Source organism: Anolis sagrei, chromosome 6 (assembly GCF_037176765.1).
Source record: "Anolis sagrei isolate rAnoSag1 chromosome 6, rAnoSag1.mat, whole genome shotgun sequence".
Lineage (NCBI taxonomy): Eukaryota > Metazoa > Chordata > Lepidosauria > Squamata > Dactyloidae > Anolis > Anolis sagrei.
The window spans coordinates 82,279,883-82,568,240 of NC_090026.1; the positions used below are offsets into that span (position 1 = coordinate 82,279,883).

Genomic DNA, 288,358 nt, shown 5'->3' on the forward strand with positions numbered 1-288,358 from the left:
GCCGATTCTGTCACACCAAAAGTTACTTGCAACATAGACAGACGCTTTATTGAGGGAGTTACTGCAATAAAAAGGGGGCTGTCCAGATGACATCCTTGACAAACCCACATTAATCCACCACAAACCAGAAAAACGTTGGTGTATGGCGAATTAATTTGATAGTGGGTTTATTTTGCGCCTTCTTGGAAGGCGCACGATAAACCCACTGCTTCACGTGTCTGGACTGCAGAATTATCCTGGAAAACTGTGGGAATACCAACCCCCTCCCCAAAAGCTCTAAAAAAAAACCCTTTAAAAAGAAAAGTACTTACCCAGCCTCCACTGGAGAGCTGCCACAGCATAGAAATAACATGCCAGGAAAAAGTGGGGCAGGGGGAGGAAAATCGCTCCCCCCCCTTTCTCCTGGCACATGATTTCTACATGCCAGGATAGCTACAGCAGTTCTCCAATGAAGGCTGGGTAAGTAGTTTTCTTTTTAAAAGGAATTTTTTAGGGCTTTTGGGAATTGGGGTAAGTATACTGCTGTTTTCCCGGGCCAGTCCCAGAAGGACATCTGGACATCCACCCCAGAAAGCACATGCTTTCTGGGGGGGGGGGTATGGACAGGGCCCCAGGAATGCTCTTGGGATAAAACTCTGTCTGGAAAGGTCCATCATTGGTGGAAGAATGTGATTAGTGAGGGGAGATGGAATTGAAATATTTATCATTACCTTAACTGGCATTCACAATTGGGTGGACTCTGGCATAGATGATCTGCTTAGCATGTACATTTTTGGAGAAAAGTCTAATATGTGAAAGAAAGTTAGATTGTTTTATGTACTAATACCTGTTCTGTCTTTAACAGAAAAGATTTTCCTCTGCATCTTGCCCTAGGAATGAGATGGCAGACACTATTAGGAGCCACTCTATTATGAATCTCTAGCTTTTTCCCCATTAGTGAAAAGCTGGTGACAATTGTCTGTTGACAATACACTTAGAAGCATCTATGCATGATAAAATGAGTGTGTTACTCTTTTACATCAACTCTGTAAGGTAGGTTTTCTGAGAGGTAGTGGTGGACTAAAGTCACATGGTAAGGACCATGATCTAGTAGAGATTTAAACATTTAGCATTCTAAATTGGTTCTCTCAGATCACTTGTAACTGTTAAAAAAAACCCTATGAAGGTTAAAACCAAGTAGAAGAAAAAAGTTTAACAACCAACGTGCCTATTTTGCATAATTAGGATGCAAATTATAGTGATTTATATAATTAGAATAATTTGCATAATATAATTATCCTTAAGTGCCTGGATTTGAGGAAGTGGAATGCAACAACCCCGAATCCTAGAGGGCATTGAGTGCATTAGTGGCCAATTTCTTCTTAAATTTTTTGAAAGAAAAACCTTTGGACCCCTAGGAACACCTGTGGGCTACGGAAATGACCCTGTGGGCTGTATGCAGACTGCAATTCACCCCTGATTTAGCTAGTGGTGTTTTATGTTGACTATAAGCTGATTGCCATCTCAATGCTTAATGCTTAATTTGTATTAGGCACTGTTCCTGCACAAGGCATTTTTTCTTCCTGCTGTTTCCATGCTCACTGTCCTATTTGTGCGTTGTTTATGCAGATGCTCCTCTGCCTCATCAGGTCTTTGCTCTTTTATAAGTTAATTCATCTAATTCCTAGTCAAACAAGGACACCGAGCTTGGTCAATTATTTAACTTCTCATTAATCTCTTCCAGCAAGGCTCTGTTTTCACCACCAGTTGTTTGCTGTTTCCTGAGAATGAAATACTTTTTTTGGCTGCTTTTGTCACTTGTCATATGTGAAGTCAGGGTTTCTGCCACCTAGTCTTTTGACCTAGAAATAATTGGAGTGAGTTTTTGTATGTGCATGTTTGCAATGCAGGAAAATATCCTTCTCTTAACATGGTATTCTAAAAAGCTATTTGATCTTCAGTGCTAGGAAAGGGATGCAAAGAGGTTTGTTGCTATTTATCTTTCTGACCTGAAAGGCACATTACGAGTAATTGTGTTGGCACCACTATACTGAATATTTGCATTTACATGTTCATCAGTTACATATGCTATAAACAGTGAATGGGTTTTGCATCCACAACAAAAACTCTAAGGGGAAAACTCTATGAAAAAGAAGTTGTAATCCAAAAAGTACTTTTCCATGCTTGGCTTTGAATGTTTAGGGAAACAGTTCAAAAATTGTATACAGAGTTCTTCTTTTTATTATTTATTAGGAGCGTGCCTATCTGTACAAATACTCAAATAGATACAATATTTTTGTTGTTTTTTATGGCTGTCGCTGCTGTTGTATCTCAAATTCAGCCATGCTTCTAGTTCTGAAGGACAAACACCAGAGCAGAAATGATAGCCCATGGCTACTGACTGTGACCAGGCAATGAGGTCTGACTGAGCCTTCGCTTTGTCCATTCAGCCCACCAGTGGCTTAGCCTAAAGAACCGTGATCGGTGTTTTAAAGGACAATGATATCACTGTGCTCCAAAGTCATATGAAGTTCCACTTTAACCTGCAGCTTTTGCTCTTTCATAAGCAAACATTGGAACAATGGTGGCCAACTCTGCTATAAGGTAGTATGGGCAGCTATCTCAGGTTGCAGAAGCTATGGAATGGCACTATCTGCTCACAACATGCTACTCCTAATTCCTTGTTTATTTCCCCCTGCTCCAATCTATTTCTGTATCAGATGTACTAGCCTGCTTTCTTTGAACAGCAATGCATAACCCCTTCCCAGTGTTGAAGTCACAATGGAAAGAGGTATTTATTACTCTTGCATCAAGCATATTAAGATCTTTGTGTTTCTCTGCACACAATTACAGCATTTTTTAAAATGTGAGTTTAAGCTACATGTTTGTATTATGGCATTTCTAACAGTTGGGAGAATGTTTTCATTGGGGAACATGAGAGAATAATCATTGTTTCTCACAGTTAGAAGGCAAGCAAGAACCTGTCCCATACCAATTCCATAAGATCTAGAAGAGATAATAATAATAATGATAATAATAATGATAATACAATTTATTTATATTCTGCTTTATCTCCCAGGAAGGACTCAGAGTGGATTACAGTATACACATATAAGGCAAACATTCAGTGCCTATTACACACTGAATAATGACATACAATACACAGACAAAGGTAAAGGCCTTCCTCTTTTAACCTCTGGCATCTGGAGGCGATACTCAACTCTGGCCAGAGGGAGGTGCTCTTGTTCCATTTTTCCATGCTAAGGAGCTTGTTGTCCTTAGACATCTCCAATTGTGTTGCTGGCATGTCTGCGTGGGGTGCCCTTTTTACCTCCCCACTGAGGCAGTATCTATTGATCTACTTAAATTGCATGCTTTTGAACTGCTAGGTTGGCAGAAACTAGGGCTGTCAGTTGGGAGCTTACTCTGACTTGTGGTTTTGAACTGCTAATCCTCCAGATAGCAGATTTCCTGCAGTTAGTGGTTTAACCCAAGGTTAATATTCTTTGCTTATATATATATATGTTTGTGTGTGTGTGTAAGTTGATTTTGTGTATACAATCTAGAGGTTTCATAACATTGCATGGCAAGACATTCTGTAATATGTGCTCTCAAAAATGGGGGAGAAATAAAACTGCACATTACAAAACAGAGGAAGAAAAAACTCAATATGTACATGACATGTCTCTGTACAGCAATTTTGCATTTCAAAATCTGTAGTCAATTGAGCAGCTTGAGTCGCGTACTTATAGTTTGCATGAGCGAAATGACAATGCCACAAATTAGAGCAACTTTCATGCTTGTAGCCTTTGGTTGTCAAACCAGCCAACATTTCTTCCCATTGTGGCCATGTTTCCCAAAAAATGACAAATCTTATCACGTTTCTTCTGAAATCTTTGCACGGTTGTCTTTAGAGCAGTGCTATTTTCAAAAGGTAAAGAAGATAGGCTGTTTTCCCTCATTCTTTCAATACATTCTGCCTTTAAGCTTTTAAGCATGAAATTACATTATCCAAAGTGAGAGGGTTTTGCCGAGAATTAATATTTTTCATAATGAACATGGCAATTCCATTCATACAGGGAAACCCAGCCCTTTATATTGCAGCGCTCACTAACCACACATACAGGAGAGCCTATATGCTGACCAGATTTAATATTATGCCATCTCCACTCCATAGAGTAAAACTCAAGGTCTACCGAGCGATAAGAGGCTTTGTCCCTGCAGTACAGGACAGCTAGATTCCATCCCGCATATTCTTCTGCACTGCCAGGAACCAAGATCTAGACCCAAACAAAGTAATTATGCTCTTAAACTACCAAGTGGCAAGTTTTCTGACTGAAGTGTTTAAATTGAACGTGTAACAAAATGTGAAGTTCCCTATTCTATAATTTATACTGTATTTTATACTGCTTTGTTATATATGCCAACAAAGGCTTATTTGATTGGAATTTTTCATAATTAATACAGAATTCTTATAACTTTTGTGAATTTCCCCAAATATTATGGCTATTCCTATCTTCTCATTTATATTCTCACACATCAATCTTAATTGATCAATTAAAGACCTCATATGTTGTAGAAAATCACCCAGACCTTCTTCAGAATCCATTTTCGCTATGAACAGCTTGTGATGCATCAACATCCTTTCATCAAAAGAACTCTTGCTGTGGATTTTCTCCAGATGTGCAAGTGTGGCCTTTGCAATCAAGGCTCTCACCCATCTGGCAATTTCTGTCCACGTTTCATACTCATCATCATCAGCTTGGGATGGATCTTGTTGAAGGACCTGCTTTGATTCTAGAATCTTCTTCCAAGTTGGATAGTTAGACCCATGTTCTGCGAGTTTTGGGAAATTCAGGAAGAACTCTTGTTTCCTTTCTATTCTTTGCATCTTTTCAAAAAAAAAATGTGCCAAAAATCCAAAAGCTCAAAAACTCAAAAAGCTTTTTAAAGAAGCCTCTCTGCTCTTTCCAGCCTTGCCATTTTTTTCAAGCTCTTTCTTTCAGCACACACACAGTCTGGGCACATAGGCTGGTCTCTTTTTGTAAAAAAAATATATAGCAGAGCATCCAAAATACAAACAGGATACTTAGAGTTGAGCATTTAGCATGAAGTGCTCTGTGATGTCACTGTAAAGAATTTAGAGCTTAGGAAGCAAACATGGAGAGTTCAATCTTTAAAATCACAAAAGGTTTATTTACAATAAAAAAACAACTGCATTTATTAAAATAACAACTCTAGAGCATGGCCATATAGCCCGAAAAAACCTACAACAACCCAACTGCATTTATTAATAATAAAGAACTGTGTCTGAGCTCCTCTAACACTCATCTCTTCTAAGGTTTAAAAGAGAGGGAAAACGCACCAATCACTACATCTCTCCTGACACACATGCAGAGAGAGGTCTCAATACACAGCACTTGCAAAGTATCCATTCTATACAACCAATCAGGCCACTATCATACTAGAGACAAAAAAATCCACTTAAAATTCGGTTTCTGCCTCCTGCAGAATTCTGGGGTTTGTAGTTTAGTGAGGTTGTTAAAAGCCCCTCCCTAAACTACAAACCTTAGAATTCTGCAGGAGGCAGAAACCAGATTTTAAGTGGATTTTTTCTCTAGTGTGATGAAGCCCAGAATGAAAGCAGAAACAGGGAGGAGAGAAGAAATAAATACATTCCAACTGTCATTCAGGAGACAGGGGGAAGGGATTCCAATCAGCCCAGGCATGTAGCGGGGGGGGGGGGGGGGGGGCTTCAGGGGCTTCAGCCCCTTCCCCCAAATTCTCAGGGTGGTCCGTGAGAAGGCCTTACTGGTACATTATTTAAACTGTTATGTTTATTCATATCATGATCTGATCACCATGCTCAATATATCTCATTATGCATGGGGCTATTGGGATAATGATACAAATGGTTTGCTAGGGTAGATCCTCAGCCCCCCGTCTTGAATCAAACTCAGCACCCCCCAAATCAAAATCCTGGCTACGGGCCTGAATCAGCCTATTTTTCCTCATTGAGGACTGGAGACTTGCGCAGTATGAGGTTGAATCTCAACAAGAGTCACACTGAAGGACCTCAAGATTCCCGGAGAGAGCGCATAAGCAAAATCCCTTAGTAAACAAACCTGCAAATGTAGAGGGCCTAATGTATACCTTTACCTCTAATATCGCTGCCAGGCCTTAAGTTCAACAATGCGTGCCCTTCTTCCATCTCTCTAACACAAAGCATGACTCAATAACTATGACATATGCATCTTTACCTTACAGATTCTTCATATATAATTATTAGAAATGAATACATACGTAAGGATGCTGATAATCCTAGCATCCCAGTGTCAGCTACAGAAGAGGAAAAACACTCACTGTGTGTGTAGAGATGTGGAACAGCTCACAAGGATAAAGCATGTTTCATTTCCTTATATGTACGTATAAAAATCTAAATACATTACTCCTACTTGGCCCATTTAAAAACAGGTTAGATTGATAAATAGGCAGGCTAAATTGTGCATTCCAAGAGTACGAGGTTAAAACATGCTGCTATTTTATGATTTTTTAAATGTCGTTTTAATAAACAGAGGTTAACATATTTTATAGGACCACCGAGGAGGCAAAATACCAAAAGGGCAGGATTCCTCTCTAATGAAAGCCAATGAAGCTTCGGTTTAATTTATGTACCAATTAAGTTGGTGCCCCTTGCTGATCGCTGTAATCTTTTTAAAGCTAGGTAAGCAAAAAGGTGGCATTAATGATCACAATGATGACTCAGGGATTTTGGACTGACAGCAAACGAGCAGAATCATTAGCCTGAAACAGCACAACCCAGTGCTTTCCAAATTGGTTCCCATTCATTTCTCTTTCTTTTGCTGACACTGGGTATCAGACCAACAGTAGTTACACATCCTGCTTCAGCTGAAAATCTTCTGAAAAGAAACACACACAAAGGTGAAAAATGACATTGCTGCCAACTGATTGTAAGAAATAGGTCAGAATTCTGTTTGAAAAACAAAACTTAGGTTTACACTTTTTTTACTTTCACATTAAAAAAAATCCCAATAAAGAGTGTGAGGAAGCCAGCATGGTGTAGTGGAGGGGCCCTCAAACTTTTTAAACAGAGGGCCAGGTCACTGTCCCTCAAACTGTTGGAGGGCCGGATTATAATTTGAAAAAAACACATAAATGAATTCCTGTGCACACTACACGTATCTTATTTGTAGTGCAAAAACCACATAAAAACAATACAATAATTAAAACAGAACAGTTTTAACAAAAATAAAATTATTAGTATTTCAATGGGAACTGTGGGCCTACTTTTGGCTGATGGGATAGGATTGTTGTTGTTGTGTGCTTTCAAGTCCTTTCAGACTTAGGTTGACCCTGAACGAATGCCGGGTAAATGACCCGTGAGGGCCGCATCCGGCCCCTGGGCCTTAGTTTGAGGACCCCTGGTGTAGTAGCTAGAGCACCAGGAAAGAGTTATTGTTCAATTAAATGCAATTGTAACTGTATTTTTTATTTTGATTTAACTGTATTTTAATTTGGTTGTCATGACACAAATATTTAATTGTGTATGTTTTGTATTTTTCATGTTTTTAAATTTTAGTGGTTCATGTCATGTTATTGTTAGCCACCTTGAGTCCCTATGGGGAAAAAGTCAGGATAGAAATAAAGCATATTGTCATAATAATAATAATAATAATCATCATCATCATCACCACCACCACCACCACCACCAGTGTTTGTATCCCTGCTTGGCCAAGAAACATTATTTCAGCCTCAAACAAAGGCAAACCCAATCTGAACAAATCTTGCCACAAAAACCTGATGATAGCTTCTTTTTAGGGCCGGTTCAGACAGGACCTTTATTGTGGTATCTATCACAATAAAGGAGGGGCTGTCCAAACAACATTCTGGATAGTCCTGAATTAATCCACTACAAACCAGGAAAACCCTGGTTTGTAGTGAATTAATTCAATAGTGGGTTTATATTCCATGCCTTCTTGGAAGGTGTGGGATAAACCCACTATTTTCAGTTCTGGATTGCAGAATACTGCAGTCTAGACAGTATTACCACAGTTTACTGGGCTAAATAAGCCTGGTAAACTCTGGGAATACCTACCCCCTCCCCTGAAGCCCCCAACCCCCTTAGAAAAGTAATAAAAACTCACCCGTCCTCTATTACAAGAGGCAGCTCTCCCAGTGCATAGAAATGATGCACCAGGAGAGTGGGGGGGGGGGGGAGGAGGGAGGTAAAGGGGTCTGGGGCTTTGGGGGAGGGGGTAGGGCCACCAAATGTTCTCTCGGGCTAATCCCAAGATAATGTCTGGACACCCACCCCAGAAAGTGTGTGCTTTCTGGGGTGGGTGTGGACAGGTCCCCAGAAAAATATGCATTTTTAAATGTGGATTTTCCTGGGATAAAGATCTGTCTGGATCTGTCTTTATAGTTACCACAGGTCAGAATTAACTGGCCTCCTAGCCCTGCTGCACTGCAGAAGATTTAACTGAGGCCAGCAGCTGGCAATCCTTCCCTTGTGAGGTCAAGGAGCTAACCACTAACATTTCCCATATGGGATGCCGCTTTTTCACACCAAGAAATTAAGTATATGTTTAAATGAACCCCTAGCAAATCTAGTGTGTATTCTTTGTGCTGATTGTTTTGAGATATGAAATGTTGTTGAGTGTAGTTCACCTGTTAGACAGGACTGATAACAATTCTGAATACCAGAAACCCAACTTTGAAATGTTCAAAATGCTTTTATCATTTAAATCACTTTAGAAATGAAGAGCTACTTTGGAAGAGCACAGTCAAGGCTATATCGTTTCTCTACAGCAATGACATTCACTTTTATTATCTTTACTTCTCTTCTTTGCCTTGTTAAGAGTAAGCAATAACTCAAATTCTTCTGTGCTGTGGATTTGTGTGACTTCTCACTTGTGCAACCTATATATTCTTTGGGCTGTTCAAATTTCAAATTGAATACACCAATGAATTATGTATCTCTTTGTTAAATATATATTGCATTCCTCCTTCAATGTCGTGAAACTGGGTGAAAAGATCTCTGCATCTCTAAGGTATAGACACTTGCTCATTGAACAATGAAAACCACTTGCTTCCCAAATTATTCTTGAAACAAAACAGAAGTGGATCAGATTGAGACAGTGGACATTTAGATGTAGATGTAGTGCTAAGATTTTGCTTCAACTGTCATGACAACATCTTCTTGAATTCTGGATATTGAAATATGATGATGTATTAGAGCTCCCTGACTGAAATTTCTAAATACCCCACCCAAAGCTTCAAGTCCCAGGATTCCACGAAATATTGACACAACAGTTGAAATAGAATTATGCTATTATAATTACAGAGTGTTAAAGAGCCCAGTGTAAGTTGTCCAAGATCATCCAGTGAGTGAGTACTAAGTATAATTTGAAAACAGATTATTCAAATAGAAATACAAAAAGCGATACAATATGTATACATCATAAATGTGAAAATATGTATGTGTGTGTTTGTGACTAGGGTGCCCACTTCCACAGACAGGCTCCCACTTCCACAAACAGCTATAACTCCCATTATTCAGGAGACACCAATGGTCCTTCCTCCAATGACATTTGCAGGTTGTAGCAAGCACCACAAACATGCACAAGAGCCCTGCCAATGTCCTCCACAAGCACAATACTGTCCACCTCCAAGTAAATGCTTTCATTTGGGAACAATTTCCTCCTAGATTTTTTGATGTCTCCACCACAGACATCTCAGTATTTTTACTCTCTCCATTAATGTGGAATTTGCATGATTCCACCCACTGCCCCTCCCATAACTCTTTCCTACTTTTCTCTACGGTACACAGCAACCAACTTGATCGGCAACTGAACATACTGGAGGGGATTGGGGGACTGACTCAACATGATGGAAGTTGTATTTCACTCTGCACATACAATGGACCCGAACCACATTTGGCACACAGAACCCTCATGACCAACAAAAAATACTGGGGATGCTTGAGAGGAAATTGACCTTGCTGTTTAGGAGTTGTCGGTGCTGGGATGTATAGTTCACCTGCAATCAAAGAGCACTCTGAACCCAGCCCACAATGGATGTGCACCAAACTTGGCACACTATCTACATGATCAATATTGAATACTCATGGGGTTGGGGGAGGGTTTGGGAGATTCTTCTCAGCACAATGTTGAATAGAAATCAGAAGGCTAAGATGAGACAATGGAAGGTTAGAATACCCCACATTTGTCTGCAGTAGTGGGGTTGCTTGAGAGGCATCTTCATAGTTGGTGCTGCTATTGATGGGATTACTGAACTCTAACCCCCATAATTGGTGGGATAAGGGTTGAAAACCCCAACATTTGGTGGCAGCTTGATAGAATATAAGATAAAAATCCTATATTTGGTGTTACTATGGTGAGACATAAGCCAGATTCCATGGAAAAAATAAATAAAAAGACTGTGCTTTTTAACAGGATAAATAGGATTATTAACAGCGAGGGAGAACATACGTTGCAGAGACATTTTAAAAGTTCTTCAAGTTTTAAAAATACAAAACTGATTTGTTACAATCAGTTCCAAGGAGCTTTCAAAAACAGGCAGTGTAAGTATTTAAATCCCCAAAAAGCCCACAAAAAGAACCAGGCAGCTTTCCCCATAGAAGTTCCTTTAAAAGTTCCTTTCAGGATTTTTTGATTTATTTTGTATGCAGTTATATTAGACACCAGGCTAGATCACATCACGTAGATGGTTTCAATTACCTTAACACATCTCTGCTTCTGCCAGAGATGAAGGCAGAACAGATGCCAACCTGTTCTTCAGCATTTCCCTCTAATAAGGCAGGAATCCAAAATGATAGGCTGGGGCTGTCAGATCAAAAAGTCAAAATGAATCAGGATGGAACAGCAATATATATACAAAAAGAATATTGCAATTCTAAAATGAGGACATTTGTGGGAAAATATCTTATCTATAAACATGTGGCCATGGGCAACCTTGACTGCACACATCCATGTAGCTATTTATACCGACAGCTAGCAATGCAAATATCTCAATACAATCCTTTCTAAAGAGTAAAGTTGAAGCTGATTGAAAAAGGAAATGACAACAAGATACTTTCTCTGTTTTTATCTGTATGTGTTAAAAGCAAACCAATTTGATGGCAAGAACCACCTCTGCAGTCCCATCCAGGTGGTTGAAATCTTCCACTTGACTTCAAACAGTGCATACTGAAAGCAGCCAGATGTTCACAGATTTTCCCCAAGGAATGTATGTAGGAAGTATTTTTCCTTCCATCTTTCTTCCTGCTTACAAGCCAGTGGACAAGCCAGAAAAATAGCCTTGCCCTTGAGAAATTCAGAAGCAATATGTTGCTTGATTCACATATTGAAGAAACATGTAATTATGCATGTGCAGTATAAGTTCATATTGTAAACATGGGCAACTCATTCAGAGTCCGGCACAGGAAAAGATGAGCAGGAAGCACAGCTTCGATGCCAAGCAGAAAAGACCACCAACCTTAAACTTGGCATTTCATGGGTGTAATTTCTGCTGTGAGTGTGGGCTAAAAATATCAATAAATTATCTTTGACATGGGTAAAAAAAAAACTTCCATCAATTAGATTTAAATGGCGTTTTTCAATGTTTTGTTTGTTTTAGGTAAAAATAAATCAGTGAGATGCAGCTTTATTTGTGTTAGGTTTCTACACAAGCAAGAAAACTTGGCAAAACTGCCAAAATGGGAAGAGATTTCAACAAAGAATCGGCTCAACAAGATTATTTTTCTACAACCAACCCTGAATTCATCTGAAAAACCTATTGTTTCTTGTTCCTACCACATCTCCTTTTTATACTGTGAGGGATATCATGAGTGGTTTTGTGTGTGTATGTAGGAAAGTTTAGACTACAATTCTCTTTCCTTGTCCTTATAATAATAATATTATAATAAACTTTATTTATACCCTGCAACCATCTCCCCAAAGGGGACTCGGGGCGGTTTACATGAGGCCAAGGCCAAGCAGTACATTACAACAAAATAAAACCAAAACAACAAAAACAAACCTCACAATTAAATAATAATAATAAACCATAAGAATGCAATAAAACCATACAAAACAATACAATACTAACTAATAATTCATCATGTGACCAGGCAGTTATTTTGGGGGGCATGGGAACAAACTATAGTCATTTGTTTGAACTTGAGTATTTGGCCACTGTATGCTTTTTTATGTATGTGTTTTGGCTTCCACACTGGCATTGCCTGCTTCCCTACTGTTCATGATATTGAAATTTAGATGCTTCTCATCTCTTCAGGCAGAATTCCAAGTTCAAATGAGCACTTGACTCTTTGTCTTCAAAGCTGTCTTTTCCCTCCTGAGATTTCCCTTCAGCTCATCTGCCAGGAGGGTGTCCTGCTTGATGTTGCCCAGCATTTAAGGTCACACAGATCCCAACAAATGGGATTTGTATAAATCCCTGCCCTTTCTTTTTGCATTTTCCTAATACAGGATCCCATGCCTTTTATTAAGCTTGACACTTCCAAGAACTTGCATCTGTTCCTTGCAGAAATCAATCCCTGTGTAATAGACTAAATACAGTCCTTTCAAGTGATGTCATTTTTTTTACTATGATAACTTCGCAATTGCCATGCAACTGCTGCAAAAAACATGCAGGCATTACTCCAAATGTAGTACTTTGTCACTTGAAACCAAAGAACATGAATTTGTGCAATTTAAAGCCAAAGTAGACATTTTTTTTTAAAAAAAGAGAATTTTGTTTAGTTTTCTAAATTTTAGAAGATTTTAAAAAACGTAGAGGAGTTCTGGAGCTGTTATTTTGTTGTTGTATTTTCAATGCTTTCAATCTCGTTTTAATTAGCACAATCTTAACTGGACATATGATTATTACTTCTTAGGGGTGTGCAAAATTATCATTAGTCCTCATAAATCAGATTAAATTCATTAAATTCATACTTAACGACACAATATCCAACATGTGGGTGTGGTCTGTGTCAAAAAATGTAAGAATCGAAACTTACCCAATACTTTTTGTTTGAATTTTGTAAATCTCAGAAGCCTCCTGCAGTCAGTTTCATTTTCAGCACAAGCAAACAAAGCAAAGCTTAAAAAGCTGCCATTCCTCTTTAAAATAATGGCTTCTCACCATTAAGAGAGAAAAGTTGCAGGGAGAAAGCAGAGTTTGCTGGAAAAGGGACTGAGAAAGCACAGCATTCTGGGGAATATGGTTTGGAAAAGCAAGGAACCCTATGTCAGAGAATTCAAAAGGCTCTGCCCTAAACTACATTTTCCAGAATTCTGCTCAGCATCAGAAAGCCCCAATCAGGATAGGGGAGAGATTCGTCCCTCTGTAGCAGCAGCCAGTCAGAGTTCCAATAAATTGTTGAATCTACAAAGAGGAGGACTGACTGATACTTTTAGTAAATAAATATCTGTGTTGGGCTAGGAAGAAATCCCTAAATGGAAGTTCTATTTGTTAATATGAGACACATTCAGTGAGATAGCTGTTGTGGCTTTTTTTAAATTTCTTTTGTCAAAACATTTAAAAAATGCTCTAAAATTAGTAGATGTATAAATATTTCTGAAAGTTGGAGGGCGAATGATCCCCTGTTATCTTGTGTCATTGTATACAAAATTCAAGGAGATAGCTCTTGTACTTTTAAAAAAGTTGTTTATAAAATTTCTCAAGTCTCTGTGGATAAGTGAAATGTTCTGAAACTTGTTGATGGGCTAACATTAGTAAATGTAAATTACTATAACAGAAAAGTAATGAATTTTCATTACTGTCATTATAGTAAGGAAATTTTCACCAACAATACTTTAGAAACACTTTAGAAACAAAATGCTGGCACTCCCTAATTTAATAATGTGTTTTGAAACATTTTTCCATCAATCACACAGCCCTATTAATTATTTCGAATCTGTTTTAAAACTTTTTTTAAAAAAAACCTTGACTTTCATATTGAGACAAAAGCTGTATATGACATAGATGGATAGATAGATGATAGATTGGTAGATCCCAGGATCTGCTGTGGGTACCTGAAAGTATGGATAATAGCAAACACTATATTTTGACTATTTGTGATAAAAACATGCCATAGAATTGCACCAGAGAACCTAGAGATACCTAGGGGAAAATAGATTTGGAGCATGGGTGAGTGAAACTATGCATATCAAATCCATTGATAAGTGGTGTGTGCATGTGTCATGCTGTAGATAGATAGAAAAGCATGGTATTAGGATATTTGCATCAAATTTAGAAACTAGAACAAATATGGAGAAGATAACTCTTTTCTCCCATGTGGAGAAAAAAAAAAGGTAGATTGATGATGGATAATCCTCTACTTGAAGGTTTCATGGACAACACTCCACTATATCATATCTTCTTTTTTTTAAGAGCTGTCCAGAAGAAATCTAGTTCCAGAAAGTGAAAGGAGGCAACTTGAAGTCAGCCATTAACAGTCAGCAGGAACATTTTCCCCAAAGAGCAGTCTGAAAAGGCATACTGATGGGTCACTGGGTCACAATCCTTCCCACTATGAAGAGCACAACATTGGCCATATAGAGTTATATCAATGAGCACATGTCTGATGAAGTCTGTGTCCTCTGGTTTGGTCAAAAATGCATAAATGACCTTGATGCATTGAGAGGTTATAACTAAACAAAAAGTCAGAACATCCTTGATCTGAAACAAGGATTTGCACTAGGAGGGAAATTAAACATTAAATATGTTTTACAGTCATTTTGGAGCCAAACACACCCAAAATTACGCATGATACTCTGTAACCATGTTTTTCTTCAATTAATACCCCACCCACCCAGCATAGCTCTAAATGTTAAAGGAAGAGTGGTTGGGGATGGTGTGCTCAACATCTTTGCCTCTGGCCTTGGGTACAAAGGTCCTGTGTGAAACAGACAGAGAGAGAAAAAGAAAAAAAGAGAACTTGGGAAAATGACCACATAAAGTGTTAAGCAGCTCTCCACTCTGCTCACACCTAAAATCTCTTGCAGAATTTTTTTCTTTTGTGCTGAAGAAAAAAAAATCATATTATTTAACTACAGTATAGAATATTTATTTTAACTTATAATAAGGAGAGTCAAAGTGCCTTTCTAACTTTTTCCGCCAATACAAATCTGCTGCAAAAACATTCCTTGCTCCTTTTCTGTCCATTGAAATACTAGATTGTCACATTCATACTGAAAATATTTGACTTAAAATTTGGAATAGGTCAGTTCTTTCAGCATGTTTTAGTTTTGCTGCTAATATACACCTTGTGATATTGACTTTGCTGTTTTGTGCTTGCAATTATTCCTGTCACATTTGTCAGAAACCTACTACACAGTGGGTGTGGAACTGTCAAATACCTCATTTCAGTGGTGCCTTAGAAAACAAATTGCAGTTTAGAAGGAAAACATATTTTTCATATTGAAAACTGTTTTTGTAGCCTACCTGTCATGGGACCAACATTTTTTCTCTAAAGTGCCAATGACCTGTGCCATATTTGTGTCGAGTTACTACACCTTCCTTCCTCCCTCCCTCCCTTCCTTCCTTCCTTCCTTCCTTCCTTCCTTCCTTCCTGAAAAGTCAGCAGAGACCAGCAGCTGGTGTGGTGGTTCATAGACTACGACCAGCCCACCATTTTGAGCAGCACTTGCCTAACTCATTCAGCAAGGTGACAGAGAAACAAAATTTCATCTGGATTAGTCTTTTAAATGCTCTAAAGTCAAAGGGCAAACTGCATATATTTAAATATGAAAACTTGTAGTGTATTAGCATCCCAACAATAAAAGACTAAGACTGGTGTCTGGCATTTTCAAAGACTATTAAGCAGGCAACACCCAAGATAAACCTGTAATGGAATATGGGAAAAGTCTATGATGCGTTTAAAAACAATAATCGGTGAGACAGCTGCAGCTGTCTTTAGTCAAGAACTCTGAGAAGTAGTAATTTGAGTCCTCATGAGATAAAAATATGCCAGTAATTTAAGTATAGAGCTTACCTATAACCTTACAATCATCCAACTCTAAAGCTATTTGCGGAATTTAAATCAGCAGAGACTATGATGTAGAGAGCAGCTACATGTTCTAGGACTGTCCTGCTTTATTAAATACAAACTGTCCCTGACTCAGAGAATCTTCTTACCATGCTTTAGAGGAGTAAGAAGGCACTTGTCTTATTTTGCTACCATTAAAATGGTTCCTATGGGACAGCTGATGGCAGAGAGCTCACCAGTGTTGCTTCGCAGAATGGTTCACTATTTTGGATAGTACTTTTGTGGAACAGATATTTCTGTCATCATGACATGTGTCCCTTATTCATGGCCGACTCAATCACGTGTGCCCCTTATTCATGGCTGACCCAAACTTGACATGAAAACTCCACCTCAGGCAGCAAATACAGAGAGGCAAGAAAAGCAGGTTTTTGGCTTTACCTCCTAAACCCTTCTGGTTTTGTTTTAAGACAAAGCTGTGTGTCACAAGGCCTACCTTGTTTCCCTAAAATGCTCTCAGCTACAATGTGGGAGTGCCAGTGTTATTATATACCTAGCAGTCTAGTTAGTTTCTTTGTGTAAAATGAGGGAAGAAATTGTCTCACACTTCACCTTAGGGAGCTAAAAGTCTCAGCTAGTCCCCCCATCCAGATTACAAGAGTAAACCATAAGATATAAATATCTTGGGCAGCAGAAAGACATAACTAAAGGTTAACATTCCAGATGATGGACATAATGTTCACCTTGAACAACTTTATGGTCATCTTCCGATAGTCCTAGTCCAAAACCAAAGCAAAACAAATCTTCCAACTTTTCCAAGCTCCCCAGAGATCTATCAGTATATACATTTTGCTGCAGCATATTTGTACTACAAACAGCATGGATGACTATGGAGACTGCAATAACTATTTTGTAATCTTCTTTCTCAGCATCACTAGGGGAAAAAATGCTGGTCAAGCTAATTTTAAATACTCCTTGAGGAGACCTTCAAAAACAGTACAGATCCAAAGAGTGATCAGTGGGGCTAAGATCTTGTTTTTGGTTTGTCTGGAAATTGGTGCTTGGTGTCTGCTGTTCAGAAACCATTTTAAGTGAATGTATTGATTAGAATAATGACACCTTTGCTAGAGAGTGGTGGCATCTTCTGGCTACAGAAAGAGGTAACTGGTTCAGGAAAAAACAGAGGGCAAACTGAGAGTATCTACTCGTATGATATCTCTGAGTAATAAATTGGGAAACACAACGAGGTAACACACCAGAGAACGTTGTCAATATCAATCTTTACTGCCACCTGTAGGCACACGATTGCTTGTGCAAGACTGTACATCACTGTCTTTTCCAACATTTCTGTCAGCCTGAGTTACAAAAAAATATGCAGAAAGCAATGCAACCCAGTGGAAGCTTTGAGGGATCTCGGGTAGGGATTAAGCCTGTGCATTATTGACAAACTCTAGCCAAAGGAAGGAATTACAGCAAAGACTCCTGTAAGACTAGAAATGAACAGACATAAAGTGAGAAGGATTTCTTTTGTGTTTAACTTGAAGCTCAGGATACTCCCAATGGAGATAGGTACAAAATAGAAAGGGAAATGCCATTTAGAATTAAGCAACAAGAGGCAAACATAATTTTCTTGGCCTCAGGTAAGTGGGTTCTACAGATGGGAAAGAAAGCCATTTCACATTCCTCCACATTCAGATTTTGTTAGCTCTTTCCATCCTCGTTCTTGAATATAATGAAATTTGTGATTGTTGGGTGAATTCTTCACAAATGAGTCAAATAATATCTCCCACATTTGAACCAGTCAAAATGAATGGGTGCCATTATTCCTAAAATAGCTATGTTGTACTGTTTCCCTAAGAGGTTTTAAACTTGCAGAGGCTCTTAGGGAAAAGACCTGGCAACTTCACTCCTGGCATGGTTCAAGACACAAGGGGTGAAACTGACACTTTTAACAACTGCACATTGAAGGTACTTAGATAAATTTGTCAGTTTCCATTTCTCTTATATTCAAATTTGGTCAGAGCAGTAAGGGAATAGTAATTTCTTGTATCCAGTCCCAGTCACATAGATTTGGAGAGTAGTCACCCCTTTTGGAAGATTTACGAATCAAGTCTGAAAGGATTTACAAGCTAAATACAAAGACAACACTGCGAAGAACTTGTCCTGATTTGTTGACTGTGAGCCGTGAGCCATGCTTAAGTATTTGCCATGCAAACTTAACTTAAACAAGACTTTGAGATAGTGAAATATTTCCTATACTTTGGGTCAGTCATTAATAAAAAGAGCACTGCAGTCAAGACATCAGAAGGCTAGGTCTTGGAAGGGCAGCTATGATGGAGCTGAACAAGATCGTCAAGGTTAAAGATTTATCATTGAATGCTAAAGTCAGGACTGTTCATGACATCATATTTCCAATGTCTATGCATGGTTGTAAAAGCTGGGTAGTGAAGAAAACTGATAGAAAAAGAAGCAACACATTTGAAAGAGAAGTACATTACTTACCTCACAACAATTGTTTTAGGGCTGGATGGGAGTGGAGAGCTAGCCTTGGAGGTGTCCTTGGGGCCAGGAAGTTTCTGGCATCTACACAGAAGGTAGAGAGCAAGCCAATGATTTTGAACTTCTGGTTTGAAATCATTGACTAGCTGAACCCAGTCAGGGCACAGATGTAATTTACATTTTGATCAAGTGGTGGCCTATTTATCCAGCACTGACTGAGAAGTTCCAGCACTTTCTGCCTGGACTTTGACCTCCCCCCCCCCCCCCGTGCTCTGGGAGTATTTTGGGAACAATTGACATGGTTCATGAATCTGGGAAGTATATTTTCCAGGGTTTGCTGGAAAAGGCCAGAAGCTATCGCCAGAGTCCCTTGGTGGCAGGGGAACCACCAAGAGTCACAGTAATCTGTAGAGTTCCTCTCCTGTCAGGTCAGGCTCCGATCAACAGGTGGGTTGGTCTTGCCCATCACAGATGGATAGACTCAATCAAAGAAGCCATGGCCTTGAGCAAGGCAGTTTATGACAGGGACACGAGATGGAAAAGCTACATCATACAATTAAGGCAGGTTGATACCATTTTAACTGTCATGACTCATGGGAGCAACATTTTGGTGAGGCACCAGCACTGTTTCATAGAGAATGTTTAAAATGTTCAAAAACTCTTGGTTTTTAGCCTTCTTTGTCAAATAGTGCTGATGTCTCACCAAGCAACAGTTTTCATGATTCAACAGCATTGAACCATAGCAGTTAAGGTAGTGTCAAATGGCATTAATTAGACAACGTAGATCAGGTACTTCAACTCCCACAATTCCTATCAGCTGGTAGGCTGTTAGGAATCATGGGAGTTGAAGTCCAAAACACCTCGAGGGCTGAAGTTTGCCCATGCCTGATGTAGATGCACCCTTTTAGGTCTTTCATTCATAGGGTCACTATGTTGACTTGAAGGCAATTAAAAAGAACCAAAATCTGCTGCCAGCAAAAACCTTTTACTACCAACAGAACTTTCTTCTGATTGCTGACCTCACATTTTAGCTGCAGAGCAATCCACCAGCAATAGTGCTCTTCTGGCTAAGATTGGTCTCCATCAATGGGACAGCAGAGTCTAGACCTTTTTCTATCCAGGGGCAGAGCAAGCACATTGGCTCAGAGTTGATTATAAGTAATTCTCAATGCACCTAGCCTAGAACAGGAATTCTACACAGCTTTAGCTGTCACACCTCAAATCTGATATAGGCCATTATGGATATAGAAGGGAAGAGGCAAGACAGGATGATAGGCACCAGTCAGAGCCACTGGACATCCTGCCATTTCACCAAACAAAGACTAATATGCCCCAGACATCTTCTGCAGATCAGGAGGAGGCAACCGGGATATGCATGCTGCAAGCAATGCACATTAACACTAGGAGTAAAAAGTCGGGCAAAAACCTGCTCTACTTTAAATACTAAACACAGAACTAATTAGGCTGTTAGGATGATTAACTGCTGGCTATAAATTATCCCAGTCTAGGCTATTCCACTGCTATAGAACAAGGGCTCCCAATCTAATATTTTGGCTTTGAATTCTGCTCAGAACTGCTTTATCTCTTTGAAACTTGGACTGTCTCAACCATGCTTCTGTTTATAACCCTGTTTAAGCCTTAGGACTGCACTGGTATTCCTTTTCCAGTTCCTGTGAACTGCAGGTTGCTCACCTGGACATTTGTTGCCTTTAATTGGGGCATTAGCTGGTCTAGTGCTGGCTAGACTGTCCCTTGTGCTATCCTCTCATTAGGATTGCTCTGTAGACTAGGAAATTCAGCATTCTCACCTTTGATGACACATTCTTGTAATTTTACAACAAGGTAAAGTTGCCAAAGTGGGCATCCTTCCACCAGACTAACTTATTCAATAGGCTTCGAGGTGAGTACAGTATGTTAAGTGAATGAATGAGAGAAAGAGAGAGTGAAAGAGCCAATTCCAAGAGACCTGGAAGTCACTCAAAGCTCTAGTATAAGAATGTTTGCAAAAAAAATAACAACAAAAAAACCCTGACATGAGAGACTTTGACATCAATGAGTGAAAAACTTTGGCAAGAAATAGGAACAGATGGCATCACAGACTGAGGGCTGGCATGCAACTATGGTGAGCAAGGACTCTGACAGCTCCAGAACAAATGTGGGTATAAGAGACCGAGTGTCATTGATGACCTTTTTGTTGATATCTTGCCAGGGTGTGATTGTCCTTTTCACATAACTGAGGGAATTTGATTCAAATTAATCCAAATAGATACAAACAATTTTTGATCATTCTGAGATAATTTTATTGTTATTGTATATCTTCAAATCATTTCCAACTTATGGTAACCTATCATAAGATTTTCTTGGCAAGATTTTTTCAGAGATGGTTTGCCTTTGCTTTCCTTTGAGAACATTTTGGGGTTGTTGGGTTGTTGTTCTTCTCCCACAAGCTGTTTCAAGAGGTGGTCTGGTCTTAGTGGGAACAAAGTTGATATATTCAAAGGAACAGTTGATAAAAACTTTAATGGAACAATAAAAAAGGTTCAAATTCCAACTCCTCCCCATCTAATAGCTCCAAGTCTCTAAAAATGGGTTGGAGGTTTGCTTTAAATATGGTCTTTGCTTATTGTCTCTGTGTCTTTTCTTCTTTGTTCCTCGTATCTGTAGCAAAGTCTCCTTGATCATAGAACCAACTGTTCCTCTGTTTTAACTGCTCAACTTCTTTTAACATAACTATCTGCCTTGAGTATCAACCATGACATGGGATATTTTTTAGCATCTTCACTTCTCTAACATCTCCTGGTCTAATGGCTGACTTCAGAAAGGCAGCAGAGCTAATTGCAAGGCTCCGTCTCTGGGAGGCACCTTAAAGGGGAAGGGAAAACATTAAAGTTAAGGCCATCTGTGGTTCTCTACCATAATTATTACACAAAAACAGATTAAACCCTCCAAAATAAAGGGAAACATAGTACAGGCCTTTGTGTTGTTGTTGTTGTTGTTGTTGTTGTTGTTTTTCATAACTGGAGTAAACACAATAGATTGTCATACGCACTGATTTCAATAATACTAAAACATTTTCATACTGCAGCTTAACTATCCCCTATCTGAAATTCTAAAATACCCCAAAATTGTCCATATGAGTATCTGAGATAGTGACTCCTTTGTTTTTTGATGGTTTGGTGTAGGAAAACTGTTTTATACACAATATTATCAAAATATTGGGTATAAAATTGCTTTCTTGGCGATGTGTATAAATTGTGCATGAAGCAGATTTGTGTTTGGATTTGTGTCCTATCTCTAGGATCCTTCGTTATATTTTTGGAATTATACCAAAATCTGAAAAAAAATCTAGTCCCAAGCAACAATGCTCAATTGCATTGTTGAAATCAGTGTTGTATGACAGCCTGCGGTTTTTCTCTAACTTATGCAAAAAATAAAAAAATAAAAATCAATATTGTGGGGCCAAATTTTGGACATTTGACTCTAAAGTTTGGACTGCAGGTTGATGTTGATCTGATTTTGTTTTGCGATGAACTCACCACTGAGAAAGAAACCAGATCCTCACTGTTATATTTTCAATTGAGCCTGTGTTTTAATCATTTACTTCATATGGAACTAACAATTTGGGTCTGGGCCACTGCAACTGATCATAATGTGCCTCATTGTACCAGATCAAATGTATTTATGCAAACTACAAAAATGAAACGCAAGAAAATTGCCTTCATTAAGGTATAAACGGAACCATTTGCTGTACTGACAAAGACATTTTCAACCTGCTTTTGGCATATAAATGTATCTTTTATAGCCCATATTGGCATGCATGATTCTTGCCTTTCAATTATGAATGCCTTGGGGTGACCAAGCAAGCAATAACTCCAGCTGCTGCTGACAGAAGACGATGCTGAAAGGACTACATTATATTGCTCTGATGGATGTATATTCCCAATATGCTAAATATCCTCTATGTCAGTGACATCTGCAACAGCAGGAATTTTGAAATTAGGTCAGGTATATTGATAGACTGGAGAATAAGATGGATGGAGAGGATTAAGTAATATGTAAATATGCATCTGGGTCAAACTGTGCATGCAATGGACCATAACACAATCTATTTCACAGTTTCAGCACTCCTTTGGCATGTGAGGCTAACCTTGTGCAAGTGGAATCATAGTACCAGCACTTTGTGGGAGTGGGCAGCTTAGCTACCTATTGCCCATGAATGTTTCCATCACCATGAGAAAAGGAAGCAAATATTAACTAGCTCTTGGTAGAGGGGGCGGATTTCTCAATGCGGAGGGACAATAGAACAGAGATACTATGAAATGGGTAGCTGGGATAGAAGACTGAAAAATCCAAAAGCAATCTTTGGCAGAAGAAATTTAATAATACCAAAGCAAATCATTAAGAATTTGCCACTCTAAATCTTCTGCCTCTGTCTACCAAGAATGTGTTTGTTAAAAAGCAAATAAAATACACATTCAGGCTCAAACCACCTCCAAATGCATCAAATATTTGCAAATCCGCACATTCAGTCAAGGCCCAATCCCTTGTTAAAACAGCAATGAGACCTTTAAAAAGTAAATAAAAATACTGAAGCATCTGTTGTTTTACTGCAGAAAATGAACAATGCTATCTCTCTGGGAATAGTGAGGTACATAGAGTTCAGTGAGTTCCTGCATACTGAGGCCAAGAGCCTATTCAGTCCCAGTAGAGCAGAAAGCACCACTGCCTTAGTTACACTGTAGCCTCGTAAGCCTCTATGGAGAGTTGGTTATTTCCTCAATGCCTAGCTCCATAGGCAGTATGAGAGTCAAGCATTATGAGAGAGCTGATTTTGAAAATTGTCTGTCTCTTGGCAGATATTATTTTCCTAATCACTTGTTCAATTTCCAAACAAACTTTTCATTCTAAGGGGATTGGGGATGTCTTTTGCTCCCATTTCTGAAAGGATCAAAATTACTTCTGAACACCCTACAAATTATGTTGTTTTATGAGTTCGGTTAGCAATCTTTTGTCCACTACACTCATTAGGAGCACCCCATTTGAAACAAAGTTACTGGTGGCCAGTATTTTGAGTCAAAACAAGATGCAATGGGAGGCTGTGCCATCTTTCAAAAAGAAATTTGCTACTTCTGGAGCTTCCAGAAGTTGGAATTCTAATTTTCCAACCATTTGGAACATATCAAAAGGGATAAGGAGCCAAAAATGGCCCTAGGGGATGTATGAGTCCCCTGGGCCACAGGATTTCTCCTACTGATTTAGTATGATGCCTGAGTTAAGCTTTAGACACAGCTTGCCAATCCACATGATAAAAATGAGTCTCAGTAAATCTAACAATGTTCTAGTTTTCACTATTCAAAACAGCATATTAAGCAAAATGTTTGACTATCTATTGCTTTCAGAAAGGTTTAATTAATGTCAGGCAGGTTGATATAAATCCCTTAGCACTTACCACCTCAGCAGTAGTATTCAGACTAAATGAATAATAATAAAAAAAAATTAGGAAGGAAAATCATGCTGATTAAGTGTTCTCCTGTTTGGTAGCTTCTCTTATAAAACCAATTAGCTTTTCTTATTGCCACAATAATTAGAATATTATTTTAAAAAGCCACTTGGAGTAACAAAATTCTAAGTATTATTTTTCTAATTACTTCATTCTATGTCAAGTTGCTCATGAGGATATACATATTTCTGTCACTGAAGTATTTCCCTTCATTAGAATCCATCTAATATATTTCTGAAGGATGGAAATGGATGAGCAATTACTATGGTGATTCAAAATATTCCATATTAAATAAGTATGCCAATGCTTCTACTATTGTGAGAAAGTTAAGGGCAAGGTGATGCTTCTCCTAGCAAATGAGTAGAGATCATAGCTGAACCATTTCTTTCATATCTTCCTCATGGAACATTTTGAAACATTGATTGTATGATAACAGGGCATGTATTTTTACCCCAGATACCTAACATAATGGTATCATTTGAATTTCAGAAACATTTATGTGCATGAGAGTGACTTATTTTGTTTTGTGTAATGATAACCTTACTTGTTACAAGTATGTCTTGAGGAGATCTTATCCTGTGTCATATAATGGGATGAGCACCGGGACTGTGACGCAGCTGGCTGGGAGTCAGGTGCATTAAGATCACTACTGACCAAAAGGTCATGAGTTCGAAGCCAGCCCGGGTCGGAGTGAACTCGTGACCAAAATTGTGTAGCTTGTTGTCAACCTTTGCAGCCCAAAAGACAGTTGCATCTCTCAAGTAGGAAATTTAGGTACCACTTATGTGGGGAGGCTAATTTAACTGATTTATGAGGCCATAAAAATCTCCAGGAAGTATGCAAATAATGAGGAAAGTACTTCATCGGTGTCACAAACGGACGGTGAAGTGACAGCTCTCCTAGTGGCCAGAAGCTGGAATGTTAAATAGCCTCTGAGTGTCTGTCTATATATGTTGTGTGTCTATGACATTGAATGTGTACATTGTGCAATGGAATCCACCCTGAGTCCCCTTTGGGGTGAGAAGGGCAGAATATAAATACTGTAAATAAATAATAAATAATGACTACTCACAGCATTCCAGTGCTTTCCCCGATTGAGGCAAATCTCAAAATGAATTCTGATTTGTGTATGTGCAGTGACTTTAAAGCCTGAGATCCCACCACCATGCAATCTTAGCTGGATCAAGGAGGTCACGGGCTCAAGACAAAGGAGTTTATATCGGTGTTATACTTGAACACATATTGGTATGCCAAAAGGTCAAGTGTGAGGGGAATGGACCATGGAGAGAGTTGCTATTACATGCCTTTGGGTTCACCTTGCCATCCGGAACAGAACATTTATTTTATGGAAGTCCTGAAAGTAGTGAAAAACATTCTTAGGGGATTAGTGTTGATCCTTTTCAGCAGTCATATGGGACCTGGAGAAAATTCTTCAGGTTTAATGTGTGCCTTTTGACTTATCCATGGTCATTTCAAAATCCATCATCTCGGCCACCTAATCTGCCCTTGACATGAGGTCAGCTCATGCATGAGTATATGCCCTCTAGAGGGCATTTAGGGGCAAAAAAGATTTTTCTTTCTTTTGAGAGGAGTGAGATGAGATCTTTGTGGTCCTATAAGATCTTTGAAGAGTGAAGGGAAGATAATTTAGACCACATACTCTCACAATTGTCCACCCTGGTTGTGGCCAATACATCTTTGCATTAGGATTGCAATTCATGGAAGTTTGTCCAGATTGCTCTTCTCTCTTATGATACTGTTATCAGGGTTACTTTGTTGTGAATAAGTCTCATTCAGCTCATGACAATCATGTCTTTTACTTATGCATGTACTTGAATACCCTGAACAGCAACAAAACCTTTGAATTCTTTAAGCTTTGAATCAAAAGCCCCCTGGAGAGGAACAAAGAGATCATGAGAAAGAAGTCACTTCTAGTCAATAATCCATGGGAAACACGTTCTTTTGAATACATCTTTCTGCCTGAGCAGTATTATCCCCATTACACTTGATCAGAAAAAGTCTATACAATTCATCTGAAAGATGGTATACTTTGAACTGTGGCTTTCAAGTTGTAATTGTTAGCATGCAGGTGGCAACTGATAGCTGTCTTGCTTTTTTAAAATCTGAATTAATTATAGATTGGAAGTTCTTGTCAGATTAGGGAATAATGGTGGTGTAAAGCAAATAATAGAACAAATGTACTGTAGACGAATTGCACCTAAATTCAAACTCATCATTGTGATGTGTTTATTAGGCCAACTGAAATGTGTAAAAGGCATCACACCAGCTTGCAAAGCTTTACAGACCTCTTCAGCAGACAAAGAGGTTGGACATCATATGGGAGGGGGATTGACTTTGACAGTGCCAGAGACCTTTTACATTGCAAATCTATATCACTTTCACACACTTCAACTGCCATGGTGCCATGCTATAGAATCACTGGATTTGTAGGTTGTTGTGGCACCAAAATTCTCTGATGGAGAAGGATAACTATCTCACAAAACTATAGAACCCAGAATTCCATACTTTACCAGCCTTGCTCAGTAGATCCAACCATGTGTGTGGATCTACTGATGGATCATGATGTGGATCATGATGTCAGCTCCATCAGTCAAAGCAGAAATTTTCAAAGGGTGTCTATATTATTCTATTATAGCATCACAAAAAAGTCTCATGTCACTTTTAAGACGAGTGGATTTATTTCCTCATATAATTTTTTGGATTGAAACCACAAAACATTGTGTTTCAATAAATTTAGAGGTGGCATAAATCTCCTTTATTTATTTATTTGTGCTTCTTAAGTAGTTTTCCAACCACAACTTAAAGTAGGTCTACACAACCTGTGATCAAGCTAAACACTGACAATCAGTTATATAGTAAGATCTTTCCAGATACTTGCAACCTTCCTTTTCTTCTGGTTGCTTTTTGGCTGACGACAAGGATGAGAAAACATATCCAATTTTGCCTGGGAAGTATTTAGCTCATTTTTGGCTTCTCATTCTCTCCAATAGTATTGGATTACACTTCTCACACTTTCCACGTACCACTGGGAAGAGTTTATAGAGACTTTATAGCAACTGTAACACACAACATTTGGTTGTCATCAGGAGGGGGAAGTGAGTCCCCCACTTAGGATAGATGTGTGTCCACATTTACGGTCAACTATTTTAAAAGCCTTCAGATTAAATAGCAAAAGACACTTAGATCTTTGGGTTAATATTGTAATGTTCCTCACTATGGTGAGATGTACTGTATTTCAGCTTCATGGAATCATAGAACTGAAGGAGACCACAAGGACCATCTACACCAACACCCTACCATGCAGGAACATACAGCCAAAGTACTCCTGACAGATGACCATCCAGACACTGTTTAAAATCTTCCAAAGAAGGAGACTTTACAACTCTCTATGGCAGCATATTCCACTATTAGATAACATTTCGCATCAGGAAGTCCTCCACCCCCAAATGTTTAGGTGGAATCTCTTTTCCTGTTTTTTTTAGTTCCTTGGTTTGAACCATAGTCTCTGGCACAGAAGAAAACAATATTGCTCCCAAAATGTTATCCCTTCAAATATTTCAACATGACTATAATGTCCCCTCTTAACCATCTCTTCTCTAAACCAACATGCTGAGTTCCCAAGGTTGTTCCTCATAGGGTGTGAATTAAATTTGATATTTCCAGAATTTGCATCTGTACAGTTTTATGCACATTTATGTTACTCTTTTGAGTGGGACAGGGAAGTGGACTGACTTTTTTGTTTTAGACATTGGAATAAATAACCCCCCCTTTTCTTATTATAGTGTTCTGGTGTAACAGTAATGTGAAGGAGCCCCTGGTGGCGCAGTGGGTTAAACCCCTGTGCTGGCAGGACTGAAGACCGACAAGTCGCAAGTTCGAATCCGGGGAGAGGTGGATGAGCTCCCTCTATCAGCTCCAGCTCCTCATGCGGGGACATGAGAGAAGCCTCCCACAAGGATGATAAAAACATCAAAAAAATCATCCGGGCGTCCCCTGGGCAACATCCTTGCAGACGGCCAATTCTCTCACACCAGAAGCGACTTGCAGTTTCTCAAGTCACTCCTGACATGACAAAAAAAAAGTAATGTGAAAAACAAAATGACACCTAGACGCAGAAAGCAAATATAGTTCTCAAGCATGTATTTATGGTTATTAAAATATGTATTACAGAGAATTCTAGGCACACCTATCTGCCCATTATGTATTACAAATTTATCCTCTAGGGAATTCTAACTGCAGAAATTTCTATTATATTCTTTAGAACGCTGCTACAGCAGAGCCTAATTATTATTTGCATTAATAACACACTTAACTCTCATGAATGAAACCCTCCATTATGTATTCCTTAAAGGCACATAGAAGGACATTTTTTAGCCTTCTTTCTTCTGCAAAGCCAAGTAAATAATATGTTGGTTTTGATCTGCTTCTGCAGCTCGAACAATTGCCATTTATCTAAATATATGCCTTTTGCCTTTATACAGTAGAATAATTAACATGCTTTTCTTCTGTTACTTGTTGCTATTTTATAACGCTGGCACCTACTGACTTAAAATGTAATTATCTTCATTTTCCACATTGTACCCGAGTGCTAATACCCACATGCAGAGCATCATCTAAGCTGAAGTGTTCATTTTACAAAAGCAGACTTGCTAAGGGATTTCAAAACAGAAAGAATAGATCCTTAAAGGAAACCAGAGCATGCAAAAGTTATTTTAGGATTAAAACCCCCAGAATCCTCCAGCCAAAACAGCCAGTGCAGGTAAGTTGATCATTTGACATGCGGTAAGCAATCTACCGTATTTTTGAGGTCCAACCGTCCCGGTACTTTTCCAGTTGAGATACTACCTTCTGTTCTCAACAACAGAAGCAACCAAGAAGAACCAGACATGCTGCAGAAACTTGATAACCATTTCTTCAGTTTACTGTATACTGCGATCTACTTTCAACTTTTGTTGTGCTTCATGGGAACAGCATTGTAACTTCTCCTACCTTGATGTCCTTTGAACTTTTGCTCCTCCTCCTCCTCCTTCTCAGTTACTTGCTTCAGCCTGTAAATGTGGTGCAGAATGACATGGTCTCAAGAGACAAAAGCTACTGCATGCTCATAATTAATGGTAGACTTGAATTCTACATATACTTATGCAATTTTCCTACTACACTAACTTAGTACCAGTGAGAATTTCTGAATATCTATGACATTCACAGGGAAGCAAAAATATGAAGATGTGAGAATACTACAAATGAGTTTGTTATATATCTCACATTTTAAGCAGTTTAGGATTATCCCAACATGATTGATAGGAATAGGGATAATGAATTTCCATATAGAAATAAAACACATGTCCAGTATCTCTTGTGAGGGGTGTCACATTATTTTACTATTAATATATATTGATAGGATCTAGACTGGCTTCTAACCAATATACTAAGAGCAAAGCAAAAATTCTAGATGGGCACCTGAGATGGGTTCTAGATGAACATCTAGACTGGAGAAGAACATTTGAGATGTGTAGTTACTTTCAGAAATATAATACGATGTCAACAAAACTTTCCATAACATGCAGCAGCAGTAATATAATTCAACTGGGCAATGCAGTTTTCCCCCCTGGCATTAAGGTATTTCTTCTCAGAACCATCCCTGGTTAAGTCTCTGTTGCATAGCTGAGCTCATTATAGAGGATCATAGCTTCAGCAGCAGTAACTCAATCCATTAATGCATAAGTTAAGTAAGCTGTACATAAATATTTTAAATAGGTGCTTATTTACTAGTATAATATTGCATTAGAGAATTAACTATCACTGTCTGTCTGGTAGCATTCATGGAAGCCGAAGCTGTATTTTCTTAATGCTGCTTTGTGTTAACAGCTATCTCCTAGAGCTACATTTCTCTCTTAAGCTTTTTCCAGTTGAAATGAAATCCAGTCAGCTTTGCATAATAAGATAAAACTATGTGATTGTCTTGACTTGGATTTTGTAAAAACAAAAACAATAGACCATAACACTTCTTTGGCAGTTTTGTGTGCCTTAAGTATTTCTTAAGTGTAGTACTTTCCACTGCACAGTTGGTGAACCATTACGATTAGACACAGTGCAAGGGTTTGTTAGTAAACTCTGTAGCATCATTGATATACAATGTATTTGAAATAATTTATACCTTTTATTTCACTCATTTTTACAATTGCTGTTTGAGGTCATTGTTGGTTTTATTTCCATTACTGGTTTTCTTTTGTTACAATTACTGTGATTGTGATGTGCGGGACTTGATGAATGCAAGGCTGGGATAAAAATAGCTGGAAGAAACATTAACAACCTTAGATATGCAGATGACACCACTTTGATGGCCGAAAGTGAGGAGGAGCTGAGGAGCCTTCTAATCAAGGTGAAAGAAGAAAGCGCAAAAGCTGGGTTGCAGCTAAACATAAAAAACCCCAAGATTATGGCAACAAGAATGACTGACAACTGGGAAATAGAGGGAGAAAAAGTGGAGGCAGTGACAGACTTTGTATTTCTAGGTGCAAAGATTACTGCAGACGCAGACTACAGCCAGGAAATCAGAAGACGCTTACTTCTTGGGAGGAGAGCAATGTCCAATCTCAATAAAATAGTGAAGACTAGAGACATCACACTGGCAACAAAGATCCACATAGTTAAAGCAATGGTATTCCCCATAGTCACCTATGGATGTGAGAGCTGGACCATAGGGAAGGCTGAGCAAAGGAAGCTAAATGCTTTTGAACTGAGGTGCTGGAGGAAAGGTCTGAGAGTGCCTTGGGCTGCGAGAAGATCCAACCAGTCCGTACTTCAGGAAATAAAGCCCAACTGCTCATTGGAGGGAAGGATAGTAGAGGCAAAGATGAAGTACTTTGACCACATCATGAGAAGAAAGGAAAACTTAGAGAAGACAATGATGCTGGGGAAAATGGAAGGAAAAAGGAAGAGGGGCCGACCAAGGGCAAGGTGGATGGATGGTATCCTTGAAGTGACTGGATTGACCTTGAAGGAGCTGGGGGTGGTGATGGCCGACAGGGAGCTCTGGCGTGGGCTGGTCCATGAGGTCACGGAGAGTTGGAAACGAATGAACGAATGAACAACAAACTGTGATTGTTATATTTTATTCCACTTTCCTCCCAATTTGGGACCCAAGGTGGCTACAAAAGTTAAAACAAATCTGGCTAAACATTCAGAAAATAGAAACATTAAAAAAGTCAAATTATTTGTAAACATAAAGCCATTTAAAAACATAACCATTAAAAGGAAAGCAATTAGTAGACAACATGACCATTGAAACTGAAATAGGAGAATGCACATTAAGTATAGATTTACCACAAAAGAGACAAAACTTCAATTCCTGAGTGTACTAAAACTATGAAATAGTAGAAGAATTGGGGAAGGCAAACTCTTGCAGTACATCTCCTCCTACAAACCAACCCAGGCACTGTGGTCAGTGGAGGAGGCCCTGCTCTCAGTCCCACTCCCATCTCAAGCACAGCTGGTGGGAAGAAGAGAGAGGGCTTTTCCCCATAGTCGCCCCCACCTCTGAAACTCCCTCCCTAAAAAAATAAACCTGGGCCTCTCCCTTTTCTCCTTCAAAAAACATCTGAAAACTTACTTTTGCTCATTAGCATATGGAGAGGAGGAGGATTAGATGACGAGAAACCGCCACTAGGCCTCTGGCTGAAAACGATTATTCTGTTTGGACTTTATCAGACTGTTCGCCCAATTAACATCACTGGCCACACAATTAACTCACATATTTTAGTAAGGCTCTTCTAAAGAAATGCAGATGTTTTATAGTTAGGTTTTATGTTAGATATAAGTTGTGATAAGTTATATTTAATTTAATTTATAGATGTCATGTTATAAGTTGTTGCTATAAGCGGGGTTATTTTGGTCTATTATGTTTGTATCTGTTATTGCACTGAGATATTGAATGGTTTCCTTTTTGTTTGTTGGAATCCGCCTTGAGTTCCCTTGGGGGGATAGGGCAAAATATAATGGTAGGTTACATACCTGTGACCATCTTTCTTCGAGTGGTGCTCTGCGAATTCACACTTGTGGAGAGACTGCGCCTGCGCGGGCTCCAACGGAAACTTCTACATTTTAAAACTTTTCAAGTTTTGGCGGTAACCCCGCCCAGCCCCGGCAGGGGATAAAAGGGCGCCCCGCGCACACCGATCCAATTCCTACGCCGCTACGGTAGCGAGAAATTGGAGGTTTGCTCAGAGGGGAGGCTGGGCGGGTTAGTGTGAATTCGCAGAGCACCACTCGAAGAAAGATGGTCACAGGTATGTAACCTACCATTTTTCTTCGTGGTCTCTGCGAATGCACACTTGTGGAGACTAGCAAGCTCAGGTCCCGGAGGCGAATGCAAACCGACTAATCAGGTCAAGGGCCAAACAATTTTATTAAGTGCAAACAGTTATCAAACAAGAGATTGTAATCACTTCCGAAGAAGGGCACAGTGCATAAAACTTATGGGAGTACATGATCCTCCCAGTCACGTGAGGGTGACCAATCAACAGTGAAAGACACTCAATAAATGAGGGCACTCTTGTACAATAAAAATTTTTCCATGACCCTTGAAATAAACCACATGGTGATTGCTGAAGACACTCATTGCAATGAGGGCACATTAAGTAGTTACACAAACCAGTTTTGTTAACAAGTGCAAAACACATTTGCAAGGCAAAAGGCGTCGATATCGACACAAACACTACCCGTGGTGAGCCCCATTAGGCTATAGTGCAAGGTTGCCTGTGCCTCAGGCAGTAAGGCATCAAGTGTAAAGGTGCAATTACATTCACCAGCACCGGTAAACAGTTGAATTCAAGTAAAACATGGTAAATAACATTCACAACAATATACGGTACCGAAGAAGCTCTCGGTACCGATCAAGTACAAGAACAACTTTGCAAAGTTTTAGGACGGACACGATCCCAAAATTGCCCTCCCAAAGGCCATGTCAGGTGTACACCTGGTATTCAGTCTATAATGTGAGACAAATGTCTGAGGATTCTTCCAAATGGCCGCTTTGCAAATAGCGTCCAAGGGAATCCCTTTAAGGAAGGCTGTCGATGCCGCCATAGCCCTGGTTGACCGAGCCCGGACAACCAACGGGGGTTGCTGTCGAGCAAGCTGGTAACAAAGCTCGATTGTCGAGGTGATCCAATGGGACAGGCGTTGCGCCGTGACCGGCAGGCCCAATTTCTCCCGGGCATATGCCACGAACAGTCTCTGAGTCCTTCGAGACTGAGCAGTTCTGTCCCTATAACAGAGTAAAGCCCTCCACACATCGAGCATATGAAGTCTCGGGGTAGAGGGGGACTGACACAACGAGGGAAGGACAATGTCTTCATTCACATGGAAAGGGGACACAACTTTTGGAAGGAATGTCACGTCCGTACGTAGGACTGCCCTGTCCGCGTGGACAACAAAATACGGCTCGTCCACATGCAGTGCTGCAAGTTCCGAAGGCCTACGGGCCGAAGTGATAGCAACAAGAAAAGCCACCTTCCACGACAGAAGTCGAAGGTCAATCGATGCCATCGGTTCAAAAGGCTCTTGTGCGAGTCGAGCTAGCACAAGGTCGAGGTCCCAACCCGGGGTCGGGGAGCGGACTGGGGGGTGTAGGTTGTTGAAACCCCGCAGGAAAGACCTCACAGAGCTCTCCTTAAACAAGGAGGCCTCTCCTGTCCGTTGAAGCTGCCAAGAGATAGCCGCCAGGTGAGACTTGAGTGACGACAGCGACAAGCCCCGTTCGGTAAGGTGCAGCAAGAACGAGAGAACTGATGGTATCGATGGTTGATGGTCATCTAGGCCCTTCTCGGAGAGGAAGGCCTGGAAGCGCTTAAGGCACGCCGAGTAGCACTTTTTGGTCGCTGGTTTGTGAACTGCCTCCAGGATCGGGAGAACTCCTGGGCACAGGGACCTCAGAACTGGATCCTCCACGCCGAAAGATGTAGAGAAGCGAGGTTGGGGTGGAGAAGCTGACCGTCTTCCCGGGAGAGTAGATCCTGCTGAAGTGGAAGGCGTCTCATCCGTCCCTCGGATAATTGGAGAAGGACCGAGAACCACGGTTGTCGTGGCCACTCCGGCGCTATCAAGATGCAGTTCGTTTGCGCCGACTGGATTCTCTCGATCACCCTCGGGATGAGCGGGAAGGGAGGGAAGAGGTAGAGCAGATGCCGCGACCAGTCTAGAAGGAACGCGTCCCCGAGACATCTCGGTACCGTGTTCGGAGCAAGCCGGGCACCGAACTGAGGGAGCTGAGCGTTTTGCGGCGACGCGAAAAGGTCTGCGACCAGGAAGCCCCAATCCCTGAAGATCTTGGCCAGTTCGTCGGGGTTCAACCTCCACTCGTGAGAGGTTGCCCTGGTTCTGCTGAGTGCGTCGGTCTCGACGTTGACCTCTCCCAGGAGGTGCAAAGCTGTTATCAACACCGACCTGGCCACACACCAGTCCCAAAGTTCCAGTGACAGCTTGAGAAGTTTTCTCGAGCCCGTTCCTCCCTGCTTGTTCACGTAGAACATTGCCACCATGTTGTCCGTGAGGATCTGGACCGACTACCCCGTGACCAGGAGGGCAAATGCCCTCAGGGCTTTGAAGATTGCCAGCAGTTCCAGGTAGTTTATATGGCACTGCCTCTCTTGTGGAGACCAGAGGTCGTGGACTGAGAGTTCTCCTGTATGGCATCCCCATGCGAACATCGAGGCGTCTGTCGTTATCGTGACAGCTGGGGGTTCTGGGTGAAATGGAACGCCCCTGCAGACATGCTGGCGGTTCATCCACCAGTTTAGAGAGTCCTTTACCGACTTCGGTATCAGCAGGCGTTTCGCAGCACTGTCTCGCATGGGATTGAAGTGGTCTAAGAACCATCTCTGGAGGGGACGGAAGCGGAGCCTCGCCAATGGTGTCACCATCACCGTGGAGGCCATGTGCCCGAGGGGGACTTGTATCTGCTTCGCCGGGACTACTCGGGATCGACGCACTTTGAGCGCTTCGGCTCGAAGAGCCCTGAACCTCTCCTCCGGAAGGAAGACTGTCTGGGAGAGAGAATCGAACATGGCGCCGATGAACTTTATGCAGGTGGTGGGCTCGAGATGAGATTTCTCCTCGTTTAGCTGGAGGCCCAGGTCTTCGAGGAGGGAAAGCGTCTTTGCCACCTGAAGTCGCAGAAGGTCCGGGGAGCGTGCTGCCAACAACCAGTCATCTAGGTACGGGAAAATGCGGATTTTTTTCCCTCCTGAGGGCTGCCGCGACCACCGACATGCATTTGGTAAAAGTTCTTGGTGCTGTCACGAGACCGAACGGGAGGACGTTGAAGACATACGTCTGTCCCGCTACCCTGAAGGCCAGGAAGCGTCTGTGATGTTTTCTGATTGAGAGATGAAAGTAAGCGTCTCGAAGATCGACGGACGCAAAGAAGTCTCCGTACCTGAGGAGCGGGAGAATGGACGATACCGTCACCATCCGAAACTTTTGAGGTTCGATGAAGGAGTTTAAGTTTCTGAGGTCGAGGATGGGGCGGAGGGAGCCATCCGGCTTTGGGACAGTAAAGTATCTGGAGAAGAAGGCTCGATGGTTTAGAGAGTCCGGGAGAGGGGAAATTGCCCCCTTTAGAAGCAAGGTCTCGACTTCTGTCAGAATTGCCGAGGACGGCTTGGTATCGACAATCTGTCCTGTTGGTGGAAGTTCTTCGAACTCCAATGCATAACCTTCATCGACAATCTTTAAAACCCATGCATCTGAGGTGATATTTTCCCATGCAGGGAGAAAGTTCGTCAGGCGATCCCCTAACGGTGTCGAGCCGGATGGAAGGATGAGGGCGGGTACCATTGGGAGGGACATGGGAACAACATCTGTAACGAAGGGACAAACGGTATCGTCCATTAGGGCGTCAAATGCGGCACCTAGCTTGATTGCCTCCAGAGGCCTGGCGGGACCGCGACCGCTGCTGCTGGTGCTGCCTCCTTTGCTGTTGAGGTTGCTGAGGGTGGGTTTGTTGGGAGATATGCAGGGGACGGGCTGGTTGGCGGTACTGAATGGTGCGGTACGGAACTGTGTGCCGGCGTTTGTACTGGAACCATCTGGTCCTCTGCGCCTGGTTTTGATTTTCGAAACCGCACTTAGAAGCCAAGGTCTTGAAGTCGTGGTTTGACTTCAGCTTATCATCCGTTCCGGCATTAAAGAGCCCCAGGGCGTCGAACGGAAGGTCTTCGATCACCTGCCTCGACGAAGTAGAGAGGCCAGAAGATCTGAGCCAGGCATGCCTCCTGATTGCCACAGTGTGAGCAGTCATCTTGCCCGCAGTGTCTCCCGTGTGTTTGGCCATCTGCATCTGATGATGCGCCAGAGAGTTCGCCTCTTGAGCCAGGGTGGTGAGGGCAGTGCGATCCTCATCAGACATTCTCTGGAAGAATGGAGCTGCCTTTTCCCAGAGAATTTGTTGGTATGCGCCCATACAAGCGCCATAATTGGCCATGCGGGCCAGCAGGAGGGCACCAGAGTAAAGCTTCCTGCCTACTGCATCAAACCTCTTCCCTTCACGGTCAGACGGCGCCGACGATTGTCTTCCGAACCCCTGAGCCGCCTTCACGACCACCGAGTTAGGGTCGGGATGGTGTTTCAGCCACTCCAAGCCCTCATCGTCCGTTCTGTACCATGATTCAATTTTCTTAGAGGTTGGAGGGATGGAGGAAGGGGTCTTCCAGGAGCCCTGGATCACTTCAAGGAGGTAGGGAAGGAAGGGTAGAAGAGGAGCGGGTGGGGATTCCTCTTGCACCCTTTTAAACACCGGGTCTTGCACTGCCTTGGAAGTCTGCTTGACCTCCAGGCCTAGGGCATCAGCCATACGAGCCATTTGATCTGCAAAGGCTCTGACATTGTCAGTGGGAGATGGAGGGTCAGCCTCATAGGCGTCGTGAGTGGGTGATCTCTCGATCCCGAGAGACAACACAGACCCTGAGTGTACCGATCCCGGCAACTCGCCATCTTCCTCTTCGTCATCGGCCGCCACGGATTGAGGAGGAGGGGATGAGGAGACATCCCGACTCGGGCGCTGCAGTAGAGCCACTGGGGGGGCTTTTGAGGCCGAAGCCTGAATGGCACGGGCCAGTCTCATAGTCTGCCTGCCCCTTTCCAGAGTCTCCAACACTGGAGAAGTCTCCTGTCTTGCCGTCACAGTTGTCAAGGTTGTGACCGACGGGAAAAGCTCCTGTCTGGCTGTCACATGTCGAGTTGGTGCCTCGATCACCGTGTCCACCGAGATCACCGGGGACTCGGGTTGTTCCGACGGCAGTTCTGGCAAAGGCTGTGGCTCCTGGGCAGGTTGAGGGGCCGGTTGGCGTTCAGCCGGTTGCAAAGGCGATGACCTCGCCGACGAGGTGGCCGAGGAGGCGGTGGTTTGCTTTCGGGAAGAAGAAGAAGACGAGGATGGAGGCGGCATCGTCTTCTTCTTCTTTGCCGGTGGCTGAGCTGTCTTCGACACTGACTTGCCCGGGGTGGGCGGGACGGAGGAAGAGGTGGAGGCACGCCGAGATTCTTCTTGAGACCGGCGAAAAGCAATGCGAACCGCCGTGGAAGATGGCGGAGTCGCCGACGTCGACCTCGTGGACCTGATCGATCTCACCGACGCCACAGAGCTGGTCGAAGAGTGCCGGATGCGTACGGTCTCGGTCGTGACCGTGCATGGAGCTTTCTGCTTTGTAGGCTTTGTAGCCTTGGAAGCTGTCGACACCGAGGCCTTAGAGGTTGTCGACATAGCTGCTCTCGGCCTCTTCTGTGCCGCCTTCTTCGCCCTTGTCTGGCGAGGCTCGGTCTCCGCCGAGGGATTGACAGATTTTGATGTCGATGCTGCCTTCGATGTCGAAGCTGATGTTGAAGGCCTGGACACCGCAGCTGACGTTGACGCCGATGTCGATGTTGAAGGTACTGGAGCCAATGTCTGCTGGTACAGAAGGTATCGAAGCCGATGGACCCGATTCTTACGGGACTGTGCCGTCAACGACACGAAGAAGTAATGTGTGCCTCTCCGAGACACAAAAGGCAAAGAGCGTGTTTGTCCGAATCAGGGATCTTCCTCGGACAATTCGCGCATCTTTTGAAGCGAGTTGTTGACATAATACAGCCAAACAACTCGAAGAAATCTTCGTAGAGAAACTATCCAACTAGAAGTACTGAAGCGAGCCGTGCGGCGGAAAAAAAGGAATTGGATCGGTGTGCGCGGGGCGCCCTTTTATCCCCTGCCGGGGCTGGGCGGAGTTATCGCCAAAACTTGAAAAGTTTTAAAATGTAGAAGTTTCTGTTGGAGCCCGCGCAGGCGCAGTCTCTCCACAAGTGTGCATTCGCAGAGACCACGAAGAAAAAATAAAGTTTTTATCATCATCATCATCATCAGCAGCAGCATTATGTGAGGCTCTTTTCCCCTGGAGAAATGAAAGTTTTCATCTGCCTAGCAGTGGTTCTCAACCTGGGGTCCCCAGATGTTTTTGGCCTACAATTCCCAGAAATCTCAGCCAGTTTATCAGCTGTTAGGATTTCTGGGAGTTGTAGGCCAAAAACATCTGGGGACCCCAGGTTGAGAACCACTAGCCTACAGGATAGTAAGGAAGGCACCAGTCTGTCTTTCCTAGGGAGGGAGTTCCAGATCCCGAGAGCACGCACCAAGAACGTGCGTGCTCTCATGTTCCCACTAAATGTCCTCGTGAGAATAATGGGACAGGGACAGAGGCCATACTAGAAGATCTAAAAACAACAACAGGTCTATGTGAATATCTTCTCCATAGATAGAAAACCTGACTATCCTGCCCAGTGCTATTCAACAAGTGAGATGCAATTAGGAACCAGAATTATAAATCGATTGGCAATCCTTTCATGGTAAGATTAAGAAGTTTAGTTTTTATTGAAGCATTTAAATCTACATAACCTTTAAGTCTGTCCTTTAAAATCCATCAGTGACTAATCACAAAACAAGCCGCACTAAATGGAGATGAGGAAAAGTGCATGCTATGAGAAACAGACATCTTTCACTACTTGAAGGTGTCACTCTATTTCTGCCTTCACAACCGCATTGCTTTGTTGATGGACAAATGTATCAGTTTTGTTTTTCATGTACACTTTGTGAACTTTGGTAAATTTCCATCAGAAATGAATTTTTCACCCGTCCCTAGTTGTGAGCACAAAATGGGAGAGAATGAGAGCCATGCATGCCATCTTCAGTTCATTGGAAGAAAAGCAATATATAAATATGGGAATGAATAAAGCTAGTAAGCAGTCTGACTTTCTTTGTAAGACATAGAAAACCATAGAGAACGAGTCTATCTGCCAAGCTGATTCTACTCGTTTCAGACTATGAAACTACATTATAGAGCAAGAAGTTTCTGATAATTACAGGTCTTAGCAATCATTAGAGAAGGAAAGCTACAGGATTGTAAAATAGTATATAAAACCCAAATATGACCAAAATGAATAATAGCAGAGAAGCCAGAGACATTGACTCTTTATGACATGTAATCTACAACAAGTCATTTTACAGCATGGGTGGAAACTCCTTGCATTCTTCATCACTAGCAAAGCTGGCTAAGGCTAATGGAAGATGTAGTCCAGCTTCCGTGTTGTAGGTTAAATTTCTTAAGGTGTTTTTGTCTGTAGTCTCTTTATTAAAATACATCCATATTTTTCACTGTGCTATGAAATAGCACAATATTGGCATTTATATTCCAATTATCATATATATTGTCTGCAGAGCATTTTCAGTTTAATTGATTAAAAACATGCATTCAATATCAAGCCACTTTTAACAAATAATTTGTTATTTGTATCCTATCATGTTCTGCTGAGCACCTCTTCTCTGTCCAAAACACCATTAAAAACTCAGCCAGCCTTGCTACTTTATCTTCTGCAAGCTAAATGTAATAATCTGTGAATGCCTTGACAGTGCAATTCATGAAAAATTTACAGATAGGTAATCATCAGCTTTATCGTTTTGTTTGGAACCCATCTTTCACTTCTAGGGTTGTCAGGTGGATGGGACTCTCTATCTCTTGTTTTGTATTGTCTGTTATGACTGTCAGAAATTGTCAATGTAAAGTTAAAAATTAGAACATGCTTTTTAAAAAAGTAATGAGATGCCATTTTACTTGTACTCATAATTCATATGTCGTTATGGTTAATTATACCTAAAAATATACAAAAATATACCTAAACATAGAAAATGGTCCCTAATAACTCAATGTTGTTCAAATGATCACCCTGAAGAAGCATGTAAGAAATAATAAGTAGGAATTGCTCTTTTTCATCATGTGTCATAACAGTGGCTCCAACTTATAGGGACCCTACAAATGAGAGACTACCAAGAGAGCACCAATCTTCAACAGCCCTGCTCAGTCTTGCAAACTCAGAACCATGGCTTCCATGGTTTCCTTGATTGAGGCTATTGGATATTTGGTCTGTTTTTTTTTTAATTCAGAGATGTGCATGATTCATTAATACATACCTCTGAATTATTAATCAGACCTGGACCTCTACAAAGCATTAACATTGAAACAGAAGCCTCTGAAACATTTGGAAGAAACATTTGTTTTTTGGAGAGTTTTTTCAAGGTAACATACTCTGTAATTGTCTGAGGTGGGAGGGGACAAGGGGGGTGATATGATTGACAATGGCAGCTGCATGTAGTTTTTTTCCTTGTCAGCCAATCAGAAGAAAAGCCAAGAAGAAAGTCAATCACAAGGCTTTCTGCAAAACTAGTGGTCTCCTTCCCTCAGTTTGTGTTTCTAATTCTTTGTGGAGTATTAGGAGAGAGAGAGCAACATGTGTGCTGGACATTCCATGTGTTTGGTAAAACTTTACATTAATTCTGTTAGTTTCCGTCCCTTTATATCCTGTTTATAATCTTCCTCTGTTGAAATTATCCAACCCCAAACTTGTATTTTCCAAGTTCCTATAGCTAGCTAGTAGGCATGTGTGATTGATTAAAAAAAGTTTCAAAAGGCATTACAAAATTAGGGGGTGCTGGCATTTCATTTCTAAAGGACCATTAGTGAATATTACAATAACACAAGGATCATTCTCTCCTCCCCCCCCCCCCCCCATTTTCAGAAATGTCCATGCATCTACTAATTTAAGAGATGTTTTAAAAAGTTTTGTCTCTCATATTAACCAATATAACTTCTATTTAGGGATTTCTTCCTAGCCCAGCACAAAGATTTACTTACTAGAAGTATCAGTCAGTTCTCCTCTTTGCAGATTCAACAATTTATTGGAACTCTGACTGGCTGCTGCTACAGAGGGACGAATCTCTCCTCTATCCTGACTGGAGCTTTCTGATGCTGAGCAGAATTCTGGGAAATGTAGTTTAGGGCAGGGCCTTTTGAATTCTCTGGCATAGGGCTCCTTGTCTTCCCAAACTACATTTCCCAGAATGCCGTGCTTTCTTTCCCAGCAAACTGCTTTCTCCCTGCAGCTTCCCTCTCCTAATAGCAAGAGGCCATTAATTTAAAGGGGAAAGGCAACTTATTGTGCTTTGTTTTACTTCCTTGCAATGAAAATGAAACCAAATCCCAAGGTTTACAAAATACAAATGACAAAGTATTGGGTAATGTTCAATTCTTAAGTTTTGGGCACAGGCCACACCCATGTATAGGATATTGAGTTCTAAATATGAATTTGATCCAACTATTTTAAACAGCTCTAATCTTTATAGCTGATCCCCCAAATCCTAGTCATCTTCTGATTTTCTGACTCCAGTCTCTATTCTGACTTATGATTTAACCAAAATATGAAAAAGCGTGAACTATTTCAATGTTTACATAACAATCTTTAAAGTTATGGAAATGTTCTCTGACCATTCTTTTGTTTTTTGAATTCTGGCTTTACACTTTCATCTTTGACTTTCTTCAGTAATTGTGCCAAGTCTTCACTGCTTTTTGGTGTCATCTGAACATCTTAAATTTTGATGTCCTTCTTCCATTTTTTCACACCTCCTTCCACTCAGTATAATTCTGCTTAATGTATTATATGTCTAGCATATAATGCATTAAAACAGTGTTTTTAAAAATAATCTACCCGAATCTCTTGCCAATTGAAATACCTGTTTGTAAAAATTTCATGAGTTACACTGTCAATGCATTGACAGATTGCTACTAGGGCTGGGCGGTTTCGTTCGTTAATTTCGTAATTCATTATCAATTCGTTATTTTTTGATAACGAAGCGATATTGGACCATTCAGGAGCAACTAAAAAATGAAACGAATTTTTCCAATTCGTTTCGTAATTGTTTCGAAATTGTTTCGAAATTGTTTCGAAATTGTTTTGAAATTGTTTTGAAATTGTTTCGTTATTATTTCGTTATTATTTCCGTATGTCTGGTGCAAGTTTTATAGTCGTTGTTTGTTTTATCAGTGATAAAAAAAATATCACACCAACAGTCAACAACAGAGGGAGAGGGAAGCTTCAGAAGTTCCCCCTGTCCCATTTGGAGGTTTTTTTTAGCGTATTGCGCAATCGCGTCTGCCATTAACGAATTGATTCGTTATTGTTTTGAAATTGTTTCGTAATTTCTGAAATTTCGTAAATATCGAACTTTTTAAAAGAAAAATTTCGGAATTCTTTTAAATAACGAAACACAAAAACCCCCTAAAAACGAATCGAGTTTAGAAACAAATTTTTCCGTGGTTGGACAGCCCTAATGCTACATTTGGCTTGCAGAAGATAAAATAGCTAGAGGTTTTAATGGTGATTTGGATACAGAAAATGTGTTCCGCACGCAGAACATGATAGAATATAAATAAAAAATTGTAAAAAGTGCCTAGATTTTGAATTAATGTTTAAATCTATCATAATCATCATCATCATCATCATCACCATATAATGTTCTGATAGTGGTCTTTTGTCTTGTATCCAGGTTAGGCATCAGGATGATTGAATATTGTGGCACACTCATTTTTAACTGCAATCCATAGCTTTTCATGATTATTCTGCACAATCAAAAATTTTGTTAAAATTTAAAAAGCACAGGCTGGTTTTATTATGAAATTCTTTGCAATATGGTCCCCAATCCTTTTTTATTTTCTAAACCCAACTTTGATGTCTAGCATGTCTTGCTCCACATATGGCCAAAGGACTGTGTTGCAACATTTTTAGCATCAGTTCACTTGGATGGGAGATCAATACAACCACTTTGCAATGAATTTCATGAGGTTAAAATGTACATTGAATGTTTCTACTCTGCAGACCATTGTTTTGTTTTCCATATTTGCTAGCAAATTTCTGTTATAATTTAGGTAGATTTCTCTCTCTTTAGCTTTCAACAGCTCTCTTGGTTCCTAGTGATTTATTTCTCCAAAGTGTTTAGAGAGTAGTTTCATCTTCTAATACTGTAATATTATAGTTAAACAAACCCCAACAATATTGGTTATACAGAAACAATGTTATGCTCTCATCCCCAAAAATAAAAAAAAGTTGGCAATGCATTTCCTCTATCAGCTTTAGTCAAAGTATTCTTGCTGATGTAATCTTGGAATGAATTACAGTAAGGGATGTATGAAGTTTGTCTGGTCATAAAATCTGCCACATGGAATCTAAGCAAGGGTTAAAAGATAGAAAATCAGACACTCCCATTTGAAATGGTTTGTTTGCCAAACTCATAAACCATAAAATATCACATCATTTGGGAAAACAAAACACCCAAAACACCAGAAAGGAGAGCAAGAGGAGGAATACATTGGACCATGCATTTGTCATGATTCATTCATGTAACAAACCAACCCTGATTTGCTTTTATGTATGAACTGGACCATACTGTTTAAACAGTTACAATGAATCATTTCCAAATTCTTAAGATCAGCCCTCCAGGTACCAAGGTGTGTCTCCAATGCCACCCTACGTCTGGAGACTGACTTCCTGAGAACTGAAGCCAGGGGGTGAGTGGTTATACTGAACTTTTGGCTTAGACTATCCCTTTTCCCCCTTGGTCTTGCATCTCTTACTATGTTGGATCACTTTCAGTCCAGATGGGAAAAAGCAATAGCTGCCAAAATTTCATCCTTGGGCTTCTCTCCAGGACTGCTAACCAGTATGGGCTGTGGCCAGGCCTGTAGCGAGGGGGGGGGGGGGTTAGGGGTGCAAACCCTCCCCCCCGAAATGTTTCAGATTTTTTAAAAAAAAAACCTGGTTTACTCATGAATTTTAACTGGTTAACCAAATCCCCATGCTAAGTCTATGAGATGCAAAAAATTAAGAGTCCCTTCAAAACTGCAAGCACTATCTCAAGCAAATATTGGCAATCTATTCACACTGTCATTACTTGCAGCAATAGCCGATGTAGTTGTTCTGGTACAGCTGTACCAGGAGCTCCAACTTTATTTGCTTTGTATTAAATGTTTGCTTGCAGCCCTAGGTTTCAGGGACTCTGCAGATAGGTGGCTTCTTTGGTTGCAGTCATAGGGCAAGTCACCTGTCCATCATTGTTAAGTTTTGGTCCTGCCCCTTGCTCAGGGCAATTGGGAAGGGAGCCATTTTTAGTTAGTCTCAGCAAGGTAAGCTTATGTATAGGATGTGTGCAAGCTTCCCCTGTACAAAAGCTTCAACCCTTAAGACCTTCCGGGGGAGAAAGGTCTTAAGAGTCTCCAAATATTTTCCAGGAAAACAGCCCTAAAGACCAAAGAACTCCAGCTGAAGAACATCTACTGCCTTGCTGGTAGGTCCACTCGATGTTCGAGACGCAGTTCGACCCGGTAGCGGAGCCCACATCAGTAAGGGTTAGATTACAGTCAGCCTGGGAGAAGTTAAAAAGGGGATTTTCCTTTAAAGAAGAAGTTATTGAAGACAGTTGTCTGTTCTTCGTGGGCAAGATTAGGAATTCACCAGTTGCCTAAAAGCTTGGAATCATTTAACTTAACTTTACTGAAGACAAGAGAAGTTGCTGTTTGATTGTTCATTAATAAAAGACTTTGTTGTACTTCTCAAGCCATCTAAAGACTGTTTGTGGTGGAAACCTCTGAGAACTTCTCTTTAGGCCCCCTGGCTTCCCGCTGGGCAAAGGTTGCACATCCTGTTCTAAAGACAATTATTTACAGGCCCAGCGCGCGACAGAACAGTAGTGATGCAACCAAGTTGGGGGGGGGGGGGTTGAATGCTCTCATTAAGGAGGCCAGACGTGGTGGAGGTGGTTGACAAGGGCGGAGCTGCAGGCTATTGAAGGCTGCTCTGCCCCCTGCTGTGCTCTTTGCTTCAGCGTGAGCTAGGAGGCAGGTTTCAACACCCCCCCCTGTGAAATTTTCAACCCCCCCCCCCCCCCCGAAAATTTCAACCCCTCCTGAAATTTTTTTCTGGCTACGGCCCTGGCTGTGGCCAAGCCAAATCTCTGATTAAACAACGAAAAACTGACATTGAGCACCAATTAGATTTAGCCAATGTCCCATCCTTTATTATCAATGGAATCCCTAGGTTTTGTACCTCCCCTATGGAATATCTAACAATGTTGGAGGTTTCTAGCCATCAGAGAGCCTTCACTCTGGCATGTTGCCATACCTTCCCATCTGCCATTTTGGAGGGTCATTACCAGAAGACCCCATATGCCGAGAGACTGTGCTGTTGTGACTCAAGACACATAGATACAATGGAACATGTGCTTCTTCAGTGCCTATCCTATTGAGATCTCATTTCATTATGCCATGGCTATACAAACACCCAGGATACTCTGGACAATTTTACATCTCCCTGCTGCTTTCAGATACTAACTTGGCTATAACTTATAATGTCGCCAAGTTCTGCACAGCAGCGATTAAAATCCGGCAGTCGATGACTAACAGCACAAGCTAGTACAAGTCAAGGTTTCATACTATCTGAAAATTGGGATTATTGTCTTTTAGTTATAGTATGGATGTTGTTCCCTCCTCTGTTTGACTGGAATTCCCTTCCCTGTGCCACATGAGCACCCAATTTCCCTGCTTTCAGGCTCTCTTCCTTTTAATTCCATTCATTGTGTTGGGTTTTGTATATGGCGTTTGGCTTAGATTCTTGGATTAATTGTCTTGATATCCTGGCAATAATGCACTTATAACCCAGATGTTTGTTAAACATTGTTTTTTCCTGAGTCTGAATTTCCATGTATGTGTTTGAGAAGTACAGAGTATAAATAAATATTAAATGTGCAGCCTCAAATGTGGTCATTTAACATCAGATTTGAATATTGAACTTTTGCCCAGGTATGGATCCTGGAATACCTTATTATTAACCCTAGAATGAGCACACCTTTTCCATTCAGTGCTTGAAAGGTGATTGAGCAGCATGTGTTTAATGCAAGTGGAAAAAGAGAAAGATCTACCATAATGTGAATGTTTCATGTTCAGATTTTATATGATTGTATAATTCTTCTTTGATTATGATTGGTTTAATAATGTTAGGTTCTAATGTTGTTTTAATATGTGGGGCTTTTCTGGGGTCATAATGTTGGTACTTGTTTGCTTTCTGGAGGCATTGAATGTTTGCCGTTGTATGTTGGAGTCTGCCCTGAGCCCCCCTGGGGAGATAGGGCGGAATACAAATAAAGTTATTATTATTATTTTAATGTTTTGAAGCATTAAATCTCTCAACCCTTAGACCTGACTGTGTCTCTCTTCTATCAAGCTGGTCATTGGCCACAATAAAGTTAACTTGAACTTGTATAATTTCTATTATATCAAAAACAAAACAGTTTTGTGTTTTCAACAGGGGAGCAGGAGGAAACAACTGGGTAAAGAAAAGGCAGAAAAATTTACAAAGGATGTTAAAAAAACTCAAGAAAAATATAAATTCTGCAAATTAGACTGGCTGAACTAACAGTTAGAAGCATGAAAGGATTAATAAGGGCCATTCCACCCTAGATCAGCTTGTTTTTCTCCCACTGCAATAAGGAACCGGTTTTTTTTTGTATTAAAAAAGCAATATCCATAATCCAGAATGTGTTTTGTTTAGAAGACAAAAGAGCACCAGTTTTGCTAAAGGATGGTGTTGTGTGTACTTTCCTGAGGCAGTTACAAGCTAACTCAAAGGGAGGTACAAATAAGAATGTCTCATCTGGGATTAATTTAAAGGCAAGCTTTCTTCCCTCATGATGAAAGCCCTTTGCTTTGTGTGTTTTCAATCATGCAGCTGCAATCACACTCTTTCCTTATTCAAGTTGTACCAAGGATTTTCTGCCTGCTAATTTAGCTGTAAAGGCTACAAACATCCCCTAGAATAATGCTACATTTGTTTCTTCGACAACCTCCCACAAAATTGCAGAATGTAAACTGCCCCCTCCTTGAATATTTGTAAAAACACACATTTGAGTTTGTTTCTTGGGACACAGAATGCCCTAGAGGTTGAGGAAAACAGTAGTTTGGGTAAGTAATTCCAGTTCAATCTCACTTTCCAATCTATAAAATGAGATTAGGAAAAGAAAACCCATTTACGTTCAGTGAGGCATTGTACAAGGGATAGGATTTCAAAAATGAATGATTAAAACAGGCAAAAAATTGGATACATTTCACACTGAACAATTATGCTACTATGATTTCACTTCAACTGCCATGCTAACATCCTATGCAATCCTGGGATTTGCAGTTGAGGACATCAGAATTCTCAGCAAGAAAGCTGTAGTATCAAATGACAAACTCCAGGATTCTATACAATAGAGCCATGGTAGTTAACATGGAAACATAGCATCTATTGTGAAATGGCCTTGGTCTACACAAATTAGGGACAAGAAATGTCTGCGCCAGGATGGTGGACAGATGGGAGATGATATTATTTAACTGGGGGCATAGTTGGGTTCTCTAGATGTTGCTGGACTGAAATGCTCAGACACACTAGATAACATACCAAATGGTGAAAAGTATTAGGAACTACAAGCCAATAGCTTCTGAAGGGATGCACGCTGCATATCCCACCCTGTCCTAAAAGCTCTATGTAAAAAGCTGTTACAGGAGATGAAAGACTTGGCTATACCTTTCCTATCTAACAGTGGGTTTTTATCTGTGGGGCGTACTCTCTCTTGTGTGTTTCACATGGGGAGCACTCCAAAAATATAGGGTCCCTTTCTAACAGCCTGCAGTGTTACACTCAACTTAGTCAGATAATATTTTCTGTACTTACTTTTACTTACTTAGGCAATCCCTTGTAGTCCGAGAATGATGGTCCTCCAAGTGTAGTGTCCTGGTAGTGGGTCCGTAGGTGACTGTGGAGCCCTATTCTTGATCTGCATCTTCTCCCACAATGAGGGTATCAGTTTCCAGGTGGAAGGCGGCCCCAGTTGGGGTTGGCTTGACACACCTTCCGCTTGGCATGTTTCTCTCTTTCGCCCTCCATTCGTGCCTCTTCAAATTCCACAGCACTGCTGATCATGGCTGACCTCCAACTGGAGCACTCAAGGGCCAGGGCTTCCCAGTTCTCAGTGTCTATGCCAGAGTTTTTAAGGTTGGCTTTGAGCACATCTTTGAATCTCTTTTCCTGCCCAACAACATTCTGTTTTCCATTCTTGAGTTTGGAATAGAGCAACTGCTTTGGGAGACGGTGGTCGGGCATCCGGACAACATGGCCGCTCCAGTGGAGTTGATGGCGGAGGACCATCACTTCAATGCTGGTGGTCTTTGCTTCTTCCAGAATGCTGACATTTGTCCACTTGTATAAAGAGATTTTCTGTATATATTTATGCAGTCAGAGATGGGGGTGGAAGTACAGTCTTATTCAGTTTCTTTTTCCTATCTGCTGAATAGGGATTAAAAATATTAGCACAATTTCAACTGTTGTACAAGGACTGGAGAACCTTGAGCAAGCAATTGCTTTGGCATGAGTACTCCAGCTCTAAAATATGAATGAGAGCATTTTCTCTTCTTTAAGAGATGATGTCTTCCCACTACCACCATCTATTTATATATTTTACTACTGTACACATGTTTAAGAAAGATATTCAAGTCAGTCTTCTGCAGTACAAAAAAGGAAAGGAAGTAGGGAATGTAGCAGCATCTTTTGGGCCAACCAATTCACTTTATTTTAGCAGATGCATGGATGATCTATAGTGTTAAGTTGCAGGTATTGAATGATGTTTTTTTAGTAGGGATGGGATCAGAGAGTAATGTAATATACCATCACTATAACAGTGCATAAATGTCTATGGCTTTAATATTGTGTGCCAGCAATGCATCCAAATGTATAATCCCTCTAATGACTAAACATCCCATTTCTTATTGTTTAGCTACAGAAGTTGTGTGTGTGTGTGTTACCTTCAAGTCTGTATGCTACTCTGAATCCCCTTGGGGTGAGAAGAGCAGGGTATAAATATGGGGAATAAATAAATGAATAAATAGGTTGCCCACAGATTTATGAAGAATCTCTTAGAGAGGAGGCCAAGTGGTCTTGCTGCCTGGGGAATCCACTGAAATTATCATTCAAACTGGAACTGTTCCAAGCCGTTATAACACTGATCCTAAGAACAAGTCAATGGTGCCAGTAAGCAACAGCATGGGAAGCTATAAATTGCAACAATATTTCCTTCGAAGGCAAAGGTTTGCTGGAATAAAGAAAATAAAAGTGAAATAAAAACTTTGGTGAAGCATATGTGAACTGACAATAAAGAGGAGAAGAGAATCTGAATATATTTCTGACATTATACTCTTGACACTTCCAGATATGAAGCTAAATACCAGCCTGGGATGTATTTGGTTTATTAGACAACAAAGATGTGAAACACATGAAAGGATTATTACATGAGTATTTGCAGGAGTACAGAAATGATAAGTGCATACTTTGCCTTAGACTTCACTGTGGAACATTTTAGACACGTGGATCTGACATATACCTGAGACTTTTTAAGCATGGTATGAAGAGTGAAACTATAAAAGAGCTTAAGCAACCAATACAATTCTGGGGATAATTGATAATTTGCAATAAAAATATCATTGGATATAAGTATTCACTTAAACATTCCTGAAATAGATCAAAAGATGCAGATATGATGATCCTTCCAATAGAATAAACATATCCGATTTGATAATTATTAGATTCTAAGATTCTAAAGTGTTTAGTAGAGATTATTTTAAGAAACATTGGAAGCTACAGACCCATTGATCACATAAATTGTTGATAAGAGCTAGGATCATCAAATATATAGATTAAGTCTTCCTGTGGAAGAATTGGCCTGGTGTCAGCAAAAAGGAGTCTTGCTGAACCTTATTGATGTCTTTGTGTGGTATCAAACATAGATGAGGCAATCTTTTTAGCAGCATGTACATATTTAGCTCTCAGTGGGCATAACATGAAGTTAGAGAGATATGTCCCTATGTGGGGGAAATATGGGGAGATATTGCAGAGAAGGTGACTGAAAGTAATTTGACATATGGGCATACAGCAATATTTGAAATGGTGGTGGTCGAGTGTCTTCAAGTTATTTCTGACTTATGGCACCCTAAAAAAAAAAAAATAGGACCACAGGATTGTTCAGTGGTGGGATTTCTTTCTCAGAGCCTTTCTCTTAGGCTATGAGAATTGTTGTTTATTCATTCAGTCGCTTCTGACTCTTTGTGACCTCATGGACCAGCCCATGTTAGAGCTCCCTGTTGGTTGTCGCCATCCCCAGCTTCTCCAAAGTCAAGCCAGTCACTTCAAGGACACCATCCATCCATCTTGCCCTTGGTTGGCTCCTCTTTCTTTTTCCTTCCATTTTCCCCAGCATCATTGTGTTCTCTAAGCTTTCTTGTCTTTTCATTATGTGGCCAAAATACAGGGTTAGTCAAAATGCATAGGCCAATAAGCCATTCAATTGAATGGCTTATTGGCCTATGCATTTTGACTAACCCTGTACTTCATCTTTGCCTCTAATATCCTTCCCTCCAATGAGGAGCCGGGCTTTATTTCCTGGTATGGACTGGTTGGATCTTATCGCAGTCCAAGGCACTCTCAGAAGTTTCCTCCAACATCACAGTTCAAAAGCGTCTATCTTCCTTCGCTCAGCCTTCCTTATGGTCCAGCTCTCACATACGTAAGTTACTATGGGGAATACCATTGCTTTAATTATGTGGATCTCTCTACTCTTGTGTGATGTCTCTACTCTTCACTATTTTATTGAGATTGGTCATTGCTCTCCTCCCAAGAAGTAAATGTCTTCTGATTTCCTGGGTGCAGTCTGCGTCTGCAGTTATCTTCGCACCTAGAAATACAAAGTCTGTCACTGCCTTCACTTTTTCTCTATTTTCCAGTTATCAATCAGTCTGGTTGCCATAATCTTGGTTTTCTTAATGTTTAAGTGCAACCCAGCTTTTGCACTTTCTTCTTTTACCTTGGTTTCCTCAGCTCCTCCTCACTTTCAGCCATCAAAGAGGTATCATCTGCATATCTAAGGTTGTTAATATGCAGATGATACCACTATGGCTATGAGAATATGACTTGCCAAAAGTTATCCTGTGGGTTCCTATGTCCAAGCAGCAATTTGAACCTCGGTTTCTGAAACTTGGGAGTCCAACACTGAAAACACTAAACCATACTTTCTTTTCATGTTTCTGTTATTCTTTTAAAGGGAGCATATTTTGCAACCCGGGATGCTGCCAAGCTTTTGAAGTAGAGATGGACAAAATGTGGATCTCCAGATGCTGTGGAACAGCACCTTCCTCATCTTTGGCTGTGATAGCTAGTAGGGCTGGGCGGTTTCGTTTCGTTAATTCGTAATTCGTTAATAATTCATTAATTTTTTAATTACAAAACGATAACGAACCATTCTGGAGCATTTTTTTTAAAAAAACGAATTTTTAAACACGTTTTGTGAATGCTTCATATTTTGTTATTGTATTCGTTTCGTTATTGTTCTGAGGTCGTTTCGTTATTATTTCCGCATGTCTGGGGCAAGTTTTTTGTTTAATTAGTGAAAAAAAAATTATAATATCAGACCAACAGTCAACAACAGAGGGAGAGGGAAGCTTCAGAAGTTTTTGGAGGTTTTTTAGCGTATTTCGCGGTCGCGTCCGCCATTAACGAATCGATTCATTATTGTTTCAGAAATCGATTCGTTAATGTTTTGTAATTTTTTTTCACATTTACGAAATTTCAAACTTTTTAAAAGGAAAATTTTGTAATTATTTTAAATAACGAAACGCAAAACCCCCCAAAAAACGAATCGATTTTAGAAACAAATTTTTCCGTTGTTACCCAGACCTAATAGCTAGGACTAGTCCAATGACATATGGAAAGCCAAACTTTATCCATTTCTATTGTAAAGTGTAAAGAGGAAACACAGACAAAATGTGGTGGCTTTCTTGATTGAGTCTATCAATCTGGAATGTGGTCTTTTATTCATTTTTTCCTTCTCCCTTCTTTTTTTTCCTACTCCCTTCCAGAAAGATGTGCAACAGTGCTCCAGAGGTGTAGGAATGGAAGTAATCCATTACCTCTCTCAGGGAATGAATTTACTCCCTGCTAGCTAGTCACGTACTTTGGAAATTTCTTGGAAGCCCCTGTTCTTGAGTCTACAATGCACTTCCGTGGGGGCAGCTCTCTCTATATAGTCCCCAGATGCTTTAACCTTCAACACCCAGAAATCCTAACAACTGGTAAACTGACTGGGATTTCTGGGAGTTGTAGCCGAAACATCTGGGGACCCGCAGGTTGAGAACCACTGGCCTATATAGACAGCTGATATAGGCAGTCCTGGGTTATAAATAAGATAGGCTGTGTAGGTTTATTCTTCAGTCCAATTTGTATGTAAGTCAAGACATGTACATTCTTAAGTGTAACTCCAGGATGCAACCTTTATTTAATTTTACATAGCATTGGGAAGGGTGAACACTCCTGTAATGTTTGTTTTGCTGTTTGCGCCTCTGTTCAGAAAATTTCGTCTAACTTTGTATTGGTGTGACAATGAACATTTTTGGAGTTGATGTGAAAACAAGGATTGGAGAGAAGACTTCCATGGATACACTTTTACTCTTTCAGGAGTGAATTTCACTTCCGAGGGGCAGATTTCTCTCACTTCCTGTTGTCTCAGCCCCATTCTTAACTATGAGTATCTGGTGACTTTTTCAATGCACAGCTTTCTGTTTAATAGAAGCCAAATCGGCTTCAAACTGCATTGTATGATCAGTATAGATAGGCCAGGCCTAGGCAAACTTGCCCCCCCCCCCCAGGTGTTTTGGACTTCAACTCCCAGCATTCCTACCAACCTCAGGCCCCTTCCTGAGACTATTAGGAATGCTGGGAGTTGAATCATAGAAACATAGAGTTGGAAGAGACATCATGGGCCATCCAGTCCAATCCTTTGCCAAGAAGCAAGCACCACGAGATGCAGAGCCAACCTTAAGAAATGGGGCTACAAAATGGAATCCACGACATGCGAGTGTGGAGAAGAGCAAACCACAGACCACCTATTACAATGTAGTTTGAGCCCTGCCACATGCACATTGGAGGACCTTCTTGCAGCAACACCAGAGGCACTCCAAGTGGCCAGCTACTGGTCAAAGGACATTTAATAGAATGCCAAGTTTACAAACTTTGTATTTTATTTGTTTTTAATGCAACGCAACTGTTTTGGCTCACTCCTGACACAATAAATAAATTTTGAATTATGCTCCTGTCTTCTGAGGGTATTGGTTATACCTTCCAATTTGGTGTCAGCTGTAAACTTGATGATCATGCCTTCTCACCCTTCATCTAAGTCAGGGGCCCTCAAACTTTTTAAACAGAGGGCCAGATCACAGTCCCTCAAACTGTTGGAGGGCCGGATTATAATTTGAAAAAAAAAACCATGAATGAATTCCTACGCACACGGCACATATCTTATTTGTACTGCAAAGGCCACTTAAGAATAATACAATAATTAAAATGAAGAACAATTTTAACAAATATAAATTTATTAGTATTTCAATGGGAAGTGTGGTCCTGCTTTTGGCTGATGAGATAGGATTGTTGTTGCTGTTGTTGTGTGCTTTTGAGTCATTACAGACTTTGGTTGACCCTAACCGAGGGCCGGGTAAATTACCTTGGAGGGCCACATCCAGCCCCCCGGCTTTAGTTTGAGGACCCCTGGTTTAAGGGTTGAAAACGACCTTTCATTTGCAGCTGTTGAAACTGGCAATGTTGCAGAAATCTGAAGACGTTTCTTCACATTCGGAAAAAAACTGTCCATCACAGACAAGATAAGATATGTTTCCAGTACATTTGATGATTTTTCTGCAGGTGCAATCTCATAGACTTAGCATGGGGATGGGGGACATGAGAGAAGCCTCCTCGCAGGATTTCAAGACATCCGGGCGTCCCCTGGGCAATGTCTTCATAGACGGCTGATTCTCTCGATCCAGAAGCAACCAGAGACGACTTGCAGCATGCAAACAAGCAAGCAAAACAACCAACTGATCTTTTCAGGACCAACCATGACAATAATCTCAATCAACATCGAAGGCATGTCACCTGCCAAAGAACAATTGCTTTATGAACTGTGCCGAGATAAGATCAAGAAATAGTTTTCTTAGATCTACAGAGACTCGCTGGAACACCTCAGCAAGCGAGAGTTCAAAAGTGGCAGGCTCAAACCCAGCACCTCAATCCGTGGGTGATACCAGATGAGAGATTCCCCCCTGGGCACACAGAAGACTGGGCGACTTGGAAGGCACTGAACAGACTGCGCTCTGGCACCATGAGATGCAGAGCCAATCTTAAGAAAAGGGGCTACAAAGTTGAATCCACGACATGCGAGTGTGGAGAAGAGCAAACCACTGACCACCTGCTGCAATGCAACCTGAGCCCTGCCACATGCACACTGGAGGACCTTCTTGCGGCAACACCAGAGGCACTCCAAGTGGCCAGATACTGGTCAAAGGACATTTAATCAGCTACCAAGTTTGCAAAATTTGTGGTTTTTTAAATCTGTTTGTTTTGTTCTCTTAGAAATGTAATACAATGTTCTGGTTGCGGATGACACGATAAATAAGCATGGGGATTTGGTTAACCAGTTAAAATTCATGAGTAAACCAGGTTTTTATTTATTTATTTATTTATTTATTTACTTTGCTTGTATACCGCAGTTTCTCAGCCCGTAGACGACTCAACGCGGTTCACAACAAGAGCAAAAGTCAGTCCAACAACATACAATATTAAAACCATAAACAGTATAAAATACAAACTAATGACATCTCAATAACAACACATTAACGTTTCGTAACTAAAATCGTGATCCAATTCGTCATCCATAATTCCGTTTCCTATATTCATTGTGTTCATTGCACTATTTATCCGAACGCCTGTTCAAACAGCCAGGTTTTTAGTTTTCTTTGAAACACCATTAGCGAAGGGGCTGATCTAATGTCCATGGGAAGGGCGTTTTAACCTGAAAAATTTCAGGGGGGCGGGGGGTTGAACCCCTAACCCCCTCCCCCCAACCTGGCTACAGGCCTGCTGCCTGTGTCCAATGGTAGTAGGAGGCCTATCCCTCAAAGAATGCCATTCTTGACTCTCGCCTTCAGAAAGACATCATGTGAGGAGCACTTTGTGCCTACACAGGGCGCCACTTCTCCCTTGGTAACCCTCCCCTCTTTCCCTCAACTATGCGTGTGGGTGTGTGTGTGTATCATTTGTTGCTGTTCTGATACAGACAAGGAGCAAACAGGGCGATTCTGTGCTTCGCCTGTGCCTGGCCGGCCTCTTCAGCACTCTGGCTATCTCCTCCTCAGCCTTGAAGGGCGGTCGCGAGGTATTATTTATAGCCCGCCGGCCGGCTTGCCTTCCTGGCGCGCGCGCGAGGGAGAGAGAGCGAGCGCGCGAGCGAGTGGGGGGCGCACCCCTCGCCCCTCCGGTGGGAAAGGGGCGGAGCCTGCGCGGCCGGGGCGTGTGTTGCGTGAGTCCACCGAGCCCAGCCCCGGGCGAGCCGTCCACCTGCAGCCATTTGCCGCCGCCTCACCACCGGCCGAGGCCGCAACACCTCGCTCGCGGAGAGAAGACGCACCCCGCGGACGGCGACGTCGGCTCCGAAGGCGGGATGGAGGAGGAGGAGGGTAAAACAAAACCAAAACAATGCTCCCAATCCAACCCACCGGCTCAATGGCTTTCCTCGCTTTCCTCTTTCCCAAGCGGTCCTTTTTCGGCGGGTTGGCGCCCTGACTTCCTTCTTCCCTTTGGAGATGCGCTTCTGAGGCGGAGGAAGGCCAGTGGGTGGTCTCCTTTGGGGGGAAATGGAGAGCCCTCGCCGCCTCAGAGCCACTTCTTTGTTCTTGGCGACTTGGAAGGGTTTTTTTCGTCGAGAGGGGGATTGTCCCCCCTTTCCACACGTCGCAGAGAAAAGTTACTCCCCTCACAGCATTTCCCAGGGGTGCTGGTGTCTATTGCAACTTTTGCTTAACCCCTACGCCTGAGTCTGGCTGTGCAGTATCCTCAGCTGCCCTTTCACGTCTTGCCTTTTGGAGCACTTTCTTTCTTGGGAGGAGGAGGAGGAGGGCTGAGTCCCAAATCTCTCCCCGCCAGCAGTGACTAAAACTATTCATGCCCTTATCAGCTATGGCCACTGTCTGACTAACTTTGCTCCCACAAGGGAAGTCAAGGAAGGGGCTGATTTGAGAAGGACCCAATGCAATCCACCCATTTAATGTAAATAAACCCACACCCTCAGAAAAAAAAGAGATCTCACCCTCCCTCACACTCTTTTGCTTACTTCCACTCATTTAAAAAAAAACCTCTAGGAAGGTTTTATTTTATGTATTGCTTCAGGTTTCCTTGTGTGTTTGAGTGCTACAGAATGAATGGAGATCCATGTGTTACATAAAGATAGTATAAAGAGGCTTCTCTCATGGGGACCTGCAGCTGACAAAGGGAGCTCACCCGCACTCTCCCTGGAGTCAAACCTCCGACCTGTTGGTCTTCAGTCCTGCCAACACAAGGGTTTAACCCATTGTGCCACCGGGGGCTCCTACAAAGATAGTAGTAGTAGTAGTAGTAGTAGTAATAAGCTTTATTTTTGACCTTCCCTCTCTCCCCAAAGGGACTCAAGACAGCTTCCAAAGACAAAAAATGGCAAACATTAAATGCCATGTACAATAAAACAGGTTTTTTTCTGTGTCAGGAACAAACTTGAGAAACTGCAAGTCGCTACTTGTGTGAGAGAATCTGCAAGGATGTTGCCCAGGGGATGCTTGGATGTTTTGATGTTTTTACCATCCTGTGGGAGGCTTCTCTCACGTCCCTGCAGGGGAAGCTAGAGCTGAGATTGGAGCTCACCCCGCTCTCTGGATTTGAACCGGCAACCTGTAAGTCCTCTCCATAGGCTAACATACAAAAGTAGGTTTTTAGTTGTTTCTTGAAGGAGAGGAGTGAAGGGGCTGTCCTGATTTCTTTAGAGAGGAGTTCCAGAAGAAAGGGCCATGGAGAAAGCCCCCTTTCTTGTCCCTTTTTGAAACTCTTTACTACTGGTAAGGTAAAGATAAAGGTTTCCCCTTGACATTAAGTCTAGTCATGTCCAACTCTGGGGGATGGTGCTCATCATTTCTGAGCTGAAGAGCCATGACCTTGGAGATGCCTACAGACACCTCCAAGGTCATGTGGACAAATGAGCAATAATAAGCAAGTATATAAAATTAAAACTATCATATTAAGTATAAGATAAGAGAAAAAAAACATACAAGATACACCATTAAAATACTACATAAACCATTAAAATGTTACATAAATCAATGGTGAGATGCACCCTTAAAATACTATATAAAATACTATAAATGAACAACTTCTTGCATAGTTAAAAAACCAAGACAAATTCAGTATTATTAAAACTTAAGCAAGAAACACCCTAGATATAGACAACCACACAATGATCAGATAAAAGTTTCCCCAGAACAGTTGATTGCAATATCAGAAATTAATCTTGCCCAGGTTTTCAAAGCTACCAGAGCAAAAAAGAGATACCCCATGAGTAACCCTATAGTTACAAAGATGTGGTTACTAATTTTAATTTCCCAAGGAAAAGAAAATGAGATGTGTATGTGCATGTGTAAACACACTCCTGTAGCCAAATGCAAAGACCTCCACAGATTTTGAACCACACTTCTAACAAGAGTTTCCTGAGTGCAAGACCCTTTTCACACAACACAGTTGCAGCCCTGTGGTCCCACTTTAATGACTATGGTTGCATCTCAGACTACACCACTAAGTCTGTATAATACTATAATTCCAGTAAAGTGTGTATTCTAGCTGAAAAATCTAAAGACCTCATGAAACTATAAAGTCTTCAGTTCTATACTATACAGCCACAATATCTAAAGTGGAATAATAGTATTCTATATCTTTAGTTTTTAAAGGCCTCTAACTCGTCACATCTGCATATTGCTAGTTGTTCTGTTGCTGTAGTCCGCTCTTTACTAAGTTGTGGATGGGATTGGTTCAAAAGTTCACTTGCAGAGAGAGAATACTGTCAGTGCATTGAAGAGACCTGTATGCCTAGTTGGGTGTGCTCAGGTTTATTGATTTCCAAAGATTTGGGCACACCTAAAGCAATTTAAGGTAACGTTGCACATGTGCCAACCACAAAGGTTAGAGAAAGTTAAAATATTCTGTCCAAAATATACTAAAGTAAAAATGTAAAAGTAATTATTTCTCAAGAGTATGGTTCCTTTGCTGCCCTTCATTTACAATTTGGTAAATGGAAACTTTAAAAGTCACGAATAAAAACTCATACATCTAATTTAGCATGTATTTTAATACCTTTTATTTTCTCCAAGGTGCACAGGACGATGTGCTTGATTCTGTTCCTCTTTCATCCTGCTTGACAACAAATCTGCTAATAAATGGAAACAGTAATAGAGTCCAGGTCACCCAGAGAACTTCGCAAGAATTCAAATCTAGGTCTCCGCAGATCATGTTTACAGCTCTTTTTAGTTATATATCTTCCTAGGGCTGGTGAAGTAAATGCTGGTGCCCCCTCCTTATGTCATAAACAGAGAATGGCTGGATTGGCAGGTGAATCTTACTTTAGTATTGGGACAAAATAGCATCCCCCACATCAGGAGCAACAGCCTAGTCTAAAGTGCCCAAAACAGACAGTATTACATGCATGGGTGTGTCCCTTAACAATAGGGAATTGCTGGTGACTTTAGAGGATTAGCTGAGATGCTGCTATGAGCATCTTCTGCTTCACAGTAATGAAACATAGATGTTAGCACCATCTATCTCTGCAGGGCTGGAATACCTGTCCTGTAGTATAGCATAGCACAGAAGGCCATGTCCGGGCACTGAAACAAATACAGTCAGTTTCAAGCATTAATTTGCAGGACTGCTTTTTGAATAACATGAGAATTTAGACCCTTATAGTGAGATAGGCCTACAAGATGCCTCTAAGTTTGTGATCAATACCAGATTCTCAAATGCTTCTACATACACTCTGTGTTTTCCCCAAGTATTATTTTTCAGTGGCCCAACTTAGCAAGACAAATTGCAGTACGACTTAGAAACCTTAGCTGATATACAGCAAATTACCCAGAATCTACTAGTAAATCCAGCTATCTTTTGCACATTCCTAGTATATACCAAGTGGCTGCATCTCTTCAGTTTTCTGATTGGTAACTTCTCCAGCTGTGTTTGTGTGTATGCAGGTCGCAATTTAGCAACTATGGTCCCCCCCCCCCCCGATGCTAGTGTCAGAAATAGCGTTGACAGATCAGGACTTTCTCAATCAGCACTAAATCCTGAGACCCTTGGGACAACAACTTGTGATGTCACAAGAGGGGTCTTGGTGATGTTGGAAGGCGATGTTACAAGGGGCAGCCCATTATGATGCCATTGAGGATGATGCAGTAAACATGAGCCACAGCTAAAACACCAACTCTAATACATGAGAAGCAACACATGTAAGGCAGTGCTCTTGCCCTGAGGACTGGAGAAGTGTGGGTAGGCCCTGACACCTTGCAACCCTAGTATAATGTGCACCTACTGTCTTCTAATTGATAGATTTACCAGGGATTTTCCTAAATGGTTGAGTGGCTAAGTTGAACATATGTTCATACTGAAGTAACTAAGAATGGGCTGTTTTTTGGAGGTGGCCTTTTTGTTGACTTCAGAAAGGTACACACTCAGCATCCCTTATCTGGAATTCAAAAATTTGAAATATACTGTCTGAAATCAACATGCAAGACACAGCTGCCATAAATAATTTACATACACGATAGTTTTTTTCCAGTTTCAGAAGGAAAAGTAGAAATGTTTATGTTTACCACACAGGTTTTGACATCCACTGAGATATGCTGCTAATTCAAATAAGAAGCTCTTCTGTTCCTTTCCTATATTGAATTTGGTTTAATTGGTTTAATTTTAATGAATGAAAAAGTGGCATCACAAGCAATTCTTGTAAAATAACATATATTTAGTGCATAGTTCTTACTTTGTTGATTAAATACGTATGTTATTCTGAAATATTATCTCCTATTGTTCCTATTTTTGTGGCAGAACATCCTAAACTCTGCTTAGTTGGGTTCATTGGGACTAAGATGTATAAAACTGTAGCCTTTATAATCCAACAACAATACTAATACAAGACTTAGATTGTAAGCATTACTAAATCTAGTGGCTGTACATATGTGCAAATCAAAATATAAAGGAGAGCAAAACTTTTATGTTTCTCTACCATTAAAAAGCATTCACCTTCACAGAAGATTGACAGATAGACCAATCTTGTGCATGTTTATTTAGAAATAAATCTTACTCTGTTCAGTAGGGTTCACTCTCTACTAGGGTATTTAGGATTGCAGTCTAAAATATTTTCCAAAGCATGACAGCTGTAGGTAATTCATCTATTTGTATAGGCAAAAGGCATGCATTGTTCAGTAAGTTAAATTGTGCAGGTTATGATGAAAAGGATTCTGGTTTATCCTGGATTCAGTTATAACCAATCTCATATAATGTGTTTGTGTATGCATCAGGTGTTTCATTGATTATTTTCCCCTTGATGGTAGCAGAAAAACGGAACATTTGTTGAAGGGGTTTTTGTAAACCTGGACATTTTTTTTGTAACCTGGAAATTATTAGGCCACTTCTACATGGCCATATGCAATCCAGAGTATCCGCTTTGAACTAGATTACATGGGAGTGTAGTCTCATTTAATCCACTTCAAAGATAATAATCTGGATTATCAGATTCGATAATCTTGATTATATTGCAGTGTAGAAGGGGCCTTTGGGAACAGTTTTTGCCTTTGAATTTGTTTTGGATATCTTGGTGTATGGATTTTACCTAAAACATGTGACGTGGAGGGGGGCAACCATTTAGAGCAGGAGTGGGGAGTTTGTGGTCCTCCAGATGTTGTTTTGGACTACAACTCCAAGCATTCCTTTCCATTGGCTGTTTGGCTAGTACTGATTGAGGTCTCGGTCCTACAACATCTGGAGAACTCTTCAGTTCCCAACATTGATTTATCTCATTGTTTTGCAGACTGTGCTCCTCCAGGTGTTTTGGACTTCAGCGCCCAGAAGTCCCAGTCAGTTTTCTAGCTGTTATGAATTGTGGTTGCCAAAGTCCAAAACATCTGGAGGAGCACAGTTTGAGAAACGCTGATCTAGCTAAAGCAGACCTGGAGTCAGCCCCCTTCTACACTGTTATATAATCCAGATTATCATAGCAAATAAGACATTATCCACTTTGAACTGGATTATATGAGTCTACATTGCTATATAATCCAGTTTAAAGCAGATAATCTAGATTATATAAGGCAGTGTAGAAGGGACCTCAGATCCTGGAATCACTGTAAGAGTAAAATGGGAGGGACATTTTACCTGTGGCAGTACAGATGAAATTGTATACCCCACATAAGCTACCTGTTGCCCTCCAGATGAACTACTCCTACCAGCACCAGTATGGACAATACACTCCAGTATTACTGGAGTTAAATGAGGCTTTAGAGGGCCAAGCCTGTTTATACTATCTTGGGTTCTGTGACAGATGAACATGATTAACAATGTAATAAAAAAAAGAGAGAAGTACTACCTGCTGGGAATTTCACCTTTGCAAGCCTCAAAATGCTCGTAAGGACTCCTCTTATGAATCAAAAGCTTTTACTTGCAGTTTCAATGTATTTTCATTAAGCATCAGAAGTTTAAGTATTTACATTAAATGGCAAAACCGTTATTTTTCCCCTTCACAGGTACTTAGTTCTGCAAATTATTAAGCACAATAGACTATTCAAACAATGATCATATTTTAATTTTAATACAATAAGAGCTTTAATTCGCCTGTGATTCTGACAAGAGACATTTTAGCAGATGAGTTATGTTTCTTTCATTGAAAGCTCATGCTTGCCCCTAAGTATAAGCTACAGTGTGGATCAGATTATAAAAGTGACCTTTTCTATGTAAGCTTAATATAGATTCAAGTGCCACAGAGGTTGATGTCTTCCTGGAGGGATGTTACTGTACTTTGAATTGTAGCTATTCATTTTAAAAGTACAATTCAGTGATCCAAAATCAATGATTCCAGGCTGTTTTTCTTTTCATGCGGCACTTGTGTTGTAATTTTGGTTCCAAATATTCACTTGAAGAAATTTAGCAGATTTTATGTGGCCTAAAAGTAAAGGTAAAGGTTTCCGCTGGCATTAAGTCTAGTCATGTCCAACTCTGTGGGGTGGGGGGTGGTGCTCATTCCCATTTCCAAACCGAAGAGCCAGTGTTGTCCGTAGACATCTCCAAGGTCATGTGGCCAGTATGACTGCACGGAGAACTGTTACCTTCCTGCCAAGGTGGTACTTATTGATCTACTCACATTTGCATGCTTTTGAATTGCTAGGTTAGCAGAAGCTGGGTTTAATAGTGGAAGTTCACCCTGCTCCCCGGATTTGAACTACCAACCTTTCGGTCAGCTGTGCTACCCTTATCTGTGGCCTAGAACAGCAAAATCCAAGTTGATCGTGTTTGCCATGTATTCGCTTCCATGGAGTGGAAGCATTGGGGAATTTCAGTCTTAGCAGCACCCCAGAACAAGGGTAATGTAGTGATTGGCTTCGGGATTAGGACTGTGAGACTGGGTGTCAGATTCCTGCTCAACCAGAGAAATTTACTTGTTGACCTCAAAAAAGTCATATCTTTCAGTCACAGAGGAAGTAGGTAGCTAATGTTGACAAATTTATCAATAAACTTATCAATAAATCACTATGATAGGCCTGGCATAGGCCAGAGTCTTTGTTGTTAGGTGTAAGGCACCTAACAACAAAACAGCACCTAACAACAAAACAGTACCTCCCAAGGGAAGTCAAGATAGTTGCAGCCTTCTTGAACTTCCATCAGGTGCTAAGACTGTACTTTTTTCTTCAATTTGTAGTCCTTAAAATTGGGTCATTTTATTGATTGTATCAGGTTTTTAAAAACTGTTTATATAAAAGACTATGTTAGTATTATTTAGAAGTATTTTTTACTTGTTTTAGCTATTTTTATTGGCTATACATCAAGACACAACAACATTATCTCATTAGTCCAAATGGATTAAGAGGTAATTGAACAATACTTGAATTAAAATGAATTCTAATGGACTAGAAATGTTTGGTTCAGGGATCTGTAACACATTCTACAATGTATATAATTAAAATGACATTTTTATTATTATCAACATGGAATTATTGCACATTTCAAAGCCCTTTCCCTATTGTGGCTTTGAAAATAGTAGAATAAAATAGTCTATTTTTTAAACTAACAGTATTAAAACTATATGATCAAAACAGTACATGCAAACAAAATACCAAGTTTTAGAGAGAGAAAAGATACTACTGCTGCCAAAAAAGCACTATCGCTCTTTGGTTGTTACCTTGGATGCTGAAGGCACCTGAAAAAACACCTTAAAGATCTTAATATATTGGCAGATTAATAGAACAGATGGTACTTTAGATACTATTGGTCCTATGCCATATCATTTTGAATTGAGCCTAGAAACAGAAAGCCACTGCAGCTGTTTAAGTTCTAGCTACATAGAATCTCAATGTCTAGCTTCTTTTAACAGCGTAGTAACCTATCTTAGAATTAACTGTATAATATCATAATCGCTTTAAATAGTTCTCAATTTGCTATTGCTGTTTCTCTCCATTGTGTAGCTGTTTGTTACCATGAATAAAAAGACACAGAGCTCTGAAGCCATGAATATTTCCACAATTTGTGTTGGAGGTAATGTGTTGGTATTATTGAGTAGCTGTTTGCAGCTGGAAACCCAAGGGCCAAATCTAAAGAATATCTCAGACTCTTCAAAGGCAAGGAAGATGTGAGAGATAGTGTTGATGTTGATAGGATGGGTGAGTCTTTTAATACACATCCCTTCTTCAGTGTAGATTGTAAAACCAGTTACTGGAGAGAAAACACAATGGGATTTAGTTATTTTGCAATAGAACTGTGTTTGATATTACCATAAATGTAGCATGTAAAGATAGGTCTGTAGAACTGAATCTACAAGCTGAACTCAGTCATCTAGGAGCTTGCTAAGCCTCCTTGTCTCACAAGGTTTTCTCACTAAGACTGACAAAAGCATGTGAGCTTCTTCAACCTTCATACTTAGATGTTGGGCTGATTTGATTGTGTGTGCTAAAGTTGTACAGATCTGTTCTAATATGTACAAATCATTATAATGATATAAACAGTTCAGTAAACCAAACAATGTGTGGAAGAAATAAATCATCAAATCAAACTTTATTTATATCCTGTCCCATCACCCCTTGGGGACTCGGGGTGGCTTGCAACATAGATGGCAACCATTCTGTGCCACACAAATACATTTTTGTTGTCAGAAGCAACTTGAGAAACTGCAAATAGCTTCTGGTGTGAGAGAATTGGCTGTCTGCAAGGACATTGCCCAGGGGTTTCCCAGATGTTTGATTTTTTACCATCCTATGGGAGGCTTCACTCATATCCCTGCATGAGAAGCTAGAGCTCAACAGATGGGAGCTTATGCCGCTCCCCGGATTCAAACTGCCACCCTGTTGTTTGACCAGTTCAGCCAGCACAAGGGTTTAACCCATTACACCATTGGGGGCTCCATACAAATACATAATAAAAACACAAATAATTAATATAAACAATTTAGCATAACTAAACAGAATAAAAATCAATAAAACATGATCCACAGCAGCAATTAAAAGCAAGATTAAAAACCAGATCGATAGATTAAAAACCATATCCATCATTAACGTCCTATCCATAAACCATTCATTGTGTGGAAAGCCGGATATTCAAACGTTTGATTTTCCATAAATGGTTTCTCAAGGTAAATTCATTCTATTTCATTCTCCACTATAATTCAAAGGATTAAGTCTGTTGTTAGCAAAATGGTGTTTAGTAAGACTTCCGGTGAATGACAAATTTAACATCCTATATTTCATTAAGCTATCTTGTCAATTAAATTTCTAAAATTGCTATCACATTAATGCATTGGGATTGTTATTGCACATTAATTCAATTTTTCATGCTTATTAGACAAGCTATATTTTATGTGCCAGATTTTTTTTTTTGCTTTAAGCTGTCTAAGCTAAATGTTTCTATCTGCGTGGGATTTGTGTCTCGGTAAAAGTTCTTAAAGTATTCATTGAACACTGAAGTGTGGAAAGCTACAGTAACTCACCTGAGAGTAATCTAAAACTAGGATAGTATCAAATAGCTGCCAAGGCCTCTCTTGCAGGAAACTTCCTACTGAGTAACTGCATATGCTTCAACTGTCCCGATTTGGCAATTAGTCCTCTGTCATTATGTGTTTAAAATGCCTAAGTTTTCCTTCTCCCCTCCCAGTTTCTCTTTGTCCTCAGCTTACTTCAGTTGATGCATATGGAACTCACAATGAAAAAGTAGTTTACTTTCAATTAAAGCTGTGGGGGCCAGGGTGTGTGTTTGTGTGTGTGTGTAAAGGAGAGGACCTGAAGGTGGACAGAATCTTGATCTCCCCATTAGCCTCAGGCAAATGCCACAGCCTGTTGCTATTCCAAACTTGTGTATTCAGTGGCATTAATAATCTTCACTTTATGGACCACCATCTGATGTTGCTTTGCCACGTGCATCCTATTTTCCTGCTATGAAATGATAGAGATATGTGATTGTGCCTACAGGAGTGGGCCACTTCATTATGCCAAGATGAGGTTAAGACAAAGATTTTGGACCATTTTACAACTTCCTGGAATGATTTTGATTTTAAATAGATTTGATAGAGCAAAGACACCATATTTTTATTGCCCAAAGCATTCTTCTTAAAGAACTTCAAATAATTTTGAAAAACAGAAGGCTAGTTCATTCTGCCTTGTTAACATTCTCTGCTTGGCTTTGGCAAGAGATTCTTTCCAAAACATTTGTGCCATTGGGGAACCATTTTTGTATCAGCTTGTATGCCAAAGTAGCTTAATGCATGTACTACAAAACTCCTGTACATTATTGAGAGGCTTAAGGCATGTTTCAAGATGCATACTTAAATAATATATGGCATACAGATTACAAGATAAATGCAATAATATCTTTGGAATGGTTCTGTTTAGGATGATTGCTGGCCAGGACTTTTTAGCTTCACTGCTGTCATCCCATATGCCTTTTAGCAAATACTCTGTCCTGTGGCTTTGTATCACAGAGCGAGATTAATAGTGGTAGATAAGCTGATTTTAGGGAAAGGTTTTCTACTATTAATTATTTTCTCATTGGGGAATTCTGAAGACAGGCTGCAAATATAAAGTAGAACTTAATAGCCAAGGGGGAACATGTGAGAAACACGAAGGGAGGTCTCTGTGTATAGGTGTTACTTTGCTAAAGCTAGAAAACATTGAGCTGAAATGGTGCGAATAGGAGTGCTTGTTATTTGTATGATGCATAATGTAAATCTATAGGAATGGATAACGTCTGTAGAAAGGAAAGAGAAGAGTACATTTTTCTCTACAGTAAAGAAAGTATAGTGTCGAGGAGAGTTATAGCTCCTAAGATGGAGGAGGAGACATCAGAGCATGGACTAGAGGCCAAGGAAGGCCAACATCCATGCCTTCTGCCCCCTATAATGTATTTTGGGGGCAAAACAGTTTGTGTGTGGAATGTGACCCTCCACCAGATGAAAGCGTAATGCAGCCCCCTAGCTTCCCACAGTAGCCCATCCCATCTTACAGAACACTTAAGCGATAGAATTTCCTTTCAAATATATCTTGATGTCTGTCAACTCATGCTATAGAATCATGGGAGTTGTGGTTTTACAAGGTTTTAGCCTTTTCTGCAAAAAAAAAAAAAAAGTGTTTGTGCATCACCAGGTTATAATTCCCATATTTTATAGCATTGAGCCATGTCAGTTAAAGAGGTGTCAAATCATCTTAAATTACTTTAAAAGAAAATTAGCCAAATTAATGTAGGATGGAAAATATAAATAACTGCTAGTCATGATGGCTATATATGATGGACTCTAGTGCAGAATGCCTGAGAATGGCAGTATGTATCTGAATATCAATTGCTGAGAACATCAGTGGTAATGTGCAACTGTTCACATGGCCTGCTTATGTGGTCTCCCAGAACAGAATCCTTGACTAGATAAGACTGTGGTCTGATCCAATCCAGATATCTTGATGTTCTTAAATACTTTCAGGGAAGATACAGGAATATAGTTTGGAAAGTACTGCTCCAAGCAACAATTCAGACATTTATGTTTTTGTAATCCTTAAAATTATTTTGCCAAGGAAAGCTTCAGCTTTGCTTTTGTTTGTTAAGATGCTCTTGTTTCTCAGTTTGTGAGCTGTGTACTGCTGAGAACACACACCTTCATTGTAATTCGAGGGGATACTTGAACATTGTCTAGCATTTATTTATTCTTAGGATTGTATTATGTAAGAGGTAAGGTAGAACAACATAACCAGAGTGACAAGAAAGTTAGCACAAGGCTACATTCACTGTAGCATTAGTAGAATAAGACCAGGCAAGCCTCATGCACTCTTTCCCCTTTAGCTCTGCCAGGAGATATTCCAAACTGTTTGTTTCCATTATTGACTAATTAGTTTTGTGTTATATTTCAATCTGACAAATTATTATAAATCTTAACAAGGGTTATTGGAAACAAGCCAATGTCAACCATCATTTTCCACAAAGATGCCTTGTTTTCACTAGCCATAATTAAGAGTAATTAATTTTTTGGTTTGATGCCATGTTAATCTGTTCGTTTTGTGGTCACATCATGGGAATACATCTATCCAGAACTACTGCGGCCTCTGCTTTTTCATTACATGCAAACATTTTCATTGTGTATATGTTTTAATTTCATACTTCTTGTATATGATAGATTTTTGTTTTCCTTTAAAAGCTTACAAAGAAAGCAGAACCTGACAAGGTTAGGGAGATAATGGTGTACCCAATCACTATACATTAGTGTGATCCCATTTGACACTTTTGGTCCATATGACCAAAAGCCAGCATTATTATCATTGTTCATTTATATTATTCGAAACATCAAAATAATTCTTAATGTTGTTGGATGAATTGTTATTTTCCAATAGTTTGGAGTAGTAGCTCCATAGGGAATGGCCCTAGTCCAGAATGGATCTAAAGTCCTGAAATAAGCAAGGGAAAGAGTGCGTGTTGTTAATTGTGCTTATCTTTCAGGTAAGCATATGGGACATTTATGGCTGTGATCACTCATGTGATCACCTCTAATAGCAACTTCACACCAACAAATTCAGTAGCCTTGAAGTCTCTCCAGTGCCTGTCTGAAAGCAAACACTTCAAGAGGGATGGGAGGCGGACCTTGTTGATTGCATTATGATTGAACCTTTATTTTTCTGAAATATTGGCTGAACAGAATACACTGTAGAAAGAAGATCTGTAACAAAGCTCTTGACATAGCTATAGTGATTCATTGAAACCTAAATTAAATTTTGGAAGCTGAATTGTGTCTAGGCACCAGGACAGTGGCATTGCCTTTTAAAACAGGCACCTGTGCTCTGAAGCATTCTCTTAGCACAGAAATTGTACAAAAGACTACAGTTAGAGAAAATAAATATAAATATAATAAATAAATATAAATAGAGAGAAAATAGGAGTAAAAAAGTTCCCATTTAATTATTTAAATATAATACAGAATTTTAAATCTTGGCTTGTTCTCTGTCTGCTTCCTTTTATGTTCCAATTTAGAACTGAACAGCTTCCAGCTGTGCTCAGTTAAACCGCTAGTGAGAGAATGACAAAAGTACTTAAAAGAGTAGTCCTGTAGATGCTTATTCAGCCATAAGATTCACCCAGCGTAGTGAGACTTACATGTTGGTAAGTGTGCGTAAAGATTAGAGCCTTTAATTTCATATGATGGAATCTGGGCGACAAAGAATAAATCTTTTTTCTCCTCATTTTTCTCTTATGATGCTTTTGAGTTTTTCTTTATCTAAAAATGTTAGCTGAGCTTGTTAAGCAGTTTCGTAAGGATCATGGCTGTGTTCCTTATGCTTCCTTGTCTTCAAATTGAATTTTCATATGTATATATATGACAAGAATAAAAAGTTGGAATAAAGAACTGAAGCAGTTTCCATCTATTTTAGTAGAACTTTAGGAAAGCAACTTCTGTTTTCTTTTTAGGGCAAAACCCAATGAATCAATAAACTGTAGACATAGTCCATGTATTTGCACATTTGCCACACGTGTCAGTGACAGGATGCATATTTAATATCACCTGTAATACATTGTTTTGGAAGCCACTTTAGGTGTCATTCTGGGAGAAAGGCTGCATACAAATGCTACAAATAAATATAATTGGTAGCTTGTAGATTCCATGTAAGCGAGATGGTAGATATGCCTTGGGATTGAACTTTAAGGAACTTCTCTAAGTTGCTGAAGTTATAATCAAGATAGATTTGACACTTTGGATAGCTCCTTTAAAGCACAGAAATGACCTGGAGCAGATTCACTTCTGCATGGATATGGAAGCTATCAATGGCCACTGCTCAGTAGCAAATACTTTTGGCTACATCCAATGTACCGCCAGTTTTTGCACCTCCTGCTTCCCACTTATTCCCCTCCATTTCTCATGAATTTTTTTTCTTGGGGTTTGAAGCCTCGTCAGAGAGGAACAAAATAAGTTGTAGTGGGCTACAGTAGGTGTGAGAGATTAAAGGAGGTTATGTGTTCCTGCCATTCATAAATAATGAAATAATGGAGCACACATTTGTTTTTAACAGCGTGTACAGTATTATGACCACAAATTAAGTTTCTTAAAGGCCATTCAGCTTAACAGTCACAGTGTTCCTGATAATAAGTAGTAACACTTTCTGTTCTCCATTTTCACTGTAAAGTACTAGTTCTATAGATTTTTTGAGTTGCCAGGCTACATCTCCCAACAGCTTTATCCCTTTGCTAGGCAGGCTGGGGATGAAGGGGATGAATTGCAGCCTAACAAGAAAGCTGAGCCATCTGATCGCTTAGGATGAGAACATGAGTTGTAGCCCAGATCTGGGGATGATGAGAGTGGCAGCCAGACAGATTTGGCACTGATGGAAGTCCAAACTTGACCAGGTCTTGGATTGATGGGAGCTGCAGCCCAACAGCTGTACGATTTTATAAAAAGTCCCATTATATGGATAGGCATTTTCTAATCAGATCATTCATGAAATTGAAAAGCAAGAAATTTCTATTTCTAATAAAAAGCATTATATAATGTCTTACCTGAGCAATGCTGGGCATATATATGCTAGTATACATTAAAGTTTAGATTGTTGCATTGCTAGAGCATGAATCACTACAGTCAGCCTGTTTTTGTTTGGGAATGGTTATAGTTGGAACACCAGACAAAGCTGGTAAAAGGCATTGTGTCTCAAGTGACACTGCTGGATCAAGAAGCTCCTCCAAGCAATGATATTTTTTTTACTAGAACAGGCTGCACATTCAGTTCCTTACACAAGGGCCATCTCTCCCCAAGGTTTTGAGTTTTCTGGAATTGAGCCTTAGTATATTAATCCAAATTTAACTCATTACTGGCTGTTAATCAGTATCTGCACAGCCTCACCTGTCTCAGCAATAACAGAAATAAAATTGAGTGTTCTCAACCTATTAATGACATTCCTCTCCATATTCTCTGATGACCTCATTCAGTGGTTTCATGTAGATATTAAAATGCATAGGATTTAAAATGGATAGGTGTATGACATTAGAGCTCAGAATATCTCCATGATACTTTCTGAAACCAACCTTGTATAAATGGAGTCACTGACACCCAGCCTAACAACTCAGTCCAGTGTTATTAATTAGAATGGTCGCACCAACTAGAGGAGGGTACAACAATTTGTTTTGCATGAGTCTATTATTTATATTCTGACTTTTCTCTCTAAAAAGAGACTCAAAGCAGCTACAGAGAAAGAAAAGATTCTGTCGCATTTCTTACCCCAATCCTACATGAAGTTGATTAAATGCAATCTAATTTTGTCCCTTGAATACAGTTTAAACTGAGGCCAAATGAGAAAGTAGGAAGAGGTGAAAGAAACTGGAAAATTTAAAAAGCAGTCAAAAAGTGGAATATTGTATTGGGGCTGTCCTTGATAAAGTGGGACAGTGGAATGACATAGTAGTAATACAATAGTAGTAACCTGGCTTTTAGAAGCAGTACCTATACCTAAGAGGATTAATAGGACAACACAATCCCATTCTGTTGAGGGAGAGGATCAGAGAGGGGATAGATTTAACAGCTCTTTGCTTCACTGAACTAATCCAGCTATTTCCCTATCGATGTGACTACTTTAACAGTGGCACCTCCAAACTAGAGTTATAAAAAACACTGGCTAACATACTTATACTCAGCAAAACAGTTCAAACACTCGATGGAAAATTAGTTCAGAGATACAAGATTGTTCACATTTTGAACAATTTTGTAGAAACGTCTTGTACAAAAGTCAGTCATCAGTTAAGAAGAGGGAAGGAAATTAGTCACATCAATTTATGGCAAAGATCGACTGATTTGTGATGGTGAGAAGATCTTGAAGATATTTCATAGATATTGTGAGGAGTTATTTAAAAAGAGCCAGATCCCAAAGGAAAAGATTGATGAATGTCAAATCAATGTCACCTACAAGTGCCAAAGAAACAGTTGCAGGAGAATGAATATTTCAGTTAAAGAAATATTGGAAGCGAATCTGAGAGCAAAGTCAAACAAATCTCCTGGACTGGATAGTTTCTCTGCAATTTATTAGAAAAGATTGAAGGAAGAATTATGTTGCAGAAATTATTTAATTCAATTTTAAAACTAAGAAAATATTGGAGTCTTTGGAGATGACTGCAACAACTTCAGTACCCAAACATAATCAAGATATGACAAAAACTAGCAATTATAGACTAATATATTATTAAATAATGATTATAATTTTTTGCTTTGATTCTGCAAAAATGTATGCATGAAGATCAGGCTGACTTCCTTCCAAAAAAAGAAATGCAAAATACAGTAATCTAGGTGTGTTCTAAAAATGATAGAAGATTTGAAAAAACACAGTAAGAGGGAGGCAACCTTGATATTTATAGATTTATTTATTTATCGTGTCAGGAGCAAGCCAAACAGTTGTATTGCATTTTTTAACAAACAAACAAACAAAACACAACGTTTGCAAGCTTTGTAGTTGATTAAATGTCCTTTGACCAGTAGCTGGCCATTTGGAGTGCCTCTGGTGTTACTATATATTTATATAGTGGTGAGATATACATATATATACTGGAAAAGTATTTGACAATCTAAATTGGCATTATCGATTTGCAGTTTTGGAAAAGATGGAATTTCACAGCAGTATTATTGAACAAATAAAAACAGTTTATAAGTCATTATTACTGAGTATTTTTGTTAACTGCAAATTAATGAAAATGTGTAAAATTAAATGAATTAGGCAAGGCACCTTATTTTTACATTTGAAACATTCATGAGAAATATAAGAATAGAAAATGAAAGGACAAACGATAAACATTTAAATTAAGAACTTTTGTGGGTGATTTAATGGTAGTGACAGAGGATCTTTTAGAAAGTTCTGAAGTACTGTTGAACAGCTTTGGAGAGTGGCTGGCTTCAAAATAAACAAAAAACAAAGATAGTAACAAAACATGTGACAAGAAGACAATTCCATTTTAAAATTGTAAAGATATTTATCAAATTATATATGATAAGGCAAGAAACTTGGAAATAGATTTAAAGTCCTCTAAAATGATAAACAAAGGCAAGATCTTGGACTACCAGATCTGGATTCACATCTTGCTTCTTGTGTGTCGGTCCCATGTGTAATATGAATGTCATGGTGCTGATTCATCTCTACCCTGCCACATTTAGCCTGTTTAGATGAGCCTCCAAAGATGAAAGACTATTTCAGTTAGAATAACATGATCTAGTATTCATCTGACACACTTACTTGTGACATGAAATGAAGAAGGTTCACGTTGACTTTAAAAATATGTTTTTTAGTCATGCAGTTCTAAGAATGTGGAATAAATGTAAACCAAAGTTATGTTCAAAAACACCATTGTCTATTTCTATACAAGAAATATTTTATAGATAGATAAATAGAAAGAAGGAAGATGAAGCAAAGATGTAATGATTTTCGAAGGGATTTAAGACACAGAATGAACTCTCAGTCTAAAGTAAAGTACAATGTTGTCATCACACATAGGTGAAATAAGTTTTTTTGGTTTTGAAAAAGCAAAGATTGAATTTAAAATTAAACTATATGTGGGTAATGAACACCTAATTAAGAAAATGTATAAAATGCTTCTGAAAATGGTTAAAACAGAGCAAATTAAAGATTACATGGTCGAGTGAGCACAAAATATAGGCAATAATAGTGGGAAAGGATGTGGATGGGAGGATTAAAGGAAATATTTTGGTATGACCTCTGCTTTGACACTTTACCTAGATCTGCCAAAATGTGTAAGTGTTGTAAATGTAGACTACATTAAGGGACTTTCTTCCACATTTGCTGGATGTGCAACAAGGTGAAGAATTATGGAGTCATATCCAGAGGCTACTACAAGATATATTCAGAATGAACATAAAATTGAAATCAGTTTTATCTTTTGGATGTACCTGATAAATGTATTAAGATGTCAAAATATTAAGTGCTACATTACATGATTCTGGCAGCTAGAATATCATATGCATGACACTGGAAAAAGATGGTGATACCAATAATAGAGAAATGGATAGGTAACGTTTTGCCCCTGACATTAAGTCCAGTTGTTTCTGACTCTGGGGATTGTGCTTGTAATAAAACTACCTTTTTAGCTGGCTAGGCCGAAGCCTGCATGGCAGTGTTTGGCCTCCTGGTTGTTGAGCAAAGAAGGAGGAGGAGTCAGGCTGACTCCTGATTGGGTGTAACAATCAGGGGTGGAGTCAGCTGAATGGAGGGAAAGGAGCTGTCTTATCTGACAGAAAGGAGAAGAATCTGAGTTTGAGACAGAGAAGGATGTAGATTTTTAGAGCAGGGAACTGACAGAAAGGGAAGAGCTTTGAGCTAGTCTCTAGGTTAGGGAATAAGGTGAAGACATTGGGCTAGAGCTTTGCTAGTTTAGAGAGAGACTAGTAAAGGAGAGCTGCGTCTTATTGAGCCTAAGAGAGGTCTCAAAGATACCTTATAACCCTGTGTGAGAGGCAGACTGAGGTCTGTGCTCTGTGTAAAACTGTGTCTAATAATAGAACAGTTGGTTAAAGGGACTTAAGCTGAGAAAGCTATTCTGTCAGAGAGAACTGTTTGATTTAAGCAACCAAGTTACTGCAACTGCATCAAGATTTTGTACCACTCATTCCATCGAGTTGTTGTTATCCTCAAGTTAAAATAAACACTTTATTAGCTTACTTTTAACTGTTGTTCGCCTCAGTCCATTCGTTTCCCTCAAAAGTCATTCTCTCAATACATCTTTTATTCTCCAGTCAGCCATAGAAGTCTAAAAGCTCAAACATCCTTTTACTTTAAAATACAAACACACCCATTTGGTTCCTCAGGCCGGCAATCCTGAGGTGGTGGCAGCTATATTTCTACCAAGTGCTTCGGTCACTTAGGCTCAGCCTTTTAGTTCCACGATATATCCAAGGGCATAGGTGTGATCGTGGTGTCCACCCTGCCCGGATATCCCTTTAAAATTATTATAGTGCTCATCTCCATTTCTAAACCGAAGAGCTAACATTGTCCCTAGACACCTCCAAGGTTATGTGGCCGGCATGACTGCATGGAGTGCCATTACCTTCCTGGCGGAGTGGTACCTATTGATCTACTCATGTTTGCATGTTTTCGAACTGCTAGGTTGACAGAAGCTGGGGCTGACAGTGGAAGCTCATGCTACTCCCTGGATTCGAACCTGTGACCTTTCGGTCAATATGCTCAGCAGCTCAGCACTTTAACGCACTGTGCCACTGGGACTCCTAGAGAAATGGATAATGAATGATTTTTTAATGATTAAAGAGTCAGAGAATGATTGAAAACCTTTATTTACTTTTATTTAATAAAGAGGAAGATATCATACCTGGAGTTTTTAATATTAAAATAATCTGTAAAGGAAAGATAACTAGAAGATCAATATATGACATATATAAACAAAAAGAGACTACTACAGTACTTGAATTTGTGTTTTCAGATTGTGGGGAGGAAAGCCACAAGTTAGTTAATATGTATTCTCTGGAGAAATATAGTGATCGTCTAATGTATTTGTTTAATTTGTGTTGTATTTGTGTGTGTTATATAGTGTCATGTATATTATAGTTTGTAATGTTGATTGTTGGACTGTGTTGAATCATAACAGCAACTATCACCACTTCTAGCTTCTCCTAAGGAAGGTTTTTTTTTCTTGAGACAACATCCCTCTCTGGACTGCCTGGTGGCTCTGCTTCTGCAGCTAAAGGATTCAAAATAGGAAAGCCACATGGGGATCAGTCCCATTAGTAGAAAGAAATATTAGCGGGATAAACCTTTGGACCGTTACAAAAATATCCAAACCACACATTGTGGTGATACCTTTATTGGGCTATCTAAAAGAGCACAAAATTCATCACACTAGATGTCAAAGCCAGTAGCTTCTTTGTCAGACAAAGATGATAAAAAAACACTATGCGGGGGAAGAAAAGTGATGCTGTTGTAGTCATAAATCAGCATTTTATTTTAGTGGCATAACAGGATGGTTGGTACAGAGAGCAATGCTAGGCCAAGCAGTGCATGGCCATGAGGTGACTAGATAGAGAGCAGCAATAAAAGAAAAGCAGCACAGTTGTTTTTTTCTGTTTGTACATATGAAGTGCTTCTTTTTGAAATCTGATTCTGTTTCCATCCTGTGTACACAACAGAATACAATAAAACCCAAATTTTAAAATCTGTTAGGAGCAGCAGCAAAGTAATGTTGAGATCGAGACAAACTCTGATCTGTATGAGTCTAACTGCCCCTTATACAGAGAACATTGAATTTCACAAAATGACCACAAAAGGGAGTGACCTCCGCCTGCAGTGAGGACCTTCTAGACCATCTTCCAGACCATCTTAATAGCTGAAGTAACATCTGAGAGAAAATGAAGACCCGTGACTCTAACATTCTCACTTTTTCCTCCTGTATGATTTGTAACATCTTTGCATGATGAAGAAACCAGTGAACCTTTGAAAAGTTTAATCAGATATTTTGTTTGTTTTAGCTGACCCAATAAAGACATCACTGTTTTGTGCATTTTGGATTTTGTTGCATTTTTCTATCCTGTGTGAGGTTCTAGACTTTTTTGAAGGCAGGGTATGGGTTAATTAGGAATCTGTACTATCAGGTCTGGTGGTAAGTTTAGGCACAGTGACAGCAAAGCATGTCAGTCAGAGCCAAATTAAACTGCTTTACCTTGTGGGATGAGATATTTTGGGACAGCACTTTACTCAGGAAATAAAAAGCTAAGTAGAAATGGAGTGGCTCTTATAATGAGGAGAGATGTAGCAAAAGCAGTCGAAGTATCTAATGCAAAGATAGTATCATGTCAGTAAAACATCAGGGACAACCAATTAATATAACCACAATGCAAGTTTATATTCAAATCAAGGAGGGAAAAGAAGATGAAACTGAAAGATTTATGTAGTAATTCTTTTTTTGTATAACTATTTTTTATTCAAAGAAACAAACCTATAATTTAAAGACAGATTTCACAAAATAAAAGGAATCCCTCTTCCAAAAATAAAACAAACATTTTTTCTTAATGTAAAACACTAACCTAAAACAACTAACAAACTTAGGCTAGAACAATCATTCTAACTCTTTGTGGTAATTCAAAAGAAAAATCAATCACATACTAAAGCAGAATTTCATGTCAACCATAGGTGACTGGAAGACAAAAACATAACAAGGAGCAGAATCAAAGATTGTGTGAAATTTTGTCTTCTCTTCAAGAAATGAAGCAGGAGATCAACTGACTGAATTTTGGGAAGCCAACAGTTTGTTCATTGCAAATACATGCTTCAAACAACCCAAAAAGTGACTATATGTAGCCAAAAATAAAGATAAACCTCAGTGGATAAATGAAACTCTTCAACTAGTTAAGGTCAGAAGAGAAGCAAAAGAAAAAGGTGACAGAAATAGTGACTGAATTTTGTGAAGCCAACAGTTTGTTCATTGCAAATACATACATTTTCCAAACAACCCATAAAGTGACTATATGTTGCTAAAAATAAAGATAAGTCTCAGTGGATAAATTAAACTCTTCAACCAGCCAAAGACAGAAGGGAAGCAAAAGAGAAGGGTGATAGAAATAGTGCCAGATCCTTGAACACAAGTGTTCAATGACTTGTGTGCAGTGATAAGGAGAACTTCTATAGTAATCACTGCAGAAAAATAGAAGATGACACCAAAAAAGAACAGTGAAATCAAAGGGTAAAAATAGGGATGCTCTACAACCAGGAGATCACATTACATGGTCAAGTAGAAATAAAATTACAATGGAAATAATACATGGTAGAATGACAGATTCTTTTAAGGAAGAATCATATGAAACCAAATCTCCAGTATTAGAAAGTGAAGTGGAAACTGCACTCAGAACCCTTGGGAAAAATAAACTGGAGGAAGGAGGCATGATTGGAAGGAGGAGCATTACCAACTCAAGGAATTTGGGTTACCTTTGAAGCAAACCATTTCTAGTACTTGTACTACTGACAGTAACGACCTGTGCACTATTGACAATAAGACAACATTCCCCAGAATCTGGGATTATTATACTGCAAACAATGTTTGTTAAAAAAAAGAGGGATAAGAAAATAACCCAATGGTTTCTATGTTTGGGTGTTATATTCATTGTAAAATCAGCCAAGAGAGTGGTTTTTGAAACCTTTCCTGAAGTGGGAAGAATAGGTCCAATTTCTTTTGCATTATACCAATGGCTATGTAACATGCAAAGTACCTGTTTCTTTTTTGTTTTGGTTACCAAAAAAAAAAAAAAAAGAAAGAAAAGAAAAAGAAATGAAGGAGTTAGATAAATTAACATAAATTGTCTTGGAGACTCAAAATACAAATTTGATTTACTTCTTTGTCATTTTGATATTATTTTATACTACATATATTTTTTAAAATTATTGTATTTATAGTTGTATTTATTACTTGCTGTAGTATCATTTTGATGCATTTTGTATATTTAATGTGCTTTTATATTTTAATGTAATTGTCATGACCTTTGGGTAGTATAATAAACTCAGTGGAATGAATGAACATATTTGGATGTTCTCATAATGCTAATATTTCTTTGAAAATGAACATTGATTTCAACCCTTCTTCATTCCGTTCTGTTCTAATCTTGAATAGATTTGAGGCATCTGAGAGACAAGATGCATTGATTTCAAACTAACATGCTAGTATTATAATTAGTTTTGCAGCCCTTTTGTGGCATTTAGCACAGTTGGTAACCTGTAAGATCACATTTAGAGCAATTTTACTGGGTGATAGTCATTGCTCTGGAAATTCAAGCACCATCTACACAGACCACAAAAGGGAAGGAAGTGGGTTAAAAGGAGTGGTGGCTAGAAAACACAGACTGAAAATGCATGCTTCATTGTGGGACTGCATGAATAATACGTGATAAAAAGGTTCATATAAAATCTGATATTAGGTGAAAAATACACTGCTATGGAGCACTGTCTACCCCAGTGCTCCCAAAAAAACCCCCAAGTTCCTTGTGGTACTCTGGTGTAGATCAGCATTAATCCTCATTTTAAAATCCTGAAACAGCTGATGGGGGATGTAAACAGTTGGAGCCATGGATACACAGGTGGAGAAATGGAAGCACAAGAGTAAAGCAATTCCCACGAGAACTCTCCTACCATTCCTTTGTTCTCATATTTCTGAAAGAAAATAAAGTGTGAATTTACAAAATGGACACCAGTATGGTGGGCAAGTGACCCCAAAGGGAAATGGGGTTCAAGAGGACAAACCTAAAGGCACCAGAAGGGTTTGGAGTGACGATGACAGGAAATCTACTTGTTATATCTCCATTAATACTCATAAGCATTGGCAAATGCTTATCAGGTACAGCACATCTCAGAGCGTCATTTAAAAAAATTCTTCAAGAAAACTCCTGGCAGAAATACTGTACCTTTTGTAGTTCCCTTCAACATTAACCAACATTTCTGGATGCCGTGAAACCATTTCCTGGAACTAATGGCTTCATGTGAAGACTCTCCTTAAGGCTCTGGGATTTTTAATCCCACTTCCTTACTCTGGATTGGGTAGTCATCTGGAAGGGCCCTCAGTGGCTTGTAACAGATATATATGCTTGCCACAAGATGTACTTTGTATCCTGCAAAATCAAGGTTACATGGCAAGACTTTTGCATGGATATGTGACCCAGTAACTGTGTAATTGTTTCAGCACAATACCATTTTGGTAGTTCAGCTCATATACAGTATACTGTGGCATTACAAAATGACACATCTTGAAGGTTTCTCATATGACCACACTAATATGTTGCTTATCAATCTATTTCTTTCTCTTCTCAAGTTGCTGTTTTGAGCCTTTCTTTAGACCTCAGCTGACCAGCATATACAGGTTGATTTAAGAATCATGATAGAGTGGGAACCGATAATGGTTGTTTAAGAGTATTGAATGTCCAAATTCAGCATGTACTGATCTCTATAATTTCTTACAATAAATACTCGGTAGAATATCTTGGTCCAGATTGAGAGATGCTGCTTTCCCCAGTCATATGTTACTGTCTCTTTACTGTAAACATCTATCTTTTTATCATATTCTGTGAACACAGTGGTAACATAATGGGTTACGCAATCATGGTTAATAGATGGATAGTTTAGAAAGTATGTTAATGAATTGTCATGAACTAGCTTTTGCATTTGAGCCAACATCCATAAAACAACACAGTCACATGGAAATGTCTGCAGTGCACACATAATATGAGCCTCATTTTGGGAGAAAGGCTGGCTATGAATAAAATAAGATAAATAAAATATGCTATAATGTTGATTATGTCCCTGTTCCCCTCCCCCAACTTATTCCACATCTTTTTGATATAGGGATTCGAGTATCTGAAAAAGTAATGTATGGACATTAAGATATTTGAGCAATGTTACTCTATTCTCCTGCCACCTAATTATTCATAAGGAGAAGCTGGTAAATTCCATGTCAGCAGTATCCACTCTAGACAGCCTAAACCTCACTCCATCACCAGCACTAGTGGTAGTGCTGACTAGTTTTGTTTGACATTAATATCTTATTATGAAGTTCTGTACAAGAAAGCTTCTTGCCATGGTCTTTCTTGATAACACTTTCATACCCTTTGACTGTCCCAGTTGGCAGGGACAATACCAGTTAATCCTCTGCCATCCCACTTTTTCAGCTGTTTTGAAAATTTCCCAGTTTTTTTTCTCATGCTTCCCCTTTCTCCTTTTGTCCTCATCTTACTTCAGTTGCTGAGTTCAAAGTGCAAAAATAGTTTCCTCTCAACTCAGTAGGGAGAAGTGGAAGGAGCAGAATTTTGATGTTTCCTATAGACAGTGTTGCAGTCACTCGTATAGTGTCTATTCATCCTTATTAATATCTTTTCCCATCTTTACTGCACTTCTTTGTTGGCTACATGTATTTCAGTTTTCATCTCTTTAATGATGGAGGTTATACTCTTTTCCTAGAAGTAATCTTTGGCTGTTTTTTTTTTTTGTAAGTCCTATTAGTTTCCCCCCTTCCAACTTATGGCATAATTTGTGTGTTGCTGGCCACATGTATTTCAGTTACATCTGAAACTGATGTTTTCATCTCTAATGATGGAGGATATGCTCTTTTCCTAGAAGTAATCTTTAGTTGTTTATTTTTGTGTGTGAGAGAGTCTCATTAGTTTTCCCTCCCTCCTTATTGTCTAGGTTTTCCTAAGCCTTGTAGTATCGTCTTCCATTCCCTGTTTTTGCTACATAGCTTATAAAGCTATAGTGAGACGCCATTGAGGATCCAAGAGCTGTTTCTGCTCTTCCAGTTTCCCCAAGTTGCACACTGCCATTTTCTCCAAACTGGAAAGGACTCTCCAGTCACTTCTGGTTTTCAAATACTGCTTTTTGAGACTTTTAAAAATGCAAGGCAGGTGAAACGAAAAGTACAATTAAATGGAGAGGTCTTAGAAGGTGACGTTTTTCATTAACAAAATGAAATTGCACTGGGAAGATCAGAGGATTCAAGAGATTCGTAAGTTTATTTCCTAGTCAGAGGCATCCAGTTGGCCACATAATTCCCATCCCAGTATGTATGCAATTACCATGTGCATTGATCACATTGAGGCTTTTCTCTTCTTTTTCCTTCACTTTTTCTCACAGTGGCTTTGCATGTGAGAGGCTACCTTTATCTGAACTGGAGTGTGCTGGTGGTTATTACTGGTGATCGCATAGAATTGTTGCTGGGTTTCTGAAACATTTAAGCCTCAATGCACAAAGAAGAGACAGGCGGGAGAATGGATAAAGTAATTATTTGTATCCTTACTGTTCATAGCCCTACCTTAGTCACACAACTGGACATCTAGAATTCAGCTGAATGCAAAGAATTAATTATTAAACCACTGTTGTGGAGTCTACTCTCCATGTGAAGGGGTACCTCAGATATCCCTATTGAGCTTTAAAATACATCTGGAGCCACTCAAATAGAGGAAAAGGAACTTTATTTAAGTTCAGCAAATACTCAAACAACTATAACCCAGGGCCCTTCCACACAGCCCTATATCCCAGAATATTAAGGCAGATAATCCCACAATATCTGCTTTGAACTGAGTTATCTGAGTACACTCTGATAATGTGGGATTTTCTGCCTCGATATTCTGGGATATAGGGCTGTGTGGAAGGGCCCTCAGGTTTTAGTAAATTTGTTCAGGATACAGGTTTTGGCAAGCTTCTGTTAAGTGGTTGCAGAAGTGGTTGGCTCCTTGGTAAGGGCCTTCTCCCTGGGAGTAGGGCTTCTTCCCAGCTCCTTCCAAGTCCCTTTCATTTCTCAATTCTCTCATAAGACATTCATAGTCGGGCAGACCAGGAAAACCTCAGCCTTTCCTTGAGACTCTTTTTCTCTTGGCACTTACATCCAAAGAGAATACCCATAGCCCATCTCCTTTTGTGTATTTTCTGCCTTCCCGTCTCTCACCTAAGTTTATATTCATTTATTTGCCTCCTTGCCCCTACCCATTGCAGAGGATTTAATTGAGACTAGCAGCTAGTTCTCCTTTCCTTCTGAGGTCAGGGGAAAGTGAACAGCAGAGGCAGTGCTACTGATGAGCCCTGCTTATCCACAGCCATATAATGTGCACACAACTAAATAATGAGTGATAATAGGTTCACAGCCCTCTATAAGCCGCAATGCATAAAGAAGAGATGGGCGGGAGAAGAGATAAAGTAATTATTTGTATCCTTACTGTTCCTATCCCTACCTTAATCACACTCAACCTGTGGGTCTCCAGGTGTTTTGACCTACAACTTCTTAGGAATCCCAGCCAGCTTTCCAGTTCTTAGGAGTTCTGGGAGTTGAAGGCTAAAACATCTGGGGACACACAGGTTGAGAACCACTGACTTATACCAAGAAATCATTATCGTTGTCATAATGTTTCTCCTTCTCACCATTTAAATGTCCCTTTGTTGAATGGGAAATGATATTTTTCCCATGACAAATATGTAGGAAGAGTGAGATTGGAGAAAACAAACAGATTAAAAAAAGCTAAGAACATAAATTTCTGTTTCAAGCCAGCTTTGTTTTCAATCTCACTGTAGCATAAGTTTTAAATAGAAGCTAATCAATTAAAATCATTCAAGAGATGAAAGCACAACATGCATAAGGTGAGCATATGTTCATACTCCTGCATGACAAATAGAACCTGCCAAGATTATGTCCTTTTGTATATAAGTCCTTAAGTTCTTATGAGTCATCTCACTTTTTCTCACTGTCTCTAAGCAGTGAAACAAATTGTAAAGCTGATGTAGTGGGAATTTTGGGAAATATTCTGAAAAGAGGAATCATAAGATCAATTTTTGGTGTGTGTAGGCTCAAACTACTTGAAGGGTTTGTAGGGTGAACAAAGATCTGCATGGATTGAATCACTCTAAAATGTCCTTGAACTGATGGCATTCTATGTGGGATGAAACCCTCATGATCCATCCAAGAATCATTACAGAATGATTCATTTTGGTGGTCTCATTTTAGTGTTATATCAGAGCATGAATTTTCACAGCCTCATAAATATAGCCAATGTATGTAGATTCTAGAGAGTGGAAAATTAATTTTTTGAACTACTGCTCTCAGAATCTCTCAGCCATTGTGGCTTCTGGGTAGAATGTGTGTGATGAAGTGCAAGGTGATTTCAATGTCTTTCTCTCAGATAGCACCCCGGTTTCAGAGAAATCATTTTTTTCCAGCACAACCCCCCTCCCCCAAACCCAGTGGTTGTGTTAAAATGATTCCTCGACCTTTTCAGTCACTGTGTAATAATGCTTTTTCTGTCCTTGCGTACTATGGATTTTGTTTTTTTAGTCATTGCATACTGTGGCTGTAGGAATGTAAGAAACATTTGTTAATTCACAAGCACTGCTGGTGACAAGCAAGCAACACATTTTTCCACTGCAATGTGTTAGCATAATTTTGAAACATTTAAAAAGGGGGTGTGCATATATGTGTATGTGCATTTTTTTCCTTTCTGCTTTGCTACTTGAGCTATTTCCTAATGGTTTGAAAATAATCTACAAACTCCTCCCCTCATTTCCCCCTCCCAATATCCTGTCCATATTTCACAAGGATTTTATCTTATCTTCACCACACAGTACCTTGTCTCTTTCCATATAGACATAATGGTGACATTTCACATTTTAGAATTCTGTGAATAATACTATTGGCTTAATTTTATCTTCCATCCTTTACAGCTGAAACAAATAACCAGCAAGAAACATTGCAGAGAAGGAAGAATGCAATCTTAGTGGATGGTGTAATTTTAAATGGTCCAGTTGCAGACTCGGAAGCAGGAGAGAAGTTTGTGGAAGAGGCCACTAAGATCATTATGGAGGAAGTGATAAAGAAAGCTGCTGATGTAACAGAAAAGGTAGAAAGAGGCAGTAATTTAAAATGTGTAATTTACACCAGGAATTTTATTGTACTAGTCTGGCGCACAGTTTTCTCCTGCTAGTAGTTTGTCTCAAAGATAAGCATTGGCAAGTACTTTTGTTTTTGTTTCTTTCACTTAGTAATTCACCTTTTGTGTACCTGACTGAAATGGTCAGTAAGGAGAGATGTATGTAAAGCAAGTTCCATAGGAAAATTATAGTTGAAGAATCTGTAATAAGAAATACTGCTTGGATATCATATGGAGATCCCACCTGCGAATATATGGAATCTGATTTTTTAAATTAAAAATACTATTTAGTTCCATGTTTCAATGCCATAATTTATATCTGTAATCCAGAGGACAAAATTTTTAAGCAGTCTATTTTAGCAGAAAATTTAAAGAGATGAAAAAAATGGATATGGTCTTTTAGATGCAAAGAGCCTGAAATGTTTCAACAATTTTTACATTTTCAAAACAGTCAGTTCAATTTTTAAAATGATCTGATCATGTTTAATATTTTCCATCTTGAAAAGCATTTATTTCTACAGACTTTGTTTTCCCCCTCATGATTAGGTATGTGAATGGCAGCCTCCTGAGAAGCTGAAAGCTCTTCTTGATTTGGAATTGAAAGACACTGGAGAGAGCCATCAGAAACTCTTGCAGTTCTGTCGGGATGTTATAAAATTCAGTGTCAAAACCAGTAAGACTTATACATCTATATGATTTTTATCCATAAGATACTGGACATTCCACCAAGCAGACTTTTGTAGCATGGGACCTTTTTTCTTTTATTGTAGGGCAAAATGGAAGACATTTTTTTAGATTCCTTATTTTCTATTATATTTCACAAGAAAGCTGTATGTGGCATATCTAGGTGAAACTTGATTTCAGGCTTATCATTCTGACTTAAGTAAAATGTGGTTTATGAAGCTAGAAATAAGTGTCAGGGCCCTGATCTCCAAACAGTTTCCCTTTTAGCTTGTTATTTAAATTATTTCACAACCATTAAACAATTACATTTTCTGTTTGCAACAAAGAAGTCTGGGTTAATCAAAACAAGAACCATAATGAAGCCATTATCTATGAGGGGAATAGAAGAATGAAGGGGGAGCATATAGGTTCAAGTCAATTCTCCCACATCTTTATTTTAACTTAATGTGTGATTGGGGATTGGTAGAGGCATGGAGATTTAAATACAGAGATTTTAAAGAGTATACTTTCCCCCAGAAAAATGTAGATCTTTCTTGAGACATTAGAAAATTAATATTTTACCTAAGACTTTTTCCTGATCATAACCCCATGACTTTAACTTTGAGGAGGGAAAGAGGTTTTTTAATTGGAGACTGAATGAAACTCCAGTAAGAAAATTCTGTTTGGATATGTAGGAAGACATTGATTTAATATTTAGGAGATAACTTGGATAATGACATGAATATTAGAACAACATGGAGTACAGATTGTATGAGCCAGCCTTTATGAGAGGGTGGTTCATACAATAGAATATAGAATTGGGGAGATGGTGGTGAGGTACAAATAAAGATTATTAACTAGCCGTCCCCTGCCACGCATTGCTGTGGCCCACATGGGGGTTCTGTGTGGGAGGTTTGGCCCAATTCTATCGTTGGTGAGGTTCAGAATGCTCTGTGATTGTAGGTGAACTATAAATCCCAGCAACTATAACTCCCAAATGTTAAGATTCTATTTTCCCCAAACTCCACCAGTGTTCACATTTGGACATATTGAGTATTTGTGTAGAGTTTAGTCCAGATCCATCATTGTTTGAGTCCACAGTGATCTCTAGATGTAGGTGAACTACAACTCCAAAACCAAAGGACACTGCCCACCAAACCTTTCCAGTATTTTCTTTTGGTCATGGGAGAACTGTGTGCCAAGTTTGGTTCAATTCCATCGTTGGTGGGGTTCAGAATACTCTTTGATTGTAGATGAACTATAAATCCCAGCAACTACAACTCCCAAATGACAAAATCTTTTTTTGTGTGTGTGAAGGACATACATTGGGTTGTTAGGTGTCTCGTGTCCAAATTTGGTGTCAATTCGTCCAGTGGTTTTTGAGTTCTGTTAATCCCACAAACGAACATTACATTTTTATTTATATAGATATAACATTCTCTAGTAGCCCATGATGTTCTGTTAAACATTCTGTGGAATGTCTTAAAACTTGATCAAGGTGGTAGCTTTGGATCTGATTCAACCCATTTTTATCATAGAATTGCTAGAGTGCCTTAATATATCCTTCTTCAGTATTGATGCTTTTTTATTTATTGTGCAAGCACCTAGAGCTATTCTCATGTAAGGCAAAAGAATCTGGCTTTAATTTTTCTTCCTTCTTAGTTTCTTCTGTGTCTCTAAAGGGAGCTGTAGAAAGTTTGAAATATATATATATATATAGGGAAGACATTTCCAAATTTATTTTGTAATCAAATGAAGGTCAATATATAAACCATCCAAAATAATTTTCCAGAGGTGCCTCTCAACATTCTTAAGTAACCAGTTTGTGCATTGGATATGGTGGAATGAAACAATGAAGTTTATTAAATATAGTTTTCCCTGAGTAAAATGCTTCTAACCATATAGTATACTTACAATTTTCTCATAGTGTGCAAATAATATCCTAATATATGATTATCTATAGTAAAGGTAAATGTTTCCCCTGAAATTGAGATTAGTTTTGTCTGACTCTGGGGTGTGGTTCTCATCTCCATTTCTAAGCTGAAGAGCTGGCATTTTCTGTAGACACCTCCAAGGTCATGTGGCCAGCATGGCTGAATGGAGTGACATTACCTTCCCACAGAAGCGGTACCTATTGATCTACTCACATTTGCATGTTTTTGAACTTCTAGGTTGGCAGAAGCTGGGCCTAAAAGTGGGAGCTCACCCCATTCCCCAGATTTGAACCTCTGACCTTTTGGTCAGCAAGTTCAGCAGTTTAACCCGCTGCACCACCAAAGGGGTCCATGATAATCTATGGATTGCAGTATTTTGAGTGGAAGAATTGATCTTCCACAGGAAAAAGGAAAGGAAGTAACACAGATACTATTTTTTCAAAAAAAAAATCAAAGTATAATATGAGGATGAGTGTTACACTTTGATTAATCCTTTTGAAATAAATGTGACTTAAGATACTTTCTATATAGCAGAGGCAGGCTTTTAAAGTTATCTACAAAAAACTTTATTTTGCAAACAGCCAGATTTTCTTGTCCCAGTTTTTAAGTTGTTGATATGTCTTTTGGCATTGATGAGGAAGAGGCAAGCAAATGTTCTTTCGGATTAGTGCACCTACAGTCCAATAAAATGTGTGTCTTTTTGTTGCTATTTACAGATCATCCAAGATTTTTCAATCAGTTGTATGCTGGAATTGATTATTATTCTTTAGCAGCACGTTTCATTACAGAAGCATTAAACCCAAGCGTGTAAGTATATTTTTGGTTTAAATCATGCTGCCAAGTCTTGAATGGTGTTTCACTGTGACAGGTCCTGCTTCCTGTAGATTTCCATGCATTTTAATAACATTGATCAATGCTGTATACATTAAACTTCCCTTGCCTTATTGTAAACTGTATGTAAACATTAAAGTAAAGATGCAGAAAAACCCTTATCTTACGCCTGATTAGACAGACCCATTTAAGTGTATTTATTACTTTTTAAATTTTCATTCTTGCCTTATATGCCACATTTTGGTCTATACAGAAAAGTGATTTTTCTCTCTAGTGATCTATCTGCACGTGTAGTCTTTTCACCTACTCAATAAATAGACCTGTCTTAGATTCAAATTATGGGAATAATAATTGAACAGAAAAAAATAGGTCTTGTGTTGGTCTACTGCCCACTCTGCTTCTCAACAATCTGTTTTCTTGAGCTAGGGACCTCTATAGTGAGTGGGACTTCTGTAGTGAAACTATCATGTTAGGAGTAGCTTAAGACTGCCATGTGTCTCAGGCAGGCTGTGGGGACTTTATTTGTCCTGCCATTGTCATCACATGTCAGACAACTCTTTCCACTTGCTTGGTCCCTCTGCTACTCAACCACCACTTAGGTGAAAATTCTCATTTAGCTATCTGAACTACTGCCACTATCTGTGAACACACGTTAACCCTTGCCCATCTCTTGCGACAACCATATTAGGGAACTTTATGTGAGATTTCGTTTCTTCTGTCCTATTACTAGCCACTAAAGATAACAACCCGATTTGTGTTTCCATTGCTACCACATTCTGACTTTATAACTAAACAGCTTAGCAATATTATAACAATCCAAGGGATATATATGTGTGTGTTCACAAAATAATTTATTAAACTGAAGATAATAAAACTCTTCAGGATTGCTTATTGTTTAGCAGCATAGAAGTACATAAAGTGATAAAATTCTCCTTCAGGTTCTTGAGAGGGCACGGAGAGCTATTTTTTTCAAAAGAAAAGCAAATTTTCAGATGTGGGTGTAGAGTGGAATTATATAATTTACCAAGGCCCCAAGAGGACCATTGTAGCAATTAAACCTTGGCAGTTACAATAATCTACTGTAGAATGTAAAAAAATTGATGGAAATGTTTAAATGTGGAACCCTGCAAATCCATGTTTCAGGGACCAGCATAAATTAGAAGATCTTGTGTCTTAGCCACCTTGGGTCCCAGTTGCCTGTGAGAAAGAGTGCTCGGAAACTTCAGCTGGTCCAAAGAGTTGCAGCCTGGTTGCTCACTGGGGCTGGCTATGGGGAACGGACAACCCACCTGTTGTAGCAGCTCCACTGGCTGCCAGTCTGTTTCCAGACACAATTCAAAGTGCTGGTTTTGACCTTTAACACTGTAGATAGTTCAGGTCCAGAATATTTGGCTGACTGCATTCCCTTGTACAAACCTGCCCAGGTCCTGAGATCTTCAGGAAAGGCCTTTCTCTCAGTCCCACCTCCATCTCAACCTTGGTTGGTGGGAACGAGAGAAAGGGCCTTCTTGGTGGCTGGCCTTCGACTCTGGAACTCCTTGCCTAAAGAAGCCATAATGGTCCTCTCTCTGCTTTCTTTCCAGCGGCAGACTAAAAGTGTTTTATTCAGGCAGGCTTTTAAAGATCAATTCAGGGGGTGCTGTGGTTTTTCACTTTGAATTTGGTTTATTGATTTTTAACTGGGAATTTTTAAATACTGTTTATATTTAATCCTGTTTTACTGTTTGTATATTTGTATATTTTAAATGATTATGTGATGCTTTCATGTTAAGCTGCTTTGAGTCCCCTTTGGAAGAGATAAAGCGAGGTATAAATAAATATACCTCGTTGTGTGTGTCTGTGTCCTTATCTCATTCCCATGGCTGTTGTTGTCCTTATGTGGGCTTGGTTGCAGTTATCCAGTCAGGAAAGGGATCTATTATATAGCTATAATGCACTCATAATCATGCTCTTTGCTCCACTTTCCTTTTTATTTATTTTCAATTCATTTGATCACAACATGGCTCACATAGTTGCCTTTTATGTCACATATCTATTTATTCAGGTACACCTATGAAGTGTCCCCAGTTTTTTTGCTAGTGGAAGAAGCAGTCCTAAAGAAGATGATTGAATTTATTGGCTGGGAAGAAGGTGATGGTATATTTAATCCAGGTAAGATTATCTTGCTATTTACTCTTCTCATATCCCTTCTAATTTCAGACTACTAATAATATGTGCTAGTATGCACTAATATCAACCCTTGTTTTGAATCATTACAATAGTAGGCCTTAGGCAATATCTAGATAACACCTGCTGTTCTTCACACAGGTGCCCCCCTTTCAGCAACATGTTAGTTATAATTAAAAGAAATCTATTTATATTTCAAAGCTTTGGCATGTTTCTTCAATTCTGTGGACAGTGGGAGAGCATGGGCAACAATCTATCTTATTTATTGCATCCTACGGTCTTCTTCATGCATATGTGATCCATTATATAAGTACCAAAGCTGTATGGGGGCCAATTAAGCCCAATACCAGGATTTATTTATTTCAATTTAAAATTAGGTTTAAAACTTTTTAACCCATTGTGGAAATTCTTTGACTTTTGGAAAACCTGAAAGAGTAGTGACTTAGAAAGGATTTTTTCTTCTTCTTCTAAGCCATCCTTTGACTGTTTGGGACAATTTCAATCAACCAGCATCTAAGATAAAACATTAATTATGGTTATTTTATGTATCATTATCCCTCCTTGTCCTTCACCCTCCAGGTGGCTCTGTTTCCAACATGTATGCAATGAACTTGGCCAGATACAAATACTGCCCTGACATAAAGGAACAGGGGCTTTCAGGGATGCCTCGACTGGTTGTGTTGACATCTGATGAGGTAATATATCTTTCACTCCTGTTATTGTAAAAATAAAGTGTTTTGCAAGAGGGAAAACTCCCACAAAAATGATGTTATTGTCAGCTTTAAAAGGCACATCTACAGTGGTTCCCAACCTTTGGGCCTCCTGTTGTTTTGGTCCCAGAAATCCCAGCCAGCTTACCCGCTATGGGAGCTGAAGTCCAAAACACCCAGAGGACCAAAAGCTGAGAACCACTGGTCTAGAGAAACAAAGCTAGAACCAAAATTGTTTTCCAGAACCTGTGAGTTGAAGAAGCAACTCTAAAGAAATTGACTGGATTTATTGGATTTTAGATTGACCTTTGGGATTATGAATTGGGCTGAATTTAGTTAGCAAGGCTTCTACAAATCATATGAAGTTATAGGCGATATCTTTCTATCAGCTGCTTTGGTTTAATCTTCTTGATGTGCTTTCACCAACTATTGTCTCACCAACTGTTTCTTTCCAGTATACTAATTTAGGTTCTTCAGCATCACTCTCCCATAGGTTAGTTGCTTGTCCAGCCAATATTGAGAAAATTCAACATAGCATGACTGTCTCATGAACTAAATGAGAGAGGGCTCTATCTCCATTTCAAAGATAGGTATTGCTCCTCTTTTTTAGTCCATTAGTCATCACTGCTTCGTAGGTTTTTCCTTTCATCTTTCCTATGTATTTTCCCTTACATTTTCTTTCTTTATGCAGTCCTTTCACTGGCAGGTAACTTTTTTACAGCAAGAGGACAAAGTGAAGAAAATATTTATTTATTTTTTAATCTCTTTTACTCATCATGTAGAGGAGACATGCTGTTTTAAATTAAAGCAAAACTATTTCACACTCATTTCAGAGTTGTTGTTTTTTAAATGGCAATGACAGAATCAAAGCATATCTTTTGTATTTGAAAACGCTTCCTTTTCTTAATGGTTACTGTTTACTGAATTGATAATGAAAAATTATATCTCCCTAAAAATGATGATAACTACTTTGTTATTATTTGCTATTATTTCGATTTACTTCTGGGCCTGATTTTGAGGGAACAATCCAGCCCAGAATTAAACAGAAATGGTTGACTAGGATTTGCTGTTTTGTCTAATTTAAGTGGAACGATCTGCACTTTGACTATTGGATTTAAATGGCAATTTGCATTTCCCATGACAAATCATTTGTAATTGCCTACTTCAGTTTCTAATAAATAACAGGAGTGACTCTTTCCCTTTATTTGATACATAAATTTCAGTGACTTAGCATACATTCAGATATAAGGAAAATGTGTGCTCACTAATCAGAGCCGTTTTAGATTGTTTTAGCATAAAAAGAGAATGGATCAATTATAGCCTGTGTACTCCCAGGGTTTTTTGGTACCCTTCAGCATCCCCTCCAGGACTTGAAGCCATTTTCCACATTTTGGCCCCTTGAGTCAATTTAGATCCAGGAGAGGCCTTTTTTGAAACAGGAAGTAAACACATGTATCTTCTGTTTGCTTCTGTTTTTTTTAAAGGCATTTTGTGGTCCTAAAATGGCAGAAGGCATACATTAAAACATGGGGAAATGCCTCCTATACTCACAGAGCATGTTGGGTGCATTTGGGGACAAATTTTATTTTTGAGATGTACATGTGTAGTGAGGTAGGTTGACTCTCTAAAGTCTTCTGAGGAGCTAATGCAGCCCACAGTGAATCTAGTAGTACCTTAGAGATTAACAGGGAGGAAGAACTTTCTAGCATAAGCATTTGTCCGTGAATTCTTGTTCTAGAACAGTGGTTCTCGACCTGTGAGTCCCCAGGTGTTTTGACCTACAACTCCCAGAAATCCCAGCCAGTTTACTAGATGTTAGGGAATTGAATGCCAAAACATCTGGGGACCCACAGGTTGAGAACCACTGTTCTAGAAATTTCTTCTTCCCACTTAGTCTCAAAGGTGCTAACATGATTAATTGCAACAAAAACATATCTCCTTGAACCTAGGGTTGCACACTCTGCAACTATTCACATGCTTCATACTTGTGATTCCCCTTTTGCTTTTGCATTAACTACATTCTACCATGATGTCTGCACTGCATTTGTTAAAATAAGGCAAAATCAGTCAAGGGTCTTAGACCCTTATTTGTAATCTTCTCTTGTTCAGATACAACTCACAGCAAGAACTATGTTTCTGTGCTTTGCCTTTGTTTGCCATCTTGTAGAGTTTGCTGAGCTATTGTTTTCTGAGCCCTGAGAGGTTTGACATTTCCCCCAATAATTCAATGTCACACGCTTTTCAACTGAGCTTAATAGGTGACTGTTAGTGTACTAATAAGGAGCTATTTTGTTGGAATCACTTGTAATTCAAATGAAATTCTGCTGCCAGTGTCCAAATCTCTAGTGAATGGTACATTGTGGCTCTGCACACGTATTCCATTATTGATGTAATTCAATGTAACAGAAGATTAATTATCTACCTATGTATGTTATTATTCACACAACAGTCTGAGTGAATGAATTCTAAAGGCTTTGTTAATGTGTCGTGTTTGAAAAGATTGGCTGATGGTGGCTGATAGTATATTCTGTGCAGTTAGTTTAAAAAGAGGAGAATACTTTTTTTGTAAAAAGGGGAGTGACATTCTGCGGTGATCCATTTCATAAAAAAGTGACAGCTTTGAATACCCATAATAAATTCATACATACACATTAAAGTACTGTAGATTTTACATAATTATATTCCTTGGTAACTGCATTTGTGTGAACTCTCTGGGAGAAAACCAAATTAATTAACCACCTGGTTTCATCTGCAATATTCAAAGAAACAATTTAAGGCACATACACCCCGAGTTGTCAGAAAATGCATTAATCTAACCCTCACATAACATTAAGAACTGACTCTGGTTTCTGTTTCATTTTCTAAAGTATAGACAATATTTCTCAGTTCTTGTGGGTTTTTTCGGGCTATATGGCCCGAAATAACATATAAATAATAGGGCTGGGCAATTCGTTTCGTTAATTCGTTAAAAATTCGTTATTTTTGTAATTAAGAAACGATTACAAAACTTTTTTTTAACCCGGAAGTGTTTTTAAATATCGAAACGGCAGGCGCCAAAAATTTTTGTATTTCCGTCCATTTCGGAAATACGTAAGATGGCCGCCTGCCGATGCTGCCGGCTGAGCAAGCGAGCGAGAGGGCGAGCGAGAGGGGCGAGCGAGCGGCAAGCGAGAGGGGCGAGCGAGCGGCGACGGTGAGAGCCATTCAGCTGTGAAACTCTCTGCCCCAGAGGGAGTGCGGTGGAGACTCTTTGAAACAGAGGCTGGATGGCCATCTGTCAGGGAAGGGCTTTGGGAGTTTTAGTTACGGGGATTTATGGTTCACCTGCAATCAAAGAGCGTTCTGAACCCCACAAGTGGCGAGCGAGAGGGGCGAGCGAGCGGCGAGCGAGAGGGGCGAGCGAGCGGCGAGCGAGAGGGGCGAGTGAGCGGAGAGCGAGAGGGGCGGGCGAGCATAGAGCGAGAGGGGCGAGCGAGCGGCGACGGTGAGAGCCATTCAGCTGTGAAACTCTCTGCCCCAGAGGGAGTGCGGTGGAGACTCTTTGAAACAGAGGCTGGATGGCCATCTGTCAGGGAAGGGCTTTGGGAGTTTTAGTTACGGGGATTTATGGTTCACCTGCAATCAAAGAGCGTTCTGAACCCCACAAGCGGCGAGCGAGAGGGGCGAGTGAGCGGCGAGCGAGAGGGGCGGGCGAGCGGAGAGCGAGCGGCGAGCGAGAGGGCCCGCCAGAGTGAGTGCCTGCCTTCCCTCCTTAATAATAATTTAAATTTAATAATAATAATTTTAATTTCTCCTCCCTATTCTACTAAATTAATAATTAAATTTAAAAATATTTTAAAAATATTGAAAAAAAAAGGGCGCCATCTTTACAAAATGTTTTGTAAATATTTACGAAATTTCGTAAATACCGAACTTTTTTTTGGAAAATTTTGTAATTATTTTAAATATCGAAACAAAAAAACCCCCCAATTACAAAACGATTTTAGAAACAAATTTTTGCGTTGTTACCCAGGCCTAATAAATAACATAATAAATATAGACAATATTTATTGTTCCATTAAAGTTAGTCAATTTATATCGGTTTTTCTTGTCACATACTGAACATTTTAGAGCTACCTTTTAGGATTTGCTGCTAAGTCAGAGATTAATGTTAGTGTATGTGTGATCATTTCACACATGCTGTTACATATAGGAAGTTATAATGATTGGGGCCTATTCAAAAGTTAATTTCTCCTGGTCACAAATTAATCCCTGCAGTTGAATCCCATTTTGTCTATAACAAGTGTGGGCAATTTGTTTTTAGCCAAGGGCTGCACCTGGTTGTATGGGGAAAGTGTGGGGCTGCATAGTGGCAGTGGCCATAGCAAGTAACATGGGTGACCAAGCAATATCAGAGTGTGGTCAAGAATGCAAAATTTATTAACAAGGAAGAACAAACAAGCTGGGAAATGCTGCAGCAGCTAGCTTTTGCCTAAGCCAGTGGTTCTCAACCTTCCTAATGCCGCAACCCCTTAATACAGTTCCTCATATTGTGGTGACCCCCAACCATAACCCTAACATTATGAATCACCATGTAAATAATGATCTGCAGGATGTATTTTCATTCACTGGAGCAAATTTGGCACAAATACCCGGTATGCCCAAATTTGAATACTGGTGGGATTGGCCGGGGGGGGGGGGGGATTTGATTTTTTTCATTTGGGAGTTGTAGTTGCTGGGATTTATAGTTAACTTGTAAAAAAGAGCATTCTGAACCCCACCAACAATTGAATTGAACCAAAGTTGGCACAGAGAACTCCCATGATCAACAGAAAATATTGGAAAGGTTTGGTGGGCATTGACCTTGAGTTTGGGAGTTGTAGTTCGCCTACATCCAGAGAGCACTGTGGGCTCAAACAGTGATGGATCTGGACCAAACTTGGCACGGATACTCAATATGCCCAAATGTGAACACTGATGGGGTTTGGGGAAAATAGACTTTGACAATTGGGAGTTGTAGATTCTGGGATTTATCGTTCACCTACAATCAAGGAGCGTTCTGAACCCCACCAATGATAGAATTGGGCCAAACTTCCCACACAGAACCCCCATGACCAACAGAAAATACTGTGTTTTCTGATGGTCTTTGGTGACCCCTCTGACACCCCCTACCCCCAGGTTGAGAAACACTGGCTAAGCCTACTGCTACTATTCTCTTCCCTTTGCTGAGTTAATTGAGTGCAAATTCCTTTTGAACTGTGAGCTCAGCTTTCAGCAGGTGAAGTAAGACTAGGACAAAAGGGGAAGCAGGAAGAGGAAAGAAAAGCAAGGGGGATGATTCCAACTCCCGTGACTGGCCTTGAAGTTCAGAGGCAATTATCAGGCCCTGTATCTGTGCCTGCATCCCTATCTGAAATGGTTTCTTTTTCTGGGCCTGCATTGTAATGAATCCCAGGAAAGCCCACAATCGCTCTGACTCTAAGTCAGCAGTGAAGCCATCCGAACCTGGGTACTGTGACTGTTTTTGAGCTACAGAATGAGGGTGGCAATTGGGGGGAGAGGTTAGCAAGCAAGCAGGGGTAGGCAAGTGATTGAGCAGAAGCCGAGGTGGACAAGCGAATGGGAGGGAAGAACAGGCAAGTGGATGAGCAAGTGGGGGTGGGTGAGTGATTAGGTGAGTGAGCAAGGGGGCAGGCAAATGGGCAAGTGTACAAGTGGGGGGCCAGGCAAGCAGGGACAGGTGAGTGAGCAAGGCAGGCAGGCAGGCAGGCAGGTAAGTATGTGTGCAAGGGGGGTGGGCAATCAGGTGAGCAAGCGAACGAGGGAAGAGAGCAAGCAAGCGGGGGCAGGTCAGCAAGCAAGAGACAGCTGAGCAAACAGGTAAGTGAACAAGGGGTGCAGGCAAACGAGCAAGCAAGTGAACAAGATGTGTGTGTGTGTGTGTGTGGGCAAACGAGCAAGTGGGGGTGGGTGAGCAAGTGTTGCTGGGTGAATGAGCAGGTGGGCCAACATTTGAGTGAACAGGGGTGGACAATGGCATGCTTGCCAGGAGAGAGAGCACTGCATGCCCCTTCTGCCATCGGGGCCATAGGCTTGCCATCACTGGTCTAGGTGGATCATATACTGTGGAAGTCTACCTCATATCGCCACTTTTAGGAAGTCTATAAATGAACAAGGACTGTTTCACCATAGGGAATTGCTCTACATTTGTAGCCAGCGGATGAGTTCATGAAAGGATGTTTTACTAATCGGCATCCTAATATTACTCTTTACAAGTGAAAACAAATAACTGGACGTATCAAGAATAGAGACATGAAATTGTTGAAGGCAAAAGTCTTCATTATGGGAGCAAAATGAGAATTTTGGTTTAAATCCCTCCATTACAAGTTTGATTAGATTTCAGTTCAAAAAGCTCAGTATTGCCTTTCACTTTGAAAAGAGTGAATATAAAGAGTGCCTGCTTTGCTATTCCATGCTTGAAGTTGGGCTTTTACCTTTTTTAAACATAGCATTTGCAGCTTTCTTGCCTAAGGAAATCTCTTCAATGATATGTCCATTGTTAATTTCTTATTTAATTTACTGTTTCACACCCCTTGCATTTTTATAGTGTCATTACTCTGTGAAGAAGGCGGCATCGTTTTTGGGAATTGGCACACAAAATGTGTATTTCATCAAAAGTGATGAAAGGTAAGGGAACCATAACCACTGAAGTGGGCTGCTCCTTTTAAAATGCAGTAGTGCTGTAAGTGTAACCTGTTTGAACATAACTGAAAAGTTTTAAATCTGTGTCCCATAGAGGTAAGATGATACCTGAGGAACTGGAGAAACAAGTCCTGCGGGCCAGGAAAGAGGTGAGAGGGAGAGCGAGCGAGAGAGAATGAATGTGTGCCCTATGAAAGGGGTGCCATTATGTCTTTCTGCTTGAAAGTGAATGGGAAAAGGGAGACTGAAGGTTAAAGCAGGAGCTCATATCTAAAAATGCTTTTCTAGGTGCAGTCTACTAGTTAAAAATTGCTCAGTCAGTCATACATTTCTGGTGATTAGGCCTCTCAAATTTCCTTTCATTATCATTCTTAATGAAAATGGGTAAAGTGACCCTAAAGTGTTTTAGTTAATCTCTTTCATCTTATATTAATGTTTTTTTATTTCCAAACAGTCACAAATTGACAATAAAAATTGTTCTCACACTGCAATCTTAAATCCTTCTCATTCCTCATCTCACTAATATTACATCTGTAAGTATAGTAAAAATTAAAGGATTTCTCATTGTGTACTATCTTTAGCAGGCCAGTAGACAATTGAGGATGTAAACTTAATGGTTATGTCATTGTTATCATGTATTTCATCGAGTTTTAATAGCATGGAGAAATGTGGAGTAAATTATAACAAGCTTATTCATACTCAATAAATTGGCTTCTTTGTTCGGAAGGAAACAAATGTTGACAAGCAAAGAACATTCCCTTTGCTGTTTAAAAGGATTGCTGATAAAGTGCCATTTTAATGATAGTGCTTTGCAGCTAAGGTGATATTTTACTGCATCCTCTTGCTCAGCACTCTTTTAAAATAATATTCTTATTGGAATTTTTATCAATGTTTAAGATGACTCCATTTCCTTAAAATGAAATTATCAGCTTTTGAAAGGTTCTCTTATCTCATTTCATGTCACTATTTCTGTTCAAATTACACTGCAGTTTTACTCATGATTGATATAAATTTGGTTTGTGAGATAGGTTGAAGTGTTGTCAAATAATGGGTATCTAACTGTCTGTATAACATTTCTTTGATTGTAAGATACCATTGATTGGAATGCTGACACTAATTTTAGTACCACGAACAGAATGAATATATATTTCTATCTATCTCACCATCATTCTAAAATGAAACCCAATTTTGTAGATGTTCATATGGGGGGGGGGGGGGGGGAGTATATCTTAGCATCAAAGAAATACAGAAATTATATTTTTGAAGGATGTGTAAAAGAAGATACATGGGAAAATGAACTCCTGATTTTCAGTCTCTTGTAGCTAATTGCTGGAGTTTGAAAAAATTATGTTTTTGGATTACAACTGTAGGAATCTCCCAGTCACCTAGTGGTCATGCTTGGTTGGTTGCACTGTGCTGTCTTCATTCTGGGAGTGCCTCTTCTGTTATGGGTTAAGGTTGCATTAAAACACTGATCTAGTATTCTGCATTTGCTACAGTGGGCATACAGATTCCCTTGTGTAAATTAGGGAATTCACTAAAGTACATAAATAACTATTCATTCACTAAAGTACATAAATAACTATTTGAAGTATGCTTACTCCATCTTTTCCAAGGGAATTTGCAGTAAACCAGAGATTGAAGGTAGTAAACAATTTATATAAACTAGTAGAGCCAATGCAGAGGCATCCCTAAGAATCATCAAAGATGGGCATGAAAACAAGATTTTGTTGGATAACTATGCCAAACTAGAGCCTGTAAAGATTCAAATGTTAAAATACAGCTCCCAGAGCCACTAGACGTAGATAAATCTCCCACCATTTATCTAGATTTATCTACCTGTGTGTAGATAAATCTCTTAACATTGTTGCCCTGCATTTTCTCCCTCCTCTTCCCTATCTTGTAACAAAAAAGAACACTTCATTGGCATCAATGTGTTCTGTCCCCCCTTAAAAAAATCCCTACCCCAATGAGGATTTATTTGAGTCTTAAAATAGTTATATCATGACATCTCAAAGTGTCATAGGATTAAAACCAGTTTAAGCACTTTTAAACAATTCAGAAACTACAAGTTTGTTTAAACAGGCTAAGAACAGGTCAACAAATTTAAACAGGTTAAAAGATTAAAAGAGTTTAAAACTATGTAAATGTCGACTCTAGAAAAACCAATTAGGCACCCAAAGCTTTATCTTCAATAAAAATCCATGTTTGAACTTGTTGCCAGAATAATGCTTGGTCAAACAGTTTAGTGCCCAATGGGAGGGCATGCAACAACTTGAATACCACAGCAGCAAAGGCCCTCTTCCATGTTCTCCAAAGTGTATTCCTCTCACTCATGGGAAACACAGACCTCATTCAAGTATATATAGGCAGAACCGTTGCTTGAAGTACTGAGATTCAAAGTTGCTTAATTCTTTGATTATTGCCATCAGGTCTTTAAATCTTCTGGCAACCAGTGCAATTGTTTTAAGGGCAGTGTTACATGATTTCTACACAGTTTTGTTGTGCAATACAGCGGGCCCTTGGTATTCTCTGGGGTTTGGCTCCAGGATGCCCTGTGGATACCAAAATCTATGGAAGTTCAAGTCCCATTATATCACCGTATATTGCAGTGGCCTAGTAAAATGTTGTCTGTTTCATAAAATGGCAAAATCAAAGCTTGTTTTTTGGATTAAAAAATCGAGCTGTGGATGTTTGAATACAATAGGCAGATTAAATATGCACTGAGCCTTAAAGGTCATAACCAGTAGTATGATTTCAGATTTGCAATCTGTTGGCAGCCAGGAAATATCTTTTAATAACAATGAAATGTGGCCATGCTAATCTTCCCATTGTGCTCTTTACCACTTATTCCTTCTAGATTTTTTTTCAAAAGCACCTGAGTTTGCTTCCTCTTCTGGTGCTAATCTCACCCGGGAAACTATTTTTTTCTCAAAAGAAATCTGTAAACTAAAGCAAGTTACTCTGCTCTTCTCTTTCCCTCACCAAGTTCAGCTAAAAACCTATTTAAAGTCTTATAAAACTGAAAGAATCCAGTTTAGAGGGAAGATATGTTTTTGTTGGTGTTTTAACTTCATAATTTGAAAGTCACTTTAATCAATAGTACAGTGTAATGAAAACATACAGCTGTTGCTTAGGGAGAAAAATGTTACTTTGCTTAGTCTTTTTGCTTCGGGCTTTTCAGAAGAGAAACTTTATTAAGTTATTTTGTGATGAGAGGAATTTGAAAACAACATATGAGTATTGTAGATGGCTATGTTGTTAGCTTTATAACCTACCATGTATAAACTTAAATTAACACAGATTTTAGAGGGAATAAAAAAGCACTTGTGATAATGTATTTATGAGGCCCATGCTGAAACTGGCTAAATATGACTTTGGAGACTCAGATTCAAATTTCCACTTGGTCATGAAATCCACTCTCTGGCCTCAGGCAAATCATACTCTCCATGCCTCAGAAGGCAATGGTAAATGTCTTCTGAACAAATCTTGCCAAGAATAGTCCATGATGGGGTTACCTTAGGCACACCATAGGTAGGAAACAACTTGAAGGCACACAACAAGGACAGATTAGCCCCATGAACACAGGAAGTCAACCTGCTTTCCTAAACTTGGTGGCCAAAATTCCACCTTAGGGTTACATAGCATTCATTCATTTATGTGGAATCACACATTGTTTCACACAACCATTATGTTGATTGGGAAACATTGTGCAGCTGAATGCACAGTCGAGTCCCACACATGCATCTCCATGCACTGCTGCATGTGTGCAAACCCGATATAAAAAAACCCGAAATATGTTTGGTTGCTATAGGTTTTTTGGGTTGTATGGCCATGTTCTAGAAGCATTCTCTCTTGACATTTTGCCTTCATCTGTGGCAGCCATCCTCAGAGGTTGTGAGGTTTGTTGGAAACTAGGAACATGATGGAAGGTCCAGGGTGGGAGAAATAACTCTTGTCTGTTGGACCTCGGCGTGAATGTTTCAATTGGCCACTTTGATTAGCATTTGATGGCCTGACAGTTTTTAGGTGTGGCTTCTTACTGTCTGGGAAATTCCTATGTTGAGAGGTGATTAGGTGTTCCTGATTGTTTCTTGTTTGGAGTTCTCCTGTGTTTGAGTTTTGCGGTTTTTTTCATTTACTGTTATAATTTTAGAGTTTTTTATACTGGTAGCCAGATTTTGTTCATTTTCATGGTTTCTTCCTTTCTGTTGAAATTGTCCACATGCTTGTGGATTTCAATGGCTTCTCTGTGTAGTCTGACATGGTGGTTGTTGGTGTGGTCCAGCATTTCTGTGTTCTCAAATAATATGCTGTGTCCAGGTTGGTTCATCGTGTGCTCTGCTATGGCTGACTTCTCTGGTTGAAGTAGTCTGCAGTGCCTTTCATGTTCCTTGATTTGTGTTTGGGCATTGCATTTGGTGGTCCCTATGTAGAGTTGTCCACAGCTGCATGGTATATGGTAGACTCCTGCAGAGGTGAGAGGATCCCTCTTGTCCTTTGCTGAATGTGGCATTTGTTGGATTTTCTTAGTGGGTCTGTAGATAGTTTGTATGTTGTCTTTCCGCATCAGCTTCCCTATGCGGTCAGTGGTTACCTTGATGTATGTATGGTAACAACACTTTCCCTCTGGGTTGATCTTTGTCTTTACTCTCATGGTTTGTTCTTGGTCTTGCAGCTCTTTTGATGTCTGAGGTGGACTATCCATTGGTCTTTAAAGCCAAGTTTAGGTGGTCCAGATCATCTTGGAGGAGGTGGGGTTCACAGATTCTTTTTGCATGGTGTGCCTGGGCTATAATGGTGCTTCTTTTTTCACTTGGGTGATGGTTGGAGTTTTTATGTAGGTATCTATCTATGTGTGTACGTTTTCTGTAAACTGTGTGACCCAATTGTTGATCTGGTTTACGGATGACTAAGACATCTAGAAATGGCAGCTTTTCTTCATTTTCTTTTGCCATGGTGAATTGGATGTTTGGGTGGATGCTGTTCATGTGGTCCAGAAGAACTCCAGACAAGAAACAATTAGGAACATCTAATCACCTCTCAACATAGGAATTTCCCTGGCAGTAACAAGCCACACCTTAAAACTGTCAGGCTATCAAATGCTTATCAAGGTGGCCAATTGAAACATTCACACCTAGCTCCAATAGACAAGAGTTCTTCCTTCCACCCTGGACCTTCCACAGATATATAAACCCAATGTTCCTAGTTTCCAACAAACCCCACAACCTCTGAGGATGGCTGCCACAGATGCAGGCGAAACATCAGGCGAGAGTGTTTCTAGAACATGGCCATACAGCCTGAAAAACCTACAACAACCCAATGATTCCGGCCATGAAAGCCTTTGACAATATCTAAATATGTTGTCTTTGAGATAGAGCCAAAGAATATGCATGCATTCAGGAGTCAATTAAAACAAAGTCCTCACTTACCTTTCCCTTTTACACCTACATCCCCTTTTCAATATGATTGATTCCATTGTTTGCACATAAAATGGACAAGCAGATGTTTTGATTTTGAGGATTGTGTGTCAATACATGATCAGTCTCCCTAATTAATTCTGGTGGTGATGCAGAAAATAAACCCTGAAGATGTGTGTGAAACAAGTAAGTTAAACCCTAGCTTGATGCTGATTCCACCAATGTAATGTAATACTGCAAATAAAACAATGTTAAAGCTTTTTCCTGACCTTTTTCCAAATACTCAGCTCCCATCAAACAAAAATTCTCCCTCTCACTTACTGTCATTGTCTCCACTTATCATTTATTTGCTCTTGACTGGCCATACTCCACCTGATCCTTCCAAGCTTTAATACATTCCTATGTGTCATTGTACACACTTCTATTTCTAATCTTTCTCCTGCAGCCCCACCAACTGTATTCCATGTGAACCAGATTTTAATCTGGTTTGGCAGACTTTTCTCTGGTTTGGCAAACTCCTCTGTTTCTCACTTTGGTTCTGTTGATTATCACCTCACTTACTGAGCAAGTAATGTGGGACAAAAGCGGCAGAGGCAGAATCAAATTGAATATGTATCTGTTCATGTGTGAAGCCCTGGAACTGGAGAAATTACATCCAACCTGGTTCCAGGATCCACAGTATTGGTGGTTTGATGGCCATAGAGGATTTGGGCCTCATATGCATATGTGGATCACTGGAGTGCTTTCCCCTTAATTGGTTTTTCCATGTGATGTGGTTTACATCTATGTGTGCTAATGCACATAACAGGGCCTATTTTGGAATATCCCTAGTTTTTTGCTGATCCTGGTTTAAGGCCTCTAATTTATTTTCTTGTGCATGTATATGCTTTGCATAATTTAAACACTGGATATTGAAATGCCCTCAATCCATATTACGTAGTTAGTGTATATATGCCCTGGGAAATGAGTAATATTGGAGCTGCCATAGTGGAGGAGAGGGTTAGCCTTTTGGCATGCAGACCTCAGTTCCAATCCAGAACAGTGGCTAGCTTGGTTTAAAAATAAAGTAATAATAAATGCAGTTATTCATTTAATGTAATGTATATAATATATCCCTCATGGGAGTACTCTTCTTTTCTTAAGAAGATTATGGGCAATCCTTAAATATAGGGATATTATTGTGAACAAGGACTTTGCCGTGAGGTAGAATGAATCAATTTTCTTAGATATTTTTACACTATTAAAAGGCAGGAAATTGCCATTTACTTTCCACTATTTTGATGATGCCTTAGACTGGTCCTATTATAAAGGAAATATTTCCAAGTGGAATTTAGAGAAAGAGCAACATGTGTCTAAATGTCTTGAGACCAGACCCTATAATATTGTAAAAGAACGTTGACCGACTACCAGTATTTTATAATCTTGTACTTAAGTAACCCAAGTTTTTCCAATATGTTTAGTCTATAATATCCTGTGTAGTTTTCCATTGTGGATGTAAAATGTAGCCACTGTTAGTCTTGTCCTAGATTCCCAGACCTTATTGTTTTTAGTGTTATGCTCACTGGAGAATTTGAACTGTACAAACAATCTCTCTTTTGTTTTGGCTCATTCCACAGGGTTCAGCACCATTTTTTGTCAGCGCTACAGCTGGCACCACAGTTTTGGGAGCATTTGATCCTTTGGATGAAATTGCCGACATCTGTGAAAGATATGGCCTTTGGCTGCATGTTGATGTAAGTTTGTTTTAATACGATTGATTCTTTGTTTTGCTTGTATTTGTATTTTTAGCTAAAGAACTATTTTCATAAACTAATACTTTCAAAATGTGTACTTAATTTCACAAATTTAACTAAAGGTGCTTTGGAAAATAGATTGTATTTAGTTATTATTTATTTATTTGTTAAATTTGTATGCTGCCTTCCTCTAAAGCAGGGTGAGGGACCTCTTTGTTTCCAGTTGTTATTAGACACCAAGTCTCATGACTTCTAGATAAGCTATTAGTCAGGGAGGCTGTGAGATGTAGAGCAGTATGACAATGACAACTTTTTTCAGTTCTCACTTCAAGGAGTTCAGTACACTTTGATTTTTATGAAGTCTAGGATTTTTTTAACCAAAGCCCAGTGCTGTAGCCAGTTTCATCACATTGTTTTTTTTATTCAGACAGATAAAGAACTTAACAAAGAAGTAGCATGTTAGTCTCTTACAGCATAAAAAGGAAAAGGGGCAAAGGAGGAAAAACTAAAATGTGTTAGTACCCTTAAAACTGTTTATATTTTAGCATGAACTTTCATGGATATCCGTTCACTTCTTCAGATGCAATAGACAGTGATATTAAAGGCCCAGATTATTAAGCATATATTTATAGATTATGGGGGTATAATAAAATGCAGTGGGATCCAGAAAGATGCAAATTGGAACCCTCACCCTAAATCTTCAAATATGATACAGGTTCTTGGGATCTTTACAGTAGTCGGGTAGTTGGTACTGACATTTGAAAGCAATAAACCTGCATACCAAAAGTCAGTTCCTTAGGACAAACTTTCTCCGAAGAGATCCTTTTTGTTATTTGTGCAATTTTAAGGACTCGTGCATTAGTATATGAAGTCATTATCTTTGTTCATACTTTTACAAATAGATTTTGAATATATCAATATAATTCATCTCAGCTCTTTTTCTTTCCAATTTTCCTTTGTAATTTTCTTGTTCTAGAACCATAACTTGTCAATTCCTTATTGTATGTCCAGTAAAGTTGAGCTTATGAGCAAGGTGTATTATTCCCCAAAACTGGTTGTAAGTAATTGATGATGCATTGAGTGATCTCAACTGTGAGCTGTATGTGATAACTTATGGTATTCTGTCATTTTCTGGTTTTTTTTTTGTCTGTCTTGGAGTACATTGTTTCAGGATACTCTCCTCATGTGGGTATTGAACTTGGAGGAATGCCCAGTGTAAATCCAAGAGCTTTGAGTCTTGTCAATTGGAGCAGATACACTCATATTGGAGGGTTGGCCTGTAAACAGTAGATTTGGTAGTGTGTTCTGGGTAGAAGTTGGAAGCATGTAACTGTATGTAGTGATCAGTGGGTTCTCTATATAGTGTGATGCTTAAAAGTTGCTTGTGTGTTGTACAGTGGGGTCAAAAAAGTGAATTTGGATTGTAGGATGGAATTTGTTGAAATCCTGCTGAAACTTCTCAAGTGATTCCATGGGTCTAGTATCCCACACCAGGATGAATTACAAGCCATCAAGAATACAATAATACAATTCTGAATTAGGCTACAGCACACCAAGCTACCAATCTACCACTTCATATTCATTCATAATTACTCCCTTTTGGGAATAACATGAGCCTTCAAGTGAGTGACACTGCTTTGGATACCCACATGGCACCATTGTATGCAAACATTTTCATAGCTGACCTGGAAATTCACTTCTTCAGGACATGTACCCAGAAACCTCTTCTCTAATTCAGGTTCATAGATTATATTTTTACAATTTCAAAAATCCCGTTCACATCTATCCATCTGTTCATCCATCTATCTCATCCTCACTCCATCCGTCCATCATTCCTCCACCCTCTCTGTGTGTGCCATACAAATAGTATAATGTGGTTGAGATAATTTCCCCCTTGTTGTTATTGCCTTCCATTTGTTCTGATTGTATTGGGTAATTAGTAGGGTTGTGTGAGCCATTAAAATGGTTTAAAAGTCATTACAAAATTGGGGGGCACTGGTGCTTCATTTCTAAAGTATACTTGGTGAAAATTGCATTATTATAACAAGAGTAACAAGATTTTGTTACTATTTCATTATAGTAATTGCACACCTGGGGCTTCTTTCTACCTCATTTCTACAGCTATTAGGGTCAAACTTGCTATAATGGTAGAATATATTTACCGCATAGCCCACCAAATTTCAGAACGTTTCACTTATCCATGGAGTTTGGGGGAATATTTTTATATATATATATATAAACCCTATAAGAGCTATCACCTTGAATTTTCTATCCAATGACACAAGATAACAGGGGATCATTCCCCCCAGTTTTCTGAAATATTCATATAGTTACTGATTTGGGGGATTTTTAAAAGTTTTGACAAAAGTTTTTTTTAAAAAAAGTCAAAACAGCTCTCTCATTGAATGTATCTCATATTAACCAATAGACAAAACCAATATTAACAATTTTTGATAGAATACTATAGTTGGGGGGGGGGGACAACTCCCAAGGGCCACCTACTCCAACCTCTTCTTCCAGGCAGAAGGGCACTATCAAAACTCTCCTGACAGATGGTCATCCAACTTTTAAACTAAGTATTCCTTAATATGCCTCCCGGGCAAAAAGACATAGCTGTGAAGGTGAGGCATGTGCTGCTGGCGGGGAGTGGGCTGTCATAGCCACTATGTTGCAGAGGTGAAAGAAGAAGTGGCTACTGAAATGTGGAATGAATGAAAAAATGAAAACTAATTCTTATTTTCCAAAGTATTGCAAAGCTCTATGAATTTAGCCTCATGATGCCATGTGTATTGACTGGTATCGTTCTCTGAAGGCTATCTGGCTGCTCAGTAAATACGAAATCCAGAAGGGCCCTCAGATACTTGTTTGAAGAAGCATCAACAAGTGTGAACAAACAAACAACCATTGCCACCTAGGTGACACCTCACCCATCTATTCGGAACAAAGGAATCTAAAGGTATAGGGTAACTGCTGGCATTCTTTCAGAAAGTGATGCAGTCCTTGAGACAGCTGTGAACTGCAGTTGCCACTAGTCTGTCTCTGACCTGGAGAAGACCTAGTGCCACAGCATCATCATGCTTTAATGAAGACCACAGGAGGGGACCAAAAACACTACAGTCCGGTGCGGTGGGTGCTTCCTTTGGCACTGGGACTGAAGGGGCCCTTGGGAAGGTTGAGGTGACTGACCAGTACAATTTCTGCAACCAAACTTCTGGAGCTTCATTTTCTGGATGCACATGATACCCCCAAAAGCAGGGATCAAACGTCTTGTGGATGGCTTTCAGGGGGAAGGAGAGGGATGCCATAGCCTACCAGCTGTCTGCCAAGCCGCTAAGGTTGGCTATCCTAGCATAGAAATTGTACTTTGGCCTTCTGTAAGAGTTTGATTCACTTATTGAGACAGCTGTCCATTGCATCTCCTTTGCTGTATAGCCATCTCGAGTTTCAAAGGAAACCAAAAGTTTTTTGATGGATGTGCTTTGCTTCCCCCTCACTGCTATGGACAGAGCAAAAGACCTTGGGGAGGAAGAGGACAAGACCCAAAGTGTGGGACAGTGGCAGCTGGGGACAGCAGCAATGTGGCAAAGGAAGATCAGCAAATCCTCTGTGGGATTCCTCCAAAGACCCAGAAACCAAATTGCAAGTATGTGGGAGAAGTGGTAGTTTTGTGGAGCTCCTGCAGAATTGCGGTGTGTTTTTTCTAGTGCAGAAGGATCTTGCAATTGGTGAAACTCTTTTAAAAATTGCAAAAAATGAGAGGTAGGGAAAGGGAGAGAGGGTGAAGTAGCTGGTTAAAATCTTGAAGGAGCTGTCCTGGCAGTGTGACTTTGGTGTGTACCACGCTGCCATGGGCCTGCTCATAGAAATTGCTTTTGGTAAAATTTTTGGTGTAAAACGTTGAGAGAGATTGCTTGGAAGAGCCATCCCGGCTGTGTAATACTGTTATGTACCATGTGGCTGTTGGGACAGCTCATTTTTTTTTTGTAAAAACTGTAGTTTCTAAAAAATATTATTTGTAAAAACTGTGGTGCAAAAGATTGTGAGGTTTAGATGTCATGGTCCAGCTCAGGGAACCCCAGGACAGAGAGGAAGACTAGCTGTTCCACTGGAAGACTAGCTGTTCCACTTCAGGAAGACTAGCTGTTCCACTGAGATGGGATCTAACAAGCTCCGGCGAGGAATGATGACATTTCCAGCCAGGCTGAAAAAACTTTCACTCTGCATGCCAGTAGGTGGTCAGCTGAAAAACTTCCAGGCAATGATCTGGAGACAAGTAGACCAACAGATCGCAGGCCAGAACCTTTACCAGCTCCTCCAAGTAACTATTAACAGAACCCTCTGCCAAGTCTATCTTGCGTGCTTGGGTGGACGGCAATCCAACTAGCATGGCAATGGTCTCTTCAAAGAAACCTTCTTGCTGCTGCTGCTATTGTTCCTGCTGCTGTTTTGGCCAACAACACTCTTCAGATGGTACCTTTGGGCTGTTGGCACCCCTGCTTCTGCTGGCATGACTAGTATAGCTGCTATGATGCAACCTCCTGGTGCATCATAGCAGCTATACTAGTCAGGGACTACATAGCCCACCCTGAGACCAGGGTAACAAGCTGTGCCTGCCATATAGCAACATCTTTGGGGCAGACTGCGTCCTTTACGTATGTATTGCAGATAGCTGCCAACATATGGATATTGCTACTTAACAATGGTTCCAGGCATTTCTGGAGGGCAAACGTTAACTTCCTATCCATCTCATGCATTTGGGGTGTCAGTGGCCCAGCTAGGGAGTCAAGCATCCGCCTGCCCCTTAGCATATCCAAGTGTTTCCTGAGCACGAAGACAAGGGGGACCACCTGGATGATAAGTGCTCTCAAAGCAAAAATGGTCTCGATGGCATTTTTAATGGGCTTCAACACATAGACCAGCTGAGAGATGGTGTCCTACTCCTGTTTGTTCGGGATCAGCTTAGGTCACCACTGCTACCAACAGTGAGATGCCATGGCCACCTTCTACTACTCCATGATACATTGGAGCATCTGAAAGGTCGTGTTTCAGCGGGTGGAAACATTTTGCTGCAGCTTCTGTCGATGGAGCCCCTCTATGGGCTGTCTGTCCCGCAACTGTTTGGCAGCTTTGCTGCATCAGTGGAAGTAGCCTGTGATCTTGCAACAGCATTAAATAGGTAGTGGGGTTGTTGGGGTTCTGTTTGTTTTCGGAGCCCTTACGATAATCTGTAATGTGTTGTATAGTAAGTAAGTGGGCCATGCAGGGCCATAGCCAGAATTTTTTTGGGGGGGGGAGGGTTGAAAATTTTGGGGGGGGGGGGCGTTCGAAAATTTCGGAGGGGGGGTTAGGGTCACGCTGAAGCAAAGAGTACAGCAGGGGGCAGAGCAGCCTTCAATAGCCTGCAGCTCCACCCCTGTCAACCACCTTCACCAAGTCTGGCCTCCTTAAAGAGAGCATTCAACACCCCCCCCCCCCCAACTTGGTTGCTTCGCTACATCGGCTATTGCTGCAAGTAATGACAGTGTGAATAAATGGTCAATATTTGCTTGAGATAGTGCTTGCAGTTCTGGAGGGACTCTTAATTTTTTGCATCTCATAGACTTAGCATGGGGATTTGGTTAACCAGTTAAATTTCATGAGTAAACCAGGTTTTTTTTAACCTGAAAATTTGGGGGGGGGGGTTTGAACCCCCCCCCCCCCGGCTACAGGCCTGGTGCCATGCAACTTACATTCCTAAAGCCAGCGTTTTCCACAGCTCTTATCATATTTTTCCCACAGTCAGTCACCATGAACCCGGTCTTTAGGTGTTCTTGCCTCTCAATCACCCACTCTTTCATCATGTCTTTCAAGTACTGCCAGGTTGTATCTGACTTGTGGTCCTTGTCCACCACTTCCATCTGAAGCAAGGCACAGCAATGTCTCCAGGCTTCCCTCCCTCTCCACCAATGTGCTGTGAGGGAGATGTACAAATGGCCTCCCCCTAAGCTAGACCAAATGTCCAAAATAAATGGATGTAGTCTCTATGGGCACTCTCCAACAACTTCACCACACGTTCTCTGCAGCCCTCATACAGGGCTGGTACCACCCTTTGGGAGAAGGTGGTATGTGAGGGGAGCCAAGAGTGCCATCAAGTAGCAAAAGCTTTCCTGCTCCACCAACCAAAGGGCTAGTGGTTGAGAGTCATTATCTCTCCCACACACTGGGTGATCTGCTTGGCAGTGGGCAGCTCCCCCCCCCCCCAATTTGATCTTGCCCCTAGTGGACGTTCCCCACTATGGCAGAAGGGGAAGTGGAAGTACTTTGGCCGCTTCTGCCGCTGCCAGCAGTTTCTCCCTCCAATCTAACCATTGGGTGATGCCTTTTCATGTGCAGCCCTGTGGTAGCCTCAGCCCTGTGGTAGCCAGATGCCTCAAGTCCTTTCCCTTGCTGACTTTCCCACAGCAATGATTGCAGACTGCTGGCTAAAGCAGGATGGACCTGAAATAGCCCCACAGGTGTGACTTCATCCTTCTCACCACAACAGTAGTTATGATCGTAGATGTTGTTGTGGGGCGAGGGGAGCAGAGGGTTGATGGTGCAGTCTCAGAGGGAGACCCTGGGAGGGAAAGAGGTAGTCAAAATAAGAGCTAGAATATTAGACTCCAAAAGGGTTACAGGTTGCTTCTTATAAGGCTAAACCCAAATTAACTTCAAATTATTTCTCAGTCAGTCAGTGAACTTTGCTTTGCAAGAATGGCCCCTATGGTGCCCAGTGCCCAGGGCCCAGTGTGTGAGGGGCAGTCAAGTCCACAACAACAAGTCCAAAAGGGCTGTAGCTTGCTTGCTTTCTTGTTATAAGGCTAAACTCAGATTAATTTCAAATTATTTCCCAGTCACTCAGCTTCACAGCTTGGCCTTTGGAGCAGTAATTTCCAAGTAAGTTCTAATGTTAAACTCTAGGTAATATATTGGCTTGGTGCTGCTGTAAGCTGAGACAGTGAGACACTGATAACTAGCCAGTGCCAGTATGGTGCAGCAGCTCAATATGAATTTCAGGATTGCTTTTTGCTTGCTGGAAAACTTAAAATAATTTCAATTTGTATGCCAAAAAATGGAACAGGCTGGCAGCAGCAAGCACTTTTTCAGCACCCAGACTGTGGGCATGGGGCAGCTAGATAGCTGTTAATGCTATAAAATTAAACACAAACTATTTTCAAAGTACCAGCCACTAGCCCCTTTGTGCAAGAGCCACCAGCCAGCCAGCAGAACTGCAGCCCAGCATGCAGCCCCTGAGCCCACAGCCACTCTTCTTTCTTTCTTCATCCAAGATGATGATCTCTATCTCTGTCCTGTCTCACTTGACTCCCTTCCTCCTTCCTTCTTCAATGTGCCCCCCCCCCTCTCTGTACTCTGCCTGCCTGGCCTGCCTTCCTCCCTCGAGCTCTCACTGCCCTCCTCCCTTGATTTCTTCCAGATTGCGAATGAACCCTGCTCTGGCACACTCTGGAATTTAAAGCCAAAATGGTAGCCGCTCCCCCTCCCTCCTCTGTCAGCCCTGATTGGCGGAGAGGCATGCCAACAGTTTGGCTTCACCTCTCCGAAGGACTTGGTTGACCTGTGAATTTTAACTATATCACAGGGGCCTTATGAAAAAATTAAAACTAAAGGCATCTTAAGGTTCAGTTTCTTCATTTTGTCAATGATCATGCGTGCATGTTGGATATCACATCATAAGTAGGAAAATAATCAAATTGATCCAACCTATAACTGGATACAACATTTTTGCTCAAGCCTAGTAATTAGATGCTTGGGTAAGATTCATGTGAGTCCCCCTCGGGGTGAGAAAAGCGGTATACAAATACTGTAATAATAATAATAATAATAATATGAAAATAGTCCATGTGGTCTTAAAATTCTAAAACATTGTGATGCTGTCAGAAACAGGATGTCTGCCTTACTGGTTGAACCATTCATCTTAGTGCAGTATTTAGGGATTTATGGTATTAATAATTAGTATTCATTCATTTGTACTATCTAAAATTATTCCTTGTTTTTGTTATGCCAGTGGCAGTATTCTTCAGAAATCTTTTGTTTGTCTATGGAGATTTGACATAACTTTGTTTGTTTAACAATTTAATGTCCTAAAGTGACTCTTTACATATGACTTACGGAAATTTATATTTATGTGAAGTCAGTGACTGAATAATTATTCAGCTATCTGAATACTATTCTTGTAGGTTTTCAGTAAAACTTAAAAAAAAACCTAAGGAAGATTAACATGAACGGATCATTTTATATGCTTACTTTGATTCTCTTTGATAGGCTTTGTTATTTTTCTGCTTTTTTGTAGGCAGTTTATTGGAGATAATTTGTGAATCTCCACATCCCTGTGAACTCCTCATTTCAGAATTTATTTTCAGTCGAGTGCTTGACTATCATTCTTTTGAAAGACCTTCTCTTTCTTCTGAGTAAATTATTTAGAAAAAACCAAAATTAAATTGCTTCCTTAGTATTTTGTTTCTTGATGCTGGCTACTTATGTAGCTGTCATTGAGATGTTATCTGATTGCTAGTGAGAAAGAAGGCATCATTCATGATTTCTTTACAAAGCTGGTCCAGGTAATCTCTTTTGTGCACCTAAGTATGTGGAAAATGCCTTCCAGCTATATGTTGATCCCAGATGGATGAATGCATGTTCAATTCTGCAAGGGCACCTCTGCTGTAATTTATCATTCTGTTCTTTTTAAGTCTCCCGAGAAAAAAGCTATATATAAAATGTGCTAAATTTGTAATGGCTTGGGACAGATTCAGATCACTAAATATAGTCTGTTATTTATGACTTGAGCCTACATGAAGCAAACTGTCAGTGTAGCATACTAATAGTATAGACTTCAATGCACCAACTTAGATGTATTTTCCCATGGCACTACTATTTGATGGTGGTGGGATTGTGTGCTCCTGTGAGGCAGGAGACTCTGCTACTGGTAACAGTGCCGCTGGTAGGGTTTTCCATATCAGAAATCATTTTTTCATGTGCTAAACAGCTGTTGAGCAGCAATAGTAGTGGTGTGCGTGTGTAAGTTGACATTGGGTGAAGGATTTCTTGGAGACAACAACAGTATCACCATACATAGCACTTGTTAATACTGCACTGAAGGAGGAATAATACATCCACTTTTGATTGCACAACTTTCAAAAAGATCTACATATCCCACAATTTATAGGAAATTTAAAAAGTTTTTTTTACTAATAAAAACAAATACTGTTCCTAAGCTTTTGCATTTCTACATGGTTCTCAAACCAGGTGAACTGGGGCAGGAGTACCCACAAGCCAGAAGGTAGGGCAAGGGAGGGGAATAAATGAGTCAGTCAGAGGTAAACAGGAATTAAAAAAGGCTTTTTTGTGGAAAAAAATGTAAAGTATTTTTGCAGGGGGAAGGAAAGTGAAGGACAGAGTACAGAAGCAAGATGATAGATAGGGCTGAGGAAGGATTGAAATTGAAATACTACTAGTTTTCTCCCTGTTGGGGACTCAAGGGAATCAGGCTATCCCTTCCTTATCACCTTCCTCCAAAAGGTAAAAATATTTAAACAAACACCTCCACCAAGTGTCTTTTCTCAGCCCTCTCCAAACACACAGCCACCCTCACTTCTCTAACAAAATAATTTTTAAAGGGACTAAAAGTTATTAAACTAAGAAAATTTAATAAAATTGCCAAAGGAAAATAATGGAATTGAGTCAAACACATGATCCATTTTCTTGCTCTGACTGGCTCAGGAAAGCTAAGGGCGGAAAACACTTCTCATGGGCGCGCATAGCTGCTGTCATGAAAGCAGGTGATTTCAGCCACCACATGATCCATTTTGGCCGAGTCAATTCAAGCCCTGTCGCTCGTTCTGTTTCCAAAGTTTCAGTTTTTAAAACAGCTGGAATTCCTGGATCTTGTTTTGAAAAACAGTACTGTGCACACCCCTATTTATTATTGTGGCAGCAGACACAGAGCTCCAGAGACTCCTAACTATCATAGTGTTCCTTTGCTGAAGTTAGCAAAGAGAAAGTGTCTTGGAAATAGTAGGAGGGAAAGGAAAAGGCAAACAATGGCCAAGCTAACATCTTTTCCCCTGTGCTATGAAGTGAAGGGGGAAAAAAAGGATGGTAGCTTGTACTGTGTGGATAGTGGAATCAGGTCCAGTTAGAATCAGGCCAACTGTTCACACCAACATCAAAGTGTGGTTCTGCTCCAGAGTTTCAGGGAATCTCTAGAGCATACCCCAACTTATGCTAATGTAGGGTAAAATCGGGTTAATTGGTTTTACCCTGTGTTAGGGGCTGGAAGTCTCTGAATGTCATCCTAATGTCCAGGAGTGACTACTGGCTTGATTTTAGGTATGTGACTTGACATCTGGTGGGGATGTGAGAGTCTGAGATTCCCTTCTTAAGAATGGCTCTTAGCCTACTGTCCTTCTACTCAGTTGCAAATATCTTTTTGGTGAGCTTTCAACCATTAAGTGATTGTTTAAAGGAAATAACTTTTAATAACTTAGATTGTACTGTTTTTTAAAAATTGATTTGTTTCAATTGGTTTAGAATTTAAATCATTTTAATATTATGAATAGCTTCATTGCTTTTTAACCATTCATTTTAAATACTTTTACATGTACTTCTTCAACCAAGCTGTGTTTCAGCTTTGCAATATGTCTCAAGTCCCATTTTTTTGTTCTTAGGGGGAGAAAGGCAACGTAGAATCAAAATAAGCAATTAAATTAATACATTCGTTTTCTGTTAATTTTAAAGTAAAATGGCCTATACAACATAGAGGAGATAATGACACTGGCACAGTAGAACCGTTGTGTACAGAATTTAAAATGGGTAGAATTCAAAGACATGTCCATGTTAGTCTGGAATAGCAGTATGCAAAAGGATAATTTAAAGTGCTTGTACTACAGAGCACTTTGGGAGGGGAATCAGTACTGCTTGCGAAGTGAGAGGCCTTGTGTTTATATAGCTAGAGTTATGGGTAGCCAATGTAGGGGTTTTAGTGTTGGACTAGGGTACCTGGAGACAGAGTTTGAATCCCTGCTTGAACATGGAAAACCATTGGGCAAGCCACACTTTCTCATCCTCAGAGCAGAATATGGTAACCCTTTCTTGAAGAAATTCTGTTCACCTTAGGGTGTCAAGATGTCTGAAATAGCTTGGAAACACACAACAACAAATCCAAAATTATGTTTGAGGACCCTGGATGGTATATCTTCTTTAGTTTGGAACATCTTGTTTTGTGTTGAGTTTTGTGTTTCTAACTTTTCATAAACATTTTAACAGGCATCATGGGGAGGCTCGGCATTGCTAAGCAGGAAGCACTGTAAGCTTCTACATGGCATCCACAGGTATGCAAAATTTAATTTGTAAAGTATAAGAATTTTAAAATCAACGGTAAGCACTTTTAAAGTTTCAGTGAGAACACCAGCTTTTACACTCATGTATGCCAGTGGCATTTTGCTTTAGCTAGATTGTCTCCCATAAATGTTGCCATTCCTATTAAAGTCTTTAAAATAGCACTAGCAAATTTGGAAATAAACTGAAAAACATTTTAAATTGAGGGTGATGAATCTCCAGAAATTTTGGGCTGTAGCTTCCATTGTATTTTACGATGGACTGGAGCTTGCCATATAAAAATTATCTCATGTTTGCTTTGAATTATTATATGAGTATTAAATATTACAGAGTTCTCGTCACAAGTAGAATTCTGTTTTCTTCCAGGGCCAACTCTGTTGCATGGAATCCTCATAAGATGCTTATGGCAGGGATCCAGTGCTGTGCCCTTCTGGTGAAAGACAGTTCAGTAAGTCATTCTTTCAATTTTTCAAGTATGACAAGGATCCACTTCTCATAAATACTGAAAAAAGCAGAAAATAACTTCTAGTAGCTTCCTTGTGTGATTTTTTAAGAATGAAAAGCATGAAATTGCAGGAAATGTAGACAGTATGTCAGGTGCTGACAGGAGATAAAATAAATGTGATCTTGCTGTTGTTTCTGCATATGATCCTCACTTCCCACTCTTAAATACATGTATTTTGATATTTGCAATATTTATTGTTTCATTTTCATGTCGGTTTATTTACATGTAAGAGGGGGAAACTGCTCTTTCAGAATGATATTTTGAATAAGAATAGGTCTCTTGTGTAAATCAAAAACCAGTGGGAAAGGGGTTTTTTTTTATATAGAATAAGGCTTATTCCTTTGTTTAGTTGTTATAAGTTGTGAATTGACTTTTAATAGATAAAACATCAGTGGTATTTAATGGCTTTGGGAATTAACCATGTCTTAAAATGATTCGATAGAAATATTAATTAAATGAAGTTGTAAAGGGTGACTTCTCACATAGAGCGGAAACACCCAGTAGCTATATCATAATTGTAGAAAGTATAAAAGAAATGAGTGGGTATGCATTACCCCTTGATCCCCTCTTTATCTCCTTAATTATGTTGAAGAATTTATTTCAGAAGAACATGAGATACTTAACATCATGGTTTGCTGCGATGCCTTTACTCTCTACCCTTTTCCTTTTTTTCCTCTGTTCAATGACTTACTATTTTCCCTTTGCCTTTTTTATCCCTACAGCATCCCCAAATGTATTTAAATCCATCTCTTCATATGTGGTCATTTATTCATTTGGTTGTGTTGCTTTGTGGAATGCCACAAACACTGTTAACAGTGATAGGACAATATTAACCAGCAGTAAAAAGTACCTAATTTCAGTGGTAGTTGAAGTCAGGCATGTAGCCGGGGGGGGGGGGGGGGGGGCTTGAGGGACTTCAGCTCCCCCCCCCCCCCGAAATTCTCATGGTGGTTCGCGAAAAGGTCTTACTGGTGCATTATTTAAACTGTTATGTTTATTCATATCATGATCTGATCACCATACTCAATATATCCCATATGCATGGGGGTATTGGGGAAATGATACAAAAGGTTTGCTAGGCTAGACCCTCTTTCACTCAGACTCACCCCCCCTGAAACTCAGCCCCCCGAACCCCCCTGAATTTTTTTTAGCCCACCCCTCCACCCCCCCCCCCGAAACGAAATCCTGGCTACGGGCCTGGTTGAAGTGATTATATTGGATCCACAATGAGGGCACAATCTTAACTGCCATGACTCAATGCTATGGAATCATGAGAGCTGTAGTTTTACAAGTTCTGTAGCTAGTGCCTTTCCAAACAATCAGCATTCCACAGCATTGAGACATGGCAGTTAAAGTGATGTCAAACAGCATTGGTGTCAAACAGCATTAATTCTACAGTGTAGATACACATTGATTGTATATGCACATTGTGTAGATACACAGTGTGTATCTTTGAGGAGACCCATTGAAGTTGATGGGGCTTAAGTCAGTCTTGATGGCAAGTCCTATATGTTGCTGTTTACTGTCACGAGAAATCTGCTTTCATTTAAGAGTTGAGTGCTATTTCTCTTTTCTTTCCACTTCAGTACAAATGAAAGCCAATTAGAATCAATTTCAGGATTTCAAATAGTTTTTGAGCTTTTGGAAATGCATATTAGTTAATATTTCTCCTAGCAGAATTAAATATTAGCTTTATCTGCATGTGCAAGTTGATGATTTTATACATTTTGTAGATAATTTCCCAGAGCTACAAGGCTAGGGAAACATGGGAACCTTTGATCTCATTACATGTATTGTTGAAGGCTTTCATGGCCACAATCACTGGCTTGTTGTAGGTTTTTTGGGTTGTATGGCCATGTTCTAGAAGAATTCTCTCCTGATGTTTCACCTGCATTTGTGGCAAGCATCCTCGAAGATTGTGAGGGTTTTTTTTGGAAACTGGAAAATTGGGCTTATATATCTGTGGAAGGTCCAAGGTTGGAGAAAGAACTCTTGTCTGTTGGAGCTAGATGCAAATGTTTCAATTGGCCACCTTGATTAGCATTTGATGGCCTGACAGTTTTTAGGTGTGGCTTGTTACCGCCTGGTAAATTTCCTTGTTGAGAGGTGCTTCCTGGCTGGAAGTCCCCTGTGTTTGAGTTTTGTTTTTTTATTTACTGTTATAATTTTCGAGGTTTTTTTTAGTACTAATAGTCAGATTTTGTTCATTTTCATGATTTCTTCCTTTCTGTTAGCATTGTCAACAGATCTCATTACAGTTGGCCTGCCACTTTTGACAGCCTTCACCTTGGGCAACTGACGTATTGCAGAATTGCAAGTAGTTGTGGTTTGACAACATGTGGAGGACCACAAATTGCCTGTCCTCAGACTAGAACGTACTGCAAGTCAGTCCCTCTCTTTGTACAAAAATAAGCTCCTTTGGGTGAAACATGTTTCTAGGTAAATGACTGTAGTCTAAATATATCGCTGAACAAAAGCATAACTGAAATAAACATGTCTTAAAATGTTGCAAGCTATGTTTGAATGCCATTGAGTTAACCAAGAGTAATATTCTCAGCTGGAGGAGGGGGCAAAGTGCTTTAAATTGATTGAAATGGGAAAGCATTTGGACTTACAGAGACAGTGAAACCTAGAGATTAGGGCATCCATTGTAAAAGCACAGATCAATCAAAGCAGTTGCTGGGTGTCCTCTGTGTTGACAAGAAGTACAGCTGAAGAGCACAATAGCTCCCACAATGCTCTATGAAAACAAGCCTTTCAAGTTTGAATTAAAGTGCCTGACAGTTTAGTTAGGAGATCAGTAAGCAAGTAGACTGGTATGCAGTTGTTATATATTGGCAGAAGTTGAAAAAAGTACTCTTTCACACTCCTAGACTCCTTCAAGTAATATGACCAATAGCCATATTGTGTGGTGTAATCTGGAAATTGTCCTTCAAAAAGTGACTTTTCCAAGTACTGCACATTTGTTGAACATTTTTCTAATATTCATCCCATTCACATAATTAGTTGGTATTTTTGTCAGTCCATTAGCTCTATGCATTCACAGACTACATGACATTTTATATTCATTTTTGGGAGGAATACAGGTTTGCCTCAACTAATGAAGTTGTTTATATCTGGACTTTTCTTCTTTGACAGCAACTCTAATGTCAGAAGTCAAGCTTTATTGCACTATTTACTCCAGACACATGACTCCAACCCAATATTGAAAGTCTATCTCCAGTCTTCTTTCATCATCCTAATACCAGTGTTGCTAAAAAAAAAAATAGAGCTAGGCAAAGACTGGGCAAAGAAATGATTTTTGTTAAAAGGAGCTTTTGTGAGAGGCTTTGTTAACCGAGGCAGTTTATTACACTCATGATTATTTCCAGGCATCATAATGAATGGTGGCAGTCACTATTTGTGTGAGCATCAAGTAGTCCACTGGATCCACCAGGCTTTGACTTTCATGGTAATGCATCAAAATACATCCATATATATAGTTATGTATTTTGATGCATTACCATGAAAGTCAAAGCCTGATGGGTCCAACAGGCTACTTAATGCTTGCACAGATTTATATATCTCAGCCCTAAAAGACATAACACATGAGAAGTACAGGGTGATAGAAATCTTAGTAGGAAATCTGTGCCTCAGTAACCGAAGCACATGTTCTTTGTGACCATAACTTCATTCAAATGGTGGAAACATTTAAACCACAACTCTGCATAATTTGGCTTACTTACAAGATTCCCCCTTTAAAGATGAGAATTTAGTTTTTTCAGTCACAGAGAGGTAGATGTAGTGAAATATGTTAGCACACATTAAAGTAATGCAAAGTAGATAGCAATAGCTGTGGGAATAAAGCAAGGGGCCATGCAATGGAACTCAGATTTCTAAGCCTTAACCCCAAATACTCTTTTTTTTCATGTCAGGAGTGACTTGAGAAAGTTCTGGTGTGAGAGAATTGACTGTCTGCAAGTACATTGCCTAGGGGATGCCCAGATGTTTTGATGTTTTACCATCCTTGTGGAAGGCTTCTCTCGTGTCCCCGCATGGGGAGCTGGAGCTGACAGAGGGAGCTCATCCACTCTCTCCCTGGATTCGAACCTGTGACTTATCGGTCTTCAGTCCAAATATGTGAAAGGATAATGGAAGCACTTGTCAGTTTAGATTTTAGATGTAACCACCACACACTGTGCTTGGACCTCAGTGATTGGTGAGAGACCTTCCTTCCATATTCCTACAGTCATTGCTGTGAGACAAGAGAATCCAGTATCTGCTAAACTTAATCTGCTGTTCCCTCATGGCTATCTCATTTCCTTGTGTCTTGTCTTAGATTGTAAACCTGAGGGCAGGTATCGGTGGAGTTAACTATTTTTAAGATGCTCTGGGAGACTTTTACTGAAGAGGAGTGTATAAATGCTGTAATTGAGGAAATAATATTGGACATTATAACAATAAAGGTAGTGATTATGCTGATTGGTTAGACAAAGAATTCATTCCTGGGTTCCCCCACACTTTCCTTAAATTGAGTACAGGCAGTCCCCAGGTTGCAAACAAGATTCTAAATTCAAATTTGTATGCAAGCCAGAACACGCATATTTTTAAGTGTTATTCCAGCCTTTTTTTTTTAGTTTTGCATAGCATAAGGAAGCATTAACACCCCTGAAATTATTTACCATATTTATATCCCGCCTTTCTCTACCCCAAGGGAGACTCAAGACAGCTTACACATGGCACCTTAGTGCCTTAAAACATACAATGTTAAGTTAAAACTAAATTGGATTAAAATTAATACATAGTAAACATAATGAAAATACATTTCAATATTGAAACATGCTATCCAGGCCATTCTGCAGTCAATTGCACATATTCCACATTAAAAATACTGCACTGCATTATTTTTCAAAGGCCTGCTCCTAGAGCCAGGTTTTTACTCCCCTTCTGAAGGCTAGGAGGGTGAAAGCCAATCTAATATCACTAGGAAGGGAATGCCACAACTGAGGGGTCACCACTGAGAAGGCCCTATCTCTCGTCCCCAACAACCGCACTTACGAAAAAAGTGGAACCAAGAGCAGGGCCTTCCCAGATGATTTTAATTTCATAGGGAAAAATATATTTGGACAGGTCAACTGGGCTGGAACCATTTAGGGCTTTATAGGCTAAAACCAGCACTTTGAATTGCGCTTGGTAGCATACTGACAACTAGTGGAACTGACGTCACAGGGGGGTTGTATGCTCCCTGTATGTTGCTCCAGTGAGCAACCTGGCTGCTGTCCGTTGGACCAATTGAAGCTTCCAAACAGTCTTCAAAGGCAACCCTAGGTAGAGCACTTTGCAATAATGTATACGGGATGTAACCAGTGTGGACCACCATGGCCAAGTCTGACTTCCCAAAGTACAGGTGCAGCTGGTGCACAAGTTTTCATTGTGCAAAACCTCCCTTGTCCACCACCAAAACCTTAGGTTCTCAGCTCAGCAATGAGTCCAGGAGGACTCTCAAGCTATGAACCTGTGTCTTCAGGGGGAGTGTAACCCCATCCAGCACAGGCTGGAACTATATACTCTGTTCAGCCTTTTGACTAACCAAAAGTACCACTGTCTTGTCTGGATTCAATTTCAGTTTGTTCACCTTCATCCAGACCATCACAGCTGCCAAGCACTGGTTCAGGACCTGCACAGCCTTCTTAGTAGCAGGCAGGAAGGAGTGATAGAGTTGAACATCATCAGTGTACAGATGATGTTGTACTCCAAAACTCCAGATGATGTCTCCCAGCAGCTTCATATAGATGTTAAACAACATGGGAAACAGTATTAATTCTTTCGGGACCCCCACAGGACAATGGCTGCGGGGCCAAGCAGGTGTCCTCCAACAACACCTTCTAGGAACGACTCTCCAGGAAGGACCAGAGCCACTGCAGAACAGTACCTCCAAGACCCATTTCTGCCAGGCATCCCAGAAGGATACCGTGGTCTACAGTATCGAAGGCCACTGAGCGGTTCATTAGAACCAATGGGGACACACTTCCCCTGTCCAGTTTCTGACATAGATTTATTTATTTATTTATTTATTTACTTTACTTATGTACCGCTCTTCTCAGCCCAAAGGCGACCCACAGCGGTTCACAACCAATAAGAGCAGCAAAAATTCAATGCAACAGTATAAAAACAGTTAACAACTTAACACATTACATAAATTAGACAATTACTACAGTAACCAATCACTATCGTCTCATCATCAAAACCATAATCCAGATTCGTCATCCATTGTTCCATTCATATGTTCATTACCAATCATTGCACTAGTTATTTGAACGCCTGCACAAACAGCCAGGTCTTCACTTTTTTGCGGAATACCATTAGAGATGGTGCTAGTCTAATGTCCGTAGGAAGGGCGTTCCACAGCCGAGGAGCTGTGATCCTCCACAAAGGCAGCCAAGGCTATTTTAGTTCCATGTCCCGGACTAAAGCCAGACCATGCAGGATCTAGAAAATCCACGTCTTCCAAGAACACCTGGAGTTGCAAGGCCACCACACTTTCCAGGACTTTGTCAAAAAAGGGGAGATTGGAAATTGGCTGAAAGCTGATGAATTGAATGGGGTCCAGTGATGGTTTTTTTTTTTTTTTCCAACAGCAGTTTTATTACAGGTTGTTTTAAGCTGGCTGGAATCTTGCCTTCCCATAGGGAGGTGTTAGCCACCGACTTCACCCAGACTGCTAAACCCCCTCTGGCTTCTTTTACCAGCTAGGATGGGCAGGGATCTAGGATGCATGTGGTTGCCCTCATCCCTCCATGTATCTTGACCACATCCTTGAGCTGCACCAATTGAACTGATTCCATCACAAGCAGGTGCTCATGTTACATCTCAGAGACTGCCGTTTACATGGTGACCAAATTGGAGTGGATCAGAGTGACTTTGTCTGCAAAGAACTGAGCAAATGCTTCGCAGAGAGCTGCTGAGTACTCAGGGATCTCGTCTTGAGAGATGGGATTTAACAAACATTTGACTACTTGAAACAGCTTGGCTGGACGGTTTCTTGCGGATGCAATATTGGCTAGATATTGAAATGTTTGCTGATGTCCTTCTTCCTGTTCAGAAGATTTCACCTCACTTTCTGTCCCTGTGATAATTGGATTTTGATTTTTTTGGTTGTTGTGGAAACAAGGATTGGTGATAAAACTTCAGTGGAGACACCTTTTTCCCATGATAATTCTTCCAGGATGCATTTTCCCAAGGGGTAGATTTCTTCTCACTTACTGTTGTCTCACCCCTGTTTGTAACTGTGAGTTTTTTGTAAGTCAGATGTTTGTAACTTGGGGACTCCCTGTACTTTCTGTGCTTTCTTGACACTCTGAAGGACATACTTCAGAATAAATAATAATTCAATGATATCCTACAATGGACTAAAGAGACCAGACATAAAGAGTTGGGTTAAATGTGGATCACTCTATTGACCTGGAATCTATTTACACAATGATGGACTAGAAGAAAGAAGAATGGGAATCAACCTGTTGAGGGTCCAGGTTATCAGACATAACCAGTGGCAAGAATGACAGCTGCAGTACTACAACAACTGAAGGTCTAAATGGCTCCTATTCCAGTTCCATGCAGATTACTTGATCTCTTTCACTAAAAAGGGTAATCTGCAACTTTTTGCTTACAAAAGCAGGTGGTCCCTAATTAACCTATGGTTTCCTCTAATATCCCTTGTTTATGAGGCCAACACTGGGAGTGTATGTAAAGCAATGCTACTCAAAGTGATGGTCACTGGAATGAAGCCATTTCTGAACTATTAGCTGAGCCCTAGGAAAGCTATGGGAAAGATACAATAGTTGCTAATGGGTTAACAAAAATTGTGCTTGTCTTCTACATCGCAGAATTTAAGAAGGACGGATGCAGGGCAGCATAGAGGATGATAATATACACACATATATATTACTATTTGCACGAAAATTGTACCACCAGAGTTGCTATAATGTAGTGACTTAGATGTAAATTATCTTCTTGGTTATAAGGATATTTCACATCTTCTGTGATTGTCCTTGTCCATTTATTCCTCAAATTTAGACCTTTATTGCTGCTCTGGTAAAAGAATATTAATAATACGAATACTAATATTAATACTAATATTAATAATAATACTAATATTAATAATACTAATAATACTAATACAATGTTTTTATTGTATTTCAGTGCACTATTTTAATATGTAATGACTTTGCACTTTGTAGTACCTATATATTATTGTACTTTCTTATATGCTGTAAACCGACCTGAGTCCCTCGTTGAGGTGAGAAGGCCGGTATAGAAAACTTCTAAATAAATAAATAAATAAATAAATACTAATGATACATATAAGTATTATTATTATTATTATTATTATTATTATTGAATTAGAGAATACCTGTTTTCAGGAATGCTCCATCAACATCATGTCTACAGTTTTGCCAATGTATTAGATGTAATAGTATATGTTTTTGCAGCTGTGACCACATTTGATATTGTTGTATTGACAGTGTTTGGTGTTTGTACATCCCTGTGACAGACTATTAGGTGATACTCAAAACGTCTCTAAAATGTCCTTTAAAAGTAAAAGTAAAAATGAAAAAAGTTAGCAGTTAAACTCAAATTGCAATGTTTCTGTGTACACTATTTGATTTTTTAAACCTTTCCACCTCAGGTCCCATCTACACTGCAGTTTCATAATGCAGTTTAACTGCATTGAACTGCATTATGAGTCTACACTGCCATATACTGCAGCTCAATGCAGTTAAACTGTGTAGATGGGGCCCCAGTTTGAAGATTTGATGACATTTGATGATGATTGATCAAAATAATGTACTGGATCTTGTGCTGAAATGCATGATTTTAAGGATGCATGTTTTAATTTGTGTGCTTTTAAAATTACTGTTCAATGCCATCTTCACTTTTGCATCTTATGGATTTTTAATATTTTAAAAAAACTTGTTGTAAGCTGCTTCAAGTATTGAACTGGGGGGGAAAAGAGGATAAAAACCATAATCTAAAATGTCTCTTTAATTCTGACTGTTTGACACATATTAACTGATTTTGTTAGCTTTAATTCTGATTGCTTGTTGCATTCCTTGCTTTACATATCGACTCATTTTCTAGAGCAATTCACCTTGCTCTACCTAAATCCATTTTCAAGACATGTTCATTGTAGCTTGATATTTCAGCATTCATTCCAATCAGCTGTTTTGCAGTTGCATTCACTGTGGAATTCTTTTTAGAGAGTAAAAGACCTATGGACTCGCCAAGTGAAATAATACCATTCAAAGATGAAACAATTGTGCAATGAAATGGTTTGCTGCCTAGTTTGAAAATCAAAGTAGCACAGATTTTTCAGAAGAGATCAAAGTTGATGCTCTACCCGAGCGTATCTTTATACTATGAAAAGAACAAAGTAATATGCCAACTGCAGACATTATAATAATGGGTACCATAATGGAACATCTATGTTTGCTTAGAGATTCAGTAGAACTTGCTTCAAAATGTAGGATTACAATCTAAAGAATGAGAAAATCCTGGATTGAAAAGTCATATATTTGTGTTTTAAGAAATTACTGTGGGGATGATGTTTTGTGGAATAATATTAAGTTTCTAATAGAAATAAAGACAATTTATCCATCAAAGTATTGTGCAACCTGACTTCTAATTACATATCCTTCGATCACTCTCTTCTAGAGATATTGAATTTTTTGAATCTGTGTTCAGGTGAATTTTTAGTTAGAAGTTAGAAGAATTAACTCATCCAAACTTTCCATGTCTTTCAGAGTATTTCTCCTTGAAGTCTTGTTAATGACATATGCTTTTGTAAGCAGAAAGTCTTTCATTCCTTTTTGCAACCAATATGAGAAAATCTTCTAATGCTGCTTCAAATTATGTTGCATCTGAAACAGGGCTTGCTTAAGAGATGCTACTCTGCCAATGCTTCATACCTGTTCCAACAAGACAAGTTCTATGATGTCAGCTATGACACAGGTGACAAATCTATCCAGTGCAGCAGAAGAGCAGATGCCTTCAAATTCTGGATGACATGGAAGGCACTGGGGACGACTGGCCTTGAGGAAAGAGTAAACAGAGCCCTTGCATTAGCCAGGTATGATCATTTCAATAATGGGGTTTCTAACCCCAAGATCATAAAGTAATGGCAAATAATTTATGTTAAAGTGTATAGCCTTAAAATGCATATTTTCTCGTTGACCTAAAATGAAAATGTGGATTGATAAACTAGAACTGAAACATATTGGCTTAATTCTCACACATCCATCATTGGTTAGAATATGAAGAATGCTGTGTCCTTTCTACCTTCATTTACATTCTTTGATGCAGTGGTTCACAAACCTAGGTCCCTCAATATTGTTGGGTTACAACCCATAGAATCCCTGACCATAGACCATGTTGTCTGGGGTTTCTGGGAAGTTGGTGAAACAACATCTGGGGGCCCAAAGTTGGAATGGTTCAATACAATTCTTCTCAGTCACTCTTCTCCTTCATTCAAACCAGGAAACTTTGCTCCAAAGCATAGTCAAACTGTGTTTGACAATTCCTGAGCACAAAGTTTAAATGACAATTTACCACTTCATACGTAATAGAAAACAGTGACCTAATAAACCCTAGAAACATTGTGTTACAAGATTAATAGAGAAGAAGAGCTGGATATGTATAACACCATGCTTACTATCAGCCTGGTAAACTATAGTTTATTGAACCAAGACTGTTATGTCTGAATGGCCCAATATGGTTTTTGGATCTAAATATTTTCCCACTGATGCATTTGAAAGATGTTCCCAAACAAACAAAAATTACAAATATAATATGATTGCCACAATTGTATTAGATTGTGGGTGGAAATTCCAGCACTTCTATCATTCAAGAATCAATCAGCAATAGAATTTACCAGCTGTGTCTATACTGATGAATTTAATAAGAGGTTGGCCAAAGGATACATTTTCTCAAGAAAATGGTACTGTATTAGTGGGATAGAATTAAATATGTTTTCTTTTTTCCTGCTTGAAACACTTGCATTATCTCTGTTCAGTAAATTTCTCCCATTATTGCTAGAAATTGATTGTCCTTGAAATCTTAACAATGACTGTTATCTTGGATAGCAACTAGAGATTGCTTCTATTATCTCTAACACATCCATTTGTTTGGATTTTCAGCTTTGTTGTAAGATGCTCCCTGTGAGATTGTTAATGGTTCCTAGTATTTTTGTATTCTGCTGTATTATAATTGTCATTAAGAGTGCACTTATTCCAGTCAAGAACACAAACCTAATGATAACACTTAACAAAGAAGAAGGAATTGAGCAGAATTTGGAGGAGGAGAAAGAAGGGGAGATTTGTTATCTGATGTGCATCCCATTGATATATGGGAATGTCTCAATTTTATGTCCTGAATTTTGGTGGTACTAAGGGCATGTGTAAATTATCTCAAAATTGTGCATCTATTCCTGCTTGTGCATACAATCTAGAACAGAGGTGTCAGACTTGCAGACCTCCAGATGTTTGGGCTTCTAACTCCCAGAAGCCCTAGCCAGCTATTCCAATCACCAGGAATTCTGGGAGCTGAAGTCAAAACACCTGGAGGGCTACAAGTTTGACACCATTGATCTAGAACAGTGGTTCTCAATCTGTGGGTCTCAGATGTTTTGGCCTTCAACTCCCAGAAATCCTAACAGCTGGTAAATTGACTGGGTTTTCTGTGAGTTGTAGGCAAAAACACCTGAGGACCCACAGGTTGAGAACCCTTGAGCTAGAAGATGTGGCTCTGTCCTTCTCCAATGACATGAAATGATCTTAGCCAGATATTATTGACTGAAGCATGGAGGTGATTTTAACACTGGACTGCTACCTGTATTTACTCAAGTCTAATTGTCATCAAATCTAATGTGCACCTCCATTTTTAAAACCTTGAAACAAAAAAAGTATTTGCTGCCAAATGTCACAGTGGCAAAAAGTGTATTCTTTGTAATTTGGCCAAAGGAGCCCCCGGTGGCGCAGTGGGTTAAACCCCTGTGCCGGCAGGACTGAAGACCGACAGGTCGCAGGTTCGAATCTGGGGAGAGGTGGATGAGCTCCCTCTGTCAACTCCAGCTCCTCATGCGGGGGCATGAGAGAAGCCTCCCACAATAATGATAAAAACATCAAATCATCCTGGCGTCCCCTGGGCAACATCCTTGCAGACGGCCAATTCTCTCACACCAGAAGTGACTTGCAGTTTCTCAAGTCAATCCTGACACAACAAAAAAAATTGGCCAAAAAAGATGCACATTGCAGTTGTTGTTAGAACACTAAAGCTTCCCAGAATTGAAAAAAACAACAACAAAAAAACAAAACCTTGGAATGCAGCTATGCTGTAGAATCAATCCACTTTAATTGCCCGGCTCCTCCTCCTCCTCCTCCTCCTCCTCCTCCTCCTCCTCCTCCTCCTCCTCCTCCTCCATTTTATTTATTACCCACCTCTCCAGATGGCTTGAGGGGGGTACAAATTAAAAAACAAATGAACATGAAATACAATAAATAATATGGAATCATGAGACCTGTAGTTTTACAAGGTCTTGAACCACACAAATTTGGCTTTGCAGAGTGCAGAAGAATCGAAACCATTCCTTCTCTGCCCAAGAATGCTGATGTCTCATCAAACTACAAATCCCAGGATTGCATAGCATTGAACCATAACAAATTAGAGATTACACCCCGCAAATAGGAGCTCCAGGTGCTCCTGAAGCAGCTTCCCCTTTTGATTTGACTCAGAACTTAGATTACTATATTATGTGACTCTAATGTGCAGCCTAATTTTGGTGAGGTAATTATTCTAAAAAAGGTGAGTATTAGACTTTAGTCAATAGGATATTTTTTAATAATATGCAGTTTTCCCTGATAGCTGTGAGTGTAAGGATTATAACTTTGATCATTTACAGCATCCGAAAATGCGAACAAGTGATATCAAAAACAGTTTCAAAAGCCTTCATTTTAAATAATAATAATAATAATAATAATAAAAAGGTCACATTAAAAATTATATAAGTCAGAACTAAAAATGTTTACCCTGGAATATTTGATGTCAAACACAGCTGTCACAGATTCCTGTTTTTTTTTTTTTAACTGTATAGCAGATAATGTAGTGCATTGAATTGTGTACTGGGGGCCCTTCCACACAGCCCTATATCCCAGAATATCAAGGCAGAAAATCCCACAATATCTCAGTGTGCACTCAGATAACCCACTTCAAAGCAGAAATTGTGGGATTTTCTGCCTTGATATTCTGGGATATAGGGCTGTGTGGAAGGGTCGTGGGAGACCAGATTCAAATCCCTGCACAACCATAGAAATTCACTTGGTGACTTTGGGCAAGTCATGTTTTCTCAGCCTCAGATAAAACAATGGTAAACATTCTCTGAACAAACCTTGCCAAGAAAATCACTCAAAATGTTCCTCTTAAGATCACCTTAAATCAGAAATAACTTAAAAGTACACAACAACTAAAGGGGATAGCATAGTCCTATATTACTTTATTAGTTCCATTTTGAACAGGTTGTTAAGTATGCAAAAGGAAAACACAGGAAAAAAATATAAGCGTAGTGAAAATTCCCACATGAGCTTTATGACCAAGGAAGTTCTGTAGAGAAATTGGTGAAAAAAAGAATTCAGTCAAAGGCATTTTTCTAGTGAGAAGTCATTTGAGTCTAAATCAACTGCAATTGTATTTCTTATCTTCGTATTCTGTATATATCTAGAATTTGCTAGCTGCTTCTACCATCAGTAGAAGAATTGTTCCCCATCAAGGTCACTCTCCCGAGTTCACTTTGCTGAGAATAGACAGATTAATGATCCGGTTGGGATCAATACTTCTCTTTGATGGTTAGCATTTAGCCAGGGGTGTATCTAACTAAATGTGGCACTGTTTTCCAAAGAAGAAAATTGCCTTCATCTGATAATGACTGACAGTGGTATTGAGTACAGTAGCTAGTTTGCTAGCTGGAACATTAGACAGTAGGACTGTACAGCTGAGGCATTGGTTTTTCTGGGCAGTAAGCCAAATTTGTTAACTATTTGACCAACTGTACTGCATGTTTCCGGATATGTTACAGTAAGCTTCACGCTGATGCTGCAGAGATAATATTTCAGGATCCCTGAATATAGACTTCTGAAGCTACCCTACTGACCTTATAAACTAAAGGCAAGATTTTTTTTCTCCCACTGCCAGGCTGCACTATAATTGTTTTTAAAAGTACAGTGTGGTTTGAATTTTGCATCCGTTACATTCACTATTTGTTTGTTTGTTCCTGATGTCTAGGGAATGTTGGGTTCCATATTTTTAATTACATTGCGGATCTGAGTCTTGGTTTACTTTCTTTGTAGGACTTTAATATTATCTTCAAGTTGTATCATCATTTTTCACTGATATCTTTGGAAATGTTCTGTATGCTTTGCAACAGTGCTGCCAACATCTTAAAAGCAATTTGTGCTAGAATAATATGTTCCAAAGCTGTGTTTGCTTGTACATGTGTCACAGCATTGCCATGCTGTGTTTCTTGGGCAAATAATTTCTTCTTATATTCAGATAATGAGGATTTTTCAAAAGAATGACTGGATGAAGACTTATAAAACACTGAGTACTTTAAAGGTAGAATCGTTTCAATATAATGATAAACAGGAGTGCAAATATGTATTGCATTTATTTAGGCAGTGTTGGTGCTAGTGGCAACAGTTCACCATCACAATCTGATTACATAGATATACATTAAAAAGAGAGATGTCATATGCATATGTCTTATTAACTACAAACACTTGGCAATTCCCCATGGTCTAACATATGCAGCCTTCTTAGTATTCTCTTTAGAAAAAATCCATCTTGGGGAAATTTCAAAACACCAGATTGGGGTATATGTTTTGTATTTTGTAAATGCAGCACCATTTAAATCTAAGATAATGTTATGTTTAATATTTACTGGACTTTGCTATTGCTTCTTGTTCTCAGAATGAATGAAGTGAATTATGCTTCCAACAGAAGGTGGAAAAAAAAAACATTGTGGAAACATACATCACCCTTTATTATCCACAACATATGTGCTTTGTTCAGAGGCAACAATTCCTTTATATTCACTAAGAAACCACCTCTGCTTAGCACTGATTGACTAGAACCTGTTGAGTCAATAAGTCACTTGAAAAATAATATATTTAAGAAAAGGGGTGACTGAATATTCTACTGAAAAACATACATATGTCACTTTTTTCCAAAACCCAGTATTCTCGAATTATGAGGCAGGAGAAAGATAGATAATTAGTTCAGGAATTGAACCACTGTAAAGTTCTTCTGTCATTTTTATTGTGAAGCCAGGAGGAAGCTGTATCAGCCTCCTGGGCAGAGAGTCACATTGACTCTTTTTTCATTGTACATTTGTATGCAATCTTAGTTGAACAGCAAGCTAGTAAGAGAAGAAGTGTGCCATAATGAACAGCAGGCATACAGCAACAATACAAATGAACAGAAGAGCCATGTTTTCCATGAGAAATCGGTTTGAAGAAATCATTAGAGTTCTTTGATTCCAGCTTTACATGTGCAAAGAGAGAGTTCAATTTTCTCTGTCCCTCCTACTTGTTCCTTTTTAAAATTCTGCACCAGCTATATATTGAATACCTGTCATGTTCACCTATGTCACTCTTCCTCTGAAAGATCTCAGAGCAACGCAAATATTGCACAGTTGTTGGTCACTGCAACAGGGACAGGAATGTTAAGAAAGTAGGAAGAAGGAAATGTGCAATATGAATGAAATAAAGAAATAACTGGGCAGAGAATGGAATTATCAAGGGTATTTCATATCCTATATAAAGTCAATATACTTATGAGTAAGGTTTTATATTGAAGACATGTTTGCAGGTAGGCTGATACAAAGCCCTTGTCAATTTAGATCTATTATTAAGCAATACTCTCACTATCTGCCCTCAACTGAAATCTGGTTGTTGCCAGGATAGGTTACTGCTAAATGTAATCCCTTTCAAATACAGCCAATTACAGGTGTTCCAATTTTTTTTATATTGAACCTGCAAAATCTTATGTTTAACTTTTAAATTTTAGTATTAATAAAATCAATATGTTGATAAATTTTACAGGAAATGCTGTATGCATGCCAATCATGATAGCAAAATTTGAAGACAAGAGATATATCTGAGTAATTTGACAGCAGTATTGGATATATTTCTTCTTGTCTGCTTGTCTTTATGTCTGTGTCAATAGAAGAATTAATAAGTGGTCTAGCACATGCTTGTAGAATACTAGTTCCTTTTGTGACGATGGGTTTCTTATATTCGAAGTCTATTTTAAAGTATTCAGATGTTTATTTTTATTATTGTGTGTGTGTATTGAGTTTCAACAGCGAGGAGCCCTAAGAATTGCCTTTTTATATCTCTCCATGGCTATTCTTGTACACCTTGCTATTAGAGTTGACATTTCAGATAAATAAATTGCCCTCTTTCCCGAATCAGTTTTGTGTCATATTAGTTCAATCTAAAATAAGCAGTACATTCTAGATTGGAATGTGTAAATTTAAGACTTGTTAATACATAAGGATCAGATTTAATTGATAGTTTAAACTGGGTGTGTACAGTGGACTCTTGATATCTGTTTTAGACACTCTCTCAATGGATACCAAAACCAGTGGACTGGATGCTCATATTTCATGAAATGAAAGGCTGCAATATGGCATCTTTTATATAAAATAGTGGATAACTAAAACAAGTGTCAGGGAGAGCCTGTGGACTGGTGAACTGGATGCTATTCTGAATATTTTCAACCCAAGCTTGAATCTATGCATACAGAACCCGTTGATATGGAGGGCTGGTGTCACTAAAAAGTATGTGTATTGCAACCTCATACTCAAATACCTACGAAGCCACCTCATAGCTGAAAATGCTAAGAATTTGTTCTAAATGACTTATAATAATAATGCCTACACATACATCCTTTTTATGTTTAATTGTAGATACTTAGTGGATGAAATCAAGAAGAGAGAAGGCTTCCAGTTGCTGTTGGAGGTAAGTTAAATGGTATGTGTATATTGCACAACAAACATTTTGGTACTGCTGATTCAAGGAATAACCAAGGCTATAAGCTGTAATCAGTTTTTCATATCAGTCTGAATACTGATTTGGTTTGGGAAATGGGCTAGTCTAGTCTTACTATAGATAAGGATTTTTTTTTGTCATGTCAGTAGCGACCTGAGAAACTGCAAGTCACTTCTGGTGTGAGAGAATTGGCCATCTGCAAGGACGTTGCCCAGGGGACACCCAGATGATTTGATATTTTATCATCCTTGTGGGAGACTTCTCTCATGTCCCCACATGAGGAGCTGGAGCTGATAGAAGGATGAAAACTACATATTACATGAATGCTTTTCTCTGAATTTTTAAAAAAATATATAAAATCAATTCACTTAATATGAATATTTACCAACAATTTTTAGAGTTGTGGGAGCCAGGTCACTCCTCCCCATGCCTCTTTGATTGCTACTTCACAGTTTGTGGGGCTCGAAGTGTGGCTTCAATGGAGACAGCATGAAATGGCTGAGGCAACAGTGGATAACATTACGATAGCCTGTATGCCATAGAGAACGGGGGAGCACTAACTGGCATTTATTTATAGACATCATTTCTAGTCATTTGTTCATATCCTTTGCATGCAGTTTAAGGCAGACAAAAAATCAGTTAAAGGGGGAGAACATTCTTATTGAGTCTTGAAGCAACCAGCAAAGCTTTAACTTTGGCATGGTGAGGCACAGCCAAAAATAGCAGCCAAAGAGGCATGGGGAAGGGTGCCCAGGCCTTTTATTGGCCTGGCCACCTCTCCCCACCCATCTAGTTACTGTATTGCCCTGTACACAACATCCCGGCATGCTGTACCAGGTAGAATATATCACACTAACTCTCTCCCCTGTGTCCTACATGAGTTCAGGGGTTTCCTTAATAGCCTCTCATGCAATAGCAAGACCAGACACAGAAACCTGGAATAAATAAGGGCCAATTTATTTTATCTAATTACATTCTGAGGGAAAACGCTATAAGAAACAAGAAGAGGGTGTGATCTAATTCAGGTTTAGCTGGGACCAGGTGTCACCCTTTGGGTACCTCCTAAGCTTTCCCTTGGTGAAACCCCTGAATGCTAGGGTCAGACAATCACTCAATTGTTTCCTGGATGGGCATTTGATGGAAGGCAAACTAGGTATTACCAACCAAACTTCAGGACATTACAAGCAAGAGTAAATCCCAGGTCTTCTTCAAAGTGGACTTTTTTCCTCAGGTCCTGTGTGTGGTCAGAAGGTTGGTTTTCCAGGCTATCTAAATCAATAGAGCATGATTTTGCGCAGAGACACATGTCCTAGTAATTCCCACTGAAATGACTCCTGTCTTTCTCTCTGGAATAGATGTGTGTGTTATGTGCATGGTTAGAAAAAAGCAGAAGAGAAGATAGGGAATTATGGCACAATTACTAGATTTATCATAAAATTATCTTTTTGAGGTTGGACGTTTACACAGTACAAGCCTCATCTGGAAGCACTGTTTTTCTCCAGGGGCATTTGAAAATGAAATTTGGCATTCAGCATGAGAAGGCCTCCACATACCTAGGCTGGATCAGGCTAGAGAAAAAGCTTAACTTCATCTCATTTCATAGCAGCAGGTGGCACGCTTGCTGATCTCTTCCTGCTGACAACTGTATTCTCCTTGATGATTAAACTGTATTTAATGCACTCTTTGAAGGAAGGCAGAAAGTAATATTATGAATAGAACCAGTGCCCTTTCATGAAAGAATTTAGCACAGCTGGTAATTTCCAGCCACTTGGGAGGAAGATTAGAACTGTAATTGAGGTAGTGTTCACATCTGGGGAAAATGACAGTATGCTCTAGCTACCTCCCCCCTTTTCAATTTTTATGCCTTCTTCCATTTTTAACCAGAAGTGTTGAGAAAGAACCATATACGTGAAAGGGAATGTGCTGTAGTTGTTGTTACTTAACAAGAAACACTTTATTTCAATGAGATTCTGCTCCAAATGTCCCACTAATGTTCACATTGTTAATTCATTTTGATTGGAGGCGGGTAAAAAAGTAAAAACATGAACATGACCATATAAAAGGCTAGAAAGGAGGTTACAAAATTAACAAATATATAATATTTACATTGTAATGAGAAGTGTAGGAAAACCTGCCGTAAGTTGTCATGTGAGATAGAAATAGCAAATAAGCATAGTGATGAATGAAATCTACTTAAAAAGACTGATAGCTCAGTGACTTGAGATATTTTTTTGGCACTTAGTTTCTCATAATGGTACCAGATGAGTAGATTGGCTAGCTTGAATCTTTGTCCTAAGAGTTCTATATTTTTCTCCTGTTCTAGCCAGAGTATGCGAACATTTGCTTCTGGTACATTCCACCTAGTCTGAGAAATATGGAAGAAGGACACGAATACTGGGAAAAGCTCCATCATGTGAGTTGCATGCTTGGTTTGTAGAATTGCTTGTTTTATGAAAGGAGGATTCCTGTGGTGTTTATAGTTTCATGGCATATGGAAATTCAGTAGGGGTTGCTTTTCCCTGTGTGCAGTTTATTTTGTTTCTACTTGTCACCCAACTACTGCAAGCAAAACAAGTTGGCAACCCTAGTTATGCATGATAATTTTATGGTTTATTTTTCTTACATGTCTCCGTATAAAACAGAAATCTACCTTTGTACAAACATAATCGAGCATCAAAGTGTTGTTTGATCCATAAATAGGTATTCATAGAATTTTTAGGTTTACAACCATCATGGTTTAGACAAGGCTAATTAAGTTACTCTCTTAAAATAATAGATGTAGACATTACACAAGTCTTCCGCTTGCTATCAAAGCTGTTAACAGATGGCAGAGCTGAGAGAAGATGAACAACATTGTCTGCATCCATTGTCTAGACAGAACATTCATTACCTGCTTTAGACACTTAACGTTGTCCTTGGGACTTGCTTTGCATTATCAGTGGATATTATAAGTCGGAACATGTTTGAAGAGTGCATTTCCGATGTTAAGCAACCTATAAAAGAAATTAGAAATCAGAATGGGCTAGAATTAATAGCGATTCTTTGTTAACCTTTGCAATTCTAATGTAGAATGCTAAATACTATAGAAGAAGAAAAAATCAAAACCTGGATGCAGAGCTGGGATTGGGAGATGTTAAGCATAAAGTTCTTTAGGGAAAAAGTAGTCTATATTAAGTACACTGGAAATATATTCTGCAATAAAGGGGATGAGGTTATGGTTTGCATCAATTCTTGCATCAGTGGTTTCTTTGGGCCACTTTTATCAGCCTTCTCATTTCAGATTTTATATACTGGATCTCTGTGTTCTGTGCTAAGGAAATCAGTTTGTTAACAGCAGAGATTTAAATAATATTCTTTATAATTTATTTCTTAATGGTGAATAAGGGGGTTTATTGAGCATTGGGTATTGCTATTTTCATTTTTGCGAATCCTATTAAGACAGTCATTTATGCTAGTTCTATATAATAAGGTATTATTTTACATAAGTGTCCAAAGGGTAGATTTGTGACCAAGGAAATGCCTGTGTAAATTCTGTGTGTGCATGATTATTCAAGAGGACAGTCAAACATAATTTCATTAAGTTGCTTGAAACAAGTGGTGAATTGTATGAAGCAAATTGTATGAAGGGACCGCCTCACCCCCTACCAACCCCAGAGATCCCTCTGTTCTGAGGACCAAGATCTATTGGAAATTCCCAGTGTCAAGAACTTGCGTCTAACAGCAACCAGACTCAGAGCCTTCACAGCAGTGGCACCATCACTCTGGAATACTCTGCCACCTGAAGTCCGTGCCTTGCGGGATTTATCAGCTTTCCGCAGGGCGTGTAAGACATATCTATTTCGACGGGCCTTTGATCCCTGATTGTTTTTAAATTGTTTTAAATTGTGTTCGATTTTATCCTGTTCTTGTAAGCCGCTCTGAGCCCCAGGGGAGTGGCGGCATATAAGTTCAAATAATAAATACATAAATACATAAATAAATAAATAAAAGTATAAATCTTTGTAAGACCACAAGAGGATTTCCCCCGAATTGGCCTAAAGACCTGGCACATGGAGCAAGTTTGTTTCTCACAACAGCCAACGAGTTCCCTATAGAGAAGCAGGACATGAAGGCTACAGCCCTCTTCTGCTGATAGTTTTCCAGCAATTGATGTTCAGTGACATACTGTCATTCAGATTCTTGAGAAATTAGTTTTCCCAGTTTAATGGTGTCTTGTGTAGAATTGTATTCTTTGCTAATTTTCTTCTTGAAAGAAGCAGCTAATATTTTTTGCAATTTTCTTCCAGTTATGAGTTAGTGACTTCTGTGGAAAACTTATATGTGCTGTTTTTTTTTTTTTTTAGAAAACCGCATTTCCTGTTCAGAAAACAAAGTTTCCATAAAGAAAATGCTGTAGGCGGGGTATTAACCTGCACAAAATTTGCATGTGGGGTTTTCTTTTGCACCAAAAACAATATTTCTAATATTTTTTCTGTGCATATTTTTTCTTGTCATCTGATCAGAAAATGCTGTTTTCTGTGGTAGTGGGGGAGAGGGGGAGAGATGAAGTCCATAGAATAACACAGAATAAGTTACTTGTCAGTTAAGGATTGCCTTTATCATGGTCTTTTTCACTCTTTCTTTTCTATATGCAGAATGAGAATGCTACAACCCTCTTCTGTTGATTTTCTGATAGTTATACTCTGTCGGAAGAGGCACTTTGTTTAATTGGTCCTACATCTCCCATTGTGACTCTAATTAAAGCAAGGATTTTATGAATTGCCTTTGCTTCCTATGTGTTGCCATGGATCCCCGTGTTAATTTACAATAAACGATTCTATAGTCCATGAGGGCAAGATGAACAGTGACAAGAGAGGAGAAGGAATAGTCCTTCCTATTTTTTATCACTATGTAGGGAACATTTCAAATCTGTATAACTTGATGCCTGCTTAAATTGATTGTGTTTAATTTCAAAGAATTCACTTTGTTTTTAGGTGATGAGCCTTTGATAGAGACTGATTAATATTATCTGGCCTGGTATGTTCAGTTTTTGACATATGAAATAGATACAGAAAATATGATAAAGGTTACATGTATTCTGTCTATAGCCTTGAGACCTTATGCCAGTTGTAATTAGCTGTGAGCTAATGTGATGCCTGTAAATCCCTTTACTAAATGTGGGGTGGTGAATAAGTACAAACTTACAGACCACAGAAGCAGGGATAACAAGATGGTAAACGGAAACCAGCTATTAAAATCAGCACACAATTTAGAGCTATAATTTTTCTTGCTAAACATATGATGAAAAGTACAGCTGAACTGAAACTGCTGTAGTTTTACAGATGGGAGGATAAATGCTTTGCCAGTTTTGTACATGCCCCCTGGTGGCACTTTTTCTTCTTTCACTTACATGCATTATGCAGATTATTAACAGCAAGGAAAGTGTGTTTGACTGCACACATGTATATTTACAGATTTCGGAGTTGAAATGTATATGTTATTGCTTTCTATTCAAATATGATTATCAGTCTGAAATATGGATTTTCAGATACCCTACAAGAAGAAATCCTTGACAATTTAGAAGAGTTCTGACTATATTCCTTCAGCTGATTTGTACTAACTGATGGTTTCTCTATAAGGAAATGTGGCACACTTTTGTCTTTTGTCTTGACTACCACTGTTCTTATGGAATGGTAATTGATTTCAATGAAAAACTGAATTCTTTAGAGAGACATCTCAGGTCACAAAGAATATAAATTTGTGGGATGAATAGTAATTGAATATGAAATATTATCTCTGCGTAATTATCCCTACTAAAAACTGTCCTCCAATATTACATCATACTCAGGCATAAGCCAGAATGACACTTTGTGGAATGAGGCAAAAGGTATCCTCAAGGAATGAAAGAACGTTTAGTTCTTCAGTCCACTGCCCTCAGAGCCAACTTCTTTTAGTGTTGTAGAGAATTCCTTGAGGTAAAGAGAATGTAATAGATTTGGCCTGCATGAAGACCTTGGATAAGTGTTACGATTGTATTTCAGATTTAAGAGATGCATTGCACTTCTATGGAATTATTGTCAGATGGTGATGAGTCAACCTGGGGTTGATGTCTCTTGGTCAGTTTGGGATATTTCCTAAGGTATGAGTTGGACTGCTGGGAAAGCTAAGCAGAAAATTAGAAGGGAAAGGCTGTTGTGTCCACGTATTCTCCATATTGAGTCAGGAATAAGAAAGGGATAGAGAATTTCCTCCTCTTTCCCTATCTTGGCTCCTTTAGGTGTATTGCTACTGTAATCTCCATATTCTGGAGACACAAGACGCAAGGGGGTTAGTTCATGGTTTTAAAGCAAGATGGTACTGGGAATTGTGGATATATCACACAGTCCTAAATACTTGGGAAGTGTTAGACTTGTGATTTTGTGATACGAAATCCAGCATATATCCAGCATTTGCTATGTCATTCTGTGATTTTGTGTCAGTAAAATAATGGTCTTTTTTTAAATATAACATCCTATCTCCCCAAAGGGATTCAGGGCGGTTTCCAAAACACAAACAAAAAAGGCAAATATTCAGTGCCAGAATGCACTAACAAAGAGAAATAAACACACACACCCCAGATCCACCCAAAAAATTCTCAACTATAACAACATTAAAATTAAAAAAATGATATTGAGGCATTTGAATCTCACAAGATTACTGCTTGTCCAGCCACTCCAAGTTGGAAGGGAAGGAATCTATCATAATAGCATTACCATTAGCATGTAAAATTAAGTGTTCTGTAGTAGAAGACTGTATATGGTTACTTAACGATAGAAGAACATCTTCAGTTATTACCTTGGCTCTTGGATATATTCCATTAATACATGTTATGACAGGTAGAATGGCATTCTTAGCTAATCTGATATCCATGAGGGCAGCTGTTTTAATGTGATGCAGCCAAAAAGAAACAATGAATCTTGTGGCACCTTAAGGACTATCAAGTTTTATTTAGTGTAAGCTTTCAGGAACTTCAGCCTAGTTCATCGGATGAAGCCAGCTGCAACCGTCCATGTAGGCATATGTCAAATGAAGGTGCCAGAATAGTAAAATGGTTTGGATGTTGAAATAGCACTTTTGGAACTCAAGGTTCAAATCTGTTTAGTCATGAAAGCCTACTGGCCAAGCAGGTCACATTTTCTCAGCCCAGAGGAGGGTAACTCATCACTGAACATATACACAACATTTACAGTTCCCACCACCATCATGAGGATTATTTTATTTTACATATTTATCCTTTTTGAGACAATCCTTCTAGATGTACATACTGTGTAACATTTGCATCCATTTCTTATGACCTGATCTCTAAACTTATTCATTTTATAATTCTTGACCTGGTTCCATCTTTCTTCAACTTCTCACATTCTATTTTCATTGCCTTTTTGAATCATTTAATTTTGCATCCATAATTTCGAATTCTATTTGGGTCCACCATAAACTGATACTGAAATTAAACTTCTTTTTACTTTCTTCTCCCACACATCCCTCACAAAATTTTTGAAGATGAGCATCCTTTGTCAGAAATCTGGATTCTCTTCTGATGGTTTTCTGAAGAGAGGGAATCCCTACTGAACAGTTCAAGTTTGTGATGTAGATAGCAGGACTGTGCAAAGCTTCGGAGGTCTGTTTCATAAATCAGAGATTTGCATGATTCATTAATACAAATCTCCAAATTACTTATTGAAATGGGACCCCTCCAAAGCATTGCAAAATGAAATTGAAGCCATCAAAACATTTTGGAGAGATTAGTAAATATTGGCTGTTTTGGATCATTTCAAGCTCTGTTTTTTCCAATGTAACACTCCTTAATTGTCTGGGGTGGGAGGGGGCAAGGGGGCTTATGTGATTGACAAAGGCAGCTACATGCTGTTTCTTTTCCTTGTCAGCCAGTCACACAGTTTTCTGCAAAGCTAGTCTAATCTCCTCAGCATCTGTATTACTTTGTGGAGTTATAAGGAGAGAGATAATTTTTTTAAATTGAAAAATCAGTAAATGAATCTTTTTGAAAATTTGCAGGATTGATGCACTGTTTAGGTTATCACATTGTACCGAAATTCAAGAGCACGGCTCTTGTAGTTTTTTTAAAAGAATTATTTATAAAAACTTTTATGAAGGAGAAATGGGCCTTGAAGTTTTCCCCATTGCAGCAAATGGAACAAATCTTAATGAAAGAATTGCTTCAGAGTTTCGGATTACAAAACTAAATGGGGACCCTCAGAATCTTTACAAAATAAAGCGGGGGCCATGCGAATCTCCAAAATAAATTACTAATCAGATTTCAGCTGTTTTGTACACCTCTAGTAAATAAAACTATATAATTAGGAACAGACAGGTAGCTCACTTGATTTTTTTCCCCAATGCATGAAATTGGACAGTAGCGATTTTTGGTCTGGTGCTATCCATTCCTACTGCATGTTCCAAGATCTTTCTCCAAGGAACGTTTGTCACTGGAGATGACAAGAGTTGAAACTCAAGACCTCCTTGTAGTGGCATGGATCACGCCACCAAACATGGGTTCTAGAATCCTTATCCATATTGTGGACAAACATCCATGGCTCTCAAAGGCATAGAAATAAGTGCTATGTGTGCAGTATGTCCTACTTGATAGTTTTGCTTTAGCCTGGCAGTTCAAGGATACAAGTAGACCAGTTAAGTAAACATTCATATCTGTGGCTTGGTTATACAATTTTTAAACCTCATAGAATGGGAGATGGGCCATGCTTTCAACCATGTATGAACAGGAATTCTAACTTTCAGTTGCCTTACTTGTGAAGGCAATTCACAGAGAATCCATGATCGTACTGTAAGATTTTCGGCCCTGGGATTATTGGGGAGAATTCATTGTTTAAGAGGCTGAATCTATCACAGCTATAGCACTGTGATGCTTCCTCTGTTGTAGACTACTTTGAAAGATTCCATTTCCAGCCTGATCCCACAGTTCCAGACTGTAGTCACTTTTTCATTTTTCACATGATCCCTCCATGTATCTGGTACATGGTCTTCAAGGTGTTCCATTTATAAACCAGTGGTTGTGAAATTCAGTGGCTTCATTGTGGTAACCATGGCCTTTATCAAGACTTAATAGGAACAGCCAGACACAGTTGTAAAGTAGAAGTTTATTCATACAAAATTAGATTATGCATTAATTCCTGAACTATTCAATCTTTCACAGCTCCCTAAACCCTATTGGTTCTTCCCACTGGTTGATGGTCCTATTTCTGTTATAGCTTTTTCCTGTCTCTAGGTGATCATTTACCCATCTGCCTCCTCTCAGAGACAAGTCTCCATCTTTTATCTTCCCACCCCACAGGTCCCCTTTGAGCATTCCCTCAGTTGTGATTGGCTGGCTTCAATCAGGCTTGCCAAGCTCTTCTTTTCACAGCCAGATACTGCATCATTTACCACCAATACAGCTTACTGTATGTGGGTCACTTGTTGGTAACAAACAAAGTCTTGGGGGGCTAAAACTGCAGCCAATTCCAGTTCAGATCACTTCTGCATACAAGATATGTGCTTTAAAACAGAGTTTTCCTATCTCTTACTCATCTGTTGTTCACTTCATCCCAATCATTGTATCTTTGGCTATTTCCTGGGGCTTTAAAAACTCTGGAGGCATTAATTTTTTAGAAATTGCTAGTATACACAATGATGCTCTTAATCTCATCTCCCAATTAAATGTCGCTTTGAAAAGTGTGTGTGTGTGTATATATAGTGTTGTTTTAAACCCTAAAACTGGCCCTACATATACAACCTGATCATGAAAATATAGTACACATACATTTAGTGAACAAAGTATTTGATGGGGACTATTAGAGGGAAAGATATCCAGAGAGAAAGTTGCAAGATAGTAAGGCCCATAGCTTGTCAATAGAGTGCATGCAGTGTATGCAGAAGATTTCAGCAAGGTTTAGTCCCTGCCATCTGCAGTTAAAAGATCACATAGTATATGAGAGGAAAGACCCTGTTTGAAACATTTGAAAGCTATTGCAGACGGATGAACAAATAGATTGTTTGGTTGAATAAATGGATGGACAGATCCTTTTCAAGTGAACACATCAGTATTTCAAAAAATTACATTTCTCCTTTGGGGAGGGCTGAGAAATCTAAAGCATAGTAATGCATTACTTATTTAGTAAAAATTAAATTTAAACATTCATATGAATAAAAAGAATTAAACATTAAAACATTTTAAATGCTAAAAATAGACAAAAATCCCACCAGTGAGTTAATCCATCAAGAAATGTTACTAATTATCCAAAATTAGTCTAGCATTTTAATTCAAATGCTTAAAGTAAAAATATTGGCACATATTGTTGGTTTGCTTAATGTGTAACGTGCTATTTTTAAGAAGCCAGGCTCTGGAGTGACCTTATATACATTCATTTTCCACATTTCTAAGACGTTAAAATATAAGGACAGTTCAACAATGCATTGAAAGAGACATACCAGTGTTCTGGAGGAATGCAGGTATTAGTTTTTAAAGGTTTTTCACTGCTTTGTATAATTTCAAATTTCTCTCCCCCAAATGTTACTGCTTAAAATCTGCATTTCTCCTTGAGATGGCAGGTACCTTACTTTTATAAAGACAAACGTGTGAGCTCCTTCAGCCTTTAGAAATCACATTTATTGTATTATGTGTGTGTGTTTAAAATAGCTATAAGGCAAACTAATAAGGGCCAGAGTAATTTTATATGAAGCAGCTTTCTATGTTTTTATGGCCTTCTGTTTTTTTCAAATTTGGGAGCATCTGTTGAATGGTGATTACAGCAAGAATCTACTTTTGAAATGTGCATTCACATGTATCATAACTAATTAGGATATTGTTATAGTTCAGAGTTGAAAATAGAACTACTTAAGAAGTGTCTCTTAGAAATTTATCAATGCCAGGAAATTGTGTCTGCAATTTAGCTGCAGATAAATGACCTTTATTTTTGAACAATAAAATCTGATCAAACTGGATGGTACCATCCAATAGCATAAGCCAAAACTGTAGTATTCTTTAATTAAAAATATGTGAATTAATGGGGGTCTTTTGCAGTTTAATTAGCATTCATTTTCCAAAACTATTCATCTTGGATGTAAAAGAAATTACTATACAAAAGACTGACCTCCTATTGGGAAGTTATGGTGTTGCAAACCAATTTACAATTGCACAGTTTAGAATTGTGGTTTTATATTCCCAGGAGGGAAAGTATTGGTCCAACAGAGCCAGGGAGCGCTGGTAATGTTGAGTGGAAGGCTCTAGAAAGTAAATGATGCTCTGTTTCCAACTAAAAAAATGTTCCCACTTCTTGCAGTGCCCCGTTGTACAGTGGAAAAATGTGTGGCATGACAAGACATTTTGCGCAGTGCCCTATTACGTTTTGTCAGTTCTCTAATATGGTTGCATACATACCATACCAGTGATGTTACTCTGACATAAAGTCATGCATTGCAGTCTGTGATGCAGAATCTTGGAAGTTTATGTGTTTTTTTAAAAGCCCATTTGAATTTCAGGACATTATTATTTTGCCTGGACTCTGTAAAAAAGTAATTGGACAAAGACAATAGTTTGTCTCTATTATTCAATTGTTAGGCCCCGAATATAGACCTTAACTTCTTTCCTTTTTTTCCCCTTCTTTTCTCTCCTTTTTGTATATGATTAGATTAGATGGGTGATGTGAAATGTAATCATGCCATTGTATATTACAGGAAAAGGCTCTCCTTCGTCTGTTTTTTTAAATATTTTATGAAGTTGCTTGATTGTCTTTTGTGGTCAAAGTCAGTCTCATAAATGAATAATGACAGTTTGTATTAGCTTTTTAAACATTTTATGAGAACATTTTCTATATATTTTGATCCTTTTGGATCTTTGTCTTTATGAGGTTGCATTTCACAGTCTGGTCAACATGGTTGATGTTGTCATGCTCAATATTCTTTCTGTCAATACCCATCCAAATCCAGCTATTCAAGTTCAGGACCTTGGGGTCTTAAACCACAATTTTTTAAATTTTCCTAGCTTTTGTACAGAGTTTCTCCCATTTTAAAAGGTTAAAAGTTATCTCTTAAAACATAAGATACTGTGAGTAAGAGCTTTAATCTAAAAAATGGTAATAATTTTGGTCCCATTGTGTTGTTTTTAGCTATGCCCAATTTCTCTGAAACAGAACGTCTCCATTGGGCTGAAAGAGATTCCATTGTTGTCATCAATGGTACCTCTTCTCTGTTGTTGTTATCATTATCAATGTTGTTTATGTAAATTCCTTAAAGAGGGAGATTTTTTTATCATTTTAAATATTGTATTGTTCTTTCATGGGTTTTTTTTTTTTTTTGCACTACAAATAAAGTATTGTAGTGTGTATTGCAAGGATGTCCAAACTTTTTTGTTAAAAGGGCCAGATCTGGTGAGGTGAAAATGTGTGTCAGCAGGACATTCTTTGAACCACTAACATGAAATGCAAATGAACTATTTCATGAATTTTAAAATTGCAAATTGCATACTTTTCATTTTTTCCATACTAATGTGAAGGATGATATTGAGAACTTGACTGCAGTAAATAGGCCAGTCTGCCCACAAAACAGTGGTTTTGATATGCAAGATGTCATGAAAGTGAGAGTCACTTAGTCTCACCTTCAATGTAATTCCTGTTAATGTTCATAACCAGCATTACTTTTTTGCATAAGTATGTATGTCAAGTCAAACAAGTTCAACTTTTTTTAGCAAATGTTCAAATCTTTTGGAACCTGCCATTATCCAGCTAGCGGTAAAAGTTGACAGGGGGGGTTGTTGGTGCCGACTGTTGGTACCGATAGCTGTAGTTCAGTGATCTCCAACTGCGTCATGAGGGTCCACAGAGAAACAAGAGGAAAAAGTGTGATCTCCTTTTCAATAGCTGCAAAATCCAGAAAGCAGTGTTGAAACTCCTCAGAGATTAGATGTCTGGTACATAGTCCAAATTTGCACACTGATCTTGTTGTATGGAAAACTGGTCATTATTTCCTGCAGCGATGGGAAATATGTGTTCGTCTTATGAACAGACAAACATCTCGAGCTCTGAGGATTACCTGGAAAGGAATCCCACTAGAGCATTGCAGCACTCTCAAATACCTGAGAGTAACACTGGACCATTCTCTGACCTACAAGAAGCACTGCTTGAATATCAAGCAAAAAGTGGGTGCTAGAAACAATATCATATGAAAGCTGACTGACACAAACTAAGGATCACAACAGATATAGTGAAGGTATCTCCCTTTGCATTTTGCAACTCTGCTGCTAAGTACGCATGCCCGCTGTGGAACTCATCTCACCACACTAAAACAGTGGATGTGGCTCTTAATGAGACATAACACATTATCACAGAATGTCTACGCCCTACACCGCTGGGGAAATTATACTGTTTAGCCGGTATTGCACCACCTGACATCTACTGGGAAGTAGCAGCCAGCAATGGAAGGACCAAGGCAGAGACATCTCCAGCCTATCCCCTTTTCGGACATCAGCCAGCATGCCAATGCCTTAAATCAAGAAATAGTTTTCTAAGATCTACAGAAATACTTGCAGGAACACCTCAACAAGCAAGAGTCCAAAAATGGCAGGCAAAAGCCCAGAACCTCAACCCATGGCTGATACTGAATGAAAGACTCCCTCCTGGGCACACAGAAGACTGGGCAACTTGGAAAGCACTGAACAGGCTCCGTTCTGGTACCATGAGATGTAGAGCCAACCTTAAGAAATGGGGCCACAAAGTAGAGTCCACGACATGTGAATGTAGAGAAGAGCAAACCACAGACCACCTATTACTGTGCAGTATGAGCCCTGTCACATGCACAATGGAGGACCTTTTCCCAACAACACCAGAGGCACTCCAAGTGACCAGCTACTGGTCAAAGAACATTTAGTATAATGCCAATTTTTTAAAAACTTTGTGTTTTTAAATACATTACAACTGTACCCTTGGTTTGCTTCTGATATGATAAATAAATACTACTGCATTTCCCCCCTGAAGGCACGTTTTCAGCATGTTCAGATGTCATGTTATGCAAATCCAAAATCAGTCAGCCAAACAGGATCAGATAGCATTTTTTTTTGCAGATAATTATCTGATTTCCTCCTTAAGACAGTAGAAGCGCTGCAGTGCAGACCTCCGACTGACCCATATTACATCATTGTGATACACAACATCTCCATATTCAGCCTGGATGTCAAGTTTAAACTGTTGAAACTGGTGGTAACACAGGGCTTTGGAGGAGATATTATTAGCCTTTATCACCGGTGGCACAGTGGGTTAAACCCTTGTGCTGGCAGGACTGCTGACCGACAGGTCGGTGGTTCGAATCTGGGGAGAGTGGGTTGAGCTCCCTCTGTCAGCTCCAGCTCCCCATGCGGGGACATGAGAGAAGCCTCTCTCAAGGATGGTAAAACATCAAACAACCGGGCATCCCCTGGGCAATGTCCTTGCAGATGGCCAATTCTCTCACACCAGAAGTGATTTGCAGTTTCTCAAGTTGCTCCTGACACACACACAGACAAAAAAACCCCCTGATTTCATAACATGATAATGCTTCAGATGTTTGACACAGATAACTTCTTGGTGAATAATACAGGGGAGTGTTTTAGCTTTGCCTCCTTCTTTGCTGACTTCTTTACAGACCAGCAGGCCCGTAGCCAGGATTTCATTTCGGGGGGGGGGGGGGGCTAAAAAATTTTCAGGGGGGGTTTCGGGGGGGGGCTGAGTTTCGGGGGGGGGGGGCTGAGTCTGAGTGAAAGAGGGTCTAGCCTAGCAAACCTTTTGTATCATTACCCCAATACCCCCATACATATGGGATATATTGAGAATGGTGATCAAATCATGATATTAATAAACATAACAGTTTAAATAATGCACCAGTAAGGCCTTTTCGCGAACCACCGTGAGAATTTCGGGGGGGGGGGCTGAAGCCCCCCGAGCCCCCCCCCCCCCTGGCTACATGCCTGCAGACCAGGGTTGATAATCCACTTTGCTCGCCAGCCATGGCAGGTGCGCCATCCATATTAATCCCAGTGACTTTATTCCATGGTAGTTTCATGCCACCTACCACCAAATAAAGAGAAACAAATAAATCTGTTTTTCTTGTTTGGTCCTTAAGACTCTGGAGGTCAAGCAGCTCTTCATTCACATTTATTTCATTGTCCACTCCTGTCAAAAAAAAAAATCAGTAACTGAGCAGTGGAAGATGCATCCAGGCTAACAAAAAAAGTCAAACTCCACCCCTTTTGCTTCTAAATGTCTCTTAATATATTCCGTTCTCCATACCACAGTGTTACGAGCCAGGCAAACATTGACAAACTCTTGTTTTCTTCTAAGAACAAATTTTCTCCACCATTTTCATCAAGCAGTCTTTAATAAATTCATCGTCAGTAAAATGTTTGCAGTGCTTGACAATCAGCGTTGCCACCTTGTAGCTCACTTTTGTGGCATTTTCATTTAACTCACAGGTTCTTGTGAAAAAGCGCTGCTGTGCTGTTAGAACAGCTTCCACTTGCTTCAATTTTTCGCTGTGTTTGTTCCCAGTTAGTTTATCATAGTTTGCATGTTTCATCTAGTAGTGCCTCTTAATAATGAATTCTTTGAAAACAGCCAGTCTCTTGGCAAATTAGGTAGACCCAGTTATTTCATATTTCAAAAAAAACAAAAAACAAAAAAAAAAACCCCTCCAATTTCCACTTGTCCTGGAAGGGGTGAACCTCACTGTCAACTTTCCCCTTTTTTAGTTACAGTTGCTACTTTAGAAATGGGCTGAAAAGCATAACACAAGGGTTATGGGGCAAGACTGCAACCACAGGTCTACTGCCATCTTCTGGTAAAATATAAAATAGCTTTTTTTGTATGCATGTATTTTATATTGTAGCCAAAAGTACTCTCGTTGTTCATTCGTTCAGTCACTTCCAACTCTTCATGACATCATGGAGCAGCCCACACCCGAGCTCCCTGTCAGCCATCACCACCCCCAGCTCCTTCAAGGTCAAGCCAGTCACTTCAATGATACCATCCATCCATCTTACCCTTGGTTGACCCCTCTTCCTTTTTCTTTCCATTTTCCCCAGCATAATTGTCTTCTCTAAGCTTTTCTGTCTTCTCATGATGTCGCCAAAGTACTTCATCTTTGCCTCTACTATCCTTCCCTCCAATGAGCAGTCGGGCTTTATTTCCTGAAGTATGGACTGGTTGGATCTTCTCGCTATCCAAGGCACTCTCAGAACTTTCCTCCAGCACCACAGTTCAAAAGCTTCTATCTTCCTTCGCTCAGCCTTCCCTAAGGTCCAGCTCTCACATCCATAGGTTACTACAGGGAATACTATTGCTTTTACTATGCGGATCTTCATTGCCAGAGTGATGTCTCTGGTGGGCTATTTATTACTGATTTTATGATAGAGGCTGCAGGCCAGTGGAAATTTAAACACAGCCTGCAATTGGCCCCTCCAGGCCAGATTTTGGACATACCTGATGTACAGGAATTTGTTCATTTAAAAAAAATAGTCTGGGTTATATGGCTGTGTGAAAGTGTTGTTGTTTTGCAGACAGGTCAAGACATTCTTCTGCCATCAGGTATTTGGGGAAGGATAAGGGGCAGACTTTGGGGAGGTGTGTGTGGGATTGGGGGGAATGAATTTTAAAGACTATTTTAAGTGTGTTGTTGTTGTTCATTCGTTCAGTCGTCTCCGACTCTTCGTGACCTCATAGACCAGCCCACGCCAGAGCTCCCTGTCAGCCGTCACCACCCCCAGCTCCTTCAAGGTCAGTCCAGTCACTTCAAGGATGCCATCCATCCATCTTGCCCTTGGTCGGCCCCTCTTCCTTTTGCCTTCCACCTTCCCCAACATAATTGTCTTCTCCAGGCTTTGCTGTCTCCTCATGATGAGGCCAAAGTACTTCAACTTTGTTTCTAGTATCCTTCTCTCCAGTGAGCAGTCGGGCTTTATTTCCTGGAGGATGGACTGGTTGGAATTTTAAGTGTATTTATTGTATTTTAATCTGTTTTTGCCACACTGTTATGATTTTTTTACTTTGTATTACACTTTTTAAACTTGAGTAAGTGTGAGATTGTTAGCTGCCGTGAGTCCCCATAGGGAGAAAGGCGGGGTATAAATAATAATAATAATAATAATAATAATAATAATAATAATAATAGCTTTTGCCATATTGACTACACTGTAATGTTGCCTGGCTTTATGTATCCTATTTTTCATAGTAAAACATTCAGAGCAATTCACTTGGTGTCTCATTTTGAGAAAAATAATTTAGAATATTCATTTGAAAATACTTGTAACTCCAGTGTATTATGTACATTTGCAAACCTTTAAAGGAGACTGCATTGTGCAAAAGACTTGAAAATTAGATTTTATCCATAGTTTCTGTGGATAATTGATTTTAATCCTTGATTTTAAAATTGATGTAATTTATCAATATTAAAAATGACTGTGCTGCAGTCAGATTAATAGGAAATTGATATAAAAAAACGACTAAATGGGGACAGGTTAAAATACTCTGAAAACAATAACCCGGAGTCAGTGCTCTTTTATAAAGGAAGCAATAGTTCTGCAGTCATTCTGTGATACAAGTTTGTGCACACACACAAAACACCCCCTCCCCAGCTGTTCCTTATCAATTTTGGCCAGCAATGAAAAAAATATGCCATTGGGGGGCACCAGTGCAACAGAAATGAACTTAAACTTCTAATTGGTGTCCCTGGTGTTATCTCTTCTTGGTGAAATCATGCTAATTGGCATCATTTTTGAAATACTACTCAGTTTTTAATGTAATTTTTGAAAAAAACCAACACATTCCTCCATGTGTTTAAAGAATGCTCTGCTTTCTTTGCAGCTACGATACTACAAGTTACAATCTTGTAGCTTCTTTAAATTGTCCCCTGCCTTTCAGCAGACCAAATCTGATCTCCTTTCTGGGATAAAACTACATGGAGAATTATAATACTTGGAGATTTTTGAGACGTATTTTTTTCAACACAATATTTCTGGTTGACTGTTTCCTAGGAAGCAGGATTGCAGCAATGAGATCCATGTATGTGTTCACACAGCATTTTAAATTCAGGATTCAACACAATATTTGTAGCAGTTCAGGTTTACCAGAAACCTAGTGATACTGGTGGATGGAGCAAAATTCTGCTTTTCAAGGTAAAAAGAGAGTGGATATAAGCTTCTTATGGTGTAATGTCATATGCATTTAACCTAGGAAAAAATTCCATTGAATTCAGTGGGGCTTATTTCTCAGTGGGCATTTTAGGATTATAGTGTAATTCTGTAAGAAATGCTGCCTAGACATCAGAAAATTGACCAGATTGTACTTGCAAGCATGAATTGCAAACATTATTTATTAAAGGCTATATACAGGATAATATCACAGTGCATTCACCAGATATATGAAATCTAACCCCCCCCCCCCCCCACACACACACACACACATTCTCACACACTAGAATATATACACATTAAGAAGAAATGGAAAATTATACCAAGATCAGAAGAAATGGAAACATGCAAAATATAAAGACTGAGCATTATATTAAAATGGGTTGGATGCTATCCATGTATCGGTCACCTAATACACCTATGTAATGTGATTTTAAAAAATTGAATACATTGATGATTTTTATTTCACCACTTTTACCTTAAAATACATTTTTGAAAGTTTCCTAGATAGTTGAAGTATTCTCAGTATTTGATGTCTATTTATTACTTTTTGTAGAGGCTGGCCTGTCTGTTTTTGCTTCACCACAACTGTGTTGATACAAACAAAATGCATTATGTTAAGTATGCCATGTTACATTACTGTACACAAGGGTCCAATTTAGTAATTTATCTCATGTGTGTCCAAAGTACCTATTAGCCTATATCCATGTGAAATATTCCCATGTTGCTTCCTTCTAGTTGTGTTGTGATTGACAAGGTCAATACTTCTGTGACTTCATACTGGGAACCACTGGATTATTCAATTACTCTCAATATAGTAATGCAACTGAATTACTTACCACCAGAAGAGCATTTTCATCATGTCTATATATGAAACTTAGGGTCTATGTGCTTCCATCCAGGAACCATAGCCAGAACGGTGGTTCATGCAGAAATAAGAGATGGGTTATCTACCTAGTTTAGGTAGGATTGCTGTTTAATCTGAAAGCCAGCATGCCTTTCAGTTAAATCTAGGGGAAAAAATCAGTTCTAGAATATCCTCATCTAGATTCCATGAAGTAGGAATTATTTGGTAACATTAACAGTTAGGAGTTTTGTGCAAAACCAGAATACACATGCGTTTTTCAGACTTTTGCACTCATCTCTAGTTTTAAAATGCCCTCACAGTGTCTTTGAGCTTTTCTCCTAATTACTAACTCCAAATTTGTAAATGGGGTTTTGTGCAATTGTAATATTTCTTCATTAGTCTCCAAGGAGACCTTATGTGCTATTGGACAATCCAATAAAGATAAAGAACTTGAAGAATGCATATAACTTGGCAGCCTTCCCATTCCTTATAAGAAAGTTTTTTTTCTTTGAAGATTTATTGTCATTCAAACAAGGTAGACAATTCCAATCAGTGTAGTATTTCTCCCCAAATCAAATAGCCATAGAAAACTACTTAATGCTGTCTTCATCACAGAGCAATGTGACTTGCTTGCCATCTTCTATTCTGCATCTGGTTAGCCTCTTCTTCCAATTCATATTCCTTTTTGCGTGAAAAATATTTGCAGGAAAACCAAATTGTTTCCTTCTTGTAATTCAAATAGAATGTAAGGCTTAAATACAATGTCTAGTCCCACCAAGAGTAAACAAAACAATTGCTAAATAGTAAGTTATAATATTTAAGATCCATTAGTTTGGTAGGTTTTTTGAAACTGGGTTTCTGAAACTGGGATTACCTTTTGTATGTAAGTCTGAATACAAATGGTAGCCCCAGTTTTCTTTAGATCTTGTTCAGTTTCTTATGTCACTAAATTCCAGTTCAATCCAATAAGCCTTTATTGGCATATACATAGCAAAAAAGTATAAAATACAGTAAAAACCATAGAAAAGGGAACTTCACATTTGCTACACATTCAGTTTACACACTCGTTCAGAAATCTTACCACTGAAAGGCAGCAGTTAAAATCTTGACAATTTAAAAGCATAATTACTTTGTCTGGGTCGCTGTGGTTTTCCAAGGAATCTATAATGTGTGGTAGTAAGGTAGATCTTGATTCCTGGTAAAGTGGGCAGTGCAGAAGAATATGCGGGATAGAATCCAGCTGTCCTGTACTACAGGGACAAAGCCTCTTATTGCTCGGTAGACTGTTGACTCTTCCTCTATGGAGCGGAGATGGCATGATATTAAATCTAGCCAGCAAGTAGGCTCTCCTGTAAGAGCGCTGCAATGTAAAAGGCTGGGTTTCCTCATATAAATGGAATTGCCATGTTCATAGGTGAACAGGATTTATTGGCCAAGCACAACAATTGGTTATAATCCCTTTCTAGCAGCCTCTTTTTGATAAGGGTAAAGATATCGGTGAAAGTTAGCAAGTTCAAGAAGTCGTTATCATAGCCCAATTCCCTGATCTTTGCTTGAACTTTTGAGCACCATTTTGAGTGGTGGAGTTCGCTCAAGGTGAGTTTGGTCACAGAGTTGCTGGGGCTTTGGTAGTGGATAGATAACCAAAATTTTATAATGTTTAGCCAGATAGTGGCCTCTATAGAGAATTGGCCAGATTCTAGAATTAGAACTGCATATGGGAAACAGTTTGGGACACCAAATAATTTGTTGAGGAATTTCGAGTGGAAGGATCCAATGGTACTGTTATTAGGGGTTAACCAAATGGGCACTCCATAGAGTAGTTGTGACCGCCTTTGCTTGAAAAACTTGCAGAGCTGAAGGGATATATTGGTTGCCCTGGAATGGAAAAACCTCCTGGTAGCACTGTTGCCTGATTGGTCCCCGGCCATTTATGTCATTAAATTCAATTTCTTCTCCAAAGTACAATAAATCTATGAAATCAATTGTTACGTGGTAAGTCATGTGTTTATTTTTCTTGGCTAAAAATCCATGACATATGGCAACCCTATCATGAATTTTTTGGTCATTAGTTCAGAGAAGGTTTGACATATCTGTTTTCTAAGACTAGGAATAAACCCAAATTGACCAAGTAAATTTCCATGACTAAGCAGGGAATCAGACCCTTTGTTTTACCAGGGTCCACATTGGCTCTGTGTTGTAAGTCACAAATTACATAATTATCATTGATTAATTGGATGTAATTTAGCTAGCATTATCATTTGGATTTAGACCACTGTACAGGAAAAATGACAATCTAAAATAGACTTAATGATAAAATGTGCTTTCCATGATACCTTTGGTATCAGCTTTCATCTTTACAACTGAAAATCTTCAATATTTAAAAAGCATCTACTCTTTTTAAAGATTTCAGTTGCATTAAAGGTGTTTTAAATAATATTATTGCTATTGTAGGCGAGATAGTGAATTCTGAAATTGCAGCATTTGTGTAGTTTCACAATTCCTTCACTAGATGGGGATCAGAAGCAACATAAATAATACTGTTCTCCTCCATTCTCCTTACCTCCATCACTGTCCACATATGGGGGAAATGAAAACACATGATATTGACTCTCTCCTTTGCCAAGCACTTAAACTTCTTTTTCCACTCCCATAAAGATTAATGTTTTTTCCAGAATCCTTTGGGAGGTTAAGCTAGAGAGAGCTGGTTTTGATTTATGTCAGACTGTTAAATCGCTACATGCTATTGTTACTCTAATTATTATGTTGTTTCTTTGCAACTCATTACTAACCATAAAGCGGCCAATAACCACAGAATAAGATCAGGTTATTATTTTTGCAATGAAGAGATCAGTCTAGTGTCCAGACTGTATCTTGGAAACAACATGGAGTTACAGATCGCCTTATACTTGAGCCATTTTCTGCTTTTACAGTATTCCCTCCCATGTATAATTTGTAATCAAGGCTACATGGCAAGGAAAAAAACCCAGCAAAACCTGGTAGAATTTAATAGAGATTGTCGCAGCCCGAAGTTACAAAGAGACTGATAGCCAGAGAGAATGTGGCCTCCGGATGTATGAAGATCTTGGCAACTTGTTCTAGTTCATAAAGATAAAACTTACAAACTAGACGATATTCTGTTAAATAATAAAGAGGGGTTTCCTTATAATAACTTTTATTTTAAAAAAATCAAGGAAACACATGATAAAGAGCTGTTTTACACAGAAGGCTATTGCAAATGTGGCAATTTTCTAATTAGAAAGCACTTTTGAATAGGGGAAGATAAGCAATAGGTTTGCATCACTACCTGAATATTTCACATACATTTTTGTTTCAGGGGCAGCATTGATTTTTAGACCCATTTTCTCCAACCTTGTCTACATCGGCTTGATGAGAGCTGCAGTCCCAAATATTTGGAAGGAAATGCTGGGATAGGCTAGTCTGTGCAAAATATATTAATGTAATGTCTACAGTGAAACAGTTGTATGTGCAATCTATGTGTATACATTTTTTGCAGTGAAAGAATATGTGGATCATGCTTGCTTGCCCTAGAGAAAAGGAATTTGCATTACTTAGATACACATCTCTCTGTCTGTCTCTTTCTCTCTGCAAGCATGTTTACATTTAATCAAAGCAAAATAACAAGTCAAGTGCAACTTGATAAATCAGAACAAATGTAACAATAATTTAACTATCACATTATCATCTCAAAATTTCTCTGGACATAACGAAATGGCAGCCATCCCCTCCTCTTCGCCATCTAAGTAGTGTCAGGGATGAGGAGATTTGTTGGTTGCCAAGATGGGACTGAAGAAAGAGAGAGGGAAACTATGTAGCTCTGCAGTCCTGTGAACCCACCCTCCATTGGCTGTAGCTCTCGACCGGGTGAGTGGTGTTCCATATAAAAAAGATTGCTCATCCTGAGTCGGAAACATGAGTAATGGCATATGGAATGGAGATTTGGAAACATCACTGACTAACGCCTTCCATGTTCTAGAACATTGCTGTGACTCTGTATGTATGTGTACTGCCTTTTCAAGAAGCAGTGTTTTTGCCTCAAGTTAAGCAAGGAGATAGTTCACTGCTGTAGAATCATAGAATAATAGAGTTGGAAGAGACCACATGGGCCATGGAATCCAACCCCCTGCCATGCAAGAAAAGCACAATCAAAGTATCCCTTACAGATGACCATCCAGCCTCTTTTAAAAAGTTTCCAAGGAATGAGCTTCCACCACACTCCGAGGCAGGAAGTTCCACTGTCGGGGGTGTCATGTTATACTCAAGAGCAGGAAACTTGTCCAGACCCCATTACATGGGGTATTGGTGCTACATGGTAGCAGGAGTCACATTACAGGAGGTGAGATACCACATAATATATCTGTTTATATTTTGATATATTAATCTGTCTAGTGATCCAATGTGATGTAGTGGTTGGAGCACTGGACAATATTTTGGAGACAAGAATTTGAATCTTTACTCAGCCAAATAACCCACTGTGTAACCTTGAATAAATACACTCTCTCAGCCTCTGAGGAGTGCAAATTTTTACCAAAAAAAGCCCTGTATGATTGGACTGCTTTAGGTTTGCTATATGTCAGAAATTACTTGAAATCACAAGAAATCTATATAAGTGTACATGAAAAGGTAATTAGACCTTTTAATAAATGTTTTTGAGAAAATGCTAAGTGTTGGGCAAAACATTGGAGTTTTTTTGTTTTTTCTTTGTTTCTGTATAAATAATCCCTTTTTTGGAGTTATCCTTCCTGATATAATCCTGAATTGATTAGATATATTCTTAATAACATCAATTTACAGTACTAGAAAGCCCATGACCTCTTAACCAGTTTGAATGTTTGGAAACCTCCTGCAGCCTCTTATTGTCCAATGACAACCTAAAAATTAAATATAGTTAGGGCTTTTTTTGTTTAGATCTTCTATTGTTTTTAAGTAATATGGGAGGTACTGTTTGCAGTCAAAGCTATGGCTTGGGCCAGTGGAGAGGATGAACATTTTCCTCCTATTTTTCCTCATTAGTAAGCTGCTAATTGCCCAGTGGGACAAAACATCATGATACAATTTTATTTAATGGGTCAAGTAACAGAAAATGTATGCAGGAAAAAGATCATACCGATCCCCTTTCATCCCTGGTGCCTACTGTTTAAACATTAAGAACGGGAAAATCTGAGTATTACACTTTCCACACTATACCCAGTTGTTTTTATACTTCACATACAGACACATACTCTCATGGAAACGCACAAACCATTCAAAAGGATAGGAAAAGAAGAGAAAGAACACCTGTGCACAAAAACATTTAATATTATATTATTGATCTTCCTCTGCTATCTTCAGCCTTAAGGAAACATTGGGCGCATTTTAACTTTGGCAAATGTTACATGTGAACTGAGAAAATGCCTTAGGCTGAATCCACATGAGAGTTGTATCCCAGCTCAGTATCCTCCTCCAGTTTGACCCCATTAATGTCACACTTGTTTTAATTTGAACTCAAAGTGGTCTTGAAAGTTACATAGTTACCCAATCCTGAAATCACCTCATTACAAAAGAGCATTCCTGTCACATTCACGTGTTCACCTTGTTGGATTGTTTAGGTCACAGGCTGCAATTTTTTCTCCCCAGCATGCATATGGATAGATGGATGGATAGAGATTATATATATATATATATATATATACTCTTTTCCCTCTCAGATCTCATGACTTCTCTATTCTCTCTCTCTCTCTCTGTGATAGACTTGTGCGTGTTTCTTCAATTTCCTCCATTTCCTTCAATACCTTTGGGAGCCTGTAATGGTAAGGGCCCTCCCACCTGCAACTAAAGCAAATGAGAGCTAATCTTGGCTCCTCCTCTGCTTTTCGGCACCACAGTTTAATCTTTTTTATTAATCCCAGCAAATAAAAAGAAAAGCCTCATTCCCTGAAAACTACTACCAGTTACCTCTCCTCTAGAGTAGAAACATCTGGAAGGAATAATTAAACCCAAATCAGAAAGATTGAAGCATTTCAGGGAAAAAAGAGGGTTTTTTTTTAGGAAGCCCAAGGAGGAAAGTTCCAGGAAGTCATAACTCTTTCTTACCTGGAAGTGGGGAAGCCTCCTTAAAATGCCTTGGAAAGAGCGCGTGGCACTGGTGCAGGCCCGGAAGAGAAAGCACGAGCACCTGCCTGCAGCACCTCTCCTCTAGAGTAGAAAGAGCTTTAAGAAGATTCCTTTAAATACCTTGGAAAGAGTGTGTGCCATAGTGTAGGCCCAGGAGAGAAAGTATGTGCACCTGCCTGCAGCACCTCTACTCTAGAGCAGAAACAGGTAAAAAGCTTAAGCTTTCTTAAGGCATGCACCTGCCTGCAGCTCCTCTCCTCTAGAGTAGAAACAGCTTAAAGAAGTCTCCTTTAAATGCCTTGAAAAGAGTGCGTGGCATGGTGCAGGCCTGGGAGAGAAAGCGCACACCTGCTTGCAGCACTTCTCCTCTGAAGTAGAAACCACTTAAATGTCTACAACCCAAAGGTTGGCGATTTGAATCCGGGGTGTGGGATGAACTCCTGCTGTTAGGCCCAACTTCTGCCAACCTAGCAGTTTGAAAACATGCAAATATGAGTACATCAATAGATACCACTTCTGCAGGAAGGTAATGGTGCTCGATGAAGTCATGCTGGCCACATGACGTTGGAGGTATCTATGCACAACATCAGCTCTTCGGATTAGAAATGAAGATTAGCACCACCCCCCAGAGTTGGACATGACTAGACTTAATGTCAAAGGAAACCTTTACCTTTACTTTTTACATTGAAGTCAACATTCTCATTTTTCTTAGTAGTAAAATGTTATTTTCCATAAGCTGCACACATGTGCAATTTATGAATTTACCTTTACTCCTAGTAAAAAGAAAACAGGAAAAGAGTATTGTGAACCTTAATCCATGATCTTTTCACATCTCAGTTGAGATTGTTTGCTCATTGTCATATTAATCCTCTCTTCTGTAAAGGAAGGAAGTTAATACGTGCCAATCTGTGTTTAAATTAGAGAAAAACACATTCACTTAACATTCTGAAATAGCGAATATTATTTGATTTAATTATTAGATGTACAATAATTATGCCTTATATTCTGATAATGAATATTGGTGCATGGCTCATAAGGGCCTTGAATTTAATTTGCATTAATAGAATGGACTGAATGGTAGCTGGATTAAAATCTGGTATAGCATCTAAACAACGGGATTTTTAGCTCTTTGAACAAATATTGGACTTGAAGATATCAGCTCCAGCAATCTTATGACTGACCTCTTAAACTGACACCTAAATCCATACAGAAGACTCCGTAAATATGTTTGTAGCTTAGCTGCCTACCTCTTTTTCTTTGTGTAAAACATAAATAGGAATGTTTGAAAAGTGTCCTTACTGACTATAAACTAAAGAGCCCAGTTCCTTCATCTTACAGATTCCCTAGAAGACAAGAAAAAAAGCCACACTTATTGAAGTATGTTCTTGTTCAGGTGTGACACTAAGCCTGAAATACTGTATGTATTTATGTTATCGTAATTCCCTTGGAATCCAGTGTTTCTTGCTTCTGATTGCCTTAAAAATCATAGTTCTTCCTTCCTTTCCTTTTGTGCAGTGTTTACATGATCCATACTTGGTTTAACAGGACACTGAATTCATGAGTGGGATTATCCATGCCTCCGGTTGTAGCTGCAAGAATTCCTCATTATTGACTGCCCTGGCTAAGGCTAGTAGGACATGCAGTCCAATATCTGAAGGGCTACTGAATTTCTGCCATAGTTGGATGTTCATATATCCAAACCTAGCCATCAAAACTTCTGAAATGGCCTGATCACCAATATGGAAAAAATGTTGATTTGTAAGCAGAATGTGATTTATGGAGTTTGGGAAGAGATGCGAACTTGAGGTTGTCTCAAACTAAGAACAGAAGCTTCTAAGCTCCAACTCATGTGGAGTCTGCCGCTCAAGGCTAGACATGTATGGCATTATAAACCATGGATTAGCATTGCAACTGAATACAATATCTGTACTGGGTATTATCTCTGGAACAGATTGTTTTGGACAGGCGTGGGGACTGCAGGGCAGAGGAGGAATTGCCAAAAGTGCTTTCTTTCCCGTTCTGTTGACAAGGCAATTCAGCCAAGTTTCTGGTAATGCCTATAAAGGAATATTTGTCTTGCTACACTAGGACTTCAACTCATCTTGTTTGTTTCCCAAACTCTGTGCATTCATGTATAGACTTCTGAAGCTTTGTTTAATCCCAGTTATTATTTAACAATCAGTTTTTCTGTGGATCCCATTCATCTCCAACCAACCCCTGCCCCTCCCCCCTCAAGAATTTTGTTTCAAGTCCTCTTGATCCAGTCTGTCTTGCTAATATCAATGATGAGCTGCAGCTCACATTTAGCCAGTAGTCCTCTAGGAAGTGAAGACCATAAACCCCAGAAGCCAAATCTCTTCCATCTACATAGTTAGTCATTCACTTTTAGCATCTTCCTGTCCTGTCTTTCAGAACAGACAAGAATGCCACCCGTGCCTCAAACCCTTTCAGCTTCCACCCTAAAGCTTCATAATCAGTGGTGAGCTGCACAAAGGTGTTTCCGGCATTGTTGTTGGAACCCACATGAATAAGGAGAAAGGGTACAGATCTATGTTCTTGCTAAGTTTTGACAAACTGTAAGTGACATTCTGCTTATGTGTGCCATCCTTTTTCGGCTTGTCAGTCTATTACACAGGTGTCACTACACCCCGAGCAATGAGTCCGTAACCAGCAGCACATTTCTTGTCTTCCTGTTGTTTCTCCCTCCCACTCTGTATATATCAAGTAATATATACAAAGTATTTAAAAAGTAGCATGTATCATCAACTTCTGGAAGCGATCGCCACTATTTCTTCTTCTGAATCTGCTGGGGTTTGTTTGATAGACAGTGGATTGATTCTCTAGGTATCAAATCTCTAATGTCATGTGTGACAAACTCTAACTCCATTTAAAATATTAATCAGTAATTAATCAATGGTGAGAGTTTATTGCTTTTCATTTTTAATTACAGTATTTGTGTTAGGATGTTGCTTTGTAGTAATTTTTACTACACATTTGTGTTTTGGGGAAGCATGAATTGTATTTTTTATTGGAATAGATATAAAATATTTAATGAGAACCATATAACTGCATTTAGCATTGCTTATTGGCAATACAGCTATAAAGAGACTTCACATCCCATCTGGTGAACAGCTTTTGCCTTTTAGCAAGTAAATATACCAAGCGTATCTCATGGACATGGTACATGGTCTTGTACACTTTAGGATGAGTGTCTCTTAATTGAGAACAGATTGATTCTAAGATCATGCTTGGTGCTCCCAAAATTATTTTATAAAGCAGATATGGGGGAACATGGGTATCATAACTACCCATGCTCAACCTTTTCATGAACAACCTTGAAAACATCCACTTCAGCTTGAATGTGACATGAGAATAGCCAAGAGAAGATATGCATGGATTGATGAGTTTTTGATTAGTTTCTAAGAAATAAAGGCACAAGTTGTAGCCAGTGGGCACAAAGATGGCTCTGGTTCCAGGAATGGAAATTCACTGTCAGTGATGTGTAGTTGATTCAGTGCTGGACTTGAACTCCAGGCAACCAGAGTTCAAATCTCTGATCAGCTATGGAAGCCTTGCAGATATTCTTGAGTCCTCAACCTCAGATGACAGAAAGGGAAATCTCCCTCTGGACAAATCTTGCTAAGAAAATCCCATGATAGATTCATTTTAGGGTCATCATAAAACAGAAATGACTTGAAGACACACAACAACATGCTGAAATTACACACAGCAATATATACCTTCAAGTAATCTGTAACCTTATGTTGACCCCATGGATTTCATACTGTGTTTTTAGGCAAGGAATCCCCTGAGGTGGTTTTGTCGCTGCCTAGTCCTACAGCATGTGGTTGTTCCTTGGTGGTCCCCCATCCAAGCATTAGCTTGATCTGAACCTGTTTAGCTTCTAAGATCAGACAGGATCTGGTGCCTTTGGAATATTTAAGGCCCCCATTTATGTTTTAAAATACCTAACTTTTCATTCAAAAAGTTACTTTCTTGGAATCCCCATAACTCCAAGGACCTCCAAGCTGCTATTCAGTTGGGTTGTTGTAGGTTTTTTTGGGCTATATGGCCATGTTCTAGAGGCATTCTCTCCTGATGTTTCACCTGCATCTATGGCAAGCATCCTCAGAGGTAGTGAGGTCTGTTGGAACTAGGAAAAAGGGTTTATATATCTGTGGAATGACCAAGGTGGGACAAAGGACTCTTGTCTGCTGGAGCTAGGTGTGAATGTTTCAAATGACCACCTTGATTAGCATTTGATGGCCTAGCAGTGCCTGGAGCAATCTTTTGTTGAGAGGTGATTAGATGTCCCAGATTATAAACCCTTTATCCTAGTTCCAACAGATCTCACTACCTCTGAGGATGTTTGCCATAGATGCAGGCGAAACGTCAGGAGAGAATGCCTCTATAACAGGGCCATATAGCCCGAAAAAACCTACAACATCCCAGTGATTCTGGCCATGAAAGCCTTTGACAAAGCTATGCAATTGATATTTCTGAGAGTTATAGTTCAAAAATGTAAGTTTTTCAAACTATGCATAAATTCCTTCAAAAAGTGTTATAAACTATTTCTGTACTCCTTTTGGGGCCTTGCTAATTTCCCACCCCAAATTCTGGGGCAAGATCTGACTTTTGAGAAAACCACAGAATAATACAGTAGGAAAGAAGGCCTCCAGAAACTGCCACACTTGCATAGAAAATTCCTGCGTGAAGCCTTGGTTCTCAGCTCTAGCATTTTCACAAACATGTAATTTTATTCAGTTCCAGTGTTTTTTAAAATCATTTTGGCTAAACTATTTCTCCAAGTCACCATAAAGAAGGAAGATACTGATTGGGCATCTGTTGTACATTCTTGTGTGAGAAATCAGTGGGAATGTCTTTGAAGAATAATTTGTCCTTTCCTCGGCAACCTGTTAAGTAAGGGGAAAATGGTGAAGGAACGAGGACAGAAAATGAGAGAGAGAGAGAGGGAGAGGGAGAGGAAAAGGTGGCAGAAGGAGATGGATAACAGTAGCATCGTCTACTTTTATCTCTGATCTCTCCATCACTAGTCAACCCCTGTGATCCCCTCCTGAGGGAAGGCAAGTGATAGAAATGTTGATCCTCCCTGATCTATAGCTTTACCTGTCTAAACTTGTGCAAGCCAGAACCCCTTCTATAAAAATAACTGATTGGGGAAATACAGAAGCTCCAGTTTCTTCCTCTTAATAATATCCAAGCTCTAAGGAATGTGGAAGTGATTACAATTATTATAACAAATGCATGTATCTCTCCATTTTATTGTACGATACAGCACATGGGGAACTCTAGTACAGTCATGTGCAGCAATAATTTATTAGTGGTTTAGGACATGGGCCCAGAACAAATTCTAGACAAAAGAAAAACATGTTTGGGTTTTTACAGACTGCTTTGGCAAAAGAGCCAAAGCTACAGTGAGGCATGCCAACATTTGGTATTTCATTTGTACTAGTCAGGGTGACAGCTGACAAATGACTTGGGTTTGGTTTTAATTACCACCAAAGAAGAAAATGCCTTTGCATTCATCTGCAACCAATTTCAAAGTGCAAGAGATACACAGGAAAGATATTTGTGGTATTTCACTTGTCTGCATAATATTTTTTAAATAAGTAAGTAAACAGATTTAAAATAATCAAATAGTTGATTCTTTGGGGGTTAGCATGAGTTTTTAGGGCTGAAAGCAAAACTAGATGCAGTAGTCTTGTTTAAAACAGTGTTTCCCTTCAATTATATTGAATTTATTTATACAATTCCACTGAAACATACTGTTTCCAGTATATGTATATTCTCTACTATCTCCTTTCAGTCTTGGGGGAATTATGGTAATATAACAGGTTGGATCTAGACTTTATTATACTTACGGTAGTTCCATTAATGGGGCTTGTTAATCAAGTCTAATTTAAAATGCTAATCAGGGCTGACCCCGTTTTGTTTTATGATGGAGCTGGTGAAAAAAATTGGATTAAATAAATGGGTTTAAAAATCACAGGACCTGGCAGCAAGTCCAGACACAGACCTGTCAGTCCTGGGATATGGTCCCCTGCCATTTTGAAAACTTCCTTTGCAGTGGATTTTACAAATCTGCAAGATGGACAGGGAACATCTGGCAGAATTATTTTTAAAAAAATTCTCTCCAAAATGTGCTGATATCATATATGCGCTCATGCAGATATCTCAGTGTACCCGAAATAAGATTTCTTATTCTCTCTCTTCACCCAACTATAAATTCAAGCTCTGTTTAATTGAATAAAGATCAGAACGAAGGAATGGTTGCAGAGAGTTCTAATCGTAATTGATTTCCAATTGTGCTTCCGTTTAGCCACCTGTGTGTCTGTGACTCTATTTTTTGACAGCCCTGATCAGCTGTTTTGGGCTTTTAAAATGTACACATAATAATAATAATAATAATAATAATGATAATGATAATGATAATGATAAGAATCTTTATTTATACCCCACTGGGGACTCGGGGCTGCTTACATGAGGCCAAGCCCAAGCCCAACAACGCAATACAATAAATAAACTCAAAACACAAACAACAGCATGATAAATTACAGAAAACATAAAATATAAGAACACAGCAAACAAAATAAAATTACAATAAAATCATTCATAACATAGAACAGTGAGTGGGCCGCATGTACAGAATAAAATATGAATGCTAAAAACATGGCTAAAAACATGATTATGACAAACCTGAAGAATCCGCAAACAGCCTTTAAGTCCGTGGTTCTCAACCTGTGGGTCCTCAGATGTTTTGGCCTTCAACTCCCAGAAATCATAATAGCTGGTATACTGTTGTAGGCCAAAACATCTGGGGAGTTGTAGGCCAAAACATCTGGGGACCCACAGGTTGAGAACCACTGCTTTAAGTGATCTCTCCCTTCACCACCAGCACTCTAGTACCTACTGAGAAACATGGTATGGTGCTTTTAGTATTCGACTAGGGCTCTGAGAGATCAGGGTTCCCATCCCTGCTCAGCCATGGAAACCTACTGGGTGACCTTGGGCACATTACACTTCCTCAGCCTCAGAGGAAGACAATGGCACTCACCCCCCCCCCCCCAAAAAAAAAAGAAAGAAAGAAAGAAAGAAAAGAAAACTTGCTAAGAAAATCTCATGATACATGAACATTTGGGTCACCTTAGGCTGGCGATGATTGACAGACACAACAAGAAAAACAACTTTTTTTGTAGTTTGCACAACATTCATAATTATTGCATTGCATTCTAGAATGTTACTAGTCACAGCAATATTCTTTTGTGGTTTCTTTCTTTTCTGTATTTTATTTTTAAAAAATTCCAAAGGAATAGGTAGCACCATAAGATGTGTGGCCAAATTCTGCCTTCAGGTAAAAATGAGTGTAATCCAAGTCAAGTTTTGCCGTCCCTATTTTTATCCCAGTCACATTCACTATAATAATGCAGTTGAGTTGGTAGCCCCTCTTGATCTGCTTTATTACAAAAATGTCCTCAATTTGTGACGCTATTGAGATGAATGGAAATTTTCATGAGGCACGGCCCAGCTACTACTTTTAGCAGAACTCTCCTGAAGACACAGGTGGTTTTACTTATTGGCTTTTACTCTATTTCTTCCTCTGGAAATGGATAAGAAGGCTGCCTGCTGGGATTGAGTAAAAGGCCAGAGCCAGTAAGGCATTGTTGATCTATTTTTGAGCAGCAGCTTGAATTCATTTGAAATTTGGAGCAATTTGATAATAGAATTGTAAAATGTTATTCTGGCCTACAATCCAACATTCATGCTAGGGCCTAGGGACACCCTGTGGCTTAGCGAAATGCTCAGGAAAAGCAGCTATAGATTAGTCGACCAAAGCTGTGCAGTTTGCATGGAAATCTTGTGAAGGCAGAGGAACTGCCTTGGGAAATCGCCAGTGTTTTTATGCTATTGTGTGAGATAGTATTTCTTAGACTTGTTCAGTCTTTCCTATGGTTTCTTCTCAATCTGTATCAGATATGTGGTATATTCTTAGCATTAATGCAATTCATAAAATGTAGGCCAGAGAAAATTATGTTTAAACGCTCACTTTCAGCACATCAGACTTGAGAACTTTCTCACGAAATGATACTCCACTTTACATTGTAACATATTTTGCAGGAGGAAAAAATATGTGTGGGCTGAGAACCCCCTTTTCCTTACATAATTATAGCACTTTAATTCAACTTTAGCTGCCATGGCTCCATCCTGTGGAGTCTTAGGATTTGTAGTTTAGGAAGGGGCATTTAGAATTCACAACTAGAGAGCTCTAATACCTCACCAAGGAAGGTAGTCATATGTGTGGACCAGGCATGTAGCCAGGGGGGGGGCTCGGGGGGCTTCAGCCCCCCCCCCCGAAATTCTCATGGTGGTTCGCGAAAAGGCCTTACTGGTGCATTATTTAAACTGTTATGTTTATTAATATCATGATTTGATCACCATTCTCAATATATCCCATATGTATGGGGGTATTGGGGTAATGATACAAAAGGTTTGCTAGGCTAGACCCTCTTTCACTCAGACTCAGCCCCCCCCCCGAAACTCAGCCCCCCCCGAAACCCCCCCTGAAAATTTTTTAGCCCCCCCCCGAAACGAAATCCTGGCTACGGGCTTGGTGTGGACACACAAATATGTATGTTTAAGTCACAGTTTTATATTCTCTGGTAAGGAGCCACGAAACAGGGTGCTTATAATCAAAGACCTGCATTTTCCCTTTCTTAAAAAAGGAAAGACACAGTTTTCAGACATGCTTCATTTTGTGTTACAATAATTTCATTTTACTAGCAAACTGGAGGTTAAACCAACTTCTCATATGTGGAGTTGGGACACAACATATCCCATGAAAAACTTTCACACATACACACACACACACTTTGTGTGTTTTGTGATGTTACCTGGGAACTGCTCTGAGTCCCCTCAGGGAGATGGAGCGCTATATAAATGAAGTTTTATTATATTATTTATTGTGTGTGTGTATGATTTGTTCCTTATTTCATATACTCAAGGGGTTTCTTGATGCATTTATGTGACACACTTACACATTGCAGCTGACACACTGATATGTCACAATTATTGCTTTTGTGATGTTTTATATCGTTTAATGTTTTTATCTATATTATGTTTTATGTATACTGATTTGTTGGAAACTGCCTTGAGTCGCCAATTGGCCGAGAAAGGCGGTATACAAATACAGTAAATAAAATAAATAAATAAAATAAATACACAGTTTGGAAAGCTCTGGCTCAAATAGAACTTTTTTCCAGACTGGCATTTTTCCTGCAGGAATGATTAAGAGTACTACAGTATAATAAACACTTTATCAAACAAGTATCAGACATTCTCATTCTCATTCATTAACCTTGCAATTCCATATACATATATTTCATTGGAAATAAGCTCTTGGATTTCAAGGAAATTGCTTCCAAGTAAGTGTGCAGAGAATTACAGCTTAAGACATTTTCTTAATATCTCTTTAGATCTCCTGTAAACCATTATTACTATCAATCTCAGGTTCTTTTTTTCTCACATGTCTCATTTCAGTAGAAATAACAAGGACAATATTCTGGATGTGCATCACAAACTGTGAATACTGGTCATGTATTTGATTCATGTGTTCGTCATGGTATGAACCTCAATTAATATCCAGAAAATGTGTCAGCCAGGAATAAAAAAACCCCAAAATAACAGGGTAGGCAGATTGCAAAAGACAAATGAGAATTGAGCAGAGGCAGACAAAATGGAAAATAATATATGCTACCTTTTTGATTCTAGAATTGATTTTAAGCCAACAGTCTGTTTCACATTAGATTCTTAAATAGTGAGGTGGGTGCTGCATGACAGGATATCCTGGCAAATATATTGAGTCATTTTCTGACATTTATATCAAAATTAATTGTCTGGGCTTTGTCAAGTGAAATCTACCCTGTATAAGTTGCAATAGAGATACAATGTTATTAAGTAAAGGTAGGCAGCATCATATTTCTTGTGTAGATCAAGCAATAGACTCTGCCACCGGCTCTTTGAAACCAAGTAAATGAGTGTAAAATCAAAGTTGGCAGTATATTTGCTCATTTCAACAAAGAGCCCCTAAGCTAGTTGAAAGGAGGCTGTGTTTTTGAAGGTTATATGGCAAGAATTCATTTTCTAAATAAATATTTGTCAGACCAAGATTTCCTTCGCTATATGGGAAGACTTTGATTCTGCTACACTTGGATGGATTTTTGTGTTCTAAGTTTGTGAAGTTGTTGTCTCTTGTGTAACCTCTGATTATGAATGTGGTCTATTTGAATGGAATATACTTCCAAGCAGATGTTAGAATCCATACCTCGCAGTACTAAAAATCAATTTGCAGTGGGGTAAGTCACATTGAACTCAATGTGCCATGCTTCTGAATGGACCGTAAGTTTGCACTATACAGTTTATTATTTCACATTTTGATCTGCAAGATAAAATGTGCTAGGACAGTATGCTTGTGGTAACCATGATCTTTGCCTTGATCCAGCTATTCTCTCATATCAGAAATATTAAGCTCTGTGATGATGGGAAATGACACTACACATGCTTAGATGAACTTCTGTCTGTTTTATTACTTTGTTTATAGCAGTGCTTAATCTCTATAACAACAGTCCTACTAAACTCTGGCTCAGATAAAACCTATATTACTTTTCACCAGCCAAGATAGGTTAGAGAAAGCAGTAGGGGGTAATAGATTTATTTTCTGGTTTCAAGTTTTCGCATGACAGTGACTACAGATGTAAGTAGAAGATAGTAATGTAATACAGGTTGAGTATCACTTCTCTGAACTGCTTGGGGCCGTAAATGTTTTGTATTTGAATATGTTTTTGTTATTTTGTAATGCTTGTTTATACATAATGGTATATCTTGGATATGGGACCAAAGTCTAAATACAAAATTAATTTACATTTCATAGACACTATTTTTGGATACACTATTTTTTAATAATTTTGTGTATGGAACAAAGTTTGTATACATTGAACCATCAGAAAGTGATGGTGTTAGTATCTCAGCTGAATTTTGGAGGTTTTTTGGAATTCCAGGTAAGGGATTTCAACCTGTAATACAATATGAAGCAATTGCTCTTACAATATAGAAATTTCTCTAATTACCCGTATTTAAAATCATATCTACAAAATTACAGTACAATTTGGATTTTTTATTTCAAAAAAACTAACATGCATTATGATACACATGCAAAAAAATCAGGGCTAGGCAGAGGATGATTTTTTTTTTAAATTTACCAACAATTGAGAATACCATCTTCCTGGTACCTGTTTCCTCATGATGGGCCTGAGACAAGTCCAGGAAATAGTAGCCAATGCATCCTAGATCTATCTGTCCAAGTACTAGAGCCATCACAAAATTGACATTCTGAGAGCTAATTCAGAAGGATAATAAGCACAGTAGAATCAAAGTTCACTGAAAGGTCTAGAAGAACTAAAGGGGTCACATTCCTTCAATCAATATCCTGGTATTATATCCACTGGTGTGACTAAACTTGGCTTTGTCCATTTAACTTAGACATAAGCCTACTTTACCAGGCCTATATCTAAGTTAAATGCACAAATTAAGAACTTTGGTCCAAAAACAAGGTGCTGGCTGCTGAAGCTGATGAACAACTGCATTGCATCCTGTCAGATCCCCCAAAACTGGAGGAAAGCAAGAGCCATAGCCGTCTTGAAACCAGGCAAAGACGGTAATGATCCAAAAAGCTATCGACCAATCTCCTTGTTGTACCATCTTTACAAAATTCTGGAGAGATTTATTTTGCATACAATTATGGAAAAAATAGACCCATGCATGATTCCACACCAAGCTGGCTTCGGGAAAGGCAAAAGCTGCACATCACAAGTGTTGAACCTGATTCAGCACATAGAAGATGGTTTTGAAAGGTAGCAGATTACAGGAGCTTTCTTCCTAGACCCGTCAGCAGCCTATGACACTATAAATCATCGCCTTCTCATGAGAAAAAATTATAATGTCACAAAGGACTACCACCTCATCAGCCTCATAGGGAATCTGCTACAAAACATGATCTTTTTGTTGAATTCCAGGGCCAGAGAAGCAGATGGCGAAACAGAAGAACTGTCTGCCTCAGGGGATTGTGCTTGCTCCATCAAATGATCAGCCACTGCCAGAAGGGACAAAGAGTTTCATCTATGCTGACAATCATGCCATCACCGCTCAAGCATGGAGCTTTGAGATGGTTGAACAGAAGCTCTCTGAAGCTTTAGGTGCTCTTACTGCCTATTACAGGGGAAACTGGCTGATACCTAATCAATCTAAAACACATACATTTGCTTTTCATCTTAATAACAGACAAACATCTTGATCTCTGAGGATTACCTGGGAAGGAATCCCACTGGAGCATTGCAGCACACCCAGATACCTAGGAGTTACGTTGGACTGGTCTCTAACCTACGAGAAGCACTGCCTGAATACCAAACAAAAAGTGGGTGCTAGAAACAATATCATACGAAAGCTGACTGGGACAACCTGGGCCTCACAGCCAGATACCGTGAAGACATCTGCCCTTACAATTTGCTGCTCTGCTGCTGAGTATGCATGCCCAGTATGGAACACATTTCACCATGCTAAAACAGTGGATGTAGCTCTTAATGAGACATGTCACATTATCACAGGATGTCTGCGCCCTACACCACTGGAAAAAATTACACTGTTTAGCCGATATCGCACCACCTGCCATCCAGCAGGAAGTAGCAGCCAATAATGAAAGCATCAAGACAGTGACATCTCCGGCCTATCCCCTGTTCGGATATCAGCCAGCAAGCCAATGCCTTAAATCAAGAAATAGTTATAGCAGATAATCTGGGATCAGATCCTGGGATATAAGGTAGTTTAGAAGAGTCATCAGTCATAGGAAAAAACTCTCCCAGTGACCTTGGCAAGTCCCACTCTCTTGGACTCAGAGGAAGGTGGCAGCAAAATCTCTTTTAAAAAGTCATGGCAAGATAAACTCCAGGACAGTGACTCGGAAGTGACTTGACAACAAAAACAATAAGTGCATAGCAGAAAGCTCAGCTACATTTTTGCTTAGAAGAAAAATTGACTATTCACCCCCATCAATATCTGCTCTGCTCCTTTTATAATGTGAATCTGTTGGAGAGCAAGAAAAATATGAGTAAATGATAGTTTTATTTGGCAAACTTGTAAAACTGAAGCATTGCTGACTTTGATGATAGATGGTTATCAGAGAAGTTAAATCTCATGGTGTAGTGGTAGTGATTGTGTTAACAGTATTGAGTCAATTTTACTTCTATTCTTCTTCTTTAAAAAGGCAGTAATAAAACAAGCAGTGTCTTGTAACTTATAAATCTCCATCTTGATTTTGATGTATTTAGTGCTCATTGCAATATTGTGCTCTTATTAAATGGTAGTGTAACTGCAAACTAGATGTTAGTTAACATAAAAATGTACATATTTTTGTCCTTGACATTTTAAAGATGGTGTCAGGATGGAAAAATACTGATCCTTGAATAAATTATCAATTTGAGGCTTTGTTATAAGACAAAAGCACAACCTGATCCTGACTTTGTGTTATTAATCTATATCTCTTTGGAAACCATTATTTTGAGAAGTTCTTTTCTTTCATCAATTCAGGTTGCCCCTGCTATTAAAGAGAGGATGATGAAAAAAGGCAGCATGATGTTGGGGTACCAGCCACATCGTGGCAAAGCGAATTTCTTCCGCCAGGTTATTATCAGCCCTAAGGTGAGCCGTGAAGACATGGATTTCCTGCTTGATGAGATCAACTCACTTGGGAAAGATTTATAGTTGATGTTCCACAACATTTGTCTCTCCGTGTGTGTGCGTGTGCGTGTGCGTGTGTGTAGAGTTTCAAGATTAAGAATGTCTATGGCAGGACGGTGCTAGCCTTGGGACTGATGGGACAGTACTATGAATGCAAGAATTTTGCTGACTGAAATGCTAATTAGTAAATGAAATGTTGACCTGACCAGTTGTACATGTTGAGTTGCAGATGTATTTCCATCTACTGGGTTCCCTTTTACCTGAAACATTATTTTCTGTAGAAGTCAAAATATTGAAATTTGTGCTTCCTCTCTTCTCTGATGTTTTGAAAAAATAATTGTATATTGTTTCTGAATCACAGTTCATATCTCTATTGCTCAAATGTCAGTAAAGTATTTCTGAAGTATTTTAGATGCATATTAAAGACAAAGAAAATTTAGAGATATATATGTATCTTTAAATATATGGATGGGTGGATGGGTGAATGCATTAATGGGTGGCTAGTGTGTGTCTCCTGGAGCTGTATTTTTTTATGCTGTGTGGCTATTTAAAGTAAGGGTTACTATATTGATTAATCCACTGGTGTGTTTTTTAATGATGTCATCTGAGCAGAATGTAATTTGGGAAAATACTAAAGATAAGATAAATTCATTTTGAAATGTGCTCATGATTTTCAAATAGAGACGTAGTCGGAAAGCTGCAAAGACCCATATTGGTTTCTTTCCCCCATTGAATTAATTTACTGCTATATGTTTTAACAAACTCATGATCATTTTTGCATCACTGTTGGACTTCCAACTGTGTTTGCAAAGCTGAATTTGGAGGTTACATTCATAGTGTGGTGTAATTAATTTATTAGAGATTTGTTTTACTTGCTGCTATCAGTTCTGTATGACATAAAATGTATTTATAGCGTATAACAGAATTTTCCAGCTTCAGCACTATGGTAGTACCTTTTTAGTAGCATATTCAAGTCTGATGAACAACAAACCCCTGGGTTTTTCATTGACTATTTTAATTAAAAGTAATTGATAACTCTTCAGAATAAATTCAGTCTCTTAAAAAACAGCCTTGACTATTGTCAATTTCTCAAATTCCAAATGTTCCAGCTTCCTCTATGCCTTTTACACTAATAATTTGCCTCCTTTTTTTCCAATGTGCTGTCAAGTTGACTTTGATTTATGGCATCTGTGTGAATGAGAGTCCTGCAAGTCACCCTATCTTCAACTGCTCTTCCCGGATCTTGAGACTCTGAGCCATGGATTCCTTGATTAAGTCTATCCATTTAGAATGAAGTCTTCCTCCTTTCCTCCTACCTTCTATCTTAACAGGCATTATTGCCTTTTCTAGTGAGCCATGTTGTCTCATGATATGGCCAACATACATCAGCTTGAGTTTTGTCCACTTGGCTTCTAAGGTGAGTTAGAGGAATGGAAAAAGTGGTTGTCAGGAAGGGGGGGGGCAAAATGGTAGGCCTGCATTTCCCCTCCTATTCCACAGCCTACAAGCAACTGCCTTCAAACATGTATCTTTATTGTTTCCTACCTCTGCTGTGCTCCATTAATAAATCTCACAGGGCCACTGTCTCTCTCTGCCAAGATAATTTCCTTGGCGGCTTCACTGTTTATTATTGCTACTACTTATAGGTCAGACAGTCATGGCAGGTTGACGTAAAAGAGAAAGAGAACCTTGTGGTATCCTGATTTATAGCAAACTCTTATCAGCTGTTGACACCTCCAGAACTGACTCTGTTTGATCAGAAAGTGTCTTACTCTGCCTTTCTAGGCACTCACTGAAACATCTTTATACCCTTGGTGACCTTGTTTCTTCATATGCATTAAGGATTATCCCTTTTTCCTGATACATATAACTCCAACAGTGGCTACTATGGAACCTCAGATTCATCATTCTTCATCCATAACTGGGATCTGAACTCCACTGGCTGACTCTCAAAGGAGATATGGATAGGATACCTAGAAGGAAGAAATGTCTAGATGAATCTTAAAGGTAAAGGCAAAGGGTGAGCAGGATATAATTCACAGGTCAGCACAGTAGAGTTCTCTAATTGCTATAATTGCTTTACTCCAATTTAAATCTTGCTCTTGTCTTCATTACAATCTTGAAAAGTTGAATAGTCAAACACTACCCTTCACTTCTGAGGTCCCACCATTTCTAAACACTGTATCATATACCAAACTAGGAAAATCAGTAGCACAGGATTAGTAAACAAGTAGCATTTGAAACTCTACCTAGCCATAGAAACCCACAGGTGGTCACTGTCAAATCACATTCTCACAGCCTTAGAAAATGGCAAAGGCACCTTCCCACGTTGAACAATTATTTCCAAGAAAAACCCATGATAGCCTTGGAGTTACTATACATTTGAAATAACTTGAAGGCATAAAACAATGAATGAATGGAGAGAAAAGCATAATATCCTATGCACACATATATATGCAGCTGTCAATTGCTCCCTTGGTTCAAACAGCTTGTCAGGTAAGTATATTTTCTTGCTTCCTTGGTTTTATATTATGATACTGTGGGGGCACCTTGGTTGTCCTCATGAAGAAAATGGTGTTAACAAATTACTGAGTCTATGACATTGCAATCCTGTACCAAAAAGGGCCAGGGTTTAGCATAGGAGGTTCACTATCAGCTGCAGTAAATCTTGCTAATTGGAAGGTTGGCAGTTCAAAGCCCAGGTCAGGGCGAGCTGCTGACCTTCAGCTCAGCTCCTGCCAATCTAGCAGATTGAAAACAGCAATTGTGGGTAAATAAATAGGTACCGCTTTAAGAGTGGAGAAGTATTTAGGAATAAGGAAATGCCAGAAAATGCTGATGATTTGATCAAAAGGAGGAAGTTTGTGAACAAAAGCTCTTCAGCAGATGGAGCAACAGCAACCCCACCCCCACCCCCCCAGTGACTGGAATCAAGCACAGCCTCCAAGATACTAAAGGTGGGGAAAAACTTATATATACCTTTATCTATGTACAGTCTTGTTTTTGTATAACGGCATTTAATGTTTGCTGTATATGTGTTCCATGATCCACTCTGAATTCCTTTTGGGATGAGAAGGATGGAATATACTGTAAATACTGTAAATAAATAAATAAAAGGAAGCCACATTCATTTTGATAGATTTTACTTCCAAATGAGATCCCAACCTAACAGTCCATTTGTTGGTTGAAGGGTGGGGTTGGGGTGATGATAGTTTTTCATTGCAGTTTTATAATCCAGAAAAACATATTGTCAGAAGAGACCTAAGATACTGCCCAAACTTAAAAGAAGTAGGTATACCACTTTGCAAAATTGTAAAAGGCTGGTGGTGTGGAAAACAAAATTTTGTGTTGTATCCAGTGCAAGCAATCCAGGTGCCCCCATTTCAAGTTTCTTCATTGATACCTCTAAAATCATCACTTCTTTTGTGATGTTTTGTCTTCTTCTTTTGTGCCAGCCCAATTTATTGCAAGAATAAGGTGAGAACATCACTTTATTGTCCATGTACTGTCCTTTTGTCTCATTTTCCTCCCTTCTCTAGAAAGGAGAAACAGTCTAGAAGTGCTTAGGGATTCTGGAAGTTGTTGTTCTGAAAGTTAATTTTCCTACTTTTTATCCCCCCCCCCCAATCCTTTTTTCTACACTTGCATGCCAACAGTGCATAAAGGAATGTGAAAACATCCCAGGCCTTTGCAAAATGGAATATCCACTGCACAATTCTCATTGCTGTTAAAGCTAAATTTTTGTTGTCTGACTCCAAAGTGTCTCTCATGGATCTACAGGTCATCTGGGAACTTGAGTTTGCAAACTTCATTGGTGAGCAGCTTTTCGTATGCCCTGAGTGAAGGGGGCATTTTTCAGATCATGGCTAGCCTGTCTATTTTTATAACGCAAGAGCTGTTTCAGATACTTAGCATATGCTATGTATTACTCTGATTCCTGAATTAGCATACAATATAGCATTGCAACAGCTCCAGCCAGCAAAACACTGCTCCTTCTCACTTATTCCTGTGGATTTGAAATGATCTTATCCCTTAATTATGTCAGCAAATCCAGGCAAGTTATCAAACTCTAAGAAATTATCCAATCTCCATTCTATCGGTTGGCTAGTATCTTCTGCAGAGGGAGGAGGGAATTGTTCTGCCAAAATATTGTAATTGTGCAAATAATGTAATCGCACATAAATTCACTATGTCATGATTAGACATGCTAATTGCAGACTGAATGCAGAACTCAAAACAGCTCCAGTTGGCAAATGTATTGTGTACCTCAAGTGGAAGGGGACAAAATGGAGGAATTTCCCTCCCATTTATAATTGAATCACACCATACAAAATTAGATGCTATTGTTTCGAATATTGAATTACCTATTATTGTAATTTAGTAACTAGAAAATAATTAAACAGCAGTGATATTGAAATGCAATGGGAAAAAGGCAATTTGGAATGCTAACAGGAAAATTATCAAAAACAGGTCTGGGGTGATCCGATGAACATTTCATACAGTCCTAATTGACAATAGCATATGTTAATTGCTGTATTGTGATAGAATTAGTGAATGTTGATATTGACTGCATTCAAATCAGTGTGCTGAATCCAGATTTAGGACCATGGAACTGAGTTTGGGGAAGTAGACATTTCCGTTACTACCTCCTCCTCATACTAGGTACTCCAGCCCACTGAAAATTATGCAAAATGGATTGGAAAACACCTCCCTCCACAAGAGGGGATGTACTGTGAAAGAAAGTGTTGTAACCTGATTAGAGAAGGCCTCCTCAGATATAGATGGGAAGATAACAACCAAGATAACAAGTCAGAGCAAGAGGATGTTAGCAATCCAATCATGGCACTGGCAGAAATGGAGCCTTGCTCATCCCAGACAATGCTTCAAGTCAGGAGGAAGATACATTGGCACTTCAGAGCATCATAAATTAAAATGCCAGTTGCAAATTTTCAGGAAATACCCTACCCCACTTTCAAAGGAAGATGCTGAACTAACAAGGCTGCTTTACTGCTAAATAGCTCAGTCAACTTGCATTGCAGTAAGCAAATCACTCCAACAGTCGTTTTCTGTTTTTGGACTTTATGGCTCCCTGAACATAAGCATGTAGCTTGGATTCATCTTTCGATTAGCTCCTATTTTGGTTTTAGATCTGTTTAGGACTCTTTATCCAATTTGGAATTCAGAATGTGTATGACCTTAGATTTGCCTGGTTTTCTGCTATTTTCTCCTGTGAACTCTGAGTGCATTCACCTGGACACTTGCCAGACTTAAGTAGAACAGGGAAGCCCTGAAAACTGAGCAAATGTGACTCCCATCCATAGAGGGCATCTCATAAGAACACCAAGTAGAGGGATAGCAGATGAGACTAAAGTCTTGGCTAGTTCAGGGTTCTCAAATTTATTTATTTATGAAATTTATACCCATCTATAATGATTAGGGACTTATTTGTGAACAAATCCCACCAGCTGTACCACCACTTGTAATGGAATGTGGCCTATTTAATTAAAATCAAAAGCTGTAAAAAGCTGGAACACTCTCCTGGCCAGATAACCTTTTAAAGAACACTGGCTACCACCACACTTAATAGAAACATTTAGCCCTTGGCTTGATTTGAGTTATCTTTAGGCTAGAATATGCTGGGTTTGCACTTAGGCTTTGTGTTCTGCGGTAACAATAAGGAGATTTCTTTTTAAAATACACGCTGCCACCATTAACTTAGATTTCTTCTATAAACTGCTTTAGATCTTCACACACAGAGGCACACTGAGACAGGGGTGGTGAACAAATAACAATGTTGTTTATTTGAGAGAACATGAACAATAAAGGCTTTAAGTTTGGCGGTTTCAATATTGAATAAAGTGTGTTGTTTCTTTAAACAGTTCAAAACTTAGTTGCAAATAACGCTCCTCTCTCCCTTGAGAAAACTACTGACAGGATTCCTCTCTGCCTAGTAATCCTATACTCCCCACAGGTCCTTCTTGGATCTGTCTCTCCACTTCACCAGCTATCCTTCCCAATAGCTATAAATCTTCTCACTAGCTAGCTCTGCTGACTAACTGACCAATTTCAGGCTTCATTATCTCTTCATTACTCACATCAAACCCTAACTCCTCCTCCTTTGACACACAGACCCAATCTGAGCTGTCAGGTTTTAAAACACACCCTTAAAGTCATTTCTTTCTCTTTTCTCAAGTTCAGCTCCGCCCACTCTTTCCTAGCCAATCACAAACTCCCCTCATTTCCCTCCAAGATGCTCCTAAGCACCACCCCCTCCAGGAAATGAATTTCTAAGATGAATGCCCCAAGCACCCTTCTAAATGGCTGCTGAACTTCCTGGACCTACTACTTGAGCTTACTTTGACCTTTCAGAAAGGTATGCATTTCATCACACCACCCTTCTCACCCTGAAAGGGACTCCGAGCACCTTACAAGTTATTTGTACATACAATATATTATATTATTAGCATAGCACAATATTAGTATTATATATTACTATATTGTACTATACCACTATACTGTAATATTATTAGTAATATTACATGTAATATAAAATATACAATTATGATATTATTATTAGTATTATATTGTATTACATTATAATATTATTAATATTATATTTGCCCCTATAAAGCTCAAAAACAGGACATGAGTGTAACAGCACCCTCCCATGCATACATTTCAGGAATCCAGGACTAGTACTCATTAACAGCTTTAGTCTTCAGCTGGGTTATCACCTTTGGTGATGGACCCTATTGCATTACACAGTGTGCATCCCAGTGCTAGTCTGTCCCCTGCTCACAAATATATTGTCACTAGCTATTGATGGTCAAATCCATCAATAGGTCCAAATCCCACAACATTCCCATCACCTACCTTGGAGCAACAGGTCCCTTCCACTGGCATTCAAGTCTTGAACCTTTTGGATATATCTTAGTGCATCTTGATAGAGCAACTTAAATTATGATAAAAAAACCTAAGTGTGCATTTTGATGTAAAGTAATTCCAAGAAGGAGTTTTCTTACAAAAGTAATATTCATTGGTGGTTTTGCCAGTTCCTTCCTCTGAAATATAGCTTACAGCACCTGGTAGTCACTGGCAGTTTCCCATCCATTTATTAACCAGTGCCGATCCTGCTTGGCTTTCAAGATTAGGAGGGACCTAGTGTCTTTGGGGTATTTAGGCCTTATGTGCACATTATAAGTTTCAAAATATCCCCCCCTTGATTTGCATAAGAATTGACTTTTGAATTCCTTCCCCAATTTGCACCCTGGAAGGCAAGGTCGGGGCTTTATTATAAATTCGATAGCATTGTATAGTTTTGACTAAACCAACCAATTTAGCATTTTATGTTATGAATCATCTATTTCAATGTAATATATTTGGATTGCCAAAACCTGAGTATAGTGCCTATACTGAAGCAAGTGTACATTAAGTCACAGTTTAATAAACAAAAGCTACTACTCATTATTAGCAGATTGTTAATAGCATCCCTTTTTTTCCAACTAGCCATTTCCAACACACGTTGCTGTGACCCAGACTGTGTATATGTGTTTTGTGTGTGTATATATTTGTATATATGTCTATATATGTGTGGTTTTGCACATGCGTTGTAATTTTTTTGTTTTTTGGCTTTTTATGTCTCTTCTGTTGAGTTTTTCAGTGTTTTATGAGTGACAGTCACTCCTTGGCCTGATAGGTGCATTGTGTCCAAATTTGATGTCAATTCGTCTATTGGTTTTTGAGTTATGTTAATCCCACAAACAAACATTACATTTTTATTTATATAGATTTTGTTAACAAGTGGAAACAAACATAAATCTGTCCTTAACTCACAGTCCTTCTAATTTAAAGTGCACTCCAGTCAATTAATCAATTAGCTTTGAATGATTAAACTCACTAAATGACATATTGGTATTTCATATTCAATAAACGTTGATATAGGAAAACATAGATTAGGTAATTTAGAAATAATGTAGTGTGCACTGGGGAAGTCTTTAAAAGTTTTCACCTAAACTTGGTCCACTAGCCAGGCAGATAGGACAGAATTCTCACAGAACTAAACCTATAAGGTAGGCATTTTTACTGTCTGGAAGGTTGTAAGCCATATCCCTAAGTTTCAGGCACCTGCCTTTTTAGGATTTTTGTTTTTTACAAAGAGCAGCTAAGACAAAAATTGTCCCAACAAATCTGATTTCTGTTGAGTTACATTCTTTTCTTCAAGCAAAAAGTAGACCACAGCAGGAAGAAGAGCTATATGCTCTGCCTGACAGCCCTCTCTGACAACAGGAGTCTGGATCTTCCAGCATGAAGCTTTTAGCTTCAAGGTGGATGCTGAGTCTATATTATTACATTCTCATGAACCATGTAGACATAAACACTCCTGGAATAAAGTGAACTTTCAAAGCTGGTTGAGTACACTAAACTCAGATAAAACTCACAGTTAAATGATTCCCTTGATAGCTGGCTATGAATCATCCAAGACTGAAGCCATCCCTTGTTAATTTTCAATAGTTCATCTCTCTTGGCACATACTTGGAATCCCATTTTGTTTTACTGCTTTCAATTCCCGACTTCACTAAATCCTTTTCCTTGTTCTTAGACTATGGACTATCACAACCATTCTTCTCACTTGTCTCCTTTGCTGCTGACAACCCATAACACCTTGTGATTTGACCCTGGACTGTCTTCACTCTTTCCATGTTGGTTTGCTTGGATTGTGTGGACACAGATTTGGATGATCGATATTAAACTTAGAACAGAACACAGAAGGCTGATAGCTACTTATAAATAATCATAGAATCATAGTTGGAAGAGACTACCTGGGCCATCCAGTTGAATCCCTTGCCATGCAGGAGGACAGATAGCCAACCAGCCTTGGTTTAAACCTTCCAGAGGAGACTCCACCATATTCCAAGGGAGCATAATCCATCAGCCAACAGCTCTTACTGCCAAGACATTCTTTCTAAGCTTCTGGGTGTTTTGGTGTTGTTGAGTACCCATTATTTTGCACCCCCACACACTTTTTTGAACACAGCTATTTCTATTAAGACTGAATTGTAAAAGAGTTTGTGCAAGAGATCAACCTATGAAGTAATGGCTGAGTTCCACAATGTAGAGCAGAAGCACATTGATAGATGGAGTTTTTCTTTTTTCAGTTGTTATTTTAGGATGGAGTATTTTTGAAAAAGAGCTCTTCTGTCAGTGGAAGATGCATTCTGCAAGCAAAAAGTCATTTCTATGGAGTAAAATATACATTTTTTAAGCATCATTGGATATAACTCCAATACCTGCAGTTAGTGCAAGGGTACTGGAAGTGAATCTAGTTTGGGATTCTTAATTATTGTAAGCTGATTCATACATTACAAAAATAAAGAGAAAAAAACAAGCAGTGTCAATTTAATGAAAGTATGGTATGCAGCTCACAGTGCATGTAATTTCTTCTTCATTACTTCTGGCTGTCAATTAACATAGTCATTAAAACTGAATTCATACTAAAACATGGGGGGAAATGGAATTACAAATGTATGCAGATTGTTCAGTATTGCCTTTAATGTGCTTCTGCAAAATAATTACTAGTAATGTTTGTGATGCTGCAATGGCTGCTGTAGGAGTGGCTGTGATTATAAAAAGCCATTGCTGTAATTAACACAATAATTAGTTTATCAGGAATCATGCAGGAAGGAAATAGAATTCTTTTTACTTATTTATTCTTTTTTAAAAAGCTACACTCTGCTCCATGAAAAAATCTTAAGACAGCAGTCAAAAGAAAGCCCTACAAAATTATTAAAATGCATGCGTTTACAATATGTATATATTACCCAATTAGCAATGAACTTTGAGCAGTGGAAAATAACCTGATACTTAGAATAAGATACTAAATTATTATTATTATTATTATTATTATTATTATGTTTATTATGTTTATTTATATCTTGCTTTTTCTCTCAAGACTCAAAACAGCAAAATAAAACTAATAATAGGAATATACTGTATATACTTGAGTATAAGTCTAGTTTTTCAGCCCTTTTTTAGGGTTGAAAAAGCCTCCCTCAGCTTATATTCGAGTGAGAGCCCTTGCTTTCATCCCCATGTCTTCTTGCTAGGACCCTCACCTCTCTGCACAGCAATCCAGTTCTCTCCTCTCTCTCACACTTGCCTTCTTCCCCTCTATCTCATGCTTGCCTTCCTTCTTTTCCCCCTCTTATGTGCCTTCCTTCCTCTCCTCTCTCTCTTGATTGCCCTGGCCCCTGAATTGGGAGAGAAAGGCACATCGCCGCTGCTCTTCTCGTTTGCAAATGCAGCAGCTCTTCAGAAGCAGTGTCTCCCTATTGATTACGGAGCATGATGTATTGAGTGTTGGCATGGCGTGTTGGTGGTAGAAGGGGAGAAAGAAGGAAGGAATGGGAGAAGGAAGGAAAGAAAGAGAGGGAGGGAAGGAGCAAGAAAAGGGAGGAAAAGAGGTATAAGGGAAGTTAAGGGAAAAGGAAAGCTGGGAAACAAGGAATAGATGAGAAGAAAAGTAAGAAAAAAGGAGGGAAATACCCCCCCCCCCTTAACACTCTAGACTGGGGTCTTTCCCACTTTACCAGTCCCCCTTTCTATCCCAACCTTTCCCAGTTTCTAGCCCCCCTTTTACAAATCATTTCCCTACTTTTTCAACCACCCCTAAAGATAAAGGTTGTCCCCTGACATTAAGTCCAGTCAGGAGTGTGGTGCTCATATCAATTTCTAAGCCGAAGAGCCGGCGTTGTCCATAGACACCTTCAAGGTCATGTGGCCAGCATGACTGCATGGAGTGCCGTTACCTTCCCACCAGAGCGGTACTTATTGAACAACTCACATTTGCATGTTTTCAAACTGCTAGGTTAGCAGAAGCTGGGGCTGACCGTGGAAGCTTACGCTGCTCCCCAGATTCGAACCTGCGACCTTTTGATCAACAAGCTTAGCAGCTCAGTGGTTTAACCCACTGCTCCACCGGGGGCTTCCTACCCATTCCAATATTTTCATGTTTCCAGTCCTTCTTTCCCACCCCCTTCCCACGCCAGTCTTTCCCACTTTTCTTTATTGATATACACACAGCATTTCCCCCAAAATGTATAGTTAAAATAAACTATGGTGATTATTGGAAGGATACATAAGCACATTTACAATGAAGAATAATGATTTAATCAGAGTTGGAAGTCTTATCTTAAATTATAGTTTATGTAAATATTCAAAAAAAATTATCCTACTGATGCCTCAATTAATGTAATTTTATTGGTATCTATTTTTATTTTGAAATTTACCAGTAGCTGCTGCATTTCTCACCCTCGGCTTATACTTAATAAGTTTTCCCAGTTTTTTGTGGTAAAGTTGGGTGCCTCGACTTATATTTGGGTCAGCTTATACTCAAGTATATTACATATTACTTGTAAGACACGCTGAATCCTCTTCTGGGTGAGAAGGGCAGCATATAAATGTCAAAAATAAATAAATATATACAGTATATATATTATTCTGTTTCAGCTCCTGACAATGCCTTCTCTTTAGATAGAACTTAATGGGTTGGGCTTAACTGTTATTCTTTAAATGAAGGACCAACTCTTGATAAACTAGTGTATTTATTTCAGTAAAGAGACTTTTTCTATGAATGAGACTGGCATGTTGTTAGTTATATGTACAAACAAGTGAAACACTATGCATTTGCAGGGATTTCTTGTATAATTCCCAGTGGTCGTATCCCTCTGGAAATGGCATAAGCAGAGTTGCACTTCTGGGACCATAAAGTGTGGTAAATGCCAAACTGTATTACTTCCATGCATGGACATTGCAGATTATGCTCCTACATGCTTCAGTGTCATGGAAATAACCACCTACAATGGCCAAAGACTGTCTATCAACCCCTTACCCTCACAGCATTTTTTGGACATTTTTTCATCAAAGTAAAGTGAACATCGAAATATTTCACATGAAGAAAAAGGTCTACGGGAATCTAAATTGGAGAAAGGCAAGATGAAAATGGAGCAAAAAAGGCAAATTGTGTAGAAGGGAGGAGGGGAAATGTGGGTATATGACATTTTTAACAAACAAGCTGAAATGGGTTTTTTGTTGCTGGTTGGCTTTGACTTATGACAATTCCGTCATAGTTTTTTTCTAGGAAAGGTTTATTGAGAAGCATAAATTTAGCTACTGATTGGAATGCGAGGAGGATGACCTTTCTAACTCACAATCACCAGTGAGCAATTGCTGCATTGAGGAATTGTGATGTGGTTCTGCCTCCTATTGTTTAGCTTCACTAACTGATGGGAGAGAGTTGGGAACATAATTTTCCCTTATTGGGAAGTAAACATAACTCTTTCACTTCATGTAGCTGATAGCCATTAAGGTAGGCTTGTAGTACCTTATTGAACTACATAGTTTTAATACAGAGCAGTTATGGATCCATACTTCTAAACTACAAATCCACAAGTACAATACACAATGCTATGAATAGTATGATGAAAAGATGGAATAGAGGGAAGTTTCTAGCATATTAGAAGAAGCCTGGTATATTACCAACCATGATTAAAGGTTGCCCGCACAAAGGTTGGGAATATATCTATACGGTGACAAAGGCATGATATTGAAATAACAGGAAAACATGCAGAAAGATTGGTTTACCTTCTTTTCAAGGCTGAAAGAGCTTACAGGATTATTCCCACAGGTCTGAACTTAAACTTCTTTCATTCATTGTGACAACTTATCCTAACCTTGTGATGTCAGAAACCTTTGTCTGGTAATCCATTGCAATAAGTCTTAACTTCAGAGATGAACATTTTAGATATAGATAGATGATAGATAGATAGATAGATGATAGATAGATGAAACTGTATATCCTCCCACACTTCATATAGCTAAGATTAACCCAAAAGAGGCAGCAACTCCTTCTGTTCTCTTCACCGCAGAATCACTTCTGGCCTTTTTGAATGCCTGATGTGAAAATGCTGGCAGCAGCAGCCAGGGATGGCTAACCCCCTGAGGTGGCATTGATGCTTTCTCTTTCACACAGAATGACCTTTGACTTAACCACGGGTCATATAACCCCAAACGGTGCTCTGAACTTATACATGAGGCCAACTTATACATGAGTTTATATGGTAATCATGAATGCCAATTTATAGATGTAGATGACATAGCACAGCTAAGAACAAGAAAAGTAAACATACGTTAAGTAATGCTGCAAACTATCACCCAAATGTTAACATACATGGAACACTATCAAAGACATAAGAGAAGTCATTTCAGAATAGATAATAGTATGAACCAGTTTGCAAAAATACAAGCTGTAATCTTTAGTTTATAGCCATGGTTAGCTACAGAAGATCTTACCAACCAGAAGGTTAACAGTTCAAGCCGTGGGTGGAGTGAGCTCCTGGCATCAGCCCTAGCTCTTCTGCTTATCTAGCAGTTCAAAAACAGCAATGTGAGTACATAGGTACCACTTAGGCAGGGAGGTAAAAGGTGCCCCCAAAGACATGCCAGCAAGGTGTCCATGGAATAATGGAACAACAGCACCTCCCCATGGCAAGTCAAGCACAGACTCCAGATGCTGAAAATGAGAAAAAAGAAGGAAGCCTTGCTTCTGTCTATGTAGTTTGTCTTTATTAATTTGAATAACAGCATTGAATGTTTGCCATAAATGTATTCTGTAATCCACCCTGAGTCCCCCTGGGGAGATAGAGCGGAATATAAATAAATTATATTATATTATTATTAGTTCCAATACAATCTCAAATCAATGGCAAGACAGACTAACTACTGTAAAAGGGTGTGCAAGAGTGTTAAGAAGCCTGACTAGTATTAGCGCTTTCAAAAGAACTCAGTTCCCAATGTCATTAACTGGCATCTGAGATAGATCAGCAGCTCAGTAGATATTTTATGTTGTAGTGTAGAAATGGCTTTGTTTACCATTTTGTCCTTTCTCTATTTATCAGCAACATGCAGAAATCTCTGGGTTTATGCATGAAAAAGATGGCTGTAAGGCAGTTTTGTATGTTGATAACCTTGTGTTGTTTATCTTTAGCTGTGTGCCTCCATTGGCAGAGCTGATAAAATTAATTGTTCAGATGGAAATTAATCTTTTCTGTTGATATTATTAATTGGCCTAAATCTACGGCTATGCCTACTAGAACCAATACATCACTTAAACTGTTTGCCAAGTGGCAATTTTGTTAGTGTCCAGAAGCTATTAGGAATTTAGATCTATTAATTCCTTGGGATAGTACTCACTATGATTCAGCCAAGCTTGTCTACACTGTTGGGTGAAATATGTCTTGACTTGGATAGGTAGGCATTGCTCAAGTTAAGCAACTGGGGCAAAGTTAATATATTTAAGATGAAAATGTTCATGACATGTTGGATATGCAGCAAAATACAACAAAATAAAAAATACACAAGCAGTGCTGCATTTTTGGGGTAGGGAAGAATCAAAACACATTTATGCCATCAAAATTCACCAACAGTGCCAGCCAATAGTTCAGCTATACGTGATCCTGCTGCATCTTCTAAGAAAGAGATTGACCACCTCAACAAAATGTTTGTGTCATAAAGATGTTTATGGCATGTAATGTGACTGTCCTTGCATGAAAAATATGACTGTAAGGCAGTTTTGTATATTGATAACCTTGTGTTTTTGATCTATTGCAGTAGGTAAACTTTACATTTGGTATTGTAAATATAAATAATGTACATACTGGGCTTGTATTTTGGCATTATATTCCTATGACTTAGAACTTAACTGATGATTGGTGTGACTGGATCTTGCACTCTCTTAATGTAGCTAACAATTCAAGGTTAGGAAAGCAGATTTTCATGTCCAGTGGTGAAAAGATCTTACTGCTATAGCTATGCATTAACAGAGATTCTACAGGCATCACATCCAAGTAAATACTTTGGAGGTTATATCATAAATTTATATTAGTCTATATACTTAGCTTGCACTCATTTCCTATGCATTTCTTACCAACTTCCCCCATACTTTTCTCACACCCATTGTTTGCACAGGTATTGTAAAAACCCAATTGAGATTTTTTTCTGTAACATTCCCATGCAGGGTACTCTTTCACCAATCAAATAACTCTGCATTTTCTGTATACAATCTAGGGCAACAACTTTGATACACATGGTCTTGGGGTTACATTTATCTCTGAAATTACCCTTTGTCCTTTCCTCCCTCTTAAAAGCATTACACTTAAAATCAGAGGACACTTCAAGCCACAATTAAAGGAAAAAGAAACAGTAATAGTTATTGAATGACCTTGTCTAACTCTGAGAGTTTAAAAATCCATTTCAAATTATACTACAGCAGTTGTGCTGATACCACTGTTTCACATGAAATAGTTGTTGGTTTTGTGTATGCTGTTCCTTCCTATAATGACCCTATGGGTTATGAATTATGCACTTTCTCATTTTACAGATGGAGGAACAGGTAGGACTTTGCCTTTGCCAGCATGACATAGTGAGATTAAGAGAGTGTGATTTGCCTAGTCCTAGTCAAACATACAAATCACTTTGTCATGCTAGCTGCCCCAATGTTCATCGCTCCACTCTCCATTGCCTTAAACAATCTTCTCTCTTTTTTGGGAGGAGCTGCATAGCTTAAAAGGTTAGGTTGGGAGCAGTGGAAGTGGAAGTAGATTTTTTGAATCCCAATCATCTGCTAAAAAACAGCAGAAGAAATCTGGCATTCACATTAGCTCAAAACCTAAAAAGTCTCCATGGAAGCTGAGCCCTCCAACCCCCTGCACTTCTAAAAAGGCTCTGGATAGTTATAGAGTAGTGATGGTGAACCTTTTAGAGATTCAGAGGGAGTTGAGTGTGTGTGTGTGTGTGGGGGGGGGGGGGGGGTGAGCAGTGGAGGGCAGTGGTGGGTGAGCAGCAGGTGAGTAAGGGGGCAGCCAGCGGGCAAGCAGTGAGTGAGCAGGGGAGTGGGGGCAGCGGGCGGGCGAAGGGGTGGGCAAGCAGGCGAGTGTGTGAATGGGGTGAGCGGGGCTAGTGTGCCAGGAGAGAGGGGCTGCATGCCCCCTTCTGGCACACATGTCATTGGTTTGCCAACAGTGCTATAGGGCATGGGAAAAACACAAGAAAGTGTTCAGCAAGACATAGGGTGAATGGATTTGGATTTGTCCCACATTTGACTGTGCTCTTGAAAAATAGCACCATTCGATTTCTTTTCCCTCCCTCACATTAACAAGAGGGTTTCCCAGCGCACTAGAGATGTTTCTTATAGGAGATAGAGGATGAAGAGGGAATCTATGAGATATAGGATGAAGGGATTGAAAAGCCCTCTTACATAAGCTTCATCCCTTGAGTTAATAACCACAATATACTAATGTATAAGTCAACCTCATGTATATAAGTCTAGAGCAGGTTTGGAGGCCAAAATTATGGATGCTGGTATGACCCATGAATGAGTTGATGTAATTCTGTGTAGAGGGGAAGCACCCAAAGATGCCTCAAGGGGGTAGCCACTGCCATCATTTCTCCACCAGACATTCAGACAAGTCAGAAGTGGTGATGTGGTGGAGAAATTAGAGGGAGTTGGTGCTTTTTTAAGGTTCTAAGTTCTCACATTTTGCCACCCGGAGAACATTGTGGTTCCTTTTTAAAAATAAGATTCAGAACTCACACCGACCCATGGATAAGACAACCCAAAGATTTGAGATTCATTTTTTATTACAATTTCTAGAGTAAATTGAAGCAATTTACTCCATAATGCAATTATCCCATAATAATGCAGTTACCTGTCTAGATGGAAAAAGCTAGCAGTGGGACAGGTAGCCACAGAGACACAGATGAAGGATCTCAGCCACCATTTGTTCCTCAGCTTTAAAGCAGGAGAACACAGCTACGAAGGACAAAGAAGTTGCCACTGTAACTCTAGTTGTGCCTTGAGCCACAGGGAGAGGTGGTTAATGAATTCACTGTTATTGTTGTTTGGACTTTTTACCTTGGCCTGTGGTAAGGAACTGTGGGGGTTGCAAATCAAAAACCTATGTTGGACCTAAGATTCCTCACAACTGCCATGATTAATCTCTTGTTTTGTTTGCTGAAGGGAAATGATTAATGTCATTAGTTTGAAGGTCATGATTAATAAATATTCCTAATACATTTTGGGACAGATGGATGACACCTCCAAAGAAAACCATAACCTCATATATAATCTAAAACATTTTATTTATACAAAAATATGGTAAGTGCTTGAAACATTTTATAAACATGATTATATATGTTCACATTCCTATTTTCATACATGTTGTACCATGGATGTGTTCCATGGAAGTATTTTTAAAAATCCCTTTACATGAAATAGTACAAAAAGTTAAAGAGTTGCCAGGAGCTACTGGATGCTCTGTCTCTTCATCTTTGGCAATGCGTGAAAAATATCAAAAACAACACTGCTTTTGAGTGGAGAACCACAGTGCATCTACACTGTAAATATAAACCAGCATCAAGCTAATTTGACTCTCATGAGAACAAAACATGAGTCCTGATAGATCAGGTCAAAAGTTGAAGGCCTAGGCTAAGAGTAACAAGACTGCCTCTAGTGGCTGCTGCTGAGAAGCAGCTGTGACATCCGCATAGTGCAGTGGTTCTCAACCAGTGGTTCCCCAGATGTTTTGGCCTTCAACTCCCAGAAAGCTTAAGAGCTGGTAAACTGGAGTTGTAGGCCAAAACACCTGGGGACCCACAGGTTGAAAACCACTGCCATCGCAGATCCCCCTGACCTCAAAGGCATTCCCACTCCTGAAAGGCAGAACACTGTTATACATTTCTCTGTCCCTATATTGATACTCTTTCCTAACATATGGCTTCACTTGATCTTCCTATTCATAGAATTGAGGAGGGGACATCGTTCCTTTGCCTCAAGCAAAATAATGTCATGGGCCAAGCAAAGTGCAATCGACCACTGCCAAGGTCCACCAAATCCACCATGTTGCTTCTCAAGGCTGGTGCCTCTGTGGTAAGATATAACGGTAAAAGACTTGCCTTAATAAGTAGGTGTTTTTTTTTTTATCCAGATGTTTCTGGGCAGCTCTAGTTCAAAACAAGTAGCGTGCTCAGCTCTGAATTTTTCTGTGTGCGTATGCCCAATCTTCCTCTAAATTCTGGATGAACTATGTTTTCATGGTTATCCAGGAATCCAAGGAATCTTTTCTAACTAAGAGTTGTGGCAGTGAAATGACAATGGGTCTGGGCAGAGGGATAACCCAAATCAAAGTGCTGGTCTTACCTAGAGAAAACCCGTTGCTTAACATTTAGTCAAGACCTATGAAAATCCCATTGATTCACTGAAGCTAGCATTTGCATTTGGGCCACAATGTTTCAACCTGTTTTGAAAATAGTGGTTTAGATTTGAAGCAGAAAAGCACACTATGTTCCAGTTTGGATTGAAGCTCCCTTTTTTTCTTCCTTATGCAGTTGATTTCCAGGACGCTACCCTGTGAAACCAACACTAGAGGTCAGTAGATCTCACCTCAGTTTAGCAACATTTCAATCCAGCATAAACCCGTCTTGCCAGTAGCTCCACAGTTCAGTACATAGCCCACTGCAATTAAATCTGGATTCCATTTTCAAGGGCTTTTGCCCACTTAATGCTTAAATATTTCTAGAAATTTTTAATATAAAAACAGACACAAAAGCTTTTTTAAAAAATAAATATTTCCATCATAAAATTTTAACTCCTATGTGAATATACTTTTTCTTATCCCTATTGGGTACACAAAGCAAGAGGTTCTTTGGGGGAGAATTGCACATGAAGGGTTATCTCATGCAGACTGATTTAATTGAGTGTTGGCAACAAATTCTTGATCTCTACTCTGAAACAAAAGGAAGGCACGTAAAACCAGATTTGAACTGATTTAGAGGGTGGAAAATGACCTTTTTTGGTAACTCAGAATCTTCCAGGCAGCATGGTAAGTGGCTATTGGCTGGGGAATTCTGGGAATAGTTGTCCCAAAGGAAACTTTTCTGAGCCCAGCACAAAACCGAGACAAATTGAGCACCCCAATGATCTAGGAAGAAAACACTCACTGTTTGAAATCCCATCATTTAAAATTCCTCAAGAGGCCAGCTCTGAATCTAAATATTTTGGAAGACTCAAAGAATGTAAGCCATGCCTGTGGGGATCAGTTTAGGAATGTGCTTGTATTGCCAGCAGCTCTGAAGGAGGAGCAGCCAGGGTTCGGCTACAACGCGCACGAAAAGGACGACCGAAAACAAGGCTTGCCTTGGCGTTTCTGCAGCATCACAGAAATCCAGACACTCCGGAAGATATTGGTGTGCTGTTCCCTCCTTTCATACTGGGCATGAAATCAAGTGTGAACTTAAGGGCTCAAGAAACTAGACATGATGTTACCAAATCCCAGAAAGGAGGGTGGGAGGGGAGAGAAGTCCAATTTTTTGTCAGAATGCACAGCAAATGTAAAACATCTGTTTCAATTATAGTTGGCTCAGCCCGATTTCATAAGGCAGGGGGCTGGAAAAAGCCTTGCTTCTTTCTCTCTCTCTCTCTTCTCCCCTCGCCCCCCCATGCAGACTACTCACATAAAGTTCAAGTGCAAAGGAAGGAACGGGAAAACTAATGGTCCTTTGCACAGATATGGAAGAAAAAGAAATGACATACTATTTGGAATTCTATGCAGAATTAGACATGTTAAAATATATTTCAATCCAGAAGTGATTCCCTGAATCTACAAATTGTAATATATTCAGGAATCAGCTGAACAAAAATTGCATAGATGTTTCTTTGTGTACATAAAAACTTTAGTATGGCCAGAATTTAGAAAAAAATGACTTTTCCATGGCTATGGTATTGGGAGATTTTGGTAGCTGTAGTCCCAGAAACCAACTTTGTTCAAGTTCTTAAATACAACTCAAACTCTCAGCAGTTGTGAACTTTTCTGTTCCTCAGTAGCAAAAAATGTAGCGCAGTGATCTATACCATTTACTACAGTGTAGTGTTTGACTGTTTTCTGATTCAGGTTGTGGTGAATAAGGCACTTTTGCTGCCAGTATCTCAAAGGATATCTGAACAATCCACTGACGGAGTTTCCTATCGAAACTTTAGTTTCCTGGAAGATTCTCTGTAGAGCTTTGCTATGTGTATATATAGATATAGATATATACATAATACATACATACATATGCAAAATTGCTCTTCCATATATATATATATATATACAGGCATTGATATAGTGCAAACACAATTGGCATTTTGTATAAACTCCTTTGCTTGAGAAAGCACCAAAGTAGCTCATCCTATGACGCAGTCAAGGGAACTGTTGCTCTGGCATGACAGTTTGCCCATCACAGCTTCCTCATACAGTCATTTCCTTTCCATGGGAGCTGCAATGTTGAAGGAGTGATGGGATCTTCAGTGCCACAGAAAATACACTCAAGACCTCTTCTTGTTCCAGGACTGTGCACACAAGACCTCAAGAGAAGCCTTTTTCTTCCCTCTTTCTCTTCCATGCAAGCATTGCTTCGCTAGTTGTTAGTTGGCACTGTTCACAGAGCCCTCCTCAGGGATCTTCTCTTCAGAGCTGCTTCTTCCTGAAAGTGTGTCCTGGTATTCAAAATCGTTGAACCGCTCAGCTACGCACTGAGCAGTGAGCCGGGCTTCAGGGTCATGGTCCCAGCACTCGACAAGGGTCTCACAAACTTTCTGGATGCCCTGAAATATGCCAAGAAAAGGCAATGAATACACTTTTTTTTTAAAAAAAGGCAAAAGCAAAAATAGGTACAACACTGTAAGATTGCCCTTCCACAGGTCAGGGTATTACTATTTGTAAGGTGTGCAAATTCACACAGTATCTACTCGCATGGTATTGGTGTCACTACACTGAAAGGATGCAAATAAAATTGAAGAAAACACAGCTTGGCTAGATTTACATCTCATGTGCTTAAGGGAAAATAAAAATTCCAAATGGTAGCAACCTGCATTACTGTTTACATCAGCCACCTTTTCAGTCAAAAGGAAATAAGCTTGCACCAAAGGGCTCCAGGATTAGGATTCTCATTTGACACATAGAGAATTAAGGCTGCTGGCAGACAGCGGTTTGTAACAAATGTACTTTAAAGTAATCTATTCCTTTTTGTGGTAGTATAAATTTGCTTCTGCTTGGAAATGTATTTTCTGGGGTTAAAATCCTTCTGGATCAGCTAGTGGCTGATCTCCACTATGATAGTGGAGAGGAAGGCAACAGACATGGAAGTATGCAGCAACAACATCAGCAACATACTGTCAGTTTCTTGAAAGCATGAAGGAGATTCCCAGAAACAAGTATGATAAGGCTTGGCCAGACAATCACCTGCCCCCATGGCACAATATTATTATTAATTCCTTCTTTTGCAGACTGCCTGGGATCTGTGAAAATCTCATTGCACAGGTGCCAGGTGTTCAAGAAACAAATGAAAATTTGCAACCCCAAAGAATACTAAACTGATAGCATTGATGACTACTACAGTAGTGTTTTGTTCCAATAAGATCATGCCCTTGAGCCACAACTCTTTGAATCCCCCTAGACAATATGGCTACCAGTGTTGACTAGAAGATATAGTACAGAAAATAAGAGCAATATTTTCAAGTTCTGCAATTTCCACTGTGCATCACCACCACTCAACATTGTGGATATTTTTAGAGATAGGTCTGCTAGGTGGTGGGTACAAAGTGGTCTTTTACAATATCCAGAGCCGGTGTGCATATTAATGCAAAGTTTGGAAGGCTCACATTAATGGGTGCACCTGCACACTGATTTGGTTACTCAGGGACTAGAATTGGCAAGGACTTTTCAAATCCGGACAGATCAAGGGAACTACAAGAGATGTGAACATTCAGTTCTGCTGACAAAAATAAAAAGCCTTCCCTATTTTTTTCATTTCAAAATGTTTTTACTTTCCATGACATGAAAATGTGGGCTGTCTCTCACTGTGAGGCATGTCTGGGGAACAGCATTGTTGAATCTCAGCCATCTGCTAAGAAAATAGTTCAGGAGGTATGGACTGCACATTGGCTCAAATCCTAAATAGTCTGAATGGAAGCTCATCCCTCTAACCTCCCGTACTTCTAAAAAGCCCCTGGATAGATTATAGCGCATGGGAAGAATCATAAGAAAGGGATCCACCTGGGAAGGGTGGTTAGATTTGTCCCAAATTCAACTGTGCTCTTGAAAGGTAGTTCCAGCAGATTTTGGGCAATCTCACATTCTTTACTCCCCAACACTAAACAGGAGGGTTTCTCAGTCCACTATAGATCTATCGATCTATCTATCTATCTATCTATCTATCTATCTATCTATCTATCTATCTGGTGCAGAAAATAGAGTTGGGAGGAACTTTTAGAGTGGTGCCATAAGAATTGAACTGATACCACAACCTGTGTGCAACAAAGTGTTGAACTCATTGTTGGCCAAGCTACCCGGGCCAACAAAGGAAGATGGCGGGAGTAACACTTCATGAACACTTGGAGGGTTACAGTCCTGCTACTTTGGAGGACTTCATTGCTGGTTTGTAACCAGCTCTTTGTTGACTGGACATCACGCAGCCCAATGGAAGAACTTAAATACTTGCCTTTGTAGCAATGTATTAAAACAAAAACATAAAAGGACAGTGAGTAAGATCAAAATAACAGCTATGGTGACTATATGTCAACATCACAAAGCCCTGCATGCACTGCATAATTTACCACTTGGGTAATGCTGACAGATGTCAATGGTACAATGATATTGGAAAATATACAAAAAATGTTAATTGTATTCACACTGGAATTACTTTGAAGTTAAATTAAATATTAAACATTAACTTAAAAACCTGAAGTGCAACAAATCTCATTAAGAAGTGAAGGAGAGGGCAAAGCCTGCTATGCAAAATCCATTTCAAGGGTTTATATCATGCATAATGGCTACATTATAAAATTTTGCAGTAGGGTTAGCATAACACCAACTGTTGGTGGTTTTCATCAAGAGTGCTAAGAATTTTTAAAAGGCAACCAACAAATAATCAAAGGGCTGATCCCCACTGAATTTTTACTGACATTTGATACACCCATCGCTAAATTAACCAAATGACTTATAGTTGGTCATCCTGAGTTGCCTAGGAATTCCCCACATTGAAAATTAATATATAAAAAGAAATGTAAATAAAATCATAAATGATTTGTGTGAATGCATTTATAAGCACTTTGATAGGGCAAATCTAAGTGACCAAGCACAAACTATTACAAGTTCATTTCTGGCATTACTGCCCAGCAAAGGCTGATGCTCTTACCTGATGGTTGAGCCATGAGCTAGGAATCTCTGGTCGCCCTCTGTCCCTCAAAACGTTGTCCTTCATGCTTTCCACACAAGGATGTTCTCTCACTTTAGAACCAAACGGGGGCTCGTAGTCTTTGACCTCTGCCAAGAGAATAAGGAAATACAAGGGCACTCAGTCTGGCTTGCAATCCAAGATCATGAAGAGAAAACTTGATGGCTGTTCTTGAACTTTGTTACAGGAAAAAGCAAAAAGTACCAAGCAACACAACCCATTTTCGAGCATTTTCTCCATACATAAGCTGCTTATCGGCTTGAAAAAGAGGAATATTCTCAAAGATAAAGATGGACTTAGGATTCATTTTCAGGCATTGGGTTTGGCCTAACCGCAAGTTCAAGAACTCTGCAAGAAGCCAGGAAATGAGGACTAGGCAGCAAATATAGACAGGTCTTTCCTAACAGTGTCTTCAACAAGGATCTTTCATTAGCCCACCATCACATATCCATATCCATTTGCAGTTCCTACAGTACTCATAGTGCTTGTGAAATAAAAACCCACCCAGCCTCAAACTGGGAACTAAGAAATAAACATGCACCAGACTTCATTAGTAGGAATTCATTTTGGCAGGAAGCTAATTTTTGTAGGCCATATCCAAGCAATCTGTAGAATCTTAGGGGGAAGGTAAAGTAAAATGATGTTTGTTGTTATTATTCATTTATTTTTCTCTTGTATCTGCTGACAGTAAAATCAAACAATACTGAGTGGTTGTAGGTTTTTCAGGCTGTACGGCCATGTACTTGAAGCCTTCTTTCCTGATGTTTTGCCTGCATCTGGGGCAGGCATCCTCAGAGGTTGTGAGGTCTCGTGGCCAGACAGCCTGAAAAACCTACAACCCTGTGATTCCAACCATGAAAGCCTTCCACACTGAGCCACCAAGCTCATCTCTGTATGTCATTATTTTGGCATCCAAAGTAAATGCCCAGCTCACTTATTGCTAAAGCTAACTTCTTTCTGGTCTTATTTCTTTTTGCTGAAGGATGAGATACTATTATGGCATATTTGGAAACAGCATAAGAGAGAGCCAATGGTGAAGTGAAAAAAAATTGTTATACTAGAGTTTGGGAAATCTGGGTTCAGGTTTCCACTCAGCTATGAAACCTGCTTCCTCAACCCAAGCTACCTCATGAGGTTGTTACAAAGAAAAAGTGAGGAGTTGCAGAAGCATGCATGCTGCCTTGAGTTCACTGGAGGAAAGATGCAATGTAAGTGTAATCAATGAATAAAGCTAAACTATAAAATAGAAAAACCCAGGACAAATCTTTCAGAGGATCCCAAGGAAACAAAAATCTCCACTCACATCTCACTTGTAAATCAATGAACCCAAGCCAAAACTGGGTGGATTCACAATACTTCAAGCAAACAATGAACAGATGGGTTTTTGAGAGCTTGCCTCAGTTCCTGAACAGCCATTAAAAACAAATCAAGCCCAATGTAATACAAAAGGGGACGCACACCCATGTCTGCCCATGTTCATGGGTTCCAATTTTGTTTTTCACTTTGTAACTGGTTTTGTATGGAAAAAAAGTATGAGATTTCTTAAATAAAAGTTAAAAAAACCCAACCCAAAAATATTTTACCCACTCTGGCAACAAAAAGGGAGCTGCTATTACCATAGATTTCCACATAGCATAGAAATGAGTGTCCTGTCTTTGAAAATGCATGTACAATTTACTCATACACCTAATGAATCTTTGGCAGTGGTAGGAGACTTTAGTGCTTGGCTTTTTCTGTAGCTCGTTATTTCTTTTCTAGGAAAAAAAACCTGAAGGAAGTTGGCAGTTCAGGAGAGAAAACACAAGATGAAAGGTATTTTTATGGAATGTAGTTTAACACATCTGTTGTGGCTATGTTTTTACATCCATGTATCACTGTTAAATTAGGAAACTGAAATTGCCTTATACTGTCAGGCCATCAGGAAGCAGTGGCTCTAGGGTTTCAGATGTTTTTTTCTAGAGCAGTGGTTCTCAACCTGTGGGTCCCCAGGTGTTTTGGTCTACAACTCCCAGAAATCCCAGCCAGTTTACCAGCTGTTCAGATTTCTGGGAGTTGACGGCCAAAACATCTAGGGATCCACAGGTTGAGAACCACTGTTCTAGACCTACCTGGTGCTGTCAGAGATTGAACCTGAGATCTTATGAATGGAAAGAGCACAGTATGAGCAATAGCACTTCCTCAACAGTTCATTCAAGTATCACATACAAAGGTACACATTTAAGATTTATATTCTATTTGAGCTTATGTCTGCTGATCTCCTGTACCCCAAGCAACACACTGTAAGTAGTCTTAGATATTTCAGTAAGGTCTACACTATTTCAATAGCACTAGCAAGATTAATGTAGCATATCAGTAACACCACAAAGAATGCAGGAAATGATTGCAACAGCAGTCTGCTTACATTACAAACCCATTTTGAGTTGGTTTTAATTTTTTTTTTGCAAGTAGCTACAGCATTTTGTTCACCAAAAGTGCCCTACAGGTACTGTCATAACATGACTTATGTTTACTGAATTAAGTGTGGATTTGTAAAATCTATACTTTCTTTTAACATCTGCATTTTTTAAGTTTGCATTTTTAAAAAAGTTAAGTTTCATATTAATAGGCCCTGCACAACTCTGCTGCGGAACATTAGTGATCTATATATCTGACTGGCTGGAAGAGATCATTCTTCTTTATCTATTTTTGACATGAAAGGATGTGTGACAAAGCTGAAATACACACAAACTATATTTCCTGGAGCCAGTCTAAGGAAACAAGTGTGATTTGAGGCACAATAAAGGGCAATTTAAGAAGTGCCAAGCTTTCTTCTGAAAAAAAGAAAAGGGTAGAAGCTAGTAATTCTTTCTTTAAAAAAAGGAAAAGCTCTGCAAACAGATATTATTTCTATATAACTACTTTTTAATATCAATGTTCCACATGTATAGGTATTTAGGGGCAGGCCTACAGTTCATATACTTCCATTATCTGTTCATTGTTTGCTTGAAGTATTGTTTGCTTGAAGTATTGTTTGCTTGAAGGTAGTTCATTAAAAATGCTGTACCACCACATATAATAGTGTGTGTGTGTGTGTGTGTGTAGTAGTAGTAGTAGTAGTAGTAGTAGCAGAGCCAGTGTGATGTTGGAAAACATGGATTCAAATCTCTACTCAGCTATGGAAACACACTGGATGATATTGGAAAAGTAACCTCTTAGATTCAGAGGATGCCAACCCTTTTTGCCAAAACCCAGAAACCTATAATAGATTCATGTTATGATCACTGTAAGCCAGAATGACACACAATACCTACAACAATAACTCCTCTTACTATTGTGTGAAGGCACACAATAACTGCAACAATGGTTTCTCCATACCTTCAGATAAGAGTGGATTTTTAAAGCTCAGTGAAAATTTGCAATTCTTAGCATGCCAATTTTCCATCAATCCACCCCCCCACCCCAAACAAAAAAAGTGTTGCATCAAGAAAAATGAAGTTAACTTCATCTTTTCCAGTGAACTGGACCCAATGCTTATTGGAGGCAAAATTGACTGTGAATTCATGCTCAAACACCAGAACCTTTTGAACACTTTGAAAATAGAAAAACAGAAAATAGTATTTCTGCTATTCAGAAATACCAAGCCTGTTATCTTCTCTGCTTCCTAAAATACCAAAGTTTTTGCAAACTTTTTAAACTGATATTTTCATACTTAAATCAAAGGCACCATTTTTGTGTAGCTAGCAATTCTTTCCAACAATACAGTACTGCTTAAAGCAGCACAAGGAATAGAAGCCATTTTGATAGATATTTTCCAAATTATTCCCTAGTAACCTTACTGATTTTGACTGATGTCATGCACTGGCAACAAAGGTCCTGAAAATAAGCGGCTCTTAGAGGGCCTGTTAGATCACTTAACACTCTCTGCGCCTCCCTTTCTCACAGTCTCCATGCCGAGCACAAAGGCAAAATGCTTGGATGGAAATGATCTTTCTCACAAAGCATAACATCTGGTTCACAGCTGTTGTGCCGACTGAAATACCAAGCTAACAGGGTAGTGAAACAGTTCAAGCTTTCCCAAAAGCAGCATTGCTGAGTTTCTAAATATGACTTCTAAATTATACTCCGTAAAACATCAAGCAAACTATATTCAACTTCTCCCACACATTTAACCCATCAAATGGCTTCTTTTTAATGTCTTCTCTTCACCTGTGAATACATTGCTATATACAGCTTTAACATACCGATTAAGCTCCATGTCAAAGGAAATTCTGGCTAGAAAGGATTAAGATACTATGAGCAATGTGTTCATGCGTTCACCTCTTTGCTTCACCTCTGCCTCGCAAGGTCTGGCTTAGAAGAACATCTGCACGTTTCACAATCTCTGCTTCGAACAACCTATAGGGCCCCTTTTTTATGGTAGTATGCATTTGACTGAAATGGTAAATCTCAAAAGCAAAATAATCATATTTTCATTAACCAAGCACTCTTTTATGCCCTTCCTTTATTCACAAAAATCCATACAGAGGCCATTCACATTGCAGAAACATTACAGTTTGATGCCACATTAATTGACATGAGATCTGTAGTTTATTGTAGCACTTTGAAATGCTTATAATGAAATATATATAGTGCAGGAGGTGAGGGTTTCTCTTTTCCAAGAGCAAAAGCCAATGTCTGCAAGGGTACAGATTTTACCCACCTCCACTGGGATGAAGAGGAATCTCAGAATAACTGAGGTTGGGAAAAGCTTTAACCTCACCCTTATCCCAGTCATCCAGTGTTGGTGGCAGTGATCCTGGGATAGGGAGGGAGGTTTTCCTTCCCCTTGCCTTTAGAATGAAGGGACAACATCTACCAGATAATAATAATAATAATAATAATAATAATAATAATAATAATAATAATAATATAATAACTTTATTTTTATACCCTGCCAAGCATCTCCCCCTCGGGGACTCGGGGCGGCTTACAAGGGACAAGCCCAAAAATTGCAATTAAAAAAACACAAGTAAAACACTTACCAATTAAAACATCAAATAAAACAATACAACACCATTATAACCAACCTAAGAGCAATATGGCTGAGAAAAGATTCAAGGAGAACAATACATTTTACAGGAGCGCAAGAAAAGTGCAGCAAACCAGTAGATTGGGCGGGAAATAGTGCCATAAACTTGTTGAGGTAGATCATATGAGGGCTGGAGTAAAGTGCAGAATTCAATAGGGACAGGGAAATTACTGGTGAGCTGCTTAATTGAAAGCACACCGGAACATCCAGGTTTTTAATTGACTTCAGAAGGAGGACTAGGTAGGAGCCTGTCTGATCTCCCTAGGGAGGGAGTTCCAGAGCCAGGGGGGCACAGCCGAGAAGGCTCTTTCCCTCGTTCACACCAACCATGTTTTAGATGGTGGGGGCAGAGAGAGCAGTTAATAGATAGAAGAATTCTATACACAGCATTTAAAACTATTGTCAGTTGAAGTGTACAGTTCAGCAGCTGTACCTACAAAACAGGCAAGTGAGTGAAATAGATCTGAGCTCCTTAAAATTTTTCCACTTGCAACCCCTTTGGGCCTGAGAAATTTTTAGGTGACCCAGATAGATAGGTATATAAAATAGGAATAAAAACCAAACATTTACTGATCAGCATTTGCAAGATTGCTTTTCCTTTTTATGAAGTACAGTTGAAGTATCTTTTGCAGAGTCCACTGTAAACCTTGCATGACAGATTTGTGTTAATGTCTGAAATAGGTGTTGTGGGGCTACAACCTTTGTCATCTCAATGATACTTAAGCTTGATATGTATGATGGGGACTGAAATCTAACAACACATGGAAGACCACATGCTCCCCACAATCCTGGAGATCACATTCCTGGAGATTTACCCCATATCACTTGTCCACTCACACACTTCAGAAAAAGAATGGCCAATCCTACCTGTGTATAACATGTTCCAAATGTTTTAAAAATGTTGCCAAGACTATTAAAATAGTTACTATTAGAGACAATAGTTATGATTAGCATCATTTTCAGTAATTCTGGCTGTATTAGCCAATTCACTAAGTAACATTGTCCTTAATTTTATTTCTCCCATAGTGTTCACACCTACTGTTGTAACAATCTATTAGCTGGTTCTTTTGTTCTATAAGTGTGGAATTCTAGGTTTAACTCTGGTTTTTGTGCATTCCCATATTTTACATATGTGTGTGTGTGTATACACACACACACAAATACACACACACACACTTTAAGGAGACTTCTACAATGGAATTTTGTTTTGTTGTTTTGTTTTTTAATTAATTTTTGGAGAAGGATCTAGAAGAATCTCAACCCTTTTTTTAAAAAAAACCCCTTAAGTGACACATGATTTTTCTTTGTAGATAACATGAATTGTAGGCAACTCTGTCACTTCCTGAACAGAACTGCTGTATGGGTGGTTATTCACTGGGCACTATGCCAATGTTCTCAAACAGAAAAAGGAAGTGATCTCAGGCATCAGCGAGGATAAGAGTCTTCCTGAGCAAACAGTTCACCTATGCCTTAAAAAGACAAGCTGTGGAATGCAATCAGTCAGAATTGCAGAAATACACTAGCTAAAGAAAGCCATTTTTTGTCACCAGGACAGCTTAATAATTCCAGATAAGGACAACATCCAATAGGTTGTGGGAATGTGGTCTGTTTTGAATCATACATAATGTCTAGCTGAAGAAAAATGCTTCAGTGATGATGTAGAATAATTTAGGACAGCCTTCTTTGCTGGAAATGATGTGAGTTGTAATCTGACATACCCAGAATGGAACTAATCGGGGAAATCTGGTTTATGGTGTAAAACAAAGCTTGGAAAAGTTACTTGGGGGGGGGGGGGCACGGGACACAATTTTCTAACAGGCATGTTAGTATCAATTTTCCCAAGCACTAATCTGAATACATATGACATAATGCCACAATTCTATTCTTTAAGTTCTAGTTTGTCCTGGAAGCTACCTGGATGGGATATCACCTGCAAATCAAATTGCAAATTGAGGACTTTGGTGAAAGAAGCAATGTCCAAGTGTCATAAATTAAAACATCCTGCAACAGGTTGACCTAAGTAATACTTAATGACACATATACTATATTTTAAAAAATCTACAGTGTCTAACATGGTCTATTGCGCATACCTCCAACACCATTGCAACGGGATGTCAGTTCCCATAGAACTAAGGCCATGGAATACACATCTGTCTGTTTGAAGGATTCAACATTATCCAAATTCATTCGTGATTCCAGGACTTCAGGAGCCATGTATCTTGCGGTGCCAACCTGTGGGCATTTAGAAAGTAGTTAATGCTTTTGATGGATGAACCGATTCATGAAGTTCATGTAAATTCACTGCAAAATATAATATTATTATACAAGAGAGAAAGTGTGATGTGCTGGTTAAACTTGGGAAATCCAGATTCTATTAGACAATGAGCATGAGATTCACTGGGTGATCTCGGACCAATTTCACTCTTAACCTGACCAAATTAATAAGGTTTTTGGGGATACCCTTATGTGTATATTGACTTGTTCTCATTAGCAGAAGAGTTGAATTTAGTTAATACATACTTAATCCCCCCCCCCCCACACACAATGTGTACAACTCTCCATCTCCCTCCCCCTTTCTAACATACAGAGAGATGTCAAAAAACATGAGCTAAAACCTGTCGAGCATCCTACATAGAGTTAGCATGCACCCCAAACCATTATGCAAGCCCTCCTTCCAGACACATCAACCTACTGTAAACCTTCCAGCTTTTCTATTACTTCCCATGCCATGACTCACCTGACCACTGTTGGCTAGGTCATCTACAGAAAGAGTAGGATCCAGCCTCAATGAAAGTCCAAAATCACAGAGGCAGCAGGTTAAGTCATTTTTCACCAAGATATTGGAGCTCTTCAGGTCCCTGTGTACAATAGGTGTTTTGGGCCGGCCACAGGGTGTATGGTCACTGTGGAGATGGGCAATTCCTCGAGCCAAAGATCCACCTAATTTCCAGAGATCTTCCCAGCTAATGATGTGTTTTATGAGGTATTCCTGCAAATTGCCCCTTGAGTGGAAAGCAGTAATCAACCAGTATTGCTTGCCTAGATCCGTCTTGCGCTCTTCTGCTGTGAGGAACTGGAGGATGTTCTCATGTTTCAGATTTATATCAGAGAATATATCCTTCTCGGTCTTCCAGGATGCATATTCTTCATAGGAAAATATCTTGACAGCCACTGTCTCAAATTGCTCTGATGTATTCTGTTTCAGTTTAGCCTTATAGACTTCAGCAAAGCGCCCTTTGCCCACTAGGGTATCCAGTTCAATGGGCAATAGTTCCGTATTATGGTTAATGTTATTGGCACAAGTAGAACTAATATCAGAGCGGTCATCATCCAACATAATGGCACACACATCACTACAGTCATTACGTTTTCTGGATTTCACATTTTTCTCCCATGCCTTGTTCAGTTTCCTCCTCCTCTGAATACGGTAGCAGTAAAAGATAAAGCTCACAGCAATGGCACTCACAAGCAATGGAACAAGGCTTATTAGTGCAACTTTAGATATCACATCTTTCCCTCCATCTTCTGGTGGGCTTTCTGGAAAAAAAAGGATAAAATATGGCTTTAAATGTGCATATGAAACTAATATATATATTAATATGGTAAAATGCTTACACGATGATTTACAAACAACGGGAATATACAGAATGATGCAATGTTGCACCATCAAGAAGGAGTCTAACTTTTGTGTCTCAAAGCATGGTAACTCAGGTTCCACAGGCTATTTACTGGATGGGTTTATATAAACTAGTGCTTTGGAATTTGGTATTTAACAATGACTGTGTATCTGTATATACTAAGGCCGATAAACATATGATGTCTTCCAGATCTTAAGAACTAAAACTTCTGTAATTGTCAGCTACCATGGTCAATAGTTATATAACTGCAAACATTGAAAACATTTAGAGGGAATAAATTAACCCCGTAGTTCAGACAATGTTACATTACTTTTTATTTGTTTTAGGTAAAATTAAGGGAGAGAAATAAATGGGGTTTTCCCCTTGTTGATCCTCATTGTTCATTAGGAAACATGTAAAATTCTCCAAAAGATCCGGCCCAGTTCCTCATTTCAGCTAGACCACTGAGCAATCATCAGCATATACTCTATATGCTTGTTTCTCATACTATAAAGTCCTCCTTTCTTGTAGCTATACTTCCATTTCTTTGTTTGATTTATATCCTATCCTTCTGCCAAAATAAGTCTCAAGGCACCTATAGGGCTGAGACAATTGTTGGTAAAAGAGGAAGCTAGAACGATGGGGCTATCTTTCATGAGATTGTTTCTCCGTCTAGACTTGAAGCATGTTTCATTATTACTTTACTTAAGTAACTAGTTTAGTTGAGCAAGATGTCTACTTTCTGACCACTGCTGTCTACTGTGCTAAACTTTCTCCATTAATAGTTGAGCAAAAGGCACAATGGAATGGGTCACTTGTTTAATCACACTTCTATGTTGTCTGTTCAAGCTCTGCTTTCATCAGGGGTTTCAAATACAGGGATGTGGGAAAAGAGTGATCTGTTTTTCTAGTGATATTAAAAGTCCATTGTTGAAGTCACCTAAGTTATGAAACGAGATACCAGTATGCAGTAACAATTAGTTTCCCAAAGAACAAATGTTGTTGTTCTTCACTACCACCCTCAGTTTTCTGATGAATAATTGGTGTACAGAAATAGTTGAACAGCCATCAAACATTTTGGGCTGTTTAGGACCCTTTCCATCCTGTACCATTATATCAGTTTGATTTCACTCTTACTGCCATAGTTTCATACTACAGAATCCTGGGTCTTGTAAGTTGGTGAGGAAAACCAAAGGCTCAGGATTCCACAGTAATTGTAGTGCTATAGTAGTGTTAAATAGATAGATAAATTTTATTATGGTCCAGAGACCCTTATTACACTGTAGCATCCAAGTTATACAGGTAATGAGATTAAGAACATCCAGTGAATAAAATTTGCAAACAGTAAAAGCTGCTTAAAATGCATGTTGCCTAAAAAATCAGAGTAAAAAGCGACAAGAAGTGCCGGTGTGTTTCAGCCTCAAGGTATGCAGGCAATGAGAATTAAGAAACAACCATTTGCATGGGCACACAGATGGGTAAAATTAACAACAGTTAAAAATGCTTAAAACACAAGTTAACTAAAAACATAGGTAAAAGACTTTCAGCCTGTGTCTAAAATTGGGAATTGTCTAATCCTGGCTGCCTCAGAAAGAAACTTGGCAACCACCAAGGTCACGTGGGGAAAGCTGTCACTAAGTAGAAACTTCACATAAAATTTCCTTGAACTTGCTGGTAAATTCCTTAGTAGGGGGTTGATTATGTCTGCTCGGGCCTATTCATAGAAACAGCATGACAGTAGAATGTGGTAGATGCACTCTACTTCCTGTTTGTTACATGGGCAGAGTCTTTCATTGTATGGAGTACCTGCAAATCTTGTACGCAGCAATTCAGACGGGAGCACATTACACCTAGGTTTGGAAAATAGGCAGCGATATTTCCCTATTGGCAAGTTCTTTAGATAGTTTGCTGCATGAAAAAGCCCAACATATTGTATGGACAGGGCACTAGGAGAGCAGGATACATAGGAGAGAGAGCGCAGCTCACAAAAGGCAATGTCCCACAGTCTCTGTTTGATTGATTTGAGAGCCATGTCAAAACCCAGATGAGTTCGGAGAAATGCGGAAAGGCCAATGGAGGCAGCTTTCTTAGAAATGATCTTGGACCAACTGCTTATGTACTCATCCTGAGCTAAGTGGTGCATCAAACTGGACCCTAAATGAAAACTCTGATCTTGATCCAATATTTAAGTGCCCACCACCAGGCTCTTATTGGCAGGGGTGCTTCACCAGATTCAAGTAGTAAGACACAGGATGGTGCACACCTGGGGAGCTAGAAAAAGGCCCTCAAGAACTGTGTTTGCTGTTGGTCGATTTTTTATGTTAGACCCCCGATCCAGATGCTGGAAGAATACAGCAGCTGTGAAGCTAGTTTAGCGTTAAAGACTTTAGTTACAGAAGGTATGAACTATGGTAGTGTCAGAAGTGCTAAAAACTTCCAGAATGGCCACTGGCCATGATCAAGACATTCTTGGAGATATAACCTCCTCCTCATTATCAAGCACTTTCAAGTTGTTTCCAGGAAACTACCAAATATTATCAAATGAGGGAAAAAGTTGTAAATCAAGGGGAAAGAAAGAGGGTAACTGAGTTAGGAGCAAGACAAGACTACTCAGAAAAGGCCAAGAGTTGATCTTTGAAAGGAGTCATATGAGGGAATTAAAGGAGAGTTGTCATGGGATGCTGATCACAAACCACTGCAAGCTGGATAGCAAGTGCCCCAGAAGCAAGCAAAAATACAGCAGAGTCCTTTCACAGCAAACATATGCACTTCATCCCGTCTATCAGCAGAGTCCAACTGCCAGCATCTGACTTTATCTACACACTGTTTAGTAAACTCACGGATTCAGGTTTTCATCCAAAATATCCAGGACTTTAATCTTCACCATTGCAATATATACAAATATACAAACAGGATTAGCAGATCATCATTCCTTGTACTTGCAAACAATCAGAGTAATCAGGTAGTTACAATACAACATAGTCAGATACTCATGTATCACACAGGTGAGAGAAAGATGGATTCTTTCATCCTCCTTATGTAGTCAGCTGCTGATATCAGTATGGGACACTGGCTAATACAACACCTTTGCAATAATATTCACATGGTTATGACTCAGCCATCACCATACCAAAGGTATTTAGTTATTGCATCATGACATTCATAATCACTACCAAGGTGCTATCACTATACCACATGTTCATCAATCAGTCTTTTCCTTTGATTAGAAATGCTTTGCCATTTCTATGTAACAAGAGCTACAATCTCTTAGATTTTGGTTCAATAGTAGCATAGCCTTTCAAGGCTTTAGAGGAATATTTTGCAACAACTTTAATGCTGGATGATAAGAGCAAGTAGTAAATGTTTAGTAGATTTCTGAAAATATTCATTTGTTTTGCATGGGCTCCCTCAATAAAAAAGCTTCAACCATCTAAACTGGGCTTCATATAATTCCAGCATGCCAGCTGCTTAATAGTTCTCTACTTTGATTTTTATGAAATGTCTCCATGGCATTTGCCAAGCAGCAGATGGGCCACAACACTTTGCCTGCTGCATATGGCTTAGGAATTGCTAGATGCCCAGGCATGACAAAACATAAAATCCTAGTTCTAGACATCACACAGGACTCAACAAACAGGAAGGAAATCCATTGCCAATAGTGGAGAACTTTCCTGACCCTGTGGCTGAAATGGGTCTTTGGCACGCACATAGACAAAATTCACAGTGATTTTCATTCACCCATCTACATACAGAGAACACACTCTGTCATGGAGAGTAATTGTTTTAGGAAGCATGTCTATCTCTGAGAGAAGGAAGCTCTCAAGCAGGAAGTGAGGAGGCAACATGGAATTGCTAGCAATGGGCAGAGAACTGTGGAGTTAGCATCTAAAACAACTGGAAGTATCTGAGTAGTTTCACAAGGAAGAGCCTAACACTTGGGGTTAGTTGATTAATGGCACATTAATCAACCCTTTAAGGCAAGGGTTGGGTTGTGAACTATTGGTTCTGTGTTGGTTGTTTACTTTCTTGCAGATTGAGTCATGAAATTGGTCTATTCATCATTTTGTACAACTGTATTTTAACTAGTACTATGGACCTTGTTGTGTCAAAAAGGTAGTATGTGTATGTATTCAATGAATAAATGGAGTAAGTTAGGAGGCTCGTTTGACTGCCAGTGTCAGCTGTCATAACACTGAGGCTCCTTCCACACAGCCTAATAAAACCCTACATTATCTGCTTTGAACTGGGATAGATGGTAGTGTGGACTCAGATATTCCAGTTCAAAGCAGATATTGTGGGTTATTCTGCCTTGATATTCTTGATTATATGGCTGTGTGGAAGGGCCCTAAGACTGCAATCCTATCTATGAGTAAGTCTAACTGAATTGTAGGCCCCTTCAAACTGCCAGATAAACCACATTATCAAAGTAGTAATTCCACATTATCTGATTTGAACACAATTGCTTATCTACACTGCCATATAATCCACTTCAAAGCAGATAATCTGGATGTTATACAGTTGTGCAGAAAGGGTCTCAGAGGGCTTCTTTCTGAGCAGAGATGCCTAGTGAGTACACTAAAAGTATAGAGTGCTACCCAAAACATTTTCTCCAAAAATATTTCTATGGACGACACAATTCTTTTTTAAAATAGAATTTCCTCAATATTGCATAGGCTTGCAATGTAGGCCCCTTCTAGATTGCCATATAATCCACATTATCGGCTTTGAACTGGATTATATGAGTCTACAATGCCATATAATCTAGTTCAAAGCATTTAATTTGGATTTTATATGGCATTGTAGAAGTGGTCATAGTAACTATTTGGCCTCCCATCTGTGGCCCTTCAGTTTAGTTAACAAATGCCCATGGTGTCCTGATATAGTACATCCCTTCCAAAAAAGGTTATGATTGCAAAATCTCCCTGGTCCCAAGCACAGAAAACTCCTTAAACAAGCTATCACTACGTAAAATTAAACACCTTCCTACATGATTCCCTTCATTAAAGCCTAAATTATTCACTATGCATGTGTGTGTTTTAAACAATAAGACTCATTAAATAAGTACAGATGTGTTAGCATTGGAACATGGAGCTGCTGAAATATTCAAGAGTATGGAAAAGATGCCCGCTGTTATATTTCGCTGTTACAATTCTCAACATGCTGCAAACTGGAATGCATTAAAAACTCACTTAAAAGTATATTTAGGGGCCTTCCACACAGCCCTATATCCCAGGGCCCTTTCATAAAGACATATAACCCAGAATATCAAGGCAGAATAACCCGCAATATCTGCTTTGAACTGGTTTATCTGAGTCCACACTGCCACATATCCCAGTTCAAAGCAAATCATGTGGGATTTTATTCAGCTGTGCGGAAGGGCCCCCAGAATATCAAGGCAGAAAATCCCACATTATCTGTGTGTGGACTCAGATAACCCAATTTGAAGCAGATGTTGTGGGAGTTGCTGCCTTGATATTCTGGAATATAGGGCTGTGCAGAAGGGCCCTTAAACACCACAACCACAGTGTCAGCAAAGAGAAGTTTCACACCATCCATTCACTTGCTTGCCTGGGGCCCTTTCCACACAGCCATATAACCCAGAATATCAAGGCATAATATCCCACAATATCTGCTTTGAACTGGGTTATCTAAGTCGAAACTGCCATATATTTATTTTATTTAATTTACCATATTTATATCCTGCCCTTCTTTACCCCGAAGGGGACTCAAGGCGGCTTTACACATAAGCAATACATATTCCAATTAAAAGCAGAAAATGTGGGATTTTATTCAGCTGTATGGAAGGGGCCTGGGTTTTCATCAGGGAGGAAGGACAAATCAAATAAACATTACAGGTTAGTGAATCACATACAGCTTGACTTCTACTGTGATAACATTTTAAAGCTATTGCTGTATACATTTTCAGAGTATAATCCCACTGGATTTAATAGAACTGAAAATTATACTCCCATGGGCTATGATATCATATGACCATGTAGTTCTAGCCAAAACCACAAGTGTCAGCATTGTTAGACATGGATGCAGCTAGTTGCAATGTATTATTTATTAAAAGGCATTCAAAGTCACTTTGTAGGTGCTGATTAATTATTCAGAAACAAGACATTAATATAAAATGCATTGTCTGCTTTAACTTATACACTTACCATATCTGTTGCTGTTTGCCAAGACACTTTTGGGGGGAAATCGATCATTCTGGATTTTTAACACATTCCCACCAACATATACCGGCTATCACTATTACATTCTGATTATGGGCAAATTCTTAATATTATTGTTCTAAAGGTACTACCTTCTGGTATGTGTGTGGACACACACCAGAATCCTTTCCCATCTACTTTTATTGTGGGATAATATGATAGCCCTGTTTTTATCACAAAATGTTTATACATATCTGAATTTTTTGAAATCTTTTCTGTGACAGCTTGATAAAAAGCTGGTTCTACTCGGTGTAATCCTCACTGATATTTCAGTTAAGGAAAACTTGCTTCCCATTTTATAGAATTCAGGGCCCTTCCACTCAGCCATATAACACAGGATATCAAGGCAGAAAATCTCACATTATCAGGGGGCCCTTCCACAAAGCCCTATTTCCCAGAATATCAAGGCAGAAAATCCCAGAATATCTGCTTTGAACTGGGTTATCTGAGTCCACACTGCCATAAATTCCAGTGGGATTTTTTTGCCTTGATATTCTGGAATACAGGGCTGTGTGGAAGGGCTCTGAGTCCACACTGCCACATATTCCAGTTTAAAGAAGATAATGTGGGATTTTATTCACGTGTGTGGAAGGGCCTTCAGTGATCAAATCCTGGAAGTCTGTTTTTCTTGGGAACAAAAATCACCACTGTACATGAATCAAGTGAAACTCTTTTTGCTCGCTTTCCAGCAATTTTTTCAGTGGGGCTGTGCTTGATTACCTATAAAAAGAAATACATTTCAATACATACATATACCCCAGCAGTGTAGAATAGTCTAACAACATGACTGGGGGGGGGGGGGATCAAAAAATATACAGCAAGCCTGTTGTATTAAATGGTTGAAGCCTGAAACTACTTTTTTTGGGAATTAATATTCAGGGCCCTTCCACACAGCCTTACATCCCAGAATATCAAGGCAGAAAATCCCACAATATCTGCTTTGAACTTGGTTATCTGAGTCCACACTGTCATATATTCCAGTTCATAGCAGATAACATGGGATTTTCTGCCTTGATATTCTGGAATATAAGGCTGTGTGGAAGGGCCCTTACATAACCAACTTGAAGGCAATGGGTTACTTGATTTTGTGTGGTTTTTATTCCTGGTATGTTCGGCTTCATGAAGAGAAAGAGGGAGAGAGATCAAGAGATGGGGGGGGGGGAGGCTGGAATGAGTACAGTATAAAGAAAATGATGGTTCTACCTTTCATTTTGTGCTTTGTTCTTCCTTGCCAGAACTCTGTGCTTCTACCATTGTGCAACAATTGTGCTTCTATGATTTTAAAGTTGATATTTTTACAGTTCCATGTGAATGTTTATTTATACATTATTTGTTATTTATAAAGTACATTTTCTATTTTTTTAAAAAAAAAATAGCAAAAAAGGGGGGGTACCAGAACAGATTAATAGCATTTTAATGGGAAATTTGCTTTGAGATCAGAATGATTTGAGTTAAGAGCTTGATTGCAGAACAAATCAAACTCTTAACTCAGGGCATCACAGTATTTGCATGTATGATGTGGAGTGGCCACAGTCTTTAGACTGCAAATAATGACAATGATTGTATAATGACCTCCCTCTCATATCAAAGTGAGTTTAGCAGTGACAAATATGTGGTCAGTTTAGGTGAATTCACAACAATAAGTGTTATGTGTGTAAGATCAAGGAATTAATGGGGAATGGCAAAATGCAGTACAAAACAGGGAATGTGTTTTTGCCATTGTAGTCTTCTGATCCTAGAAGTCATTAAAAGCTGTCATGACGACAAACCATCAATAGCTTCACCTTTCATCAATTTGTCTGAGCTCCTTCTACACGTTTAGAAATTGAATTCAATACTTTAAACTATGAATTGTGTGAAGTAGTCTTTTTTGTCTGTGCTGACTTATCCTAGAGAGACAAAGGTAGACAAATAAAATATGTAGGAACAATGCAGCTGGCGCCCTTTGGGAGTACAAGAACTATGGGTTTGGAGCTAGTCTTTAATTCATCTCTACCCTGGCACACAGGTTACGAATTACTAGCTTGCAAAATTAGAAGTATGCCTATGTATCAGCTACTGACTGTCTCTTCTAATTTCTCCTTGTTTTAGTTCATTATACTGCTATTACCTTTTTGAACTATTTCTCATGTTTCTCTGTTATTTTCATCATTCAAAAATGGGTTCTTTTTAGAACTGTTGTACGTGCAGTCATTGTTGTCTTCCGAGTGTTCCCTTCAATTCCTTTCATTGGCCAGGTTATGTGGTTAAGTTAAACTAAAATGCAAGAGTGGTCTCTTAACTATAATACTAAGAAAGTACACAGGAAGTTGAAGTTATTTCTGTTCCTTTCCTGTTACCCCTTGTTTGTCAGATGTTTTTGCCTGCCTTTAACCTTTCTCTGCCCTTTTGCATTTCTAAGCTTTAGCAACTTTTTGGCTTTCAAATGTATGTAATCCAATGAAGAAAAAAGAACCATTTTACTGCGCAGAATTACAGCAAAACAATTCTCAGGCAGTTCTATGTTCATCTCTAGTTGCAAGCAGTCACAAAATCACTCTGGAAGTGGTGATGACTAAAGAGGAAAGTGACTCATAGCATTGCATGGTTTAGGGAGCAGCTTATTGGCCGGTATAGCCAACTGCGGGATGGAGAAATCCCCAGCTCGAGCATTCCCAGCATAGAGCTAGCTGGCTTCTGCATGAACAGGGAACATCCCACAATCTCTTTAGGGTAATAGGTCCATTGTCAAATTGCCTGTTTTGTCACCACTTTCTCCTAATATTCAACCAAAAGCTTTTTTTGTTGTTGTTCATTCGTTCAGTCGTCTCCGACTCTTTGTGACCTCATGGACCAGCACACGCCAGAGATCCCTGTCGGCCGTCACCACACCCAGCTCCTTCAAGGTCAGTCCAGTCACTTCAAGGATGCCATCCATCCATCTTGTCCTTGGTCGGCCCCTCTTCCTTTTGCCTTCCACTTTCCCCAGCATAATTGTCTTCTCTGGGCTTTGCTGTCTCCTCATGATGTGGCCAAAGTACTTCAACTTTGTCTCTAGTATCCTTCCCTCCAGTGAGCAGTCGGGCTTTATTTCCTGGAGGATGGACTGGTTGGATCTTCTCGCAGTCCAAGGCACTCTCAGAACTTTCCTCCAACACCACAGCTCAAAAGCATCGATCTTCCTTCGCTCAGCCTTCCCTAAGGTCCAGCTCTCACATCCGTAGGTTACTACAGGGAATACCATGGCTTTGAGTATGCGGATCTTTGTTGCCAGTCTGATGTCTCTACTCTTTACTATTTTATTGAGATTGGACATTGCTCTCCTCCCAAGAAGGAAGCGTCTTCTGATTTCCTGGCCACAGTTTGCATCTGCAGTAATCTTTGCGCCTAGAAATACAAAGTCTGTCACGGCCTCCACGTTTTCTCCCTCTATTTCCCAGTTGTCAATCATTCTTGTTGCCATTGTCCTATAATTTAAAGGCATGAGATCTAGGGAAAGCTGTGAACAAGAGTTAATCATCTTTTATATCATGTCCAACAGATGTCTAAGAGACCATGATCTAGACCAGTGGTTCTCAACCTGTACGTCCCCAAGTGTTTTGGCCTACAACTCCCAGAAATCCCAGCAAGTTTATCAGCTGTTAGGATTTCTGGGAGTTGAAAGCTAAAACATCTGGGGACCCACAGATTGAGAACCACTGATCTAGACGATGATCTAGATCAGGCAAGCTATCTGAGAAAAGACAAAGATTATTTTCTTTAAGCCACCATCACCTAGATCTGTCTGTCCCCTCATCAATCTCTCTCTCGCAGACGCATATTACAGAAAGGTTTTTGTTTTTTTGACAAAATTTCTACCTTCATCCAGAAATTAGGCAAAGTTCTGGGGGTAATTTCAGTTTTCTAAGGAACTATCAATGTTTACGTGGATATTCACATACATTTTTGAACTAATCTAATCAGCACTAATGCATCACAACTATTAACAAAAACCTGTGGTTAACAATCCCCTACATGGATTGTTGTGTGCTTTCCGGGTTATATGGCCATGTTCCAGAAGCATTCTGTCCTGACATTTCACGTGCATCTATGGCAGGCCTCTACCTATGGATACATGCCACACAACAACCCAGTGTTGCCGGCCATGAAATCCTTTGACATATATTAATCTCTTACATGCTAATACAGAATGTTCCATCTTTAAACCATGATGGATAGAATTTACATCTCATTTTCTACCCTTCTACTTCTGTCCCTTCCATTTTGGGAGCACTGCTCCCTCCTTACAAAATTTGTATTCTTGTTACATGATTACTGTTTATGTATGCGTATGAGTTTGCTTTTAAAATTAGCATTTTTCTAATAAAACACACCATTCTACCCTTCTGATTCAAACTTCCATTTTGTGGGCACTGCTTGTCAACTTTCCCAAATTTTGTTTGTCAAAGAAATCCAACCACCATATGCAACTCATTCTGAAGCCTGTTTTCCCCTCTAGCATATATGTATGCACAGACACACACAGTCACAGAGCAATGTCTACCACATTTGATTTGCAGCGACTGTGGAAATTACAATAACATCTGACTTAGATCACAGTGATGAAAGGAAGAGGAGGAGAAGAATATAATTTACTTATATAGCACCGATCTGCAAGTAAATGAACAACAAAATGGTTCTCTGCCCTACAGACAAGCAAAACAGACGGCGGTGTGAAAGGGGAATCTGCTGGATTTAGATGCTGCCTCTTTTTCTCTCCCTCTGAGGCCAGGGCAGTTAGAATGGGGCACAAATCATTTAATTATAAAATTGAATTATGTACATTTTGTGAGGCATGTAATTCTCACCCAAAATATGGCAATTCAAATACAAAATTCCATGAGAAAATGAGACTTAAGTTTAATTCCACCAAGTACAAATACTGTCAACTTGTTTCTTCAAGGCTCTCAAGAAGTATCATTCCTGACCAATAAGATTTAAATAGGGAGAAACATGCCTTTAGAGACTGTTAATAATCTCTACATTTGCAAGATTAAAAATGACAGTTCCTTAAACTATCTTGCTTGTAGCTAAGGGGTTTTTTTTTAAAAAAAAAATTAAAAACTTAATGTCTAGCCTCTTCAGGAAATTAGACCCTGCTGTTGTACTCATAATATTTTGCCTTTTGAGTCCCAAAACAGAAATGCCTTTCTATTATTTAGACATCAGTCAGTGTGCTTCAATACATCTTCAACAGTTTGGGATTTTCAACTGAAGTTAAATACAATCCAACAGAATTAAATTAACAGATGGGGGTGAAATAAAGTGAACTAGCACCTTCATTCTGATCCGCACAACTCTTTTGCAGACATCTGTGAATGGATCACTCTTATATGAATTACGTAGGGCAGAAAGAACATTTACATAAACATACAAGAAAATCCAGACTCCACTAAACAAGCAGCAGCAGCTGATATGCACGGGGCACGCGCCACATGAAGGGTGCATCTGGATGACAGTCCAAAAGACAAAATTATTACAGGCTATTATCTAGTTGTCTGGAGGAGCAGTGGACCAGCTGGCCATGATGTTCTCTTCTGAGTTAAACACAGACAGGAAACCGCATGTCTGATACTGTAAAAATTGTTTGTCTTCCTGCCATGGCTAACCAGGCAAGCAACCCAAAGGGGCTGTTTTCATTTAAAAGGAACACTAATCCACAACAATCAAAAGGGAATGACAATTCTTGCAAGTTGTGTATGGAGTACGAGTTACAAAAGGAAGTTTTGAATTTCACTGGAACGTGCTCAAACAAGCCAAACTCTCCTTTGAAGGTGCAGGCAGGCACTTAATTACAAATCTGATCTTCACTTTTCTTAGAGGAAGATTTTCTGGACTTGCTAAACATCAGTTAGGAAAAGCAACAGTAGAGCTGAAAACATTGGGCTAGAGACTATGATGAGATAACAGATGATGGGATAGTTATTTGATGTTTGTTTTTTTTTCAAGGAGGGAGAAAGCCAACGGGAAAATATAATGACAGCATCATTCTGCAGAATTTGACAATTCTGGAGATCTTTGGGAATTGGCAGCTAAATTGTACTATTTCCACTAACTCTGTGCATGTGTGCGTGCACGCAAGCAAGTCCCTGACGAAGGCTGTCTAAATTGTTGATCTCTCTCTCTCTCTCTCTCTCTCTCTATATATATATATATATATATATAAAATTTGGTTAGATATAAGTAATTTGTAACAATGTCACAATTGCATATACACAATGATTTTCCACCTCCCGCTTCCTCCCTCCCTCCCCTCTCTCCAGGAACAGTTATGTCTCTACTCAATGGTTTATATTTGTTTGATCATGAAGAGTTTTTGGTTCAGTTCCTTATATTTCCCTTTCCCTTTCGCTCTAGCTATAAGCTCTTTCCACATCAACTTTGAGTTTTCCTGACCATTCATATATTTTGTTCTCTTTTGAGTTAGGTAATGTTGGAGCATATACTCTGATAAATATTTGAGCCATTTTTAAAATTCCCATTTTCCCTTCATCTTTCCATCCTAAGGCAATTGATGTTTGGGTAGCTACTATCATATATTTTGCAATTTCAATCTGGTCTTTATTCCTCCCATTACCTTCAATTTGTTGTGTAAAGAATTGTTTTTAGTTTAGTGCAGTTCTTCTTCCTAATAATTGGTGGGGCAGCGGGGCATTCTTGGCGTTCTGGCTCACTTGCAGGGAAGCTTCCCCATCATATGTGGGGAAGGGTTGCCACGCGGATTCCCCTCACACTGGCCCTATTGTTTGTTATGGAATATGGGAAACCAGTTGTTGTACAGAGCCCCGCAAGAAGTGACTGTGCACTGTGTCATGGGTGGTGGGGGCTTCGTATAAAAGCTGTGCTGCAAGCATCCAATGAAGTTTCAGCCCACCATGTGATTAAGTCCTTAGTCTCTTTAATAGCATTCAGAGATTTCTTATGATACAGCAAAGTTTTTTTCCAAAAAGAGATTCACACAACTATGCCCCTATAGAATTTGACAGATTGCAATACCTACTAACTTTCTCCATTATCTTAGCTGGTTAAGGCAATTCAATAATATCTGGAGGGTCACAGTTATACACTTCTGTTCTAGAGTAAGAGTATACTATACAGAACCACCCATCCATACTAGAAATTAACACATGGGTTTAGAAATATTCCTGTGTCAAATTTTAAGGATTGGCAGGAAATAACTCCAACATGCCAACTTTGCTCAGCTGTTTAAGAAGACACAAATACAATGTGACTAATATGAAAAGCCAGCCAAAATTGACAAGGGCGTGTTGGTTGCTTTGGAATTCAGATCCTTGAGCACTAACAGATGACTAAAACCATTATTAGTCAAATGAAACAAGAGACCTCTTGCAGTAATGAGCATTGCTCGACTGATTTTCTAATGCATAGCAGATCAAGAAATTTGACCACTTTCCCTCCCACATATGAAGTGGGAGCATATGGTATGGTTTGCATATGGCAAGAAAAGCAAACCAAAACAGAGAGCATGCCTCTTATTAAAAAGCTCAATGAACAAAGAACACAAAAGATGAAGCCAGGGAGAGGGGAATGTACTTGTGAGAAAATAGAAGTGTTAGTTATCCCCCCACTTTCTAATACAAAAGAAGCACCATTTTTGGAGTGCTACCAGCACAGGTGCTCTTTCATACTTATGCAAACCTCTAACTTATCTAGGAGTAACCATTTGTTTATTTCAATTGATTATAAATTTATTGGCTCCAGAAAATAAAATCTGAAAAATACTTGAAGCAATGTGTAAAAATCCTTCAGTTGTAATTTTAAAAAGAAAACATTATAGGTAACACAACTAGCAGCAGTAATAATTCCAATGTGCAATCATCTGCGGTCTTCCAAAAGAGATAATCAGTATTGTTCCCAAATGGGTTTTGCTAGGGAGAAGAGGTGTGCAATTTGGTCAAAAGGGATGCTGTTCCAGGGTCCATTTTCAGCTAACCCCTCATTCTGTAACTTGAATCAGGAGGAGTCTTGCTGTTTTAATATGCAGATATTCGGCCCTTCGGCTACAATGAAAAATGTTAAAGGCTCAATCTTCAATCATTTTAAGGCCTATCTGCATGAAACCTACCTTTGTTTTAGACCCATTGACAACTGCAGGCCTGCCAAGTTTCAGAACAATTCACCAATTTACTGATTTTTTTTAAGAATTAGTTTCAGTTTTCCCATAGCATTTTAAAAAATAAGACAAACTGCAAGAGAGGGTTCAGGAAATTGTAGTTGCAAGTTCTGTCTATTCTCAGTCAATCAAAGCATGGACACAACCAGGACTTTTATTGGCTGTGAAACAGAGAGAGAGAAAACTTCAATTCCCATAATGCTCTGAGAGAGACTTTTTAATGCCCACCCCATACAAGTGTTTCTGGGAAAGTGAGTTCCCAGCAGGGCCCAATGGAACTTTTCCATTGCCAGGAGGGAGAAAAGATGCTGCAGGATCTTCTCCAGGAGCCCCGTGACAGACCTCTGCCTCAGGTATAATGCAGACTTAACTCCATCCTCTCCATTAGCTGGGAGATCTGGTTTTCTTGATCCATTTTGCCCAGCTTTTTGATTCCCTCCTGGGGGGATTACATGAAACGGACCACCGAATATTACAAGTCACTTTTGTTCAAACTAATTTGGGCCCAAGCCTACTAGGGAGAGAATTCTAGGAAGAAAAACAGATTCAGTCCCTGTTTATCTGCACTTCCAGCATAGGCTAGCCTAGGAGAAGTTTCCAAATGATCTAAGTTGGGGTGGACAACTGCAAGCCCTGGGGCCGAGTCCAACCCTTCTGGGTACTAATCCTCTAGTTTTCTCCTGATTCACATACCCTGTTCCCGTAAGATCCTTGTTTGGTGGCTTTCCGAGTTTTGGACACCCCCCTGCCCTCTCCTAAAGCACTGAAAGGCCTCTATGAAAGGCTAATAAGGAACTGGCTATTGATGTTTTCAGCTAAAAGGGGCTGATATTTTTGGTTCTACTCTATTCTTTTTGGCCCTGCCAGTACTAGAAGGTGATCCTCCCAAAGATAGGAATACCTTCCAAACTGAAATCAGTTCTCAGGCTGAAACTAGTTCCCATATGAATAATGTAGATATTCATATGGGAAAATAGATGCCTAATGGGAGTGAGGTATTAAATTATTTTATGGATTTATAGCTCACCTTTCTCCCAGAATGTTTCCTTTAAAAGCTTGCTCCATTTCTTACAAAATACACTAGGGTGGAAATCAACTTCTTCACTAGAATATGATCACTGCAAAGCTTCTAGTTCTCACAGAAGCATTTCATCCAATGAAGATTTTATAATTTCATGATTTTTATAATTCAGTCTGATTACATCTATTAGCCAGTATGTTACTACCACATCTATACAGACGACCAACAGAGTAATATGACCTGCAACATTGTGTTGCTTTAAATCTAAATTGTCATTGATTTTTATTTTAATTAGTTTTTGTAAACAACTTTCTACTTATTTTTTCATAGAGGTGGGTAAACAGCACATGAATGAAATTATTAGAGTCAGCTATTAGGCTATTATGTGCTTGACTGCCCTGCCAGCACCAAGATAATGGCCATCATTAAGTAGGCAGACAAGATAAAAATGGACGTTTTAAAAATTACAGAAAAGATCAAAGCAAAAGCCTCCTTAAGGCAGTCTCATAAGTTGTCTTTATTAGCTGTGGAAAAATATGAGATTTACACATCTGAATAAGAGCTTACTCCAAGCTATGTAAATCTGGCAATCCACTTTTAAGCTCATTAGAAAATGCAGAACTGTGTACCATCATACTGTTGGAAGATGTAACTGGGATACACACAGCTGGCAGAGCTGGGTGACTAGGAAGCCTATACTGATTCTTACTTTTTAAAAGGTATAGCATATTTGCGAGTAGTTTCTAGTTTTCCTTTAATTTGGAATTGAATGTTTTGTTAAGCAGATAAATTCCGAAGAGCTTATAAAAAATCCAATGTGCACATTTATTTTTGTAATGCAAAATAGTTTTTTGTATTTTTGTTGAAAACATTGCATGCTTTATCATCATCTCTAGGTCCAAGACTGAATTTCTCATTTTTTTTCACAAGCCCTCGGGCTTTTACAGACTGAAATATTAACAATGTTCCTGGTCACACTGCTGAACAGACATATAGCTTAACTATATATCTGACACATTCCTCCACATTCAGCCCATTCACCATGTTAACATCTGGAGGAGCACAGTTTGAGAAACTCTGTATTAGCAGTAAATGTTAAGTGACATGATTCTCCCTAAAACTCCTCTAGTGTTTTCCCCTTGTAACAAAAGACGGCTATTTTTTTCCAAAACAGGAAATTCTAAATCAGAGGAAATCCAAAAAACAAAACAAAAACCCACCAAAAACTTCTGCATTACCACTGCCACTCCAACAGTAAGGGCAAAAGGAGAAAACAAAACAAAAATACACATTAAACATGAAATCTCAACATACCTGGAGAAAAAATAAGTACATCATTGCATTCCTCATCATCGCAGGAGCACATATACAGCAACCCTCCAGTTTCCCTCTTCTCTGACATTACACATTCCTTTGAATTGTAATCTGTCAATTCATGCCCATGGAGCTTTTGTGCTGGATCATGACATATTGTTTCCAATGTTGTGTTTTCATCATTCTTTCTCCTAAAAAGAAATGGGTATTTTAAAATAACAAGCCAAGATGTTTACAACAACACAGTATCATGTTACAAATGTTTACAACAACACAGTATCATGTTACAAAATACAGTATACCACCTGAATTCTCAAAACATGCAAATTATGTATGACAAACAAATGTCCCAAATTATGCATATTTTTAATGAGATAATAGTCTTGCATTAAATGAGAGCAAGTGGGGATTGCCTTTCAAGTTGAATGGAATTCAGAACCTCCTTGCACAATATATATACAGTATATATATTTTGTTGATATGTTCTTATATGAAATTGGACTAATAAGTTTTGTACCTGTTTATGCTAAACACATGAAGGTTGCGAGTAAAAAAAAATGTTACTTTTATCAAAGTCTACTTCATTTTTGTCTCTTGAGCGCATTATATAAAACAAGTTGTTTAAAGGAAGAGTATATATATTTTGGGCACTGAAAAACACTTCTGAAGCACTGCTGTTTTTATGCAGTAGCAAACTTTTTTTTCCTAACAGATCAGAGTTAACAGGTTATTCTGTCTAACAACTGAAACTATTGCATGTCTAGCATAATTCTATCTGGTTGTAAAGCACAAGAGAAGATTCTATTCTAAAGGGTTTCTGTCTCTTCTCTGAAAGGTCATGCTTTTCTAAAAAGTTATGATCTCCAAAAGATGCATTTCCAAAAGGTTATAAATGCCATTTTCCAAAAAACACAAATACTGTATCCAAAGTAAAACTTAGAATTATTATTTTTAAAAGAGAAGACAGAGTTTGTATACTACTTGGAAGTAACATACCAGTTCTTTTTATTTAACAGTGTTACAGGTGTAGCTTTTAGTGTTTCAATGTATTCCACTTGAACCTTTCATCTTCTGTTAGTTGTGCAAACATGTATACTTGTTACTATCTCTGTTTCTGTATAGTCTGATTGTTGCTCAATGTTATCTAAAATTTTTATGTTAAATAATAATAAAATATGTTTTAAAATCCCATTACATGCATTCCTAACAGTGAAAGATATAATTGTTATAATTGTTGCAATTATAAGACGAGAAATATGCCGAGAAAACATAATTTTAGCAATACAATATATTTCATATCCAACTTTTAAAAACCTACTATTATTGCGAAGCCAATTAAACTATGAATACTGTAATAGTTGAATGAATGTACCTGAAGAAAGTTCTGAAGTAAATCCATGTACACAGACAGACTGAACTTACCAAACAGCTGCACATACTTCAGTATTATTTGCGCAGATAGCTGTGCGGTTGCAGTGAGACTTGCACTGGCCTTCATTATTGCAGTTTGTTAATCTCACATCACAAAACTTGCAAAGTGCTGGAAACTTCATTTTCCCATTCAACAGTTTGGATAAATGATCTTCATCTGCAAATAAGAAAAAAAAAGATAAAATATAGATTCTTCCCTCCATAAGCGTCCCTCCATTTATCAGATTCTAAATGGAAAATAAGGTTACAGGAAAGCAGGAGTCACTTCTTCATCTCACCCAGTGATTCTGTCCTACAATTGTGCATCATCCTACCTCAGCATACATTGATTTGGGCAAATCGCTTGCAGAGACAATATCTAGTTCTGCATTGCAACAATAACCACAAGAGAAGATCTGTGAAATTATTTATTTAATCAAGGTAAACATAACTATGCAAAATCTTGTGAGTGGAAGCCTACACATGCTTTTCCAAAAGCTCTATGAGGAAGATTCTCACATATTGCCAGAACTTATTGATTTTTCCTAGATAGTTCATGTAGAGTGTCAGTTTTAGGGATTCCTTCTCTTCAGAAGAGGAAAGGGGAGCAGGGTAGTGCTCAGGAATTGGAGGGGGAAGAGGAAGTGCCCATATTTCTGGAGAGGCAAAAGGAAAGAGAGTACAGATGGTGTTTAGAATAGCTGCCAGAAACGCCAAGGTAATTGGGAGCCACCCTAGTACCTCTTGCATGGGGAATTCAGGGCTATAAATCAGAAGCAGAAGCAATTAGCTTTTGCTGGTAACAACGACCCTGATGTTTATGTTCTCACTCCAATTGTACCTGCTTTGAGTCCGATTCTTAGGATTTAGTGTTCTTTGCCCATTGTCTGATGTAAGACTGCTGTTTATTTTGGACTTATCAGAGACTTGAGTTTTGTGTCTGCATAAAGACTTCCTTGCTTTCTTTTGCATTTTTCAACTGCATGCGCTGCTCTTTTGTGTTTGCTGAAGTAAAGCATTTTTCATTAACTTTCAATATGGTATTAAGGCTGTTTTTGAAAGACAAATCAGGACAGTCAGTTCTGATGCAATTCCTCCACGAATGAATCCTTCTATGGGGGGAAATGCGATTCTTAGAACTCGTTCGATCTTCAGTTTTGATATGTCATTGTATGCACACAGAACATTCACGGCTTTATACACAGCATGTTTTAACATCCTTGTTGCTCTTGTGATGAAAAAAATATTAATGTGATTTAATTCATATTGAAGCAGGCAAGCATAATACAGGTTTAGTATCCCTTATCCAAAAATGCTTGGGTCAGAAGTGGTTTAAATTATAGATTTCTTTTCAGATTTTGGAATAACAGTACAGCAGAGTCTCGCTTATCTGACCTTCCATGTTATCTGAATGGTCTTATCCTATGCCCAGCCCCCCCCCCCTTTTCCTCCAGCATTTCCCATTTAGAGGCCATGTTTTTACTTTTCTTCATTCTTTCCATTCTGTAAAACTGTGCAGATTCTGAAGGAGGAGCCAAGCATAATGGTTCTGCCCCCCACCCCCAAATGATTCAGTCTGACTTGGAAGGAGGGGCTGTGACTTCTCGGGAGTTTGTAGGAAGAGAAAAGAATGAAGGTTGGCTTGAGGATTTGTCTAAGTGTACTATCTACCAGAGATCAGTGGTGAGTGTTCTCTCTTTGTGTCTGGAAAACCAAATAGAAGGAGAACTCACTCACCACTGATCTCTGCCAGGATAGAGATATAGACTTCAACTCCCAGAAGCCTCTGTATTATCCAACATTTTCATTTATCTGACATCCTGCCGGCCCGTTTATGTCGGATAAGCAAGACTCTACTGTATTTACATATACATAGGTAATGAGGTATCTTGGATATGGGACCAAAATCTTAATGCGAAATTCATTTATGTTTCATGTACAGCTTATAGATTGAAGATCATTTTATATACTATGTTAAATAATTTGTGTATGAAACAAAGTCTGTGTGCACTGAATAATCAGAAAGCAAAGGTGACACTATCACAGCCACCAATGTGGACAATTTAGGAGTATTTTGGATTCTGCATAACAGATGAACCTGTACCCACAGAGAAAGTGAAAAAAATCTCTTTGGAAACTGGTATATTTCATCCTTTGCCTCCATCGCCTTTCTTTGGAAGTTACAAGAGCCAATATCAAAGCAGCAGTGGCATTTAAATGCTAAGTGTGAACACCCTCACACATTCTCTTGATAACACAAGCATTCTTGAACTTAGACTATGCTGAAGATAAGAGCCTTGAATATTGCATAAACATATTTAATGTTTGCTTTCTCTCTTTCTATGGGAATGTTGGCACTCAGCATATGTCAACCTTATGCTTTAAAAATACGAAAGGAATCTACTTGGCAGCTTTACAGATCTCTGTTATCAGCAGTTCAACTGAAACTGACCATCTTTCATTGAGACCAATTGTTAGGTTTGAGTTAGGAAATCCAAACAGGTAGCATACATTTTCTACAGTGATGATGACACTCTTATTTCCACTCTTATTTCAGCAAAGCAAAGTAGCCTCTTCAATTTTAAGCACTTAAGATGTGTCTCAAGGGTTTTTAAAATAATATTTTATGTTGGGTATGAGTGCTTTGCTTTTTTATCATCATATCTGAGTGTGTTTTGCAATTTTACATAATGATATACATATAGGCAAACCCATTTGTTTGAGTTTATTGGGATCATGGATCTTCTCAGAGATCCTGATAATATAGGATGGAAATAGGTAAATAAAACAAACAAGTACCACTCATTTTGTTCTGAAGACACATGTAAAAATATAATTTTAAATCAGAAGCTTTTTGTCTATGAGATGAGATAAAAAGAGTATATACTACTTAAGAAAACAAAATATTAAAAGTCCTATTGTAATAAGAAGGTTTGTGAATGTTGGCCACAGACTGAGAAGTGTTACATTTGACATTACCGAGACAATAATGAAAAAGCGTAAAATATGTGGTCAATTATGAAAGGCTTAGAAATTGCATATAGAATGCAATTGTCACTATGAAGTACTTGCTATTTATTATAATGCACCAAAGGTCCCAGTATGGTGCACTAGCAGAGTTCAAAAGAAAGCATACAGAAGTTTATCCAAATATATAAATAATACACATTTCACTGTTGTAAGGAAATTAAGTAGGTACAAGGCAAACAGCTGATGACCCATTCAACTGGATTTACAAAGTCTGTTTTTGTAGTGGGTTGCTGTGAGTTTTCTGGACTGTATGGCCATGATCCAGAAGCATTCTCCTGACGTTTCACCCATGTCTATGGCAGGCATCCTCAGAGGTTGTGAGGTCTGTTGGAAATTAGGCAAGTGAGGTTTATATATGTAGACTGTCCAGGGAGGGAGTTGGAATTTGATTACCTTGAATCCTTTGCTGGAGCTTTTCACTTGACGTGGACTGTATTTTCTTATATTGATTTGTTTTACATCATGTACTAAATCTATTTTTATTCCTTGTGACCTAAATCCTGGATGGGAATCACAATACCCACCAATATTGCTGGACTAGAGTACACCCATGAATCTAAAGGAATTTGACAAGTAACATTCATGCAAGTTACATGGACTCAATTGACCTGTCCTACTTAGAACTAGCAATTGGATTTAGATCTGTATGTTCTAACTTTTGTTGTTGTTGCTATTGTTTAATTTTAGGTACAAGTGAACAAAAACATCTTGTCACAATTTTGGATGAAAACCTGTAAAATATCTCACCACCAGTACAAGACTAAAACTTAATGCTCCCTCCCCCCCCCCCCATGCACATAGATTTTCCACAATTCATACAAAAAATGTCTGTACACATTAACATCTTCTCCCTTTATGAAGGAAAGCACACACAGAGAATGAGAACAAAAACAAAAGGCAGGCTGCTTGATCACAGAAACACAAACAATTCATCAAATGTACTAGTCCATACGACAGAGCTGTAGATACTAGGTTTCAGTTATGTGACATTTATCAAAATGTCCAAAAATCAGTATGCGCCCCCCCCCCCTCCAATCTTACTATCTTGTGGTGAAGAAGGAAAAGGAAATTTATATCCTCAGTCATGGCTTGCATCAGATCCCGTTCTTGAGTTCTTGAGGGAAAGAATGGACATAAATCAAATGAACAGGTTTCTAATAACTAATTGGGGTCCAGAATCTATTTAGGTGAGAAAAACGTAACTTTTTCCAAAAATACTTATTAGGTAACTTGTTACAATATTGATACCAGCCTGTGTGTCTAATACAAGTTAGGCACATCTCCTCCAAATGAGAGTTTATGTTCATAGAAGATCAATGAGGGGAAAAAAAGAAATATTGATTGTTTAGAATAATGGAGCAGAAACAAATCTGAACAGTCACACTAGCTTTAAAATTTAAAAATAGGGTACAAAGTGAAGAGAAAGTGAAAATGCTTGTTTTTCCTAGCTTACTCAAAAAAAACAAAAGCTACGCTGAGGACAGGATGACAACTTTGAATTTCCTGTTTTTGTTGCACCATCAAGTTAAATGAATGTATACATGCTTCATTTCCTCTTTAAGTGTTTTCCTTTATTTAAAAAAGTTAATGAAAGGTCATAAAATACATGTAATCTACAGTTCTGTCTAAAAACATTTTAACTGTTATTGCTCAAGACTTCTCAGAAAGTTGTGTTGTACATATAAACAGGAACTGCAGCTTTTACATTTTTTAAAAAAATTACTAAATATATATTTGCTATATTGGATTAGCATGAAAATGTTTTCATGCCCTTTTTTATTTATTTACATTCCAGCAAATGAATAATTTTCAAGTTAATTCAATGTAATCTGGACTGAATATTTAAGATCTCCTCCGAAGTAAACAAGTATAGGATTGAAACTTTAGAAATATACTAAATTTTGAATTTTAATGGAAAGTAAGGATGCACCAAGCAAACAAATATTGGAATGTATGCTTTAACACAGGAATGGGCAAACCCAAGCCCATGGGTCAGATGTGGCCCTTTCGGCTCTTTGCCCCATCCCCATCTGTTTTGCCCCTCCCCCCCACCTTCAGTATGCAGATACAGTAGCCCACTGTGTCCTTAGGTTGAGAGGAGGTCCAATGTAGAGACACGCTTGACAGCAGCGTGCTTCTCTCTTTCTCTGAGGCCCGAAGAAGGCGGGCCACTACCTTCCCAGGACCCAGAGAAGAGCGGGCGAGAGAAACACATCAATGCCAAGTGTGTTTGATAGCAGTGTGTTTATCTCCCTCTTTTGGGTCCAGGGAATTTGGGCTGCTGCTGTCCTAGGGCTCAGAGAAGAACTGAGAAGAGAAATATGCTGTTACCAAGCGGCAGCGGCATGTTTGTCTCCTTGGAGACAGACCTGCCCCTTCCCTCTCCCAGTCACAGCCCTTCCCCTCCCAGCCCAAGCCCTGTCCCTTATGGACCCCTCTTTCTGGCCCCTAACCCTACCTCTTCTGGCCCCACCCACACTCCCTCCTGGTCCAGCCTTTGCACTTGGGCCCACCAGGTTTCTAACTGAGAATAAAATTGTCAGTTTCAATCACTGCAGTTAGTCCATTGAAATACAAGTTTTTCTTCACATATCTTTTTAGTAAGGAAGTCATTTTGCACACCACACATACATAGTAAATTATATGCTGCCCATCTTTACAATAAATAAGTGGAATGACTGAAACATATTTCAGTTGAAGCACAAGCAGGATTTAGGACTGAATATTCAATCACTGATCAAGGGCTAATACTCCATGATCTTATGGAAAAATATTCTTTGGCAAGAGGGGATCCCACTATGCAGGTTTTATAGCTTTCAGAGTGGATATAGACAGCCCCTTTATTACGGATCTTCCGCAATAAAGTGGGGGCTGTCCAGACATTGGTCCTGGACAAACTGGAATTGATTTGCCATACACCAGGAAAGCCCTGGTTTGTGGCGAATTAATTTGATAGTGGGTTTATTCCATGCTTTCTTGGTCGGCGCGTAATAAACCCACTACTTCCAGTGTCTGGACTGCATTCCAGAGGGCATTCCCACAGTCTTGTGGGCTAAATTAGCCTGGAAAACTGTGGGAATACCAACCCTCTCCCCAAAAGCCCCCTAAACAGAATAAAAAAGAAAAGAACTCACCTGGGCTGTCTCCTGATATACCAGGAGAAGTGGGGGGGGGGGGGAGGAAAATCGCTCCTGCTCCCTTTCTCCTGGTGCCTTATTTTTACACGGTAGGCAGCCATCCCATGGAGCCCAGGTGAGTTCTTTCCTTTTTTTACTCTGTTTATGGGGCTTTTGGGAAGGAGCTTAAAGTGTCCCAGTGTTCTACTTGGAAGTCCCAGTAGAACATCTGGATACCCACCCCCGAAAGCATGTGCTTTCTGGGGGAGTGTAGATGGATCCCCAGGAAGCTCCGCGTTTTTAAACATGGATTCTCCTGGGATAAAGGCCTGTCTGGAACCACCCTAAGTCTGCTTTTGATCTCATTCCATGAGACAGATTAAGGGAAATTTAAGTGGCATAAGCATAGACATTTTGATTTGCAGTCTGTATGAAAATTCTCAGCCCCAAATTAAACATGGCTACTAGTGCTATTTAACTGAGAAAATCCAGACCTATAATGGAGTACAGCAGGTATGTATACTTGCAACTATTTCATTTTATTTTATATTAAGCATGGAGACTGAGTGTGCTGACTCACTAAATCTGGAAAATGCTAATTTCCCTATTCTTCTGTATGCTGATGAGGCAGTCCTACTTTCTCTGTCCTGTGTGGGATTGTAAAACTATTATTTTTTTCAAGTCTAAGGTGATTGTCTTTTCTGGGGAAAAAACATGAGGCACAATTGGCTGATTGATAATCAAACTAATAAACAGGTAATGTTCTTCAAACATTTGGGCATAACCGTTCATGTAAAATGTACATGGGACATTCAAATAAAAATTGCCAATGCAAATGCCCAGATAAATATCAAAGCAATTACAAGGTCCTTCTATAGAAAAGGAGGACAATTTATCCTTAAAACAATCCACCTATTTGCAAGAATTATTTCTCAGCGTTTATATGGCCCCCAGCGTTTATATGGCCCTTGTATAAAAATATTGTCTTGGAAATTCTTCAAACCAAATTCTTCATTATTTCATTCTTGCGCACCTAATGCTGCAGTCCAATTGGAATAGGAACAAATTTCATTCGAAGCCATGGCATGGATCCCTCAGATTCATTACTGGTAAATTTAAAAAAAACCCTTCACCATAGCCAGATAAAGTGTTCTGCCATCAACACTACTGCAATGTTGATTTGCATACCCTACTCAGAGCAAGTATGCCCGTGTGGTCTGAATGAAATGAAAATCATCAGTCATATCCTGTTATTTTGCCATTTCTACAGGGACATTTGTTCTGTACTCATTACTCTTATTGTGCAGCAAATTCCAGGCAGATGTGTACACTTCTAGGGAATCACAGAATAGTTTCAAAACAGCTAAGCTTTGTGTTGCTGCTATTAAATTAAGGGGAAAGTTGTGAATGACCTTAGTGGGTAATATTTTAGCCTACATATTGCAATTATATTTGTGTGTGTTAGTTGATAATTTTAATTATGTCCTATTTGTATGTACCGTGTTTTAGACATGTTGTGAGCATGTTGTAAATATGATGTTGCTTCGCTTGTCTGTATATATTTATTTTTTTGTATTTCTGGTCTGCGACTGAAATAAATAGAACTAGGTAACTATTGTAACCTCTACTTATACATAGCAATAGAGAGAGATGTTATAAAATGGGAGACCTTTCCTGGCAGTTCGCATGATACACCCCTATCTCTCACTTTCTTGTTAGAAAAGCTACCCCCTCATCAAAAACCAATTTAATTCTTTGACAGAAACATCTATCAGAAAAAGTTCAGGATTAAAATCCTGAAGTATCCTGTATCTTGCAAATGATTCCTGCTAAAGGATAAAGCAAACAAATGTATTTGATTCCTTGACAGATGTTGCCATCTGAAATTAATGAAATAGCCTACATAGGCAATAAAAAGCATATAACTTACACATAAACCAGATTTTAATATGACTTGCATTTATTCCCAGGAACAAATTCAGCAAAGCACTCTTGCTTGGAAAGCCTTATGGCTCCTTAGAGATTTATAAATATGACGCCATAATGTGTCAGATTTCATGAGAAAGAGATTTATGTGAAGATAGCACTTTTATCTACCACTTGTTTGGTTACTAGCAAACCTATTTTATGCCTCATTGGTTACATCAGTAACTTCCCTTTCCTGTTTCTTAAAAGCAATCTGACAAAATCTGAATCAACACCACATAATATATAATTGCCAAACAGAACTAAAGCAGAAACCTCAATTTCACCTCTTAAAATAGACACTTGTCATCCAAGCCTACTGAGAAAGTGCAGAATGGGGAAGAGAGATGCAGTCATAGACATGCCACACTTGTCAATATTTTTGTGGATACCTTACTGGAGCTCAGAAAAATTACTTTTTTGGACTACACTTCATAAATTTCTCAAATGGTCATACAAGCTGTGAGATGCTAGAAACTGTAGTCTACTCTAAACAAGTGCGATTGCCAAGCTCTGCCTATGAGTTGGCTTGCAGTCTCTATAGTCCTGTTTGAACAAATTAAGTAATTCAGGACCCTTTTATACTTAACTAAAACCCGTGAGGAAACGGGTTAAAAAAACCCACTTCCTCCTGGGTTTCAGTCCCCATTCCCGCCCATAACCCTAGGTTTACCCTCAGGGGCCATTCAGCCATGCCCTGCCCCCATTCCCTCGAAAAAAAACCTGACTGGAGGGTCTTGCCAGTAGTGCAGGCCCCTCTGCACAGTCCTCCTGATGCTTGAAAAAGAGCCTGAAGGATCAAGATGACTGTGGGGATTGACCCATGGGATCACGGAACATGGTCCTGGGAATCAATCCCGAGAGGCCCAGCACCTCAACAGATCCAGCCCTTTCAGTAAGGTCTGGATATGTTGTGGTGTTTTATTAATCTGAAGTAAACTGGGAAAACCCAGTTTACTTTGGCTTGATTGGGGTTTACCTGAAACATTGTTTGGACGCCTCAGGTAAACCTGTTACCTATCATGGATTTTGGGCCATTTGAGGCTCTGGCTATTCGTTTTTCATGAAGACTGGAAATAAAGTTTTAATAGTAGTCCTTATTGATTAATATTTTGACTCTGAACTTGTTGATTTCAGATCTCTGACCAGGTGTGTTCTTCCATTACAATATTTGGAGAGGGGTCATTATGCATATGGACATACAACACCAGTATCAATAGTATAAGGAGACCATGCACCCCAATGGCCTCAAGTGGGCAAAGATAATTCTGATTGATCATCTATTGCTCCATTTTAAGCTACTTTTGCAATCTTTCTTTTTCCTCCTCCAACTTCCTGACTTTGTCCTCAACTTACTACATGCAAGATGAATTCAAAGTGCACTCAATTAACTCAGCAGGGGATAAGAGGTGCAGAATTGGGATCAGGCAATAGGAAACTGCTATATGTTTTTCTAGCTCATGCACTCTTGCTCATCAATAATGTGCCACCTTGACCATGTTCTAATGTTGCTGGGCCACATAAGTCCCAGTTACATCTTTGAAATATTAGAGGGTACAGCCTAAATCCCTTAAGGCACCAGAGTCAACCAGATCTTGCACGTTAACTAAGATCAGCTCTGGTTACTACTTGGATGGGAGAAGACCAATTTGAAACCTAGTGCTCTGGGTTATATTTATATTTTGCCATGTCTGAATATTCGTTGCTTAAGAAGCCCTATGAAATTTATGAAATTGTCATAAGTCAAAGGGTGACTTGAAAGTACATGTAGACATACATGGGAATTATGTGGCCAAGCAACATCAGAACATGGTCAAGGTGGCAAGTTATTAATGAAGAAGAATTGAGTGATTAGGGGAGTCATCATGTTTAATAATGTGGGGTGAAAGAACATTCAACAAAGTTGAGCATCACAAGTTTATTGTCTCCAGGCTCCGATACCACAACATCTCAGGTTCTAAAGAACCTGAGATGGAGGGGATACTCATGGCATTCAAACAAGAATGCTATAACACATGACTTACACCCACTGAGAGAGCAACTCTCAATCAATGAATCTTACTTGGTTTTAGCTCCAAGAAGGAAAATATCACATGCAGCCAACATGAAAATGACCTGGCCTTTTGTCTATAACCATTAGTTTTGTCTATAACCATTTGCCTTTTGTCTATAACAATTTTTACATAGAAAAATATGCCTAAGTATTTGAACCTGTTACACAACAAAGTAAAAGACCACAAAGCAAACCAGTTATGCTTCATTACTTGTGGGTTGGGGGATTAAGTGGCGAATTCAGCAAACATCTGAGACTCTTGATTCTCATCATGTTGTAAGATTACATGCAAATGTTACTTAAACAAAACGAAACCTTCTGAAAACTTAGACAATCCCTGGAAAACATGGGGTTCAGATGTTTAGGTCTCTGATTTGGAGGATTCTCGTTCACTGCTTTGCTGCTCATCTTATCAAAGAGCAGTGGTGTGTTCTTTTTGTGATCCCTGTTTATGGCTGCAAAGGTTATCAGTAGTTATTTAAAGATATGGATGCCATTTATTCAATTATATTCTATTAAAATGTATGTTAAATCACTTTTCCTCTTCTTCCTACTGAGTACCTTGTTCTCACATGAATATATCTATTTAAGGACAACACAATTTCCCCCACTAATTGTAGGGGAAAACCCACGCCAAAATTCAGTTAAGATGCATGCTCTATCTCCAACCATCAAATCCATAAGACAACTCTGCCCACTTTCTTATAATGTTCTAAACAATTTGTCTATCCTTGATTTTAGATTTCTCCACTGACTTCCTGCCCCCCCCCCAAAAAAAAAACCCACATGCATGCAAGTCACTGGAATTTATGCTATTAAATTTCTTTTACTGCTAGTTACTCAGTTGGGGCAGTGCAGGGCGTTTCCTTACAAAGATTGGGAATGATGGTTATTTGTCAGAATTCTCTAGACTTTATTTGAAACATGTGTTTATTAAACTGCAAAAACTTCAAAAGAATATCTTATTGAGTCTCAACCAATTCAATACAGTTTGTGGTAGCCAAAAAAAAGTTTCTGGAGTATAACAACTACTTTCGAAGTAAGTACAACACAGTTAAACAGAAATAACACTTCTTTAAGGCTGTATCTACACTGCCATATAGCCCTAATTATCAAAGCAGATAATCCACATTATGTTCTTTGAACTGGATTATGAGTCTACACTGCCATTCTGGATTTTATATGAAGTGTAGATGGGGCCTTAGATTCTTCTAAGACAGACGAAGCTCTTGCCTTTAACCATACTATTTAGTGAAGTGTGTGGTGCCTTTATTTTATAAAAGCTAAGGTACATACTCATTTTGACCTGTGGATAAGGTGTTCAGGTTGATTTTTAAACTAAACTTCTACATGACTGATTTTGCAAAATGCTCTTATAGTGCCGAGGCTTATTAAATATGGTTTTCTGTGTGTGAGCAGATGGCAACTACAGGATGGTATATGTTCTACATCGGAAACTAGAGCTAATGTGATCTATCCAATGCAATTTTCTAATCAGCACCCCAAATAATCAAACCAAATCTAAAGTTGACCAAAAACTGATTCGTAATCCTTTTGGTACTAATGTTGAAGAGTGGTCCCTGGACAAAGTGGCCCCTGGTCAAAAAAAGGTTGGGAATCACTGATATAGTGTGACTGTGTGTATTCTATCCATGGATTGTTGAATCTGTAAATACAGAATTCATGGAAACAGAAGGGTGACTATGTTAAAGAAAGGTGTTTAGGTATCACAGGCAAGAAGTTTAAAAAACACCCCTTTTACTCCCTGGCAGAAAAGTACAAAAGCAATAAAAACAGAAACAACACTATGCAGTACATTGATGACATCCAATATCTAAGGCAGCTGCCTTGTTCTGCTTAATGGAAGGGTCTGCCCCAGTTGATCTTAAGTAGATCTGCATTCCTAAGCTGAATCTGAATAGAATGCGAGATGTTAGATGGGTTTTTACATGTGGTTTAAATAAACTCTTACTTATAGTTTAAAGTAATGCGCAGAGTGAAACAATGAGTCACAGGTACATAGTTTGTCAGCAACATTCGGGGCTTTCTGAAAATTCAGCCTCCCTCCCTCTCTCTCTCTCTCTCTCTCTCTCTCTCTCTCTCTTGTCTCCGGCTGCACTCTTCCTCCAATGAGCTATAAGAAAAGTCAGTGGTCATCTACAATCACCACTGCTGTAATCCCTTTGCTTTGAAATAGATGGTAGTGTTGCATGGTTGCATTTTATTTCCTTTTTAATGTGCTTGTTGAGCAATAACTTTGTTTTATCAGACATATACCGACCAGAAGCATAAAACTGGAATATTACAGATACAATGTTTGTCTTCAGGATGATGTCAATGTGGTATACAAATGCTCTAAGAAAACTACTATAAAGGTTTCCTGGAGCCTGATATTAACAACAGCTATGATTGTTAAGAAAATGTATTAAAAATGAACTGTAACAACAGAGGTATCTGAATTCGAGTCTTGCATGACCAGGATCTGTTGGCAGCCAATATAAATAACATTCCTTGCAACTAGGATATGTACTTCCACATCTGTACTTTAAGCTCTTGCACGTCTGTGCTCATGAACCTGATAGTGTACACACATTTATTCTACACCAGACTAGAGGCTGGTTCTAAATAGGAAAGGCCAAGCATTGATTAAACATGTACTGTCAACCTGCATGCTAGCCTCAGCTGTAATTGCAGCTGATATGTAAACCCTTTTTTAGACGTACAAAAATCTAAGCCATGGTGCTGCAATGTTTCAGATGTTTGTGGGTTATAAGGTTCTGCGTCTCAGAAATTTAAAAAATGTCTGTCTTCCTGTGGAAATCCTGCTTTTGGCACAACTGAAGACATTACCCAATACAGGAAAGCTTAGTTTTACCTTTTATGTTTTGCAAATCCTTTCTGTTTATATTTTAAATTAATAAAATGTAAACTCAACTGGTGTACCTCAGAGCAGAGGAAAAGAACTTGCCTTAGCTCTTTCCTCAAAGATGGACACAGGCTTGGAGATTATGAATGCAAATTACATTTTTGAACCAGTGACAAATATTCCTCCATATATCCTTCTGTCAAATGAAATTATCCACATTACGTTTTTTTTTATAAAAAAAGATGACAGTATTATTAAATTTTTATTTCTATGCTCAAGATAAGGTGTTCTTAAACTAAGGCCCGTGGGCCAGATGCGAACTGCCACCCCACAAGCTCATTACCCAGCCCCTGTCTTATTATTATTATTTATTTATTTAGAACTTTTATATACCAGTCTTCTCGACCTCCGCAGAGGGACTCAGTCCGGTTCACAACAAAAGATCCATAAACAATAGTTTAAAACATCACATCTCATAATACACTAACACATTAAAATACAATCATATAATTACATAAGGCCAAGTCGTCAGAATGAAGTCACAATTTAGACTTAGAGCCACCCTAAGTCTGAGGGTCTTTCCAGATAGGCCCTATATCCCAGGATTTGATCCCAGGTTTTCTGTTTATCCCAGATTATCTGGCAGTGGGGGACGATATAATCCAGTTTAATGCAGAAAACCTGGAATTAGATCCTGGGATATAGGGTCTTTCTGGAAGGGGGCTGAAATGACTTGAAGGCACACAACAAGAATCCTAATTAACTGGACTATCTCATCACTCAAAAGCAGACCCACACTCAGGGGCGGTTCTTCCATTACGCGAAGTAAGCGACCGCGGAATACTTTGTTTTTCCCAGGGGCGCTCTGGCGCCTCCTTAAATGCCCCTCCAATTGGGCCTCGTCCTACGCGCAGCGGCGGTGGCGGGGGCAGCGGCGGGAGGAGGCAGAAAAGCCGCGCATGGGGCAAGGGGGAAGGGAAAGGCACGTGCCTCTGCCCTTCCCCTCTCGCCCTGCATGTGCCTTTCGTAGCGGCAGAGGCAGGAAAGGCATGCGAGGGAGAAGAGAAAGGTGCACGCCTTTCCCTCCCCTCATGCCCCATGCACCTTGTAGAGCGGCGAGAGGAGTGTGGGGCAGCAGCGAGGCTTGGCCATCTCCTTCTCCTCTGGGCGCTTCTTCCTTCTCCTCTCCGTTTAGACACCTCTAAATGGGGAGGAGGAGGAGGAGGAAGACCCTGGAGGAGAAGGGGGGAAGACCTCGCTGCTGCTGTTGCCCCACTCCATGCTCTTCTCTCTGCCCTTTGAAGCCTCTGCTTCGCCTGGAAGGCTCAAAATGTTCCAGCAGCATTCTCTCCTGATGTTTCACCCACATCAGTGGCAGGCATCCTCAGAGATTGGGAGGTCTGTTGAAAACTGACTCACCCCCATTTCCTTCTCAGCTTTGGAATTATTACTATTATTATTATATTTTATTATATTTATTATTCTATTTACAATTATTATTTATTACGTTATTATTTTTAACATGAATTATTTATATTTATTAGATTGTTATGTGTTATAAATGGCAGACATCTTCAGAGGTTAGGAACTCTGTTGGAAACTAGGCAAGTGGGGTTTATATATATCCCTGTGGAATGATGTCCAGAGTGGGAAGAAGGACTCTTGCCTGCTTGAGGCAAGTGTGAGTGTTGCCATTGGCCACCTTGATTAGCACTGAATGACCTTGCAGCTGGATGCCAAGTTTTTAAACTTTGTGTTTTCTATATACATTACAAATTAACCCTTGGTTTGCTTCTGATGCAGCAAATTTCCTTGCAGCTTCAAAGCCTGGCTGCTTCCTGCCCGGGGGAATCCATTGTTGGGACGTATTAGCTGGCCTTGATTGACTCTTGTCTGCAAGGCCATTGAATGCTAATCAAGCTGATGGGATTTGGAGTACCTTCAACTGATTCAGCTCAGACTTCCACAGACCATTAAAACTCCCATTAATGACAGATCTGAACCAAACTTGGCACACAGAACCTCCATGACCAGCAGAAAACACTGGAGGGGTTTGGGAGGAATTCACAGTAATAGGATCCTAGTGTTGCAAGAGACCTCCAAGGGCCATCCAGTCCAACCTCCTTCTGCCATAAGGGAAAAACACAATCCAAGCACTCCTAACAGATGGCTATAGAGACTCTGCTTAATAATAATACTATTATTAATAATAGTAATAGAATCATAAAGTAGGGAGACCTCCAAGGTCCATCCAATCCAACTTCCTTCTGGCATAAGCGAAAAGCACAATTAAAACACTCCTGATAGATGGCCATTTAGACTCTCAATAATAATAATAATAATAATAATAATAATAATAATAGCACCCTGGGGTAGTGTGGTGGTATGCAAAATAAAGTAATTATCTTTATCTTAGATTTTTTTGTTTGACAGACATAGATTGGATTAGTATGTGTTTTGCTGCCAAATTTGGTGCCAGTTCGTCCAGCGGGTTTTGAGTTATGTTAATCCCACAAACGAACATTATATTTTTATTTATATAGATAAGGTTATTTATCTTTAGTCGTCTCAGTGGACTTACTTGTTGTGGTCCAAAATATTTTATTTTCTTTGGAATTGCTATGCATTCCAGAAGAAGTCCTTGCAGAATGGAAGCCGTTCGTTCCATAAACACACAATATTTATTTAAGTGTGTGTGTGTGATGGAATGCATTGCAATTTGCAATTCCAAATAAATTAATATATGTGTGTGTGTGTTTGTGCATGTATGTATGTATGTGTATGTATATGTATGTATGTATTAAGGGCTGTTCTGTCTTCAATTGTCTCAGCGGAATTGTCATAATGCAAAGATCTTGTATTTTCTATGAAACCTTTGTGTCGTACTTGTAGATCAAAAATAACAAAAACATTAATTTGTGTTAATTCTATGTAATGTAACTATATGAACATAATGTAAGTAATCTTCTGGTTTTAAGGTAACTCTTTATTCACCTCTACCTTTTATTTTTCAGTGATTGGTTTTTTGGGGGGGGGTTGGGGGGGGCGCCAAAATAATGTTTGCTTACCATTGAAAATTACCTAGGGCCGGCCCTGCCCACACTTCCTATTGAAATACTGGTAAGTTTATGTTGGTAAACATTGTTCTTAATTTCAAATATTGTATTGTTTTTTCATTGTTTTTTTTTTGCATTACAAATTAGTGCAGTGTGTGTATAAATTCGTTCATTTTTTCCCAAACTGTTTTCCAGCACCCCAACAGTTTGAGGGACCATGGACCAGCCCTGTATTAAAAGTTTTAGGATCCCTGCTCTAGATTTATATAGCATTTAATGGACCACAACACAAAATACTATATGTAGGATTATTAGCCGTATACTGTAAAATAAAGAGGGGCAATATTTGACTTTCCAGATGTTTAGGCTATAACTCCCAGAAGCTTCAGATAATATTACCAACAATAAGAGATTATGCTACAAAACATCTAGAAAAAGACTACATCCTCACCCTTTTTGCAAGTACTGTATTTTCTGTCGCATAAGACTACATTTTAACCCAAGAAAATCTTCTCAAAAGTCAGGGGTCGTCTTATACCCGGGAGTAGCCTTATATGTGGGAGTCATCTTATATGTAGGGAGTCATCTTACAGAGTGGGTGCTGAAACTTCCAATCCGGATTGGAGAATCTGTGGTTGCTGCATATGGTACGGGAAGCTAAAAAATGGCAGTGGCCGCATCCCTGCCGTATGCAGCAACTGTATGAAAGCATTAAGGGCAACGCTGTACAAGTACAGTAGAAGAAAATCCATTCATCAGGATTCGTGGACTTAATGCGGTCCCAATCATGAGGTGAAGGGGCACCTCTCCAGGAAGGTGTAAGTGAAGGGCGGAGCAAGCTGCAGGCATCCGGACACCCAGAGTATGGAAAAAAGAGATAGTGGCTCTGGGTCCAGAAAAACACACCTCTTTTGCCTGTCTGGCCCACCCTTGTATCCTATTACTGTACCTCCTCCTCTGCCTCTCAGCTCTCGCTCCTGAAGACTACAGTGAAGCGGTGCAGGTGCGCATGTGCAAGATCTGAGAGGCAGAGAAGCAGGTACAGTAATAGGAAAATTACCATATTGAAATCAAATCTGATGCTTATAAAAAATTTATTTGGTGTGCGTTGGAAGAGGGGTAGTCTTATACGACGAGTATATCCCAAACTCTGTATTTTAACTGGAAAAGTTGGGGGTTGTCTTATACGCCCAGTCGTCTTATATGCCGGAAAATATGGTATGTGTTTCAGTATAATTCTGCCTGTTGGACAAAAGGTAATTACTATATATCTATATCTATCTATGTATCTTCAGTGTCTATGGAATTATTCTAGGAAAAGTATATTCTCACAATTGCTGCACAACTGTTACTAGATTTTAAATTTTAAATTGATTATGCAATATTATAAGGCAATTTGCCTCTAGGTTCTGTTTAGGTAGGAGGAAATTGATAGAACCTTGCAAATTTGAAAGTATTATTGTAATTTTTTAAGTTTCATAACTTAACATTGTCTGCAATACAGGTATTAATTTACACATGATAGCTAATTAAATACATGTATTACAGACAATGTTAAGTTACGAAACTTAAAATATTACAATAATACTTTCAAAACTGCAAGGTTCTATCAATTTCCTCCCACCTAACACATACTTAAATGACTAGACAGTTTTTTAAAAAACCCAACCCTATGTCTATATCACTTTTTTTAAAAGAAACAAATAACCAGTCGTATTCTCAAGTATTTTTGAAAAGAAAAAGCTGCATAAATGGAAAAGGGTTTTTTTTCTTACAAGTTTTGTTAAAATGCAAAACTTGCAAACAAACAGGAATTCAAGAGTAGTTCTGAGACAAAGAGTTTCTCAAATCAACAGTCATTTCATTTTACACCTGGGAGGAGCCTTTTACAGCCTCACTAAACTACAAACCCCAGAATTCTGCAGGAGTCAGAAACCTGATTTAAAGTGGATTCATTCTCTAGTGTGATGAAGTAGTAATAAGTCTCAAGATACAAATTTTTGTGGTTTGTATAAAGTTTGATTTTCACAGAATGATTAGTCTTTTTAGGAGGTAAAGATTCCCCACTCTATTTTGAAAAGAAATACCAGTTATTGTGACATGTCAGCAAATGAGTGAGTCAGTCAAGATAGGACTGATTTCTGCACCCCTGCTTGGTTTTGAAAATTCAAATGATTAATTGAAAAATAATCTTCCATAATTTAGTCTACTAGGAAATTCATTAGGGAGCCCCCGGTGGCGCAGTGGGTTAAAGCACTGAGCTGCTGAGCTTGTTGATCAAAAGGTCGCAGGTTCGATTCCGGGGAGCGGCGTGAGCTTCCGCTGTCAGCCCTAGCTTCTGCCAACCTAGCAGTTCAAAAACATGCAAATGTGAGTAGATCAATAGGTACCGCTCCGATGGGAAGGTAACGGCGCTCCATGCAGTCATGCCGGCCACATGACCTTGGAGGTGTCTACAGACAACGCTGGCTCTTCGGCTTAGAAATGGAGATGAGCACCACACCCCAGAGTCAGACATGACTGGACTTAATGTCAGGGGACTACCTTTACCTTTACCTTTAGGAAATTCATTACATGTCCAAAATAAGAATTCTACAAGCCTGGGCATAAGATGCTCTGGAAGGATCTAGATAAAGATTCTCATCCTTTAATCATACATAGGTAGGTAATAGGTTATAGAAGAATTCTAGAAATTGGTTAGAAATACAAGATGATTTTGTGATAGGACACATATTAAGCAGAGAATCAATCTATTGCTTAAATTTCTCATTCCTGGAAAGTGACTTTTAAAACCTCTGGCTCTCATAAAAAATTAAATAAGAACCAGACAGCAAATTTAATACACCATTTTAACATGTACCCTCTGATGTACCCTAGAAATGATTTGAATAGGTTACTTGTCATACTAGAGAACTTCACCAAAGGATTGTTCATTGTAGAGCTCTATAAACGGGCTAAACAATCCATTAGAATGGAATGAATTGTGATCAAACAAATCATTCACCATATTAAAATGAGACTTCATGGTGACTTCACTAAGTGATTTCACTAGTGGTAACACAATAACATGTGTTATCACTATCCTCTAACCATTTTTCCATCCTTAAGTATTTCTCTGGTTGTTGTTGAATGCTGACTTTGACTTATGACAAACCGTAACATTTTTCATTTTGAAACCTACAACATAATATATTAGGACGAAACACACAGTACATGGTTCCCCTTGTACCAACAGGTGCCTTCATTTCCAAAAGCCATAGCACAAACAGATAAGTCTTATCAATAGAAGTTTGACCTCAACAACATGTAGGGCAAAGCTATCTGACAAACTGCTGTAATTATTTGCCAAACTATAAAAATATTTTCCCCTTCTGTCTCAAAATTAGCACTATTCACATACCTATCTTCCTTACCAATACTACCAAGCTTTGAAACAATCATCTGAATCATCAGTCAAAATTAGTAACTACTCTATTTCTAGTTATAAAGGCAATTTCTAATTATAAAGGCAGAAAGAAAGGAAAAAAGAAAGAAAGAAATCAGGCTAACTCTTACTCCTATGACCTATAATTCTGCCCTGTGCATTTTTTGCTGTCCTCTCCTTGAAAACAGACATCATAGTCATCACTTCTTTGCTCACCCCAACAATCCCACTGACCTTGAGCCTGTGTATAAACCACCTCAAATTAATAACCTCACTCATTTTAGGTGATCACTCAAAGAAAACAGGCCTACAGTTCAATGGCATAACTATTATCTTTAGGTTTTGTTCGCAAAATATTAGTGACAACCAAAAAGCCCAGAGCAATGTCTCAGAAGGTTAATTAAAGGCCAAATTCCACATACTATGGTAAAACCCACTATTTGTGGCTGGGCCTTTTCCCCATCCTCCACAAATAAAAACTAAAGGATTGATCACTATCCTAGTGCAACACAGGGATTAAAATTTTTCTTCCTGTGCTACAGTTTTGAATTTTTTTAAAAAAGCTGTTCTTAGTTACCAGATGGGAGATCTAGGCACCAAAGAGAACTTCCCTTCTGTGCCACATGCCAGCTTAATGGGAGGGCATTTTTATCAGTTAACCTCTACCATGTCAACAACACATGGTCCTAGAAGTTACCTCTTCACATGCCCCTTTCAGGCCATGTCATTGCTCCAGCAATCACATTGGTACCCTGTTCCCATCAGATGGGAGAAAGGGTGGCAAGTGGAGGAAGAACTGCCCTTTGGTGCCTCCATCCCAGAAGAATATGGGCAGGGTCTGCTGTGTAGTATGTGATGATGCACGGCACGCCCCATCCTTGCCATGCAACAAAGCAGCAAAATGGGGCAAAAATGCCCTATGTGAAGCAGGCCCGTAGCCAGGATTTCGTTTCGGGGTGGGGGGTGGGCTAATTTGTTTTCAGGGGGGGTTCGAGGGGGGGCTGAGTTTCAGGGGGGGCTGAGTCTGAGTGAAAGAGGGTCTAGCCTAGCAAACCTTTTGTATCATTACCCCAATACCCCCATGCATATGGGATATATTGAGTATGGTGATCAGATCATGATATGAATAAACATAACAGTTTAAATAATGCACCAGTAAGGCCTTTTCGTGAACCACCATGAGAATTTCGGGGGGGGGGGGGCTGAAGCCCCTCAAGCTCCCCCCCCCCCCCCCGGCTACATGCCTGATGTGAAGGGGTGGAAGGTAGAGTGTTTTATTTTTAAAATTAACACAAATAATTGCCAACAATTTATTTAATTACATGTTTATTTTGGCCTTAGATTTTTTGGTGGAGACTGGGACTTATAGCCTGACAAATCCTAACAGTCTTTTGGATATGGCAGTTCAAGATTGGGGACTGGAGAAATTGATGTTTGAAGCCAGCAGATTAAAAACTGCTTGCCCTCATACCTACAATAAATACAACTGAATTGTTGGATATCATTACCCTCCTTCATGCTCCTAAATAGTGAGAGGTTCTATAGGTAAGGCTACTAGACTGCATCAAATTTTGATGAGATCACATCAGAGATACATTATAAGTGCTTATTCTATAACTATACAAATATAGCATAAATAAGGCTAATAATGATTCCAATTATAGATTGTATTGAATTGCATTTATAGGTTATTGTTTTATATTTAATGATTTAATGTTTAAGGTATTTATAATTTTTTATGCTTATGTTTTGATATGACATCGAATTTTGCCAAGTTGTAAGCCCCTCTACAGCCTCCTTAGGTTGAGATAGGGTGGGATAGAAATATGTTAAATAGATAGACAGACAGACAGACAGACAGCAGAATCCCATACATACACGCAGCTGGAAACATTAAGGCCTTTCTTTGTCCATTTAAGCTGCTGTTTTCCCCCAATACTATACATGGCATGCTTTCCTTTGAGGATTTCACTGCCCTTACACAACCTCAGTGGTGATCTTTACAATATTCAAATAATCCTCACCCATATCAAATATCCAACTTATTCCAGAAGGTAATGTGTATTGGATATTCCATATATTAGTCAATTGCCAGGATATTTCTATTAATAGGGAAAAGGGCTTGTTTTTATCTGTTTCAGCTGAGGTTATCCAGGGATACAAGCCAGGAAAAAGTTGATGCTGCCAGCTGTCTTGCCTAGTTAACAGTCTTACTTTACTCTCATTTCTAAGCCAGTGGAAGCACAATGTGGTTCTGTGCTAGATTGAGATCAAAGACTTCTGCATTTGTTCAGTAGAGCTTATATCATAATAGGTTTGTTTCACACTGCGGCCATAGAAGAGATACTACTGAGAGATCTTCTAGTTATAAATGCTGGAGAAATACAAGTTTACATGTTATATGCTGGGTAACATCAACATTAGTATCACAACCTTATGCTAATGTTATGCAATTAGCATAGGAAAAAGCTATGTTTTCTACAGCTGCATGGGTTTGGAGACCGTTGTTTATGTGCTTGGCAGATAAAGCTGGTTTGAGTTCCACTTTGGGGGATAATGCAGATTGAGAGCTCTCATGGGACATCACTTTCCCTGTTAAAGAGGTCTCCCTCTCTCTTCTTCAAATGTGTTTGGCCTTAGATGTATGTTCATTAGAGCTTAAATAAGAAAAGGTAAATATAACAAGAAGCAAGCATGTTAGCCTAGCGGTTGTATTCTAAATAGACCCAAGTATCAAAGTGTAGTATGAAGTCCTGCAACATGGAAGGCATTATTGACTGAAGTTTGCCTGTTGACCGATGGTTGGCTAGAAAGCCACCAACATATGCTTCATTCAATGGCAGCCTGGAATGCCTCTATCCCACTCCTCTTGTTTATATTATTTCTGAACTTTGGGCGTTCATAATTCTGGTTCATTGTTGAAAGGGGAACACTTATCTTGTTTACGTGCCACTTTGAGGTCTTAGAAAGAGGAAAAGGTAATAAGAAAAAGGAAAGACTCGACGGCACATCAACAAGTCAAAGCATGAACAAATTCCAAACTCAACAGGTCCTTCTCTTCTGCTGCTGATAGTTGTTCTCTTGAAGACAAACTGTGTTACTATGGGGGCAGCTGGGTAGCTAAATCTGCAGTTACAAAAACTCTAACAATTGCAGGAAAACAAGGGATTCTAGTGGAGAGTCAGTCTGTTTGCAGATTAAAATTCCCTACATTGGATTGCTTTTACTCTGTAATTTCCACACACACGCACAAAGAAGTGAATCATAGCTGTGCTGCATACCAAACTTTCATATAAGCATTAAAGTATATAAAAACAACCCTTATGAATTAATATGTACCTTTTATACTGGCTCACTTAAAAAGCATCTATATTGCAATATGAACAATTATGGCTGAGGAGGGTGTTACACAATGTATTTTCCTTGGACACTGTCCATTTAATATTCCAAGTAGGTTTATTAGTAGGCTTTTGCATACATATGCCAAATAGATGAACCTTCCCATGTTAAGTTTTGTCATATCATTATCCAAACTAGCTTTCTATAATTGTGTGCACCTTACAAAAATAATCCTAAGAAATATAATATCTCAGCTTTCAAATGTTTTTCAGTGCAGTTGCAACATATACCTGAATACTTCTACACCACTTTTTAAAAGGATTAAAATGCTGGTTGCTTTCAATCTCATTCCTCAGCAAAACTATTTCACCTGCTTTATCTTTTTTTGGTACAATTTATTTGAAACTTAAGATATAAAGAAAGCAAGCAGGGAGGATGAGTAGAGAAGAAAGTATATGTGCAAATGGCATGTGAATCAAACTTGTTCTAAGGGCTCTTCCACACTGCCATATAACCCAGAATATCAAAACAGGAAATCTCACAATATCTGCTTTGAACTGGGTTGTCTGAGTCCACACTGCCATATGTTCCAGTTCAAAGTAGATATTGTGGGATTTCCTGCCTTGATATTCCGGTTTATATGCCTATGTGAAAGGGCCCTAAATCACAGTGAAAGTATTTCCATGTCACTTATTCTGTCTGCTGCGAATAAAAACCCAGAGACAAATTCTAGGGAGTTTATTATTATTCCGTCATCATATTTATCAATCATGCTAGTTTTCAGGCAGATGGGAACAGAAGTACTAATGTTGCCTTGACTCCTACTTCCCTGACTTCGAGGATCATCTTTTTAGGAGATATTGCATTCGAAAGTGGCCTGGGAAAGTTTCTAGTATGCATGCAACAATCTGTTCATTACTTTCTGGTTTTGTCTTGTTTCTGCTAATACTAAGACTCACATAGCAAGTCATTTGACAAATATCTGAGAACACAATGGCAAAACTCCTGTGCGTATTCTTTCCTATCTGTCTTGACTATACTTTAAATATCTCCAAGTCACTAAAATAATCACAGTTCCATTGCCCTCATTAATATGTTGTAGGCATTAATATATGGAATAATTGGGAGGGCCAATATTTCAAAGACACCAATACTGTACAACTAAAATATAGGTCCAATTTGCTTTCTGGTGTAAAACACATAAAATAATTAGAAAATCAGAAACAAAAATACCCTTGATAGATTGTTTAATGCAAGTAAGTAATTTGTATGATAATACATAAATTTATATGTATAAAATGAATACATGTATTTTCCAACACTATGCTTATACAGGATTGCAAACTGTATAAATGTAGGAAATAAATAATAAAAATTATTTGTCAGTGAACAGTACTATTTCTACAGTTTTACTGTCAACTCACATGACAGTACATAGCATTCTTCATGTAGTTTGCAAAATTAGCATAATGATTAAAAAATCACCTCCCATAGATTTTCTACCAAGGGAAGGCAAAAAGAAAAACATGTTATTTATGTATTTTGTATCAAAAGCACTGCACAAATAAGTATAAAACTGATAAAAATAGAAGGAGCACAAGCAACTTTTTTTTTTTTTACCAAAAACGGGCAACAGCGACTAAATTGTCTGTAGCTTTAAACAATTGTTTCTCTTTACATGAGGCAGGACATTGCGGATAAGCATACAGATGTGGAGCTGTTTGTTTTGCTCCACAGTTGCACAAGGTGGAGGATTCTTTAAAAGCATTGCTTTTAAAAGGGAGAAGTTAAGTGTAATGAAATCATCATACCTGCACTTCTATACTTTTCAAACACACTTTGAGGAGAAAACAGGGGTGCACATAGGTATTTTAGGAAGGAGATTCCAATATAAAAGGCCACAAAACATAAAGAGTAGTGGCTCATTAACAAGCATAAAGTTTCTGGGCCCCTGATGCCATTTCAGGTTATGCATCTAGAGCCCAAAATGTGGGTCACATGGTCCTCCGAATGTGATTAAATGGCAACCCAAGGAGCCAGCATAACCAACAATGAAAGGGAAGTTGAACATCTTGATTGTATGCATGAACTATCCTTGTTGTAGAGCAGCAGTGGGAACTTTGTGGCTCTCCAGATGTTGGGTTGCATCTCCCAGCATTCCTCATCATTGGCTACGCTGACAAAATTCCACCTCTGCTATTTATATAGTGTCCCATTTTTCAAATTGTGACCCCTAGTACAATATTGGCCATACCCATTAAGCAGACAGTAGGTTTGAAATATCTCCATGTTTAATTCTATTTTAATTCTTAAATTGTATTGTTTTACTGTTGTGAGCTGCTTTTGAGTCTGGATGAAGAGAGGAAAGTGGAGTATAACAACAACAACAACAACAACAGAACGGATGAGTAATGCGCCAGGACCTCAATATGACAATATAATTACAGTGAAAGTTCTGAAGTCGTTGGTTAACTTTAAGGAAGTTTAAAGACTGTAATCATATGACCAGATTGCCTCACTGGAATTCACAACTAGGGCATTTTTAAAGCAATGGAAAGTCTAGTTTCTACTTCACTTATCTCTTTGTAACATGCTTGTATCAAAGCAAGTTGAAAAGCGGGCAGAGAAAAATCCACACATGAGCAAGACAAAAAGCAAAAATAAGAAGACGGAAAATCCTGAGACATTTGAAATCCAAACATTTACTATCATATGAAACAACCCATACATCCATCTATGTGTGTTTACCATCATACTCTTAAAAATTGCTGCCCCTACTGTTTTCCACAAACCTGTCACCATACACGCACTCCGTTCCTTTGGTTTCCCAGTCAATTTCCTGTAATTTTACAATATGTAGCAGTGACCGAGCAAAGCAATTTATTTAACTAGGTTTTGTAACAGAAAAAAAGTTTTTTGTTAGGGGGAAAAGGGGGAACATTTTGAAATTCTGACCCCAACTATTTTGATGTGGGAGGGATCAGCACGTAATAGAGTTCTTTTATCTTAAGTCACAGTACTTATTGCCCCCCGGTGACGCAGTAGGTTAAACCCTTGTGCCAGCAGGACTGTTGACTGAAAGGTCAGAGGTTTGAATCTGGGGAGCATGGTGAACTCCCATCTGTCAGTTCCAGCTTCTCATGCAGAGATAGGAGAGAAGCCTCCCACAGGATGGTAAAACATTCAGACGACACCTGGGCAACGTCCTTGCAGATGACCAATTCTCTCACACCAGAAGCGACTTGCAGTTTCTCAAGTTGCTGCTGACACAGAAAAAAATCTATAATAAAAGAAATCTTGTCAACTACAAGATACAGTCCCACTATTCTAAGGCACTGGACTCCCAACTTATCAACTACAGGATATAGTTGTCCTATGCTATGGAGCCCCTGGTGGCACAGTGGGTTAAAGCGCTAAGCTGTTGAACATGCTGACCGAAAGGTCAGCGATTCGAATCTGGCAGAAGCCCCAGCTTCTGCCAACCTAGCAATTTGAAAGCATGCAAATGTGAGTAGATTAATAGGAACTCCTCAGGCAGAAAGCTAACGGCGCTCCCTGCAGTCATGCAGGCCACATGTTCTTGAAGGCGTATACAGACGACAACAGTTCTTCGGCTTAGAAATGGAAACATTATGTATATATTCAGTTTTATCATATTTATTTAGTATATTGTTATAAGTGATTTACTTAACTTGCTATACAGAGTGAAATCAAGTTTTATCAAGCCTTTTTGTTTGGTTTGGTATTGTGAAATGGCCTAAGGGCTAATCAATAAAATTTACTACTACTACTACTACCACTACTACTATTACTACTACACTACTATATAGAAATTGAGATAAGCACCACTCTCCAGAGTAGGACACAACTAGACTTAATGCCAAGGGGAAACCTTTACCTTTACTATTCTAAGGGACTGTGCCCCCAATATACCATCTCAGAATATAGTTCCCTAATGTGAAGCATTGCACTCCAAACTTGTCAGCTGCAGAAGGACTTCTTAAACTTCTTTCACTCGCAACCCCTTTTGGTCCTAGGTACATACTTGTATAAAAATCAAATACTTACTGGGAACAAATGAAGGATTGCTAAACAGGTTGGTTTTCCCTTTTTGTGCAGTACAGCTGTGAAGCATTTACTGCAGAGTCCACAGTAAACGCTGCATATTACTGCTAACCAGGTCTGGAACCAGGGGGGGGGGGGGATTAAGAAAACCTAGTTACCCAAGAATTTGTTAACCAGTTAAAATTCATGAGTAAACCAGATTTTAAACTCCCCCCCCCCCCCCGCCAACAGATTTATATAAATAGGCAGCATACCTTGGACTGTTACCAATTTTATTAAGCGAAAGGGACGCTATTTGGGGTGAGGACCCACAGCTGAAAAAGCAGCAAACAAGATATAGTTCCCCTATGCCAGTGTTTCTCAACCTGCGTGTTGGGACCCCTGGGGGGGGGGTCACAAGAGGGTTTCAGAGGGGCTTGCAAAACACAGTATTTGCTGTTGGTCATGGGGGGGGGGGTACTATATGGGAAATTTGGCCCAATTCTATTGTTCATGGGGTCCAGAATGCCCTTTGATTGTAGGTGAACTATAAATCTCAGCAACTACAACTCCCAAATGTCAAGGTCTATTTTCCCCAAACTCCACTAGTGTTCACCTTTGGGCATATTGAGTACTATCCATCCCCTGCCACGTGTGCTGCTGTGTCCCAGTCTCTGTATATGTGTTTTGTGTGTGTATATATGTGTATGTGTGTGTGTGTATTTGTGTATATGTGTATATATGTGTGTGTATATATGTGGTTTTGCGCATGTGTTGTAATGTTATTTTTTTTGTTTTTTGGCTTTTTAAGTCCTTTCTGCTGTGTGTTTTTTCTTTATTTTTGCTTTTATGAGTGATGGTCACTCGTTGGCCTGATAGGTGTCTTGTGTCCAAATTTGGTGTCAACTCGTCCAGTGGTTTTTGAGTTATGTCAATCCCACAAACTAACATTACATTTTATTTATATAGATTCGTGCCAAGTTTGGTCCAGATCCATCACTGTTTGGGTTCACAGTGTTCTCTGAATGTAGGTGAACTACAACTCCAAAACTGAAGGTCAATGCCCACCAAACCCTTCTAGTATTTTCTGTTGGTCAAGTTTGGTTTAATTCCATCCTTGGTGGAGTTCAGAATGCTCTTCGATTGTACGTCAACTATAAATCCCAGCAACTACAACTCCCAAATGACAAAATCAGCCCTCTCCCTGAACCCCACCAGCATTCAAATGTATGGGGTATTTGTGCCAAATCTGGTCCAGTGAACAAAAACACATCTGCATATCAGATATTTACATGATGATTCATAACAGTAGCAAATTACAGTTATTAAGTAGCAACGAAAATAATGTTATGGTTGGGGGGGGGGGGGTCACCACAACATGAGGAACTGTATTAAGGGGTCGTGGCGGTCGGAAAATTGGGAACCACAGTCCTAAAGGCACTGTAACCCTTATTTCTTTGGAATAACCTTCTATTCCTGGCAAATAGAGCCAAGAGTGGCTCCTTTTGGGGCCAAGCTGAGAGAAAATGATCACTTAAGGCAGGCATGGACAAACTTGGGCCCTCCAGGTGTTTTGGACTCCAACTCCCACCATTCCTAACAGCCTCAGCCCCCTTCCTTTTCCCCCTCAGCCGCTTCTAAGGCCACCCTTTCCCCTCCTAGTAAGGGAGAGGTTTCCTTCTGGATACAAAGAGAAATATAGGGGAGAAGAACCGGACAGAAAAGTTCCTCTGAACTTTCCCAAGCGCTGAAGCGGGAGAGGAAGTGGCCCTGAGGCAACCCAAGGGAGCTCCTGACCATCTCCAAAGCTGTGGCTCTCTCTCTCTCTCTCTCTCTCTCTCTCTCTCAGGAGCGTTGCTGGAACGCAAGAGGGGGAAACCTCTGGTGCGAGCTTTACCTGTGGCCCGGGCCAGCGCGGGCGTGGCGATGTGCAGCAGAGTCCACACCAAAGCGAGCTTGGCAAGCCAGCTCATGGTACATCCGTGCCTTGGGCGCCCGCGCGCGGGGGGGAGGCGGCCAGGGCTTCTTTGGGGGCTCCAGGGGGAACCACAGCCAGCCGAGGAGGCCCCGCCAGAGGCAGCCGAAGGAGCAGAGGCGGATGGGCGGCTGGGCGGCTGCTGCTGCTGCTGGGAGTGCGTGCCTCTGTGACTCACGCCCCTCCGCTCGCTGCAGCCCGGCCTGCTTGCTTGCCTGCCTGCCTGCCTGCAGGGGAAACAGGAAACCTTCGAAGTTCGCAAACAGCTGGGCAGGACTTTCTTCACTCTGGCTGGAGTTCCTTCTCCGCTGGCCCGCCCTCCTCCTCCTCCTCCTTCTCCTCTGGAACCGCTTCGCCCCAGCGCGCCCTGACAGGCACACACCGCACGCACGCACACTTCTACACACATGCAGACACACAAACACAAACTTATACACCCAGACAAGCGCATACACGCACATGTATACACACAAACATACTCGCAGACAGGCGCATATACTCACATATGTACACACAAACTTATATACGCACATACACGCACACAAACTTATACACACAGACAAGCACATGCCTATAGATGAGGCATGGGCAAACTTCGGCCCTCCAGTGTTTTAGACTTCAGCTTCCACAATTCCTAACAGACAGGCGCATACACTCAAATACATAAACACAGATTGGTGCAGACACTCATGTACATACTCACAAACTTATACACACAGACAGGCGCATACACTCACGTGCATACACACAAACTTATACACACATAAAGGCATATACATTCACATGCATACACACAAACGTATACACACAGACACGCACATACATACACACAAACTTATACACACAGAGAGGCACATACAGTCACATGCTTACACACAAACAGGCACATACACTCACATGCACACAAACAGGCACATATACTCACATACATACAAACAAACGTATACACACAGACACGCACATACATACACACAAACTTATACACACAGAGAGGCACATACAGTCACATGCATACACACAAACAGGCACATACACTCACATGCACACAAACAGGCACATATATTCACATACATACACACAAACTTATACACACAGACAGGCATATACACTCGCATACATACGCACAAACAGGCACATACACTCACATACATACACACAAACCTATACACACAGACAAGCACATGCATTCATATACTTACACACAAACAGGCACATACACTCGCATACATACACACAGACAGGTGCATACACTCACATACATACACACAACTTATACACACAGGCAGGCACATACACTCACATACATACACACAAACTTATACACACAGACAGGCACATACACTCACATACATATATACACACAAACCTACACATACTTACAGGCACACACATACACACAAACGGGCACATACACTCACATACATACACACAAACTTATACTCAAAGACAAGCACATACACTCACATACATACACACACACTTATACACACTTACAGGCACATACACTCGTAGACATACACACAAGCAGGCACATACACACAAACCTATACACACAGACAGGCACATACACTCACATACATACACACAAATTTATACACACTTACAGGCACATACACTCGCATACATACACACAAGCAGGCACATACACTCACATACATACACACAAACTTATACACACAGGCACATACACTCACATATGTACACACAAACTTATACACACAGACAGGCACATACGCTCACATACATACACACAAACTTATACACACTTACAGGCACATACACTCGCATACATACACACAAGCAGGCACATACACTCACATACATACACACAAACTTATACACACAGGCACATACACTCACATATGTACACACAAACTTATACACACAGACAGGCACATACGCTCACATACATACACACAAACTTATACACACTTACAGGCACATACACTTGCATATGTACACACAAACTTATACACACAGACAGGCACATACGCTCACATACATACACACAAACTTATACACACTTACAGGCACATACACTCGTATACATATACACAAACAGGCACATATATACATACACACAAACTGGCACATACACTCACATACCAACACACAAACTTATACACACAGACACGCACATACATACACACAAACTTATACACACAAACAGGCACATACATTCACATACACATAGACAGGTGCATACACTCTCATGCATACACACAAACTTATGCATACAGACAGGCACATACACTCACATACATACACACAAGTAAACCACAGACATGTACATACACTCACATACATACTTATACACACAGACAAGCACATACACATACATACACACAAAGTTATACGCACAGACAGATACATGCCTATAGATCAGGCATGAGCAAACTTTGGCCCTCCAGGCCTACCAGTGTGCATATGTGTGTTTATGTATAGAACAGTGGTTCTCAACCTGTGGCCCAAGCCTCCCTCCAACCTCACACGCACATGCGCACCATTCTGCTATGTGCCGAACATGCCTGCTCTCCCCTCCCCTGCTTGGTGTCTCAGAAACAGCCCTCCCCTTGGCTGAGAGGTCGGCCAATCACAGCACAGGAGAGCTTTTGGTGGGAAGATTTGCCGTCTGTTTCCAAAAAGAAAGGGAAGGACAGGCAGAGAGATCTTCGGCCTTCTCTGCTAAAGGGGTTCCTAAGGCCATCAGAAATATATGTTTTCTGATGGTCTTTGGTGACCCACTAAAACCCCCTTGTGACCCCCAGGTTGAGAAATACTGATCTAGCTTAATGCTATAGAATCATGAGTTGTAGTTTTACAAGGTCAAACAGTATTGATGTGTGATTCTTAGCCATATAATTCACCCATTAAAAGCTGCATTTAGCTGCAAATCTAAGGTTTCTTACATTTACACAGTTCTGAATTTCGTCATGCCTGCTGAGATATAATCAGTATACTGTCATGTCTGCAAAATGTATTACGCAGAACATGTTTTCTGCCTCCTGGTGCAAAAATCGGAGTGAGATAAATACATGAAGAGTTAGAAACCTGTTTTCTAAACTTTGTTGGACTATGACTCCCATTAGCTCTAGCCAGCACAGTAAAAAGGTAAAGAATGATAGGAATTGTAATATAACAATGTCCACCATTCCTGAAATACAACAAAATACTTTTGCATGGTGCTAATGAGCAACAAATTGTACTACTGTTTTGAATTTCAGAGCGTTTTGCTTTCTTTTTTCCTGTTGCTGAACCATTTCTGCTAGTTTTTACTTGTTCTGAGGAATTCATTCATCTGTTTATATTAGTGCAAAAATGTTCAGCCTCAAGCAAAGGCATTTACGGAAAGTTACACGCAGAAAAGTTTCTGTAAAAGTCTGATTTCAAACTGTCAGAAATGTACACCACATTTTGCTTGTTTCCCAGTCATAATTAAATTAGAACATCTGTTGCCCATAATCATCCTTCATATAGAGGCAACTATGGCATCGTTTTCAGTTTCTCGGAATATATAAACCAAATTTTGTTATCTTCATGATTAGTTTTAATGATGCATTTGTGCTAGAGTTCCTGAAAGGTACTAATTTTCTTCATATTTTAGGATCTAAATGCATAATAAATGAGCAGAAAGCAAGTGGAAATAGAATTGGCCTAGCCCCATGCTCCAGACAAGCTGCATTAATTCTGCAATGTAGAATTAATGCACCCTGAGTCATATTTTCAATTAAAGTTTCTTTATATATGCATGAGTATATAGGGTTTTGAATCTCAAGATTGTCATGGTGATAGCGAACAAAAATGCTTTCAAACTTGTGATCAACTTTCTTAACCACAACTGTAATGCCCTTTGCATGAAGTTGTCTTTGATAGTCCAAAGGAAGAAGCTAATTCAAAATGAGGTGGTCATCATGTTGGTGCTTGTTGAGCTGTTGCTTGCCAACCAACCAAACAAGATATTACAAACATGATCCAGGCTTTGCATTTGCTTTATTCCTATACCAGTGTTTCTCAACCTGGGGGTCGGGACCCCGGGGAGAGGGTTCATGAGGGAGTGTCAGAAGGGTCACCAAAGACCATCAGAAAACACAGTTGATCGTGGGAGTTCTATGTGCCAAGTTTGGGTCAATTTCTTCGTTGGGGGAGTTCAGAATGCTCTTTGATTATACAGGGTTAGTCAAAATGCATAGGCCAATAAGCCATTCAATTGAATGGCTTATTGGCCTATGCATTTTGACTAACCCTGTATGTCAACTGTAAATCCCAGCAACTACAACTCCCAAATGACAAAATCATGCCCCCCCCCCCCAACCCCACCAGTATTCAAATTTGGGCATATCAGGTATTTGTCCAAATTTGGCCCAGTGAATTTTTTTTGTCATGTCAGGAGCGACTTGAGAAACTGCAAGTCGCTTCTGGTGTGAGAGAATTGGCCGTCTGCAAGGACATTGCCCAGGGGATGCCCAGATGATTTGATGTTTTTATCATCCTTGTGGGAGGCTTCTCTCATGTCCCCGCATGAGGAGCTGGAGCTGATAGAGGGAGCTCATCCGCCTCTCCCGGGATTTGAACCTGCGACCTGTCGGTCTTCAGTCCTGCTGGCACAGTGGTTTAACCCACTGCACCACCGGGGGCTGCGGCCCAGTGAATGCCCAGTGAATGAAAATTCATCCTGCATATAGGATATTTACATTACGATTCATACCAGTAGCTAAATTATAGTTCTGAAGTAGCAATGAAAATAATTTAATGACTCGGGGTCACCACAACATGAGGAGCTTTATTAAGGGGTTGCAGCATTAGGAAGGTCCTAGGCTAATTATTTTGTTTTATAATTTTTATTTTTGTGTCTTGTCATTGTTTTAATCAATATTGGGAAACAGGTTTTCTGTCTCCCGCCCCTCAACATATGCAAATGGAAGCAGCTGTATAGAGAAGGGAAAGGAGGTAAAGATAAAGGAAAAGTTAACTGGTTACTTGTTAATAGAACTAATGCTACATAGTTACCTGAAGGGGATCCCTATCAAACTATTAGATCTGTAAACTAAAATACCTAGCATACTTCCCAAAAATTTCACAAATGAAAATTGAAATACATGTGACCAAAGAACATAAGCATATAGTTAAGACAGCAGAAGTTATGGTGTGAGAAAGAACACATGAGCTAGGAGAGGCTGCAGCAATTTGCTTTTGCCTGAGCCTGCAGGGAAGTACAAGATTCTGTCCCAGTTTGACCCTCTCTGAAACCATCTTGGTACAAAAAGGGCATGCTCACACTATTGGGCTATTTTGTGCTATACAACTGCAGTGTCTGCAGTTTGCATGAACCTATCAAGCCAATGTTTGTTTGGTTTTTTTGTTTTTGTTTTTCTGTCAATCTTACCATCCTCCAGCATTTTCATTGCAAATTGCTCATCAAATCCCCTTCCCTTTCTGCCTAAGTGGGTTTATTTATTTATGCACCAGCTGTGCTTGTACCTTGGGAAGTCTCACTTGGCCACAGTAGTCTACACTCCGGTTACATCCCGTATAGACTACTGCAACATGCTCCATGTGGGGTTGCCTTTGAAGACTGTTCAGAAGCTCCAAATGATCCAGCGGGTGGCAGCCAGATTACTAATAGGAGTTGTGCTCAGGGAGCATACAACTCCTCTGTTGCGTCAACTCCACTGGCTGCCAGTTTGCTACAGGGCACAATTCAAAGTGCTGGCTTTAGCCTATAAAGCCCTAAACGGTCCCAGCCCTAAATGGTTCCAGCCCAGTTTATTTGTCCAAACATATCTCTCCTTATGAACCATCTAAGAATCTAAGATCATCTGGGGAGGCCCTGCACTCAATCCTGCCTTCCTCACAAGTGCGTCTGGCAGGGAAAAGAGACAGGGCCTTCTCAGTGGTGGCCACTCAGCTGTGGAACTCCATCCCTAGAGATATTAGGTCACTCTCCTCCCTCCTGACTTTCAGAAAGAAAGTAAAAACTTGGCTCTTTGAACAAGCATTTGGAAATGCAGCAGAATAAATACCATAATTATGAAATAGGAAGAATGAACATGGAATGAATAAACAATGCTGTTGGTCAATGATATTAACAGGACTACACTGGTGATGATATGTTTTAATGGTTGCATGGCTTATATGGTTTTTATAATATTAGATTGAATGATTTTAACTGTACTTTATGAATGTATGGCATCAAATTCTTCCAATTTCTGTAAGATGCCTTGAGTCACCTTAAGGCCGAGAAAGGCGGGCTACAAAGGTCATAAATAAATAATAATAAATATTTTGTGTCAAAAATATTGCATAAAAGAATTTATCTAAAACTGATAAAATAAAGGGACCACAAGCTGCTAGATAGTTTTACACCAAAAACAGGCAATGGCAACTACACACACATACACACACAAACACACACACATATATATAGGGGGCCAAGGACAGCTGGTGTGTGAGTCATTGGTGTGAGGGCAGCAGGAAGAAAGGGGCTTTGGTGACTCCGTCCTTGTCTCCTATCCTGTCCTGCCCTTCTATCGGACTTGGAAATCCACACATTGTTTTCTCCCTCTTCCTGATCTTCCCATCTGATACCCTTCCCCTCCCAATCGTTTTAGTACACGAGTAAGTGAACCAGGCACCCTCACCCCCATAAAAGTGGAGGTATATTTAATAATATGTAATAACAAATATCCAATAAAATGTAACACACTCCAGTGCACAAAGGATCTCAGACCTTTAGTTAAGAAACAAACTAAACTAAACAAAACAAAAAAACTGGCAACATCACATTTGCAGGAACTAGGTAGCCACCTATCTACTTATCCCACCCTCCAACCCCCAAACCATCAATTCCACATCAATCCTAATTTGGTCGCAGGACACACATTGTTCAGCTTTTGGTGTTCAACTGTTTTTTTCCCCCATATAAAAATAAAAGAAGCATTTTCATATTGGAAATGATCAAACACAAGAATATTGGCATCAAGTGCCAATTGCACTTTATATCTACACTCTACAGGCAAACAGCAGGGCTGATACATTGATTTATGGAACCAATAATTATACTCAGATTTTACTGATTCTATCTAATAGAGGTTGTTTTTACTTAATTTATATATCTGGTTTATGTAATGTGTTATTGATTTTATATGCTGATGTATTTTATTTCTATGTGCTGTACTGTACTGTATGGAAGCTTTGTGTGCTATTGTATAAGCCACCCTGAGTCCCTATGGAAGAAGGTGGCGGGGTATAAACAAAGTATTATTATCATCATCATCATCATCATCATCATCATCATCATCATCATCAAGGGCAGGTTCTTTTTCATATGTCAATCCAGTCTCAATTTGCATCAAGTAAGATGAGGACAAAGGAGGGAAATAGGAAAAGAAGAGAGCAACTGGGATATTTTTAAAGCAGCTGAAAAAATGGGGAGGATTGTGCCTTATAGGCTTGTGCATTCAGGGTAAACCTTGACCCGCTTTCAGTGGGGGCTCTGATCCATTTTTGGGAGCCTTCTGAAATAGGGAAGGCAGATATCTGTTTTCACTCTGGGATGCCAAAAGATCAATTTTTATTTGCCCATTATGAAAGGGGGGGGGGCTTCCCAGGCTCCCCTCTCCATAATTTTAGGCGTTTTATTCTAGAGGAGATGCGCTCAGCTGCAGGAAGGTGCATGCTCTAAGGAGGTTTCTTACTTGTTTCTACTCTAGGGGAGAGGCGCTCGGCTTCAGGCACACATTTTCTGGGCTTGCACGCCACACACATATGTTCTTTTTTCCCTGGCAAGGAGGCAAGTTCTGACTTTCTTACTCTAGAGGAGGTGCTAGGCTTCAGGTAGGCGCCCATGCTGGGCCTGCATACCACACACACACACTCTCTTTCCAATGCAAGGAGGTATGGAGCCCATGTGCTCACGAAAGCAGTGGGGTAGCTGGTGATCGGCTTCTGCTTGCTTTCATGTCGAGCGGGTTTTCATGCAGGGTGCCGGGTGCCGGGTGTGCCACAGGTACTGAAGAAAATGGGATCCACGCACAACCCTAGTGCCTTATCACATTGGGAGACCTGGGAGACATGACCGAGGGTACACCCAGCAGACTGGGAGAGAAAACTGAAAACTTTATAAAATGACAGTTTCCATGATTCCATTGCATGGAGTCATGGCAGTTCAAGTGGTGTGAAACTGCATTAATTCTGCAATGTAGATGCACCTCTAGTTGCACTATTGAAGCTGAAATACAATTATACATGTAAATATAAGTAAGATTTATGTAGCCTTTGCATTAATTGTTCAGTGTTGGTTTTGCGTTCCACTCTTATTTTCCTTTCTTCTTCGAAATATGATAACAGAAATGATTAAGTTTTTTTTTATTTTGTTTCTTCCAATAGGGTAGGCAGATGCATAAAACGTAAAGCAGCTAATATTATAATAAATACATGAATAGCATTCGATTTCTCCTGAATATTTATGAGATTCTACAGATAATTTGTATGCATATATTTCCCTCTCTTCACATATTCTGTCTTTGGGAGTAATTCAAGAAAAATATGGTTTAATAAGCCAATGGTAGAATTTGATGAGATTAAGAGCCTCGTCTTCTATCAGGCCTGGCAATCATACTTGCATCCTTTTTTTAATTCCTCACATGGTAAACATGTGATTTATTTTCATGAGACTCGAAAACTACCTTGTTTTGCTCTCTTGCTTTCTCTTGATCTGTCTTCTGTTTTTCGAATCACTGCAATTATGGACTGACAGAAAAGGCCTTGCTGGAGTAGGCAAAAAAAATCAGAAGTCATTTTTTAAAAGTCATAATTTTCAGTAAAATGCCCACTCTCCAGAGTTATCAATTGCTATTATAGGATAATTTAAAAAATAATAGATTTCCTTTTTCAATAGTTCTTTTATTTACATTTTAAAACATCTAAATACTACATACCTTGGCTTCCTCCTATTCATCTTATTGTAACACTCACAATAAGGCAAGATACAGAGAGTGAGATGTGACCTAACATATCAACCAGATGGTATTACTTTGTACTTAACTCATAACAAGGAATCAACTTGTAATCAATACCCTTTTCAATAGTGCAATTATTTCCTTTTAACTAGTTACTGTCAACCTCTGAATACCTCTAACCCCAACACCCTCTTTTCTATAGCAGCCAACCAAATGTCTTTGGGAAAATGGCAAAAAAGCATGAGAGAGAAATACCTCTCTCCTTTTGTTGCTGCTGCCAACAACATGCTGTTTCTGAACCTGGCGATGGAATATAGCCATCATGGCTAATAGCCAGTGACAGCCCTTTTTCTTCATTACTTTATCTAATCCTCTTTCAAAGCTGTTTAAAGGAGTGGCCATCGCTACTTCTTGTGGCAGCAAATTCCGTACATTTCTTGTCTTCCTGTTGTGTGAAGAAGAACCTTTTGTTTATTCTGAATCTCTTCCCATTTCATTTCCTATGAATAATACATTAGGTAAAAAGTTATTTTCTATTCTCTTTTGCCACTCTGTCTGTAGTGTTGTCACCCATGCTTTTCTTTAGTTATCTTCTAAACCTAAACATCCCAGATGCAGACTTTCTTTAATGAGGGGCTCCCTCATTAAATTTGGGTAGCTTTCATCTATTTTACCCTCTCTCCTAAACTCTTCTTAGATTTAGTACAAAGAACTCTATATTAGACAAATTATAGTACTCTGATTCCACCTTAATTGCCATGGTAGCTTCCTATGAAATTTCTTTCTCTCCGTAAAGAATAATCTGCACAGACTTTATAACCTTGTGGAAAGAAAAAGAGGGATATAAATAAATATAACCATAATAACCATAATGATCTATATAAATAAAAATGTAATGTTCGTTTGTGATACCATCAGAACTCAAAAACCACTGGGGAAATTGACACCAAATTTGGACACGATACACCTAACAGTCCAATTTATGTTCTCCACTCAAAAGAATAAACAATAATTAACTGGAAAGAACTTACCCCCACAAGGCTAAATGCCTATATAGAGCCTGTGTTAAAAGAACTCTCTCCTCCGCCCCTCGCTCCTGCACGAGGGGAAAAAAAACCCAGCTGCTGAGAGAGGGGGGGGGGGAGAGAATAATATTTGTATTTATAATAATAATATCTAAATACCTATAATAATATCTATATGTCTATAAATGACAACAATACCTATATAAAATCTTTCAACTGGGTTATATGGCAGTGTGGAGTCAGGTAACCCAGGGCCCTTCCACACATCCATATAACCCTTTGGCCTCGAGGAGACTGAAATGGGACTGTATTAGGTTGACACTTTGCCATTTCCGTTGTGTATTGATAGCTTAGAAACCAGCTCTTCCTCTTTTCTTTCTTCCCCATTTCTCCACAATGGGCCACAGCAACGCATGGCAGGGTACAGCTAATAATAATAATAATAATAATAATGTGGTATAGTCTGATACAGGAGGAGACCAATAGAGATTAAATCATTAGTTACCACACGGGGTGACACCAAACCTAGTGATGCCACAGATGGTTGATGGTAGTGACATCCATGTGAACAGTGGATGGATTTGATGCAGCTGTACAGATGGGCGCAAAACCCTAAGATACTCTGGATTACCCCCAGCCTTACTTAAAGTGGACCAAAGTCAAGTTAGGGGGAGATATTTACCAGAAATCCACATGCATTGGGAATACTATGTAAAGGTAAAGGTTTCCCCTGACATTAAATCCAGTCGTGTCCAACTCTGGGGGCTGGTGCTCATCTCCATTTCTAAGCCGAAGAGCAGGTGTTGTGCATAGACATCTCCAAGGTTATGTGGCTGGCATGACTGTATGGAGCACCGTTACCTTCCCGCCAAAGCAGTACCTATTGATCTACGCACATTTGCATGTTTTCTAACTGCTAGGTTGGCAGAAGCTGGGGCTAACAGCGGGAGCTCATGCCACCCCCCAGATTCGACCTTTTGATCAGCAAGTTCATCAGCTCAGTTCTTTAATTCACTGCACCACCAGGGGCTCCATATTGGGAAGACCTCCAGGGCTGAATTTGATGTGAGTACAAGTTTAAATTCATACTCAAAAATTATGATGGCATATCTTACAACAGGAGTGGGGATCATGTGGCTCTCCAAATGTTATTAGACTGTAATTCCTTCTGTCCTTCACTATGGCTTTTATTATTTATTATAATTTACTTTATTTTTATCCTGCCTTTCTCCCAGTATAGCAACTCAAAGTGGCTATGCTGGCTAGGGCTTCTGGGATTTGTAACATCAGGATTGCAAGTTTCCTACTTCGATTGACTACAATACAGTTTCATCCTCTATGTTCACTGCTCTTGTTGTACATAGAACATTTAGCAAACCAGACTTGCACAGTCACAAAAGTATTGTTCTAACATGATATGTGGGAGTGTTTTTCGTCAGTCCTTTTTCAATTACTGGAAGCTGTAATAGTGACGGATTTGAAAGGGTATCTTCGAAATTCTAGCATAAGGTTATCTTTGTGTTTTAATTACAAGACTCCTGGCATCTCAGAACTATTGTTTATTTTGCCCTGCATTCACTGGTGAATGTTGTAGAGTGATGATGCTATCCTGACTCATGTAGCTAGGATTAATGGTGTTATTTCAGGACTGAGGAAGGGATCCAAAGATACCATTTTAATGCAATGCTTGCTTATTGCAACATGGATCAGGGGTGTTGTTTTAGATTCTGGGACATGTGGGAAGGACATTTTAGTAATTACGGTGTGAGAGAGTAAAAGAAAAATCCAAAGGTTTGTCTTTTAGAAATGTTCAAGGTTAAATTACTCCATAAAATGTGTGTGTGTCTATGTAAAAAGACGTAAAGTGCATCTTTTTAAATACCTATAAAACTATGAAATTCTTATCAACATAGAACAGGCATTCTGCTTTCTCCTCCCCCTTTCCCCAAGTAAAAGGATTTGTAACTTTGGCATACATACATACCAGTTTCATTGCTTGCAACAATCAGTGGAGTATTAAACCTGTGAGCTGGCCATAGAGATATGAGCCGCTGAAGAAAATCACACAGGATTTAAGAACCTGGGTTTCTCAAGCACCCTCTCTCCTCCACACATCGCAAAGTCTTGACATACCGTATTTTCCGGCGTACTAGACAACTTTTTAGGCCTGGGAAATCTTATGAAAAGTCAAGGGTCATCTAGTACGCCGGGTATAAAATTAAAATAATAATAATTAAAAGAAAAGAATAAAATCCCACTACCTTAAGAGGGAGGGAAGAGGAAGGATGTGCTCATTGAGGCATTCTGAGAGCCGTAGTTCCCTGACTCTTTCTGGTGGGGTTTCTTCTCCTTCTGCCACTGATGGGAGCAGCAGCAGCGGCAGCCCAGGCTCTCTTTCTCCCGCTCTTGCGCACCCTCCTTCCCTCCCTCCCTTGCCTTGGGCATGTATTATTATTATTATTATTATTTTGAGAACAACAGTGGTACCAATAGTAGTTGGTGCTCATGGAAGCATTCCAAGAAATCACAAAAAGCACTTGAAAAGCCTTCATTTGGACCGAACATCAACCCACATGCTGAAGAAGACAGCACTTCTCGGAACCGTGCACATTCTACAAAAATACTTCTAATATCCTAGGCCCTTGGGAAGAGCCCAGTATTCAGGGATGAATCCCAGACACTTGGACCTAATGTGCATGTGTGGAGTGTTGTTATGTACATGTAGATAAATAATATATTGTGTTCTTAGATGGTTATGCAAGAATTATTTCTTCATAAATACCTAAAATGTTGATTACACAGCACCAACCACTTTATTAGGTGCTAAACAAAGTATTGATGGTGTGTGATGCAATCCAGTCTGTGTTTGTAAGAGTTTATTCCTAGGAATATATTGCAGAACTACAACCATGAGTCACTTGTTAAACCTAATGTATTAGAACACTGGATTGTCTGGTTGCCATGGTTGACAAGTGAGAACAAACTTATCTTCATTTCTTTGTTGGAAATTTGAGTCATCCATAAAGAAAAACAGTGTAGAAGTATCCCACTGAGCAACAAAATGTACCCAGGGTGCTTTTGTGCTTGCTCAAAGCAGGTCTTGAAAAATGATTCCCTTAACAAACCCCAACTTTCTTCTGAAATCGAGAACTATTTCATACTATATAGTTATAGTAACATATTCTGCTGTAATTGTCATAACAAAGTCCTACAGAATCTTGGGAGCTCCAGTTTTAGGGAGGGATATTTAGAATTTAAAGTCAGAGAACTCTAATACCTCAACACACTACAAATCTCATGAGATTTTGCCACTACAGTTAAAGTGGAGCGATGAGACTATAACTGTGTAGAGTAAAAGTGCTCCTGGTCAATTCTGATTTTGTCATCAACCTATGAGTATTATTTATTTATTTATACCCTGCTTTATCTTCCCAAAGGAGACTCAAAACAGTTTGACAAAAAGCAATAATATACAATTGTATAATATTTATTTATTTATTTATTATTCAAACTTATATGCCGCCACTCCCCTGGGGCTCGGAGCAGCTTACAAGAACAGGCTAAAACCTAACACAATTTTAAAACAATTTAAAACAATTTAAAAACAGCAATATCAAAGATCAAAGGCCTGTCGAAACAGATATGTCTTACATGCCCTGCGGAAAGCTGATAGGTCCCGCAAGGCACGGACTTCAGGTGGCAGAGTATTCCAGAGTGATGGTGCCACTGCTGTAAAGGCTCTGCGCCTGGTTGCTGTTAGATGCAAGGTCTTGACATTGGGAATTTCCAACAAATTTAATATACAAATATGCAACCACGAAAACAGAATTAACACAAACAACACTAAAAAAATCATAGTTAAAACCTATCAAAACATATGGCAAGACAGTTTCCAATTTTATTTTTAAAAACATGTCTCAGACGTTTGTGAAATACCATTTAGTGATTACATTTTAAACTCTTTTCACAGAGCATTTTAAAACATATCACAGCCAGCCCTCCACTTTTGCATATTTGATATTTATGGGTTTGACTATTCACAGATTTGGGTGATATGTTCTTCATAGGAATCTTTAAATCCTCCAATTCAACTCCATCAGAAGGTGACCATTTAGTCATGCTGTTTAATAATGTTGTTTTTAATGTTGTTTTTATATGGGGTTATTTTGGGATAATTATGTCGGTACTTGTTTGTTTTATGGAGGCACTGAATGTTTACCTTTTTGTATGTTGAAATCTGCCCTGTGTCCTCCTCAGGGAGATAGGGTATAATATAAATAAAGTTATTATTATTATTATTATTTATGCTGGAGAATTTGGGACCTTTTCACAAGGGGCATTTTTGCCCTTTTTGCTGCTTTTAAATGTGGCACAGCAGGCCCCGCTCACATTCCTCCCAAAGTGGAGGAGCAGCGCTAAAAGGCACTTTTTTCTCCACTATGGGAGGGAAATTATAGTTTGGGTAGCTCTGATTGAGCTACCTGCACTTTCCCATCAATTTCCCCATGTGATGGCAGAAAGGGTGGCGAGGCAACACACATTGCCACCCTTTATGCCATCTGATGAGGGGAGAGGAAGAGTCCAAAGCACCCTCTTTCATCCCCTCCATGTGATGAGGGGAAGAAGGAAGGCATGTGCGATGCCACAAGCTGCCCCACACATTTTCCCTTTTTCATGGAAATTGTGGTCACAACAGCACAGCCCAAAAGGGCCGTGTGAAGAGATTTCTAGAGAAAATGTTTTTCTAGGCATTTTTTGATCTTCCAGCATAATTTTATGGAGAACTTTCAGCAGAAGTTCACCTTAGAGTTGTCCTGGAGGACTAGAGATGAGAGGTGTTATCTCATATTATTTTTTTATTTGCAGCGTCATTGTCGTTGCTTTTTCATTTCTGCAGAGGTCCTCCCTGTTTACTTTCCAGGATCAGATAGGGTCTGGTGTCTTCAGGGTATTCAAGCCATTTCTGCCACAAGTACTTGCCATAAAACACTGCAACGTGAATTTGTATTTTGGCATCTAGTGCTGCATGAAGATAGAATCTGTGGAAAAGAAATGCATCAAATAAGCAGTCTTGATCAATTTACTACTCTGGCGTATAGACTCATTCTAGGAATGTTTTTGCAGTTAACAAAGAGGTGGAGACTGAAAACTAGCAGTTTTCAGAAGGAATTTGAAAACTTGGCTGTTCCGTTGTGCCTTCCCGAATTAGGAATCCCTATCCCAAGTCCTAGTAGCACTTTAGCACAATTAACATTGCTGCACACCATACTTTAAATTCCTACGCCCCTCCTGCCATTTCAGCACTTTTAACCTTGTACCCCTTTCGCCGGCCGAACCAGTTTTAATATGTCTTGATGTATTGTTATTGCTGTCTCGCTAATTTTTGATTTTGATTTGCTTTTTTGATTTTTGATTTGCTTTGTTATTACTTGTTATGTTCTCTATTGTATTGTGTTTTGTGGCTTCGGCCTATGTAAGCCGCATCGAGTCCTTCGGGAGATGCTCGCGGGGTACAAATAAAGTTAATAAATAATAATAAATAAATAATAAAATGATGCCTAGAAATTTTTGGATATAAAATAAAATGTCAGGTTTCCAATTGTGCAGATGTTTTACATTTGTTTTAACATTTAGTCCATGACAGACCCTAAGCACAGTTATTCAATATGGCTAGAAATGCCAATCTGTGGGGTTTAAAAAAAATCTTACAGATAGAAATGGTTCACTGCAAGAAAAGTAGTCAATACCACAACTCCTTTTCTCAGTCATGGGTTTCTTGCCTCACCTTTAACTGATTCCATGCACCATGACATCAGCCTGTGATGACCTTCAAGGAAGTACAAGTTAATGTTTAATATCATTGCTCCTTCAGCAGGCAGGAAAAGGAATCAAAACTTGTGTGGGCATTTCATGAAACTGAAGGCAAAGCACTGAAGAAAGAAGCTAGGATTTCAAGAACTTTAGGAAAGCTGTGAACTCAGAGATATGGTTACAGGTTTGATTTTAAAAAGCCAACACCTTTCTGAGCCTTTTAGCAAATGCAGTCCAAGCAACGAGATAATTCAAGAATGGAAGCTTCTTCTCATAATACAGTTTTGTTCTCCAGTGGCAAAAGATCTCTATGTGGGCTCAATATTTATTTATGTAGCATGATATAAAGATATACAGCAGAGTTTCGCTTGTCCAACCTTCGTTCTGTATTATCCAGCGTAGTCTGCCTACTGCCCAGATCCACAGCTGTTTCAATACATTGCAATGTTTTGTTGCTAAATTCGTAAATACAGTAATAACTACATAATATTACCGTGTATTTAACTGCTTTTCCTGTCAATTTGTTGTAAAACATGATGTTTTGGTGCTTTATTTGTAAAATCAAAACATAATTTGAGGTTTAATAGGCTTTTCTTTAATCCCTCCTTATTATCCAACATTTTTGCTCATCCAACATTCTGCTGGCCCTTTTATCTTAGAAGTGAGACTTTACTGTATTAGAAGCCTATAAATAACAGCCCTTTCATTTCAGATGTATACGCAGTGGTCTTAATGAAGTTAACAAATGAGAACAACAAAACATTTCCCTGATAATTCCATGTGCCATGCAGATTCTGCTCCTACTAACAGCTATTAGAAGAGTGAAGCTGCTGCCTCATGAAGCATATTTGTCATGTATCATGAAATGGCCGCACATTGTTCAAGATTTAATTTATTATGCCTTACTACTTTATTTCAGTTTGTTGGATGTCCCATTGATCACATGTTGGGACAAAGATGGACTATGCAATGAATATTTAAAATAAAATAATTACCTGTATGTTGGACTTTTGTGAGTTTTTCTCTTTTATCAGATTTTCAAAATTTGACTGGCTTAGGGTACTATAAAGTTCAATTTTAGGGGGGAAACATCATCAGTTAATGTGCTTCAGGCAACAAAATATTTTGGTCCAGCGCTAACTGCTATTATACCATTCTTCCCCTAATTTTAATAATAATCACACTGTATATTGAGACTACAACTAGTGAATTTGTGTGTCTTCAGGTCATCTGTTGAATTATGTTGACCCAATGAATTTCATAGGGTTTTCTTAGGCAAGGAATACTTAGCGGTAGTTTTGCCATCCTTTGAAATACCCTGTTTCCCTGAAAATAAGACATACCTATAAAATTAGCCATAGCAGGATTTCTAAGCATCTGTGCAATATAAGCCATACTCCAAAAATAATACATAGTGATAGGCGTGGTTGTGCAGCATACAAGGTTGGCTCATCCTGTTATGTCCCAGTTGTTTTGTGCATGTTGCATCCTGTTATGTCCTGGTTGTTTTGTGCATGTTGCAGGCTGAGGCATAGAGGGAGACAAAGAAAATGAAAGTAAAGGTCTCCTCAGTGAAGTGAGGAGCAGGATGCTCTACTTTAGGTATTGTGTGTCCTCAGGGGAGAGAAGTTAAGCTGTGACTGCCATTTTACTCAGCACTGTGGGTTTCTCTCACCACCCCGCCCAATCACTAGTAAAGCTGCTGTTCCCCAGCACTAACTAGCAACAGTCTGTGAGTCTCTCTCACCAGACACAAACACCAGGGGACAGGCCCGTAGCCAGGATTTCGTTTCGGGGGGGGGGGGGGGGGCTAAAAAATTTTCAGGGGTTTTTTTTTGGGGGGGGGCTGAGTTTCAGGGGGGGCTGAGTCTGAGTGAAAGAGGGTCTAGCCTAGCAAACCTTTTGTATCGTTACCCCAATACCCCCATGCATATGGGATATATTGAGTATGGTGATCAGATCATGATATGAATAAACATAACAGTTTAAATAATGCACCAGTAAGGCCTTTTCGCGAACCACCATGAGAATTTCGGGGGGGGGGGCTGAAGCCCCTCAAGCCCCCCCCCCCCCCGGCTACATGCCTGCCAGGGGATAGGGGGAAAGCTTCAGCAAGTAGTCTGCTACTGAGCTCAGATATCATCCCATAAAAGCCACTTTCCAGAATTACAGGTCTGTCCCAGCCTTCAGTAGGAGATGTTGTGCCCTGAATTCGAAATCTTCTACATGCAAAACCTGTGTAGTGTTCCTTCACTCCACACAGAATTACAGCTCCCTGTTTCCCAGCCACATGAGGTAGTCCAATTTTTAAAATATTGTAAATATTGTGGTAATTTTATTGTCTTAATAGTTACCCTAAAGGCATCAAATCCTTATCTTGGAAGCTAAGCATGGTTAGTACTTGGATGTAAAACCACAACCAGGTACTATAGATGATATCGTATTTCCCCCAAAATAAGACACTGCCCAATATTTATTTTTCCCCAAGAAGACATACTATGGCTTATTTTCAGGGGGTGTCTTATTTTTATTAAGTAAGGTACAACAATCTGCTTCCAGTCTGACTAATCAATACTGGACTACATAGACAAATTGTGGCAATGGGTTTTTAAAAGCTCTCAACGCTATACACTTAAGTGAGGATCTTGGGAAATGTCACTTTTAAAGATCACAATTCCTAGAATTCCCATCCAGCATTGCCAGTCACGACAAATTCCTCTAAAGCACTGCTAAGTCTTGCTGCTATGTAATGTAGCAGTATTGGACATGTTCCTAGTGAAGACATTGCTTCAGAATGAGAAGCTTATGATACTGTATAGTGACTTACAACAATACATTTAAGAACAGCTGTTTTCTGTGCAGCAGACATTGAAAAGCATGCACAATACGTTCCAGCTGGAGTTGGAGGCTGAGTAGAGGTTGGAATGGACTGAATGCTGTTGTGAACAATAGGGCTTCTCATTACTACAACAATTGTTTTGTTCTTCATGTCATTCCTTTGCCATGGCTTGTTGAATCCACTTATAGAGATCATTTAATTCAAATGGCAAGATTAGCCAAATGAGTTTTGGCAGATTAACATGGTGCTAAATCTGGGATGCATCCTAGTATTAGTATCTGTACAGTCTATTTAAGATCAAGGCACACTTTGAGATCCCAAATACTGTTTGGATCCCAATTAGTTTTGTTTTTACTTTTAAAATTATGTCTTCATACAGAGCTTAGTGATGACTTGAATCCGCCGCAATATATGAGAAAAGAAAAAGGAGAAAGTGCAAATAATTACAGATAGGTGGAGCAATCCTAACTCAAAGATGTGCCAGTTCGAGTGTGTTAGGGATAGGTACAAACTTCTTTTCCTGAAAATGAAATCTCCTTCTGCTTGCAAAAATGATTGTTTGCATGCATACAGATCTCTTGTCTGCTGCCTGATCTCACAGATCAGCTAACAACAATTTCCTGGAAGAACTGACTAACAACTGACACCAAAGGAACCAGAAACAGGAAGTGGAGAAGAAATGTGGTGAAGGAGAAACCCAGTTATATGAGATCTAAATGTTCTCCAGTAAAGAGATGCCAGCCCAGATTCACACTATGCTGAGGATAGTCCTAAGAAATTTCAAAAATTGCAAGGTTGGATCTACAATTCACCATCATTCTTGCTGGCCTAGTGTGATCTTGCTGGCTCTCCACTAGTTTTTTTTTTTGTCTTGTCAGGAGAGACTTGAGAAATTGCAAGTCGCTTCTGGTGTGAGAGAATTAGCCGTCTGCAAAGACGTTGCCCAGGGCACACCCGGATGATTTGATGTTTTTATCATCCTTGTGGGAGGCTTCTCTCATGTCCCCGCATGAGGAGCTGGAGCTGGTAGAGGGAGCTCATCCGCCTCTCCCCGGATTCGAACCTGCGACCTGACGGTCTTCAGACCTGCCAACACAGGGGTTTAACCCACTGAGCCACCAGGGGTTCCCACTAGTTAATAATGAGCTATGAAACTTTCTGTGCTGCACTTCTATATCTGGACTGGAGCTTTCTAGGTGGTTCACAAAACCGAACTTATTGGACTGCCATAGACATGTTGAAACCAATAATTATTTTTCCTATATTAATGCCTGGAAATAGGAGCAGGCAGTATATTAGGCTCACCCTATTCATGTGAAGCACTGCTTAAGGAAATGGTTGTGCCTTGCCTGGAGTGTAGATCTCTAATAAATGCCTTCTTTCAGATTTCTTCAGTTCCTTCTGCATTTTCACCTCCCACATATCACCAAGATGCAACAAACTCCACAAAGCTCCTTTACATTCTCTGTCTTTCTGTTGGCAGCAAATAAATGCTGGCTACTCTTTTATTTTTCTTAGCCCTAACTGCTTCACAGCATCACGAGAAAAGCGAGGAAATAGTGCAAGAAAATCTCAGATGGCAAAGAGAAAGAACACCTGGATTTCCCCAAAGGATCTGCTGGCAGAACAAAATCAAACTGTACATAACTAACTGGCATAACAAACCTTTTGAAGTTCAGCAATGTGCATTACCAGACAGCAAAACATTGCTCTGGTTCTTGTAATATTTTTCATCCCAAACTTTTAAAAAAGCAAAGCTTTTCCCCAAAAAAGATAATTTAAATGTCAACCCGCCACACAAATGCTGCACTCTTGTGGGATTTCTGCATTCATTTTTCTTAATAAATTGCCTGTTTTTCACAAGACATTTGAGTGATAGTGCTTGAGTCCTAGGACAGTATCACATCAAACTGCTATTCTGTTACAGTTGCATTATCACAGATAATACATACTGGATTGAGCACCTCTCTTCAATAGTGAAATTGCATTGATTTGCATTCTGTAGCACATGATCATATTTCTGGCCACCTTCATAGCCCTGCCTTCATGCATTATTATGGTTCTACTACTACTACTATTATTATTACTACTACTATTATTATCATCACAATTTTTCAATTTCAACATTAAAAACAACAACAAAAAGGCAAAGATATGTAAAAAAACAAAACGAAAACAGTTATTTTGGGAATAGTGAGAAAGATAAACAGAATTGCGTTCTCTTATATCATGTTAATGCCAGCATGCTTGCACAGAAGTTGAAGGAACCCATTGCACCAAGGTAGGTGATGGGAATATTGCAGGATTCAAAGCTATTAACAGCTACCAAAAGTTAAAATAATATTAAAGCAAAATCTTATTTTACAAAAGTTTAAAAATAAATAACAATATATTTTAAACTCTGGTTAAAACTGCTAAAACACATTTAATATATAATCACAATTAAAAACTCAAAGGCATGCCTTAATAAAAAGGTCTTCACTTGCTAACGGAAAGGGAGCAGGGAGGGAGTCTGTTGAACATCCCATGAGAGAGAATTCCACAGCCTTGGAGCAGCCATTGAGAAAGCTTTCTCCGTTGTTTTCACCCAACATGCCTGTGAAGATAGTGGGATAGGGAGAAAGCCCTCCTTTGCAGATCTTAAGTGTTTGCTGGCTTTTGTAATGAGATAAGACCTTCCAGATCGTCTGGACCTAAGCTTCAAAGAGCACACTGAATTGTGCCCAGAAATCAGCTGGTTATCATTTTGTCTTCTGATTTATGTTCTTCTTAAGGCCAGATTTCTCCTAATGTTACGTGCCCCCCCACCATGAATTTCCCCATTTGCTCCTGATTAGGAGAGATCTGGGTCAGGTAGGCTTTGTAGATTGAGCCTCTGTCATACAGATGTTGCCTGTGATGCTGCTGTAAGTATTATGGGGGGTGGCAATAAAAAAAACCCCTGTCATGCCAACATAAGGCATAATAAAGTTTATCCACCCTTCTCCTCTTCTTAGAATTAGATTCTGAAGCTTGTTAACTATATAGCATTCCAAGGTGGGCTGATTTCTTCTAGAAAATTTCAGACAGTTCACTCTGGTCTGGAAAGGAAAATCTCTTCTAGAAAGACCTGCATAATTTGTTTATGTATTGGTTTCTTTTAGCCATTTGCAGGAACCTGGAATGAGGAGAACGACCAACTTTCTTTCTGGAGTTCATGTCTACACTGGCAGGCAAATCCAGGGGAAATCCTGCAGCAGGTTCACATAGTTCAGTCATGCCGAAACCACATTGTCCCCACTGGACTGTCTGTGTTGCAGTCACCATTTCCAGATAGTTGCAGAGCTCTGTATGAGCACCCTCCTGCTTTGTGGTCATGTGGGTGCCTCTGCTGATGCTAGTATGGAGCGCCTGCAATGGCTAGGCTACCACAAAAAGCAATAACAGCTGTCTGGGAGGAGCAACAGAAGTAACATGTACATAATCTATCCCCTTTCTACATTGAGCATAGAGAAAGGGGGTGGCAAAAGTGCTCCATATGGACAGTGGACTGGTCCAAATCAGACTCTGCCTTTGTGCCCTGAAACCACAGGGTTATTCTGGAGTTTCAGGCAAACTCTTGATCATCTCCAACTTTTTCTAATGTGGGGCTAAATTGGATTAACCATGATATTTACAGGAAGTGGAGAAACCTTGCGGGGACATCTGGGAGAGAACTCAGGGTGATACAGGTTACAATACCCATGAAGATGAGCTACCAATTTTTTGCCCAAAGGTTTATTTATTTATTTATTTCGGTTGCTTCTACCCCGCCCTTCTCACTCTGGGGGGGGGGGGGGGGGCTCAGGGCGGCTTACAAAAGCAAGGCACAACTCGATGCCCGCATCACATACAGGAAAAGACAATAACATCAGTTAACAAAACAGCATTCTGGCAATAACAACAGTTAACAGAAAACAATAATTAGTATAGGCAAAAACAACCATAAAACCAATAAAAGCAATAAAAACCAATACAAACCTCATTGACGGTCAGCGTTTCACAATCTCATAGTTCAAATTCCCATTCCACAATTGTCAGTCCTTTCAGTCCTATCCATCTGGCTGTCCATGTCTAATTGTCAGATTGCCCGAAGGCCTGGTCCCACAACCACATCTTTACCTTCCTCCTGGAGGAGAGGAGGGATGTTGATGCCCTAATTTCCCCCGGGAGTGAGTACCACAGGTGAGTAGCCACCACTGAGAAGGCTGAAAAGGTTGAAAGCTGTTCTGCTTATACAGGCATAACCCAGTTATAAGGATGCCTCTAAGAATAGAACTTCATTTTACAAAGCTTTTGGAATAACTCCTTTCCACTAGTCTCACTCAATGGAAAAGAAAACCTGTTCCTAAAACACTTAATGTGGAATCAGCTAACTACCTAGTGAGGAACAAGTGGCTTTTTAAAAGATTTCCAGCACAGTTTTCTAAAACAACAATATCTTCATAGTATAAAGCACATTGTTGCTCCCAACTGAGAGAATTTCGAGAAAAATATTCCCCAAATATTCCTTTTCTGTTCAGATTTTCAATGATGCAACTTGAGTCCTTCAAGAGAACTCTTAGAGGACAGTGTTCATTTAGACTGCTATAGCAAGATGCTACATGATAAAAGGGGGAAAGGCAAGGCAAACATCCTTGCATATTTGAAGATCTGCAAAAGGCCCAAAATGTTTTTGTTTCCTTATACAAGGCTTGCTCAATCTGGCCCTTCATTTGACACCTGTTTATTGTTAGTTTAGAATTTAAAAAACTCTTTGTGGTGTAGGAACCTACCCATATCTTTCCACAATATTTCTATATCTGGAACCAAATAGTCTGTCAAAGGAACACGTTTAATTTATTAACCGAGGTAATAGCATTGTTTTTGTGCTGGTTTCTTGTTGTTATGAATATCTAGACATTGCTGAAGATGTTTCTATTTTCACTATCCTGGAGAGAGAGATGCTGTGCTACATCAATATGCGCTAGATTGCATACTAGTCAGATTGCTATAGGTTCTGAGCTTGGAGTCCTCTTGGTGACTTTCACCAGCATAATGCACCAATGTGCCGTATTGTATTTTAGCACTGTGCAACAATGTGGTGTCAGTGTACCCAGAGAAAACTGACCTACCATCTCTTCAAAAATCAGGATTTGGCATGAAGAGCATTTTCTCCCGATGGACATGACCAGAGGTGTGCAAAATGCCAGACGTCATTTTGGTTTTTGGAAAATTTCTGAGATTTGGAGATATGAACTGCTGAAATACAATGTGGTAAGGACCTTTCTGAAGCATTTATGAATTAAAACACAAGCCTCCAAATATTTTGGATAAATTCAGAAAATGTGTTGTTTCATACTCCCCCTCCCCCAATGTAACATATTTCTTTGCCCCCTCGGGGACATGGACTGGTTGTCATGATTGAGAAAGGCAGCTACACACAGTTTGCTTTCTTTGTCAGCCAATCAGAAGAAGAAAGCCGATCATGCAGCTGTCTGCAAAGCTGATCTATATATAGTTGTGTAGAGTTCCTCCATTTTCTGTGGATGGCATGGCATTGGAGAGAGAACATGCACTTTTAGCTCCATTTGGTTTCTTTCTCCCAGTTTCTGACTGTTTCTTACAACTTTGGAGTGCTACACTAGCTAGTAGTTTTCTGAGACTTCTTTTGCTTTCAATATCTATCTTCCTTATCCAACTTTTATTTTCCAAATTCTGCTAGAAAGGTGTGGGCAGGCATGTGTTTTTTTTGGGGGGGGGGACTGTGAGTTTTAAAGGGCATTTTAAGTGAAAGAGTGTGACTTTCTCAGAGTGCCAAAATTGAAAAATAAATCCTAAAATTCGGTGAATGGCTGGACCTTTCTGAAAATTTTCAGGAATTATGCCATACTCACATTAAGATGCTGTGGAGAAATTCAAGGGGATACCTATTTTCAATTTTTTTAAAATAGAAATTTCATTTGTTTAAAATTTAATAATGTCCTAAAAATCATTGGAAAACCAAAACATTCTGAAACTTGGCAGGCTTACAGTTGTAAATGTCTGCTACCAAGTGTGGCAAGTTTCATGCTGATAGCCATAAAACTGACAGAAGGATGAGCCTCGCAAGTTTCCCCATTGGCACTAATGGGTTGAATGTTACTGAAACAATAACAGAACACTGGATTTTGAATTATGATTCGAATCTCTGAATCTACCAAAAATGAAGACAGGAGGGAGGGAGGGGAATCCAAAATTTGAAACAAAAACTAAACTGATGTCTGTTGTTTCGCACACTTCTAGATATAACTTCCCATTCCCACTCCTACCTTTGCTGCCATTGCCACCTATGCTCGGATAATTATGTTGGCCAACAGAATCATCATCTATTAATTAAATGCATCTCTTTCCTGACCTATTTCATTTGTTTTTGAGGAGTTTGCATCTGCTATCTCTTATTTCCACACTTTTCTTACATTGCCTTCATAACTGAGATTGGTTTTATTCTACTACAGGGGAAATTTCCACTGTCAACATAGAATGAATCCACTCTCTTCCTCTGGAAATACTGAAGTGCTAATGGGTTATGCAAGCAGTGGAATATTTATTTTCATTATATGAAAAGAACACATTTCGTGCACTTTTAATGTTTGCAGATTTTATGTTTTGACGCATGGTTATCATCTCTCAGCAAGATCAAAACAATGGACAGCTGTTACTTTTTTAAAAGATGAGAACAAATTTAATTATTAGAACAAGCAAACAAAAGCATGGGGGTTTCACTGTCAATAACACCAAGCAGTCTATATACTGTGGCTTATCACTTTACTGTTGCTGACCCACGATCCAAATTATTACCTGTCAGTATTTGTACTGCAAGCACATAGTCGGTCCCAACGGTGTGAAAGAAAAACGCTTTCTCCCACACATCGTTGTTGCTATGTTCATTGGCAAGCACATGCTCTGTCCAAAAACTGTGCCCAAAAGTACTCTGGAAACACCTGCCAGCAGACTGTTAGGAAATGTTGTTTAAACAAACATATCTGCCAACTTTCCAGTGCTATCACTTCAGCCATGCCAAAAAAAATGGATTATTTTAAGCCAGACATGATGGATAACAGGAACTGGGCCACAAGGATGAGACACTGAATGTGCTTCAGATCTTGTTTAGAATCACCCTCAGAACTGAGACAATCTAACATACAGAGATCCAAATATGTAACAGGGCTCTGTGCCTAGAGTTTTCATATTCAAATACAGTTCACTTGAGAGAAATGTTAGGCCAAAGAGAAAATGTGATTAGTTCTAGGAGACTAACTAATAAAAATTGTTACTAATCTCCCATTTATGTTGTATGAAGTAAAACCTCTCTAGCTGTGGAGTCTGCACCTGCTGTTTCACTTACCAGCATCCTTGAAAAAAAAAGTATCTCTAGGTATTTGCCATGGTAGGTTTCCCCTGGAAGTTAATATTGAATTGCCCCAAATGATCCAGGGCACATCTATACTGACTATTTTTTGGGGGGCTGATCTGGCATGCTGGATGCCAGATTGGTCTTGAAAGGACTTGTCACACAATGCCATGCTCCAGACACAACATGGGACCTACCAGTTCCCCTCTGCTTGTCCTGGTGTCAGTTACTGCTTGTCCTGATGTTAATCAGAGCAACAGGACACTGAGATGACATTGGGACAAGAAACAGGGAAGAGATTGGTTTTGTGTCATGGCTGGAGATATGAGCCAACAATGTGAAGTGGCGGCAAAAAAAGCCAATGGGATTTTGGCCTGCATTAATAGGAGCATAGTGTCTAGATCTAGGGAAGTAATGCTACCCTTCTATTCTGCTCTGGTTAGATCACACCTGGAATATTGTGTCCAATTCTGGGCACCACAATTCAAGAGAGATATTGACAAACTGGAATGTGTCCAGAGGAGGGCGACTAAAATGATCAAGGGTCTGGAGAACAAGCCCTTTGAGGAGCAGCTTAAGGAGCTGGGCATGTTTAGCCTGAAGAAGAGAAGACCGAGAGGAGATATGTATAAATATGTGAGAAGAAGCCACAGGGAGGAGGGAGCAAGCTTGTTTTCTGCTTCCTTGGAGAGTAGGACGCGGAACAATGGCTTCAAACTACAAGAGAGGAGATTCCATCTGAACATGAGGAAGAACTTCCTGACTGTGAGAGCTGTTCAGCAGTGGAACTCTCTGCCCCGGAGTGTGGTGGAGGCTCCTTCTTTGGAAGCTTTTAAGCAGAGGTTGGATGGCCATCTGTCAGAGGTGATTTGAGTGCAATGTTCCTGCTTCTTGGCAGGAGGTTGGACGGGATGGCCCATGAGGTCTCTTTCAACTCTATGATTCTATGATTCCATGACACAGGCAGAAGAGGGGACTACCATTCTGTTCCCCTGACTGCTTAAGGAACATGGAATGACATTGAGTTGTGGCCAGTTCCATTTGAGAACCAGCCCAGTTGTCACCAGTGTCCCTAAGTCAAGGGAAAGTCTGAAGTCCTGGGCAGAATTTGGGCTGTCCCCTTGCTCTAATGTGGGGCAAGGCTGTGTTAAGGTGGCTTAGCCCTGCATTACTGAGGATCAGCTCTTTGTGGCATGTGGCTGCCTTGCGATTAATCCTAATCTACACCAACCTAACTAGTCAGTATAGATGGAGCCCTGGAAAAGTCCTAGAGAGGATTTAATTGTGTTTATTCATATCCTTGATTTTTAGGAAGCCACAGTTCAGACAGGAACATATATCTTGTGGCTATGGGGGGTGGGGTCTTCCTGTAGTTATTATTCATATTTTCCCCAAGAGGGTAGTATATAATACTGTTTCACAATGACTGATCATTGTGATGAAAATTCACTGATATCTCCATGGTTTGAAATTATTTTTCCAAATGTTATAGGCAGCTCAATATCATTTAGGATGTATATAAAATTAATATTACTTTTCATTATCTAAAAACTTCATGTTTTGCCCCCCAAATGCTCTTAAACCATCTGCTGCATGTGGAAATAAATGCTTTCTAGGGGAACTTTAAAAAGGGAAACAGGGAAAATATCTAATTTAGACCATAAGATAGGTGGGCAGTGAAATTGCAGAACTTGATTATAAACTTGTTACTTGAAAAAAAATCAGCAGATATCTAACGACAAGTGCAACATAACTGGATTGGGGTGCTTTATAATATAACTTTTAAGAAAGCAACACAGATCTGCTATTCAATTTATAAGTGTTGTGAAATAAACATAGATGCATGATACTCTTTGAGTATCTTTAAAAAGGATGTAACTCAGAAAGTAATATACACTGTGAACTGACTTAAAGTGCAATGAGATTAGTTCAATTTAAGCAGATGTTTGGACAAATAAATATTTATATTAGGCAGCAAAGTTCAGCACCTAGAATTTTTTCCATGCCCCATATGAAGTTGACTTCCAAGTCTCTTCCAACTGTAATTTTCTACCAGGGTCTAAAATGTTGCAATGTGGGGTGGAGATGGGGACAGGGAAGCATTTATTTTCACATGCAGCAGATTGTTTAGGAGCATTTGGGGGGCAAAACATGAAATTTTTACAGAAATACAGGAATGTAGGTATTAATATTGAAAAATCCTAGGAGGTGAATTTCCTATGAAAGATGTTCCAATGCAAAATTCTTTACGATAATTTTTAACTGTGTCTGGTGGTTTGAGTTTGGATTCCATTACCCGACACTTGCTGAAAGTAAAGCATCGAATGCTTCCCCATATTCTTCTATATTCCACAACTCCTTGTCAACATGACTTTCATTTGCGCAGTATAAGTCATAAATTGATCATGTCATAAATTATGCTGTCCATTTTGACTGACCTTTAAGGGTAGTTTCTAGGGCTGTGTGGTTGATGGATTTTTTTTCAAAGTTCATTACAGAATTAGGGGTCACCGGTGTTTCATTTCTAAAGTGTTTCTAAAATATTGTTTGTAAAAATTTCTTTACTATAACAAGAGTAACAATATTTTGTTACTTTTTTGTTAAGTAATTGAGCAAGTGGAGAAACTTCAGGGGCTCATTTCTCCCTCATTTGTAGAGCTATTGTGATGAAACTTGCTTTAATTGTATCACACATTGTACACTGTCAGCCCACCAAGTTTCAGAACATTACACTCATCCACTAATTTTTGGGGAATTTTTGAATGTTTACAAACAATTTTAAAAAGAAAACTGTAAGAGCTATCTCCTTGAATTTTATATACAATGTACAAGATAACTAGGGCCTCAAACCATCTAATTTTTAGAGAGACTCACACATCTACTGATTTTATGGATTTTTAAAATTTTAGACAAAAACATCCCCGAAAAAAGCCACAGCAGCAATCCCCTTGAATGCCTGTCTAACAGTGTGTCTATATGACACACAATTAACCACATAACTTCAACTTAGCACAGACTTATACTATTACTTACTTTAATCCTCTTTGCAGATTCAATAATTTTATTTATTATTATTAGATTTACTCTCAATGGCTGGCTGCTGCTGCCCCTATTGGAGCTTTCTGATGTTGAGCACTGCAGTCTGGGAAATATAGTTTAGGGCAGGGCCTTTTGAATTCTCTGCCACAGGGGGCTTTGCCTTCCTAAACTACATTTCCCAGAATCCTGTGTTATCAGTCTCCTACCCAACTCTGCACATCCCACCCCCAGCTGCCCTTCCTTATGGAAACCAGCAAACAAAGCAATCTGGGTCTTAATTTAGACACTAGCAATCACCTTTTCACCAAAGCTGCTTAATGCTTATACTGAAAATTGAACTGCATGTTTTTAGTATTAATTTTTTATGCATGAATTTAACAAATTTAATCCGACTTACAAGGAGTAACAATATTTTTGCACAGTCCTAGTAGTTGCTTTCAGGCTCAGAAGCCAGTACTTCCAGCTCCAAGTTTTGTGGCTGCTGGGAGCTGTGACTTTCAGGCCTGAGAACTGGCAGTTCCTCCTCCTCTTTCGCTCTACTGTTTGAGCCCTGAGAGCAGGGCATGACATCTACCGTATATGGATAACCAGTTGAGTAAAAAGTTTTTCCTGATCTGATTGTTTATGAAATGGCTTCTTCCTGCCCTTCAGCTGTTTTAAATACTGCTCCCCCATCTCCATTTGCCATTAAACGAAGTTTCAAAATATGTTATTCACTAGCTATAGCCCACAATGAAGATGAATTGACCTGCGTACACAGAATGAAAATAAAAATCCCATGATTTTTTGCAAGCATGTAATTTCATCTGGAAATGTTTAGTTCTGTCCTACCCCATTCAGATAAAATCAATAGGAGCATTGCCTGTTGACTTCCGCACAAGCAGAATAAATCTCCAAGCCATCAGCTGAAACACTGCAGGCTCCCAGGGCTTACTCACAATAATTCTGTGTCCCAGACTGAATGCAACATTATTTATCAAGACAAATTGTTGGGTATCTATTTCTTTACCCTTCTTCTATGAAATATGTAACTAATGGCATCATTATCGAACTGTTCTTATGGTCTCAAATGGTCTCATCAGTAGTTTAGGAAAAGTTTCCTACAAGATCACAGGTCCAGTAGAATCAATTTAACATGTGTACAAATCCTGCAGATGAGTTCATGGGCAAGTCTACATGAATAAGAAAATCTGAATTGATTTCAAAATTGCTTCTGGCTTTTCCCTGCTTTCTTCAGGGTTAAATCACTCCTCTTCTTTTTCCTGGTTTTGGGGACACCTCTACTGATGTCAGAATAAGGCACCTGGGATGGTCAGGAGCTTGCATGGAGCTCTGTGACTGGTTGGGAGCAATAACACAGAGAATAAAGTGATGGTCCAGTAGGATTGATGTATATCTGGCTGCCTCTGGTGCCAATCTAGAACATTTATACTACAAGCATGCATGGTTGTCTTCATTGCTACTGGTTTTTAAAATAGCTGCTGATTTTGTCGATTTTTCTGTTATTTTAGCCACAACAATGAGGTATGGAAGGGGGTACATAAGGATGACACCTTGAATTACCACACTGAGTGCACCAAACCTAGTTGGTGCACCCAGTCACAGCCAACAAAATATAATCGCACGATACATGTCCTGTTACCTGAGATGTGATCTCCTTATATGGAGTTTTTATACAGGTGTTATGCTGTCATTGAGTGTTGATTGCATCATATTTACTGTTCTTTTATAAAATGAGGTAGATACTGTTTCTCTGAAAATACCACATACCCATAAAATAAGCTGTAGCAGGATTTCTAAGCATTTGCGCAGTATAAGTCATACCCCAAAAAATAAGATGTAGTGATAGGTGTGGCTATGCAGCATATTGGTGTGGAACGGTAAAAAAGATGGGCAGCCCTTCTCATCTGCCCCATTGTGACAGCTGCTATCTCGGAGGTGACTGGAGAGGTACTTTACTTACTTACTTACATACTTACTTACTTAGGAGATCCCTCATTGTCCAAGTAGGATAGTCTTCCAGGATCTGTGTACTGGGTCTGTAGGTGACTGTGGAGCCCTATTCCTGATCTGCATCTTCTCCTGCAGTGAGGGCATTGGTTTCCAGGTGGAAGGCGGTACCAGTCGAGGTTGGCTTGATGTGCCTTCCTCTTGGCATGTTTCTTTCTTTTGCCCTCCATTCATGCGTCTTCAAATTCTACAGCACTGCTGGTCACAGCTGACCTCCAGCTGGAGTGCTCAAGAGCCAGGGTTTCCTAGTTCTCAGGGTCTATGCCAGAGTTTTTAAGGTTGGCTTTGAGCCCATCTTCAAATCTCTTTTCCTGTCCCCCAACATTCCGTTTTCCATTCTTGAGTTCGGAGTAGAGCAACTGCTTTGGGAGACGATGGTCAGGCATCTGGACAATGTGGCCGGTCCTGTGGAGTTGATGGTGGAGGACCATCACTTCAATGCTGGTGTTATTTGCTTCTTCCAGCACCCTGACATTTGTTCAGTTGTCTACCCAAGAGATTTGCAAGACTTTCCAGAGGCAGCGCTGATGGAATCGTTCTAGGAGTTGCATGTGACGTCTGTAGACAGTCCACGTTTCGCAGGCATATAGCAGGGTTGGGAGGACAATAGCTTTATAAACAAGCACCTTGGTATACCTACAGATGTCCTGGTCCTCAAACACTCTCTGCTTCATTCAGAAAAAAGCTGCACTCGCAGAACTCAGGCGGTGTTGTATTTCAGTGTCAATGTCAAGGTCCACTCCCCCTGTCAGGTTCCGGTTGTTCTGGGTGTGCTGCAAGCTGAGGTATAGAGGGAGACATAGAAAGTGAAAGTAAAAGTCTCCTCAGTGAAGTGAGGACCAGGACACTCTGCTTTGGATATTGTGTGTCCTCAGAGGGAAGAAGTAAATCTGTGGCTGCTGTTTTACACAGCACTGTGCATATTTCCCCTCCAGCACCAACCAGCAACAATCTGTTGCTCGACATGAAAGATTGGGGCCAAAGGTTCTAAAGGAAATGGAGTCACAAGAAATTCAGGATGGAATTCTGGGTTTGGAGAGTTATGACGATGATCCAGAAGAAGACGATTTAACTATATTTGAATAAGTGTAGATTGTTGCACCCACTTAATAAAAATAAGACACCCCCTGAAAATAAGCCATAGTGTGTCTTCTTGAGGAAAAATGATGCAGTGTCTTATTTTTGGGAAAACACTGAAGGTTAACTGTTTGCTGTACCTCCCTCCCCCCTCCCAATTATTTTCTCCTGGGTTGGTGTAAAGTTGCTTACATCAAAAATGGCTGTGGCCACGGCCACGAGGAATATAGAAAAAGATGTAATTCCCACTTGTCCATAACTTCTTCCTATTTTATTAATTCCCCTGGGATATCTTTACCAAATGGACAGTTACACTGGTGCAGTATTTTACTAAGCTAGCTATCATGGTAGCAGCATATGACACTTTTGCCAATATACCCTATACTATAGCTTCTCTATTGACTTAACTGTGTTAGAGTTAGCAATCTTTGCATGTCTCTTCTTACTGCATGCAGGCTTGCTTGTCTGTTGACTTTTTGTTTGCTTGTTTACCATGCCTACCTTCTTCCTGCATCGTTCTAACCTGCTTCCCATTTTTTTCTTTTCTGGCTCTTTCCCAATAGAACAGGAATGCGTAAACTTTGGCCCTCCAGGAGTTTTGAGTTACAACTCCCAGAGTTGAAATTCAAAACACCTGGAGGGATTTGGACTTCAGAGAATGTGTCCATGCCTGCAATAGGACAGACATTTTCTTATGCACAAATAATTTGTAAGTAAAGCTATTTTTTACATATTTTTAATGAAGAAGACTGGTTTTTTTTTCTTTCTCTGTATAAGGTCTGGTTGTTGTTCAGCTTCTGTCTTGCTAATTTGTCTAGTCAGCTAGACAAATCAACTATTGCTTCTCACTTTTCACTACAAACTCAAGATTATCCTGATAGGTGGAATTTTGTGTGAACTCATTCTGCATAAAATGTATATTTTGGCATAATTACTGATAATGTTTGTAAAGCTGCGGTTACTAAAAAAACTCACAAATATCCACTAAACACTACTGAAGTTTAAAGGTCAAGACATGCTAATATGCAATATTTTATCTTACCAGATATGTACTCCTTAGGGTAGAGATGGGATGCTTGTAAAATCTTGGCAAGGATATTGAACTTTTATGAAACTGGCTGTATGCCTATGCAGAAATTCATAATATTTACAGGACTTGTCTCAGAGAACTGCAGACTAACCTGCCTATTGAATGGCACTTAATTTTTAAAGTAAAAAATGTTAAAAGATAATTACATTTTCCACTAAACAACCCACCCAAGTTCATGTGCGACTCATTTTCAATCTAGTAACTGACAAATCACCAACAGAGTCTATAAATAAACATGATACGGAAGATGAGTGTCTATGTAGATATACTGGCACTCCATTTTGGATCATATTTATTTTTAAGTCTAAGATATACAAGTTTTATCTAATGTCCTCTATAATGTATCTTTTTAATTAAAGGTAGTCTGAAATTTCATAGTCAGGTACCCACTGTCTTAGGATCCTTTGTTTTACTAAGATTGGAAGGGAGGAGAGAACTCCAATTGGTCTTGTACAACATGCCTCTTTCAAACAATCTTCAGTAATATTTGGATTACTGTACATTTTGTGTAGCTTTGAAAAAGTCTCATAGCTGTTCCTTGTAGTGTCTCTGAGAGAGTCGGTACTGTTAGATCATAGATATACTCATGTGTGTGAAAGAGAGGGGGGAGGTAGAAATGAAGTGGAGAGAAAGATCATATCAAACATGAAGAGTTAACTCCAATACACAGTTATGGCAGTTTGGTATCACTTTTAATGTAGCATGGCTCCTTTCTCTGGAATCCTGGAACTGGTGATTTGGTGAATTACTTAGATTTTTCTACCTAAAAGGTTTAATGCTATGATTAAAGAAAATAAAGACTAGTCCAGTCTGGCAGAGATTTTAAGGTGTTTCATCAAAAGTATGCAAAACTATTTAAATGTAGTTCTCATACAGAAACCACTTTGAGTCTATTTGTTGCTGCTTTGAGTCTCTTTGTGGAGAGAAAAAACAGGGTATAAATGAACATAAACATAAGAAGAATGGATAATTTGATCACCTCCCCCACCCACCCACCCAATATAAGAATGTCTTTGTGCAATTTACAAAAACTATTTGCAACTCAAGACTTACTCTAAGAAAAATCCACATGTAAGGTGTTTTTTCACAGAAAACAGAATGTATGTTCAGAAATGTTGTTTTCCAAATAAAAAAATGTTTTCTGTAGAACAATTTTGATTTCTGTGCAGAAAATATTCTCATGTGATTTTTCATCAGTATGTATTCCATACTGCAAAAATGTTCATTTGCTTAAGGTTCTTATTGAAAGGTTTCCAACATGTAAGGAACCTTCTTTTCATCCGAGATCTGAATATTTATGAATATTCATTACATCCCCATCTCACCAAACTCTCAGCGTTCCATATAATGAAGCCATGACATTTCAACAAGTATCACCTAACTGGGCCTCTAATTTTAGATAAGCACTGTTTTGGCAACCTTCATGCCTTTGGCTGAAATGTGTATATATGTGCTATATTTTCATGAAAGCACTCCAAGAAGGAAGCACTATAGAAGAGACTGAACATTCTATCATGTCTAGACCCAGAAACAGTGAAAAGGCCAATATACCATTGTAATCCATCTCAACTGCCACTATCTGCCAATGGAAGCAGAGAAAAAGAAGCAGACATAGTTCCTCTAGAAGCAAATGAAAAGCGCTCCTTCCATCATAACTGAACTGCATAACTGCTACTACTATGGTCTTGGAAGAAGAAAAGAAGGGACAAGCACAGGTCCATAACACCTAAGTCTAGAACAGTGGTTCTCAACCTGGGGTCCCCAGATGTTTTTGGCCTACAACTCCCAGAAATACCAGCCAGTTTACCAGCTGTTAGGATTTCTGAGAGTGGAAGGCCAAAAACATCTGGGGAATCCAGGTTGAGAACCACTGGTCTAGAAGGAGATGTAAAGTTTTTCCTCCATCCCAACTGCCACTGGCTTGGTCTCAGAGAGAGAGAAAATAGAGACAGTATACGCTGGACGTTATCTCCTCCCATACTGCCACCTTTTTTCCTTTCCCATTTCCCGTTTCCTCATTCATTTCCATACTGACATTCTCTTGTATTTTTGTTATTTTTTAAATTAGGATTGAAAAGAGGCAATGAGAAAAACAGATAGTGAAAAATAATAGTTGATCTCTGGGATCTTTTCATAAGCTGAAAAAAAGTGCATTTTACTTTCTGATTTTCTTGCATTTTAATGGGGATGTTATTGCTCCAATACACCTTTATAAACCATTAAAATGTGTGTCAATATGCTGTGTGTCTTTCTTGGCTTTCACATATGGATAAAACATATGGGTTTAACAGGCCTCTGATGGGCTGTTTTCTTTACTTTTTAAAAGGGTACATGGTGTCACATACTGAAGGGGACTTTGGGCCTCTGGGAAATTATAGAGGCCTGGAAGGACACCACTCCAAGGACAAGGACTACTTTATTGAAGCAATCCGTGTGTGACTAGGTAGCAAGGAACACTATGTGCTTAAGCAAAAACCAATCCCCCAAACTCATTTTTCCATAAACACGACTGGGCAACAGAGACATAACTCTGCTTCATGCTGTCTGGATGACTTCATTTGCTAAACATTCCAAAGCTCACAAGAGATCATGTGATTCACTCTGCTTCATTCACTCTGGAAACTGATCTGTCCCTTTGATTCTGTAACAGCAGAAAGGTCATTCATCAAATCTCTGGAAGGAGTGTATCTACTGAGGCATGACAGACCCAAGAGGGTGGATTTTATTATCTTCTTTATAAGCCTCCCTGATCCTTTGTTTTGTTCTCTTATTAATAATCCTCTCTATTTTCTTATCACTCCCTAGACTTTAAAATAGTCCTGTGTATGCTCGTGCGTTTCAATATTAAGCATGATTACATGCACATTTTACATTACAATACAACTCCTTATCTGCAGACTCAATATTCATGGTTCATCTTACCTGTGCTTCGAAAAAATAAAATTAAATTCCAGCACTCCCAGAAATGTGTATGGGTCTCTTTAGACCTCCCAGTACTATTCTACAGCTTACTTCCAACCCAAGCATGCCATCGAATAGCCCTGGAGGACCTCATACTATTGCACTATATGCTTCGGATCCAAATGTAGTCCAAATATAGGGGTCAATATTAGCCCATATTTTGGATCCAAATTAGGTAAAAAGGTAGGTATCCATAAGGCAATATGGTCAGTAAAATAAATGCATAGAAGAGAAAGCTGAGAATGGGAAACTCTAGAAGTGCACACAAACAGGATACTGAAAAAGAAACTAAAGGATTTATATTAGAAGCTCCAGAGCAGGAGCATCAAACAAATAGCATCAAAGCTAGTATGGAAATATGACTGATAGTAAAACACTTTTGTGTAAGGAAAAATACGAACATTTACCACTCATACAGCAAAATAATACATAATAAGAAGCACAGTAACAAAATTGTGGCAATGATACAATAAAATTAATTTGCTCCAAATTATTTATTTACCACCTGCATAGAACAAATAGGAAACTATTGAATAAGATGTCAACAATGGTGATTACAATGTACATATACATGGCAAACATTCAATGCCATAGACACACAACACATATGGACAGACACAGAGGCTATTTAACATTCCAACTTTTTCTGGCCACCAGGGAAGCTGTTGCTTCACAGT

The 288,358-nt window shown here is 39.3% G+C and overlaps 2 protein-coding genes across 2 annotated transcripts; one reads left to right on the top strand and one right to left on the bottom strand.

The window, feature by feature from the left end:
• Positions 1-55,782: 55,782 nt before the first annotated feature.
• Positions 55,783-173,581, top strand: GADL1 (glutamate decarboxylase like 1). Its single transcript, XM_060781876.2, has 15 exons — positions 55,783-55,996; positions 84,272-84,447; positions 85,024-85,150; positions 87,791-87,881; positions 89,950-90,056; positions 90,651-90,766; positions 97,368-97,447; positions 97,557-97,611; positions 104,499-104,615; positions 115,917-115,981; positions 116,355-116,436; positions 126,399-126,598; positions 133,487-133,538; positions 135,892-135,981; positions 172,364-173,581. Exons 1-15 carry the CDS (start codon positions 55,981-55,983, stop codon positions 172,535-172,537), a joined length of 1,548 nt encoding a protein of 515 aa, XP_060637859.1. The 5' UTR covers positions 55,783-55,980; the 3' UTR covers positions 172,538-173,581.
• Positions 173,582-189,687: 16,106 nt separating this feature from the next.
• Positions 189,688-251,777, bottom strand: TGFBR2 (transforming growth factor beta receptor 2). The gene is made up of 7 exons (XM_060781877.2): positions 251,405-251,777; positions 222,627-222,792; positions 221,205-221,395; positions 203,620-204,419; positions 202,973-203,114; positions 195,797-195,924; positions 189,688-193,205 (listed from the first exon to the last, which is right to left on the bottom strand). The coding sequence occupies exons 1-7, from the start codon at positions 251,478-251,480 to the stop codon at positions 193,026-193,028; spliced, it is 1,683 nt and encodes a 560-aa protein (XP_060637860.2). The 5' UTR covers positions 251,481-251,777; the 3' UTR covers positions 189,688-193,025.
• Positions 251,778-288,358: the final 36,581 nt, after the last annotated feature.

Bases quoted from the DNA above. Each gene is read 5' to 3' on its own strand.
- GADL1 (XM_060781876.2), top strand. The intron at 90,057-90,650 runs GTAAGATTATCT...TTCACCCTCCAG, and splicing joins TGATGGTATATTTAATCCAG to GTGGCTCTGTTTCCAACATG. The intron at 97,448-97,556 runs GTAAGGGAACCA...TGTGTCCCATAG, and splicing joins TTCATCAAAAGTGATGAAAG to AGGTAAGATGATACCTGAGG.
- TGFBR2 (XM_060781877.2), bottom strand. From the start codon at position 251,480: ATGAGCTGGCTTGCCAAGCTCGCTTTGGTGTGGACTCTGCTGCACATC. The intron at 203,115-203,619 runs GTGAGTCATGGC...AAATGCCCACAG, and splicing joins ACCTAGCCAACAGTGGTCAG to GTTGGCACCGCAAGATACAT. The intron at 193,206-195,796 runs GTAAGAGCATCA...GGCATATTTCAG, and splicing joins GCTCATGGCTCAACCATCAG to GGCATCCAGAAAGTTTGTGA.